General features: G+C 37.7%; 2 protein-coding genes, 1 long non-coding RNA gene and 1 other non-coding gene across 5 annotated transcripts in view; 3 read left to right on the top strand and 1 right to left on the bottom strand.

Annotated features, from left to right (window-relative positions):
* The first annotated feature begins 5368 nt into the window (after positions 1-5368).
* MTA3 (metastasis associated 1 family member 3) lies at positions 5369-144737 on the top strand. Its single transcript, XM_032215812.1, is given in 23 exon segments — positions 5369-5745; positions 20851-20918; positions 30967-31060; positions 36150-36276; positions 67994-68057; positions 70765-70882; positions 77253-77355; positions 82117-82216; positions 87219-87407; positions 88306-88380; positions 91709-91767; positions 93480-93604; positions 93930-94081; positions 95027-95249; positions 107625-107711; positions 111140-111289; positions 115960-115991; positions 124336-124408; positions 124411-124448; positions 124450-124490; positions 142419-142431; positions 144601-144646; positions 144649-144737. Coding segments are annotated over 23 exon segments (2094 nt in total). The 5' UTR covers positions 5369-5717.
* An 81940-nt stretch (positions 144738-226677) lies between these two features.
* Positions 226678-262403, bottom strand: HAAO (3-hydroxyanthranilate 3,4-dioxygenase). Of its 2 annotated transcripts, XM_032215659.1 has the most exons (11): positions 262222-262402; positions 260313-260391; positions 253323-253406; positions 249252-249358; positions 242037-242126; positions 241223-241266; positions 234890-235039; positions 231978-232042; positions 229902-229984; positions 227991-228080; positions 226678-226787 (listed from the first exon to the last, which is right to left on the bottom strand). In XM_032215659.1, the coding sequence occupies exons 1-10, from the start codon at positions 262302-262304 to the stop codon at positions 228002-228004; spliced, it is 864 nt and encodes a 287-aa protein (XP_032071550.1). In that variant the 5' UTR covers positions 262305-262402; the 3' UTR covers positions 226678-226787; positions 227991-228001. The 2 variants fall into 2 exon arrangements, with proteins under 2 accessions (XP_032071550.1, XP_032071551.1); XM_032215660.1 differs by lacking the exon at positions 226678-226787 and having other exon boundaries at positions 227944-228080; positions 231978-232044; positions 234892-235039; positions 262222-262403.
* A 135-nt stretch (positions 262404-262538) lies between these two features.
* LOC116507492 overlaps positions 262539-280591 on the top strand; it is a 27189-nt gene continuing 9136 nt past the window's right edge. The window contains exons 1-2 of the long non-coding RNA XR_004255216.1: positions 262539-263194; positions 271288-271375. This is a non-coding gene — a long non-coding RNA (uncharacterized LOC116507492). The remainder of the gene's footprint in view (positions 263195-271287; positions 271376-280591) is intronic.
* TRNAI-UAU lies at positions 265000-265093 on the top strand. Its single transcript has 2 exons — positions 265000-265037; positions 265058-265093. It is a non-coding gene; the product is annotated as a tRNA-Ile (tRNA).

Below are 280591 nucleotides of genomic sequence, written 5' to 3' on the forward strand. Positions count from 1 at the left end.
AATAATTTTGAATCCCCCCCTCCTTCTGTCCGATCCACATACCTTTTCCAGCTGTGGATTTCAACTCTCCTCTTGTCCGCCCGCCATGATGAAAATGTAAAAAATTAAATAAAAAAGCAGCTTACTTAGGCAAGGCATGATTTGCTGCTCCCAGATCAGGAGGTGGGAGAATCACGTGCCTCCTTTGCATAAGGAATTTTTCGCCTTTTAACCCTTGCGTAACTCTGAGCAAGGGTTAAAAAGCAAAAAATTCCTTATGCAAAGGAAGCCCATAGCAAAGGAGGCCCATAGTTCTCTTGCCTCCCATTACAGTTAGCACTAAGCAGACTCAAGAGTCACTGTGACTCTGGAGTCTGGCAGCAACTACCTTAGACTTTTTAATTATTTTAAATATTCTTTTCTTTTCCTCATTACACTGGTGAGGCTCCACCTCCCTTGCCTCCCCTGACTGCACGTCCCTGTAACACACATATACACAGAGAGAACGTTTTGCTTTCTATCATAATGTACAGTGTGTGCAATGTTTGTCTTCTTGCCTGAAAAGAACCCAAATCACATCTGATGTGAATAGTATTTATTGGAGGAGTTATCTAAGAAGAATAAAATAGATATATTTCAGAAAAACAGATTTTGATGAACTCTGAACTCAAATCACATGACTTGAAATTCTGAGGCAAAAAAGTGTCCAAAAATGATGGGAAATCCTATGAAATGGGATATTATAAGGTGTTCTATTTAACAAAAAGAAAAAAATAAGAAATATATTTCCCTGAAATGTTACAATTAACAGGAGTCACCATAATTTTGATGGAATTATTTCCTTCTCTTATTGCATTAACAGTTTAGAAGACAGTGGAAAACTGAAAACATGGCATATCTTGACCTCCACAAAACTGTCAGAAAGACAATCATATTAATAAACGTTAATAAAATCATAAAATATGGCTTAGATGAAATAACTATGAGATTGACTCATTATTAATGGATTTGTCGCTGACCTATGACTTATCAACTAAGATACTATGCAAGATCTTTTTTCCATGTTTTTTTTATTTTAATATAATAATCGATAGAAAGTAAGAAAGCAGAAGTCAGTGAATGTATATCAACAATGACATACTTTTCCCCTGCTTCCTGTGTTTGCCTTCAAAATAGATTACTCTATAACCTAAATCAGTGATGGCGAACCTTTTCGGCACCAAGTGCCCAAACGGGAATGCACATAAGTGCGTGTGCATGTATGTGCGCCAGAGTGCCGGAAACTTGAAAGACCAGCTGGCTACTGTGCGCATGCCTGTTTTTTCAGGCCCGGAAATGGCCCAGAAAACGCCAGAAAGTGGCCTGAAAGAACCTTGAAAATGGCCCAGAAAGCAGCCTGAAAATGGTCTAGAAAATAGCCTGAAAAACAGCCCCAAAACAGCTGCAAAATGGCCCAAAAATGGCCAGAAAAAACCACCCTGTTTTGGGGCATTCTTCGGGCTGTTTTCCAGGGACAGCAAAGACCAAATGGCTGGCATGTATGTGCACACAGGAAACCAAAGGGCAGCTGGCGACAGTGCGCATGCCCACAGAGTGGGTTGTGTGCCACCTTTGACAGGTGTGCCATAGGTTCACCATCACGGGCCTAAATAATCTTCAATTCAGGGGTCAGCTTTGTATAACCCTCCTGATAATGTTACCAAGACTGCTAAAAATGGCAAGTGTGTCTTTCCTAGTATTCAGTTGCTATTGAATTCTAGAGTTAACTAAGCTGGCAACTTCTCACAACTAGCAACACTTTCTGATGTTTTTAGTTTCTTTTCAATCTCCTTATATTTGTGCAGGCTTGATAGACGTCATGCTCTATGGCCCTTCTTATTTGATGATTCCTATTGCCATTCCCCTTTAGTGATCTTGAATCCTTCTGGAACATGCATATCTCCAGCAGCCCATCTTTGTTTACTAGTTATTTTTCTTCCTTTTCTTTCTAACTTCAACTTTCTTCTCAGCTTCCTAGTCGATTTCAACTCCTCACACCTACACAGTATCATTCCCTTTATGTTGTGTCTCCCCCCCCCCCACACACACACACTCAGGGGATCAGCTACAAGTAAAGATTGTGTATTGGGACGGTCATTTAACAGTTTGGCAAATGTTTACCTTTTCATTCTCCTTCACCTGAAAAATGCTTCTTATTGGCTCCACTTCAGCTGGAAGGGCATATATTTATGTATTTATTATCTGCCTTTATCATTTTTACAAATAACTCAATGTGCTGAACATATCTAACACACCTTCCTCCTCCTATTTTCCCACAACCCATAAAGTGGGTTGGGCTGAGAGACTGTGACTGGCTGGCTTCCATGGTTAAGACAGGCCCTGAATTCATGTTCTTTCACTTTCTAGCCTGGTGCCAAAACTGGGTTGTTTTTTCACTAAAACAATTTTTTCAACAAAATGCTTTACCATTTGTTTTCAGAGTAACTTCGCCCCAAGAATTAAATATTTCATGAATCTCCTTATCAAAAGACCATCTATTACCTCAAAGATTTTCACATTTTGCATTCCTAGAAATACAACCTTTTCTGCTCTATGTTATACCAAAATCCTCCCATGTCTACAAGGGAAATAGATCATAGCTTTCCAACATGACCCATAAAGTACAACATTTCATTATATTGTCATTTCATATATTGATAGCGGATAAAATATAACCCAAATGTTATTTTTGTAAATATTTTCTTCAAATGGTAATCTCAATTTAGTTAAAGAAAACACTGCCCCACTAACTCAAATTTTGTAAGTAAAATATCGATTTTAAGGAAATATTTATTTGGTAGTAACATAGGAATATCTCAGAGCATAAGTCAAGTGAGGGATATTAATTTTAATATTAATTTTATCCTGCAAACTTCAGGGGATTTTAACTCATTTGTACCCATCCATTCAATCTTTTCTAAAAGATTAAACATATTTATTTCCACATATGTGATATGTAAATTTCCAAATATTGAATATAATCATAAAAACTACAAAGCCCTTTTTAAAAACAAAACAAAACACAACTATTGATATTAGGACCTAATAGAAGTAAAAAATATTTATCCCAATTAATCTTATCAGTAGAATACTTTCCAAAACATTGCACTATCTTTACAAAATTATGCAGATTAGAGTACTGTTAATAAATTGCTAAAATATCATCAGTATATAAAAATAAGTTACATCCATTCCCTGCCAAATGCCAATATAATGCACTTAATATCGAAAAACTGTCCTACAATGATGGTCAGAGGTTAAAAAAAAGGTCAAATTAAACAGCAAAGATAAAAGCAGATATCCTTAATAAATGCCACATTGTAGCTCAAGAATCTGAAATAATTCAATTTGGCAGAAGTTTGCATATAATAAATCTTACCTGACTGAACAAAGTCTCATGGAAAGCCATATTTAATTATCACTTGTTTTAAAAATTTGATCAGAATCAAATCAAATAACTTTTGCGGCATTTGAAGATACTAATACAGAAGACTCCATTCTCTCCTTGTTTAAATCCAATACAGTATATCAATTAATAACATGTCTGATGATTTTTGATAAACTCAGAAAGGGAGACATGAATTGAATTATTATTATTTATTACCACTTGACTCTCAGCAACTCTTGGCGGTTTACAAATGATTTCAAACATGAAAAATAGAAAAATAGAAACCATAAAAATGAGTAAAGAGAAAGCTCTTCAGGCCCCTTTGAATCATCAGCATAGTGGGAGCCATTTTTAACTTGGAATGGCATCTCATTCCAGAGTACAGGTCCTGCTGCAAAGAATGCACTTTAGGATCCCAATCAATGGCATTGCTTAATTGAAGGAACTTGAAGTGTGCCAATTCTGACAGATTGAATCCGCTGGGCAGCTGTGAAATTTTCTGCAACTATGTAGCCAATATAGTGGTAGTTATCTCAGTATTGACTTTAATTAATAAAATAGAGCTGTTCAGAAGTATAAAATTTAGGATTTTTCCTAGTTTTAAAATCAACTTATTGATACTTCTTAAAAGAATCATTGCACACATCAAAAAATATAGGACTTCGCAAATGCTTTATAAATAGATATATGAACTGTATATCTATCTTGATCTTAATTCTTCCAGATTTTGGGGAAAATTGTTGGGCATCACATTAAGTCAGCTCTAACCCCAAGGATTTTAAAACATCAGAACAGGGCCATGAATTCAGTCTTTGGTCCTCTTCCTCTGTGAAATTTCAAATCTTCCATAAGGAGCAATGTTCGGTTGCAGGCGGTACGCCCCGGTACGGGCATACCAGAGCCTGCCCAGAGCACTGGGTACTGTTCAGGTACAGTGTCTGCCCGAGCTCCTTACCTGTTCTTTAAAGCCTTTGCGTTTCTGCACATGGCACGTATAGCACCTTTGTGACACTCCGCCAAGCAGCTGGACCGTTGCGGAGGCATCCCTGGCAGGTATGGGGCATGCAAGCGCTGCGTCCATTTGGACGACGCCAGGCTCATTCCAACCGTACCGGTTGGAATGGGATGCAGAACCCACCACTGATAAGGAGCCTTGCCCCATATTTGCAAGCAAGGGACGGGGATGCAGAGCATATATAAACTGTTTGTGTTAGTTTACAAAAAAGGTTCATCTATGACCTTTTGACCGCCATGTGCAACAGTAGTCCTGGAGCATGGGATAGGGAAAAACAATAAAAAGGTAAACTTTAGAGTAGGATGATAGCCAACATGGAATTATGGTCCATTTTGCAACCCAAAATAGGGATGCAGAGGCTCAGTGGCTAAGATACTGAGCTTGTCAATCAGAAAGATCGGCAGTTCGGTGGTTCAAATACCTAGTGCCGCATAACAGAGTGAGCTCCCGTTACTTGTCCCAGCCTCTGCCAACCTAGCAGTTCAAAAGTTTGTAAAAATGGAAGTAAAAAATAGGGACCACTTTGGTGGGAAGGTAACAGCGCTCCGTGCGCCTGCCAGCCACATGACCACAGAGATGTCTTCCAGCTGGCTCTTTTGCTTTGAAATGGAGGTGAGCATTTCCCCCCACCCCCCAGTCAGGAACAACTAACACGTACAAGTGCGAGGGGAACCTTTACCTTGCAACCCAAAGCTCTTCTAGACTTATAGTGCTCTCTTTCTCCCAAACTCCTATGGATTTTTGCCAACTATGCTTCTTAGTCCCATTTTTTTTATATCCTGACACCTCTGCAGATGTAGAAGGTACCTGTGAGCACACTTTCTAAGCAGGTCAAACCTTGAGTTCTTGCTTGAGAGCACAAAAACGACCCCAGTGTGTGACTCTTATACCCCCCCCCTCTCCACCACGATACCTAGATGAGTTTCCTCTCTCCCCCACTTTCCCGAAGACAGAGCCACGGGGGCAAGTTTGTTAACCCTTCCCTCTCCCGAGGATGACGACGATGACGCTCGCCCTCAGCCAACAGCCATCTCTCTCTGCCCTGCCCTGCCCAGCGAGGCAGGCCTGGCCGCTTTGTTTTAACCCTTCGCCTCCTGCGCTTTATTCGGATCCCCTCCCCCCTTCTCCCCCAAGCGGGTTGGTCAGAAAAGCTGCAGAGCCGCCCGGCACCCTGATTTGCCCGGGGGCGAGTGGCGTAAAAAGTAGCAACAGCAGCGAGAGCGACTGAACGCTCCTCCCCTTCCCCAGCCCGGCGGCGGCGGCGGCGACAGAACGAGGAGGGTGCAGAGCGCAGACATGGCGGCTAACATGTATCGAGTGGGAGGTATGTGGGGGTCCTCGGCGGACGCGCCACGCGCCCCTGCCACTGGTTTGCATTCGCCAGGAAGGCCCTTGGCTCTGAGCCGCGGTCGGTGAAGGGGGCGAAGGGACGGAAATATTGAATGGGGGGGGGGAACAGGAAGGAGGAGAGGGGCGTGCAGGTTGGAAGCCGAGCTTAGCCCAACACCCGCCTTCTTCCCCATCCCCCCCCGGGACAACGAGCCCCGTGGTTCCTTCCAACGAGGAAACCTGACGAGAGAGGCCGCCACCCACCGTGTTGAGGTGGTGATGGTGGAGGAGGAGGTGGTGATGATGAAGGAGGAAGGCTCGAAGTCCATAGGAACTCCTCCGCCCGGGAATTGTAGTCGCTGGGCTAACGTTTGTGGGGGGGGGGAGGGAAACCGAGCATCCGAAGTGAGTTTCGGGTTGGAAGCCTTTCCCCTCCCTCCCTTTCTCAAGTGTGGGGACTCTCAGGCGTCCTCAGCCGTGAAGAAACGCTTTCTGCCAACGGGCAGGCGGCCTTCCTCAGTGGGTCCTTTAAGAGGGGTAACCTTCTGTTGTTGAAGGGCGATAATGCAGCAGGGCCCAGTGTTTTCTTGCAAGCGTCCCCCTTGTCCGTTGATTCGCTTGTCAGTCCCATTCTTCCAAAGTGATGAAGCAGCTTAAGCGTTGGCCTAATAGTATTAGGTAGACTTGGGTTCAAAACGCCATTCAACTACAAAAAATGTGAAGGTTTATTTTGGACTGTTCCCTACCTTTCGTCCCAGGCTGCTGCATAAAATTGGAGGGAAAAGGAAGAACCAGTGTGTTGCCTTTGAACTCCTGGATATAAGGAAAGGCGGGATATAAATGTGATAAATATATAAAACAAGCATGCTAACAAATAGTTGCCATGTGATAAGATGGGTGGCCAATACATTTTATTTATAAATAAATAAATAGTATTAGAATTGAAATTCTAGCAAGAACATCCATCAGCAACAGATAGCTGAAGAAATGGCTTATAGAAGTTATCAATTCAGTGGAATTCTTTAAAAAAATTAACGAAAAACTATTCCATCATTCTCAGTCAGTGACACTAGTTTGTAATAGAAAGGTATTCCCTTTCATGCAGGGCATGATTAATCTATTAAATCTGCTACCTAGAAAGCTGAGATGGGCTCCATAGAAGATAAGTGTGACAAAATGCTTGTCTTGGTAGCTTCTGGCTAGTGTCTAGCATGCTGTAATTGGAAATAGGAGGAACTTCTAAACATCCATTACCTATGTTGGTATGTGAGTTGTAAAAAAAAAAGTTTAAAAGGCTAGTAAGCAATCATACTTGCTAGCTGCTATAGAAACAATTCAGATCTCATCCCGCTTTAGGCATAAAAGCCAGCTGGATGACTTCGGGCTTTTTGCTTTTTCTCAGCCCACATCAACCTCAGCAGGCAAATTGGTTGGTCAATTTTATTTTGTATTTTATTTAAATTATTTGCTGTTCATCTCACGGCAAGATTGCCTTTTTCAATGGATGAACCAATGGATCAACACTCAGTTGATCTGAGAAAAGCAGATCTTGTGGGAAAATCCTTTTTGGGAAAAACACTAGGAAGAAAAAAATTCATTTTCTTTCCCTTATCTGATCGATTACAACTTGAAGCCATCCAATCAAGAATCAGTAAAATCTTACCGTGAGGGCCTGACTCTATTCCAGATGCTGCTCTTCACCTTAAAGTAAAATACCTTTCTGCAGCAGCCTATTTAAGAATCAGCTGCTTTAAATAATGGATAAATCAAAGTTTCTGGAGTGAGTCATTAGTTCAGCTTATTTTTGCTAATAAATCCATTTACTCTTAGAAAGATTGTACAGATCTTTCTTCCTAAGGGCTCTCCATGCCATAACTCATACAATTTGGCCCCAATACAAGAAGTCAAACAAGGATTGGACTGGATTTTCAGAATAATACATTAAGAATTTCTCTATACTGTTTCAGGACCTTTTTCATAGCTATTTCTGATCCTGAAATACTTCTGCAGTAAATATATTCCATATAAGAGAACATACTAATGGGATTCAGTGCTAAGATGGGGATGGCTTAGGGAGTGTTTGTATTTTCCTAGAGGCAACTATTGAGTAATACATGCTTTACTTCCTTCCCTCCTTTATTCCTTTCTATACCTGGAACTTGTATCTTAACTTTTCACTGGCTGTTTTGGTTTGTCAAAAAATGAAAGCTGTTCATTTCTTACCGGTACCTTCTTCAGTGAAGATGTCAAGAATTGGAGTAAAGTTATACTTAAGTACTGTTGGCTTTAGGAGATGGTAAACCTGGTCTTTATTCTAGTTGGATGTGTATGATTATTTCTAATAGCTTTAGATTATTATCATCACTGCCTTTATTATGCACTCTTTTTGGTCTCTAAGTTGTACAAAACAATGAAAATATTCTCTCCATGGAAATGAAAACTTGAATATGAAATCATGTATGAAATATTATCTATCATGGGAAGGTCTTTTCTGGTCATAGCTGTTTTGCAATTGTGTGAGAGATGTTACATTTTATGACTATAATATAAACCCAAGTTCTTGTAAAAGTATCAGCTGGAGGATGAGTTGCATAGCTATATAAACAAATTGGACAATATAAATTAAAACATTGAAATAAAATGTCCCTCCCTAATATTTCTAATGCAAAAAAAGGAAAGGTAGACTTGGGTTTTCTCTGGTACAGTCTTGCTGTATGTGCTGGAGGTTTGCTTTCCTTACTAAAAAAAAACACTGTTGAGAGAACCTAGAAGGCAAAGAGAAATAGACCCATCTGTCCAGGCCATAGCTACATTCTCAAATAATGATGCTAAAAAGTAATAGTAGATTGGAACAAAGGCAATAATGGAGAATTGGAAAAAGTGAATGAAAGAACGGTCCTTTGAGGAAACAGAAGCAATGGAGGAGTACAGAAAAGCTATATTTTGAATCTGCGGAAACAACCTTGCAGATCTAACAGCCAGGGATTCCTGTTTCTTACTTAAGACAGATACCAAGGATCAGGACAAAAGTACCAGAATTTAGCAACACTGCCATATGGTGTGAGACCGTTCAGTCTGTGACTCTTCTTTGTGGGGGAATACTATGGGTACTTTTGATGTCCACCCCCTCTCCGTCCATTTAAATGTTCCAATAAAGGAATCTCCAGTACAATTTGTAGTGTTTCATCTCAAACACACATTTAGCACATTCTGATGTTCATGGCAATTAGACATATTTGTTCCCAAAATTAAAAATAAAAGAAGTAGAAGCACAAGCATCCATGATGCCAAATCTGGCCAGAGGTGTGTCACGCTTTGGTGATGAGCCTGTCATGGGATTACTGTTACTCCTTTTATGGTTATATGTAGACTAGCTCAAGACCAACAGGTTCTTCCTGCTTTTAGTAAAATTTCTTGGAATAACATGCTGATTGGCTTTCCTTATAACATCATGAAGCCAATGAACACTACTGTTGACAACTGCCTTTCCCCTGTTGTGGAATAGCATTTGAATGTACAGCTGAGATGAAAAGAAGAAAAGGGAAGTCATTAACTTCAAATATTCTCCAGATGTGTTTAATTTCTATCAGTTTCTGCCTATGTGACCAGTGACAAGAAAAAAATTGTAGGAATTGTAATCTAAAATTCTGGAAGGCATGAAATTACACTAAATAAATCTGATAAATTTCTGATGTCTATCTTACCTATAAATGAGAATGGCAGAATTTTTCATATTCCATTTGAAGTTAGAGATGTGTAACATAGAAAAAAAAAGAAAGTTTAACAAATTAATTTATATTCACCCCATACAGTTTTTTTTTTAAATCAGGGTTTTCTCACAACATATTCTTAACATTATACTCCCATCCATTCTTATTCAATATTAAACCTAAGAAGTTTAAGAAGAAAGTATTCCCTAATAAATGTGAAGGATTGTGGCTCTAAATTGTGGAATTTTAGCTTATCCGAAATGTGTTTCTATTGACGTAGGTTTCTTAAATCATACCTGAAGGAAGATGAAACAAATTAATGCAGCATTGTCCAAAGATAGCAATAGGAATATATAATAATTGAGTTCCTTTAGGGGAAAAAAGGAGTGATTACAACTCAGCTGGCAAACAGTGAGTTTTCATCTCCAAATTATATTACTTTTTCTCTTCTCCCCTAATTCTCCATTTCTGGCTTGATGGACTCTATAGGCCGGTGATGGCGACCCTTTTTCACCCCGGGGGCCAAAAGCACGCTTGTGTGCCCATTCCCATAATTTAATGCCCCTCCCCCGGTTGGGCTGTTTTTCTCCCTCTGGAGGCTTCAGGAGGCTTCCCTGAAGCCTCCAGAGGGTGAAAATAGCCGAAAATCAAAGCCGAAAGTCAGCTGGCCAGCGCATGCATGCGCTCTGGAGCTGACAGGGCAACGCCTCGCATGCCCTCAGAAATGGCTCCATGTGGCACATGTGCCATAGGTATAGGCTGCCCGGAGTCCCTTTTTTTTTTACAAAATGTAGTCATATAGATTTTGTGAATTAATAAATAAAAAATATTTGTCTATGGGAAAGTTTCATTGTTTTAATTCCTCTGGGAAATTTTACTAGCTATAATATGTGCAATAATTTGATTCTCCCAACCACAGTTTTACTTCACCCTACCCTCCAGGGTGATAACAATTTTGGGACTGAACAATTCACATGTGTGGAAATTATGTTGAGGGCAATTAATAAACCTCTGAAGTGTTTGCCATGTTGCTAAGAGGCCTACATATGCTTCAGTATTTGCCTAGTTTGTTAACCCTTCTGCTGCTCTGGTCCTTTTCAACATTCTAAGTTAATCAAACCAAGCATGATTAACCAGATACTATACTTTGCTCATCATCACTTTATCCACTGAGTATTAATTTATTAGTTTAGTATTTTACTCTGCCCTATGCCAAAAGTGTCAGTATTCTTTCTTTTTATATGTTGTATCTTCATAAAATTCATTTATATGTTCTAGTACAGTCTTTAAGCAGGCTGTATTACATCTAATACCCTCTTTTCCTGAAAATAAGACCTCCCCGGATAATAACCCAATTGGGCTATTGAGTGCATGTGCTATAATAAGCCCTATCCTGAAAATAAGCCTTTCCTGATTGCAACATAGCAGCACCAATGTGGTGACTACACTCGCCGCCTTCTGCACCTCAAAAATAATAAGACCTCGAAAATAAGGCCAAGCATTTATTTCAGGGGTCAAAAGAAAATAAGATCCTGTCTTATTTTCAGAGAAACACAGTAGCAGTAAAGTGTTGAATGTTTGTTTCCTAATGGAAATAATGCCCTGCTTTATGAAAATCAGAAGAAAGAATTTGGAAATAAATGTTTTAGTATTGATGGTCAAAACTAGTTCAGTTCAGGATTGTGCCCTACTTAATTTTTTGTATATTTGCATTAGCTTAGAATTTCAGTTTAGATTAAAAAGGCTTTGGTGAAAAGATGTGCAATTACAAGATATTTTATATAGCAATAACTGCCCTTATTTCAGAATGTCATAAAAAAACAGTAGAATAATATGTTTAATTTAACTTAGCCTTCCTTATCTCAGCTTTAGATGAATTAGGTGGCTTTTAATAATTCCTTCTCTCCTCTGAATTATAACTGAATTCAGTTTAGAATGGACTGAAGCAAAGTAATTTATACCTATTCAAATGAAATAAAATAGCATTTTGCTTTCTCCTGAAAGCTGTGAGAAGGATGTTAAGACTTTTCTCAGTCCTGGAAAATAAATGCTTTTGTTTTTTAATCTTAAGGAGCTTTTTACCTCCTGCACTTTTTATCTTTTGATGTACCAGAAGGCCTGCAATCATGCCTCAAGCTTCTTTAAGGCAGTGACGTGAGGTGAGGGTTACCGTTGGTGAGGCAAGACCGCAGCAGCAGCGAGAAGCAATGTCCCTGCCACTGTGTCCAACAGACGTCTCGCGTTTATGGTGGACATAAACGCGATACTCCTGTCGGACACAGTGGCGGGGGTGTTGCTTCTCGCCGCGCTGTGCTGCTTCGCCCCCCGCCTCCTCCGTCCCCGCTGACATTCCAAAAGGACATTCCAAAAGTATGCCGCTGAGGAGCAGCAGAGCCGGGATCATTGCTGCTCAGGTGGCCCCCACCTCCAGCAGCTTGGGTGTCCTGGCTCCGTCCAAGCTGCTTGCCGTCGTGCTCCATTGTCTTGCCCCCCCGCCTCCTCCGATGAACAATCCTGCTGCCCCGGCCTGCAGCCAGCCCAACACCAAACAGGGAGGAGGAGGAGAAGAGCGGTGAGTTCTTGTGCCGGCTGGCCGGCCAGGTGGGGAGCAGGTCGGGCGGGGGGTGGGTGGGCTGGCTGGCTGGCTGGGGAGGGGGACACCTGAGCGACCATGATCCCTCGCCAGCCAGCCAGCCCACCCACCCCCTGCCCGACATGCTCCCCGCCTGGCCGGCCAGCCGGCACAAGGAGTCACCGCTCTTCTCCTTCTCGTCGTCCTCATCCTCCCTGCTCAGTGCTGGGCTGGCTGCAGGCTGGGGCAGCAGGATTGTTCGTTGGAGGAGGCGGGGTGGGGGGCAAGGCGGTGGAGCCCGACGGCAAGCAGCTTGGACGGAGCCGGGACACTCAAGCTGCTGGGGGTGGGGGCCACCTGAGCGGCCATGATCCCCCTCCCCAGCCAGCCCACCCACCCCCAGCCCTACCCGCTCCCCACTTGGCCGGCCGGCCAGCACAAGGACTCACCGCTCTCCTCGTCCTCCCCGCTCTGTGCTGGGCTGGCTGCAGGCCGGGGCAGCGGGAATGTCAGCGCTTGGCGGCTCCCGCAATGCAAAGTGCCCGGCGGCTCCCGCAATGCAAAGACCCGGGTCTGCCCAGTAGAAAATGCCGGGCAGAGAAGAAATTGCTGCTGAAGAACCTCTCCAGAATCAACCTCGATGGAAACTGCTAGATTGCGCAGTCGCTCAAGTGCCCTTGCACAGGCATGATTCGCTGCTCCCAGATCAGGAGCCGGGAGAATCAGTGCCGCCTTTGCATACAAATTTTTTTGCTTTTTAACCCTTTCTTAACTTTTAAAAGGCAAAAAATTCCTTATGCAAAGGAGGCCCCGAGTTCTCTGGCCTCCTATAGTTAACACTGAGAGCAGACACCAAGCCACTGTGACTTGAAATCTGGTAGCAACTATCCTGGCTTTAATTATTTAAAAAAAATTCTTTAAAATTCTTTCCTTTCCCTCAGGAGACTGGTGAGGCCCCGCCTCCCCTGCCTCTAGTGACTGCACGTCCCTGCTTTAAGGTATGGCAGAATGGAAAGGAGGAAGTGGTATGGCTACTTAATGCTTGCTGTTAGATTATTGCTTTGGGCAATTGCACTTCATGTCAGTAGGAACAAGGAATTGGAATATTACATGGCCAGATTTTGAACAATGTATATTAGCTTGTAGCCCATAAGGTAAAGGTAAATGTAAAGGTTCCATCACACATATGTGCTAGTCGTTTCTGACTCTACGGGGTGGTGCTCATCTCTGTTCAAGGCTGAGGAGCTAGCGCTGTCCGAAGACATCTCCGTGGTCATATGGCCGGCATGACTAAATGCTGAAGGCGCATGGAATGCTGTTACCAAAGGTGGTTCCTATTTTTTACTTGCATTTTTACATTCTTTCGAACTGCTAGGTTGGCAGAAGCTGGGACAAGTAATGGGAGCTCACTCTAGCAGCACTATGGATTCAAACCGCCAAACTGCCCATATTGTAGCCCATAATGTAGCCCAAAAACAGGTTACACAAGTGTAGCCCCACACTTGCAAAAGTGTGTTGTCTGGTTCAGTATGCAGTTTGTGCTGTTTAATCAGGTTGTACAAATCATTTCAAGACATTTTGTGTGAAATGGAACTGTTATTTAGAATGTGTAGTGCAATTTTGAGCATTTTATCTGAAGTTTGGAATAGCACTGAAATGACTTGAAATTGCCAAAATACATAAAGTAGTAGATTCGTATTCAAAATCAGACATTTCTTCAAAGTTCATGTATACAACTTTTCTAAATAAAGTGTTTTGTATGCTCTTTGTCTTTCACATTGACTATATCATCAAAGGGTGGCATTTAGGAAATTAAGTTAAATTATACTTGTAATCCTTTGTGCCACTTACTAGTGAATAAAGACATTGTACTTAACAGAACTGGAGGTGGGCATACTTGAGCATACTTTGTGGGCATACTTGGAATATTGATACAGCATTGTGATATTTCACCCAATAATCACCTAGAATTATTTTGTTGATTGTGATACCATACAAACTGATAAATAGAATGAAATTAAATTAAAAAACCATATACACCAAAAGGGAAAATGGTAAGGTTGCTGCCCACTGTACTAAGTAGCTCCTCAGGTTATCCTACCCACACAATTGGCTGTGATTTTTATGATAGTTGGATAGTAGTTCTGAACAGAATTGAACTGCACTTAACCACTGTTTTGTTTATATTAATGCTCCTGTGGTCTGTAGGGAACACAGTAACGTGAATAATGCAGTGTATATCTGAGTATATACTCAATATACATGGTAACTTACCTAGCATTCTAGATTTCCACTATTTTAAGATTAAATAAAAATAAACAAATGAGAGTGTCAGCCTCTGCTTCATTACTTGCTTTCAGCTGCCATAGAAATGGGAAGGGGGCATGGTATTTGGGATGGGAATAATTGATACAGGAGTGATAGTTTAAAAGGGAGTTTTGTTCTCACCATCTTCTGCTCATACTGATGGCAGATGTTTGGAGTTGGTCAAGGCCAACCATCCTGCATACCAACCTGATGATGCTTCTTGGAGATGCACCTACATGACACCTAAGGAATTTGCAGATTGGGCAATCGGATGGTGGTTGTTGGAGGGAGGGGATTGGGCAAATGTTTGATATGTATGATTTCGCGTGTTTCTGCCTCATACCTTGCTTTACTTTGCTGCTATCTTTTCATAACCAGTAAAAGTACTCTTAATTCTAGAAATGGAGTTAAGTGGTTTCTTTCTTGGTTGCTGAAGGCGACGTGCTTGACATTAAGCAAAGTCTGACTTTCATGCTCATCCTGGAGCTAATACCTTCCGAGGGGAGTGTAATAAAAACAAAACCTTCAAAGAAATGTCCAACCCAGGCAGCGACCAGGAGGACAGCTTGGGGGCTGCTGGATCCTCATGCCCTTTGGAGATGGAACGATTGGCGGAACTGAATTTGGAGGAAAGATCTGTCCGTCCCAGGTGGTCGTTGGGAGTGGGACAGAAGTATGATCTTGAGGAAATTCTGGCTGGAATTACAACAACCCGACATCAGCGACCGGCAGCTGCCTGGCAGGAAGCTGAGAAGAGGATCTCATGATATCTCACGCTATGAAACTCTTCCAGGAGGCTTGGGAGAAACGTCATTTTCGCAAGAGCAGGTCTGGAAGAGAAGCCGATTTCCCTGATCAAGAAGAGAGACCTGTAGAGGACCTGTGTCACCCAGGTGTGGGGGGGTCCTGGGGGGCAGACAGTGGAGCTGATCAGGATGGGAGAGCCCCAGCAGCAGCAGCAGTAGCCGCAAGAACCCTTCCAAGGGGGGAGGGGCCCCCGCAGACGCCAGATAGCAAAAGTTTCTCCTCTTGGCTTGAAATTTGGAGGTGACCCAAAGGAGCTAGGATTTTTCCTGGTGCAGGTCTGGAATTTCATGCAACAGTTTGGAAAGGATCTCCCCAATGAGGAAGCCAAGGTAAGAGTTGTTACCATGGTGTTGGAGAACAAAGCGGCATCCTGGATGGTCGCTCTGTATGACAATGACTCTCTCCTGCTGAGGAACTATAATAGTGGCCGCCCTGAGAAAACGCTTTGATGACCCGCTCACCGAGCGAAAGATCAGAACCAAGATGAAAACCCTTACTCAGGGAAAAAATCCAGTGGCTGAGTATGTCCAAGAGTTTTGTGAACTGTCGGTGTATATGCGGGTTTTGTCGGAGGAGGCTTCGATGCACAGTTTTATGGATAGCATGAACCAAGATATATATCAGAACTATGTTAACAGCCCCTCCCCCTCCCCCCCCGCAACCTGCAACGCTGATACGAATTGGCAGCAGATGTAGAGATCGATCTAGTCAGGGATAAATACTGGGAAGACAGTGAGAAATGTAAAAATCCCCCTCCCACCTCCTCCAGAGGAGCTCCGAAGGGAGGAAAAAGTTGGCCTGCAAGCAAGCTCCAGTCTACTGCTTGTTTCCACTGTGGGAAGGAGGGGCACCGAGTAGCGAACTGCCGCTCAAAAATTGGCCCAAAGCCCCCTGCTGCTGGGAAGAGGAAGCCAGACAACCTGGGAAACGAAAGGACACCGCCATGAAAGGGATGGATCCTGTTGAAGATTTCCATCCCAACCAAGAAGAAGAAGAACCATCCTTTCTCTTGGGGGAAAGTGAAACCGACTCCGATGACAACCATCTGGTAAGTCCCTTATTGGGTCCCATAACCATTCCAGTAGAACTTAAAGTGCCCTCTACTGGAGCCCAAGCGAAAATGCTGGCCCTTTTAGACTTTGGATGCACGTGTTGCATAATACATCCTTATCTACATGGAAGCACGTGATGAACACGTGACTTTAGTGTAATCAGTTCTCAAAAAACTCCGGGCTGCTGAACTTTATGCCAAATTGTCTAAATGTGAATTTCATCAGTAGAAGATAGATTACCTGGGCTACCGCATCTCCCACAATGGCATCGAGATGGACCCGGTGAAAGTCCAGGCTGTCACTGAGTTGGCACCTCGGATATTTGATATGTATGATTTCGCACGTTTCTGTCTCAGACCTTGCTTTACTTCATAACCAGTAAAAGTACACTTAATTCTACAAATGGAGTTAAGTGGTTTCTTCTTGTTTGCTGAAGGAGGCGTGCTTGATAGAAAGTATGTGTAGTGGGTTCCAAAGATTTGCAGTCATGTTGAAGACCAAGATGTCTTGTAGTGCCATCCTAAAAAATAGCTGCATCATAAAGGGTACTTTAAAGCGCTCCTTAAAATGCAGAATTGGCTAGAGAGGAAAAATGATGAAAAGGATTCAGATATTAGTTTAGCTTCATAGTCAAATCCATGTTGGCCTGCCTGTCTGCCTCCCTCCCTCCCTCCTTTCCTCCCTCCCTCCCTCATAAACTACTGCATCATTAATTAACATACAGATATTTGGTAAGAACTGCAAATAACTATTAATATCTTAGAAAAGACAGTCCCATATTCCACATGAAAGGCATGCCTCTTCTAACTATTAAACACATTTATGATTCTGGGTGTCTTACAATATTAAAAACCACAACACAGGAATGTGAAATTCACACAAGCCCAAAACCTGAGAGAAAATTTCTACAAGATGTTCTATAGATGGCATTTAGATCCTAAAAAATTGGCCTCAATGTACTCGAACTTACAACCCAAATGTTGGAGATGTGGTTCTCTTGATGCTACATATTTTCATATATGGTGGACTTGCCAAAAGGTTAAGGCATTTTGGATAAAAATATGGTGGATTATACAAAATATTCTTTAAAAAAGGATAAAATTTACTCCTCAGTTATTTTTGTTCGGTATAATTACTGATTGTACAGTGGTAGAGGTTAATCTGATCTTGCATTTAATAACGGCAGCGAGACTGTTGGTTGCGCAATACTGGAAGAAGGAAGATTTGCCTACAATCCAAGAATGGACACTGAAAGTCACAAATTTAGCTGAGCTGGCGAAAATATCTGCATATTTTAAAGACCATTCAAATGAGAGATACAAACGAGACTGGAAAAAATGGATCAATTATATACAAAATAAATACAGAACCAAGAAATTCCAGATAGCTTATGCTTAAGATTAGGAATGATTTGAACTGTTTAAAGTTAACTTAGCAAGGAGGACCTAAGATCAATGCAAAGAGGTTATTAATTTCTTACTTTTATTTTTTATCAATATATCTTAGACTGTGGTTGTTAAATATCCATACCGTGTACGGGTTCTGGGAAGTTGGGGGGGTAGGTTTTGGGGGTTCGGGGGGGAGGGTGGGGGAGGGAATTATTCCAGGTTTGATTTTAAAGTAGTATGAGTGCACATATATTTTACAACATGATATTGTCAATGTAATTGACAATATCATGTTGTGATATGTGATTATATGTCATGGAAATGAAAATAAAATATTCTAACACAAAAACCACAACATAAAAACCATAGGGTGGAAGAGAGTGGGCTGGGGTTGGGTTCTGGCCTACGGCATCCATATCTGTCGATCTGGAAGCTGACTCTTTGCTTCCTTTTCCCAACTTACTTTCTGTCGTTCATGTTCAGACAGGTTTGTTGTATTGACAAAAATTCGCAATTTGAACATTCATTAGTACAGTAATTTTTGTACTGAACAAAAATAAATAATTGTACATTGAAAGAAAGACATTTGAAATGAGTCCTGATTTTCTTAAGCTTTTAAAGTTCCATTGCACATTAGTGATTAACTTACTCTCGATAGACATCTACATAGTGGCCTACAAATCTCTTTTCAAACGATCCTATTGGAAGCAATCCCACTGAATGCTTCCTACAAACTATTTTTAATTATTTCAGTCTCCCATAGTAAGTGATTTTTCAGATAAATTGGATTGCAATTTACAATTGATCTATAACCCTCCCACAGGCTGTGAAAGGGTTATAGAACAATACTTCTAAGAATCCCTGGATGCGGTTACCCTAACATAGATTATGAATTATCCATGCCTGAATGGAATGGAGTATAGCTCTCATAAAGGATCATAAGCATTTCTTAACATCTTCCTTATTGTTACTTTGCTTCTTTAAACTGTTTTTCCCAAAGACTAAAAAATGCCAGCTGTGGCAGAGCTGTTTTTAAGGAGCTGTAGAGAAGTGATGTGCTCTACACCTAACTTCAAAGTATCATTTTTATTTTGAATTTAAACACTATCCAGCCCTAAAATTTAATTTGAAGATTAAAAGGGGAGGGGGTACATAAAATTGGTCTTTAAATTCTTAACCTTCTCATATAGAAGATAGAAGGGAATTATTATCTTTTGCTCTAGAAAAAAAGGCAAATCAGCTGTGAAAATTGAAAACAAGCAGATTCTCCAGTTGAGGTTGCAGGAAGGTCTAGGACTGGGTTGTTACGTCCTTTTCTGCCCAGAGACTGAGTCATAATTGGAGCCATGCCTCCAGTCCTCTCTTGCTTGGCTCCAGTTCCAACTCAGTCTTTGCCATATAGAGACAGAATTTTGGGGGGTCTTTATTCTGATTGAAAATTCCAAAGTATTCCAAATTACTAGACTTTCCAAAACTCAATTGATTGAGAACTGCTAGGGAGTGTTGGGCATCGGGGCTATAACAGCGGTGTTGAGACAGCTCGCGATGGGCCAACATTTGAGTGAGGACTTGAGCCGTCTGTACAGCGGTGGCCATTTTAGTCCCACAGCAGCGCAACTAGAATAGAAGACCTCAGCAGGAGATCTTCGGCTGCACTTAGCACCCAGCCTCATCAGCATGCAGTTCCCATCAGGCTGAACCAGGGCGAAGTAGCACAGAGGAGCGGCATTGTGTGTAGGGTTGGCCATATTGTTCTCCTCAGGGGAGCGGCGTTACTAGAAGTGTTGGCCATTCTCTCCAGTCAAGTTTCGCGCCAAAAGCCTTGCAACAGAGAGAACCAACGGCCGCTTAGCAGGTTGCTTCAGATTTGGCAATTTATTTGAAGATTAAAAGGGGAGAGTGGTACATAAAATTGGCCTTTAAATTATTAACCTTTTCATATAAAAGATAGAAGGGAATTATTATCTTTTGCCGTAGAAAAAAAGGCAAATCAGTTGTGAAAATTGAAAACAAGCAGATTTTGATAAAATTTTGAGAGAATCTTCCCAAGGATAATCAGCAATGGAATTTACTGGATTGTGTGGTTCCCCTTTGCTACAGTTATTTTATGAAGCAGTTATTAAAGCAGGGACTGGAAAGGCATTTATCACCTGTCTTATAGTCACAAGATTGTTGCATGTATATTATGGAAGCCGGATGGATTGTCTCCAAGATACTTCACAACTCTGTGGTTCCTTATAGTATATTCTACTCAGAAAAAAAGCCTTATTATTAGATTGGATTAATTATCCACCATATTTTGGAATGAAAAGCTACAGTCTTGATCCAAAATGCAATGGTTTCTGAAGCTCTTGCGAAAATATACTTACTTATTAAAATAAAGGCCTGTATAATTCATATTGATGTAAAGAAAGGTTTCTTATGCAACAATAATTTGGATTTTAAAATAGAGAGTGTGTATACAATTAACCCTTAATTTAACATGTTTTGCTTTAACAAATTTCAGATGCAAGCAGTGGAAAAAGTATATGCTTTTGTCCATGCATAAAATCTTACTTGGAATTTTACACATGTGTAAAATATATGTGAGTAAAACATTGCACTCCTGTTTTATGCATGTATACATGCATAAAGTCTCAGATGCATTTGATAAACTATTTTGCTTTAGCAGATGCCTCTTACTCCATAAGTGGTTAAATAATGGTTTATCCTACACTGAAAGTTTATTGTATTAATGTTTGAAACACTACTGAAGAATCTATGTTTGGAAGGCTAATGTATTAGAGATACTAACATGAAAGTCAATTTTGTGCTATGTAACCATCTATTTTTTTCTGAACCTCTTAACTTTATAAGTTAGTTAGAAATTGCCATTTTCAGGCCATTTCAGGTTGAAAGCATACACTTACCTAATTTTATGTTGTTCATGTAATAAATTTCTTAGCACCTGATTAACTTCACTGTTACAAAAATAATTATTTGAGAATTAATGTACTATGGGAATAATATTTTTGAAATTAGATATTTTAATGGAATGACAGCCATTGCTGATAGAAGGATTAATGATGTTTTCCTTGTTTAGGCCTGGGAGGTGAGAAGATAATTTATTTATAAACTATACATTTTTTGAACTAAAATAAGACCACGTGTTCTTATTGCAGAAATAAGAACAGTGTGTGCTTGAACTTTAACATGGATCATCCTATTTTTTATTTTGTTGTAATACTTTTTGAGGAACTTTAAATTTATTTCTTTTTTTTACAGATTATGTTTATTTTGAAAATTCTTCAAGCAATCCATATCTTATCAGGCGAATAGAAGAACTTAACAAGGTAGGAATTTCAAAAATGAACTATAACTTACTCTTTGGGAGACAGTTTCTTCTAAGTTGCTCTCAAACTAAGAAACGGATTTCCTTAGAAAATGTATTGTGTTTGATCATCCTCTGCCTAAAAAAGAATTAAGGAATATCTTTTCAACTAGCACTTTTTAAAAGAAATGCTTTAGGATTTTTTTCCTATTTATAATTTTAACTGTATTTTATGAATTATTTTCTGCTTATGTATTTATTGTATAGTTTATAGTTGTAAATATATAAGTAACGGTATAAATCAAGGAATATTAAATAACAAGGGGATGTTATTAATTCTGCTGTACATAATCTTGTGACTGCTATGGTGCAAGCTAGAAAGTTGTTCCAGATGAAATCTAGTTGAATTAATGTGTGAGAACCAGTGAAATGCAGTAATTATGATAAGAGGTGTTGGGGCAAATTAAGGCAAGGAAAAATGGAAAGCAATCACCAAGAACACAAAGTAGTCCAAGGAGAATGATTGCTGCTGTAACCAAAACTGATCTGAGTTTTATTAATTGGTAATGTCTGGAAAAACCCCACCTACTGATATAGAATAACTCCTAAAGCTACAGGTAGTCCTTGAGTTATGACAGTAATTGGGACTAGAATCCCAGTAATTGGGAACATTTCGCTAAGCGAAATGGTCGTAAAGCACAATGTCATATGATTGAATTGCTTAGTGATGGCAATCCAGCACTCCTTGTTACTGTTATTAATTAAATCCCACTGGCTGTTAGGTGAGGACCAACCCCAATCCAAGACCAATTTCTAGCTTGGTCCTCCCCAATCTCAGTAGATTAAGGAACTGCCTATTCTGCCTCCTCTTACAACTCTCCCCATCAATCTGTCTCCCTGCCCCATCACTCTTCTTTTGCCTAACTTATTCTTCAATGGCAGTGGTACTGAGGTTGAAGTAGTGGTGCAGGGCCTTTAGAAGTCTGCCAGCCACCACTGCCCCTAGACCTCTACTTCAGTCCCAGTGCCACTACCACAAAGAATGCTGCCTCAAGTACTGCACTGTGACCAGCCAGCACCATAGTACAAAGCCCAAACACTGTTCTTGCAATGCTTTGGAAAGTTTTCTGATGCCTTCCAAAACAGCATGAACAGTGTGTACTATTTGGAAAACAGCACAAATGCTTCACCTGGTCTGGCCAGCAACTGCCTTGTATAGGGTCATGCTGTGGATGCCTTGTCAACAGAGGGAAGAAAACGGTGGTCCACTCAGTGTGGCAGGACTTGCAAAGAGCAGGGCGGCAAGGGGGGCTGAGGCTTTGCACTGTGGCGCTGGGGCCTATTTGCAATGCAAGGCTAGAGGATGAGTGAACAGGCTGGGTTTAATCCTGGCTGATATACATATATACACAAATGTGGACATTCCCTTCATGCAGCATATATTGACTTTAGGTCAGCTTTCAACCCAGTGTTTAAATCTAAGCTGCAGTATACATTTAAATACAGTCAGATGCAGTAACCAAGGACATGTCATTAAGGAAAATCAGTCAGGAGGAAAATTAGACATTGTATTATTTATTTTATAAATTCATAGTTTTTTCTCTTAAGTACCGTATTTTTTGGAGTATAAGACACACTTTTTCACTTCCTAAAAGAGGGTGAAAATTTGGGTGCGTCTTATATACCGAATGTAGCCCCGCCCACTCACCGGCCCTCACCCTTTGGCTTCTTCCTCCCAACAATTTGCCTCCTTGCAGCAAACAGTAACAGCCTGTTTCAGTTTCAGCACCGCCTGATTAGTATAAGCAGCTGATTGTCGGCCTCCCAACCATCAGCTGTTTCAGGCTGCATGCAGGCAGCAATATGCTATGGCAATCCCTGCAGCCTGAAACAGCTGATTGAGCCAGACTATCAGCTGCTTGTGCTAATCAAGCTGTACTAAAACTGAAAGTGAAACTGAAATAGGCTTTTTGCTGAAAACTGCTGAAACTGGCTGTTTACTGCAAGGAGGCAAGTCAATAACTATAAATGCTCATAGAATGTTCAAATTATTACACTTATTTTTTTAAATACTGCTTTATTATTGATCTAAACAACTTAACAAAATGAAGAAGCTTTTTAAAAATAAATGCTTGATTTGAAGAGGCCCAGTGATATTGTATCTTCTTTTAAATAGCAGAGAATAATGCATACTTCCAGGAAGCCTCATCAATTTTAACAGCATCAGTACAAGTATAGACTGAAATGTAACAGTTTCCTGTTGTAATATTAATTGTAATATTAAGATAAGGCAGCTGAGTTAGACCCTGACTTAATCATGTTTGGAGTAGATCTAAACATTAGATCGGGCGGAGTTAGTGTGACTACATTTAAGAAAACTTTCTGGCATTAATATACTGCCATAATGTACATTTCTCCAATTCTTTGCTAATTCTATGGGCCAGGCACACATGCACAGAAATATGCTGCAAACCGCGTATATCATCTGTACTGTTTGCTGTTTGATGCAAGGAGGCAAATTGCAGAGGCAGATTTTTTTTTCTTGTTTTCCTCCTCAAAAGCTAGGTGCATCTTATGCTTTGGAGCATCTTATGCTTTGGAGCATCTTATACTCTGAAAAATATGGTAACTCTTACTTTCCATTCTCCCAGATTAGCCCATAGACATACCAGTTTACTTTTGTACACTTATGATGCAGTAATTCTGTTATTGAGTTCCACTGGCTTTAAAGTTTATCACTTATCACACAATATAGTACTGGGGTGAAATTAAAAAAATATTCCAAGATCAAGATTGGCATTTTCTCCAAAAGCCTCAAATAGAGATGCTGGAAATTAGAGGGGCAGTCAATTAGCAATAGCAATAGCAGTTAGACTTATATACCGCTTCATAGGGCTTTCAGCCCTCTCTAAATGGTTTACAGAGTCAGCATATTGCCCCCACAGTCTGGGTCCTCATTTCACCCACCTCGGAAGGATGGAAGGCTGAGTCAACCTTGAGCCGGTAAGATTTGAACCGCTGAACTGCAGATAACAGTCAGCTGAAGTGGCCTGCAGTACTGCACCCTAACCCACTGCGCCACCTCGGCTCTTTTGAGCAGGTTAAGATTTTTAAATAAAACATTTTGGGATAGTTTCTCAAGCTTTAGGAAACAGAGTTGCCCACCTGGATTGTATGCACAGAGATCTGTCTCAGCTATTGAAACTTATTTTGTCAGAGGAACACAGTCTGTTAGTATTATTAAACTGTTTGGAGTCAGAGTCTGAGCACAACTGCTAGAAGGGACTCAGGAGTAACAGTAAGATTGCCTTAGAAAGAATCCAAACAAAAATTTGAGAAGTATCCTTCAGATTACCCAAAGGCAGCACTTTTAAAGGAGCACTTTCAGGAGTAAACCTGAATCAAGTCCCTGGATAAATATATTTACCTACTGGATAATATACCACAATCCTGGTGAATTGACTAATACTGGTAGACAACTTCAATTTTTTCTTGGGAAACAGTTATCCCAACGATGTGACCGTCATATCAAGCTAGATCAGTTAAAGCAAAAGAGCTTAGACAAAGAAGGCCAAACAGGAATTGCTGCTTTCTCTTACAACATATGTATAATTGTCAAATTTTACTTCCAGTGTTAACTTTATAGTTACATCAGATTACAATTCCCAATTCAGGGGAACTTTAGCTTGATTTAGTGTTTTTCCCACATCGGTTTTGGAAAACCTCTTGTGAAACTTGACACTGCCTCTGTAACTCTGGTTGTGTAGAAATATTTTGTTATTTTGTACATAAGGTTTTACAGTGACATTCACCATGAGTTGATTATGACTTTTAATCTAAGTTTCCAGAACACTTCAATAATTTTTATTTCCATTATTTTTTAAATAGCCAGGATATGTCTATCTTTCTAAAAATAGCAAACGTTTGCTACATCATGTGTAAGCTTCACCCACAAATGGTTGCCTGTAATCACTAATGTTAGGAGTTAATTTTCCTTTGTTTTACTGAATATATTTTTAATGATCAGTGAACAAAACAAAGTTTCTGTCTGTTGAAAATTATAGGGAATGGGCTTGAATAAAACTGTTTAATTAATGGTTTTCTCAAAAATAATTGCTTCTGTATTAATTTTCTGCCAATATTTCCTGCATGCTAAAATACCATTGATTCGAAGAAAGATGTGTTTGTCTTTTGTAATTTAAATCTGACAGGATGCAGACACAATTGAATTAATTTATAATTTATATAATTAATGTATATGAATACAATAATTTATAAGAACTGGAAAATGTAGACAAAAAGTATTTTTTCCCAATTTCTTCAAACATATTTATTTATTTATTTATTTATTTAGTTATTTATTTATTTATTTATTTATTTATTTATTTATTTGACTTAGATACCGCTTCATAGGGCTTTCAGCCCTTTCTAAGCGGTTTACAGATTTTTAGCAAATTGAATCAGCAAAAGTATTTTTTCCCAATTTCTTCAAACATATTTATTTATTTATTTATTTATTTATTATTTATTTATTTATTTATTTATTTATTTATTTGACTTATATACCGTTTCATAGGGCTTTCAGCCCTTTCTAAGCGGTTTACAGATTTTTAGCAAATTGAATCAGCAAATTGCCCCCACAGTCTGGGTCCTCATTTCACCACCTTGGAAGGATGGAAGGCTGAGTCAACCTTGAGCTGGTGAGATTTGAACCGCTGAACTGCAGATAACAGTCAGCTGAAGTAGCCTGCAGTACTGCACCCTAACTACTGCGCCACCTCGGCTCTTCAATATTTGACCAAGATAAATAATTAAATAGGCATTTCAACCAGAGATACTAACAAGTAGTGATTTAATTATAACTCATCTAACACATAAAGTATTTGATTAAGATAATGTAATTTTAAACAACTTTTGTAAATCAAATTCATAAGTCAGACAAACTGCACAGTTATATGTTGCTTGCAAATATAGAGACATATTGGTCTTACAATTACATTAGTTGTACTAATGGATAGATTTTGAGTTACTGTTAAAAGCAATGAAAGAATGGAATTTGAATTTTCTGTCTTGAACTTGAATTTAAAATGTTTGAAACTTTTTCTAGTCATAGGAGTATACAAAGCATTTTGTACTTTTCAATACAGTGCCAAATAAAACTGAACAAAACTCAGACATTTGAGATTGGATTGTTTGAACATTCCAAGTGCTGTAGTTGGAATTTTGTGTTGAGGCTTGCCATGGGGAAGTTCTTTAAAAATCTCAGAGAAAGAAAGAGGTCCAGTGGTTACCGGACTAATTTATCTGTCTCATGTACCATCATGCAAATGGCACAGATTGTGTAATTACCATCAGTTGTGTCTTGATGTATTTTGTGCCATTTATACAACAATGTCATAACTCACAATATCTCTTGACACTCCTTCAGAAGCCAGCGGTGGTAAAGCAGTCATTGAAAAAAAGAGAAAACATATTAAAAGTAAGGGGGTTGGAGAGGGACCTCTTGGAAGAGGCTTGATTTTTCCTGTGTCAGTAATAACCTGCCGTTTTGGTGAAAGAGATTGAAGCAAGGTCCAATTGTGGAGGATGGAAATCTGCCACCCAAAGAAGGTCACTTTGACCATGTCATCTCGTTCCCTTCATTTTATGTTTGGTGGCGGTGACAGAGGAGTGTAACTCATTGCTAGAGTAAAAACAGATGCAATTCATCAGGTGGTCAGTAATGGTGGGCCAAGGAAGGTGGACCCACTCCTGGATTGGGCAGGCAGTGCTAAGGATGCCCAGCAATTTTCTTCTTTAGCATTTAAAGATGTTCTTCATGGCAACAACATGACGAAATGGCAGTCACAACTGGAGACTAACTTTTTTTGGAGCAAATCAGTTTCCTTAAGATGAATCTCTGTCTTCTACATTTTCTGTGTTAGTGCTGGTGAGGACCTAAGAGAAAAAATTATTTCATTTTCTAGACCAGCAATGCCAAACCTTTTTTGGCTGCCGTTCCAAAAGTGGGGGGAGAACAGGGGTGTCGTGAGTTGGCATGCCACACCCATAATGCTATGTGCGTGACCTCCCAAGTGCGCGCAAATGTGTACGATCAGTGACCCTCACTTTTGCTGTGGTTTTTTTGCCTTCCCCAGGCTCCAGAGGCTTTCTAGGAGGCTGGGGAGGGCAAAAACAGCCCCTCCCGCGGCCCCCCGGAAGCCCTCTGAAGGCCTCAGGAGTTTCCCTGAAGCATCCGGAGGGCGAAAAATGGACCTATGGGGAACACAGAAATTTGGGAATGGCGACTTTTGGTTTGTCAGTAGGGCTGATTTTCAACATCCAGATGCCATAGGTTCGCCATCACGGCTCTAGACAATTGGCAGCCACCTGTCTTCCACTCAGATATGAACAGATATAAAGGGTGCTATTCATCAGCTACTTCAATATTTTCAGGCACTAAGTCACTTAAGCAAATCATAATGGTTCATGGTTCATTGACATGTCATGACATCTGAAATGGACATTAAATGTGTTTAACTGGATGTCTCTCTGGTTTCAGCAGTAACATCCATAATGCCCACAATTGAATAAAGACTCTTGTAACCCAGCTAATTTATACAAACTGGCCACTGTCTAATCGTAGCATCTAAACTGAAATGGGATTTAGCTGTTACCACTTCTCTGCAACCTTTCTCCCACTCTCAGCCCCATTCCTGTGACCCACTTTCTTTTACACTTGGCAATCAATAAAATTGATTTAGTACAGTATTTACACACATGTATTGCTAATGTACAATACAATACAATAGCAGAGTTGGAAGGGACCTTGGAGGTCTTCTAGTCCAGCCCCCTGCCTAGGTAGGAAACCCTATACCGTTTCAGACAAATGGCTATCCAACATCTCCTTAAAGACTTCCAGTGTTGGGGCATTCACAACTTCTGGAGGCAAGCTGTTCCACTGATTAATTGTTCTAACAGTCAGGAAATTTCTCCTCAGTTCTAAGTTGCTTCTCTCCTTGATTAGTTTCCACCCATTGCTTCTTGTTCTACCCCCAGGTGCTTTGGAGAATAGGCACGTGTTGAGTTTGTACTTGCAAAGACTTCAATAAATGTTGGTTTGTGCAGGTTAATAGTTCTGAGATGAGCCTTCTGTTGCTCTTCAGTTCTGATGCTAAGATTGCAGAGTGCATTTAAAACTGCAAAGTCCATAAGTTGGTTTGGGTTGTTTGCTGAACTTTGGATTGTGAATGCATTTTAGACATTTTTTTTGTGCCATGTTAATGTTTAGATTCCATGGTATATTTAAATTTTCAAGATTGCATTCTGGTGAATTGTTGATATATATCTCATCCTGTTAACTTCCACTGAGTCAGCTCTCGGGGTGGAGACAGCATGAGTGAGAGCTTCCATGATTTTTGCCCTATTGAGAACTTACATGCAGACTTTGGTCTCATACTGCATGATCATGTTCAATTAATTTATTGTAAGAGTTATAATTAATCAGCAGGCAGACAGCATTTGGCTAAAAATTATGTTTTCAAATTATTTGAAGACAAAACAACAGCAAACACAAGTGAAATGGGAACAGTACATTAAATTTGTGTCTACTGCTAATTGACTACTAGCTTAATTAGCTGGCTTCTGTAAGTTAATTGCTGGCTAAAGAATGTTGATGAGACAGTCTGCTTTCTTTGTCTAGTTTAGTGTGTTGGCTGAACCTCCCCCAAAACATATTTAAAATATTAAACATTGTTTTCTTTATAGAGAATCCGGAGGTGTTTTCTGATAGTAATTTTTAACTTAATATGATCAGGCAGGTTGCCTAATTCTTTGCTTGGTGATGATGATTGTAGCAATACTTCTGAAAGTTGGCTTCATGAACTGCTATTGACTCCAAATCTTGTTGACCTATGCTGCAAAGTGAATGAGCAAATGACTTGTTCTGAGTTTATTATTATTAATTTATTTAAAATACATATGGCCAGCAACAACTCTGCGTGACTCACAAAGCCAAACTGTCATAAAAATAAGAAAATCAGAACATGGTATCTCCAGTGCAGCCAACACCATCAGCTTCAAGTTCCAACCTTTTCCTATTGTAGCGGTTGGGAGAAGAGCCAAACATACAGACTTCCAAAAGATTAAAAGAGTCAAGGCCTGCTGGATCTCAAGGAGAAGGGTGGGGTCACTGAGCTTGGTTGTTTGCTTGCAAGACGTCTCTTGCAATGATGATGATGTTACTTAGTTTGCTAGCGAAATGTCCATAAGAAAACCACCAAGCTCAGAGAGAACCAAGGACCCCATAGTGGAACGCTTGAGCTACAAATATTCTCTTCTAAAGAGAAGGTTGTTCCACAGAGCAGAGGCTGCTACAAAAAACGTACACTTCTAAGATTCAATAGATGGCAGCATTTCAGGGCAGAGATCTGGAATGTACCTACTGTATCTGATCTGGTGAAAGAGGCAGATCCCTCAGGGAACCACCAAAAACCTGGTTCTATATCATGTCAGACTTTGAAAATGATAAGCATCACTAGATTGCTTTTCTAGTTCTTACTCTTGTGGAACATTTCAAGTCTTGTTGAGTTTTTTTCAAGTTTGAAACAGAACATTTTTTTTTTGTCTTTTGGGCACACCCTTGGTCAGGGTGAATGAAGTGTGATTAGAAGGATTAGCAGAGTTATGAAACAAGTAAATTACAATGTTACTAGGTATCCTTGGCTAAACCTGCTTTGCCTCACAAAATCTTGAAAATAAAATTGTGTGTGTCTGTGTGTTCACGTGAGCGCAGGGAACTGTAAATATTACTATATCGTATGTCACATATGAGTAAGAATCAAATACTAGAGTTTCTTTATTTCTTCATTTTTGTTGTATATTTAAATAGTAAATTGAGAACAAGGACTATGAGATTCTTTTATATTGAAGACCCAAATGTTTTAACTAACTAACTAACTAACTAACTAACTAACTAACTAACTAACTAACTAACTAACTAACTAACTAGAATAATAGGAGTGTGCATGCTTTGAAAATGGTTAAGGAGATATGATTTATACCTTAGGTGAGCATAGCATCTTCCTATTACTTATCAAAAAAAGCCTGGCAACTGCTTCATGAGGCCATGTTATAAAATGTTTGTGTGTGTGTGTGTGTGTGTGTGTGCCTGCCTTTGATTCAGTGTTGACTCCTACTGAATTCTTGGACATATCTGTGCAGAATGCAGACCAAGAACTCATGATTTCATCCTTCTAATTCAGGGTCTTTAACCACTACACAAACTGGCTCTTTAAAATGAGTAGACCTATTAATGTGTAAGCTGATGAAGATAGGAATGGATTGTTAAGTGAAGAAGTATGCAACTTAATCATGGAAAAGTAGATAGCATGAGAAAGAAGTTCCAAATAACCCCGCCTTAATTCTGTTTGGCATAAGGTGAAGAAGACAAGAACTCTGACATCTTTTAAAATTCTATTACTATGATGCCCTCCAATAATAAGTACTATTCCTGAAATTCTTGGGTTTTCTGGCCTGTCCCCCTTTGATGGATAATTTCAATCTTGTTCTCTAGCAGTTCTTCCAAAGAATCAGGTCCTGTTTTCATAAATAATTAAATACAGGAATAGAGATATTTTTTGAGGTTCTTAAAGGAATTATAGGCAACAGAGCAACAAATAAACAAACAATACCACTCAAAAATGTATCAGGTATAATGACAACTGGGCTTAATCCTTACATAAAGAAACAAGTTTTCAGTCTCAGAGCAAAACTAGAGTCTAAGGTCGAAGGCTTCCCTTCAGAAATTGTGAATGCTACATCACTATAGCTTTTAAAGAAGAGATTGGAGAAATATTTGTCTGGAATGATAAGATCTCCTGCTTTGGCATGGGGTTGAACTAGAAAATTTTCAAGGTCCCTTCCAACTCTGTTATTCTGTTTTCTGTAAATCAATTTTGGTTTAACATGATTACTGTTATTACTTGAGCCAACTTTTAAAAAGATGAATTTTGGCTTTGTGGAAAGTCTATAGTGAATGTTAAGGTTTACTTTTAATACGTACTTTATTAATTAATTCTGTCATTTTCCAGACGGCCAGTGGTAATGTGGAAGCAAAAGTTGTATGCTTTTACAGACGACGAGACATCTCCAATAGCCTCATTATGCTTGCAGACAAACATGCAAGTAAGTTGTTTTTTATTTTATTTAGAAACAAATAGCATGAATTATGCATTCTTAAAATAATATTTTGTGTCTGTCTATATGAACTCATTAGAGTCTGCCTGTGAAACTGAATATACATGCAATTTATTAATACTCTATTACCCTTGGTGGGATGTGCATTCAGAATTTCATGCCTGTCTGCATTTTCATACAAGTAATCAAATATATCTTTACAAGCAATTAGAGTTGAAACTAAGAACTAATAAATTTGCTGCTTGATTTCCCCCCCTTTTTTCAGCTACAGCATGATTGATCTAGATAATTTAGTGCAGTATTATTTTTCTGTATTTATTCATATTGTTAATAGTTCAGTAGAAGAGCAAAATAATTCAGCACATTTTTCATGGTTTATTTTGTTTCAAATCCTGAAAGATTAACATCATGGCTTTTAAATGTAGTTAACTTAAATTTTGCTTCCATGAATTTTTTTATCCTTCATTTGTGTTCCATACATTTCGTGATTTCTTCACTTAAAATATCTCCCCAAAGTTGGAGTGCAATAGAGGGATTTGCCAAGGAAAATATAATCAAGATTAGATAAGCCTCTGCAAAATTTTGAATAATTCACTTTTTTCCAGTATGCTTCTGCCATATTGCATCTGATATATATTAGGAGGTTGCAAAGATGCTGCTAGGAATAAAGCAGATGATTGCTAGAGGTGGAGAACACAATCAATTGTAGGCAGTTTATATTACATTATTTTTATTTTAAGTTGTGCAGCCACCAAGAATTGTTTTGAAGGTGGGCAGCCTAGAATCTCAATAATTAAATAAACAATTGATTAGATAGAGTTCCATGTGAACTGTGTGGTCATTTTTCTGAAATAATTTTTGCTTATGATTTATTTATTAGGTACACTTGCTTTTATGGCACTGCAGTCATTATGAATCTTAAGTTGCTCATAAGCAAGAGTGACAGTGCAATATTCATAATTCAATAATTAAAAATCAAAATCATTAAATATGTCCCAACGTAACAACAATTCATCATATCAGCAGCATAAAAGATACCACCATAAACCTTTATATCTCCAGTATTTTTATTATTGATGTCTCAGTCCCTGACTCTTTTTGAAATACTATATCTTTAACAGCTTTCAGAATTCCAGGAGTAAAATTGTGATTTTAATGTCTTCTGTGGGAGGGCATTCAACAGAAAGGAAGCTACTGCAGAAAATATTTGCCTGCAGATCTCTTCTTGCTGTGGGAGGATTGTCAGCAAGCACTTTCTGCAGTCTCCCATAAGCAAGTAGTATTATTCTATTTGGTGTAAGTGGTTATATAGATAAATAGACCCCAAACCACAGAGGGCTTTAAGGTTATAACTAACACCTTGAATTGCACCTAGAAACAAATTGCAATAGTGCAGCTCACAAAACACTGAGGTATAGAATTCTTTCTTCATTCTTTCTTCATTCTTTAGACACTTCTGTTTAAAGTGTTCTGGTGGCTTATAAAGCATGCTTGAATAAATGTAGTTTTCCACCATAAAGACTATTGACTTCAGCTCCTTACCTGATATTTTAAGCTTGATTTAAGAAATTAAGTAATGCAGCCAAGCATATCATTAGGGGATAAGCATTCTTGCTCTCTTGTTCTTGTTTAATATCAGTCCACTCAAGCAACTGCTGAAGCAGAATTTGTACAGGCTGGCCCACATATATAGAACTTGAATAATTTCTTCTCTAATAAAGGAGAACATTTGTAGCTCAGGGTTGAAATGAAGGGTCCTTGGTGCTGCCTGAGTTTGCTTGTTTTCTTGCAGACATTTCATTACCCTAACTGTGTAACATCTTCATCATAGTTGGGTTAATGAAACAAGAAAACAAGCAAGTTCACTGAGCACCAACAACCCCTCTAATTTCTTTCTCTTCTTCTTCTTCTTCCTCCTCCTCCTCCTCCTCCTCTTCCTCATACTGTCTTGGCAGTGCAAAAAGTAATTTTATGGAATTGAGTGCTTGTTTGCAGATACGATATTTGGTTTAGACAGGTCAGAAACAAAGTTTGGACATAGTTCTTAGTTCTATTTTTAAGTTTGGAGACAGTAGTTCTTTTTAAAATTTATTTATTGGTAATGCCTGGCTCACATTCCCATGTTTTTCAATTATTTCTCCCTTATTTTTAATGTTGATTGTAATGCTAGTACTAGGTAATGAGGGCTGAGTCAGTGTAAAATGTCATGCTGAAATACTTAATACAAAATGAGTTGGACAACTGACTTCCTAGTCTACAAATATCTGGGGCATATGCTTAAACTTTAGAGGTGGAGGTGAGTTAGTTAACATAATTTAACTCCATTTTCTTTGAGTTTATTTTTACAAACTCCTTGACAAGTTTCTAATTTTAGTTACCTAAATTGTGTATATCAGACATAGGCCTTTTATGGCCCACAGGCTGAATCTGGCCCTTCGGTTATCCTTATGAGGCTTGTGGCATCGTCAAGAGGACACAAAGCATCACCAGGGCATTGGCAGAAGATGAAGCATCAGCAGGGGCATTCTCACTCTGCATAACAGTCCATTTCTCATGTGGTCCCTTAGGAAAATTCATTTACTACCCGTTCTGTACATAGTCACTTTCCTAGTTTTAGCTACACTATAAAGTTGGCTTCTTCTGATTCTAATTGGTGAAAAATCTCAGTTATTTTGCTGTCAAGAATTTATAATAAAGTGGGAATACTAGGAAAATGAAATATTAAAACTTAATTTGTCTTTACTTCTATTTTTTAAACCAAATTCTGTATTTCATTATGCTCAATTTACTCTTTGTTTTTTGTAAATAGTTTGTAACAGACACGGATCTTAGATGTTTAATGTATTACAAGTATACATTGTATACTTTCAACCAGTTTCAACCTTTTGGCTAGAGAGAACAAAAATTTAGTCATTTTGGAATCCTAGTTTCAAGAACAAAAAGGTGAAGAAGAGAGAGTGCTTAAAAGTATGCAGTCAGTAAGATTTTCACCAGCCCTATCCTTGGTGGTTAATACTGTTGGGTTGAGATGGAAGGGAGGAGAATGCAGGCAGAGATGTAATAGCAATAGCAATAGCAGTTAGACTTATATACTGCTTCATAGGGCTTTCAGCCCTCTCTAAGCGGTTTACAGAGTCAGCATATTGCCCCCAACAACAATTCGGGTCCTCATTTTACCCACCTCGGAAGGATGGAAGGCTGAGGCAACCCTGAGCCGGTGAGATTTGAACAGCTGAACTGCAGAACTGCAGTCAGCTGAAGTAGCCTGCAGTGCTGCATTTAACCACTGCGCCACCTCGGCTCTGTAAGATCAAGACATTTCTGTTCCCCCTAAGATAGATGGTATTTGCTTGAAAGTGCTATGTAACACAGAAATTGCCCCAAGGCATTAGAGAGGGCCACAGTTCGTAAAACCCGAAGAACTTCTGACAAGGACTTTTCTCTCCAAACTTTGGTTGTACAAGTAGCCAGCCCCTTTCCTCTATAGGCCTCTTTCACATTCTTCCCTATTAATTATTTACTTTATATGTATGGTGCAGTGGGGGGTTCCAGATCCTGGCAGCGTCCACATGGATGCTGTGCATGCATCTTAGTGCTGTTCCAGCTGCTCAGCGGAGCATCGCGCAGGTGCTGTATGCGCTATGCGCGTGCGTGCAAAAGTGCCAAAGACTTAAAAGACCGGTAAGGAACTCGAGCGGCCAGGTGGGCCCTCCGGAGCATCGGAACGGTGTTCTGGGAAGGCTCCAGTATGCCCGTACCGGGGCGTACCGCCTGCAACCCACCACTGGTATGGTGAGAATGTACAAGCATGAATAGAAGCTATACCCAAGGATGAAGGAACATTTGAGCAGGCCCTAGGATTAGACTGGTATTAGGATTCTTAGCTTATGACTATGAGAACTTCTAGGGCAAATAGAGATTAATTTTAAAAAAAGCAAGCATTGGAGACATGCTCAATCTAGACAGTGCAGAAACTTGTATAAAAATTGTTTTTCACATGAATCATTTTTCCAATTTTGTTATTTGCAGCACTATAATTAAATAGGAAAAGGCTTCATATGGGGCTATTATAGCATTTACACCATTAGAAATTGGAGAATTTTGTTATAGAATTATATTAGAGTTTCCCCTTGTCCTTGCCCCATTAACTATGATTTTCAGTCCACATGGAAAAGGAAGATAACTAAAATCTCATCCTTGGGCTTCTCTTCAGATCCTTCTACTCGGCATGGGATAGAATCAGGCCAAAGCACTCATTGGTTTCGTTATATATTTCTGTTCTATATTTTCGAGCTCTTTATAATTATTCTTAAATACTGATATATTTTTTATACTTTAAATTGTCCATACCTCATCCTCCTTATGCTCGTCTATGACTCTAAGAAAGATTTGCTTGACTGATATAAAGGGTTCTTCCTGTCATTCCTGACCTTTGGTCATCTGATTTAAAATAAGTGCTGCAATTCCATATAATACTGAATTATTTGATGATATTAAAAATATAAATCAAAATGTGTAAAATCTACATTTAAAATCTACTATTTAAAATGTATACACAATGCAGATTCATAAAATATAAGATAAGAATGATGGTTCAGTCTCAAAAGTGGTATATTTCAAAGAACTAAATTTAATATAATGAAAGGGGATTTCTGCCGATACATTTAAGGGCTAAGAAGAAATGAGATGATTAGGAAAAAGACGTTTTCTTCATCTTTTTGTTTTCTTCTTAGCCCTTAAATGTCTTTTGCCAGTTATACCATTATGCTGGTAGAGAGAGAGATACCGTTGACTTCAACCCAATATGATTATAATTGAATTGTAAAAAAGCTCAAGGGTGAAGGGTAGCTGTATTATTTAGTATTGTTGTGTTATAGAAAAGAATTATTGTAAATAGATTTTTCCCGTTGAATATGGTTTTTTAAAATTGTGATCAGTTTGGTTACTGTTGGATTTTTTGCAGAAACAGAAAGATGTGATTCTATTAAAAATGAGGTGGAAAGTTTCACAGAGGACAGAAACCTTCCTGAAAAATGGTTCTAAAGATAACACTAGGCTTCTCTTTTCTTTTGTGTAGAAGAAGTTGAGGAAGAATGTGAAATTCCCAAAGAAATAGATCTAACTGATAAACAGAAGCACCAGTTGAAACACAGAGAATTATTCCTGTCTCGTCAGTATGAGTCCCTCCCTGCAACACACATTCGGTAAGAAGTACTGTTCCAGTTTTGATGTTTTCATGGGATTCAGTAATGGCAAAGTAGAATTTGAATTTGTGAAATTCAGAAAAAGGATGCAAATGTCCTTATGGCATCTCATAGAATTACTAATTTGCATTTTATTGTATGTAATTTTTGCAATGTTTTCTTTCATCATTAGCACATTCCTGTAATTTGCATTACAGGGCAAATCAGCAAAACACTTCTTTACTATATAGAATATGTACATGAGAATGTGCAGTTTAAAAAGTATCCAACTTGGTCAGGTATGAATCTCGGAGGGATGAACCAGCAAGATGAACACATAAATGGGAGAAGTTAATTCTCTGTCAGATGAGAAAGAAATATTCTGAAGGTTGTTCACTGGCTGGAGGTGAAAAGAACCTCTCTGCTTTCATTATGTGGCAGGCAATGGAAATGTATCCCCTAATCTGATGTATCTGCTTGACCCTTGTCCCCAACTCCCAATTTTTCTCTTTCTAGCCTACTTGAGTAGTGGCAAATTACTGAACCTAGTTAACATTTTAATTCTTCGATGAATTATAGAAATTAAACAATGAATAAACCTACCGTATTTTTCAGAATATAAGATGCACCTTTTTCCCTCAAAAAAGAGGCTGAAAATCTGGATGCGTCTTATACACTGAATACAGCATTTTTTGCCTCCTGAAACCCTGTCTCCTTCACCAAAATGACAGTGCATAGCCTTTAGGAGGTTTTCAGATTGCTTCCGGGGGCTGGGGAGGGCAGAAATGAGTGAAAAACTGGCCGTTTTTTGCTCAGTTTTGCCCCCCTCTCAGCCCCCAGGAGCACTCTATAAGCCGCCTAAAGGCTATGCATGCCCTTTTTTTTGGAAAAAAAAAATGGACCGTTTTTGGGAGGTCTGCAGACTGCAAAAACTTTTTTTAAAATTTGCCTCTTCAAAATCTTGGTGTGTCATATACTCCGGTGCATCGCATGCACCGAAAAATATGTACCCTCTTCCCTCTTAGTAGGTTTTTGATGGAAAGGAGATGAACAAATTCATATCTGTGAATATGCATTCAGGGGATGGAAGAATAAATAAGGAAAGCCTTTTAATTTCACTACTCAGTTCCCTTGTATATCTGTCAATCTCAATCCATGCAGAACATATGTAATATTTTACCAATATTATTTATCCATTTTGATTGATTTTTCCTTCACAGTGTGAAATGCTCAGTAATATAATATTAATGCATATTCTTTAATGAATGATTATTTTTGCAATTATTAGACTATTATAATATAACTCTTATGAGAAAAATAGAAGAACTGCCTTGATTTGTGTATAATCTAATTTTGTGGTGAAAATCTAATACACATAAGTTGGTTAATATTAAGGTTTCTAATGAAAGTTGTCTTTACGGCAACAATCATCATCTAAATGTGTGACATATCACTATATAATAAAAACTAGTGTATCTGTGGCTATCTTGCTGTACATTTTTTCTTTGTTTCTTTAACTATGGTTCTTTAAAATGCAAATAATAGTTACCAGAGATTGATGTGATCTGAAGGATGTTGCAGTTGTTGCTTATCTTGGGCATTTGCCTCCTTAGGTGTCATTTTGTTTTGACCGTTATTCATTTACTGTTGAAATGAAATTGTGATGCATGATTTGCAAAGAGTTACAATTGCCCTGCCTTGAAATATGATCATCTACATATTTTTAGACATTCCCACTTTTTTCTAGATGTTTCTCTGCTTTAGCAAAGTTTAAGTTTTAAGTTTATTTAGCATTTTAAATAATGTTTTTAATTAATTAATGTCAAAAAAGTGAAATTAAAATAAATAAGTAAAATCGGATGTGTTACAGTGAGATTTGTGATAAGTAAAAAAAATGGAATTAGGATTACCAGACAATTTTATTTATTACAAATGCTTTAATATCACTTGAGTCTCAAGAATCTAAATGCAAGCAAAGAATTAGAATGCAATAGAAGTTAATATATGTAGCTCAGGATTAAACTGTGGAGTCCTTGGTACCCTTTAATCTTGTTTGTTTGCTTGCTTGTAGAAATTTCATTACCCAACTATCCCATCATCAGTGAGTACAGGGTTTGCTACCTGTTTATGTACAATAGCTTGCTTGCTCTGTTTTGGTTGGGATGTGGTATTCTCCATGGGAGTTCCTTGTTTAGGAAAATGAAATAATCAGGCAAACAATCAAGCAGAAAGCAATGGATGGATGAATGGATGGAAGGAAGGAACGAAGAAGGCAAGCAGACAGGAAAGAAGGAAGGTTTCTCATGCTTCCTGCTGACCTCCTATAAGGAAACTCAGTGGAGAAACCAGCAGGAATTTGGAAGTTGTTTCCACTTCCATTGTTTCTCTGTTTCTCTTTTTAGGTAAGGAAATAACTCTGAAATGATGACACAACAGGACATGGGTTGTCTAGTGCCTAAAATAAAGTTAATAAAATATATATCTCAATCAAATCCTCTATGCAATAGACTAATGTGGGGAAGGACTGCCTATTAGTACTAAATTTTGATTAACTTTTATTAAATATTTGTTGCATTTGTTAGAGCCAGCAGCAGACTAGAAACGAGGAGATTACGAGTTCTAGTCCTGCCTTAGGGCTTGTAAGCTGGTTGGATGACTTTGGGCCAGTCATTCTCTCAGATCACCTCACTCACAGGGTTATTGTTGTGGGGAAAAGAAGGAGGAAGGTGTATTAGGTATGCCATCTTAAGTTATATATAAAAAATAACAAAGGCAGAATAAAAATAAATACATAACAGATGAGTCTTTATACATGCCTAAATTGTATATTGTATGTCAAATTGTATATAAAAAGTACATGTTGTTTATGAAAAGTTTGAACAATATTGTGTGAACTGATATGTCAAACAATGGACCATATTGTTTCCTGAAATTTAAGTTTTGTTAATTACATCAAAAATCTGCTGAAATAATTCTGTATACTGCTCTGTGTTTAATAAAGTGGTAAAGTAATTCATTTTTGGCTAGGTAATTCAGTGGTGCTTGAAACATGAGGGAGAATGAGCTTATGTTTAGGAGACAAAAAAATGAAGCAAAGGTTTTAAAAGATTTACAAATCTAGAATTATGGACTTTTTCTGAGTCAAAATTGAACCTTTATAAGCTAAACTGAAGCATGTTATTGGAGATTGAGTATTGGCAATAAAATGTTCATATGAAATTTCCTTCATATTCCTGTTGAACTTTATGTGTAATTCCCCATTGGGGACTCAGTACATATGCTAGGAACAGGTAAGCCATGCCACTAGATAGCACTGCCTTCATTATGAACCCTAAGAATTTATGAGGGATCAGTTTGTGTGGCAAAATACACATCTAAATCTGCAGTTAAATACAGTTGCTAAGAGAACAATGTTTTGTAAGATCTAGTATTTGAGGTTTTAAACTGCTTTTAATTTTTAGACTCCCACAGAATATTTATTAATCCAAAATAGGATATTTCCCTTGCTTCTTGACATCAAAATGTTTAATACAAAGTAAAATACAATTATTTTTAATATATTATATTGGAGCGCTACAATTCTATCTATCATATATTACAGATTATATTCTCTCTGAGTTGTGTATCCCACTTTTGAATGATCTATAACATACAGGTAGTTCTAATTTAGAATCACAATTGGGACCAGCAACTCACTTGTTAAGTGAAGTAGTTGCTAAGTGACTAGCTATTCTTGCTTTTGTATAAAGAACATAAAGTATACAAGTAAGATGCATCCTATTGAAGCAACTTAACACTTATATCTCAACTCAGATATTGATTAAACAGGTATCTATACTGGTCTCTGCTTTTCTGTTTTTACAGTAATTCCTGGGTCTCTTGTCTGATCTAGACTTCTAAGAGCTAGAAAAAGTTGGTCAATTCTACTTTAGACAAATGAAACTGTGATTTCATTCAGACACTAATTAGTCTTGAAAGAATATTGAAGACCTTTGCTCACGATTGTATAGATAATCACATTCTGATTGATTAGCAAAAGACAAAATTTGAGTAATTGTAATCCAAGGCAATTTCACTGAACAGATAAAGGGCTTTAAAGATCTGGGTGGTGTTTGATGTCTCAGATAAGAAGACGACTCAGTCTGAAAATGAATAAACAGCACACAAAAGTGTTGCAGCTAATTTAAGATCCTTTTGCTTGAAATAAAAGTTTTGTGTCTGCTGCTATTAAATTATTTATGACTAAAGTAATCACAGCTTGTTGTACAGAACTTATTTAGGACCATTCCTGCATTCTAAATTCCTGAGGGCAATATTTTCTCGAGTCCTTCTCTAATACCTCTTTGCAGTTAAAGAGTGTTGATTTTCCAACATTGGAAAACATTGTGTTCAAGAATTCTTACTCTCTTGATAAATCTTAACTTCTGTTTAGTGGATGTATTTTATGTTAAATTTCATATGAATAAGAATGGCACAGAATGCATGTAAGATTAAGGCAGGTTCAGCATTGTATTTTAGTTTTTATTTTAAACTGGTGATGAAGCAAATTCAAGAGAGGAGCAAAATACTTTTGATTTTTCAGTGTCAAATACAGCTAATTGCACTGCCTATGGTTCTCCATGCTCTCCTCATAGTTAATAAAAAGGAATGGGAATGTTATTTGTCTTTATAATACACCTAACCGAATGTCTTCTTGAAGCCAAGTTTTCAGTATTAAACAACTCTTCTCCTATATATAGGGTCAGTTAGGCTAGAAGATTAATGTATATATATATTTAATCCTTTCTGTGTCCTAATTCTGGAATTAAGGTCTTCCTGATGATTCATGGCAAAATTTCTCTGAGATGGTCTGGTAACAGGCCTACTAGACTTTCATTTTCTTCTAGTATCTCATTGCACCCTCTGCATACAATAGTTATTGTCTTTCTTTAGCACTCTTCATCCTATTCTGATCTTCAATACACTTCTTCAGATTGTCACCGTCAACTCTTCAGCAGTACAAATATTCCCCGATTTGACTTAGGTTTACCAGGTAGTGTTGTTTTTATTAAAATCCATTTTCAAAATACACAGCTCCCTATCTCCATCTATTTCCCATACCTCAACTCCAGTTCTTTTCCTAGAATTCTGATTGTTTCCCATTTATGCCAGTTCAGCTCAGTAGCCCTTCCTTTCTTTTATGAGATAAACTTTTATATGGTAATCTAAACTGTTGCACTACTTTTAACTTCTTATCATCACCAGAGCCCCCAAATATTTGTTTGTATTACAGCATGGAAGTCTAGACAGATGATAAGCTAGAAGGGAGACATGGTGCATCCGAAGGAGGATGTTGTATAAACCACTAGTCCTTGGCCTCTCCTCACATTTTTGTTCTTCATGCACTAATCCATCACTCCATCACTTCAGTGCTTTTTAAACAGCAAGTCTTGGATGCTGACTTGCAACATAAGCTAACCCTAGTCACCGACAGCTTTAAATTCCACATACTGGATCTAAATCTACAGCTAGCTAAATATCTTGGAACTACTCATCCTTCACAGAGCCTTTTTAAAAGTTTAACATCCTCCCATCTGCTCTGCTGGAAAGTAAATTTCTTAGAAACATATATATTACCTTAGGATCAATATTTTATGTCAATTTTAAAGTTTAAATGTAGCCTTGATGCTCATATGTCTACCAACCTTAATACTGAATGTTCTATTTTTGCTTGTTGACTCAATATCATTGAAGTTTGAGATCACAGGAAATTTTTATCATTTTAATCTGGGCTGTTACATATTTGTGAGGTGCTGAAATCTATTCTCATGCCAATAACAGTCAGTTAATTTTATTGGCCTAATAATATATTTCAACATAGATTTCAAATAAAATTATTGCAATGTCTAATAATTTCTTAAGTTAAAATTATATATCCTTTTAATGTATACATTTTTATATAGAATGACAGTTGGTCTTACCTGAACTGTTATTTTAAGAGGTGTTTGCAGGATGGGCCAAAGATGATATTATCACAGCCAAGTGGCCTCGAGACTGGGTTGAAGCTGAAGCCACGCCTTTGGGCTCTTCTCCTCTGACTCCAGTTTCAATGCAATATGCACTCCCAAGATCCTGAAAACAAGTCACAAAGGACACATCTCTACCCCCAGTACTGTCAGTCTAACTTAGGTTTCTTGGTCGATGTTGGAAGCGCCTTCTTCTTGTTTTTATCCTCCACCAGGATGGCGCCAAGGAAAGTCCCAAAGAAGTACCCCCCCCCCCCGTGTAGGCAGCTGTCGCTAGTTGCCACTTAGCCTTGTTGTCCACCTGCCAGCCACGGAGCCACAGGAGACAGCGCGACGCAACGGACGATGCCATAGCCCTGTAAGCAAACTTCATGGTGTTTAAGGTAGCATCAGCTGAGAACTGAGCAACCACCACTAACTTGTTGATGTCCTGGCATACGTCCTCCGGTGAAATGCGCGTCTGAATCTGCTCCATCCAAAGGATGGCTGTACGGTTGAAAAACGAGGCGGAGGCCGCCACCTTAATGGCCCAAGCTGACGACTGGAAAGTCTTCCTGAGGATCATCTCCGCCTTCTTGTCCTCTGCCTTCAGGTTGTCTGCCACATCCTTGGGTACCAGCGATGCTGAGGCAGCCAAGGCCATCACCGGCAGATCCACAGAGGGAATCTGCAATGCTTGGGAGAAATCTGGTTCGATGTTATAGAACCGTCTGTCATTGTTGCCTAGGGTGGGGAAATCCCCTGGTGTCTCCCACTGTCTCTTAATTACTTTCAGGAAAAGTTCGGGAGCAGGAATCTCCTTCTTAACTTCTTTGGGCTCGGATTAGACCATACCCTGGGGCTTCCTTGCTGGCTCAGTTGCCTTGGCCCCCTCCCCCCCCAGCTGAACAGTGGCACGCGCCTTGCGCAGGAGGAACCGGAACAAGTTAGGCGGGAACAATCCCGTGAAGGCTGGAGGTTCAGGCTCCAATTCCTCCTCGTCCTCAGAGAGATCTGTGTCATACTGCACCTTGTCCCTCATGACAGACCCCTCACTTGCCAAGGACGGAGACCCAAGGGGGCGGACTGGCTGGGAACAGCCATGTGGCTGGGCTGATGAAGAGCTGGGGACCGTGACCTTGCCCTGAGAGGCAGAACGAGGCCCCTGGCGCTGCATGCTTGCAGCCACACCAGATGCAATGGCTCTTTCAATGAGGTTCTGAAGACCCACAGGCAAATCCTCCATATCCAAGGAGTCCTAGCTGGATGCCCCAGGCACCTGACTATGGCTGGGGGTAGGTGCCAGGGTTGGCCTGGATGGATCTGTACCTCCCAGCTGAGTCTCTAGGGATAGAAACCCAGGCTGGTTATCTACCTGGTCAAAATTCTCCATGGAAAGGGGAGGGTAATGGGCTACCCCCACTGCACTCCCTCAAGGAATCTGGTGACCAGGGGGAGAATCTTGCCTGGAAGGGCCTCCTAGGGGTGACCTGGACCTGGAGGGGGAGGGACTGATCCTGCCCTGCAGAGCCCGCAACCTCTCTGCCCTGGAGAAAGTTCTCACCAAGGCCCTGTGCCTCCTAGCTTCGTCTCTTTGGCTGGCACGGGAAGGGCGAGTGTCAGCCGAAGCTTTAAGGTACTCCTGGTAGAGGCAGTGGGATGCTGCCTGGTGGAAGTCCCCTCCCTAGGAGACATGGGGGGGGGAAGAGGATCTACCCACCATCACACAACTACTTACGCTTCTCATGCTTCCTGCGATTCACTCCTTACCCCCACCTCTGCAGCTAGAATGGCAAGGTCCTTACTCCTTTCATCGCGTGCCCCAAATGGAACAAAAGCAAAAATAATAGCTTTTATATAAGTCTATATAACAAAAAAGCCAACAATTAGATCTATCTTCAGTACCAGGCAGAGCAGATTGATCCCTTAGGATAAAGAGAAAAGAAATGTATAGTTCTTATATTAAAAAGAAGAAAATGCAATATGATTGTATGTTAATTGAAAAGGAAGAAGGACCCCCCCCCCAATTAACTGCCATATTTCAGTGTGAAATGCATGTCCTTTCAGTTTTGTGATTTTTCTTTTGAACCATTAAATTAAATATTTTCATGTCCAGATAAACACAACAGACTACATTTTAAAGATTTTAAGCATATTGAGAGATTTAATTGTATGAATTAAAAATGGCAAGAAATAGAACTAGGCTGAGATATGCGTTCAGTCTTAATACAGAACAGTTGCAGTCAGTGTTAAATGACTTGAAATCTTCATTCTAAATTCTGGTTGGCATTAACCACAAATAATGGTTGCTCTGTAGTTGCATGTCGCACTTAATCTAAGAATAGACACTGGCCATGGATAAAAGGTGTGTAGACAGGTGTGATGAGATCTCATGTATGTTTACCATAATCAGTACAGTGGTTTTATAGCAAGTGTGTCTCACTCATCAGGATCTGATTGACCACTCATGCTAATGCAGGATATATGACTTGAGTAAGTCAGTATAATTGCATTGATACAAGTGCTTCAAAATTCTAACTGCATTTGGAAGGAATGTGATCCAAAAGGGAAAAAAAAGAGATGTAAATAGATGTGTTGCACAAAAAAGTGGTTAAGTTATTTGGAGATTTAGAAATGAATGAGAATGGTGATTCATGAGCATTAGACATTTGTTTCAAATACATGATTTAAATACGTCTATTCACAAGTGTATATCAACATGCACAAAATGGTACACAAAATTTAATAAAATAAAATAATTCAATATGGTGTATAGTGAATGGGTAGGCAGCTCCCCATCCCACATTCACTCTTGCAGTCTGCCTTCTTGCCTCATGCCAAAAAACGAATTGCTGGCTCAGACATTCAGATACATTTTTTTTCCCATCTGAAGAAGTAGAAGCACACAGATTTGAGCAAACAATAAATACACCAGGTTCTTCCAAAGCCCTCCCTTTTGGTTAGAGGAGAAAATGATTTGTTTTTAGAAATAAAGCCAAAGTTGCTAGGTGAGAGGCTGGAAACCAGGTGGAAGTTATTATTTCCCCTTGGCTTCTGATAGAAATAAGAATTTTCAAGAACAATATTTTACCACAAAATTAAATTGTTAAAAGGTTAACATTTATGCCTTGAATTGTCTATTCTGTACAGGAGTAAGAGAATACTAGCTAAGAATATTACTTTATTTTCTATATTAGTTAATGCTGTATTGTCTCTAGGGATTATTGTCCCTGTTTATCTACAAGATCAATCCTTGTAGGTTTTGATATTACTTTAAAACTGTGTGGTTTCCAGAATTTTATTACTTTCTGTAAAGTATCCACAAGAGATTCTTTAAATATGTCTGTAATTTTAGCAGATCTATATTTTTATCTTTTGCATTATTGAATGTATTGCATGAGACTACTTAAAATTGAAAAGGAATTTAAGCATAAAGAAAGAACCTTCTTTCTTTCTTTCTTTCTTTCTTTCTTTCTTTCTTTCTTTCTTTCTTTCTTTCAAATGAAGGATGCAGTGGGGGCTGATTTTCCTAGCAACATGTCTCAGGGCTCAGGATAAGGAGATGATGTTTTGGGGTTTATCATATCTTTTTCTTTTACTTGCCAGTAAGCTAGCTTAAGCACATGCTGGGGGTATACTACAAAGGAATTGTCCTAAAAGATAGATGCTGATAATAACAATTGACTACCAAGATGCCACACCAAGGCAGGAAATGAAGCCAAGGTGTGTACACCCAGAGGATTTTTGAGCTTGGTGGTTGCAATTATGACCCTTTCAGGCTAACACATTCAGCCCTGCTGTTACAAAATATATCAAACAGTTTATGGGAACCTGGGAAAAATGGATTTTTTTTGGTCTCTTGACTGCAACAATATAATATCTGCACTGGAGGATTTCACAGTTAGCAGCACATAATAACTCTGTTTATAATAGTTGCTTGACTCGATAATTGTTCAGTTACAGATTACAAACAAAAAGAAAAATTGACTTAACAGTCTTAAATGTTGTGTCTGATTCTACTACTCAAAAAAATATTTTTATCAATTTGACCTGCTTGCTGGGTTTTATTTGTTATGTTCTCCTAGTGGTACTGTGGCCGTCGTTGATAAAATAAGGTTAATATGGAATGAAATATCTTCCAGTTTATCCAGGCATGACTTCTTTTATTTATCATCTTAGAAAATTAATGGATGATTTTTGCATGATATTTTATTAAGCTGTTTATTAGCTTTGCACTAATGGGTTACTTTGATTCAAACTTGTATGTACTGATCGCTTTGATTTAACACTGTATATCCTGCCATTTTTCTTCTCAGATGTCCAGATACTGTTCTAACATATTACCTGTTAAATTTTTGGAACATACTATGAGAATAAATGAATTCCCCTTAACTTTTATTTCTAGGATTGAAATTCTTGCTTTATTGCTTTTGCTGGATAGTGAAAATGGCTGGATTGGAACATAATTGTTATTATATATTGAGTATATTTTATGTCTTATTAGCAATTATTTTTGTGGGTGTTATACAATAATGTTGTACATTTTCTAGATAAACTGAAAGAAATCTAATGTGCTGCCAATTGGCAATAATGATTTTATGAACATATGGCAAAAAATAGGTGTGGTTTATTGTCTGGATACTTGTATATTCTTAGGAATAATTATCAGAAAAACATTTTAATTAGTAAACGTCAAAATGGTGAACTGTGAAGTTCTGAGAGACTGGAGAAAGGAAACAGGGAAGAAATGCTATTTAGGTGAGAAGACATGATGCAATCCAGATGTGAAAACTGCGGGAAGGAAGGACTTCAAAGAGATTCCATCTGCATTAACTCACTATGAGTCTGAGTGGAATTCAGTCTTACAGTTTTCAAGATTATTTTCTTACTTCAGGCTAGCATTGTATATGCCTTTCTGAAATTTGTGTGCTTTTTGAATCCTTGGTTTGCCAGCTATATAGAGTATGACTGACAATAACACAGATGAAAAATGATACTCATGGGTGATTGAAAATGCCTTTGTGGTTTTGGGGGCAAATTAAATATGTAAATTAATTTCATTGCCAGTATGTATTTTAAGACGGATACCTATATAAATCCATTTCTATAAACCAGTATAGTTGGAATTGATTTTTATGGATCAATCAGACTATGAAGTTCTTTCTTTCTAAATTACAGCTTCCGTATGACAAAAAAACAGTATGACAAAAAATTGGGAGAGAGTGCAGAGCAACAAGAGTGATTAGGGGGCTGGAGGTTAAAACATAGGAAGAATGTTTACCAGAATTGGGTATGCCTAGCCTAATGAAAAGAAGAAATAGTGAGACATGATTGCAGTGTTCCAATATTTGAGGGGCTCCTACAAAGATGGGGGGGTCAAACTGTTTTCTAAAGCACCAATAGTCAAGACAAGAAATAATGGATAGAACTAACCAAGGAGAGAAGCAACCTAGAACTAAATTCCTAAAGGTGAGAGCAATCAACCAATGGAATAGCTTTCCTTCAGAGATTGGGGGTGTTCCTTCACCGGAGGCTTTCAAAAAGAGTCTGGTCAACCATTTGTCTGAAATAGTATAAGGTCTCCTGCCTGAGCAAGGGATTGGACTTGAAGACCTCCAAGGTCCTTCCAATTCTATTATTCTATGTTCTATGTTTGAAGATGAATTTAATTTTATAGAATTTGAAGCATATATATTTCTGTTTCTTTTGAAATGTGATAGCATTTGAACATTGTGTTATAATGAGCATAATTAACTGCCCAGAATTGCCTTATCCAGGAGTTTGGGGAGGCATATAAATTTAATAAATAATGAATAAATGATTACAGTGATATTATTTACATCCTTTGAAACCGTAGGAGTTACTGGGATCTAATTACAGTAGGAATTAAGATGTGTTGTCCTTAAGGCAGTAGGACATATTTAAATCTTATTGGAAAAGCAATTTAATTCTGACTTGTTTACATGAGAAATTAATTCTATGGAATATTTGTTATTTAAAGTTAGTGGATAAACTTTATTTTTATTTTTTGGAAATCTGAACCAAAAATGTGGTTAACATTTTAGATTTGTTTCTTGCTGTTTGTTTCTTTAAGATTTTTGGAAAATTACAAACAGAATAAGGTGTATCTAATTATTGAATAGCAATATATTTAATTAAACTATTCGTTGTATTTCCAGTCTGTGCTTCATTTATAATCACAGAAATTTCTACAGTTTTGAGTATATTATATAAACTTTTTAAAAAATAAAGCCAGTGATTTAGTTACATCAACAGATGAAGATTCTAGAGAGATAAAATATTGATAATTTAAAATTTGCAATAAATAATTGATATATTCAGTTCTAACAAATCTATGATATTGCATTTTTTTAAAAAGTCATATATATCTTTTTTATTTTAAAATGAAAATAATCCATTTTTTTGTGGCGGTTCATTAACATCTTGATAGATGCTTAAAAGGCATTTGTAATCTACCTTTTTATGTTTTTGAGTGGGAAGTAAAGTTGAATGTATGTTTATATATATGGTTTTCATGCTATTCCAATTGATTGAATTGCTGAACAGTCATTATTATTATTATACAATTGTATCACAGCGGCCAGTTGTTTCGCCGGATTTGGCATTGGTTACTAGTCGGGTCCCACCCAGGGACCTAGGACGTTGTAATGTATTTTCGTAATATGCGTGCAGATCCAAGCAGTGCGGCTTTTTGCATTTGACTGATGGTGATTTTGTCAATTTTTAACTGTTTTAAATGTAATTCCAGTGCTTTTGGAATAGCACCCAGTGTGCCAATTACCACTGGAATTACCACTGCTGGTTTGTGCCATAGTCGTTGAATTTCAATTTTTAAGTCCTGGTATAGGGTCCGCAACTTAGGAGTCCTCCTGGACCCACAGCTGACTTTTGACCACCAGCTGTCAGCTGTGACCAGGGGGGCATTTGCCCAGGTTCGCCTGGTCCGCCAGTTGCGGCCCTACCTAGATCGGGAGGCTCTCACAACAGTCACTCGAGCCCTTGTGATCTCTAGGCTGGAATACTGCAATGGGCTCTACATGGGGTTGCCCTTGAAGTGCATCCGGCGACTACAGTTAGTCCAGAATGCAGCCGCGCGAGTGATAGTGGGCGCACCGCGGTTCGCCCACGTTACACCCGTCCTCCGCGAGCTGCACTGGCTACCTGTTGGTCTCCGGGTGCGCTTCAGGGTACTGATGACCACCTTTAAAGCACTCCATGGTAGTGGATCTGGGTACTTGAGAGACCGCCTTCTGCCGATTACCTCCCTTCGACCAATTAGAACGCACAGACTGGGCCTCCTCCGAATCCCATCTGCCAGTCAATGCCGACTGGCGACCACACGGAGGAGAGCCTTTTCTGTTGCAGCTCCGACCCTGTGGAACGATCTCCCCGTTGAGATCCGTACCCTCACCACCATCCAGACCTTCCGCGCAGCCCTCAAGATCTGGCTCTCCCAGCAGGCCTGGGGATAGGTTCCCAATTCACCCGCCCGAGTGTTTGATTGCTGAACGAAAGTTGTGTTTTACTATTTTTCTTTGTTCACATTTTGTTTTGTTTTTTTGATACTGCACCCCCCTCCCTTGTGATTGTAAGCCGCCCTGAGTCCCCTCAGGGAAAAGGGCGGCCTATAAATTTTAATAAATACTCAAATACTCAAATACTCAAATATTTTGCGATTTTTTCATGTTCCTTATTATTATTATTATACAATTGTATCACAGCGGCCAGTTGTTTCGCCGGATTTGGCATTGTTTACTAGTTGGGCCCCACCCAGGGGCCTAGGACGTCGTAACGTATTTTCGTAATATGCGTGCAGATCCAAGCAGTGCGGCTTTTTGCATTTGACTGATGGTGATTTTGTCAATTTTTAACTGTTTTAAATGTAATTCCAGTGCTTTTGGAATAGCACCCAGTGTGCCAATTACCACTGGAATTACCATTGCTGGTTTGTGCCATACTCGTTGAATTTCAATTTTTAAGTACTGGTATTTTGCGATTTTTTCATGTTCCTTCTCAGCGACCCTGCTATCACCTGGTATTGCGATGTCTATGATTGTGACCTTATTTTTCTCAACCAATGTGATGTCTGGTGTATTATGCGTCAATATTTTGTCTGTTTGTATGCGAAAATCCCACAAGATCTTGACCATCTGATTTTTGGTGACTTTTTCAGGCTGATGTTCCCACCAGTTTGTTGCTGTTTTAATATTATAATTTTTGCACAAATTCCAATGGATCATTTGTGCTACTGAATTGTGCCGCAATTTATAATCAGTCTGCGCGATTTTTTTACAGCAGCTGAGTATATGATCAATAGTTTCATCAGCTTCTTTGCAAAGTCTGCATTTGGCATCATCAGAGGATTTTTCGATTTCGGCCTTAATGGCATTTGTGCGGATAGCTTGTTCTTGCGCAGCCAGGATTAGTGACTCTGTTTCTTTCTTTAATGTACCTGTTGTTAACCATAACCAAGTTTGTTCACTGTCCACTTTATCTTTTATTTTTTCCAGAAATTGGCCATGCAGTGCTTTGTTCTGCCAACTGTCCATTCTTGATTTTATCACATCTTTTCTGTATTCTTCTTTCGTCTGTTGGGCCTTCAGTAGATTTTTGTTCTTTACTTCGATTAATAGATGTTCTTGACTTTCTTTTAAATAATCAGCCAGTGCATGTTTTTCTTCTTCAACTGTTTGCTTCACTTGTAATAATCCTCTGCCACCTTATTTTCGGGGCAGATATAGTCTATCAGTATCGCCACGTGGATGTAAACTGTAGTGCATTGTCATTAGTTTCCTGGTTTTTTGGTCCAAAATGTCCAAATCAGCTTGTGTCCAGTTAACTATACCAGCTGTGTATCTTATAACTGGTATTGCCCAGGTATTTATGGCCTTGATTGTATTTCCACCATTCAATTTAGACTTCAAAATTTTCCTAACTCTGTTGGTGTACTCTCGCCTGACAATAGTTTTTACTTCTCCATGCTTGATGTTATCCAACTGCAGAATGCCTAAGTATTTGTAGGCTTCATTTTCGTTGCATTTAATTAGTTGGCCATTGGGCATTTCAATTCCCTCAGATGCAGTGATTTTGCCTCTTTTTATGGATACAGTGGCACATTTTTCCATGCCAAACTGCACTGAAATATCGGTGCTGAATACTCGGACTGTGTTTGTCAATGATTGGATTTCTATTTCTGACTTTCCATAGAGTTTCAAATTATCCATATATAGGAAATGCGAAATTTTTTCAGCTTCTTTGGCTGCTTGGTAGCCTAATTTCATTTTTTTTTTAAGATTACTGATAGTGGGATCATTACGATGATGAAGAGAAGAGGTGAACGTGAATCAGCCTGGAAAATTCTGCGCTTGATATTAACCATTCCGTAGATCTCATTCCCTACTGCCAACTCAGTTCTCCATTGTTTCATCGCCTTTTCAGTAAAGGATGTAATATTTTTGCTAATGCCAGTTGTTTCTAAGCATTTTACGATCCAACTATGTGGCAGTGAGTCAAATGCCTTTTTGTAATCAATCCAGACCATATTCAAGTTCGTTTTTCTGTTATTACAATTTTCTAATATCATTTTATCAATTAGAAGCAGATCTTTTGTGCCCCTGCTCCTTCTTTTGTTGCCTTTTTGCTCTACTGGCAAGATGTTGTTTGTTTCCAAATAATCCATCATGTTATCTGCAATAATGCCTGTGAGTAATTTGAAGGTTGTTGGCAAGCATGTTATTGGTATATAGTTTTCAGGTGTTGTTCCTTTAGTTGCATCTTTCTGAATCAAGTATGTTTTTCCAGTTGTCAACCATTCATCAATTTGGCCCTTTTGTAAAATTTCATTCAGTTGCCTGGCCAATATTGCATGTAAACTGGTCAGATATTTGAGCCAGAAACCATGTAATTGGTCCTTTCCAGGTGATGTCGAATTCTTTACCTTTTTTACTCGATTTTTGACCATCTCAGTTGTTATTTCTAATACTTGCATTTGTTTGTTGCCAATGCTTTCCTCAAAGTCATGTATCCACTTTGCTTCCTTATTGTAGTCCTTTGCATTTTCCCACAATTCTTTCCAGAATTCAACTGTGGCCTGCTTTTCTGGTTTTTCACTTTTGGTGTCACCATTCACATTAAGACTTTGATAAAAACGCCGTTGGTTTGATCGAAATTGCTGATTTTGTTTATATTGGATGATTCGTGCCTCATATCTTTCAATTTTTCTAGCTGTTGCGGTTATCCGCTGTTTTACAATCTCTACAGCTTCATTGATGTTTCTTATATCCAATCTATATCTTCTGATTAGCCGATCTATGGTTTTGTTGTTTTTAAGGCGTTGCTCATGCATGTTCTTTAAGTTACTAGCATCTGCCCTTAATTTTTTGACTTTTTGTTCTAAACGGATTTTCCACTTTGGCTTTGATGCTTTTTCTGTTTTGTGACTAGGTACTTTGATTTTAATTCCTAGTTCATTAGTGACTATTACAGCTGCGCTGTACATTAACTGGTTCATTTCCAAGATGGATCCCGATTCAATTGTTGAAAACACTGCATTAACCATTTTCATGATAGGGGCCAAAATTTTCTTAGGCAGTTTTTAGTGATGGTCAACGTTGCCTTTCCTCATTAAGCAGAAAATGCTCCATGATCTTATCCTTCAATTCTTTTTGTTTTTGAGTTAGTTCATCAGTTGGTTCAGTGATAACTGGTTCTAGTGGTGGTGGTGTTATTTCCTCCCCGAGAGCTTCTTCTGGGAGTTCTACTATAATGTCTTTAGTTGTGTCTTGAATAGTTATTTCTGCTTGTGATATTGTTTTTTTGGTTTTGCAATTTGCCTGAATTTCCTCTAGTTCAACTTCACTAAACACTTTATTCCGTATAATAAATCGCCTTTGATCTGCTAGTCGTTGTTCACTAACATTTGAATCTGGATATTGTTGTTTCCATAATTCATACATTCGCTTTAAATAGCCTCTTTTTTCTGGCTCTGAGTTGTAGTAACAGGCCATTATGGCACGGTTTTCATCTGCACTATATTTTTGTCGTTTTGTTGGCTGGTCCACTTGTAGCCCACTTGTTGACGGATGTCCAGGGACCCCAACATCCGCCGCGGCCCTTGTTAACCCGCGCGACGACCGATGCGGTATGGAATTCTTATTTGTTTTTTTCACCATATTGTATGTGTTGGCGGGGTTTTTTTATGGGACCAGATGCCAACCTGACCCCACCCTCCTCCTTTCTCATCCGGGCTTGGGACCGGCAACGGCGGAGTTGTTATTTTTATTATTATTATACAATTGTATCACAGCGGCCAGTTGTTTCGCCGGATTTGGCATTGGTTACTAGTCGGGCCCCACCCAGGGGCCTAGGACGTTGTAACGTATTTTCGTAATATGCGTGCAGATCCAAGCAGTGCGGCTTTTTGCATTTGACTGATGGTGATTTTGTCAATTTTTAACTGTTTTAAATGTAATTCCAGTGGAATTACATTTGGAATAGCACCCAGTGTGCCAATTACCACTGGAATTATCACTGCTGGTTTGTGCCATAGTCGTTGAATTTCGATTTTTAAGTCCTGGTATCTTGCGATTTTTTCATGTTCCTTCTCGGCGACCCTGCTATCACCTGGTATTGCGATGTCTATGATTGTGACTTTATTTTTCTCAACCAGTGTGATGTCTGGTGTATTATGCGCCAGTATTTTGTCGGTTTGTATGCGAAAATCCCACAAGATCTTGACCATCTGATTTTTGGTGACTTTTTCAGGCTGATGTTCCCACCAGTTTGTTGCTGTTTTAATATTAAAATTTTTGCACAAATTCCAATGGATCATTTGTGCTACTGAATTGTGCCGCAATTTATAATCAGTCTGCGTGATTTTTTTACAGCAGCTGAGTATGTGATCAACAGTTTCATCAGCTTCTTTGCAAAGTCTGCATTTGGCATCATCAGAGGATTTTTCGATTTTGGCCTTATTGGCATTTGTGCGGATAGCTTGTTCTTGCGCAGCCAGGATTAGTGACTCTGTTTCTTTCTTTAATGTACCTGTTGTTAACCATTACCAAGTTTGTTCACTGTCCACTTTATCTTTTATTTTTTCCAGAAATTGGCCATGCAGTGCTTTGTTCTGCCAACTGTCCATTCTTGATTTTATCACATCTTTTCTGTATTCTTGTTTCGTCTGTTGGGCCTTCAGTAGATTTTTGTTCTTTACTTCGATTAATAGATGTTCTTGACTTTCTTTTAAATAATCAGCCAGTGCATGTTTTTCTTCTTCAACTGTTTGCTTCACTTGTAATAATCCTCTGCCACCTTATTTTCGGGGCAGATATAGTCTATCAGTATCGCCACGTGGATGTAAACTGTAGTGCATTGTCATTAGTTTCCTGGTTTTTTGGTCCAAAATGTCCAAATCAGCTTGTGTCCAGTTAACTATACCAGCTGTGTATCTTATAACTGGTATTGCCCAGGTATTTATGGCCTTGATTGTATTTCCACCATTCAATTTAGACTTCAAAATTTTCCTAACTCTGTTGGTGTACTCTCGCCTGACAATAGTTTTTACTTCTCCATGCTTGATGTTATCCAACTGCAGAATGCCTAAGTCTTTGTAGGCTTCATTTTCTTTGCATTTAATTAATTGGCCATTGGGCATTTCAATTCCCTCAGATGCAGTGATTTTGCCCCTTTTTATGGATACAGTGGCGCATTTTTCCATGCCAAACTGCATTGAAATATCGGTGCTGAATACTCGGACTGTGTTTGTCAATGATTGGATTTCTATTTCTGACTTTCCATAGAGTTTCAAATCATCCATATATAGGAAATGCGAAATTTTTTCAGCTTCTTTGGCTGTTTGGTAGCCTAATTTCATTTTTTTTAAGATTACTGATAGTGGGATCATTGCGATGATGAAGAGAAGAGGTGAAAGTGAATCACCCTGGAAAATTCCTCACTTGATATTAACCATTCCGTAGCTCTCATTCCCTACTGCCAACTCAGTTCTCCATTGTTTCATTGCCTTTTCAGTAAAGGATGTAATATTTTTGCTAATGCCAGTTGTTTCTAAGCATTTTACGATCCAACTATGTGGCAGTGAGTCAAATGCCTTTTTGTAATCAATCCAGACCATATTCAAGTTCGTTTTTCTTTTCTTACAATTTTCTAATATCATTTTATCAATTAGAAGCTGATCTTTTGTGCCCCTGCTCCTTCTTTTGTTGCCTTTTTGCTCTACTGGCAAGATGTTGTTTGTTTCCAAATAATCCATCATGTTATCTGCAATAATGCCTGTGAGTAATTTGAAGGTTGTTGGCAAGCATGTTATTGGTCTGTAGTTTTCAGGTGTTGTTCCTTTAGTTGCATCTTTCTGAATCAAGTATGTTTTTCCAGTTGTCAACCATTCATCAATTTGGCCCTTTTGTAAAATTTCATTCAGTTGCCTGGCCAATATTGCATGTAAACTGGTCAGATATTTGAGCCAGAAACCATGTAATTCGTCCTTTCCAGGTGATGTCCAATTCTTTACCTTTTTAACTCGATTTTTGACCATCTCAGTTGTTATTTCTAATACTTGCATTTGTTTGTTGCCAATGCTTTTCTCAAAGTCATGTATCCACTTTGCTTCCTTGTTGTAGTCCTTTGCATTTTCCCACAATTCTTTCCAGAATTCAACTGTGGCCTGTTTTTCTGGTTTTTCACTTTTGGTGTCACCATTCACATTAAGACTTTGATAAAAACGCCGTTGGTCTGATCAAAATTGCTGATTTTGTTTATATTGGATGATTCGTGCCTCATATCTTTCAATTTTTCTAGCTGTTGCTGTTATCTGCTGTTTTACAATCTCTACAGCTTCATTGATGTTTCTTGTATCCAATCTATATCTTCTGATTAGCCGATCTATGATTATTATTATTATTATTATTATTATTATTATTATTATACAATTGTATCACAGCGGCCAGTTGTTTCGCCGGATTTGGCATTGGTTACTAGTCGGGCCCCACCCAGGGGCCTAGGACGTCGTAACGTATTTTCGTAATATGCGTGCAGATCCAAGCAGTGTGGCTTTTTGCATTTGACTGATGGTGATTTTGTCAATTTTTAACTGTTTTAAATGTAATTCCAGTGCTTTTGGAATAGCACCCAGTGTGCCAATTACCACTGGAATTACCACTGCTGGTTTGTGCCATAGTCGTTGAATTATTATTATACAATTGTATCACAGCGGCCAGTTGTTTCGCCAGATTTGGCATTGGTTACTAGTCGGGCCCCACCCAGGGGCCTAGGACATCGTAACGTATTTTCGCAATATGCGTGCAGATCCAAGCAGTGCGGCTTTTTGCATTTGACTGATGGTGATTTTGTCAATTTTTAACTGTTTTAAATGTAATTCCAGTGCTTTTGGAATAGCACCCAGTGTGCCAATTACCACTGGAATTACCACTGCTGGTTTGTGCCATAGTCGTTGAATTTCGATTTTTAAGTCCTGGTATCTTGCGATTTTTTCATGTTCCTTCTCGGCGACCCTGCTATCACCTGGTATTGCGATGTCTATGATTGTGACCCTATTTTTCTCAACCAGTGTGATGTCTGGTGTATTATGTGCCAGTATTTTGTCGGTTTTTATACGGAAATCCCACAAGATCTTGACCATCTGATTTTCTGTGACTCTTTCAGGCTGATGTTCCCACCAGTTTGTTGCTGTTTTAATATTATAATTTTTGCACAAATTCCAATGGATCATTTGTGCTACTGAATTGTGCCGCAATTTATAATCAGTCTGCGCGATTTTTTTACAGCAGCTGAGTATGTGATCAACAGTTTCGTCAGCTTCTTTGCAAAGTCTGCATTTGGCATCATCAGAGGATTTTTCGATTTTGGCCTTAATGGCATTTGTGCGGATAGCTTGTTCTTGCGCAGCCAGGATTAGTGACTCTGTTTCTTTCTTTAATGTACCTGTTTTTAACCATAACCAAGTTTGTTCCCTGTCCACTTTATCTTTTATTTTTTCCAGAAATTGACCATGCAGTGCTTTGTCCTGCCAACTCTCCATTCTTGATTTTATCACATCTTTTCTGTATTCTTGTTTTGTCTGTTGGGCCTTCAGTAGATTTTTGTTCTTTACTTCGATTAATAGATGTTCTTGACTTTCTTTTAAATAATCAGCCAGTGCATGTTTTTCTTCTTCAACTGTTTGCTTCACTTGTAATAATCCTCTGCCACCTGATTTTCGTGGCAGATATAGTCTATCAGTATCACCACGTGGATGTAAACTGTAGTGCATTGTCATTAGTTTCCTGGTTTTTCGGTCCAAAAGGTCCAAATCAGCTTGTGTCCAGTTAACTATGCCAGCTGTGTATCTTATAACTGGTATTGCCCAGGTATTTATGGCCTTGATTGTATTTCCACCATTCAATTTAGATTTCAAAATTTTCCTAACTCTGTTGGTGTACTCTCGTCTGACAATAGTTTTTACTTCTCCATGCTTGATGTTATCCAACTGCAGAATGCCTAAGTATTTGTAGGCTTCATTTTCTTTGCATTTAATTAGTTGGCCATTGGGCATTTCAATTCCCTCAGATGCAGTGATTTTGCCCCTTTTTATGGATACAGTGGCGCATTTTTCCATGCCAAACTGCATTGAAATATCGGTGCTGAATACTCGGACTGTGTTTGTCAATGATTGGATTTCTATTTCTGACTTTCCATAGAGTTTCAAATTATCCATATATAGGAAATGCGAATTTTTTTCAGCTTTTTTGGCTGTTTGGTAGCCTAATTTCATTTTTTTAAAGATTACTGATAGTGGGATCATTGCGATGATGAAGAGAAGAGGTGAAAGTGAATCACCCTGGAAAATTCCTCGCTTGATATTAACCATTCCTTAGCTCTCATTCCCTACTGCCAACTCAGTTTTCCATTGTTTCATTGCCTTTTCAGTAAAGGATGTAATATTTTTGCTAATGCCAGTTGTTTCTAAGCATTTTATGATCCAACTATGTGGCAGTGAGTCAAATGCCTTTTTGTAATCAATCCAGACCATATTCAAGTTCGTTTTTCTTTTCTTACAATTTTCTAATATCATTTTATCAATTAGAAGCTGATCTTTTGTGCCCCTGCTCCTTCTTTTGTTGCCTTTTTGCTCTACTGGCAAGATGTTGTTTGTTTCCAAATAATCCATCATGTTATCTGCAATAATGCCTGTGAGTAATTTGAAGGTTGTTGGCAAGCATGTTATTGGTCTATAGTTTTCAGGTGTTGTTCCTTTAGTTGCATCTTTCTGAATCAAGTATGTTTTTCCAGTTGTCAACCATTCATCAATTTGGCCCTTTTGTAAAATTTCATTCAGTTGCCTGGCCAATATTGCATGTAAACTGGTCAGATATTTGAGCCAGAAACCATGTAATTGGTCCTTTCCAGGTGATGTCCAATTCTTTACCTTTTTAACTCGATTTTTGACCATCTCAGTTGTTATTTCTAATACTTGCATTTGTTTGTTGCCAATGCTTTCCTCAAAGTCATGTATCCACTTTGCTTCCTTATTGTAGTCCTTTGCATTTTCCCACAATTCTTTCCAGAATTCAACTGTGGCCTGCTTTTCTGGTTTTTCACTTTTGGTGTCACCATTCACATTAAGACTTTGATAAAAACGCCGTTGGTTTGATCGAAATTGCTGATTTTGTTTATATTGGATGATTCGTGCCTCATATCTTTCAATTTTTCTAGCTGTTGCGGTTATCCGCTGTTTTACAATCTCTACAGCTTCATTGATGTTTCTTATATCCAATCTATATCTTCTGATTAGCCGATCTATGGTTTTGTTGTTTTTAAGGCGTTGCTCATGCATGTTCTTTAAGTTACTAGCATCTGCCCTTAATTTTTTGACTTTTTGTTCTAAACGGATTTTCCACTTTGGCTTTGATGCTTTTTCTGTTTTGTGACTAGGTACTTTGATTTTAATTCCTAGTTCATTAGTGACTATTACAGCTGCGCTGTACATTAACTGGTTCATTTCCAAGATGGATCCCGATTCAATTGTTGAAAACACTGCATTAACCATTTTCATGATAGGGGCCAAAATTTTCTTAGGCAGTTTTTAGTGATGGTCAACGTTGCCTTTCCTCATTAAGCAGAAAATGCTCCATGATCTTATCCTTCAATTCTTTTTGTTTTTGAGTTAGTTCATCAGTTGGTTCAGTGATAACTGGTTCTAGTGGTGGTGGTGTTATTTCCTCCCCGAGAGCTTCTTCTGGGAGTTCTACTATAATGTCTTTAGTTGTGTCTTGAATAGTTATTTCTGCTTGTGATATTGTTTTTTTGGTTTTGCAATTTGCCTGAATTTCCTCTAGTTCAACTTCACTAAACACTTTATTCCGTATAATAAATCGCCTTTGATCTGCTAGTCGTTGTTCACTAACATTTGAATCTGGATATTGTTGTTTCCATAATTCATACATTCGCTTTAAATAGCCTCTTTTTTCTGGCTCTGAGTTGTAGTAACAGGCCATTATGGCACGGTTTTCATCTGCACTATATTTTTGTCGTTTTGTTGGCTGGTCCACTTGTAGCCCACTTGTTGACGGATGTCCAGGGACCCCAACATCCGCCGCGGCCCTTGTTAACCCGCGCGACGACCGATGCGGTATGGAATTCTTATTTGTTTTTTTCACCATATTGTATGTGTTGGCGGGGTTTTTTTATGGGACCAGATGCCAACCTGACCCCACCCTCCTCCTTTCTCATCCGGGCTTGGGACCGGCAACGGCGGAGTTGTTATTTTTATTATTATTATACAATTGTATCACAGCGGCCAGTTGTTTCGCCGGATTTGGCATTGGTTACTAGTCGGGCCCCACCCAGGGGCCTAGGACGTTGTAACGTATTTTCGTAATATGCGTGCAGATCCAAGCAGTGCGGCTTTTTGCATTTGACTGATGGTGATTTTGTCAATTTTTAACTGTTTTAAATGTAATTCCAGTGGAATTACATTTGGAATAGCACCCAGTGTGCCAATTACCACTGGAATTATCACTGCTGGTTTGTGCCATAGTCGTTGAATTTCGATTTTTAAGTCCTGGTATCTTGCGATTTTTTCATGTTCCTTCTCGGCGACCCTGCTATCACCTGGTATTGCGATGTCTATGATTGTGACTTTATTTTTCTCAACCAGTGTGATGTCTGGTGTATTATGCGCCAGTATTTTGTCGGTTTGTATGCGAAAATCCCACAAGATCTTGACCATCTGATTTTTGGTGACTTTTTCAGGCTGATGTTCCCACCAGTTTGTTGCTGTTTTAATATTAAAATTTTTGCACAAATTCCAATGGATCATTTGTGCTACTGAATTGTGCCGCAATTTATAATCAGTCTGCGTGATTTTTTTACAGCAGCTGAGTATGTGATCAACAGTTTCATCAGCTTCTTTGCAAAGTCTGCATTTGGCATCATCAGAGGATTTTTCGATTTTGGCCTTATTGGCATTTGTGCGGATAGCTTGTTCTTGCGCAGCCAGGATTAGTGACTCTGTTTCTTTCTTTAATGTACCTGTTGTTAACCATTACCAAGTTTGTTCACTGTCCACTTTATCTTTTATTTTTTCCAGAAATTGGCCATGCAGTGCTTTGTTCTGCCAACTGTCCATTCTTGATTTTATCACATCTTTTCTGTATTCTTGTTTCGTCTGTTGGGCCTTCAGTAGATTTTTGTTCTTTACTTCGATTAATAGATGTTCTTGACTTTCTTTTAAATAATCAGCCAGTGCATGTTTTTCTTCTTCAACTGTTTGCTTCACTTGTAATAATCCTCTGCCACCTTATTTTCGGGGCAGATATAGTCTATCAGTATCGCCACGTGGATGTAAACTGTAGTGCATTGTCATTAGTTTCCTGGTTTTTTGGTCCAAAATGTCCAAATCAGCTTGTGTCCAGTTAACTATACCAGCTGTGTATCTTATAACTGGTATTGCCCAGGTATTTATGGCCTTGATTGTATTTCCACCATTCAATTTAGACTTCAAAATTTTCCTAACTCTGTTGGTGTACTCTCGCCTGACAATAGTTTTTACTTCTCCATGCTTGATGTTATCCAACTGCAGAATGCCTAAGTCTTTGTAGGCTTCATTTTCTTTGCATTTAATTAATTGGCCATTGGGCATTTCAATTCCCTCAGATGCAGTGATTTTGCCCCTTTTTATGGATACAGTGGCGCATTTTTCCATGCCAAACTGCATTGAAATATCGGTGCTGAATACTCGGACTGTGTTTGTCAATGATTGGATTTCTATTTCTGACTTTCCATAGAGTTTCAAATCATCCATATATAGGAAATGCGAAATTTTTTCAGCTTCTTTGGCTGTTTGGTAGCCTAATTTCATTTTTTTTAAGATTACTGATAGTGGGATCATTGCGATGATGAAGAGAAGAGGTGAAAGTGAATCACCCTGGAAAATTCCTCACTTGATATTAACCATTCCGTAGCTCTCATTCCCTACTGCCAACTCAGTTCTCCATTGTTTCATTGCCTTTTCAGTAAAGGATGTAATATTTTTGCTAATGCCAGTTGTTTCTAAGCATTTTACGATCCAACTATGTGGCAGTGAGTCAAATGCCTTTTTGTAATCAATCCAGACCATATTCAAGTTCGTTTTTCTTTTCTTACAATTTTCTAATATCATTTATCAATTAGAAGCTGATCTTTTGTGCCCCTGCTCCTTCTTTTGTTGCCTTTTTGCTCTACTGGCAAGATGTTGTTTGTTTCCAAATAATCCATCATGTTATCTGCAATAATGCCTGTGAGTAATTTGAAGGTTGTTGGCAAGCATGTTATTGGTCTGTAGTTTTCAGGTGTTGTTCCTTTAGTTGCATCTTTCTGAATCAAGTATGTTTTTCCAGTTGTCAACCATTCATCAATTTGGCCCTTTTGTAAAATTTCATTCAGTTGCCTGGCCAATATTGCATGTAAACTGGTCAGATATTTGAGCCAGAAACCATGTAATTCGTCCTTTCCAGGTGATGTCCAATTCTTTACCTTTTTAACTCGATTTTTGACCATCTCAGTTGTTATTTCTAATACTTGCATTTGTTTGTTGCCAATGCTTTTCTCAAAGTCATGTATCCACTTTGCTTCCTTGTTGTAGTCCTTTGCATTTTCCCACAATTCTTTCCAGAATTCAACTGTGGCCTGTTTTTCTGGTTTTTCACTTTTGGTGTCACCATTCACATTAAGACTTTGATAAAAACGCCGTTGGTCTGATCAAAATTGCTGATTTTGTTTATATTGGATGATTCGTGCCTCATATCTTTCAATTTTTCTAGCTGTTGCTGTTATCTGCTGTTTTACAATCTCTACAGCTTCATTGATGTTTCTTGTATCCAATCTATATCTTCTGATTAGCCGATCTATGATTATTATTATTATTATTATTATTATTATTATTATTATTATTATTATACAATTGTATCACAGCGGCCAGTTGTTTCGCCGGATTTGGCATTGGTTACTAGTCGGGCCCCACCCAGGGGCCTAGGACGTCGTAACGTATTTTCGTAATATGCGTGCAGATCCAAGCAGTGTGGCTTTTTGCATTTGACTGATGGTGATTTTGTCAATTTTTAACTGTTTTAAATGTAATTCCAGTGCTTTTGGAATAGCACCCAGTGTGCCAATTACCACTGGAATTACCACTGCTGGTTTGTGCCATAGTCGTTGAATTATTATTATACAATTGTATCACAGCGGCCAGTTGTTTCGCCAGATTTGGCATTGGTTACTAGTCGGGCCCCACCCAGGGGCCTAGGACATCGTAACGTATTTTCGCAATATGCGTGCAGATCCAAGCAGTGCGGCTTTTTGCATTTGACTGATGGTGATTTTGTCAATTTTTAACTGTTTTAAATGTAATTCCAGTGCTTTTGGAATAGCACCCAGTGTGCCAATTACCACTGGAATTACCACTGCTGGTTTGTGCCATAGTCGTTGAATTTCGATTTTTAAGTCCTGGTATCTTGCGATTTTTTCATGTTCCTTCTCGGCGACCCTGCTATCACCTGGTATTGCGATGTCTATGATTGTGACCCTATTTTTCTCAACCAGTGTGATGTCTGGTGTATTATGCGCCAGTATTTTGTCGGTTTTTATACGGAAATCCCACAAGATCTTGACCATCTGATTTTCTGTGACTCTTTCAGGCTGATGTTCCCACCAGTTTGTTGCTGTTTTAATATTATAATTTTTGCACAAATTCCAATGGATCATTTGTGCTACTGAATTGTGCCGCAATTTATAATCAGTCTGCGCGATTTTTTTACAGCAGCTGAGTATGTGATCAACAGTTTCGTCAGCTTCTTTGCAAAGTCTGCATTTGGCATCATCAGAGGATTTTTCGATTTTGGCCTTAATGGCATTTGTGCGGATAGCTTGTTCTTGCGCAGCCAGGATTAGTGACTCTGTTTCTTTCTTTAATGTACCTGTTTTTAACCATAACCAAGTTTGTTCCCTGTCCACTTTATCTTTTATTTTTTCCAGAAATTGACCATGCAGTGCTTTGTCCTGCCAACTCTCCATTCTTGATTTTATCACATCTTTTCTGTATTCTTGTTTTGTCTGTTGGGCCTTCAGTAGATTTTTGTTCTTTACTTCGATTAATAGATGTTCTTGACTTTCTTTTAAATAATCAGCCAGTGCATGTTTTTCTTCTTCAACTGTTTGCTTCACTTGTAATAATCCTCTGCCACCTGATTTTCGTGGCAGATATAGTCTATCAGTATCACCACGTGGATGTAAACTGTAGTGCATTGTCATTAGTTTCCTGGTTTTTCGGTCCAAAAGGTCCAAATCAGCTTGTGTCCAGTTAACTATGCCAGCTGTGTATCTTATAACTGGTATTGCCCAGGTATTTATGGCCTTGATTGTATTTCCACCATTCAATTTAGATTTCAAAATTTTCCTAACTCTGTTGGTGTACTCTCGTCTGACAATAGTTTTTACTTCTCCATGCTTGATGTTATCCAACTGCAGAATGCCTAAGTATTTGTAGGCTTCATTTTCTTTGCATTTAATTAGTTGGCCATTGGGCATTTCAATTCCCTCAGATGCAGTGATTTTGCCCCTTTTTATGGATACAGTGGCGCATTTTTCCATGCCAAACTGCATTGAAATATCGGTGCTGAATACTCGGACTGTGTTTGTCAATGATTGGATTTCTATTTCTGACTTTCCATAGAGTTTCAAATTATCCATATATAGGAAATGCGAATTTTTTTCAGCTTTTTTGGCTGTTTGGTAGCCTAATTTCATTTTTTTAAAGATTACTGATAGTGGGATCATTGCGATGATGAAGAGAAGAGGTGAAAGTGAATCACCCTGGAAAATTCCTCGCTTGATATTAACCATTCCGTAGCTCTCATTCCCTACTGCCAACTCAGTTTTCCATTGTTTCATTGCCTTTTCAGTAAAGGATGTAATATTTTTGCTAATGCCAGTTGTTTCTAAGCATTTTATGATCCAACTATGTGGCAGTGAGTCAAATGCCTTTTTGTAATCAATCCAGACCATATTCAAGTTCGTTTTTCTTTTCTTACAATTTTCTAATATCATTTTATCAATTAGAAGCTGATCTTTTGTGCCCCTGCTCCTTCTTTTGTTGCCTTTTTGCTCTACTGGCAAGATGTTGTTTGTTTCCAAATAATCCATCATGTTATCTGCAATAATGCCTGTGAGTAATTTGAAGGTTGTTGGCAAGCATGTTATTGGTCTATAGTTTTCAGGTGTTGTTCCTTTAGTTGCATCTTTCTGAATCAAGTATGTTTTTCCAGTTGTCAACCATTCATCAATTTGGCCCTTTTGTAAAATTTCATTCAGTTGCCTGGCCAATATTGCATGTAAACTGGTCAGATATTTGAGCCAGAAACCATGTAATTGGTCCTTTCCAGGTGATGTCCAATTCTTTACCTTTTTAACTCGATTTTTGACCATCTCAGTTGTTATTTCTAATACTTGCATTTGTTTGTTGCCAATGCTTTTCTCAAAGTCATGTATCCACTTTGCTTCCTTGTTGTAGTCCTTTGCATTTTCCCACAATTCTTTCCAGAATTCAACTGTGGCCTGTTTTTCTGGTTTTTCACTTTTGGTGTCACCATTTACATTAAGACTTTGATAAAAACGCCGTTGGTCTGATCGAAATTGCTGATTTTGTTTATATTGGATGATTCGTGCCTCATATCTTTCAATTTTTCTAGCTGTTACTGTTATCTGCTGTTTTACAATCTCTACAGCTTCATTGATGTTTCTTGTATCCAATCTATATCTCCTGATTAGCCGATCTATGATTTTGTTGTTTTTAAGCCGTTGCTCATGCATGTTCTTTAAGTTACTAGCATCTGCCCTTAATTTTTTGATTTTTTGTTCTAAACGGATTTTCCACTTTGGCTTTGATGCATTTTCTGTTGTATGACTAGGTACTTTAATTTTAATGCCTAGTTCATTAGTGACTATTACAGCTGTGCTGTACATTAACTGGTTTGTTTCCAAGATGGATCCTGGTTCAATTGTTGAAAACACTGCATTAACCATTTTCATGATAGGGGCCAAAATTTTCTTTGGCACAGTTTTTAGTGATGGTAAACGTTGCCTTTCCTCATTAAGCAGAAAATGCTCCATGATCTTATCCTTCAATTCTTTTTGTTTTTGAGTTAGTTCATCAGTTGGTTCAGTGATAACTGGTTCTAGTGGTGGTGATATTATTTCCTCCCCAAGAGCTTCTTCTGGGAGTTCTACTATAATGTCTTTAGTTGTGTCTTGAATATCAGTTATTTCCGCTTGTGATATTGTTTTTTGGGTTTTGCAATTTGCCTGAATTTCCTCATGTTCAACTTCACTAAACACTTTATTCCGTATAATAAATCGCCTTTGATCTGCTAGTCGTTGTTCACTAACATTTGAATCTGGATATTGTTGTTTCCATAATTCATACATTCGCTTTAAATAGCCTCTTTTTTCTGGCTCTGAGTTGTAGTAACAGGCCATTATGGCACGGTTTTCATCTGCACTATATTTTTGTCGTTTTGTTGGCTGGTCCACTTGTAGCCCACTTGTCGACGGATGTCCAGGGACCCCAACATCCGCCGCGGCCCTTGTTAACCCGCGCGACGACCGATGCGGTATGGAATTCTTATTTGTTTTTTTCACCATATTGTATGGGTTGGCGGGGGTTTTTTTACGGGACCAGATGCCAACCTGATCCCAACCTTCCTCCTTTCTCATCCGGGCTTGGGACCGGCAATGGCGGAGTTGTTGTTGTTATTATTATTATTATTATTATTATTATTATTATTATTATTGATATGTTAATGTTGTCAATATTTAAAACTATATTCCTAAAATTTGGAATCTATTTCCATATGAGCTTTGGATCTAGCACATCTCAATTGTTGTAAAAAAAGATTAGTACCTGTATGTCTTCTTGGATTGATGGTTGTAAAATGGATACTGATAATTGCTTGACAAAGTGTGGGCATTGTCGGCCTTCAAAGTGGTTCATTATCAATATAATAGACAGATAGAACAATATCTGTTAATATCCCTGTAAAAATGTTTGGCAGCATTTAATGAGAATCACTTAATAATTTCTGTGTTAAATCCAATTCTGTGTATATCTGTGTGTGTATATGTGCATATACCTTCAAGTCACACTGATGACTGCCTGAACAACTCCCTGCGCTTTTCCACCTTGGGCAAGATGTAATTTGGGATAATTTGGGCCTCCCTTCCTGAGATCTCTTTGTCTAGGTTTTGAGTAGTACATCAAGTTCAATCCCAAGATGGGCAAATTATGTTCAATTGTATAATGGAAGGGAGCACTACTTCATAGGTATGTCTGTATTTACAAGGTTATGGTATAATATTTTTTTGGAAACAATAAATGACAAACTGAAAAAGGGGCAAATCTGAGAGAGTTTCATAAGGATAAAAAAAAGATTGTTTATAATTTTGCTTACAAAGGAAAATTCAAGCTAAAACCAACAAATACTTTTTAAAAAAAATGCAAATTCTAATAAAAATACCTAAAATCAAATTCATTTAAACAATTTCCATATTTTTCACAAGAATGAAATTCTTTTCAAGAATTTCTGAAGTAAAGGACTGTCCTTTATAATAAAAGATTTATGTCATTGTAGGTTAGGAGAGAGATACAAGCTGTCTTCTCAGCTCAATAGTTACTCCCTCATCCCTCAAGCTATTCACTCTCATTACAGAGATGGTTATGGATTCACTCAGGTTGCTAGTCCTGGTATGAGAATTGTGAACTTGTCCCAGAACTGAATGTCTTATTTTCTTCCTTCTTTCTTTTCATTTGTTGACCTCTTATATTTAAGCTAGTTGTAAGGTAATACATTTAATATCATTAAAATTTAATGGTCACAATGGCTGAATATTATTTCCACAGAGAAAATCAAGTTAGCTTGAATTAAAAAATGCAAGGAGGAAAACTCTTTGCATTAAGACCTTGTTGGTTTCCTGTCAGCATCCACATAGCCACTGTGGAAATTAGAAACTAGAGTAAAATGGTCTTTGGACTAATTCTGCAGAGTTCTCCTGAAGTCTGTATGTTTGTAGAAATGATAAGATATGCAGTAACTGAACTTTTCAAACTCTGAACTTGGTTGACAGATTTGTTGCCCTTTACTTTGCAAGAAGATATTTCTAGACATAAACACTTTTTTTTTCTGCTTCCATAGGGGAAAATGCAGTGTTGCACTTCTGAATGAGACAGAGTCGGTATTGTCGTATCTCGCCAAGGAGGTATATAATTGCTTCACCTATCAATATCCTTTTATTCACATGTTATTGAGTATTTCATTTTTAACAGATTGCTGTAAAACCAAACTGTAATTTTGCTTAATATTGCTGTTATAAAGTGAAATGGCTTGGCATTTGTTTTATTTTTTTTTGTGTGGTAATTTGGTCTCCTGATTTATTGCTGCTTTATTTATACTGAAGCCATTCATTTGATTTCCCACCAGTAACTTGCAGTTCAGAATACAAAAGGTGATTCTTTTAAACTAATACTTTTGTTTTGTCTTGCCACTTGATAACACCAGGGCTATATTTAAATATGAGAGAGCTATTACTGGATGGACTTGTGATCATTGATACAAAGAACAGGAATTTTACTTTTTCAGCATTCTAAAAAAGATTTAAGATGAAAATGTATGCCTAATCCTTATGAGCATGACTAACTAGCAATCTCAGTATTATACCATAAAGATTGTTTACCAAATATATTTAGCAAAGCATTTAAATTCAGTCTAGTAGAGTTTAGGGATACTAAGCTTTTATGGTATACACCAGTCAGCGTCTACTCATAATATCTAGCTCTCTAAACTTTGTATCAAATTAGCTCTTTGACAAATTCTCATAGTAAAATTTGAAACAGATAATACTTTTATTATTACTATTTTAGAGGAGGTAGGAATATGATTCATTGGAACTTTTTGTTGTTGTCCATAAGTATGCATAAAATGATAAATACTAAATATCTTGTATATAATTCTCAAAAACAATTTAAGTGCCCTTCAGTATATGAGAGAGTATGTCTACCTTATACCACTCCCCAATTTCTACACTGTCTTAGTAAAAAAAAAAAACAGAACTAATGAATTGAGTCCTCTGCTTTTTTATTCATAGTCTAAAGCACTGTAATTCTATAGTCACTTTTGTGAGAGAGAGTCCCTCTGAATTCAGTGAATATCTTTCCAGATAAGATACATATCATGTATTATTGCAGTAGTAAAAGCACTGCTGAAATATTTTTGCCTAGACCTTGTTTTCTAAATCGCTTATTTATTTATTTTTCATTATTTAATAATTTAAAGAAAAGGGAAATTGATTCTAAGCTATGCTGGAACTTAATTCTTTTGGATTGGATCAAGATAGCTCATTGTGTTAAACCTCAGTTATTTTTAGAACAGCTGTAAACATCAAAAGATACACTTCATAAGGCTGTTAGTGCAAATGAAGCACTACATTTTGAAGCATTCAGTCAGCTTTGCCCTTTGCAAGCTCATTCAGGCACTTAAAACTCTTTATGCAAACACATTTTGCAAAGCACCTCTTTTAAATGCTTCACACAGCCTGAGTACTTAAAATAGGCTAATGAAAATTAATTGGACAGGTAAATTGTAATAATGTAAATACAAGCAGTTGCTGACTTAGAACCTAAAACACAATTGTAATATTTTGTAACACACACCCCCATGGTCACATGATTGTGTTTTTGGTTGCAGGGCCAACCAGACTGGCTCACATTTACACATTTTTGCCAAGTGCCCTGCAATCATTGTAATCTTCTCTACCTGCTTACCCAGAAAGTCAGTGGGAAAGCCAACAGGAAGGATTGCAAGCAGAGAGAATCAAGGGAAACTAAAATAGCTCAGTGGCCTGCAAGAATGGAGGTGAAATACAGAAGAAGCAGAAATTCCCTCAACAACCTGCAGGAATGGAACTGAAATCCTGCTGAAGGATTTTTCCTCCATGCATGAAAGGAAGGAGAAATCCTTCAGTGGGCTGCTGGAACATCTGGCAGCAAAAAGGCTTCCAGCCAGGAGGATTTCACCTCCACACAGAGCTGAAATCCTCCTGGCGGGCAGTTTTTTCACTATACCCATTTAACAACTCAGGAGATTGCTTAATGACTGCAACCGTGAGTGACAGGATTGTGATCATTGAGTGAAACAATCACATGTCTGTCTGTCTCTGAACAACCAAGATTCCAATTCCAATTTTGTTATAAGTCGATGACTACCTGTGCTGCTAAAAAGGTGTGTCCCTTAATAAGAATAATATATGCTTGGGATCTTTCTCCTTGCTTATCTTTTTAAAAGATGTATGAGGTTAATAAAACATAAAACACAACATGTGCATGTGCATTCTCTGTATCAGGGAAATCAACCTGGTATTTATAGACATAGTTGAAAACTCTAAATAGTAATAGCAATGGCACTTAGACTTATATACTGCTTTACAGTGCTTTACAGCCCTCTATAAGCATATTTACAGAGTCAGCATATTGCCCACAACAATCTGGATCCTCATTTTACCGACCTTGGAAGGATGGAAGGCTGAGTCTATCTTGAGCCTGGTGAGATTTGAACTGCCAAATTGCGGTCAGCTGGCAGTCAACAGAAGTAGCCTGCAATACTGCATTCTAACCACTGTACCACTGTGGCCATCAAATTGCCTACTCCTGGTTTACTATGATTTGCAACATTTGTTAGTTTCATCAAAGAGACTTCTATAACTCAAATTTAATATCCCAAGGATCATTTAAGTATTATCTTAAAAAAAACTTTTTTAGCGGAGGAGGTAGCAATCACCACGATTCTCCAGATTTAGTAGCCTCAACCACTGTGTCTTATCTTTCAGCCATTTAGACTGGGAACATTTAGAATGAAGGGTGTAGAATTTCCTTGATTGGTTTTATTTATTTTATTTACTTTTTTCCTCTTAGGATACTTTCTTTTATTCTTTGGTGTATGACCCATCACTGAAAACACTTCTGGCAGACAAAGGTGAAATCAGAGTTGGACCCAGGTATCAAGCTGATGTACCAGATATTCTCTCAGAAGGTAAGCATGCTATATTTAAAATTTTCCAGTGCCAGCTTTTATTGTAAATGATACAGTTTTGTATATTCCAGTTTGTAAGTAATCTGAATATGTACCATGCAGATCCCAAATATATTTTTTAAACAGTTTAAACATCCAGTTTCTAAACAGAATTTTTTGAAAATACCATAATATACCTTGTATGTTGGGTTGTTTGGTTTTCTGTGCCTTTGATTTATGGCACAGATTGGCCATTCCATGTCCTGTGAAATTAACTTTAGTGCTTGAACAAATAATGTGAAAGTTGTATGAAGAAATAGACTCAGTATATGTTTAAAAGATTTGCAAATCTTCTGGTTGCTGTACTTTTTCTATATAATAATGGACTTGTATAGATATCTATATATGTGTGTATCTCTGGTGAAATACTGATTTAGTATAATTGATTATGAAATATTGTGAAGATAATTGTCTATTGTTTCTCTGATGTAGCTAATTTTGAATTTTAGCCCCTAATTATAAGTGACACTTAGAATTGGTTTTGTTTTTTTTTTAAGTTAAAATCAGCATGACGAAAATCGTATTGTTACAATTATTATTACAAATACCACATACACAGGGAATATGTTTAGAACAGGTTCATATTTGTGCTTTTGAAAACTTTTTATTTTGAAGTTTATATTTTTAGTCTTACCATATTTTTTGGAATATAAGACGCACTGGAGAATAAGACGCACCAAGATTTTGAAGAGGCAAATTTTTAAAAAAAGTTTTTGCACTCTTGCATAGCCTTAAGGAGGCTTGTAGAGTGCTCCTGGGGGGTGGGGCGGCAAAAACAAGCACAAAACGGCCCATTTTTCACAAAAATGGGCCTGTTTTTTGTCAAAAAAAGGGCATGCATAGCCTTTAGGAGGCTTATAGAGTGCTCCTGTGGACTGGGGAGGGGGAAATTGAGGAAAAAACGGTCTGTTTTTTACTCATTTCTGCTCTCCCCAGCCCCCAGAAGCACTCTGAAAGCATCCTAAGGGCTATACATGGCCATTTTGGTGAAGGGAGAGGGGTTTCAGGAGGCAAAAAATGCTGCATTCAGTGTATAAGACCCAGATTTTCAGCCTCATTTTTGAGGGAAAAAGGTGTGTCTTATACTCTGAAAAATACGGTAATTGAAACTTACAAAAATGATTCAGTGATTCAAAAATTAGAGCATGTTATGAATATGGTATTTTATGTGCTTATTCATTTTAATAATAACAATAAAAACATCCAACCAATCTTGATTATGAGTTACTGAAAAGAGCAAAATATCTTATTATATATTATTTATCATACGTATTCATTGCTTAATCAATCACAGACTGCTGACAATTTGCAGTAATAACATGGTTAAACATAAAAATTTAAAACATAATATAATAAAAAAATGGAAATTATATAGAAATAAAATAATGGAAATGAAAGTGATATACTTCACATTAAATGCCCTCCAGAAAAATTCATTTAATTTTTTTTGCAATACCATTAAGGAAGGAACAAATCTGATTTCCGAGAAGAGGCCATTCCACAAGACTTGGCACTGCAAAAGGAAAGCAGCACTTTCTGACTCAGCTCTCATCACTTCATGAATGTAGAAAGCAATTAATAGTTTTTCCAGGAAGAACATACCAGACAGGTAGATTCCGCTTGGAAGAGAAAATCCTTCAAGTACCTAGGAATCAAACAATTGTGCATGTATCTACCGTCAAGTCATGGTATACTCCAGGCAACTATTGCACAAGTCCCTGCAGTTTTCTTGGCAAGATTTCAGACGTGGTTTACCATTGCTTCCTTCCCAGAGCTGTGAGAGAGTTACTAGTCACAGTTGCCCAGCAGGCTTTGTAGCAATGGCAGGACTCGAGCTCAAAGACTCCCAGTTTCTACCAATCTGCCTTGTACCAGATTGGTTCCATCAAACCACATAGGGCTTTATAAATCAAAGCTAGCACTTTGAATTATATCTATAAACCTATACTTAACCAATGTAGGGCATATAACAAAATATTCTATGTTCCTTTAGATACCACCTGCTAGTAAGCAGCCCAACACATTCTGTTTCCAAGTGCCAGTAGAAGAGAATAGATGTAGCAGAAATTTGAACTTTGAAGTCCTTGGTGCTCTCTGAGCTTGAATGCTTGCTTTTATATGTTTTATTACCCAGCCAGGTAACATCATCAGTGCATTGTTTTCAAGTTGTCCACAAATGGAGCCTCGTATAGAGCCCATTGCATTAGTCTAGGCAGGAAGTGATTATAGCTAGAGCCTTGTGCCCTAGAACTAGTGCACCAGCCAAAGCTGGGCAGTTGCCCTCCAGGTCATAGGCTTCATTTGCCATTCAAACAATAAGAGAAGTCTCAAGATTTGGCTATCTCTCAGGAGCCTCCCTCTCAAGAGACAACTCAGAGACAGACTAAAAACTATGATGAAACAAGAGTAACTCCATCTTGCTCTGGAGACACTCTGAGCACTGAGAAAAGACCTTTGTAGCATCCCCCAACCCAGGACCGTGAAGTATAATTGGATGATATCTGATCCTGAACCAAAGGGTGACCTTTCCCTGCAACTTCAAATAGATATTAAACAATAGGGGAAGAATTGAATTGTCTGATACACTACATATCCATTGGACATTGTCCAACCTCTCTTTCCTCATTGGCAGAGATTGGGACTGACTGATGAAGAAGGAACTGAACTATTGCAAAACAGTACTTCCAATATCTAGTGCTCACAGGCAGTCAATGATTCAATACTAATGATGGTTAGATCGTGCCCTAGTATCCTTTAGATGCGCACCACCACAAGGGGGCCTGAGCCATTCATGTCTTCTGCCTCTAGCAACTGATTGCCCAAATGGGTTTCGGAGGGAACTGGCAGATATTCAAGAGCCAAGGTGGCGCAGTGGTTAGGGTGCAGTACTGCAGCTGACTGATATCTGCAGTTCAGCGGTTCAAATCTCACCGGCTCAAGGTTGACTTAGCCTTCCATCCTTCCGAGGTGGGTGAAATGAGGACCCAGACTGTGGAGGCGATATGCTGACTCTGTAAACCGCTTAGAGAGGGCTGAAAGCCCTATGAAGCGGTATATAAGTCTAACTGCTATTGCTGAAGCTCTGGTTATGTCTTAGAACCAAAGGGCAGCTGAACCTTTGGATAGGATCACATCTGTGTGGCCTCTATTGACCTATGGCTCACATAGGAGCTGGGGGTTCTGAAAAGGGCAAAGAGATGTCTAAACAGCTGCTGAAGAAAAACGAGGGATGAATCTGACTAGATGTGTTACCTTGTGGTGATAAGAGCAGTGAAACACTATTATTTCTCTGTCCATATTGCATCTGCAGCATGTTGCCTGGCATGCCTGTTCAGAATCATCCATCCTTGCTGTGATAGGGCGCTCAGTTGATCATCTTGAGGGCCATGCATAGAATTTGTGGAACACTTGACAAAGTCATTTGAATCCATTTCCAGTTGTAATACATGTGTGATGCAGATCTATTAGAAATGTCTATGGAAAGATCTTATCTAGTTATTTAGGAACAATTTAATGTTTTTGGATTTGATCAAATATTCAAGGTCCTCAGCACAACCACCAGTCAATCATCAGCTGTTCCTCCTGGCTGGTGAAAGCCTCCAGAACAGTGATGACTAGGTACGGTAGGTTCAGGCAGTGATAAATTCTTCATCGCAGGAGTGAACATTCCTGGGACCTTTCAAGGAAGCTGCAGTCTGCCCCAGTCTCTTGATCCCATCTGCCTAGACAATTTTCATCCAATCTCTCACCTTCTCTTTTTAGGGAACATGGTAGTAAAAGTGGTTTTTGTGGCAGCTTCAGTGGGTCATCGATAAAATGAATTAACAGAGTAACAGAGTCCCAAGTTGAAAGGGACCTTGGAGGCTTCTATTCCAAACCCCTGTTCAATGATCTGACCATTACAAGGGGATTGATTGCCAGAACATTTTTATTCCTGATGTTGTTCATAAAACTAATTTCATCTACAGTTTGTGTGAATATGCTTCAGGGACGAACATGCCCTATGATTTTTCTAAAAAATTAAATATATTGCTAATAGGATCAGTTGTGATTAGAGTATTAGAGGAGATTCAAATTCAAATTGCCTGTAGCAATGAAGTATACCTGGCTAGTTATTTTTTCAGGCTAAATGGCTTCATAGGATAAAGTAGAAGGATGAGTATATCCAGTATGCTAAGCTTCATGGTAGAAAGATGATTTTTTAAAAATATTAAAGCAATAAAATATAATGATAAGTATAAATAAGTGAAAGTAATATTAGGTTTCTCGGGATACATTTAATTGTCTATTAGTAATCGTATTACATACTGGACAATGTAAATAAATTAATACTTTATATTTCAATTATATACAAAATCCCAAAAAATAATTGATCATTTAATTTATACATTAAAACTTGTTCTAAAATATTAACCACAGTTTTAATTATTGGAAAATGTTATTGCTGATTTCCTAAAATGAAAATATGGAAAATATTTTCCTAACTCTCTGGAAGACTGAGTTTTCCAACCTTATTCCACCTCAAAGCACATATCTTATAAGTAAGATTTCTAGGTCATGAAACTGGAAGTCCTTTGACATTACAGGTTTCTTGGGTTTGGAAGGAAAAATAGAGGCAGGTCCACCCCTGTTGATGCCAGGGAAGTGAGGTTCTGGCTGCACAAGTGTGCAGCACTTCCTGCTCCTTGTTGCAGTATATCTGCCGACCTTTCTGAACACCCAAATAAACCTTGGCACAGTGACTGAAAACCACAACTCTAAAAGTTAAGATAAAATTATCCTGCAATGCTAATCATGGCTTTATTTTATTTCCAATAGTAGACATTTTGTAACTGTTTAATTTACTGGTAATTTCTTCAAGCAAAAAAAGACATCTTGATTATCTTGTTATCTTGATATCTATCCATATTTGTAAAATCTCCAGAAAATGCTGATGTGCCCAGAAAATAATCGTAGGTGTTATAAAGGATTTATTTTGAGGTGAAAGTAGAAATTGAATTATTGACTTATTCAACAATGCACCCTGTATAAATAAAGATTTACAAACTTGAACTTTGCATATTGTGTCTTCATTTCGACAATTCGGAGATGCAGACCACTGATGTGATGTGGGGATTTTTCTGCAAGAAAATATAGTGGAAGTAAAGATCAGAGACAAGCTGTCTAGCCACAGAAACAAAGATATGGATTACTGAATTGCACAAATATTGTCTAATTGCTTTTTGTTGCAAGAACAAATGACACTGCATTCAGGAAAAGCTATAAATTACTTTTATGTTGAATCGGTGACTAAAAAGCAGAGATCTATAAGTAATTAAGTTGGTGGACTAAGTCTATATTTAAGTACTGTCCGGACTCTGTTGAAACAAAACAAAAAAAAATGAATGTAATTACGTGGTTATGGGTTGGATATCTAAAACTACTAAAACTCTTGTGTCTCTTTGTAATCTTCTGTTGAGCAAAATTGGAAGGTCTAGGCAACAGTGATTGAACCAGGGTAGCTCAAATGGCCTAACTTACAAAATGTTGGTATCCATGACTCCTGTAGGAATGAATATGTGGCTGCTTAAGCTCCATCACACCTTCCAACTACACTAAACAGAAACCTGCAGGTTGCATAGCACATCGATGGGATTGTCATATCTTCATCCTCTTTCCTGTCTCCTCCTGGTCCCTGCACTCAATTATCTGGTTGCAAGGCGTGACTGGTAAGCAGCAATTGGCTGCTTTAGAACAGAGACTGAAGTCTGAAATTTCTTAACAACAGTGGGCAGTGAGGGTGGGATGAAGGAGTGACTGATGTCTGCTGGCAAGATAGAGCTGGCTCAGGGATGCTGGGTGTTGACCGATCCCTGGACAGAAGGCACCCTTGGGGACATGGGAGCAGTTTTCTTGCAGTCCACAGCTTTGTTTCTCTTCCCCTCACCAAAGTGACAGATAGTTCTGAGGAGGAAGGGAGGGGGAGGATGGATTTCCAAGCTCCTCCCAGCTTTCTGCAAGCAATATCAATGGGGAAATTGACAGGCAGTTAAAAGTCACTCCTCTTACCACTTGTTTTTTGCCCACTCATGATCATTCTATTTCTCTATTTCTGAAATATCATTTAAAAAATGACCAAAGAGGTCCTAGGCTGACTAGTACTTGATAAAGTTTTAGAGAAATTTGAAGTGGATATAAGATTCCCAATTCAGATGTTTATTATCAAATGAAGGCATCTGTAAAAAAATATTATATTTTACAGGTTATGTGATAGCAACTATTTCTTCCTGAAATAATATTTTTATTGCTTATTTAATCAGTTAAGTTTAATCTGCTATGTTATTTCTTCCAGGAGAAACAGATGACAGAGAACAGGCAAAACTTGAAGTAAAAGTTTGGGATCCAGATAGCCATCTCACTGATCATCAGATTGACCAATTTTTAGTGGTAGCACGGTAAGATTTATATACCCAATTTGGACTTTGAATAATGTAATGGAGTGTGAAGTAGTGTTTGTTAATGTTTTAATAGTCATGCTTGCTGAAATAATTTTAATTTAATTTTATAGTCTGGTGAGATTCCAGTTTGACTATCAAATTCACCTTTTCCATCCTGTTGCCATACTTTTTGAAACTTTGAGTACAGTCTCAAGCATAAGCATTACTCTGCTGGGTTGGGTCTGTGACCCATATAGTTTAGAAGTCTTATGACTGTGATCAGCCAATTACACAAGGAAGCCTACTAGTCTGCCAACAGATGGCCTTCAGAGGCACTCACATGACCATCAAAACTAATAGCTGTTGATCCCCATGACTTACAAAAATTGACCTAATCTTTTCTTGGGACCAACCAAGCTAGTAGCCAGTACCACATCTTATGGTAGACAATTCCAAAGTTTAATTGTGCATTTTGTCTGTTGCATTTCTTCCAGAATTCAGTTTCATTGAATGAACTCTGGTTCTAGTATTTAGGAAAATATAAAATAGCTTTTCTTTGTCTACTTTATCTATATATACCATGCAAACTTTCTATGCCTAAATCATGACTACTCTTATCCACTCATTTCTAAACAAAACATTCTCAAATGTCACATCCATTCTTCATAGAGAAGCTGCTGTCCTCTATTAAATCTCTAACTCTACTATATCCTTTATGAGGTATGGAGATTAGGACTGTACACAGTATTCCCAGTTGACATTGCACCATTGATTTATATAATAAATAACTTGTATTATAATACATCTCTCTTTTATTTTTGTATATATTTAATTTATATATTGTCCAACTCCCAATAATTATTATATTATATTAATACCACTTATTATTTCCCTAACATGATTTTTTATTAGCAGAGCTGTAATCTGTTTATATCTTCATTGAACTGTTTATGTGACTTCAAGTCACTACTAGCTCTGACCTTGGATGTAGGAGCGAATACAGGTCTTAAATGACCTTTTCCGAGGCTATCATAGCTTTAGTCATTAAACAAACAGTCATAAGTTGAGGGCTGTCCCTAGTTCAACGATGTTTCTCTTGAATTTTCAATATCATTTTAATTTCTTATAAGTTTCATAAGTTAACCGTTTCCATAGGTTATTTGCAAATATTAGCCGTTGTTGTAACAGTTTATTTCGATTAGAGATATTTATCTTGCCTGGAGGTTCCTTTAATTCTTCTTTGTTTTCTTTTTATCCCATCCAAATAGGCTGTATTTTCTCTCCATTCTTCTTTTTAACTTCAATATTATGTTATATTAATGAACCTTTTACCCTTGTTTCCCTGAAAATGCAACCTGTCCTGAAACTAAAGCCTTGCCACATTTTTCGCGTGGGCAAAAATATAAGCCCACCCCCGAAAATAAATCCCCTGGACAACCCACCCACCTCAGGCCAGGCAGAGCACCGCTCATCGACCTAGAGGTATCCTGAAGATGCCAAGCCGCAGGAGCTGGCACTCACATTGCTTGCCGCCTTTGGGATACCACTAGGTTAGGGAGTGGCATTCTGCCTGGCCGGAGGGGGGAGTTGTCCAGCTCTCCCTGCAGTAGCCATCGCCATGCTCCGAGTATAACGTATTCTCCGGTTCCAAACTCGGCTGCCAAGTCTTCCAGCAGTGGCCGCTCTAGGAGTGAGCTCTATGGTTGTGGGCTGGCTGCTGGAAGACTCTGTAAGAGAGTCTTCCAGACAGAGAGCCTTCCAGCAGCCAGCCCACAACCATAGAGCACACTCCTAGAGCGGCCGCTGCTGGAAGACTCGGCAGGTGAGTTTGGAACTGGAGAAGACGTTATGCTCGGAGCGCGGTGGCGGCTGCTGCAGGGAGAGCTGGGCCTGGACATGATGAGGTATGACTGCTGGGGGCGGAACTGGCACTCGCGCAACACCCTTCTCCGGCCTGGCAGAGCTCCATGCACTGACCTAGGGGGTATCCCTAATGTGCCAAGCCGTGGGAGCTGGTGAGTGGGCAGAGCACCACGTGGCTTGGCGTCTTAGGGATACCCCCTAGGTCAGTGAATGGTGCTTTGCCCGGCTGGAGAGGGATTTGCCGGGCAGTTGCTCGTGAACTTGGTCACCTCATGGCTGCTTCGCCCCTGAGGCTGTGCCCGGCTCTTCGGGAGCCAATTCGCAAGGGAGCAGCCGCACAGCAACCCCCAAACAATAAGCCCTCCCCTATATAGGAGCCAAGGTGGCGCAGTGGTTAGGGTGCAGTACTGCAGGCCACTTCAGCTGACTGTTATCTGCAGTTCAGCGGTTCAAATCTCACCGGCTCAAGGTTGACTCAGCCTTCCATCCTTCCGAGGTGGGTGAAATGAGGACCCAGACTGTGGGGGCAATTTTCTGACTCAATTTGCTAAAAATCTGTAAACCGCTTAGAGAGGGCTGAAAGCCCTATGAAGCGGTATATAAGTCAAATAAATAAATAAATAAATAATCCCAAGGCCATATTTTGTAAGTAAAAAGAAAATAAGACCCTGTTGGGGAAACACGGTACTTCCATCCCAAACCATTGTTAAATTACTAAACTTTATTTAAGTTGTTTCCAAAATACTTTGTTAATTTCCAATTAATTATTAATATTTCATTTCTGTGTAAAAGAAGTACAAAATAATAGAGTTGGAAGAGACATTGGAGGCCTTTTAGTCCCATCCTCTGCTCAAGCAGGAAACTATACAATTTCAGACAAATGGTTGTTCAATCTCTTCTTACAAACTTCCAGTGTTGGAGCACCCACAATTTCTGGAGGCAAGCTGTTCCATTGATTAATTATTCTAACTGTCAGGAAATTTCTCCTTCGTTCTAGGTTGGTTCTCTCCTTGATTAGTTTCCACCCATTGTTTCTTGTACTGCCTCCAGGTGCTTTGGAGAATAGCTTGACTCACTTTTCTTTGTGTCAGCCCCTTATATTGGAACACTGCTATCTTGTCATCCCTTGTCCTTCTTTTCATTAAACTAGATATACCCAATTCCTGCAACTATTCTTCATATGTTTTAGCTTTCAATCCCCTAATCATCTTTGTAGACTTACTTTTATAACCCACACTTCAAGGCATTATAATCAGAAAAGTCTTTGGTAGAGTCTCCACTAAAGATTCAATTAGCCAAATTCTTTGAAACCCACAATTCATCTGTTCTTGAGAAGAATCTTCGTCTTTCTGAAAAGTAAGCATATTCTCATTTTTCTGTCTATGCATTCACTAACCCTAAATTGTCCATCAAATCAAAAGAACTGTTTGTCAATTTGTCTTGAGTGACAGTAATATATTGGTTTTTCCTTGTAGGACCCCTATCATTTTGGTTGTTATCCTCTAAACATACTTAGTCCATTTGTGGCATAGAATGGACAGTAAATGGGCAGCAAACAAACATAAAAATATTTTTAAAACAAAGTAAATACTGCTTAAGGAAAGGAAGGATAAAATGCAACAGATAATTATTTACTTTGCTAATAGTGGTTGCTACACTATATCTCTGTGAGGGTGACTGCCATTTATGTTTCATAAGTAGCTATATATTCTCAGGGTAAGAATGTTGTTAATGTAAATACATAACTGCCATTCATGAGCAAATGAGTGAAAAGAAAGGCCAGATTACTGTTATACAGAGAAAAACACTCATGATAATCACTACCAAAAATAAACTAAAAGAACATGTCAACCAAGGAGCATTAATCACTCAGTAGTGGTCTTTCAATAAAGTGAAAGTAGTGGTCCAATTTCATATAAAAGTCCTCTTAAAATAAGAAAGATTGAGGAAAATGAAGAGTTGATTGCCTCAACCACTTTTGTAAATTATTACAAGAAATATAGTTTACCTTACTTTGCAATATAAACCACCCAGTTGGAAAATACTATGGCATTTCTTTTAAAAGCGGATCTTAAAAAAATAAATTAAAAGAAAATATAATTTGAAATATTTTTTCTTGAAGTTGAAAGTTGACATATTGGAATAATTCTGAGGGTGGGTTAATTCACATATTTACTTATACTGCAATATATTCTAAGGTATTCTTTCTACACTCTTTAGCCATGTGGGAAGAAAACTGCTACCTATTTGTTAAATCTCACACGTAGTTCACAAAATCCTACCAAGTGGAATATATTTGACTGATTCTGGTATTTATAAATGTTCTATGAACTATAGAAAAGTAATGATTGCATAGTTGGGAAATAATTCAAAGAATGTTCTTTAAACGCTATATTTCTCTTTGTGCTATTGAAATATAGGTATGAAGTCTGTGGTTGTATTGGAAATTATAAGAATCCCAATACAATAATTGTATAATTGTATACTAAGGACTACAGACTTTGTGCTAAGTGGAAAAAGAAGAAAGAGTAAAAAAATAAAATATTTAAGGAATGCAAGAATTAATCTATTGTTAAAAAAATTAGGAGTTAATCTGCTTTAAAAATTAAATGAAATAAAAGCATTTTGTTAGTATTCTGTGTATCAAAATATAGATTATCATATTTTGTAGTAAAACTTTGCCTTTCATTGCCCAGTTTTATACATGCCATTTTAAAAGGAAGTCTCATTCTACTAAATAAACATTTGTGCTGGATCAAATTCTACAAATTCTTTGAAATTCTATAATGCAGTTGAATGTTCATGCTAATCAACAATGAAATATATTAGAGGGTGAAAGGGTGCATTTCTGTCACAGTGTTTTAAAATTATCTCAGTTTCATTGTTCTCATAATGTTGTTTCTCTTCTTCCTTCAGTGCTGTTGGTACTTTTGCACGAGCTCTAGACTGCAGTAGTTCTGTAAGACAACCTAGTTTACACATGAGTGCAGCTGCTGCTTCGCGGGATATCACTTTGGTGAGATAATCTTTGAAATATACTTCCTTTGAAAGAATAATTTGCTAAAGAGACAAATTAAATCCTGCCATGATTTGTTGATGATATGTTGTTGAGGATTTTGCGTATATACAATGGATGTAAAATATTCAACCCAACTCTTGCTATTTGCTTTATTAACTAATCTTAGCAGGTGGTGAGTTGTACTGGTTAATTGCTTAAAAATATTCTTTGATTTATTTAAAGAGAATTAGAACTAACAGAATGATGATGATTTTGCCAAGAATATTAAAAAAGAATTGTTATGTTTACTTTTTTTCCTCTAGTAAATAATTTCATATCTCTCTATGTTTATGGTATATAGTGAAAAGATATGCACAATTAGTATGGATATATCCAGTTGAACTGTACAAAGTATTCAGAAGAGACATTTGTAATGTATAGGAACATGAACAAATCACCATTGTTTGAATGGTTAAAGCCATTGCATCATTTGATCAGCTACTTCAGAAACCATGTGTGACTACTTGTACAGGCATTTATACACACAGCCATTGCAATAGGACGAAAGCAACGTGAATAGGCTGCAGATACATTATTCTCGGTGAAAACATGAAGTGGTTGTGCATATACAAACATACCAAAATAAGTAGGAGTAGCTTTCCAACCAGCTCCATGAGCCTTACAAAGAATATGTCTGCTTTGATGATTGAATAAGAGGTCTTATTCACATACCTCATTGTGTAGCAGTTCTTTCAAAATTATTGTGTTGTCCTAATACACAGTAATAGTAATTTGAGTTCTAATTTGCTTTTTAAACCAGAATTAAAGACTAATAAATGCATGTATCAACAGTATTGAGTGCCTAATCTGTGTTAATGACAGAATTCTAGACCAGTAAAAGTCATGCAGTTCCCCCCCCCCCTCCTCCGGCAAATCCCAATTTTTTCCCCAAGCCCAGATAACACACATTAATGTTTAGCTGTTTAATCTACTAGAAGTAATTATTGGATTCCTTAAAAATTCTATTTTTTTCTCTAATTTAGATAGTGGCCATCTGGAGATGGAGGTGTTTAATAATGTCTGCATAGCCATCTATTAAGGTTACTGGAATAATAGACCCCTAAACCTGGCAGAGAGTTGGTCTAGATGAGGGCTGTCCCACGCTCCAAGGGCTGGATGTCATGCGCTGCCGACACCCGGTTTGGCGAAAGGGGAAAAAAGTTGTGATACGTCCAGATGTTCAAAACAGTTCTTCAAAATCCCTTCCAGCCTTTATATTCTGACATTCTATTGTCTTAAGAGTGTAGAGTTATAACTATACAGTTGTTCGTGGTGAATTTGAAAAGAGGGATTGACAAATAAGGGTTTTGCAGATCCAGCGAGGAACCAAGAAAAACTGTCTTGAGAAATGATTGGTTCCTGGCAGACTGCTACAACTGTCTTCCAAATGCATAGTTTGGGCCACCTGAAGATTTCTGCATGAATAAATAATGAGAAAAATGCTTGATGTATATTTGGAATGTCACACTACGACTGAGGATATTCATTGTCAAATTCCTCTTACAAATGAGACACTAGAACAACAGTTAATTATTTTTCTATTTTTAATTACTCTCTTATTGTTTTTATCCTTGGCATCATTACAATTCCTCTGCTTTTTTTTGCTCTTTAACTTAGGAAAATACTAAAGATGTTATTTCTCAATTGTTATTGTTTTTTCTTTTCTTTTATTACTTGGGTACAAAGAGAAATATTTTAAAAAAGAAATAAGAACAAATAAAAGAAATAAAACAAAAATAAATAAATAATAGGAATAATAACAAAAAGAAAAAGTGAAGGAGATGCAGCTGCTTTGTGTAAAGCCAGCAGGGTAATTCTGGGTCAGTCCCGGGTTGTTGGGAAAATAGGAGGAGGAAATATACTGCTAACATACTTTTTTCACATTCAGAAGGGAAATGTATAAGCAAATAAAAAGGACCCCCACTCTCAGGATTCATTACAGAAACTGTCCTGTGTGAACTAGAACAACATGCATTTCAAAACTATACACTGAAATTTTGCTATTGTTACATGGACTACATGTTTGTCATCATCAAAAGAAATGCATTGAAAGACTTTCATACCCTACTGAACTCCATCTTCCCATATATACAATTCACAATGGAGGAAGAAATGGCTAGACAATTACCATATTTTCTGGAGTATAAGACGCACCAGAGTATAAGACACACCGTTTTGAAGAGGCAATTTTTTTTAAAAAGTAGGTAGGTAGATAGAGGGAGAGAGAGGGAGAGAAAGAGAGAGAAATTCAGTAGGTATGTAGGGAGAGAGGGTAGGTAGGTAGGTAAAGGAGGGGAGAGAGAGAGAGAGAGTAGGTAGGTGGGGGAGAGAAATGTAGATAGGTAGGTAGATAGAGGAATAGAGAGAGAAATAGAAAGATAGAGAAATACAGTATATAGGTAGGGAGACAGAGAAGGGTAAGTAGGTTGGTAGGTAGAGGGGGAGAGAGAGAAAGAGAGAGAGAAATACAGTAGGTAGGTAGGGGAAGAGAGAGTGAGTAAGTAGGTAGGTAGATGTTTCCAGGTGTATTTATCCATGTGCTAGAGAAGGAAATTGCTGATAATATGCAGCACCTAAGACTTTGTTTCTGCTGGCACAGCACTTGATCAATGTAATTCTCATCAACCAGTTAAAGAGCTTTCCAAAGGGGGGGGAGGTTTTTGCACTCTGCAAACCTCCCCAAAACGGCCTGTTTTTCATGAAAACGGGCCCATTTTTTTAAAAAAAAGGCATGAATAGCCTTGGGGGGGACTTTCAGAGTGCTCCTGGGGGATGAGGGGTCCAAAAACAAGCAAAAAACGGGCCCGTTTTTTGTCAAAAAAATTGCATGCATAGCCTTTTGGAGGCTTAGAGTGCTGCTAACCCTAATCCCAGCTCCCAGGAGCTCTCTGAAAGCCTCCAATTCAGCAGAATGGATACTCACAAGCATTTATTACAACACATACAAAGCCTTGCACAATACATATAAAGGAGAGGAAGGAAGGAAGATGGTACAAGATCAATTATTTGACACATCTTGCCATACATCAAAAAAATTTCAGAAGCAGTAGAACACAGTTTCTGAGATCTGCAAGTGGGCATCACATACCACCCAGAGGCTACCATACAAAAACAAATCATGCTTTGCAAAGATTGCTTGGAGGTGGGAGATACGTCTAATGTAATCTACCAGATCCCCTGTATAGATTGTTCCTGTGACAATTAGGACAGATGGGTAAGAAGTTAACAACCAGATTGGAAGAACACAGGGGAGCTGTCAGATGAGGAACCCAAATTAATTCATAGACTCAAATTGCAATGAATAAAGTGTACATTCAATTTTTGCAGCTACTAAGATTGTACAGAGTGCAGGTACAAAGATAGCCAGAGAAATAATTGGAGCCTGGGAACGAGTCCCTTGTCAGTCAACAAGAATCCTGATTTACCACCACTTATTGGGTACTTAGGAGCCAAGGACTTGGCAGCACAAAGAAACAACAGCTAATTGCTGGCCATCAACATATCAATCAACCAATAGGCAGGTACCATATAAATATGATGCATAAAATATAGCACAAAGCATATATTTCAGTAGAGAGAAGTTCCCTGAATATGTACCCCGGCATGAATACAGAAGCTTGGAAGATTAAACCTCTGGTCCCCTCCCCAGTGACCAACCCAGATTGGATATTGTGTTGAATATGTTAGGCAGCTTGACTTATTTGTAAAAAGAATAAAAGGCAGGATCTAAATAAATAAATATTTCAAACAACATAGTATGTACCCAGAAAATCTAGTTAACTTACGAAGATCTAGAATGAGTGTGATTCTTTTTTATCATTATATCCTTAAATTAACAACATAATTGTGCTTATTTTGTCCTACTTCATGTTATTGCTTTGTGGCACCTAAAGCCAGGATTATATTTTCCTGCAACTAATCAAACCAGAATCAGAAGGCAGAGAATTTCTTTTATTATCATGCCAGCTTCTTCATGTATTATGAATTACTAGCTTGTGCTTGTATATTACACAACCTTCGTTAGTTTTTCCTCTATAATGAATGGAAGAGAATGGATGTAAGAATTGAATTTAATACACATATTTTTATCATTTCTCCTCAACCCAAAACGAATCCATGCATCATGGAAAGGTAGAAATAATGAGGATGAGGAAGTAAAACACAATTATTTCCAAATTACTTCTAGAGGGTTGCCTTACTTGGCATACTAAGAACTGAAATAAGAATGAGAAACTTGTATATTTAGGAAGTATGGCAGCAAAAGACTGATCTGTTTTTTGGTGTGAAGTCTAATAGGTGACTGTGTCAGGGCAAAGCAAAACTTGTATAAAGAAATTGAGAGCTAAGATAATTAGGTCCAAAAAAATATTAGCCTTACCATCCCAATCAGATAATAAAACTAATTGGCTATCTAGTAATGTTGGAGAGTCTTCAGTCAATTCTCATCAGCGTTTCCCAAGGAAACAGTATTCCATAGAAATGGAATTGTAACGCAAGTTGTTGCCAGCAACTCCAGATGAAGCAAAATAGTCATCAAATCTGGACTCTCCATAACTGATTTTCTGAACTGAAATAAATTTCCACTTCAGTTCATGACTCTGCCTTGATAGGTTGATTTGCCAAGTCATAATACTATGTTGAAGATGTACATAGTCCTCACAAGACACATGACAAGTTCCTTGAACTGGACTTGACTATAAATCACAGCCCCTTAATTTTAGGCATAGTTTGATAAGAATTCCCTCTAATGCCTAGGGATTCCATTAGTTTAATTTCCACTGTTTCAGCAGTGCTCCCTATTCATGCTTCCTGACCTTGAATCAGTGATGTCCCACTTTCTGAAAATTACTGATTCAATGGATTAACATGATAGGTCAAATGATTCATTGTAACATTTTATCCAAAAATCTATTTAATATATTATTATTTAATACTTATATGTAATCCTTTTCATTCCTAGTTTCATGCAATGGATACATTACATAAACACAACTATGACCTGAGCAGTGCTATTAGTGTTTTGGTTCCCCTTGGAGGTCCTGTTCTTTGTAGAGATGAAATGGAGGAATGGTCGGCATCAGAGGCTAGTTTGTTTGAAGAAGCCCTAGAGAAATATGGCAAAGACTTCAATGACATACGACAAGATTTTGTAAGTAGACATATCTAAATAATTATTAAATTGCCCTTAAGTCTTTTATAGCTTTTTCCCTATTCCACAGTCAATTAAGATAAAGATTTGTTATTATGAGCCAATTTTTCTATATACTGTACAGTGTACACCAGTGGTCTCCAACCTTGGCAACTTTAAGATTTGTGGACTTCAAATCCCAGAGTTCCTCAGCCAGCAAAGCTTTGTTCAGTACAGGAAGAGATTGCTCCTGAAAAAGACCTAAATAGAAGAATTATTTTTCCCCCAGGGACAAAGTTTTTGAACCCTTTAACAGTGTTTCTTACAGTTTTAAATTCCAAGAATAGTGGTCAAGTGTATCATATATTCCAGTTCTTAGGAAAAAAGATTATATTTATATAGTTTACCAGGCAAGCTCTTAATATATATTCACTTGAAACTATCAGAAACTATCAGAAGATCTTCTCTTCTTTCCCAACTGCCTTCATTGACATCGAATCACATATCACACATAGCTTAAATGACCACCAGGAGGCATTATGTGACAGTTTTTGTCTCATTTGGAACTTGTCAAACATAGCTGGAACCTATGTGGATTCTTTGGGTTCAAACCTCTACTGGGAATCAGACGTATGAATCTTTGCACTTCAGATAATAGTATGTTAGTTTTAGAAACTGTCTAGCTATTGGTGTTCAGTGGAGATGCATCAAAAGATATATGGAATTCATTAGAATAGTATATGCTGTCTACCTTCCCTTATCCTTCAGAGGAGAGTGGTACAGATGTTACATAATGTTATGCCCTTATGCCTAGGTTTTATGTGACTTTCATCTCTACAAAAAATAGTTTTTCTCTGATAGCCCAACTGTTTCATCATTTCCTTTTTAAAAATGTAATTTTGTATTTAATGTTTTTCAGCTTCCTTGGAAATCTCTGACTAGCATCATTGAATATTATTATATGTGGAAAACCACAGATAGATATATTCAGCAGGTAATTTTTTTGCATTTATAACATCCAAATGTACAATCTGATATAAACCAATATCTAAATGAACAATTTTAAGAGGGGGCTTTCAGGCATTACAAAATCCCTATATAAAAGGTTCAACTAAATGGCTATGTGTATGTTGTCAGCATTCCAAATATCATGCAGAATTAAATCAGAGTCCAAGGCAGAGCTATCCTTAAAGTTCCAATTTAATAAGACAGACATCTTGGCAATAAACTGTGGAATCCCAATTCTGAAAACTTCCTGGGATCCCACCCAGTTGAAAGTTTGTGATCTTATCCCCACAGCCATAAATCCATCACATGGTCCAATCTTCTTCGGCCATGCTGGCATCTCCACCCAGCTGGTTCTGGTCAGGTGCAGAGGTGACCTTGGGCTTCTAGAATGGAATGACAACAACACATTCCACAATTCTACTCCTATCTATTCCTCCTCCCAATTACTACACTAATGAAACGGCATAGGAAAATAATAGAATGTGTGGCAGGCCAAAGATCCTAAAAAGGAATATAATTGCAGGCCTGACACATGTAACATAAAGCCTCCGTCGTCACTCCAGCTGTTTTGCTCTAAATCATGCATCGGTAGTTGTGTAACACATTTCTGTCCTTTCAATAAGCACTGTATACCTGGATGTGTTCAAAGCATGGGGGCTGGGAAGTTAAATGATCTGTGAGACATTGCCATTGAGCTTTTACTGGGTTTGTTTTTGGCTATTTAGTTTTTTACACTTTTGTTGATATTCTGTTTTGTATTGTTTTGTAGTGTGTTGTTAGCCAGCAGGGGTCGCATCTGTGAAAAGGGTTGCAATGTAATTTGAGCAAGCAGATAAACCTGGAGGAAACTGGGTTGAGGAAGGCAATGTTAGATTACCATGCATAATAATTTCAAAATACTAATTCCTGTAATTTCATTTCCCCCCTAAGGGTTTAATTAGACCTGAAGGCATTCAGGATTTAGAGTAATTGAAACTTGTTGCCCTGAATCTAGAATAGCTGTTATGCAAAACTGAATTTTTATGGCAGGACAAAACATCAGGAATTTGACCTATTATTTTATTGTCATCATGCTAAGATATCTTTCAGGCTATTCTAGAGGTTTTACTAATTACTAATTCTCTTTCCTGGATCTCTGGATTCAGGCCTTTTCATTGAATTATTATAGTTACACTTCCTGAAATTTGATCTTTTGCCATTAATGGCAGCTATGCAGCGTTTACACTACCCTAGCCAAAGTTGTCTCATAAATGAAGATAACAAATCATAGTTTGGATCCAACTTATTTGAATGGTTTATCATCTACTGGTAGTAGTTTCACATGAATTATATGTGATTTATAGTTTCAGGATCCAGGCATAATTGAGAAAGATAACTTGTCTTTCATTTTCGTCCTCTTGCAAGCAGAATAATAAAAAGAGGTATACACACGCACAAAGTCTTCTACAGCTTGATTTCAGTCACCTGACTCCTGGGAGACAGTGAAACTAAGACATCGGTGTTTGTTGCCTTTTTCCATAAAACTTTACAGTGTCATTGCAGCTCACTCTTTAGCAATTTCTTATAGAATGAGCCATTCCAATTGCATTATACTTATACCTTGTTCTTTGGCTGTTTGTGATCCAATAGATGCAGAACAGAGTTTTTTCCAACTCATTGTTAAATTAACTAATTCAACTATTCTCTTTCAACTAACATGTTAAAGAGCAGAAGGGTCCATATTATTGCTACATACACAGTGGAAAACATTGTGAAAAAGCTTATCAGAAGTGGTAAATAAGGATTTGTGCGTAACTAAATTTTATACCGTATGGATATAATCACACCTCCCAACTAGCTTTCCTTAGCTTCATTTAGTACAAAACATTATAAATTCTTCTTTAAATTTAAATAGATTTCTTCCCAATAAATTCATGTGTGATATCATTACTTAGATCCTATAAAATAGTATTTTAACTTGTATGATGAACTTTGAGCAAAAATGTTTCTTAGCTTCTGGGGTTGTGAGTCAATGTTAATATGATCAGTTTTAAAGGTTTGTCTGCTCTAGGTGTTTTCAGATAGGAAATCTAACAGTGATTATGATAAGTTATTTTTAATGTATTTTTATTGACTGAATCTGTCCCCCAAACCTGAAATTATTATGGACTTTGTTATTTAATAAAAACTGCAATATGTGTGTGCATTATATCATATTTGTGCATCTGTATGTATTGTAGTAATGATTGCAATTATTTGGAACATTTTAGCAATTACTTTAGCAACCTCATTGTTTTTTGTGTTATTGTAAAAACTCACCTTAAAGAATGCTATAATGTTCTTTCTTTGGTTAACTCCCAGGGTTTTTGTTGATACCCTTAAGCATAAGCAGGAGATCTAGTTTTGACAGTACTGACTTTTCAAATGTTTAGAAATCTGAGGATCTTACAGGAATTGTCCTTGGCCCATCTCAATTCTATGTAATGTTTCCTAGTTATAAATATACAGAAACAAATCCACATTTCATTTGAATGCAAGTTCAACTTAAATTTGTGCATGAAAATTTTAGCTTAAACTATTTTGTCAATTCAGATAAATCAAATCTTTAAATAAAGATGTTGTTAATATTTTTAAATAAATTCTGTTAAAAAAATTAAAAGATAAAATCTAACACAAACTAATAGAGAATAAAGAAAACAAAAAGGGAAAAAAGAAAAATCAAAAGTGCAGAAAGAAAAGATAAAAACAATATTTTGCAGCAAATATAAGCATGATTACAAAGTTATCTCTTACTCTATGATTACAAAATAAACCTGTTTTTTCATTTTCATCTAATTTTTTTGTAATCAAATTAGCAAGTCATAGTGCTAAGTTTTTGTGTTTCATGCAAAAAGTCTATAAGCATTTTCCTTTCTCTAATCAAGGAAGTGCATTTAGCTATATGCAAGAAATGTTATTAAATTGATATACTGTTTTCTTCTTATGGGATGCCTACAGTGACTGAATGATTCTTAAAACAGCTTTGTTAAAAGTTTTCATTAAGGTTGCTATTTTTAAGTTGTAATTAAATTAAATTATTCAAACCCAACTATGAGTACTCAAGTGAATAAAAAATCTGGTAGAGTCTAATTGTATCTGGAAGGGATATCTAGAAGTGAAGTGTCGCTATAGCAAAACCCTTTCCTTGAGTGCCTTTGCAGCCAAATCTCCATGGACAGAAGCCTCTGAAGCCTCTGATATATGTCTTAAAGACTAAGAAGTTTAAAGTAATATTTTGCACAACATTGTAATGTTAACATTGTGTTAGGCACTAAATTATTCATCTTTTCCATTAGAAACGTCTAAAAGCTGCTGAAGCAGAGAGTAAACTAAAACAAGTTTACATACCAACTTAGTAAGTATAACAAACACTAATACTTTTATTTTAAAATTAATTTCAGTGTATGGACAACAAATCTCAGTTTTTTTTATTATATATATATATATATATATATATATATATATATATATATATATATATATATATATATATATATATATATAGATTGAATTTTTATTGATATACACATAAGCAGTAATCAGATTTCAGGCTGGGTTACAGCACTGAGGTGTCATTGATCATGCTTCTGGGTAGCTTCTGGCAGACCCAGAACAAGGAAGTGCATCCATTCTACTCCTTGAAGATATTGGTATCCTTCTGGTGGCAACCTAGGAGATTGAGAGTGGGGGCATAAGTTCTTCTCCATCCTCTTGAGACCAGTTCCAGTCAGTATTGGTGGGGAGTGAGGAGTCTATCCCTAGTCCTCTGCTTTGCAGGGCTCCATAGGACTCCTGCTCCTATTTAATGTCAGAAAGCTGCTTATTGAGGCCATTCATTAGTATGGGGTTAAAATCATCTGCATGTTATTATGTCATTTATACACCTCTACTCTGGACTGTCCAAGGCTGTTGAGACTCTTTTCCAGTGTCTGGAGGATTTGAGGGTTTGGCTAGGGAAAAACAGACTTTGTCTCCACCCTAACAAGATCAAGGGACTCTGAATTTAAGACTCCCACCCTCAATCTAGATGTTTTCCACTATTATCATAGATTGAGTTAATTCTCCCAGATAGAGTGGATATTTACATTGAAGATCAGATGCCAGTTGGGATCCAAAAAGCTTTTGAAAAAATCCTTTTTGTGTACCAGTTATGCCCATTCCTAGATCTGGCGGTATTCCTCAGTCATTCAACCACTTCCTGGTTGAAATATTGCAGTGTAATGTAGATCAGGCTGCACTTGAAAAGGATTTTGGTCCCAAATGTCATACAGAAAATTATAGTATACCACAATGTGTATATGTAACATCATTTCTGCGTGAGATACACTGGGTCCCACTAGGCTTTTGAATGTAATTCGGGATTCTAGATGTTATCTTTAAAACCCTGCATGCTTATTTCTGGGACTTTCTGTTTCTTGTAGTCATCCCACTACTGGCAATGCTTCTTTCTGTGAAGCTGCATCACATAGTGGGAGTTACTTGAAGGTTTAGGGTGAAGTTCAGAATAATTGCTAGATGCCACTCTGAGGCATGGCTAGCTGGGGTATTCTGAAAGGTAAAGTCCACAGGCCTTAAAAGTTACACTTTTAAACGCTCCTGCTTTATAGCATCATATGGAGAATTTTTTTATAGCAATCACAAAACTTTCTTCTATAGTAAATGGAACTCGGTTGTAACCAGTGTGGTAATAAATTACAGCTTTTTGAGAAAAATCTAAGCATTTTAAACATGTTTTGGCATTTTCATAGAAAATATATAGTAGCATTTACCTGTACTCTTGACAATTATATCAGCAGTAGAAATGTGTGGATCAATGATTTGATTCCATTTGATGTGGCATATCAAGTTGATTTAACACTTTGATTCAAACGTATTTGATTCAAACGTATTTGATTCAGATCATATTGATCATCTGAACCAAAGTCATTTTGGTTCATGGCTCAGTTGAATTGCTAACCAACCTTTGAATCAAACTTTCACATAGCTCTTGTAGTTAGCTAAGAATTTATTTAAAAATGTTTCTGCCATATAGCTCATGCAATTAATGCATGTGTGATCATTTTAAAGCAACAAACCGAATCCCAGTCAGATATCCAGCAATAATGGAAAACCAGGCGCCATGAATGGGGCAGTTGGAGCACCACACCAGACTCAGAACTCACTAATAGGCCGTGCTTGTGAAAGTTGCTACAGTAAGTAAAAGTGTGCATGCGTCTGTGTGCGTGTGCATGCATGTCCTCAGAGAAGTGTATGGAACCCTTTCTTCTGGAAGTAGCTTCCTCATAAAAAGGAGAATGTGAAATGAATGGAGAAATCGAGTCACAAAAAGTTCTATGTGTATATCATTCATCAAGAGCTTTAAGTATGTATATATCATTGTAAAGAGAGCGTGCAATTAGTCTATGCTATTTTTGAAAAAGTATACTGTCATCCTGTGCCTCTATATTTATGTGTAAATATATTAGTAAATATTTGTCCTACATAGATTGACTAGATTTTATTTTCTTCTTCTTTTAGTTACACAGTCGCATCAATGGTATTCCTGGGGTCCACCCAACATGCAGTGTAGATTATGTGCACCATGTTGGATTTATTGGAAAAAGTATGGTGGTCTTAAAATGCCAACTCTAACAAATGAAGATAGATTTTCACCCAATCAAACCACAGAGGTAATGCTTCATTGTTGTTAGTACTTAGCATCTTTGCTATTTTATCTTAATTCATGTGCTTCATTTTATTTGTATATATTAAAATATATTTAAATCATTGTATGACTTACTCAGTCAGCTAACTTTTACAAGTTTTGTGTATGCTACTAAGTTACAGTATCTCCCAATTTAGTGCTTACCAAGTGTGTTGGAATTATATCTACATCATAGTAGTTAAGTATGAATTTAGGGACATAACTTCCTTGAATAATTTCTTGCACTTCCCACTTACTTGGCCAACCATGCTGCACCCACATTCCATTCCCAATTCTGTCTTGCCTGTTTTCCTCCTGATACAACTCCAGATCATCAGTCTCAATTTTGACTCCTCTTCCTCCAGCTTGGCTGTCCTGATAGGTTTTCATCATGTATCTTGCCTAGTAGGAAAATGAAGTTGTCTTATTCTTCAGCCACAGCAATATGTACATCCAAGAGGCCATGGCTAAAGAAGAGGTAGGTGATAGAAGAGCAGGGAGCAAGAACATTGGAACCTCCTGTTGGATATTGCAAAGTGTCCACTCAGCCTGAGCCTGTCTCTTGTAAAGCTCCTTTCTATGGAATGAACTTTTAGGTTTGTTCTTGATAATTTCAGAGTCCAACACAGATACAGATCAATGCATAGATGGGATTCCAGACAGAAATTTGTTTACATTCAATGTCATTGTTATTGTTGTTACTGTTATTTTCCTTTTGTTATTTATTAAATGTATATGTCACCAATCTCTGAACAATTTCTGGGTGGTTATAGACCAAAAATATTTTTTAAAAAAGAAAAGAAATACAATGATAGACCAAAAATGAAAATTTATTCATATTTTGATTTGATTTGATTTGTATAATTGGCCATCTAAAACCACTGACTTTGGGTGCCAGTGTGGTTATTATTGTTATTCTTATTTATTTCAGGATTCGTGTGTCCGAACACATATGTCACGACAAGCAACTCAGGGCATACCAGTCCGGAACACTGGTAGTCCAAAATCTGCAGTGAAGACACGTCAATCTTTCTTTCTTCATACTACATATTTGACTAAACTTGCCCGCCAGGTTTGCAGAAATACCTTACAACTGAAGCGAGCTGCAAGAAGACCTTTTGCCCTTATTAACTGTGCTGCCATTAGGGCAGAATGTAAGATGTTTCTAAATTCTTAGTTTAATATGTCATTATTCCAACCACTTTCTGTTGTCTTTTTTTGTCCATTATTATTATTATTAATATTATTTTGGCAATAAACATATTTCTGTCTGTATTCCCTTTGTGTTAATTTTATTTTCATTTGTCTTGTCACCAAAGAAAGTTTTCTAAAACTAATGTAAAATTATAGAAAAAATAAATTTATTACTTACTGAATAATAAAATAGGTTTCTTAAGCAAATAATGGGCAGACTATCCTAGATTTGTGCACCTGCTTCAGATACTTTTGCCATGTATTTCCTTTAATTTCTCAATATTTAATTTATCTGGTGGAAAACAGGCTCACAAACTATTTCTTGATATAGTATGAAGATTGATTAAATTGATTGTAGATCCAAACATGGCCCATTGAAATTATATTTTAAAAATCCCATTAGTTTAAGAATGAATATTAATATTCATGGACAATATTCAGATAATGGCACTGCACTTTATCTTTGTTAATGACCTTCTCTACTGGAACAGCATGAAAGCAGGTGCAGAAGACTTTTTGAAAGACATATACTAGGACAAATTTCAGGATAATTTTATGAGTTGTCCTAATGGCCATTTCATCACAAGAAATGAACTATTTTTGAGGTAGCTGTAGGTTCTTGTCATTTGTTTAATGGCAGTAGCAAAAACCTAGGACCCCTGTCACATAAGACATCCCTAAGGTGAATCCTTTCCTTTTTGTACATTTTGTGCTTCTCAGTTCACTTCCGCATCATTGGTCAGCTAATTGTTGTCATATGATTCTCACATTTCTGAGTGATGGACAAGGGAGTCAAAATGGCGTGCATTTTTTCAGTATCATTTTACTGGAAAGTGACTGAATATACAGAGTTGCTGTTTTATATGATTTTTAACATTTTATTTTATTCATAAATTTTATGTGATCACTCATCTCATAAACAAGTGACTCTGTGTGGTGTACAACAATGCTAAAAACAATGTATACCAAACTAGGGAGGGAGGATATTCCATAAAATGGGCCACCCCAGCAGAAAAGGGGCACTGCCTAGGACCTGCCAACTGTAGCTCCTTAGCCAGTGAGAGCCACAGCATACCCGTTCTGCTGGATCTGCTAAGATGGGTAGATGAGGGAGCCACAATACTTTATATAACCCAATCCCATACCATCTAGGGCTTTAAAGGTCAAAAAAAGTATCTTGAATTGGACCAAGAAACAGACTGGTAACCAGTGCAGCTTGTGGAGCAGAGGTGTAACATGTGTTCTAGAAGAACTGGTACCTATGCTGCTGCATTTTGCATTAGCTGAAGCTTCTGGAAGTCTTCAAGGGCAGTCCCGTGCATTAAAATGGTCTGGCTGGGAGGTAACTCTAGAGTTATTTTTAAAATGTGAATGTTTTTATATGTTAAAATTTGCCTCTGTTTTGCAAATTGAGAGTTGAAGCAAAGAGGATTTTAATAGTTGAACACTTTTCAGAAAAAAATTTAAAGACTCTTTTCCATATTATTTTAAGCCTTTCTTCATGCGTTTATTTCTTTTCACAAAACATAGCTCTCACACTTTTTTTTTCATTTATTTAAATTTTTCATTGATAGCTTTGCTTTTAAAGTGGGTAACACTTTTATGTAATGTAATCATTTTCTATTGTGAAAGATAGAATTAATTCTAGGCATACAATAAATAACACACCATGTGGTACATTAGTGAATATGAGACTGAGGAGGGAGAGATGCCTTGACCCAAAGTCTGTTCCTTGTCTCTAAGCAGGATATACAGGGTTTTCTGACACACCTACTACCCGTTTATGGTTCTTCAAAACCAGGTTAATTTATATCCAGTGGGATGCTAACAGTAATGCCCAAATGAACTAGTAATAAACTGCTATGCAATATATAGAGTAGTTTGTAAACATTAATTTATATAATGCATTTTAAGTTATTTGTACTATTAATATTCTTACAAGAGCTGGTTTAGGACTATTTTAGTTGGATCCATTTCTCTATAGAGATTTGGACCTAATTATTTGGGCAATGTGACAAGCATCCATCACAAATGAACATACATTTGGACATCTTAAAATTGTTAAGCTCTTAAATATTTTATACACCATGATATCATGAGACATAGATTATAAATAATATGCAATATTATTTAACCTGTTACAATTTATTTCATAATTCATGTTCTATTTCTTTATTTTTTCTTAATTGTGGATACTTACACACAAAATCAGTGTTACTAATTCGTGACAGCTAATTATACCATTATACCATTTGATTATACCATCAAATAGCATCAATAAGATATTGAGTATGATCAATTTTTGAGAACCTAAAAGTATGTAAGTTTAGTTTGCATGTCATTTAGTTACACAATTTTCCTTCGGTTCCATGATTTTACTGGGCTTTTTGCAGAATAGTGCAGTCTTTTTTTTTTTTTTTTTTACTATTACATCTGCAAAGGGAAATAAAGGTATACTGTTAAGGCAATCATAATGTCAGGTACTCAAGGGAAATAATGAGTAAACAGTCACAAGTTTGTTCCTCCAAAAAATATTCGGTCTTGAAATGCGATCTTTGAAAGCTGCTATTTACATACTTTAGATGTTGCTCTACAGTACTATCAAATTGAATCTTGAAGGTTTTGCTATTGACAAAAGATTTTAAATAATTAATCTTGATCCAGCATCTGGAAGACTATAATAAAAGAATTAGTGGAATACAGTATATTTGGCTTCAATTACAAATTGCACCAATTGGTTTTGCAATGGTGAGGACTAGATATTCTTTTTAGATATCTTTTTAGATATGAAGATCTCTAAACATGATGAAACAGGCTAGCTCCAGGTCAGCAAAGGAAACACCTTTGAGTAACATTTCTTTAGATATTCAAGCTGCGTACTGGATATATATTGGAAGATGAGCATGGCTTTAAAATTGGAGGAACAAACAATAACCTGCATTATGCTGGTGATGCTACCTAGATAGATGGGAATAATATGATCTGAAAGCTCTAGTAGTAGAAGTCAAGAAGCACAGTTAAAATTAAATATAAACATTAAGCCAATAACTAAATGTGAGGCCAGTTTGTTGTGATGGTTAAGGCATCATGCTAGAAACCGCAAGACTGAGTTCTAGTCCCAGTTTAGGCACAAAGCTAGCTGGGTGACCTTCAGCCAATCCCTTTCTCTCAGCCCTCAGAAGCTGACAATGGCAAGACACTTGAAATCTTGCCAAGAAAATTGCAGGGACTTCTCTAGGCAGTTGGCAGGAGTCAAGGCTGACTGGAAGGCACCAACACACAGTGATAGTATAGCAAGCAGTCTTAGAACTGACAAGATACTGAAGTGGTGGATAGTTTGTTTCTTTTAGGATCAACTATAAAAGAGTCAGATGTCAAGAAATATGTTGCAGATTAACTGTAGGGTACCAGATCTTGCACAGTCAAATACTGTGATCTGGTAAATTCTTTTCACAGAAAAGAATCAGGCAGTGAAACACTTAAATGAAAATGATAATTGCCCTTTAAAAAAGCAGGATAAAAAGAGAGTTGACATTTTTGAACTTTGATGTTAGAGAAGACTCCTAAGAATTACATGGATAATTGAGAAAAAATGATTGTAGAAGAAATCAATCCAGAATTCTCACTTGAAGAACAAATGTTCAGGCTCAATTACTGTATTTTGCATACATTATGCAAAAAGCCTAGCTTCTCTAATTCTGGAAAATGTGGAAGGAAAAAAAATAGAACACATGACCATTAGCAAGTGGATAGCAATAGGTATACTCTTGAAGAACCCGAAAGACCAGATTTGGGATAAATCACCCCAAAGAAGATCTAGCTCCATGTTTGCTAAGCATGTCACTCATTTAGTGGCACATAATCAAGACTACAGTGCTAAAAAGAATTTGGCTGCTCAGGAATTTGCACAAACAGCAGTGCCTTGGGAATTTCTAGTTACTCCCAAATGTTAACATTGAGCTATGATCTGTGATTCTCACTGAATCAACCATGGTGCAGAAATCTCCCTGTGTAATACAGTGGTGTTGAAAATGCCATTCTTTGCTATTCATATACCTTTACTTACATCTTTTTTCCCATTCTTTTAATTTGTGTTGCCAAGGAACCTCCATGAGCTTGTAAAATGTCAAAATGTAAAATGAAGATAAGGAACAGTAATAACATGCACAGCACCTTCAGATTAATAGCAGGCAAGCGGAAATGAAGAAGGTCAAACTAGTGGAATAAGTTAGTAGTTTGCCAATTTTCAGCATAAAATTGATCTACAATGAAGTTTATTACATTTGAGAGTAAAGAAACACATTGCATACTAATGTGTTTTTTAAAGCTTTTTTTAGAGCGTTCTCATAGTTTTAAGTATATGTTTGAAGATAAGCTTTTGCAAATGATTAAAAATGCCTGCAGAAATCCTGGATCCTTCAGAAAAAAAACCTACTAACTTTGCAACTAAAATATATTCAAAAAATATCTCAAAAATATTAAACATAAGGATTACTGTTTGCATCTTAGGCTGTTTGTACATGTAACTATTTGCACAAGCTTTTATGAAATAATATAACAACATTCTAACTATAATACTTTTTGCAGCAATGACATCATAGTACAAATGACATTGCATAATCCCTGTTTCTCCAATTTTTTATTTTTCTTCTCTGCAACACTGGAGAGAAATCAGGTTGCTTAAAACAGCATTTTTCAAACTTGTAAACTTTAAGATGCATGGACTTCAACTCCCAGAATTTAAGAAGTCCACACATCTCAAAATTGCCAAATTGGAAACAACATTAGAGATGTTGATATCATGGCTGATACCAATGGCACCATGAATAACTGGGGAATGTCACAAGGGGATTATTGCTTTTAAAATATTGTAAATGTGTTTAGTCTCCAGAGAAATTGATGACAAAAATATGTTTGAATACAGTGCAGTGTTTAAATAATATATGAGGGGAATGGGAGAAATTCTTTGCTGCTATTCTTGTATTTAACTGCAGGGCTTTTAGCTGTAATTTCTCAAATGCACTTGTGCGCGCATGCACACACACACACACACACACACACAGAGACGAATGGATGGACAAATAATGCTTAAAAATAACAAATAACAAAGAGGAAATTGGTATAGACTTGAATTAGACCACAAGTAGGGCAAATTAACTATTGTTATACTAGAAAAAGTTAATTTGATATTCAGAGATAACAGTTTAGAGCTTTCAACATTAGTTATTAGTTAGACTTCTATGTCCAGGAACTTAATATTTATGCTGGCCATTTGTGGCTCAACAATAACTCAAAATGTTTTGTCACTCCCACATTTCAAATGTTTTCATAACTTAATGGAAGTTCCATCAGAATACATATAAAACAGTGGGAATTGCACAAAAAATGGGCTTTGCTTAGTTTGGTTAAAGGAAAAATGTGCAAAAATTTTGTCTGCCATGTGATCATTTCACATAAATACATTAAAAATACTATCTAATTTTCCTAGATTTGTCATCTTGCCATCTATAAAGCAAATGAACATGGCTGTGAAGATTAGATTTTTGCAAAGCATTTGTAAGCTTGAATTGCTTTTGAACTGTCCAGTCTTTCAAAATAATGGGTGCATGAAATTTGGAGAAAGCACTCTAGAGGTAGGAGGGGGCATCAGTATAAATATTAAAAATAGGGCAATAAGAATAACTCCTGTATAAATGTGCCTTCAATAGATAACACATTTGGAGACAGATGAATGTAGTTATCCCACATGTAGTACTGGACTTTTCATAAGTCCCTACAACATTTCTTTTTGGGTAGAAGAAGGGTGATTATATGGGGAGAGTTTGGGATGTTGCTTTATAAAGCAGAAAAGTGCATGACCTTCTGAATCTCTAATAAACTTATAAACCTACTTGGGAATTTTGACTGTGACTATGTGCCATTAAGTCATCTTTGACTCCTAGCGACCTCACAGATTTTCTTCATGATAATCTGTCCCTAACCTGATCTTTTAGATCTCCCAATGTTGCCCTCATCACTACTGCAACCAAATCCATCCACCTTGCTGCCAGTCATCCTCTTTTTTTCCCCTTTTTCCCTTTCCCATCATCAGAGCCTTTTCCTGAAACTTGGAAATCTACTAACACCAGCAAAAAACCAATGGAATTGAATACAATTTTCAAGAAAAGCAAATGTTCAGAGTGACTCTAGTCAGATTTCAGAGAACTAGAAACAGGCTTTCTACATTCTGATTGTCCTTGTTCTTCTTTTAAAGAAAGGTGCAGGTATTTTCCTAGACAGAAATAATTGAGGTGCCCTGACTAAGAGGAAAAAAGCAGTCAAATTTAATAGAGTGGTGGAGATACTTTGGGCAGAGGGAAATTTTTATTGTACAAGGACTCTTGTAAAAAATCGCCGTACAGCTAGGGGTCAGGGTTTTTAGGATAATCAACAAGGTAATTATTTAAGTTCTTCTGCCCCAATTTGGGATTAAATGAATTTGGCATGCAAGAAAATTCAGTGCTTTAATATCGAGTAGAAACAGAAATGGAAAGTTGGAAAATCAATAGGAAAGCTACAGCAAAGAAAGAACATAATACTGTTTGAAACTGCATGAGTAAAAAATCAATTTTGATTCTTATTAGTTTGATGAAGAATTACAAGAAAGAATCTCAAACTGAATTTATCCTGGGTGGAAAAGAGGTTGTACAGTATTTTAAGATGCTGAACACCATTTTAAGGCACTGGACTGAGAAAAAAATGGGGGAAAGTATCTCAAATGTATTAACTCTAGATGCATGCTGAAATAATGTTATGATTGTAAACAAAGCCACTAAAAGTCAAATTTTGGAAATGAATAAAGAAGAATTCCAAAGATGGATGAACCTGTGTGTTAGCAGATTATTCTCAACTCTGTTAAACTCACAGAACATATTTCATTTTCTCCCTTGTAGAGAAATCCATTACTACAGCATCCCTACCTAGTCTCTGTCTAAGAACTTCCAACAAAAGCAAGACAGTTTGCTTTGTTGTTGAACAGCTTTTACTGTTGGGAAAATGTTGCTATCTTCTGCCCTCCCCCATCCCATGAATGTAGGGTTACGATTAGATGGTGCTCAATACAGTCTTACTAGATAATTGTCTAATCACTTAGATTTTATCAATATTTTTAATTATTTTATCTAGAAATGAAGTCTTAACAAGATCCTATAGTAAATTCCTTTTCTAATTTATTTATTAATCTGGAATAATTATTGGGGATAAGGGTCAGGAAAAGAGAAACAGAAAAAGAGGAAAGGAGAATATAAAATAACATTCTGAACCTTTTGGATTCATACATTTCAAATCTGTCCATTGCCTGATTTTCCAAATATGTTCTTATGCTGATGTTATAAAGTGGGGAAAAACTGTACCAAAGTTCATGTAAACTATATAGATGTATTATGTATTTGTTTCAATATTTAAATGGAAAAAATAAGTAATATAAGCTTATGAATGAATTCAGTTATTGATTTTATGCCCTACAGTTTTTTTTTTATTTCTCATAACAAATTGTGCCCTGGCATACAAAAGTTTCAAACCTGGAAAATACTGTATGCAGTTCATATAAATTATTTTTCTCCATTGTATCTCTGGTTTCTAGAGAATTTGGAGTGCTATTATTTTTCATATGCTGAATTAATGAAGTAGGAAATTTATAATCTTGCTTATCTGCTTGTGAATTTCTACTGAAGCAAAATTGGCTTACACTATGTTCTTTTTATCTGAATTTAAAAACAAATAGCAGATTGAGTAGGAGATAGGCTGATAGAATTACATTGAAAATGCTTGGGGCAAACTATTCAGTTTTGAGTTCCCATGTTTTAGTGGATCAAAAGCATAATAAATGGGCCATTCCTAAAAATTAAAGAAATCAGTCTTAACAATATGCATATTACTTGCATAAGAACTCATCCATTATTTAATTCCATAGTTAAGTGAATTAAATGAATTCTCAGATCCAGTAAGCCTGACTTATCAGAAACCAGCTTCTTATTCTCCAATACTTTAAAACTTTCTCTCCTTGCATAACAATTAAAAATAAAAATAAGGTTATATAGTTACATGCATTATTTGGGTTTGGTAAGTGGAAAGATGTTAAATTCCATTTGGTATGGCATCATGGTGCATCAAAAAACTTTTAAACGTTATTTACATTCATTCAGACTTAAAAATTCTCTTCCACCAAATTTTTAACTTTGAAAAATGTTAGAATATCTTGGTATTTTTAGTGCTATGTGCTACACTTTTAAGTGCCTTCAATATTTGCTTTGAACAGTCTTCAGACTTTGCTGGGATCTTAATATTCCTGAATACAGAAGTCACTTTCCTGATACATGTCTAAGCAACAGTACCCATATTTCTCCCTGATACCTTTTTAATGGACATTTTTCAATATCGTTTTCATGTATTGACATTATTTTATCATTGCTTATGTTGAAATTTGCTTCTAGATGCTTTGGCATAGAAGATCAATTAATAATAATTTTGAATGTATTCATGTATTCATTCCCAAACCAGGTACCCTCTAATTCATTCCCAAACCTGGTACTTTTCTCCTCAGAAAGAACAAGCTCATCTAAATGAAAAACAAGGCTAACTGAAGTGAAAAATAACAGAGCATCTAAAATCCCACAAAATAAGAGAATAAGGTTGCCTGCATTGAAGCTTGTTCTTAAAAAAAATGGATACAACTTTTAAAACATGCCAATACTGTAATAGTGAATATAAGCACCAGCTCACTGCAAGAAATTAACCAACTGAAATACAGCACTGCTGCAGTCATAAGACCTTGGATGCAAAATCAGCAAACAAGAAACATGACTAAATAACCCATCCCCAAAATGGAAAATCACGTTGGAAAATAAGATCAGCAATGTAAGCTCAGGTGCAAACCAGATAGAACAGATGAAAGAAGAATAAGAAGATCAAAGAATACCTGACAAATATCATCTAGAAAGGGAACTATTGAAAACAGGAAAGCAGCAAATAACCGGTATAGCCAAGAAGATCAGCAGATATGAACTTCAAATTGCACACTTCAGGCAGAATCACCAGTCTCAGCTGAATCAGAAACATTTGTCCCAATCCATCAATGGAGGAGAAGCTGTGATGACCAGCTAACACCTATAACAAATAAATTGTGCAGTTCTGGGAAGAAGTTTGGGAATACCCAAAGAAATGCAACAAGAATGCAGCTTAGATAAAAAGTTGGATAGGAATAAAAAGAAACTGAAATGAAAGAACTTGTAATAACAGCAAAAATGGTGGAGAAAAGGGCAAGAAAGATCAATAATTGGTCGGCACCAGGTGAAGATAAATAGCATGAAGCATCTGATTGGTCAACACCCACTCATAGCCAAGCAAATTAACATCATATTTCAAGAAAGTGAAACTGAAGAATGGTTAACATCTGGCAAAACTTATCTGCTAATGAAAGAGCTAACAAAGGGCATCACCAGGCACGAGGGGGAAATTACTTACCAACAACTTTAAAATTGCTAACTGATGTTGTGTTTGAGGTAGTCTGACAGCATCTGGTTGAAAAGAAGGGCTTTCCATCACAGCAGAAAAGAAACTGACCAAACAGCAGAGAAAGAAGAGATTGTAACTCTCTGCCACATGATTGGCTAGTTAAGTGCCAAGAAATAACAGTAGAAACATCAAATGCTTCATGCAAAAATCAATGGCACAATAGAAGACACAGTTGCTGATCAATGATCACAGTGGAATCATTGCTCAACACTGTCTATATATGCAGCTTAGTAGTGCAATGGAGTTTGGACTTGACAAATATGCCACTCCCACCATCATTAGAAAAAATAGTGAAAACTGAAGGAATGTGCTATGGAATGTGTTATGCGCTATGTGCTGTGGAAATAATTTGATATCTGGATGAAGTTCATTCACTCCATATACATGGACATTCTCTAAACTGATAATATAAAGCACACTGAAGTCAAGAAGAACTGAATAAATCATGAGAGTGAATAAGCTCTTCAAGTCCATACTCAGTAGCGGAAGTACCCTCAAAGTGATTAATACTTGCACAATTCCAGTCATTAGATACTGTGTATAGCTAGAATAGTGGACTGGGCTCAAGCATAACTAAAAGCCTTGAATAGGAAGAACAAAAAAATAATAACAATCATTCCCACCTAATGATGTTGACAGACTCCACTTAACAAGAAGCATGGGTGTGGAATGTTGGAAGCACACCAAGCAATTGATGAACAAAAAATTGGCATTGGAAGAATATCTGAAGGGCACAAAGAAGATGCACTGAAGCTAATACAATATGAAGATTTACTGAATACTGAACAGAACAAACTGGCCTATAATACCAAATGAAGAACAGAAAAGAGACATGACAAGTCAAAATATTATATGACCAGTACACAGTGGTATACTGCGCATGCACAGTAGCATCCGGGTGGGTGGGTGGAGCCTTCCACCGCTGCCACTACACACACACACACACACACACACACACACACACACACACACAGGTAAGCAGACTACAACAATGACAATGGCTAAGAACAGGAAAGTTGAAGAAAGAGGCAGAGGGGCTAATTCTGACTACACAAGATCAATTTTCCTGCCTAGGCAGGGGGTTGGACTAGAAGACCTCCAAGGTCCCTTCCAACTCTGCTATTGTATTGTATTAAAAATACAAACAAAACCAGAATTGAAAAGACAGAAATAGACAGCAAATGTCACCTCTGCAAAGAAGATGAAGAAACAGTGGACCATCTAGTTAGCTCCTTCAATAAGATCACACAGATGATTACAAACCATGTCATGGCAACGTAGCAACAATGGTGCATTGGAAGATTTGCAAGAATCTGCCTGTCTTAGATCCTTGGGAAGAAATCAATAGGTGGATTAAAATGCCAAATTTAAAATGCCAGTTTAAACATCTGGTTGAGTGTACAACTAATCATAATTAAAAAATAGGAAGTGGTGACAACATCTGATAGATTTCTTAAGCTCAAAGAGGTGGGGGGAAGTACAAGAGATCTAATATCAGATCAGATGGTAAAAGTGACATTATTACAAATTATTCCTGTTTTTGTTCCATAATTGAGCCTTATTAGTGATATTGTGATGACATTCATATGCCACTCTATTTCAGTTCATGTGACAGCTAATTATGGAACATTTCAGATAATTGGCCAGAGTTTTCCTCCTTCTCCTTCTCTTCCACCTGAATCTTTTATCAATATGGTATGTGTTGCTGATGATACATTTTGTCCTGGATCTAAAATGTTGCACCCATGTATTGTATGGAACCAGATAACAATTCATCCATCCTCTGTGTAATTTCTTTAATACAGTCATAACCAATATTTATAGTTCTGTAGCTAACCATTTTCATAGAGTCTCCACGTGCAAAAAAAAAAAAGTCATTTTCTCACTAGATCTTTTATATAAGTAATGGGATGCAAAAGGTTTTATTTAAAGACTATAAGATAGTCATACGTCACTATGTAGTTGGCTAAGGAAAGAAAATTACTTACGTAGATCATGATTATGAGTGTTTCTGGAAGAAGTGGAACCCAGAGAATAGTTAGCATACCAATCAAGACAAAGGTAACCATCGATGGGTTACAGGAACTTGAACAGTACTGAGTCCTGCTCAATGAATTTCACTTTTACTAGAGTTGTAAAAGAATGTTGCCTCTGCAAAACTAACTGAAGCCTTAACACAGGTTGCCAAAATCTATAGCAGTGTATCTCAACCTTGGCAGCTTGAAGATGTGTGGACTTCAAATCCCATATTTCTGGCAGTTGAAATCCACACATCTTCAAGCTACCAAGGTTGAGAAACACCAATCAATAGTATAGTCACATGCAGGCTAACAAGATACAAATGGCACAGATGGAGGGCAGACAGGAAGTGTTAGGTTAAGAAAATCCTTAAGATGGGATATATTGTGATTTCCTGAGGCCACCCTATCTAGACTGTCTGTTATATCATGGTAAGGCTGGAAGGTATAGTTCTCTTGAACTTCTGCAAAAGATCTTTCTGTTACAATGATCTTTAGATCTTTTTGCTACACATGGAGGGACAACAGACCACTGCCGTCATTCTACATTATATATGAGTGTCCTTTCAAGAACATCAAGCCCTGGGCAGTTTGCCAAATGAAAAATTATATACTACTACTACTACCACCACCACCACCACTGCTAATCATCATCATCTTATTAAGATCAATTTCTTATCAGAGGGCAGTTGGCGGCCACAGCTGCTTTTGAGTTTGTATTTTGTCCTCTTCATTTCAGACTAATGTTTTCTCTTCAATCCCTAGATGCTGATAGACACTGTGAATTTATTGGGAACCCTTTGAAGATTAAAAGCACTAGGAAATCATTATCATGTATCATTGGATACCTAGGTGAGTGTTTCTAGCCAAAATGAATTTAAGGGGGAATACCATTGTACAGTATGTAAGGTTAACTGAATTTTGTAAATGCATAATATTTAAGAAAAGGGAAAATGCAAACATTAAGCATTGATCAAAGTTGTTAGGTAAGCTCCCTGTTGGGAGAGCGAGAGAAGTGTTGAGAGAGTTGTGTTGGAGAACACACAAACCAGCATACAGAGACACTGCAGTTTAAATAGGCTTTTACTTTTGTGGAAATAGAGGTATCAGAGTCCATCAAACAGTCCAAGTCATACACGGATAAGACAGTCAGTCATCAAAGTCTTTCAGTTAAGGGATAATCCAAATAACATAGTCCAGTATCATATAAACAGTCTGGTACTCAAAGTTTGCTAGCAGTTGCAAAACTTACAATAGCTCACAGCACTTTCTAACAGCCAGCTTCCAAAACACTCGGATCAGATCACCCCAGCATCTAACAAACAGAGAGCTGATAGTCATTCTGGCTCCTCTTATGGTCGATTGAGGAAAACAGCAACCAATCACATTTTACAGTATGATTTAAAGAAACAGGTATAGCATTGTTACCTGATTTATATATTGCCAACCCAACCGTTAGATTATATTCCTAACAAAAGTACTCTTGAAGCTGTTCTATGCAGCACCACAGCACTTCACTGATAACTTACAGCTTTGTTACATTTCCTTTACCCATCAAAAATAGCTTTTCTACATACATAAAAGCTACATTTTAAAAAGTGAAGCATCCAGTTGAGGTGAATTAGCTATGCATCAATGATTCCAATCAAAGCAGTGAAATGGAATATATCTTGGCCCAAAGCATGAAATTAAATGGAAAGTGCCTAATTTGCAAAATCCTAATAAACCCAGATGTACTTGGTAGAATGGGAAACCACCATATGTACTTGGTAGAATGGGAAACCACATAGGTCTTCACTGTAAGCTTTGATAAGTATCTACCCTTTCATGTGTAGAACCTCATGTACATTTACTCAGCTGGAAAAGTAACCAAGGAACAAACGTTTTGTTGGTTTTTGGGCGCTTTTCTCTTGCTTTCCCTTTTTGTGGTCTGTCAGGGGAGTGATTTAAGAGCTGACCAGCTGCTACAATGATGCACTGATATAATGATGGGAATGAGTCAGCAAGGTTTTTGGCTGTTTTCCCTTTAAGAGCCTATATATTAAGAAGAGGCCTTGTTAGAAAGAGCTGCAATGGCAAAGCAATGACATGATAATCTTGCAGAAGTTACTAAAAGGAAGTAATTTTTAGTTTTTGATTAAACAAGCATTTTGTTTTTTTCTAATAGCTAACAGAAAAAATGGCATTTTTTTGTTATAGCATGATAATATTGATGACTCTACATGGTGCACAAGAAATTTATAATATATTTATTCACATTTATTCTGCAGATTATGAGTTATATCATATTTTTAAAAAATCTAATACATTATCAATTTCTGGATATATTTAGAAGTTTTGAGATATACTACATGTATTAAACTTCCTTAGCATATAAGTCTAAGATCAGAAGCACAAATTAGTCTTTCAATCATTTTCTGAAGTAAAGTGTGTCTTTTTCTTATTCTTTCCTTTAATTAAACCAGAAAGTTTAAAGTTGCTAAAAGTTAAAACAGGATATAATATTATTAATAGATTACAAGGAAGGTTAATATAGAATAGAATTTACTTATTCAGATAGAATTTACCACTTATTTAACTACCATTTCTATACTGAGGCTTATCAAAGTAATTGCTTGCCAGTTATCTAAACCATGCAAACTGAAGGAAATCAAAATTATCCATCTTTTACAGTTGAAATGGCTTCTGCATAATTCCCTTCTATAATTTTCCCTAGCTAATCATTTAATGGATTTCTCATGTTTGAAATACAGTCATACAAAGATAATCAGAGATAACTCTATCTTCTTCCCCAGACCGTAAAACGATCTTCTGTTAAATATTTTTTACTGACATATATATTCCTGAGCTAAATTGATATGGTAACCTTTGAGATTTCTCTGACCTGGCTTTATTTCTTTTTGTAATTCTCCGTTTCTGGAAATTTGCTATTTTAAGAAGTGGGTTTAAGACAGCTGACTTTTAAAATTCCAGGTTCACAGAAGAGATATAATAATAAGTTTTTAATAATTTCCTAAGCAGTCTCATTTCTATAGAGATCTCATTCAGTAGCATTGCTAAAGAGAAGGCTGGCCAGCTTGGCTTCACTGACATCATGGAAATGTGGGACCACATTTCCCACATTTTCTCCTAGCCAATCAGAGTTCCATAATTACCTACTTGCCAAGTGTTGAAAAGCTTTATAGGTGGGGTATCAAACTCATGTCATCACGGCAGTGTCATGAGACGAATCAAGATTCCCCTCCCCACTTTGCTAAACTGGGCATGAGCATGTGTTCTGACCTAGGGTTTCCCAAAAAGTACGAGGCAGAGTCCTGGTCCCGACAAAACCCCTTTTATTAAACGAACATGAATTCCTCTCATTCACATTCAGCAAGGCCGGGCAAACAGTCTTTCAAAGGAATATTTATGACTACAGGCCTTATCTATCTTGGAAAGCTGCTATGTAAATATTTTCCAAATGAGGTGCTGTGCAAGGAAAAACTGGGCAAAGAGTCTCTGAGATTCATGGACAGATCTTCACACTGACATTTTAATCATGTGACTGTGGGGCACTGGAATGGCCATAATGTCAAAGAGTGGCTGTGACTATCATTTGTTCAGTGCTGCTATGACTGTGAATGGTTCATGAATGAATGCTAAGCAAGTACTGGTGGTACATGTTTGTTGAATGCCATACATTGTGCACTCTTTACATGTGTCATTACATGTATTTTGCATGGAAGAGAATTTTATCCATTTAAAAATGAATTCTGTCAAAGTTTAGTTAATTAGTTAGATCATCCATCTATCCATCCATTATCTACAGATCATCAGATTCATCAAAAACAGCTTTGCAGCTCTGCTTATTGCAAATTTACCTTTCTTAACACAAAGCACATCAGAGAGGAACAGCACAGCGTTAATTATATGAACAGAATTCCTGCTAACAACTGGAAACCTTGCAAACATATATCTAAATATGGAAGCAGTTTCCAAAATTTTTGCAACCTTGAAAGCAATGTTTTATTAGCATATTGCTAATGAGCAAATGTTGAAAGAACAAGTTATCTAAAATATGCTACTCTAATTGCTAAACAAGTATTATGTCTCCTTTCACAGTGGTGGATAAACTCAAGTAAATAATTTCCACAGATCCTCTGATTATGATAATTGGCATCCAGGTTAATCCAACATTTATCAATTTCCTATCAGAAACCAGGAAATTTGAACTATGTAAGTCCTCAATGTGATGATATGATTGTGATTTTAAATAACTGTCTCCTTTAACAAAATTACAGAGATTCATCCTGCAATGAAGCCTAATATAATCAAGTCAACACCAAGCCTTCAGAGCTCAATGTCAAAACGACTACTTGCTCCTCCTGGTCATTCATCATTAAGTATTTTGGGAAAGAGAAATTATAGTCATCATCACAATGGCCTGGATGGTAAGTATGGAGGCCTTTAACCTTCTTCCTGCCTGTTCTTTTTTTAATTATTATTAAAAATAAAATTTTGGAGGATGCCAGTGCCAATATTTATTAGCTTTTCACTGACCTTTAAACTAAGGAGCTGATATAAATAAAAAATGGTACAGGTAATAAATCGGGTTTGAATAAAAATAGGAACTATTTTTAATCTTCCTGTAAGAGAATGTATCTATAACATATCTCAATAGTATTTGAATGAGAAATCTGTTAAGTATCCCACTGAGACATTTTTAACCAATTTCTGCAGTATATATCTATGATATAAGCAATTTTAAAATTTCACATATCTCTAACTTAGTTTTAAGTAATGGATTTTTTTTCTTCTGTTCAATTTTATTTATATTATTAATTTAGAAAATTCATTTCTGATTCCTGGAAGCTACCATAAGTCCCTGCAATTTTCTTGACAAAAATGGCTTGACATTGCCAAAAATGGCTTGACATTGCCTCTTTCCTGGGGTCGAGAGAGACTAACTAGCCCAAGGTCTTTACCAAATTGGATTACCATTTTTTAAAAATAATAAATTGATTTGAATTCTGTAACTGTTCCAATTTAAACTTGATCTATTTAAATATAATTTTAACATCAATCCATAACTTCTAGTAAGAGAGTAAACCCCTCTAGAAAAACTAGCATAATTTTCATTAGCAACTTTATTGCGCTTATGGATTTCTGTTGTTGGAATATGTACAAAATAATACAGATAGTCCTTGACTTATAACCACAATTGAGTCCACAATTTCTGTTATTAAGTGAGACATTTGTTAAGTGAGTTTTGCCCCATTTTATTACCTTTCTTGCCACTGTTGTAAGTGAATCACTGCAGTTAACACGGTTGTTAAGTAAATCTGACTTCCCCAATGACTTGGTTTGTTGGAAGGTCACAAAAGGTGATCATGTTAACTTCGAACCCAACAACAGTCATAAATATGTTCCCAAGCATCTAAATTTTGATCATATAACCAGGGGGATGGTGCAAATGTTGTAACTGTAAAAAAGGGTTATTAGTCAAATTTTTCAGTGCTGTTGTAATTTTGAACAGTCACTGAAAGAACTGTTGTAAATTGAGAACTACCTGTAATTGCAGTTCTGAAATGTTATGATTGTAGAAGATAGGAACCAACTACATTAAAAGTCTTTCTTTAGAAAGATTATCCAACTTTTTCAGTCCTTGATATGTTAGACTTTTCCTCTAAACAAAATGCTTCACTTATTTGATTGATTTGATGGAAAAATCAAGAATAAATTCCTAGATTAAATTTACACCACATCAATTTTCATCTCATCAGTTAGCTTTTGGAAAGCAGTGATACCAATCTGAACACCTGAAGGCCATCATACTGATTTATTCTACTATATGTAAAGAATACTGATGCTCAAAATAGTATGTGTTTGCTATGGCTGAGACCAGATTGCCAATGCCGAGTGTCAAACATGTCAGAATGATAGAATTCATTACATCCTGGTTGTGGCCTTGAGATTTATGACTGTTGGAGACAAGATTATGGGTTTTCCCTCTTTTAATTAATTTGGGTAGATTTCTCTCTCACCTTTTTTTCCATCATGAAACTCACATGTGTTACATTCACATGAACGTTTCAAGCAGTCTCTCCTATGTGCCATAAACCTACTAACTTTAAGCAAGAAAGTTTTATCATAATTCCCCCTGCAGATGGGCACAAGGTTTAAATTCATCTAGAATTTAAGTGGATTTTGAACCTAGCTATTATGGATAAACCAAATTTATAATTTAATGTGATCTGTGAGCTTAAACAATTGTATTTCCCTAAGTCATGATTAAATCATGGCTTAATATGGCAAGGAAACCCTAGTTTAGTATCATGTAATACATACCATTTAGGTAACATGCTGCTTTATAATCTGATTTATAACAGCTGTCCTGCAAATGAGGACCCAGCTATCAACATATATCATCTTTTCTCACCCTGCTTTTCTTTCAAGGATCCTTGGTTTGAAGAACTAATATATGTATATTTTTAAGGTAGAAAGTGTGGAATGAAGAAATTTAAAAGAACTCCCACAAACCCATTCAGTTTGTTTTCTCTTTCCTGATTCTTATTCTTCCCAATTAGCATAAGGAGAACACCTGATATTTATCCCTGCAATCTATGTTTATTTCATAGTTCATCTGCTTAAAATTTTAAAAAAGTCAAATGTACAACCCTGAGCCACCACGTTTTTTTATGATGAATAATTACCATGATAGTTGCTGGAAGGAGCTAATCTTTAGAATTAGTTTATTGGAGAATGGTGGAATTTTTCATATTCCCACGTTTTATTTACGTGCAGCCTCAATTTGATATGAAAATGCATATGATCTTAACTCTGTGCACTAACAATTTCTTACCTGAAATTGAAAATAAAAATGATAAATTAAATAAAAATAATATAATATATATTCCTCTCAAACATTATCTATCATATAGAGGCAAACAGGCACCCTAAATGTATTAATGTTTTTCTTTCAGTTAAGTAAGTTTCGTCTTTGATCACCATTACACATTTCTAAGTACACAGGGTGATTATCACCTCCTGACTTTAAGAAAAAAATTAACCTGGGGTTAAAATAGTAACAAAACAAATAGATAACAACCACATTACATCCCCCTGTAGACAGAACTGCAAGGGAGAGAATGGGGAGGAACGTACTAGTTCCATCATTATGTGGCATGACCTATCAATCTCTTTGTATCTGAAAGTGAGCATCTCAATGGGGAAGCGTTCTACTTATTTATTATTAGGTCCCACTCTGTGATTCAGAATCCTGGGGAGGCAATATTCTAAATTGCATCAAGAACCTACATGAGTCAAATACTCCCTGCTGCCCTAATTCCTAATTCATTCTTCATCTCAGCAGTGAAGGAGCAGAACACACACTCCTTCCCCTGCTGTTCTTCATGTGCTTCTAATTTTGTGAGCGTTTTTAATGCCCCAGTTGCGATCCAGTAGTACTATATAATTTTAGCATACTATATTCTTCATTTGGGATACATACTATTTTTCTTCAGCTGTTTTACTGAAATCTTGGAAACCAATGTATTCTTGCAGAATGTTTTGTACCATTTCTTCTTTTTTTAAAAAATGTACAACAAGGCACTTTAATTTCTAGTCATGTTTCCCCAAGTGATTGTTATACTTTTAGCAAAATTGATTAGTCATTTAGCCATGCTAAATATTCACTTGACACAAAATTGTCAAAGTAGCCATGTGTTTATATATAGGAAAAAAAAGAAAGGACACAGACAAAACTTCAGGAAAAATATGATTATTAACTGTCAATATATATTTATTCAAGACAAATTGATAAATTATTGCTTCATAAGATCAGGTGGACTATTCTACTCAGCTAGAGCATAGCTAAATATTCGGATTGCAACTATTTTTAGGACAAGTGGGCCCTTTAAAGTAACAGGGTAGATCAGTTTTCTCAACCTTGGCAACTTTAAGATGTGTGGACTTCAACTTCAGTATCTATCTTGGTTCTTTTCAGTTGTTCAGTTTGGCCAGGAACAAGGATGATTTCAGGATCTGACTTTTCTAATAATTAGCCTTTTTCAGCATGGATACTCGGATGCTCCTTTCACTTCTACACTTACCTTGTGTTTCTATTCTCCTTCATTTAATGTCAAGCTATTTTTTTCCCTTAAAAAGTAATGAGAAACAGAGAGGAATCCATCCAATTGAAAAATGAATATACAACTTTTAAAATACACTTATCCTAAAAGGCGCTTTAGATGGAATAATCCCACCATATTTATGGCTCAGATAATTATCAGTGGATGTAATGTACTCTAGCAAAAACAATCCTTATGCGGGAACATAAGGCTACGCCTACTTCTTGATATATAAAGTGAGATATGAAGCAGACATAAAGCAGATAGACATGAGTACAAGAAGTCTGTGGAATGTGTTCATTTTAGTTGAAGTAAGGGCTGAATGGAGTAGTAATGAATAAGCACATTTCTGATGCCCTTAATGGAAGAGTGCAGAATAATGAAATTGGTATTAATTAAAAGGCAAAGCAGCAAAAACGGAACATAAGCAATGATGTATTGTGATAATAGAGCAGGAGAAGAATATACTTTTAGGGTTGAAAGGCTTTTTGAAAGTTATAAAGCAAATGCCCTTGCTCAGTCCAGAGATCTTGTAAGTATATCTTGTGTATAATCTTTGAATTATTATTTGCATGGTACTTTGTAGGACTCAGTGTGGCGGGAGAGAGGCAGCAAGCAAGCCTCATCCAGCTTCTACTTAAATTTCTTAATTGTTCATAATGTATTTCTCTGTTCTACTATCAAGTAGCAATATTTCAACATCTACCTATTAGTTTCATATTCATATTCAGCCCATTGTAGTAAGAAAAACTCATTTGTTCTATGTTCAGTATAACCGCTTCTCAGATCTTATCAACGATACCTGCTATCCTAGGTTTTATACCTGAGAGCTACTTTTATGTAGAAGGAAGACACTTTGGCCTCTTATGAAAGTGCTGCAATTCTACAGTTTTCATCCCTTGATTGGCTTTCAAGTAGATTGTAAGAAAAATAATACTTTCCAAAGCAAATGCTAATTTGGGGCTAATTGGTTCTGTGTATGTATATTTTAGGACTCTCCAGTTATGCACATGGAACTAAAATGGTAAGTATTCATTTTTTTTTCATTCTAACCTGTTTGAAATGCAAAATATCCAGTGAAACCTCATGCAGAGTTATTTAGAAAACTCTGAATTCAGCTAGGATTATGCTCAGGTGACAGTGCCTAGGAGTGCAACCATAACATTTGTACCTATTCTTTAAAAATATTCATTTATTAGTATTGTAGAACCACCCATCTTGCATACAGTACATCATTCTGGGATGTTGGGTGGCTTGCAACGATTAAAAACAACATCAAGAACTATAAAAGGTAAATAAACAGAAAAAATATAAATCCCTACCAAAATCACTACTGAAACTAAACTAACAGGACACACACCTCATTCAGTCCAACCACTGAAGAGCTTTATCACTACCACTGGACCCTGAAATTCAATGGCATAGTCATGCCATCCTAAAGGCCAGAGAGGTAGGGCCAATGTTTAGTTTTTGGGAGGGTGATGTTCCAAAGAAGTGACAGAAAAGTCAAGGCAGAAAAGATTCTTTTCCTGTGTCCCTGATGGCATTCCTTTATGGACAAGACCCATAGCCTGCTTCTCCTGCCAGGTAGCATGGGTAGAATGTAATTGTGAATAATTATTTTTTTAAGTTGGAAGGAAAGAAGGAAGAAAGAAAGGAAAGGAGGGGTGGATGGGTGGGTGGGAGAGAGGAAGAGGAGGGAGGAGGGAGGAAGGAGGCAGGGAGGAAGGAGAGAAACAGGGAGGGAGGGAGGAAGATCAAATCCTTTGTCTATAAATTGTTGGAACAGATTAAGAGAGAAACCTACAGAATAGAATATTTTAGTGTTTCTCTTTGAATATATTCTACGTACTTCCTCATCTCATAATTTTATTCATGGAAAGAATTATGCATAGGAGAAATTATGCTACAAGTCTGGAAAACCCAAACAAAATGAACTAAAAACAAAGCTACTGAAATTCCATTAGGGAAAAATTGGCATGGCATCACCAATAGCTTCTTAATGAAAAAGCTGAGAAAAGCAAGAATGTACAATGTATGGAAAGCTGGAAGGATGGATTTTTATCACAGTTAAGTCCCAGAGATGACATATGCATATTAGAGGCCATCAATCAAAAACAAACTAGAGGCAATTCATAAGGGACTTTGTAACAAAATGAAAACTGCAAGGCAATATCTAGATATCTGTCAACAGGAATTTGGACTATGTTAAGTGGTGGTTTCATACACTTGTCAGAGATATTTAGAAAGCCAAATATATGTTCAGCATTGCTTTCAGTGTTTTTCCTTTTAATCATTCTCCCTTATACTGGTACTCTCCAAAGGTTTTGGGACTACAGCTACCAGAAATTCTAGACAACATACTGAAATTTCTATTTTGACTAATGTGAAAGGAATCAAGCATAGGAAGGTTACTCTGCCTGAATATTATTAAAATTGACTTGAATCAAGCTAATCATTTTCTATAGCATCCTAGATTTATTCTAATCCCTCTTTTTTACTGTATCACCATCAATTACAGTATAGTATGTGTATTAACAATATCTTCCTTTTGTGTACAATGTTCATCAAAAAGAAAGATTAATCTTTGTTTGAAGAAACTGAATTTCTGAACAAGAAAAAGCAACTCATTCTTCCATACAAAAGTGAAATAAATTACATATAAAATAAAATGCAATAGCTTTTCACTTTGCATGTTAGCTGATCACTTTCAATTTCAGTCCTGCTCATTTTCTCTGGATGACTGAACAGGAACTGCAAGAACCATCCAACTAGCTTTTCTCTTATAGGATATAGAGTTTAGGAATGAAACAGAGTTCCCTCCAACGTAGAAATAAAGAGGCAGACTTAATAAAGAAAAACAAAACCTAGTGGTTTGAAAATAGCAAAATTCCTAGTATAATTTATGTTCTGTTCATACACACAACACACACCCAAACATGGGTGGATCTATGTGGATCTATTCTTCTAAGCACCTTAGCTAGTACAAATGCTAATAATAAGAATGTGACTCAATTACTCAATCTATACTGGTTGCCTATGTTTTCCACTAGATCAAAGTGCTGGTCCTTACATTTTAAAGTTCTAAATGGCCAACTATTTTAAAGATTGCCTTTGTTGAGATAGGTCTCCTGATCTCTGTTCAACATCTGAAATATTCCTTTCTGTTATCTAGAAGTTAGGTTGTCCAATAACCTTCTCAAAAGTGTATCAACTTTATGATCCCCTGATAGGAACTTGTTTATACAGTATATACTGTTTTTATGCACAAAGAAAAGCTTCTAACATCCAGCATCAGAGCTTACATCCGGGCAATTAGGACGACAAAAAGAACATACATTGCCTCTCTGATTGCTTCCGCTGAGTCTCACCCAGCCGCCTTGTTCAGGATAACCCGTTCCCTTCTAAATAGGAGGGATACGAGCGATCCTTTGCAAGGCAGAGCTGAGGACTACGTCCAATTCCTCGCGGATAAAGTTGCTCGGCTTCGGGCGGACCTGGACTCCAATTCCGCAGAACCAGCTGAGGCACCAGGGGATAATCTGGTAGGACATCACTGGATTGATTTTCAAGCTGTTACCCCTGAGGACGTGGACAAGGCCATTGGAGCTGTAAGTGCCTCCACATGTGTACTGGACCCGTGCCCCTCCTGGCTGGTTGCTAACAGCAGGGAGGTGACACAGGGCTGGATCCAGGCGGTTGTTGCCGCTTCCCTTTGGGAGGGGATCTTTCCCCCCGCACTAAAGGCGGCGGTGGTGAGACCCCTCCTGAAGAAGCCATCTTTGGATCCAGCCATTCTAAACAACTATCGTCCAGTCTCTAACCTCCCCTTTGTGGGGAAGGTTGTTGAGAAGGTGGTAGCCTTTCAGCTCCAGCAGTCCTTGGAGGAAACCGATTATCTAGATCCCTTCCAGTTGGGATTTAGGCCTGGCTACAGCACGGAAACCGCTTTGGTCGCATTGATCGATGATCTCTGGAGAGCCAGGGATGGAGGTCCTGCCTCCGTCCTAGTGCTCCTTGACCTCTCTGCGGCTTTCGATACCATCGACCATGGTATCCTTCTGCGACGACTGCGGGAGGTGGGGGTGGGAGGCACCGTTCTACAGTGGTTCTCCTCTTACCTCTCGGACAGGTCGCAGTCGGTGTTGGTCGGAGGGCAGAGATCGACCTCTAGGCCCCTAACGTGTGGGGTACCGCAGGGTTCGGTCCTGTCCCCCTCCTATTTAATATCTACATGAAACCGCTGGGTGAGATCATTCGACGGCACGGGATAAAATACCACCAGTATGCGGATGATACGCAGCTGTATCTGTCCGCCCCGTGCCAACTCAATGAAGCGATTGACGTGATGTGCCAGGGCCTCGAGGCTGTTAGGGACTGGATGGGGGTTAACAAGCTTGTACTCAATCCAGATAAGACCGAGTGGCTGCTGTGCTTCCCTCCTACTAATTGGCCAAGTGTTCCATCTCTCAGGCTGGGGGGTCAAACAGTATGCCCCTCAGACAGGGTCCGCAACTTGGGAGTCCTCCTGGACCCACAGCTGACTTTTGAACACCACTTGTCGGCTGTGACCAGGGGGGCATTTGCCCAGGTTCGCCTGGTGCACTAGTTGCGTCCCTACCTGAACCGGGAGGCTCTCACAACAGTCACTAGCGCCCTTGTGACCTCCAGACTGGACTACTGCAACGTGCTCTACATGGGGCAGCCCTTGAAGAGTATTCGGCGACTTCAGCTTGTCCAGAATGCAGCCGCGCGAGCGATTGTGCGTGCACCTCGGTTCACCCACGTAACACCTATCCTCCGCGAACTGCACTGGCTGCCTATTGGTCTCCGGATACGCTTCAAGGCGCTAGTCGTCACTTATAAAGCCCTTCATGGTATTGGACCTGGGTACTTGAGAGACCGCCTACTGCCAATTACCTCCACTAGACCAATTAGATCCCACAGACTAGGCCTCCTCCGAATTCCATCTGCCGGCCAGTGTCGACTGGCGACTACTCGGAGGAGAGCCTTCTCTGTGGCTGCTCTGATCCTCTGGAACGAACTCCCCGTGGAGATTCGTACCCTCACCACCCTCCAGGCCTTCCGCACAGCCCTTAAAACCTGGCTGTTCCGACAGGCCTGGGGCTAAAAATTCGCTGCCCCTATCTCGAATGGTATGATTGTTGTGCTTTTTAACCATGTATTGTTTGTCTTGTTGTTAAACTGTCTGTATCCCCCCTTCCCTTGAGTTGTGAGCCGCCCTGAGTCCCCTTAGGGAAAAGGGCGGCATACAAATGAAATAAAACTCTAAACTCTAAACTCTTTGGCGCTTCAAGAATTTCATGGAAAATTTTATACAGTACTTCTGTTTTTTCCCCTCCTCTTCAACCTCTTTTCACTCTAGATAGACATATCATATTTCCAGAAAATAAGCATGAAACAGAAAAGGTCAGCCCCTTTGAGATTTTTCCAGTATCAAAGATTTGAGAGGCAAGGGAAAGACAATTTGCTTCTCATGTAGGATGGCTGGCAGGCTGACTGGTTGGATCCATCTGTTTCCTGTCTGCCTCCTCATTACAAGCCTGTACTGGACAGAGTTCTGTTCATCTGCCAAATTGCATTTTGAATTTCTGAATATATATTTAATGCATTTTCTCAACAATATGCATTTTTAAAAATATTTCTTCTTCAAATACATATTTTAAAACTTGTCTATACCTTTTTTGTGGATTTGGCAATGGAGAAATTCAGCAATATGTTCAAGTTGAAGGATAAATTCTAGGCTGTGTATTAAACTAACTTTAGGAAATATGGCCACTTTGTTTTAAACTCCAGGCTAATGAAATCTCTGCCAGTGGCGTCTCTTCCTTCAGGGTTTCACCTCCATGGTGAGACATGATGGCCCAAAGGAATATATATGTACATAGGAATATCTGGGAAGATCAGGGGCACCAGATCCTTCTAAAGAAGTCAGGTCATATAAAAGACAAAATGGCTTTGAAATGGACTATGTGTTCCTATACCCTACAGTATATCAGAAAAAGTCTACCAGCCATTAAATCACAGCCCTTTATCTCAGATTTTACGCATACAATGCAAGCAATATTTTAAAAAGCCCAGTTAATTTGAAAGCTGTCAGGTAGTAAAACTCAGTATGGAATTGTTTGTGCTAATCTGAACCATTATTATTTTTTCCTTTTGGCCAAATATTTCTGAAGCGTGTGTTTTCTAAAGTTGGACTTGCATAACTCCTGCCAGGATATAATTTTCATCATTGGGAGAAAATAAAACCCTTAAAAGCATGATGTATGGATATGTTCCTTTCAGTCCTCTGTAAATAAGAGAGCAAAACTGCCTGGGGAAAGCATTCTGCAGGTTGTAGCTGCAAAATTGCTTTTTATGGAAAGCCCCAAAAATGAGGTGGATGGATTTTAAGAGTCCTTCCTCTCTCTATGCCTTCAGCATAAAAGGAGAGCAGTTTGGCATCAATAATACACAAAGGCTGCCAAAATAGCTGTAGAACATCATATTTAAGTAAAAAAGCCTTAAAGCCTTAGCTCAGGATTTAATTGATTATATGTGAGTCAATTGACAGATATGCTTTCCAGTGGCTTTGGAGAGAACAGTCAATACTCAGGTATCTGATGACGTTCTCTTTATATTAAGAAACCGATTCCTGTATTTCCTCTCACCCTTTCTGTCTTTCATTTCTTACTCTTCCTAATAATGTCAATTTTGCAGAATTAAGAGTACTTTTACTGGTCATGAGTAGATGGCAGCCAAGCAAAGCAAGATCTAAGGCAAAAGCGCATGTAATCATAGATATTAATATGTGACCCAACCTCCTCCCCCCTGGTAACCCCATACCATGGTCCAATCCACACATCCCTCAGGTGTCATGTGGGAGACATCTTCAAAAAGCATCATCAGGTTGGTATGCCGGACAGTTGGCCTTGGCGGCAAAACCTCTGTCTGCAGCATACGCAGTAGATGGTGAAAACAACTCCCTTTTTACAATCGTTCCTGTACTGGATACTTCCCCACCCCAATACCATGCCCCCCCTCCCCCTTTCAATGACAGCCGAAAGCAAGCAGCAAATCAGAGGCTGACAGACCTTATGTTCGGTCTTTCTCGTTTATTTGAATACATCTTTAAAATAAATTCCACTTCATAGTCAAAAAATGTATTTACTAGATCTAATTCAAGGCGCCCCCCTACAGCCAGTATTGCCATGCCCCAATCTCCTGCCTGCAACTATTGTGGGAATGGTCAAAGATAACTATGATTTATGCAATTGACCAACGCAGTGTAGAAATCATCTCTTAATCAGTTCCCCATTCTTGCCTTGTGTTTGCTAGTGAAGATGGTAATGGTAGTGATAGGAAACAGCTGATTTATTACTATTACATTATTGGGCCTTTGTAGCTGAGGGGAAGGCAGAAAGAGTAAAAAAAATGGAAATTCTGCAATTTGAGCTGGAGAAAAAAAATCATTTGATTGTTAAGTGTGGATGTGAGCAGGGAGGCTAAAGATGCAGGGTCATTGGGATGAGTGGAAGTGTCCTTTAAATTAAACCTGACAAATGTCTACATGCAGAATAGTGACTGGAACTTTGAGATTTGCCACACAGAATGAGAAACAATTTAACATCCAGATTGTTTCAAGCGCAATAAATTCATCTGTTGTTAAATTTCTTACCATAATGCTGTGACAAAACCTGGACCGTTTGTTAATGTCTAATTATTAATAGATGGAATTCAAAGCTACTAGAAGAAAAAACAAGGTTAATAAAATAGAAGCAGCAGAAAACAAGCTTGTTTTTCATTGCAGGAGTTTTTACTGAAATTGAGATAAAGCATTTGTCACTTTTTAATCTTCAGAGCCCAGAAGTGAAATGAAGTATCTGAGGACAAAATACAGTGCAGATCACCAATTCTTTATCCATTGCAATTTGTGAATGTTACAGTATTAAAAGTTCATCATATATATCTCCTGAATTACAGGATGCATCTTCTGCTTAAGTGTTACTTAGTGTGTAGTTCAGACAATTATATGCTACTTTCCCCCCAGTCTAATAGACAGTTTTAAATTTTGGCAAAAGTAGAAAAACTGTGTTTGCCTAGAATTTCTTGAATTTCAACTATTCAGCTTTGCTCAACCTGGTCAAAATTATAGTCAGAAACATTTGGATTTTCACAGGTTCCCCCAACCCTGTTGTTTTAAGTATAAAAACCTACTGTATGAGTCACAGTTAAGGCAAGAAATACACTCCCAAAATTGGGTTTGGTTTATCTGTGAATGGGCTTATCCATAAACATTCTGTAAATAGTAATATTTCTTAAAAGTACCCACAAAAGCTCACAGATAAACCCATCTGCAATATGCTTAATCTTGAATTTTTAACTAAAATACCATGAAAAATGCACCGCCTACAGATAAGCCGATTGTAAAATTAGAACATGAACATTTGAGAGTCAGCTTATCCATTAGTGGTACATTTTTAAATAGTATTTTGTTTAAAAAAGTCAAGGGTTGGTCTATCCACAGATGGGTTTAACCTTTATATACTGAACTTTGTTTCTATTCTGCATAGGACCTGATCAGTTGGAAACCAATAAGCAGAAAAGGTGTTTAGTGATTAACATCTTGTTGCACCACCAGTATATCAAATTAAGATTAAATATTTTAAATTAAGATAATTACAAGTTTAGGAAGGATACTATGATCTTGGGCTGCTTTTGAATATATGCCATTAAGGTTTCCCAAAAGTGAGCCAATGGTTTAGACCAGGTATGTCAAACTTGATTTGATGGAAGGCTGCAATAGAGTTGTGTTTGACCTCGGGAGCTGGTGTGGGTGTGGTCACTTGGATTGGGAGCACCTGTGGTGGCCCGAGCACTCTGCCAGTGAAAACGGGCTCCTGAGCTCCATTTTTGGCCGTGATGGCCTCCTGCAGCCTTCTGCCAGTGGGCCGGGTGTGTGCCCTGGGCCCTGTTTTCAGCCGCAATGATCTCCTGCAGCCCTCTGCCAGTGAAAATGGAGCTCCATTTTTGCCTTGCAGAGAGATACAGGAGGCAGTTGTGGCCAAAAACAGGACCTGGGAGGACTGTGCGAAGCCCTCTCAACCTCCTTTTTTTCTGGCAGAGGCACCATGGGCCAGTCCTTTGTTGTTTCCAGGGCAGCCGCACAGGTCATATCTAAGCACCCTGTGGGCCGGGTCTGGCCCCTGGGCCTTGAGTTTGACAACCCTGGTTTAGACCCACAAGCTACCCAATACTGACCTCCAGCCAGCCACATTAGAATGGAGACTGAATAAAGAAGGAGGCAATTCTCTATACTGGATGGTATATATTGCTGATATCTCTCCCTTTTATATTGATTTCAGCAAGCGGCACATGATTTCTATACAACTAATGGCAAAACTCTACAAGTCGCCACAAATGACCTTATGCCAAGTGTATGCCATTGCTCAAGAGACAGAGACAGAATTGGCTCAATGTCTCCTGACGATGGTTTCTTTATTGCTACAGAAGAGACCAGGTAAGAAAAAAAGGGAGCAAGAGCCTACATTGGGGGTGGTGAATCCAAATGTTGCTGAACTCCAATTCCCAGCAGGCCTCACTTTTGAACATGCAGGTTGGAGCTGCTGAGATTTAGCAACATTAGCAGCGAGGCGTATTCTCTGTCGTAATCTCGACAGAGAATACTATTCTCAAATCAGAGAATAGAATCTCGTATTCTCAAATTCTCTGTCCTCTTGAACCAAAATAGCCCCTGTTATTTAGTATAATTTGGGAGAAAACTAAAAATGCATTCCTGTGCATGTGATGACTTTGCATATATAAACTCCAGAAAGTGTGGCAGTTTTGGGACCAATTCTATGGACTGTTACAATCAAATGTATAGGTTCACACCCAATGGAAAGCCTGAAAGCAGTAATCAAGTAGACAATTCTGTTTAAAAGTATCTTCACATATCAAAGGCTTACTTTGTAAAAGATTTTATTCTTTGGAGAGGATCATGCAAAGAGAAGGTTTAGAAACTACATGAACTCTTAAATTCATGCCATATTAGTTGATGGTGCAATTAGTTCCTATGGAGAAAAGTAATCAGCTACCCTCAGGGTCAGTGCTCACCGCTTGTCTTCTGAGACATATCAGGGGCCATTGATAGTATAATGACAAAAACAGTGACTTTGCTGGGGGTCTCTATAGTATTATACTAATAAGAATAAAATCCCTAATTTTCTTTAATAACTATTTATTCAGTCATTCCAGAAAGGAAGCCACGGCTCTTTGGAAGCAAATGCCGTTCTGTGTACTTTGAGCCTCTTGTGTTTGAGTCACAATTGTATGATTGTATGGGATTTTTCTTCTTTTTAATTTGTTTGCCAGATTTGGTTCATCTCTGTATAAAGAACCAAAGGCAGCCAGTTCCTTGTTTGGCCTTTTAAAAAAAAGTCATTCCATTCATATTTATAAGCTTCCAGCTTTACCAGAGAAGATGCGTTCAGTGTGCTGATTGAAGTGAGAAAGTGTCATTTGTAATTCATCACTTGAACCCAGTCTTCAAAATCTAAGAGAAACAGGTGGATTTAGCTTAGGCTTATATGCATCTAAGAACGTAGAAAAAAAATGTGCAGCTCAGTTTCATTTATCCCAAGAATCTGAAAACAGTTAAAAATTGGAATGTTATCCTGAGTGTCTACTTAATCATTTGTTTAGAAAAACTGACAGCTTCACATTTCTGATTCCTGCAAACAAAAGCATCTGTACAGATGGGGGGGAGAGGTTTTTAAAAATCAAAGTATAGCTGTAATCACATCCCACCCTCTTTTTGTAACTGGGTAGATAGGTCAGTCTAAGATGTCTGAGGATCAGTTTTGTGATCTAGTTTGAGTTTGAGTTTGAAGAAGTTGGCAAAGAAAATTTTTGGTGTGGGTTAATTCAGCCACCTATTTGTTGGACTAGGTGCTTCCTGATTACTTAAGGTTGCCAGTGAGGTGACTTGCAGTTGGGTTCAAGTGGTGGTGGTGGTGATGGTTTCTGAAGGAGAAGGTGGTATCTTTGGCTCTGAAGGACATGGTGGTGTACCCGCCTCATGAAAAAGCCAAGACAATTATTGTACTGTTTCTAATATCTTTTGGGGGAGTTTTGTTGAGAAGTTGATCTAACTGCAGGTGCAGAGAACTCTAGAAGAAGTGGGTTATCTAGATCTGTTTTAGTAGAGTTCAGCCTGGGATTCAATAAGGACAGAGGCTTAGTTGCACTTGAAGATGATTGGGCCAGACCTGAGATGGAAGTGCCACATCCATTCTTATGCACCTTGGTCTTTCAATGGTTATTGGTAGTGTTGATCATGGTATTCTTCTGGATTTAGTTTGTGGGTTTAGGGATGGGTTAATCCTCATCTAATGGTGATTCTGCTCTATTTGGGATTGGTTCCAGTTGGTGTTGGCTGGAGTGGGGAAAATATTACTCCATAGGTTTCTCCTTTATTGGATGTCACAGTGTCTGACATTCCCTTCTTGTTCAATATCTTTAGGAAAATATTGGATTATCTGCAACTTTTCAGTTCAATATCATCATTATCTTAATGATATCTCATTATATCTTCTGACCCGAGGTCAACCAAGTGAGGCTGTTGAGATCTGATTCAGTGCTTGTGCAGATCTGGGCAGGGAGGAACCAACTCTATCTGAAGCCTAATAAAACTGAATGCAGGCAAACATTATGGCCATTTGAATTTGGGAATATTCAATCTTTAATTTTGGATTGCACTTTCTTATTCAAGAGTGGTGCAAAATCTGGGGATCTCCCTGAACTGTCAGCTGCTATTCAATGAGCAGTAGCAGCCTTGGCCAGGAAGGTCTTTGCATAATTCTAGCTGGTGTACCAGTCACACCATTTCCTGACTTAGGAGGTCATAGTCACAGTTTGACAACTGAGATACCCTATTCATGGGGTTGCCTGTGAAGTCAATTTGGAAGCACCAACTGGTTCAGAATGTAGCAGTCTGGTCAATTACAGGCATACTTCATGAACTGTGCTGTTATTAATTTGCTTTGAGATGCAAATCAAGGTGCTGGTTATGACCTATAAAACCCTACATGGCATAAGACTGATTATCTAAGCGAATCTCTTCAATGGTGTCTGCCTGACCAGTTGAGTTGACAGGGTTTGGCATGCTCAGGTTCCTTCTATCAAATAGTGTTCTCTATTGGACCCAGGAAGTGTCTTCTCAGTTGTAAACCTGCGCCCTGGAACGAAGTCCCCCTGATGAACTGTGGCTCTCACATGATACCATTCCAGAAAGTCCAGATACCTGGTGTTCTGCCAGGCCTTGGATTAAGGTGGTTGGGCCCTGCCATACATGTTTTGGGGTATAGGTATTGTTAGTAGACTCACCATCTCTTCTTATTCTTATTCCTCCTTATTCCTTTTTTTTTGGGGGGGGGTAGGTAATATATATATTCCATTTTCCTATTTTGTTATACTATTGTTCATGCCAGAATCATTTTGCAGCTGGATAGCACTTAAATTAAATAAATTAAAGTAAACCAATTACAGAATCACAACCACCATCTCAGTTGTTTTGATTTCCAATATGGACTTCCCCAGATGCAGGGCGCTGTTCTTATAAGGCTGATGTTTTTATGAAGTAAATATATTGAATGTGTGTGTCAGTGGTGGGTTTCAAATTTTTTAGAACCTTTTCTGTAGGTGTGGCCTGCTTTGTGGGAGTGGCTTGCCGGCCATGTGACCGGGTGGGAGTGGCCAACTTGTAAAATGTGGTGAAACTCACTTAATAATGTTCTTGCTTAGCAACCAAAATGTTGGCTCAGGAACTCTGGCATTGAAGTGTGCAAATCTTAAAGCTGTCAAGTTACAAGACCCTTGCACCCCTAACCCTTTAGAAAAAAAACCCCAGGGGTGTTCAAACTTGACAGCTTTAAGACTTGTGGACTTCAACTCCCAGAATTCCTCCTCTCGCTCTTCATTTTGATGATGTGCGGATGGGTGGGGGGAGGGAGCTGGAACCGGTTCTAAACAGCACTGTAGATTTGTGGAACCTCTTCTATAGAAGAGGTTAGAACTGGCAGGAACCCACCCCTGGGGCACACACAAAACCCTGATCTCTTGAGATCCAGGGCAATTAGAGTACATGTGCATTTTATTCACTTGTTGCATGTCTAATCCAAGAAACACCAATTATTAGTAATAAATATACACTATATGTTTTATCAGCAATTATCATATCTATTTGTTAAAGCCTAAAACCATAAGAGACAATAATGGGGATTCAGTGAGGGACTTAGGGACATGAAGGAATTGATCTTAAATGGGATGTGGCAGAGATGGTTTGCTGCCGGTTCAGCCTACTTGATGGAATTCAAGCCTGGGAATTCAGAACCAGCAGTGACCCAGGCCCGACACTTCCCCCCCCCAAAACTGGTTCCTTCACTGCCGCTGCTGTTGCCACCTTGTTGGATTTTAGTGACTGTGCATGCAATTTCCATTGAACAGTGCATGCAGGCTCAGTGTGCATCTGGCGCATGTACGGGTTGCGAACTGGTAGTAAAACCAGCAGCAACCCACCCCTGGAGTGTGGCCTCTTTTTTGTTTTGAAGGCTTGCAACTTCCCTCATGGAGGCCTTACAGGGGGAGCAAATGGTTTGATTTAATGGAGTAGCCCAAGTAGACTACAGTTAGGATTAATTGACAACTAAATAGGCAGTTACTAAACAAGGACTACTCAGGCCTGACTTGGAGGCCTGAGTAGTGCCTAGGGACTACTCTGTAGGATCATACATAAAAATATGCTAGGGAGAAAGGAAGTTTTTTAACTGTCCTATTTCATTCATAGGGTTTAATGACAAATCAAACTTGAGCACACTTCAGTAAAATAAGGGGCTAAAAATTGATGTTCAAGTAGTCCTTGTTTAGTGACCACTTAGCAACTGTTTGCAGTTGCAACAGTGATTAAAAGTAGCTTTGCAACCAATCCAAGATTTACAACCTTTGGAGATAGATAAAACAAAGTAAAATTGTAAGTAGAATCACTTTTTACTTAGCAACTACTTTACTTAACAACTGAGTTGTCAATCCCAATTGTGTTAACTCATGAGGACTATCAATAACTTAAAGCTATAAAGCAGTTGTTTTCCCAATATATAATGGATTCAGCTGCTTATGCCATCACTAGGTATGAATGAAACAAATCCTTTCCTGATTCTTAGGCGAACCATTGCCAGCCATCGGAAATCAGAGGTAGCCAAATTGGCCTCTTATTTTCAAGCCCAAGTTTATTATGTCACAGCCATATAACATACAAATCTATTACTCTGACATGTTTTTTTCTGGAATCATAGTCCAGAGATGTCAAACTCACATTGTCGCAGTGGTGTCATTTGACGTATCAGGACTTTTCTTCCCTTCGCTAAACAGGGTGTGGGCCTAACCAGTGCGTGGCACATCCGGCCCATGACCCTGGAGTTTGACATAGTCCATTCTAGGGTGGACTTCTTCCTCCTCCTCCCCCTCCTCCTCTCCCTCCTCCTCCTCTTCCTCTTCCTCCTCCTCCTCCTTCCCTTCCCCTCTCCACCTTCTTCTCTTCTTCCTGCCTTAAACAGGAAGCATCCCTAGCTGTTGTCTTTACTACCACATTTGTGTTCCTTCTCTTTTATTTGCACAGTTTAAATGAAAGCCTCAGATAGAAAGTGTCCTCTGAGTTCTTAGTCATGCCCTAAGTGGATGGATAGGAAATGGGCAAGGTTATGCTTATTCAACTTGCTGGTATAGAATAGCATATTAAGCTTAGAAGGTATGACAAGCTGCATTTAGTAATTCAAAAGTAGTTTGCCAACAAGGCATGTGGAATAAGATTTTGAAACTTCGGGCCCATATGCATGTGAACACACATAGACACATATACGGAAACAGAGGGACAACATTTGGAACCCATGAATTAGTTGCAAATGTCCTTGGATTCTGATTTACAGGTGTTATAATAGGTGTAGGTAATATAACTTTTTATTTTATTTTTTTCGTGTTGATTCTTAATGTACTGGTATAACATTCTTAGTTCTTCAGAGTGAAGGAGGCTTTCACAGCAGCAATAATCATTAACAATAAACATAATGAGGAGAGAAAATGTTTGTTATTCACCTGATTGCTGTTCCAACTTAACCATACATAACAAAAACACAGCTAATGAGCCATTGTTTGCTATGATACCTGAAGCTTTGTTTTTATTTTTTGTTTTTCCTGTTTCTATCAGGCTATAGGGCAACTAGTTGAGAAAAAAATCCTATAAAACTAAAGATTGAATGATAACTTCAAACCAGAATAAAGCCAGATAATTACATAAGCCCTGTTGGATCACATCAAAAGTTCATCTAAAAATTAAGACGTTTAGAGACAAAAATATCTATTTTAAACATTTTGCATCCAAACCTGAAGTATAAAGTTCCTATCTATTATTCTCCATTAATTGGTTTCCAATCAGTTTCACTTGTTTATCATAAATTATTCAGAAATCTATGTTTAAAAGCTGTAATATTAGAAAGTGCTACATAAAGCTATAATTCTAAACATTTCCTTGACGATATTAAAGCTTCATTTTTGTATTTTTAAGTTTTTAAAGACTCACTTTTTATATTGCAGATGCTGTTCTCTTAATTAACAGATCATTCTCCCTGGCTAGATACTGTGAGAATTTAAAAAAAAAAAAAAGAGCAGGCTAGGATTATGCAAGGCAGGGAGCTTTTCAGGAAGAAAAAAATGCTCACTATGAACTTCCTCCATTCCTCTAGATACAGAGATTGTTTGTTCAGACAATTCAATTGTTATATCTAGCCTGGTACTGAAGTTTATTGGCACTTTTGTGTGTATTTATCTCTTTGATTATTGCCATGTCTTTAATACCACAACATAGTCTTATATAAAACAGAGAGAGAGAGACCTACCAAGAGTCAACATTTAATGACCACAGTCTTGACTGATAATTTTTTCCTGCAAATGACTATAGACCTTTTTATGTATTTAGAACTTTATATTATATCAATAATACATTGTTACTTATTGATATTAAGCAGTAAGCAACCTATTGACATTTATTTGCAACTATAGTGCAGGGAAAGCAATCTATACTTGAAAATCAGATATTGGGTGTTTGAACACTAAATAGTACTTTGCAGTGTGATTGTTTCATATGTTGGCTTTCAGAAATTCAGTACTATATAACAATTTAATAAATAAATCAAGTCACATTCATGACTTAATTATTATAAACATATGTTAGAATATGTGGCTGGCAGTTGGGGTATGGCTAGAAACATCATACTCACCCAAAGAAGTGGTTTTTAAGAATTGTTTTGAGTCTGTAGCGCATTATTTTGCAGCCATGTATTAATTTCTATCCATTTGTAAGGACTTCAAGGTACCATGAACACATTTATTTATTTAATATGTCTTAATTTGGCAGGGGCTGCAACAAAAAGCTTTGTTTTAGTCTTTCTGTCCTCATATGAAAGAATTTTAATGTAGACTTAGAAGCTGTGGGACAACCTGAAGTGGACTTTCCTTGTGGAAAGAAAGATTCACTAATAAGAGTCTCCTAGGTTGTTCGCTAATGCCCACTGTCACAATGGCAGTCATAATGAAATGATAATCAAAATACCTCACTTATGGGAAAGAAAGTTTTTAAGAGGAGATTGGACAACCATTTGTCTGAAATAGTACAGGATTTCCTTCCTGAGCAGGGGGTTGGACTAGATGATCTCCAAGGTCCCTTCCAATTCTGTATTGTGTTCTGTTCTATTTACATTTCTGTGGAAAAGAAAGGCTCTTATTTTTCATCTTTGACTCATAACTTCCATAGTAGGCTTAAGTAAGAATCTCTTTGTGATATAACACAAAGACTGGATTATACATATTACTTTTAACTAAATCTGGTTCAATTAAATGGGTTAGAAAATGATTGAAAAATAAGGGAAAAAACCTCCAAATTTCCCTACTTTTATAATAATTTTTTTAAGAGTGTGGAAATTAAAAAATGGTTTTAAAAGCACACACATACACATACACACACATAGACAAAAGCAATGAAAAACATTAGTGGGAAATTAAAACTGAATTCGAGTGAGAGTTGAAGTAAAAATTAAGAGTGGCTTTGTCTGCTGTACAACAATCCTGTTTGTTGTGGATATCTTTGTGTTATATTGAGGTTATGTTACTAACAAACATAGCATGTAAAAGACAGATTTTCTACTGTAATATTTATTCATGTACATCTGCCTCATTGACTGTGGCCTGTTGAATACCAAAAGCCATGTATAATTCACACGTTATGTATTACTTCACAAAGCAATAGTGCAATATCAAACATGATTAAAAGCAAAAATAAAGCCTCCCCCAAATTCTGTACAAAAAGAGAACAAAATTGCAGGTGTGATATGAAAGTAAGTTTGGTGGAAATCCAGTTTCTTTCAAGTATTACCTTCTCAGAACAAATGTAGAGAGATAGAATGAAAATTGCAATATTAATTCAAAAATAAAATAGATTATAAAGAAATTCCCATAAGAGCTTGGCTGTAACAGAGGTGGGTTGCTCCTGGTTTGGCCTGGATCGGACAAACTGGCAATGGCAGTGGTGGGAGGCTCTGCCCACTGCCCAAACGCTTCTGCGCATGCACAGAAGCGTTGCGCATCCACAAAAGCAAACTAGTAGTTAAAAAAATGCAAACCCACCACTGGGCTATAAGCAATAGGTACATTTTATTTATTTTTTTTAAATGTCTCTGCTTTATGATATTACTTTTTGGAAACTATACAATAAATATGAAGGGCATATTTATGAAGTCATATTTAGAATTCCTAAGGAAGATTTTGATTGAAATGTATTGGAGATTATATAAAATATTTATTTTATAAAGAACTGCATATTTTTCCCCATCTCATTTTGCTAAACATTCAAATACTCACAGTAGGTTTATTACAATAGCAACATTCAAGAAGTTATCTTTTGACCATAAAAAGCACTGAAAGAAAAGTAATAATATTTCTTGAAATATATTCAGGGACAGAAAGATTCTTATGTTAAAGAATTTACATTATATTATTTTGGGAAAAAAATATGCACCATAACTCTGTAAGTAGTGATAATTCATATTAAAATTATGAATCCAATTACAGGCCTAAGAAAGGATCTGCTCTCACAGAGACTAGAAGATATTGAACTTGCTGTGTATGCCCACATATCAGAATAAGCAACCTGTTGATCTCCAGTTGATTGGACTCCAAGTTCAATAGTCCATGTCCATTTCTCACTGAAAATCCCCTAAAGAATGCCAAAATACTACTCCTGTAAATTATGGCAGAAGTTTCAATCATGTTAGCCTGCTTATAATTTTATACATCTCTTTAAGCATCCCAAACTTATATCCATGTATGCCTAAAGAAACGTATTTCTCCTTCTCTCTCCATTACATTCAAACTAGGATTGGCTAGCATTCTCCTCACACAGGTTTCTAAGTCTTGAACAACTAACTGTTACTTGCATTCATCACTTTGCATGACTTTAGTGAAAGGATGTCCAGCATCCCACCATTAATTCTGATTAACGTTTAAAGGCATTCAAAATTTATGTGTGTTTTTTGAGGAGCAGAAGTATGGATTGATAATGTATGAAAGCTGAGCAAATGCAGAAACAAATGTAGCTCATTCAACCTGTTAAGTGAACATTGTTAAGAACAAGCTGAACATTTTATTCACTGTTGTTTTTAATGATGTAAAATCATTAAATTACAAAATGGGGCACAAATATATGAAATAATATATTTTCCAACTTTCTGACATTTCTCTCTCCGACGAAGGTTTTTTTTTTAAAAAAAAAATCAGTTGAATGTACTCTCTCTGGTTTGGTAGATCTTTTGAGCTGCTGTGTTCAGCATGTTCCTTCTGATCTGAGCCCATTATATATCAATTCAGGAACACTGCTGAGATTCTGAACTTTATCAAGTGGACAGAGCTCAATCCATGAATTCTTCTACAGTCTTCATGTGTTCTTAAGAAAATGCTTGAAGACAGCTACAGTCACATGTATTATTAGATGCATCGTTCTTAATATTTTTTCAGTTTTAATCAATGTTATGCACACAATTAGCACAGTACTGTATAAATCCAATGGTTATTTCAGTAGACTTTCCTTCAATGGGCCAATAAAAATTTGCCTAGAACAACTTTTGAATGACTCAATGCTTGTTTCATTTCAGTGCGGAAGCAGTTAGAAATCTTCTCACGGTAAGTGTCAACTCTATTGTGAACATATTCACTATAGCGCCAGCATGATCTTCCGTTAGATATAAGTCTGCTGATCATACCTTTTGATGTTAGTAAGAATGGACATAATGATATCACATTAGAGAAACACTTAATATAAAATAGCTTTTGTTCTTAAAAATAGCTTTTGTCTCCAAATTATTGCCTTCTCAGTATATAATTCTACTTTATACTCTTAACTATTCTACCTTTATCTACAACATTTGATCTCACTCCTTGCAAAGGATTCTTTAAGGAATCCTTTGAAGTATTACTTAATCTTGCTGTAATTATTCTTGAACTACCCACTTGGGGGGGGGATATTGCTATCATTTCAGTAGGAAATGAGATTCATCTCCATTTGATATTATGAAGTTTGCAGTAGTTTCCTCATCCATAGATCAGAATTTTATAATCTACAGCCCTAAACTAACTATTCTGGAAATAAATCCTACTAATTTCAGTGAAGCTTGTATTTCTGAAAAGAAATCTATATAGAATTGCATATCAAGACCCTAACTCTCAGTTTCATTAGTCTTCAGCAGTACAGACAGTGAAAGAAAATATTGTATCGCATTAACATTACTTCAAATTCATTGGTATTTGTTAAATAATGCCTTTGAAAACACACTGTGTGTGGTTCTGTGAGTGCATATCCAGATGCCCATATTTGTGTGAGTGTCTCTCAAGAACTAGAAATATCCAGAATTATTTAATAACCAGAGCTGCAAAGATTATACTCACTTATGCATACAAAAAGTTCCAATATTTTTCTTCCTCAAAAAGGAGCATTCAAGTTGGAAATGTCATTCAATATGGAGAGAAAAATTCAGAATTAAGGTGAAAAGATAACCTTTTCTTTCATTTTTTCCAAGAGTGCCCATCTGCATAGCCCTGCTTCACTGAGAAACTTTAGAGTATGTACTGTAAGTGTGCAACTTACTGTTACTGTACTTTCAATCTATCTACCATAAACTTTCCCCTAATTAAGTGAACATACAGTACTTCTAGTGACATTGATTAAAATTGTAGCACTTCCTTTCTTAAATGCTTGCCATTTTCTATATATGGCTCATTCATTTAGTTATTTCACCATGAAAAATACTTGAGGATCTTTTTTATCCTGGTAGTAGACTGTGTCTTTAGTCTGAAAGATTCAAATATTTAGTCTGGTAAGAAAACAATCAGATAATTTCATTTATTTTTATCCTCAATGCTTGTACTGCTTCAAACATCAGTCTTTTAAAAGGGATATGTGGGGGGGAAAACACATTCTTTTTAAGGTTTTAAAACCATGTCTGTAATTTTGTGGCAGCATTGGGTTTTATGAACCTAGTTGTTTTGCAATCAGGCAATATTTGCAGTGCCAAAAATGATGGCAAAACACACATGTACACAAAGCTGTAATAAAATACCAAGAAACTAGATAATAAACTGTGTCAGAGTGAACCTAACAAATTATGCATTAAATCTCAAGTGAAATTTGGCACATACAATAATGGAGGAAGGAGACCATTTATATATTAACTGAATAAGTCCTCCAAGGTGTCTCACATTTTGCAGTTGCAATTTATGAAAAAAAGAAATTAACAAGAGAGTAATGAAGAATGCCTCTTTTGAGTCATGTTCAATTCTAGATGATTTCAGGGAAGTGTTCATGCAGTTTTCTTGGCAACAATTCAGAAGGGATTTGCCACTGCCGTCTTCCTGGATATTTTCAGACTTCCTGATGTAGCCTGGAGCCCAAAGATTCCTTTGTATTTTTCAGGTCAAATTTTAAACAGTTCCAAGTTTGCCTAGTTCTGAACCCAAGCAAGGATTTCGCCTATTCTCTTTATAATCTTATTCTGCAAATATTTTAAGAATGTTATCTTTTTTCTGTGCAGAAGATAGCTCTGATAGTTAAAAATAAGTCTGAAATAATAAAGCAAAGAGGGAAATATGCTTTTCTCAATGCCCTCCATGCAGATATCCCTAAATCCTTAAATGATTCTTCAAGCTTTTTTCCTTAATCACTCTATGCTATTATTCATATTATTTACTATTTCCCTAACCCATGAAAGTAAACAAGAAAGGGGCAGAAGAAATTATGGATTCACTTACATAGTTATTATATTTCTGGATTTTCTATGCAGTGCCTGCCCTAAGATTCCTGGGAAAAGCTACTTTATTCATGATATATTTTTGTATAGTAAGTAATAAATACTTAAGAGTTTTTGGATCATTGTATAGAAAACATAGTGTTCTTCCATGTCATAAAGATTCACAATATAAAGCATTGTGGGGTTGAAAAAAAATATTAAAAAAGTTTACAAGCTTATTAGGTTTATCATTCACTGAACCCCTCATCCTCTTCCTTGTTATTCACCTTTGTCCTGCAATTTCTACACTGAGACCAATAAATAACAAGAAATAAGCTCAACACTTCACTGGCTTATGTCCTTTGGCCCTTGATTCAGTGTCAACACTGGAATAAATTGACTAATATATTAAACTAGTATTTTATGAATAAAAAGTCAGGTAAATGCTTTACATTTGATTCTTGATTCTAAATAGATTGCAGTACCTCTTCTATTTTTGTTTATTTATTTTTGATGCTATCAATTCGTTGTTGACTACTGGCAACTGCCTGGACTAGTCTCTGTAGTTTTTAGGGCAAGTTTTTTTAGAAGTTGTTTGCCATTGCCTGCTTCCTAGGGCTGAGAAAATGTGACCAGTGTAAGATCGTCCAGTTGACTTTGTGTCTAATTTGGGACAAGAACTCACTGTTTCCTAGGTTCTAGCTTAGTGCCTTAACTACTACACCAAACTGGCCATATCTCTTTTACAGCTCTCTGGAGTTCAGAATTGAATTTGAATGCAGATTGTCCTGTAGAGCCTACTAGTATAAAAATTAATTGTGCAGGGGCCGTCCACAGGTTGTATATGTGGGTTTGTGTATCAAATAGTTATGATGGTGATCATGGCCACATATAGAGAGTAAAGAGGATTACCTTGACAGAGAAAGGGAAGATCCATAATAAAAACAACCAAAATGAAACATAACTTGAATCTAAAGGATGGAGGGTGATTACAAAAACATCTCAAATAGAAACCCCTCCTCCCAAATTCATATCAATATAAGACAAAGCAAGGAGAGGAAGCATCATCAGGCTTTCAAGATTATGTTACTATAACCAATTTAAATAAAAAATTATTTTTAGTCATCTCTGAAACCTATTTCTTGGTGTAGTCTTCTTAAGGCTGACATCATGTAATCAAAGTGCCACCTCTTTTGTACAGGTCTCAAATAATATGGGCATCATTTTGACCACACAGTCATGGCCACCATCATGATTTGTTTTTAACCTCCTTCCTGAAGCTCCCCCTGATTTTATAAGAATTTAAAAGTCACATTTCATCATTCCAGAATACAAAATGTATCCATTGTTCCTTGTTGTGAAGACTTTAAATAATACTCTTCTTTCTTCCTTATGCATTATTACAGCATAACTAATGGACATGGCAGTTGTGGGAGACAGCGATACATGTTTATGTATTAAGAAGCCTATGGAGGAAGTAGTGACATATAGAAAATAAGTAGTTTTTAGTTTAAAGCTTTATACAGAGTACTTTAATTCACAGGAGAGATCTCTGTTTAGCTGCAGCTTCAGCTAGAGTGGAATTGAGGAGTTTATTTCATTACAACAGTCTAGCAACCAGGGAACCAATGGTGAAAGGATAGAGTCCTATAGAGGAATAGGACATTTTTAAATTTCAGAAGTTGTAGAGACTATAAGAAGTTCAGAGGCTCAAATGATACATGATCAAAAATGAAGGATAAGATAAAGACTTAAGGAACAAAATTAGCTATTTTGTGCAAAGCTGGGTCAAACTTTTGGAGTAGACTTTTCTTTCAGCATTTGAAAAAGATTAAAATACAATACAAACACATTTATGCTAAAAAACAACAACAACCCACACATTCATCCCTGTCCCCTGCTTTAAAAAATGGTCACATTTAATTAATTAATTTACATACTGCTAGAACTATTTCCAAAGAAAGAACAGTCAGTTTTTAAATTGTTATATTTTAAGATAGACAGCAATTTTCCAATATTCTACTAGATTTGTTGAAGATCGTCAAAGAGAGAAAAGTATTCCCTGATAATAATGAAGTGGGTGTTCACCTATTTATATCAGCTTATTGTGATACTTAAAATGATGCTTGGCCATGGAGCTAGTCTCCTGTGTGTTTGCTTGCTCTTGAATATCATAAATTGCAAACTATTCAGGTTGTCAACTCTAATAATATCACAATGGAACAAATAATGCCCGCAAGGAATTTGCTTTTGTATTCCAATTCCTTCCATGTTAAAATGATGTTTACACCACTCTGCAAGAATGAAACAGTATCAAGAATTTATGGGACAGCATGAAATGTGTGCTTAGCAACATCTCTTAGATTGTCCCAGATTTCAAGCTGCTTTACAGATTTACAGGTAGAATAACGGTCCCTGGAGTTCAGAACATCATTCAGTGTTAAACAGAAGATTCTAGCAGCAAACTAATGAACTGTTTACATCTTAAAATTTCACAGGATCTAAAGCTGGGCAAGGCCATCAATCAATCTGGGTTTGCCATCTCCAAATAGGTTTGACAAAAATTCCCTGGTGAGCCACTGTCAAACATAATATATAATACTGAGCTAAATGGACCAGAAGATGGTTCAGATTCCTACATCATGTTTTCTAGTCTAGGGTGCATAAGGAGCATTGTGTCTGTTTTGAGGCCTCAGTCCAGAGCTGCAGAAACAGGTTGATCAAATTGAGTCACTTTGGGGGTAGTCCAATCCATTTTGATGCTTGGATTTACATCTTATTTTGCTTATTTGGAGAAATGTCTCACCATTACTATTATCCTGATTATTGACTTCTCTCTCCTTCCATCTTAGTGCCTGATTATATGCATGGATCTGTAGTTAATAGTATCCAGAGGTGGGTTGCCAATCTTTTTGCTACTGGTTCAGGTGCGCTCCTGTGCACGTTCCCATTCACATGCAATGTTTTGTGCATTTACAGTAGCGTCTGGGCAGAGCCTCCTGCCGCCGCTACTACCAGTTCGGGTCGATCCAGGCCAAACCGGCCGCAACCCACCTCTGATAGTATCTGAAAAAGAAAGGATAAGCATGATAACTGTGATAGGAAAAGAACAGCCAAAATGGACATTGCAATTCACACCAGGCTAACTCTCTAGCATTTCAAGCCAAAAAGGAAAAATATGGCAGCTGGCAAAATCGTGTTTTGCTATCTTTTGTTAAGAATTTGTATTGAAATGTATGAATCTCTTTGTAAATGGGATAAACTGTAAAACCTATTTCATTCTTCAGTACAAGGTGTTTCAGATTTTAAATGTGACAAGGTGTGAGAAAAGCAAAGCTGATAATTATTCTCACTTGTTTTTGGCTCATTTATTTGTGGGTCTTATGTGTTGTTCTAATCCAAAAGGATTCTGAGGGATTACACTGATCTCTTGCAGTAAGAAAGTTAATAATACCAATAAACTAGCATAACAATGTAGTTACAATTGCTCTTACAAATCCTTGGAGATCTGAGGAACAATCAAGCACCAAGAAAAAAGCCCATGATCAGGGCACATTACTCATAGCAGCATTACTCCTATTGTTCCTTTAAAAATCCAGATTTAAATATATTTCCTAAAATTTAGCAAGATGGACACTAATCTGATTTCAGAAAGTAGATTTTTCCAAAGGGCGTGGGAGGAACTTTTAACAACAATCCTATAGTTCCTTAAAGAATAAGAATAATTCCCATTAAGACCCAAAATGGATCATACTGATTAGTAAACATCCATAGGAGTGTACTATTGATTTCTAATAACTAGCAATATGATATTATGTCATATAAATTGATTACACTTTCTATATATTTTTCTTGCAAAATGAATATATATGTTGTTGTAAAAATTGTTTGTTGCTCTAGTTTCTGCATAGCAATATGCAGAAATAGCAATAGATATTATTAGTTTTACAGCCCTTTCTAAGTGGGTTACAGAGTCAGTATATTGTCCCCAATAATTTGGGTTCTCATCTTACCAACCTAAGAAGGATGGAAGGCTAAGAATTCCATGGCACTTATAATATAATGAGGACCCAAATTGTTGGGAATAATATGCTGACTCTGTAAACCACTTAAGAGGGCTGTAAAGCACTGTGAAGCTGTATTTAAGTCCTCTGCTCTACACACTTCAGGAATTCTCAAAACAACAAGATGGGGCAACATGTAATCCCCCCCCCCTATTCAAAAATGGCTTCTCATAAGAGCACCAAATAATATGTTTTATTCTTAACAGTATTGAATTAATGGCCACTGTAAATTTAAAAAAAAGGATAAAGAAACAGGAAATTGAACTTCCAAGACTGGGGACCTGTGCTGTCCCCAATTATTGCCTTTTTGATAAAAATATATTTCAAAGAGAAAATGAGCTAGGCTCTTTATCTTTCTTCTTCCTTGTCATCCAAAACTATAACAATACTTTGTCAAGCTGTCTAATCACAAAGTGCATGTTCAATATAAATAGGGAATCCTACCATCCTATAGATAATCATCTTCTGTTAATGAAAATCAAATTTAAAGAGCTCAAAAATATGTGTGTGCAGGCCAGGGATGTCTACACTGTTTGGTCAAGAAAGTCACAATAGTACCCCAACAGTGTGATTTAAATTGTGCGACATGTACAAAAATGGGCAAAATTTTAATTGTACCACCATGATGCTTGGAAGTATACTCACCCACACATTTCATAGGCTTGATAGATCACACTTACATTGAACTAAATCACCATTTAGAGTAGATTAAAAGCACATTAGTGTCTAGGAACACAGCATTTTCTGGATAATTTCTATAATACTTTTATGGTGGCTTAGTTCCTATCTGGCTTCCAAGCTGCCTTATTAAATATCAAACTGAATAAGGATACAACAACTGTTGTATCAAGAAAATAGGCTAGCTGCAGGAGGGGAAAGAAAATTCTCTTTTAGTTCTTTTAACATCATACATACATACATACATACATACATACATACATACATAGACTGAACATTGCAGGAGTGGAGAAGAATGGATGGCATAGCTTGGCACATTTTTGTTAATGTAAAAAACATCGTATATATGCATTAGCATTCAATTTTTATCTGGCTCATTTATGTTCAAATATTACTGAAAATACTTTCTCTGTAGATTTATGAATGCTTGTGACAGAATTACTGGTGACAGTATCAAGCTTGTAAGTATAGACAGAATAGTATGTGGATTAGATGGAACAATAGACAATTTAAGTACTAGATCCAATCTGATCAATTTAAGATCAATTTACAAACTATTCAGAGCAGGGTATCTGCAGGATGTGATTAAAAATAATAATGATGGAGATCATGTCAGTACAATTAAAATCTGTTTTTGTGTATCGATGGATAAAAAATGTATAGAATTTAGATGATACCATTATATGTGTCATCTTGATTTCTTTGACCATTTCCTGCAAACACACCTGTCTCACAGAATACCCATCAGTGTTTCTTCCTCAAAAACTAGCAAGATTACTAGAGAGATGCTGCAGGGTTGGAACGTCAGATTAATATTCCTCCATTTTTTTAAAAATAATAATAATTTAAATGAGCAGATAGTCAATGCTGATCAAATAGACAGATGGTATAAACTAGGTGAAGTACCTAATACTCTAGACCAATGTGGCCAACCTTAGCATCTTTCAAATATGTGTATTTCAACTCCAGAATTCCCCAGCCAGCTCCTAGAAAAGAAGCAAAAAGAAATAATAGAGCATAGAACATGGAGAAAATGCAAGATCTACTGGCTCTCCCACAAGACCATATTCCAATGTATGTAAGGAGAGCTGAGTACTGCCTGAATTGGAGGTGTGGGTTCAGGCACTATGCAGGCAGCTGTTTCTGCATAAAATAAACGTGTGGTCTCTCCTGCAGCCAAATCTTGCCAGAGTTTAGGATGAGGAATATTCTCACTGCGGCACCTGACAGGGAATAGGAACCTGGCAAAAACCTGCTCCCGATCACTTTATCAATGAGATTGTGAATGAGGGATGAATATCTATTTGTACAGTGAGGCTCGATCAGGAAAACACGGAAAGTTGGAAAAGCTAAATTTAGTGAATGCTGAGAAGGATAGAGGCTGCATCATGTGGAGTTGAACTTAAAAATGATGAGGCAGGTATCTTCATGTTGTAGTTAGTAAGATATATTGAGGGTAGAAGTGTAAGCAGCCCACTAAAAGCTTTATTTATCAAAGTTTTATTTAGCACCTTCAATAAATGAAACCATAAATCAGGATATATATATAGAAAGTATTAATGTCCCACTTCACTTAAATAGGAAGACGGACTATAACATGCACAATCTTATGCAGGCTGAACAGAGAATACTCCCATGGTATTTCTTCTTCACAATGATGGCACTGTTTGAACAACATACTTAACTCAAATCGTATCTCTTCACTGGTGAGGTTGGCAGAGTATAATTGCATTAATTGGATAAAGAGCTGCCATCTGGGAGATGCATAATCCCTGCTCATATCCTATCTGGGCACCAGGAGGATACCAGCAAGTCTCAGTTGTATCTCTAGCTTCTTCTTTGATGGCTAGATGAACAGCAGTCTGGTGGACTGACCTTACAGTAACTGGAAAGTATGTTCTCTGCTGCCAGCCCTTGCCACTGAATTCTGTAGTGAAATAATATTGTTGGTTTTTTATTTTAGCATCTCTGTATTTCCATGTAGTTCTGTTTTGCCATAGGATTGTCTGAGCTAGACTTGTACACTGCCTCACAGTTGGACTTTATTTTTCATATGACAAAGATGCTTTTTGCTAATTTAAATTATTTATGTTTCCAATTATTGTTGTTTTTCTTTTTTCTTTCTTTTTTTTAATTGTTAGCCACCCAGAGTCATGTATGTGAGATTGGTGGTCACATCCATTTATTAAATAAAATAATAGTTAACTTGGAAAGAGTAGTTTAGAATAAGACGGTCCCAGTTAAAGTTAATACTCATCCTCTCCATGGTCTGGGTTTTGGTTTACTTAACATACATACTAGTCCAGAATTTGACACAATACTTATTGTACCAATCCAACCAGGCGTGCATATAATGGCAGAATTTGTATTTTCTGAACAAGAATACATTTTGATTTTGCCTGAAGAGTGAAAATAGCCAGTGTGTTTGTTTAACAAACTATGGCTAAAACAATCAATGGTATAGATGGATGATGAATTCATTCGTAGGGAAATCTTCTAAATTTTATGTCAAATTTTAAACTGAGTTCAAACTGTAATTTATGTGGTGGACTACTTGAAATTGGGCATAAGTAATGGATATTTTCTCAAATTTTGAGATATTAATATGATGCAATTTAACAATTAGATATCCAATTTTAGGTTTTTTTAATGTATTCTTATATCCAATATAGGTGTGGGTTAGGCATTGATTTGAGACTGTATCATATTTACTGTTTTGCAAATACTGAGATATTTAAAATATGTCACATGATTTATAGAATGATTTCAACTTTTTTCTTCCAAAAGGATTCCCCCAAAAAGTTATTTTTCCTTACGTTGTTTGAGATTTTGATTTTAGTTAATTAGTTAACTTAATTAATTCAGTTAATTCTGACAACGGATGAAATTATGTCCATGGGAACTTTCAATCATTTGGGGACCTTCCATGCCAATTGAAAGTATGATGATGGTATGGAAGCATTATACTTTATTGCAACTCAAATATCATAACATTATTATAGCTAGTTTTCTTATAAATCTTATAATCCAAGAAAAGCCCTGCTGGACCTAACATAATCCCTGTCTAATTCAGTCTTTTGTTTCCATCGTTGGCCAACTAGACATAGAAGTTTATCTGAATAAAAGTAGCATCTTCCTGCTTGTTGTCTTCAGTAATAAATTCAGTAGCACGACACGTGCAATACTTATAACACATACTAATCCTAACTACTACCCATAGTAGCTTATGCTTATCAGTGCTTATCCTGATACCATGAATTGAACCAAACTTCGGTAAATGAACATGTCTTTCTGGGAATAAACCCTCTGAATCCAATTGGGCTTTGTGCTGCATAGAAACATACAGGACTTCACTATCAGTCAATTTCCTTTATAATATGTTTCCTCTGACCCTTACATCAATTATTAACATTCCTCTACGGACATAAGGATGATGTGATTGTTCTTAAATAAATGACTTATCTCTCCATTGTCTATTTTCTTTTTCCCTACAGAAAAACGTCGTAAGCAGTTTACGCGATCACAGTTGAAAAGAGCTTGTAGAATGCCGTGCACTTAATTCTGAGGAAGGCAAAGTCCCTTATGACTCACAAAGAGACTCAAGAGAATTTGAGCAGTCATTCACAGATGAAGACACAACAGTGAAACTTCTTTTGTGGTTATTTTTAAAAGCTCCGCCATCCAACCCCCTTCCCCCATAATGAAACATTTTTTGGAAGCTGGGCAGAAGTCTGTTGTTTTCCGTGTTCCTACATCACCAGGGACAATTGAGGGGCTTATTTTACTAAGGAAGAAAACTCAGATTGGAGTCTTGCCCTAAATGCAAAAAACAATTTTGCGATAAAGCAAACAAGGATATTGAATGATTTACCTAAATGTCTCTTCAGTGCGCTAATAATTGTAGCCTCTTTTCATTGATGAAGAAGCAGAAAATGCCTTTTTTCAGGCAGATTCAGAAAATCTACTGGTTACTGATGAACTTTCTTCTGCCATAGTGTTAATACATTTCATGTATTCAGAGAAATGCTGCCTTTTAAAGGTCTGAATATATTGCACTAGCCCATCCTAACTTTGGAGCTATGTCTGTTGAAGCACAATTGCCAAATTGCATTGCCTAATCTTTATTTTAAGGTGCTGTCCTTGAGACATAGCAGTTTCATCAATGCAGAGAATCTAATCTATTTCTGAAGAGGAGTGGGGGAAGGAGCAAATTTCTGAAGAGGAGTGGGGAAGGAGCAAAGCTTTCCAAAATCAGCATATATGGTCTGAATTATACATCCAAACATCATCAGTAAAGATCTCTAAAAGTTACTTTTCTGTTATAACCTGAACAGGAGCAATGCTTCACCGTGTTTTTATGGATAGCAACTGCTAGGGCTGAGAGTTATTTCTTTAATGGAAACTTTAACTCCCTGTCTATCATTATTTATAGAAACAGATGCATAATTTAGTGGTCCTCTCCAGTAGCTCAGATAAACAAGGTTCCCCCTTGATAGTTGGTGGGAAGTGGCTTTGAAAAATAAATTGTAATTGCCTAGGTTGGAGAAAGATTTACATCTCTAGACGTAAAGCAAAGCAGAGCCTGCCCCCGCTCCCCTCCATCTAAGATTTTTTTCCACATGTAGCCTCCAGAACTCCTTTCTGTAATTCCCCAGATCCATCTTTCATTTAGACTGCAGCTAAACACCAAGAACAATGTTATCTACCTTGAGTGGAGCCCTCTAAAGCAGTTGTGACAGCTTACAGTTCACCATGGCAGATAGGTTTAAAAAAAATAATAATACTTGCACTGCTTTGGTTTCCATAACTGTCCTTCAACTCATTTTTTCTGATAGGAGATATACTGGACTATACGCAATATGAGGCAATTTTAGATTCTGGTCGTGGATACAGCATGGGATGACTTCTTCAGACTGTGCACAATAAAAACATATATTTTGGTCCCAAATGTTCACGTGGAGGTCCCCAAACATTTCTCTTTGTTGGAGGGCAAACTTGCATATGTGGATGGATGATTGAGTTGCCTTAAGCATCTCATAATCCAGCTCTGCATTGAGATTTAGTGGTAATCCAGCTTTGATAAACAAACTTTGCAAAAAAAAATCCTTTTCATGAAGAACAAAAAATTGCAATTCAGAAATATCAGGAAGGTCATAGGTTGCTCGCCATGCTTCTGTTTTGTTTTGTTGGTTAACAATATTAGCGAGTAACTTGACTGGGACTTGCTTCCTATTCCTGGCTCATAAGTATTCATCTAGAAATCTCCCCCTTCCTCACCTTTTCCAAAAGCTAATTAGCAAAGGGCAGAAATTTGACATTTTTAATAAGTTATGCCATAAGGAAAACCCCCGAATGGGAAAAGCTCAATTTAATTATTGATGTAAGGCTTACACCTTAGCAGTATGTTCTGCTCTCTTTTCCAGATGACATGTGCTAAATGGGATTTTATATCCCTATTCCCTTATCAAAATAAAACAAATGCATTGAAGCAAATCATGATGCTCAGTGTGACAAACTTTATAACGGTGGTGATGGTTTGGCATTTATATTACTCCTTCGGCAAATTGAAAAAATATTTCAATTGTTCTGTGAATGATCCCTAAACAGTTTACGTAATACATACCTATTTATCTAGCCATATATGCCAAAAAGGGAGTTAATGTTAGAGTAGCCTGTGTCATAAATTTCACTGAATTCAGTGGTAAATGCACAGAACCAGCAAAGATTTCAATCTAGAAATTCCAAGTTCAGAACTTGATTGTCCATAAATTAATTCAGTAAATATAATCAAATAAGATCCCATCACGCCCTATAGCAGCAATGGCAAATCTTTTTGCCATCGCGTGCCAAAAGCGTGGGGGAGCCAGGGGGAGGGTCATGTGCTGGCATGCCACACCCATAATGCCATGTGTGCGACCCCATGCATGTGTGATGTGTGACCCCCCCTTCCCATTTTTGACACGCAATGGACATTTTTGCCCTCCCCCAGGCTCCAGAGGCTTACTAGGAGCCTTGGGAGGGCAAAAACAGCCTCCCCCCCAGAGGCCTTCGGAGGCTTTCCTGAAGCCCTATGGGGAACCTGGAAGTTTGGGACTTCCAGTTGCCCTTAGGGCTGTTTTTTGCCCTCCGGAGGCTTCAGGGAAAAGAGGAAAACAAGAGAGAGAAAGAGAGAAGGGAGATGGGGGGATGTATTTATGTATGTATTTGGAAACAAATCAAATCAAATCAAAAGTAAATGCAAGCAAGAAATACAGAATTTGGCTCAAATCGCTAAAGTCAATCCTGCTGCTTAGAAAGCAAGTTCTTTGGAACAAGAATCATATGGTTTTCAGCACCAGCCATTTTCACTTGGCATGGGGTTGCTGTGGCCACTTGTGACTGTCTCATCCTCAGCTCGGATGTTTACTCCTTACTCTGCCTTATCCCAGGAGAACTCATGCTGGGTGGGTGGGTGGAGATCCACTGCTTGCCATTGTTAATATTCTCCCGCCGTCAGGGAGATGAGATCAAGTTAAGCTGTCTGAAATCCCCTCTGCACCTTCCATTCAAATAAGTACACCTGGCAGCTTTCGCCCTATTTACACCCGCACCCTGAGTTTTCCACTCCCAAGAGACACAGGGGCGGGCAGGCATCCCATTGCATGGGATACCTTGTTTTGCATGCCCAGCTGGTCAACTCCCCTGGTGCTGCCAGCTTCTTTAGTGTGCAGTAGCTGATCGCTGTGTGTGTGTTTGTCTCTCTGTGTGTGTCCTGCCAAAGAAACTGCTGCTGCAACCTATATTACTACTACTACTGAGGCTGCTGGACTGCCCGTGAAAGGATGAAGGACAACTGCAGGCAGTCTGGCAGCAATGTTCCCTCTAATTTTTTTCAGTGTGTGCGGAAAAATATAGTGTTTGAGTGGCATATTTTCATGCCTGACTTCACCCGCTGGAGGACAGAGTTCAGTGCAGAGAGAGGAGGGAGGAAGGGGAAATATTTTAAGTCATATTGTAAGACATTAAAAAACACTATCCGGCAGTTGGAAACTTCTGCACAAAGTTTTCTTATTACGTGCACGGCCACGCAGCCACACAGCTTAGGGGGAACATTGTCCAGCAGCCGCAGTAGTAGTAGTAATACAGGTAGCAGCAGCAGCAGTCTCTTTAGCAGGACACACTACACACACACACGACCATCAGCCACCGCACACTAAAGAAGGCTCTGCCTGGCTGCCTCTTTCCTATGGCTCCCTTCCCACCAGTGATTCTGCTCAGCAATTGCCCCCTCTCCACCTGCCTGCCCCTGGTCTCTTGAGAGCGGAAACTCGGGAGCGGGTGTAAATAGGGTGAAAGCTGCCAGGGTATTATTTGAATAGAAGGGAGCAGAGGGATTTCGGAAAGCTGGGGCATCAGGATGCTCTCCCTGCATTGAGGAGCTTAACTTGATCTCACCTCCCTGATGGCGGGAGAACATTAACAATGGCAAGCAGTGGATCTCCCCCCCCCCTCCCCAGCATGAAGTTCTTCTGGGATAAGGCAGAGTAAGGTGTAAACATCCGAGCTGAGAATGAGACAGTCACAATGGCCACAGCAACCTCATGCCAAGTCAAAATGGCTGTGCTGAGAACCGTATGATTCTTGTTCCAAAGAACTTGCTTTCCAGGCAGCAGGATTGGCTCTAGCGATCTGAGCCAAATTCCGTGCTCCTAAAGGAGCTTTTGCGTGCACTCTCTTCTGCCACCTACAAATTCCACCGGTCACCTCTTCTTCCTCCCGGCCCTTCCAGTCCAGCCTGCAAAGCCCCCCTCCACCTTCCACTCCATGCTGGAAGCTTGACAGCCCCCTAAACGCTGCAGAGTTCCACTTCATGGCATATTGCAAAGCTCAACCTTTCTCTCTCCCCCCCCAATGCCACCGCTCACCACACTCTGCACGGCAATCAAGGAAAAATTCAGTTTTCCTCTTCCTGGTTAGGGGGGGGGGTGAACCTTCCATTCAGGTGGTTCGCTGTGGAAAGCTTCTGCGTGAGCAGGAGCCAAGCAGTTATATCTGACTGACCTCACAGATGTAAACTAAACCTCCAGCTGCCCTGCTCACATCTTCAGCCTCATTTCCCAAATCTCCTCATTGGTGAAATGTTTTCTCCCTCTCTTCCATTAAGCCCTACAGAGGCTCAATCCAATAATGCTGTTACCGATAACTCGGTTCTATGGAGTGTAACTATCTCCCTGAAGCCTCTGGAGGGAGAAAAAATGTCCTCAATGTGCAAACCGGAAGTCAGTTCCCAAACTTCCGGTTTGTGCTTCGCCCTCCGTAGCTTCAGGGAAGCCTCCGCAGAGTGAAAATGAAGGCTAAAATCAGCTGGCCAGCACACGCATGCACACTGGAGCTATAAGGGCAATGCCTCGGGTGCCCTAAGAAATGGCTCCGTGTGCCACCTCTGGCACGTGTGCCATAGGTTCACCATCACGGCCCTATAATATGTGGATCAAAATTCTCTCTTAGTTTGCCACCTTGGTGAAGGATTACTGAAATGTCCAAGTTCTTTTAGTACTGTAAGAGAATAACATCACCACCATCATATTTGGAATAAAGCTGATTAGGCTTCATAAAGCCTCCTGTATCTGGGCTATAATATTTATGTAGTGGACTACCTGCATGGGAGTCTGGAACATGGTTCAATGTCACATGGAACATTCTGTCATTATTTAAATGTATTATTTAAATTATGCAAATTACACACTTCATGTAACCTGTGTGGTGGTGGCATCATGATGTATATGATGACTTTTGTCTCCATTCCAATGTCCATGTTTACCTGGGAATATCCTAAGGAACCACCTTGACTTCTGTTGAAAAATGGGAAGATCTAAATGACGCCAAGAGAAATATCATTGCATCTAGGTCCACTTAGTAGTGTAGACGTGTAGAAATGAGTTTTCAATCTGAAAATTTCAAATATAAACAATCTGGGGGCATTACAAATATCAGCAAAGGCTTGTCCTACAATTTCCCCTTCCATTGCAACTGAAAGCAATGGTAGAAATGAGCAGATAGAGTTGCAATCTCCATTAAACATTAGACACCTCTGCACACATTTCCTTATAAAATCTGCCAGATAGTTCATCTTGTTTTTTCCACTATGGCTGTTACGAAGGTTATTTTGCAGGTAATCTCTTACGTTCAGAGATAATGTATTAATGTCATCAAGCATATGTAATTACTGATTGTGTGATATATTAATTTGAATCAGTGGCCCTCTGGAGACAGCAGGCCCATTGTGAAAGAAGTCAAAAGCACCTGAAATATAGGTATATTGTTGGTTCCTTTCTTTTCTTTTCAATCCATTATAATGGTAATCCATGCCCTTTAAAAAAAATCAGCTGTTACAAGAAAAATAATCCTTCAGTTATAACAAGGTTGAAAAATGTATAACTCTGCAATATTGCAGACAAGGACCAATATTAATCATCAACAGGAACAAAATGACTTTAAATGAATTGCTTGTCTTGGAGTGCACCACTTTTTCTGAATAAGCAGATCCCATTATGCTCTCAAATGTAAGCACTGAATGCCAACAAAACATTTATTTGCAGTCTCTATTCATAATACCTTTTTTTTTGCAACAATACATCTTCCTATAAATTGCAGTTTTGGCTGCAATTAATTTCACAACACATTCCTAGATCACTTGTGGTAATATATTATTTTAAAATTTGAATAAAACAAAGGTTTTGCCATTATGCCAATGTCTATTATTCTTTCAATAGATCCCCACCCGCTGGGTTAAAATGATTCCATATTTCTTCCCATAATACTATTCATATAATATATATTCCATAAACATGTTCCAATCTATAAAGTGTTCTGTATCATTGCTATTTAGATTTTTTCTGGCTTAACAAATCAATTGTGCAGCAAATACTTTAAAAAGATAAAGATGTTTATTTCTCAACCATTAAAATGATTATTTGGAGGAATTCACTGTTTTTATGAGTGAAAAAGTGAATGTATTTTTTATTGGGATTATAAAGTGCTGGGTGTGTTAAACATTTTAAGGAAGACTTCTATGTAATGTCTACTGAACATGTTAGATATACATTTCAAAAACCTGCTACAACGATTATTGCAACAAAAGGCTGACCTGCTGAAACAAACTGTATCTTCATCAATTGTATTTCAGTTGATTTACTTGAATGGAATATGGTGGAATTTACTTCTGAGTAAACATGCATAACATTGCAGTATTAGAGCAAACTTTGCTGCCTTTCTATCTTCCAGATATGTAAAACAAAAGAAGAATTTAGAGCACAGTTTTTGAAGGTATCAGCTTGGGGACAGCTATTTCGAGTCAACCATTAAGAGCTATCTAGACTAGGAGATGAAACAAAAGAAAACAGGGACATGTCAACAGAGATTTATCCTGCTTAAGTGTTTGTATTTCTAACCTGATTATTAAAACTCAAGAGCAAAGACATAGTTTTTAAACCCCAATTTTCAATTTGTAGCCTGACAGCTTTAAAAAAAATTGATTCTGAAATTAAATGTTTCATTTTCAGAAAGAAAAGTAAAACTTGTGTGAAGAAAAACTTGAGATCATGTCCTCTGATTTAATCTCAAACCGTTCCAGAAGAGAATGCCTTGCTTTCTTCATCAATAATGAAAGTCAAAGCTAGGACTCTGGAGAATTTGGTGATGTATATTTAGTATCTGCTAGAAACAGATATTGCTGGGCATTTATGTATATGTCTCTCTCTGTACAATAAAACTTCATTGTTACTCAAATGGGTCACTTGCTATTTGCTAAGTTTTGGAAATGTAAAATAAGTCTGAACTTTCCCATAAAGTCGTGCATAAATTTTGTCCAATAGTTGCTACAAGAGCTTGATGAGATGGAAATATATTAAATAAATTATCATATAGATGGAAATCTATGGCCTAATATTAATGTCTTTTCCTTAATCACTGAGGATCTAATGGGAACTATTATAAGAACTGTGCAATGTTGAATCTGTCAGCAATAGCCCAGTCAAAAGCACTGTATGTATTTTTGTTTCTGAATGAGACAGCAGAGATCAGGACAATTGATCTTTTACAATCAATCATTGGTTTCCAAAACATTTCTACTTTCCACTAATGAGGATTTGGGATAGAACATTCTTTTCTAGTTCATTATGGCTATGGGGACTTTTAGTAACCATCTGAATCAGTCAGAATAGCATAGCCAAGTATAATTCAATCAATCAAAAGGAAGGTTGGATCAAAACTACAAGAAAATAAGCTTCGTTTGCCTTTCCACATTTCTACTGTTCTTTCTTTTGAATATTATATACATTATACAGTACACATATTGTACATTACTTAATTAATCTATCATGTCTAACAGTTTTATCAGACTGACAATGTGAATATTGCCACATCTATACAAGCTTGGTTTCTTATGTCCATCTGTGCAACCTCATGACCATAAGCTTGATTATGAGGCCTATATTGTTACAGTATGCCTCCTTTTCTTGCAAAGCTTATATGTATATCCTAACGATTCTTTCAGAATATAATTTAAAGAAGCATTTTCCTTAGATAGTATTGTCTACATCTAGAACAGATAAACTTTGGGGGAAAAATACATACTTATTTATCTCTCAAATTTGTATGGCACTTAACTTTCAAGGACTGTGGGCAACAAATAAAACAAGATAATACAATTAATAACATTTTTTTAAAAAAAGATGGCAAGAAGAACAAACCAGACAGGAATGAAGCAAAGGACGAAAGGCCTGAATGAAGAACTGTCTTCATGCCATGATCTGTGATATTTTGAAAAAAACAACAACAACCTCTTAGATGCAAGCACAATTCTCCAAATGACTTTATCCATGTTCAAATCTCAGTACTATTCACAGGTTTCACAGATCACAGCTTTAAAACTGATCTACTTTATATCCTAATTATTGTTTAAAGAATCAACTCCATTCTCCCCCTTCAGCTATCTTTCTATCTTATATTGTCTATCTATTTAATTTATAAATTGCTTTCATCTTGAAGACTGCGAGGCCCCAGAAGCAATAGCAACAAATTCAATGTGTGCCTCACAGAATGAATGGTATTATAAACTACCTAACAAATATTATTTGTTACAAGCAAGAGTTTTAGATTATTTTTCTCAGATCAGGGTAAAAAGAGCTAGGTTGTTCAATGTACAGCTTAGGGCAAGTCATTTCTGTTTTGCTTCACAGTGCAATTTAGTTTCTTGGTGGAATAGTGGAAAACAAAGCAAACAAATGAAAACAAATAAATCTTATATGGGGAGAATCCTGTTGTTGTCAATTTTTCTTTTCTTTTTTGAATACTATAGTTCAAGCATTGGATGGCTGTGTGGGAGGGGTGAGTGAGCAGCCTTGTAGGCACTGAGCTTGAGTCATATAGGGATTTATAAGTACAGTCTTCAACTTACATCGGTTCGTTTAGTGACAGTTCAAAGCAATGGTGGGATTCAAAAATTTTACAACCGGTTCTGTGGGTGTGGCATGGCTTGGTGGGCGTGGCTTGGTTGGTGTGGCAGGGGAAGGATACTGTAAAATCTTCATTCTCTCCCCACTCCAGGCGAAGGTTACTGCAAAATCCCCATTCCCTCCCAATCAGCTGGGACTAGGGAGACAGAACCTGCTGAATACCACCTCTGTTTCAAAGTTACAACATTGAAAAAATTAACTAATGCCCGTTTTTCATACTTATGACCAGCATCCCCATAGTCAAGTGTAGGCACCCGGCTCATATTCCTATCCATGACTGTTGCAGTGTCCCAAGGTCATGTGATCCTTTTTTGCAACCTTCTTACAAAGTCAAAGTCAATGGAGAAGTCAGATACACATAACAACGGTGTTACTACTTTAACAACTGCAGTGATTCACTTAACATCTGGGGCAAGAAAGGTTATAAAATCAGGCAAAATTTCACTTAACGAATGTTTCACTTGGCAACAGAAATTTGAGGCTCAATTGTGGTCATAAGTCAAGGTCTAACTTTAACAACCAGCACTTTGAATTTTCACTCAGAAATCAGTACAGACTCTCAGAAAATAACAATTCTGCACCACAAGCATAGGGGAAATATTAATTTGGGATCCACCACATAATGGTAGAATGTGATTAAATGAATTACTTATAATTCATTTAATTATAGTATATAATTAAACTATAATTATATAGTAATATAATTACTATAGAATCTGCTTTGTCACCTGATTTGAAGGTTCTGTGCAGTATTAAAACCCAGAAATACTTGCTTTCAGATTTTGCAGCAACATGGATTTGAGGCTTACTGGGTGAGCAGAACTATTACAGTCTTAGTCTAGAGCCTGCGATGTAATATTTCTTATGACTTCCATGGTATCACAAACTAAGAAGCTATACATTCATTCATGTGTGTACAATTCAATGGTGGGTTTCAATTTTTTTAGAACCTCTCTGTAGGTGTGGCCTGCTTTGTGGGAGTGGCTTGCTGGCCATGTGATGGGGTGGGTATGGTCAACTTGTAAAATGTGGTGAAACTCACTTAACAATGCTCTTGCTTAGCAACCAAAATGTTGGCTCAGAAACTCTGGCATTTGAAGCACGCAAGTCTTAAAGCTGTCAAGTTACAAGACCATTGCACCCCTAACGCTTTTGGGGAAAAAAACCCAGGGGTGTTCAAACTTGGTAGCTTTAAGACTTGTGGACTTCAACTCCCAGAATTCCTGCTCTCGCTCTTCATCTTGATGATGTGCAGATGGACGGGGGAGGGAGCTGGAACCGGTTCTAAATGGCACTGTAGATTTGTGGAACCACTTCTATAGAAGAGGTTAGAACTGGCAGGAACCCATCCTTGGTACAATTGCACACAGGCACACACACAAAGCAGAAGTAGGAGCTAGCACATCTGAAACATACCATAGCAGAGTGTTTTGCAGCAGAAGCCCAAATATTCTTTCAATATTCAGTTCCCATAATGTATAACTTTATGTATGATTATGCATAACTGACATGTAGAATTCAGAGTTTATATTGACTTGGAAATATCACCTAAATACCTAATATATGAAAGTATTTGGTAATTGAGGCAGTCATCCCATTGAATAAACTTGTATGGTGACAAATCAACTCAACAAATCAAATAAGATCTTACCAGCAAACAGAATAATTAGGGATATGCATTTATTTAGAATTAAAGTAAAAGTGGGGGAGGGCATGGAAATGGAGCAAGCTCTCTTCATTTTAATCATTAAATAATGGAGACAATGACAGTATGCCATCAATTAATTTAAGCAAAATTTAACTCAAATGCATAATTTTCCAGGACTGTACTATCCAGGAATAGTGCAACTTTTCAAGAAGCTGCCGACAAGTATGGTGAACTTGCTTACAACCCCTCCAACGTATGTTTTCTTCTTCCAACCCAAGCAGCTGTAAACCGTTAGCTGTAATATAATAACTGCTTGAATTGAACAGCGGGCTGGTAGCAATTATTTTTAAGCCTGATGATAACAAACAGATGGCATGCAATGAAAATTTAATAACATTTGGCCTTTAACAGCGAATACAATTTGTTTATTTATTGATTCACTAAACCCTATGACTATGTTCCTAGGGTCAGCCTGAAATAAAATGATCCAAACACCATTTAGAAACAGTAAATAAAATATCTCATAGAACAAAGGATACCGGGAGACTGTAAAATACGTATGACAAAAATATTTCAAGCAAACTTTCAATATTGAAAAGATATGAAAAGTAAACAAAGCTAATGTCAGTTCATTATCTAGTGGAAGGACATTTGAGTGAAGAGGGAATTCAACAAAAATAATTTGTCTTTATTTTCATGCCTCTCGAATGTCCACTCCCAATAGTGCTGTAGTTTCATTAATTATATTTTTGAATAGTCCTGAAATGCAGACATAGAATACTTTGAAACAAATCAAATAAGACAGTATCCATGACCAAAAAAAAATTGTGACCAAGCTATTACATCAGCAATTTTAAGATATGTAGACTCCAATTCCCAGAATTCCCCAGCCAGCATGGAGAAATCTGGGAGTTGAAATGTACACATTTTAAAGTTACTGAAGTTGAGAAGCACTGGAAAGTATACTTTGCTCCCAAAGGTTCAGTTAATGCCTACTAAGAACTGCAAGGCTTGAAATTCACTTGGTGGTGCAGATTATGACTTACATTCAAAGCTTCAATCTACCACTTGAAAGCAAAATTTCACATTTAAATTGCCACTGCTGAAAACTGAGTATTTTGTCAAATATCTTTGATCTGAATATCATTCAGATCCGGTTTGAAAGTTTCTAGCCTGAATCTCAGTTGTCTCTAATGTTTCTCATCCATTTCAGAGGACGTTAGATATCAAAGATGCTGAATTCAATGGGATAAATGCAATTCTTTTCCTATGCTGAGATTCATGTTCTTTCCTTTTACTCTATCCTCCCAAAGAAGGATAAAAAGAATATTATCAACCCATCTAAATGTGCAGTACCTTTTGAAGGATCAGTTTCCTGTACAGAGAGAAGATTCAGAGGTGGGTTGCTCCTTGTTCGGCCCGGTTCGGTCCACTTTGGCTGAACTGGTAGTGGAATTCAGGCCAGGGTCACAGAACCAGCATTGGCCCAGGCCTGCCATGCCCCCGAACTGGTTTCCTAGCCGCTGCTGGGTTGCTGCCATTTTGGTTTTTAGTGACTATGCATGCACAGTTCAATGTAAATTGTTCTGCGCATGCTTGCGGGTTGCGAACCGGTAGTAAAACTGGCAGTAACCCACCCCTGAGAAGATTGTATCAAAAAGAAAGTGCACATCTTTACTAATAGCTTGTTTCTTCAGTATCATCCATCATATGATTCACAGAAATTTAATACAAGAGAACACAGTTCCTAGCAAAATAGTTATCCCACACTATGTTTGTTGCTTCAATTTTCATTACTTGCCAGATTAACAAATTATAGTCTAGTTTGTCAAAGCTTTAATGTATAGGAAGCCACCAGGAAAATCTATTTGTTTATTTGCCTTACAAATAGAAATGTATTAAGTTGGATTTCTGGAAACTAATAAAGAACTCATTATTTAACATAAATCAAAGTATATTTTGATGAATGTGCCATCTAATGTACACTGTGTGTATGATATCATTTTAATATTAAAACTTAAAGATACAATACTTCTCATTGGAAGACAACTTCAGGTAGGAAGAAGATAAATTATACTCCCTTGCATTTTTCAGCTGTGTTCTGTTTTTAATTGAACATTATAACTAACACATATATTTAAAAATTAAGATAAATGAAACACACACTTTGTGGTTTAAATATCAACCCCTCTCTTTTGCTTTAACTTCTTGCCTGAACTAAAACAGTAGCTGTTGTTATCCTACATTTGGTACTAAATTTACAATATAATATGTTCTAATATAAATTTCATCTGTGCTTTGCAATCAGTATGGTTACTTTTGCTTTTTATGACTCTCTCCTCCTTTCTCTGTCATTGTACTTCAGAATTTGGACTGGTGCAAGAGATAAGATGTTCTAAAAAGGAAGGGGGATAATGGAGATAAATGTCTGCAGCACCATTTCTTTAGAGACAGAAAGACAGCAGGTATCTTTGCATCACAGATTTAATATATTTACCTTTTTCTCTTCTGAATTTTAGCCTGAAAGAGCCTATTCTTGTCATAAAAAGCACAGTAATTCAGAACATTCTCTGAAGCCCATAGCAAAACTTGTTAATCGCTATTTGTATAAATAACATTATCATTAAAGTGTTCACTATTCTACTTGTACACTTGACATAGCATGAAAGTCACTTCAACAATAATAAGCCATCTCATAATAAAAGAAAAAAAATGTGCAAGATCAGTCATAATGGGATTTATGTACTCTTATAATTAGTAAAAATAAATCAGAAGTGTATTAAATGTTTGCTACCAGCTGCTTTCCCCAATAATTGAACCATGGTTGCAGGTTGTCATGGCTGCTAGATTCAGGACTGGGAAATATAAATTTAAACAATGTATGCAGGAATAGATAAGCTCTGGGAAAAATAAATATTAGATATAGGAAGGTCACAGCTAGCTTGATTTGAAGAGACAGATTATGAGATGAGGCAAGAGTTCCTCTTATTAATGGGGAAATAGGGTTCTCAGGAGCAAAGTCCCAGTTTGATTCTGCTTTCTAATAAAATATAGAACTAGAAATATATTGACTTAGGGCTGATTCACATTTCCTGTTTGCCTCTATTCAGGGACAAGCCATCTACAATTTTGGGAAGGAAGGAGAAGATGGTATACTCCTCAGCCAGCCCCAAGGCTGCTGGGAAAGTGATCTCTTTTCTGGTTCCCTGTAAAAATTAGTGTTTTGCCTCTCTGTTAGTGAAGTAGAGCAGTCTATTTCATTTGCAGTGTTTCACTTCATCTATCTTTACCACTGGCTGGGATCCCAGATTCATGCTCTCTGCCTTGGATGCATTTTAAACCAGGCTACTAGTGGTCTAGGGACATGGTGGCTCAATGGCTAAGACGCTGAGCTTGTTGATCAGAAACGTTGGCAGTTTGGTAGTTTGAATCTCTAGCACCACATAACGGAATGAGCTCCTGTTACTTGTCCCAGCTTCTGCCAACCTAGCAGTTTGAAAGCATATAAAAATGCAAGTATAAAAATACAGAAGGAACCACCTTTGGTGGGAAAGTAACAGTGTTCTGTACACCTTCGGTGTTTAGTCATGCCAACCACAGAGATGTTTTCGAACAGCACTGGCTCTTCAACTTTGAAATGGAGATCAGCACTGCCCCCTAGAGGCAGGAATGACTAGCACATATGTGCGAAGGGAACCTTTATTTTACTAGTGGTCTACCATGAAAAGTTGATTTTTTAAGAAACAGGTAGAGCAGTAGAATAGTGAAATACTCTTTCTCTTTAATGGAGTGAAATTGGAGTTTTTGTAGCTCAATTGAGAGGAAAAACTGTAAAATTGTTACCCACTTCCTCCCCTGCTTGAACCAGTGCTCAATGGACTTACCTAAAGAAGCAAAAGTATTTTTTTACATGTTTTCCTGGCATGGGTGGGAGAGGAAAAATAGCAAAATAATCCACCAATCAGGCTGTACGTATCAGCATTCCAAATATTATGCAGAATTAAATCAGAGTCCAAGACAGAGCTATCCTTAAAGTTCCAATTTAATAAGACAGACATGTTGGCACATCTGTGGAAACCCAAATCTGCAAGCTTCCTGGGTTTCCACCCAGTTGAAAGTTCATTATCTTGCCCCCACACCCATAAGTCATCACATGGTCCAATCTTCCTCTGCCACACTGGCATTTCCACCCATCTAGTTCCAGTCAGGTGCAGAGGTGCAGAGGTGCAGAGACAAAGAATGACCTTGATTTCTAGAAAGGATTTTTTATTTTGAAAACAAACAGATTCTACTCCTTACTGTTCCCCCTTCCCAATTCCCCACTAATGAACAGCATAGTAAAGAAAGAGAGAGAGTGTATGGCAGTCCAAAGATCTTAAAAGAAATATAACTGCAGGCCTGACAGGCGGCCTCTCCTCAAAAGAAAAACACCTGTTGGTGGGAAGAAGGAATGATGGGGTGAACAACTTCTTCCTTCTTACTGTTGTACTGTGATTTCTTCAACAAAGTATCTGCCAACAGGTTCTTTCCTGTGGGGATGTGTTTAATTTTGAATTTGAACCTTTGGAAGTATTGTGCCCAGCGAACTTGTTTGGGGGATAACCTTCAATGGGCTTTGAGAGCTTCAAGGTTTTTATGATCAGTCCAGACCTCAAATGGAAAGCCTTTCTCGTACACAGGGAAGGGGAGGGAGGGCGGCGTCGGCTGTTTCACCTCGCGCAGAGAACTTCCACTTGGAGCAACAGCCCGGAGCTTCTGCCACTGGTGGCGGCACCTGTGCTGCAGTGGGAAGCGATCACGCCTCGCAGACTCACAAAGGCGGTCTCAGGCTCTGGAAGAGGCGGAGGGAAAGAAGGCGGCAGTGGGGGACCTTCAGTTCAGTGGGCGTCTCCTCGCGGGATGGAACCCTCTCTCTCTTGCTCACTCTCTCTCGCCGCTGCCCCATCCTGTGACTGCCACCATGGACGGGGAGGAGGAGGAGGTGAAGGAAGAAGAAGAGGAGGAAGCGGTGGCCGAGCCGAATCCTTTTGAGAGGGGATTGGCAACGGCGGTGGCCGTGCCGACGCTTCCCAGGTCACGCCCGTCCCCTCTCAAAAGGATTTGGCTCGGCCACCGCTTCCTCCTCTTCTTCTTCCTTGTCTGCGGTTCCGATTGCAGTTGCAAGGAGTGGGAAGGAGAGGAAGGAAGGAGGGAGGGGGGGAGGAAAAGAAGAAGGGAGGGGGGAGAAGATGGAAGGAAAAAAGATGGAAGGAAGGAGAAAGAATGGAAGGAGAAGGAGGAAGATGGAAGAAGAAAGGAAGAAAAAGAAGAAGGGAGGGAGAAAAGAGGGAAGGAGGTAGGAAGAAAAGGGGTAGAGAGGGAAGAGAGGGAAAGAGCAGAAAGACAAAGAATATGAAGTTGATAGGCAAGAGGAAGGAGGAAGGAAGGAAGAAAGAAAAAGGGAGGGAGAGAGGAAAGAAGAAAAGATGGAACTAGAAAGGAAAGAAGGGAGGGAGGGAGGAAAGGGGAAGACAGGGAAAGAGCAGAAAGACAGAGAAGGTGAAGGTAGATAGGCAGAAGGAAGGAAGAAGGAAGAAATAGGAAGGAGGGAAGGTGAAAGGATGGAAGGAGGAAGGAACAGAAGCGAAGAGGAAGAGAGAATGGAAAGAGCAGAAAGACAGAGAAGGTAGATAGGCAAAAGAAATGAAGCTGAAAGAATGGAAGGAGGAAGGAAGAGAAAAGGAGGAAGGGAGTGAGTGAGGAAAGAAGAGAGGATGGAAGGAGAAAAGAAGGAAGAGAGGGAAAGAGCAGAAGACGGATAAGGTGAAGCTAGATAAGCAAGAGGAATGAAGGAAGAAGTGAGGTGTCTCGAGGAGGGGGAAAACATTTAGTGACCAAAGTTACAATGGCATTGAAAAAGGTGACTGATGACCATTTTTCACACTTAGCGACCGTTGCAACCATTTTTCACACTTAGCGACCATTGCAGCATCCTCATGGTCACGTGATCAAAATTTTGTTTGGCAACAGATTCGTATTTATGCTGGTTTCAGTGTCCTGGGATGACCTTTTGACAAAATATAAAATTTTTAATCAAGTCCCCCCCCCCCCGTCAATGGTGTCCCTCTTTACCAATCTGAAAATCTGGTCACTTTAGCCAAAGACGACCCAATGGTTAGTGCACCCATCCACCCCTTTACAATAAAATGCAACTTCCAAGTGCCAAAAACTGGAGTGGAAGGGGAAGTTGGGGCAATTGTGGACACCAGCTGCACCCAATGCTTATTCAGCATGTCGATTGTGGAGCAACTAGGTATATGTACAAGACCTCTAAATCATCCCATTCAGTTCGAGCAAGTGGATGGAACACTGATTGGAGGGGGCCCAGCCACTAAAATTACAAAGTTGGTAAAGTTGATGATAGGCTGCCACTATGAATTCCTCAGATTCATTGTAGCTCCAAGAATGCAGGAACCAATTATATTGGGACTTGCATGGCTGGACAAGTGAGAGAGAATGTGGCAGGCCAAAGATCTTAAAAGAAATATAACTGCAGGCCTGACAGTATGTTAGCTACACTATGGACAGAATACCAGACCACTGACCAAGATGGAGGAAGGGATTGAAATTCAGAGTTTCCTTAAATTGGCTTCATTTTCAACTTGCTGATCTATTGGAGAAAAGCAGACCTGGAAAAGCCCTCAGTTCCTCAAAATACAATAGCCATCAGATGCAAAATGACACAAAATACTAGTGTGAAGGTGTTCTAACCCTACACTTATCATACCCTCCAATTTATATGGCCTTTCATAGTCCTCCTTCCAGAGAATCCACAAAAGATGCTATGATTTTTACAGATTAATCCAGTTCTTGACTAATGATAATGGCTATACAGGTTTATTTAGCTCTTTCCCACTCAGTGCAACATGGAAATAAATTCTGAATCATTCATAATTCAACCTATGTTGTTTTAAAGATAGCTTCTGAAAAACAGGTGCTCCTATTGAGTCAAGCTGTTCCACATAAACTAATTAGATTCACATAATGCAGATTTGTGGATTTCTTCTTCTCTTGCAGGTAATAAAAGAATCTCAGAAAAACTTTGTGGGTGAAGAATGGGAAGGAGATGCTTCTTGAACTTTCTGAAATGATTGATGGAGTTCATTTCTTTCTTTTACGTTTTAAAAAATCATATTCTTCATGCTTCCTTTATTTGCTTTCCAGTAACAATCATAAGGCATATTTTAAAAGGGAGGGAGAGAGAGAGAGATGAGAGAAAGAGATGAGAGAGAGATAAGAGGGGGGGGGTGTCCCGGTGTTTTGTTTTCTGTGGGAAATGGGTCCAAATGGCTCTTTGAGTTTAAGGTTGCAGAAACAGGCGGCCAAGCTAAGTGCCTGAAAGATGTCATGTATTCTCAATTCAAAAAAAGATGAGTATATTTTGGAAGTTTCATCTCATAGTCTGAGCAAAATGCTTGAACCATTTGGGATTTTATTTGGACAGTGCATAGGCAATAAAATTGCATTTCTGATTTGTGCAGAACTCTGTGCCAACTGTGCATTACACAGCCATGTGATTATTTATTGCAAGACACTGGAGGAGAAAAGGGAGAGTCCATACTGCACTTAGTGAAAGGATTTTAGATAAAAGAAAAAAAAAATTCACTTTTATTCATATATGCACACCCACTAAAATGGAAATTGTGCTTCTCCTTACTCTACTTCCCTTTTTAAATCATTCTCCCTGACCCTCACAAATAGAGTGAATTTTGAAAAAGCAAGTGCTTTGGAACAAGTATTGGCTCACACCTCCTTTCATTTGCCCTGGACTACAGCTTGAATCCCCATTTCAGCTTTAGGACTGAAATCAATATTCTGAATTAAAATACCTATCACAGAAGTTGAATCTGGGCATAAAAAAGAAAGAAAAAAAGTGGGAACCTGGGAAGATTTTGTGAAGAAGGATGCAGTCCAAAAAAAGTTCTCTATTTACTATGAATAAAAAACTACGTATCATTTTATTTTATTATTAAATTTGCTGTTGTTTTTGTTAGTTGTGAAGTCATGTCTGACCCATCACAACCCCATGAACAACATTCCTCCAGGCCTTCCTGTCCACTGCCATCCTCTGGAGTCCATTTAAGCTCACACCTACTGCTTCGGTAATTCCATCCAGCCACCTCATTCTCTGTCTTCCCCTTGTTCTTTTGCCCTCAATCCTTTCCAGCATTAGGCTCTTCTCTAGTGAGTCCTTCCTTCTCATTAGGTGTCCAAAGTATTTGAGTTTCATTTTCAGGATCTGGCCTTCTAAAGAGCAGTCAGGGTTAATCTCCTCTAGGGCTGACCGGTTTGATCGTCTTGCAGTTCAAGGGACTCGCAGGAGGCTTCTCCAGCACCATAGTTCAAAGGCCTCAATTTTTTTGGCGCTCCGCCTTTCTTGTGGTCCAACTTTCACAGCCATACATTGCAACTGGGAAAACCATAGTCTTGACAATACACACTTTTGTTGGCAGGTTGATGTCTCTGCTTTTTAGTATGCTGTCTAGATTTGCCATAGCTTTCCTCCCCAGGAGCAAGCGTCTTTTAATTTCTTGGCTGCAGTCTTGTTTCAAAGTGACTCTGGATTTTGAGATAGCCACTCATCAACTACATGTATGTACACTTTATTTATTAAATAAAGTATGCCACTCACTTTTTAAGACTACAACATAGCTAAATACAATAAAAATATCTAGAATGTAATAAAACATTGAAAACATTCTAGTCAGTCATAAGACCAATTATAATGCCCAGTAATAGTAAGTAGATCTTAAGTAGTAATTACCATAATCATTTCCCAAAGGCCATTAAGAAAAGTTTGGTTTTTAAAAGTTCCAGGAGGGGAAGGCTATCAGCAATGACACAAGTCTAATTTCTAGAAGGAGACTGTTTCAAGACACAGGCACCCTTGATAGAAAAGCAGAGATTTCCAGCTTTTACACCAAGGCAAGTTATCACAAGCAGTTATGTCAAAGAAGTAGAAATAGCTGAATAGGCAGTCTTACAAATAGTTCGGTACCAAGCCATACAGTATGTGGCTTTCTAAGCCAAATCTCACACTTCACATTATACTCAAAACTTATTGACAACCAATGCAAGACCCATAGAGTAGGTATAATATCTTTATAATCACCAATGTCAGGTAGCAAGTGGACTCCTTGAATCAACTGCATTTTTTGAGTGATCAAAACATCTTCCATGAAGAATGCCCATTGTAGAAATTCTTCTGATGATAACGGTTTGATTTAGTGCACCCAGATCTTCCCCCATAAAAATGTAGAGTTGGATAGAATACCAAAGATCATCTAGTCCAACCTCTCCTGAACGAGAGGTGACTGTCTAGCCCAGTGGTTCCCAAACTTGGCAACTTTAAGCCTTTAAGGCTCTGCTGGCTGGAGAATTCTGGGAGTTGAAGTCCACAAGTCTTAAAGTTGCCAAGTTTGGGAACCACTGGGCTAGACAGTCACCTCTCGTTCAGGAGAGGTTGGACTAGATGATCTTTGGTATTCTATCCAACTCTACATTTTTATGGGGGAAGATCTGGGTGCACTAAATCAAATGCATGTTAAAAATGTCCATAGATTGGTGACCTACAATTTCCATGGATGAGCTTATCACTAGAGAGTTTTCCCTTCTGATTAAATAAAATCTAATTAGCAGCAACTCATATTTGTGATTTATACCATCAGAAAGTTTTTGTTTACTAAATGAAATCTAATTAGCTGCAACTCATATTTTCTATTTCTAGTCCTAGTTTATGTGGCCATAGAAAATAGTTCCTAGCCTCTTTCTTTGTAACTTCCTTTAGTTTAGATGTATGCAACTATCATGTCTATGCAAGACTTTTCCCCCCAGACTGAATATTCATTTAGCTTACACAGAGCAGGCCCTCAATCTCTGTGACATCTTAGCTGCCTATCTCTGAACTAATATCCTTCTGAAAATATGAGCTCTAGAATACTCAGAATTCCAAGTGATGTCTCGCCAATGCTAAATAAAAAGAATAATGACTTCATCTGTCACTGATATTATGAGTGTTCTGATGCAGCCCAGAATTATGTTAGTTTTGCTTAGCAGCTCTCTTGCACTTCCGTTTGCTACACCAGATAAAATTTGATAAAGGTTTTCTTTGTCATAGTCTTACTTTGCCCATCTTAGAAGAGAATCCCAAAGTCACAGACTAATTCCCTCAGCAGCAGGGCCAGCCATTTGAAAGACCACTGTAGCTAGTATTGTGGGTGAGACACACAGACAAATACTTTGCATCAGCATTTCTTTCAAAAATAAAGGAAAGATTATCCCAGCAGATTAACTATACTTTATAAACTTTATGTTGCAATTCAACTTGGAGTTTATGTGACTTATCAGTATTTTTCTACATTCTTTTGGATGTCTTTGTCTTGAAATTGTGTGAAATTGTCCTGATCTGACCACACAAAACAAGAACAATTAAATTTGTCACTTGTTCTGCTGGGAAAACCAGCTTTGCTGAATTCTAAACTTGCCTGGCATTAATTAGCAGTTTCTCCTATCAAAGCCTTGACACCTTCTCACAAACAACTCTTAAGCCTCCAGAGACTCAATTCTGTCACTTGCTTTGCAGTGGTTGCAAATCTTGTTTTGTTTTCTTATTAGCACAACAACGTTGGGATGCTTTTGTTATCACTGTGTTTAAGTCAGGCACGTAACCTCTATCTGACTAGCATGGCACATGGGATACTTCACCCATTACTTTACCCATTATTTCTAACATTTCTCTCCACCTTCTGTTTCTTTTTTGTACTTATTCTTGTGGGAAATTGGATTTTAGGGTTGCCTCTCAATGTTTCAACTAAAAGACAGACCAGCCAATCTGCAAGTTGGATCAGTATGTGTCTCTCTTCCACTGCCACCAAATAAAAAAGAAAAAAAGAACAAGGAACAGAAGAAAAAGACAAATTCAACAAGCAAAAGGCTAATTTGTAAAAAGAAGTTCAAGAATATGAGTCAGGCAATTTGCTTTGAGCTTATGTGGGGAAAAGAGAAGTAGCTATTTTGTTTCCTGCAGCTGTACTTTCTGGCCTGCAAAACTGGGAAATTATGAATAGTCTAACAACCTCAGCTTGTATTTATGTGTGGCTAGGAAGGTATACATCAGATCTGGGTTTAGATGTCATTACAAAATGAATTAAATAAACTTACTTGGAAATCAGTGCTACCACTGGGCACCTATTACTGCACTTCTGTCCTGAGTTGAAGGAGCTGGATCTCTGTGATCTCTCTCAAGCAGGAATGCTCCCAGCTTCTTTGCCATTGAAACAAGCTAGTTTCCAGGTTTTCAACTAGAGTAGTTGGGTTGTAAGGGAAATGCCCTTTACCTCTTAGGGCATCCAGTAAGCACATTGATCAACTTTTAATTCTGAACAGGCAAAAACTACTTCATTACTTGAATTAGATTAAAATCATATAGAGAAGCAGTTTAAAACAGAGGAATAACTTTAAGCAATGGTAAGCTACTTAATACAAGGGAATGAATCTTCTTGTGTCCTATAGAGAGTAATTGAGTTGTTTCCTTTGGATAAAATAAGATAACCTTTATTGTCATTTTTTACTGTGAGCACACTGGCCTACATTAAAAATGAAATTTCATTCCCTGCTCTCAAAGGAAGGTATATATCCATCCATATACATACATAACACACCAGAGGTGGGTTCCTACCAGTTCGCACCAGTTTGGTAGAACCGGTTCATCAAATCTACCCAACTGGTTAGAAGAGGTTCCACCAGTGGACCCGGAAAGCAGGCCACACCTACAGAAGAGGTTCCAAAAATTTTTGAAACCCACCACTGACACACACACACACACACACACACACACACACAGACAGACAGACAGACAGACAGACTTACACAGAGAGAGAAAGAGAAAGAAAGGAAGAAAGAAAGAAATTAAAAAAGAAAAAAAGAAAGAAAAAGTGAGAGAGAGATGAAGGAAAAAAAAGAAAAAGGGACAGAGAGACAAAAGTAAGGAGAGGGGGGGGGGGGAAGAAAACACATGGCTGGCAAGCCACTCCCACCAGGTCACATAGCCGGCAAGCCACTCCACAAAGGAGGCTACACCCACAGAGTAGGTTCGAAATTTTTTTGAAACCCACCACTGTAACACACACACACACACACACACACACACACACACACACACACAAACACTTTTTGTCCAGCAAAAAGTGATTGCCCATCAATAGGTTTTTCATGCACCAATCAGTTACGTCTGCTTATTTTGGATGACTTACACTTTTCCCTGACTAGATTAGTTAAGGCTAGAGTTGTTGACAGTTATCTCTTTCACTGTATATTCCCATAAAATAATCACAAAGTGGATATCACACCATTTAATTATGTCCATGGTGGACCAAATCTTTTGTACATCCGATTTCAATGCTATTTTTTCTTCTTCTTCCTAGTAGTTTCCTGCAAGTGGAGGATCTACTAGGTGGGAAAAAAATCAGCTGTAATGGCAGACAAAAAAACCGAAGAGGAGCCCTATTCCCTTCTTTCCAGCTCCTCCAACCTTGATCCTCTCCCAACTGATTTCATTGTTCAATTTCTTTACTGATGAAACTTGCCAGCTTCCCTCCCTCTCACTCAGCCAAGCTGCCAATGGATGTTCCAGATCCCTTTGCATCTTTCAAGCTGCCTTGTTAGTTGCCAGGAATGGAATCCTATCTGGGCAAAGTGTTGCCGAATAAAATATCCCCTGATTATTCATAAGTAGTCCTTCCATATATCTTGACTTAAACACTGTCTCCTATTCCCTTTATCTCATTATTTTGCCTCCTTTCTAAGCTAAGCTTTTCCTTTCTCCCCTTTTCTTATTTTTTTCCTTGAGTCTAACATTTTCCTCTCATTTATCTCTGTAAATCTTTGTGTCTTTGTGCATCCATAACAATTCTTCTTTCATTTTTTGTGTCTCTGTTTTATTTTAACTGACCCTCCTCCCCTTGAAGAGATTTCCTAATTCTGATTTCTTTACTGATTTAAAGCTATCTGCCAAGCAGCTACATATCTCCTCTATCTTCTCACTTTCAGGATGCCTTTTTCCTCTATTTATGTTTTTTTTTTCATTTATAGGGGGGGGGGGGGAAATCTATGCAATCAGATCATAGTATCCAGGTCAACTTCCTTACTTCTTAACTCTACTACAAACCAATAGGATTGCATCTAATTTTTACTAGTAAAACTCCACTCAGTTTTGTAGCACTGCCCTTTCCCTTTAGCATCCAGGATGCCATAACACTCACCCAAGCCACTTTTTTGTTCCAGGTTGCTCTGAGCAATGGTTTGGTTTCTACTCATAGTGGCCTGTCTGTCTCTTTCTTTTAATCAGGAGAGCTAGAAATGAAGTCTGCAGCAGGGACACTGCACTCTATTACTGGCCATGTGATTGGCTCAGAAGAGGACAGTTCTGTATATTTTAAATAAATACACAGAGACATCTAGTTTAGATGATCTAGATATCCATCCATCCATCCATCCATCCATCCATATTATTAGGTTTCTTTATAACTGAATGGATGTGGTGGCTCAGTGGCTAAGACACTGAGCTTGTCAATCAGAAAGGTCATCAGTTCGGCCGTTTGAATGTCTAGCACTGTGTAATGGAGTGAGCTCCTGTTACTTGTCCCAGCTTCTGCCAACTTAGCAGTTTGAAAGCATGTAAAAATGCAAGTAGAAAAATATGAACCACTTTTGGTGGGAAGTTAACAGCATTCCATGTGCCTTCGGCATTTAGTCATTCCAGCCACATGACCACGGAGACTTCTTCAGACAGTGCTGGCTCTTCGGCTTTGAAACGGAGATGAGCACTGCACCCTAGAGTTGGAACAACTAGCACATGTGTGAGAGGAACCTTTACCTTTACCTTGGTTTTCTGCAAATTTTTATAAGTGAATAAAGGCCAGAGCCAAAATTGTAGCCCAGAGAAGCATGAACAACTGTTAACTTCCTGCACATGAAGTAAAAGCTATTGTAAAAAGATTAGATGTTTGGCTTTCAAAATGCTGAAATCTTTATCATAATTTTCAAAATGACAGAAAAAGGACAAGTATTTCTTTTTGGACAGAGAGGAGAAATATACAATGCCTATGTGACATATGGTGTTGATTTGAAAAGAAAATTATGTTTTTGCTAAATAATTTAACTTACCTTTAAAATGTCAAAACCACTTCCAATTTGCTGAGAATATAATGTTTTTTTCTGTCTTTTGTCCTTTCTGCCAGGATTTTTTAAACTCATGGATTCTTTTAGTTAAAGAAAGGAAAGCATTATCTTGCACTCCTTGTGTTCTCAGCAGGAAGTGATTTAGAAAAGCTTTCTTCAAAAAAATAAGTGAACATATACAGTTTGTGTTTCTCAGTGTATTATGGACTTACCTATTTGGATGATACAGATTTCAAATTAATGAAATACTAGGCTCATAAATCATTAAAATAGATATAGCTATCAGCAGATCTAGGGAATCTACTGAAATATGTTTCATTTTCATGTCCTTTCCCTTATGGCTAAATTAGGAATTCAAGCTATTGCAACAAACAACAAAGCAAAACCATCCAAAATTATTTGTAATTAAAATAATTTTAGACAAGTGCTGCATATTAAGAATATGCCACATCATGCTGACTCTGAAACATCTTCCTACAAAAAAGGAGCATCTTTTCACCTGAAACAAGGTAATTTTTATTCCTTAGTGGCACATACGATTTTTCTCTCATGGTTTTTCTTCCTTCTCCTAGTTCCCCACGAAAACAGGATAAAATCTGATTACGAATACATCTAAAAGAACTCAGAAAAGCACCCACAATTTATATATTTGAAATGTTATAAAGTAACAGATCAGTAATTATCTGCAGACTGAAGAGTGAACACTTTTTTATCATTGTCAAAATGATCAATGCATTGTTCTACTCCACTCTTGAATCAACATGTTAAATTTCCTGAAAACAGTAGCTAACAAAGATGATGATTGTTAGCTTAGTGACAGTTTCTAATATATCCTCCTGGCTCTTGGAACATTAATTGTTACACTCAAATCCCGGGGTACTTACATTCATTTCTGTTAGCTACCCATATTTGCACACAAATATGAAGCAAACAGAATCTTTCAACCTGAATATTTAATTAACTCATTTATTGGTTACCTGTGGTATATAATTAAGGTTGTGAGATAACTGTATTAAACATGTTAGGTTACTTGAAAAAATAAACACAACAGTAAAGGGATAAAACACAACTTGGTGAGTCCCCCCCCCTCTCCATATGTTAATAAAAAGATAGATGATGCAGTAATTCAAAATCACAAACAATTTATATTATTTCCAAATATGTACAGTATACCAGCTACATGTAATTTATGTCTCCACTGGAATTTATTTTAGACATGTACATTTTATTCTGAACATAGGTACAGATTTAATGGCATGTCTCATTTTAAGGAACTCTGCATTTCAACACAGAATATTATGCTAAATTGGATGTGACTTCTATTGTGACATTTACCTTCTCATAGTAGTTAGGTGTTGTTATGGCAGGGAAGGGCACAAGTTGAAGCAGGACAAAAGGCACAACATTGAAACTTAATATTATCATTAGGCATGATATTTTTTGTAGTTTAACGAAGCAACTTGCTGGACCAGAATGCTGGTTTCATTATTATCCCTCCCCATTCCAAGGGGATGTTTCTGTAGACCAATAAGATGAGTCACTACTGTGTTTCCCTGAAAATAAGACAGGGCCTTATTTTCTTTTCACTTCCAAAATAAGTATTTGGCCTTATTTTTGGGAAGGTGTTATTATTTTTAAGGTGCAGGAGGCCCATTAACTTAGGCCCATGGCCTGTGGCTCAGCTGATCCAGAAAGGGCCAGAATTCTGTCTCTGTGTCTGGCACATTCTTGCCAGCCCTAGCATCTCTGAGCCTCCTGCCACTAAGAGAAGGGGCGCGGTAGCTAGGTTTGCATGAGCGACCTCTGTGAGGCCGTTCCACATGGATGTCAGGTGAGGCCCTGGGGCATATTCCCCCCTTTCCCCTCCCCCCCAGGAAATGGCAGGAAAGGACTGCACATGCATTTAAATATTTTAGGGGAGGGCTTATTTTCAGGGAAATGGGTGCTTACTGTGGAATATTTGGATTCCATTCATATTATTAGCATTTATCTACCTGTTAAATTCTACCAAAAGTAACATCTAACCCAGTGTTTCTCAACCTTGGCAATTTGAAGATGTCCGGACTTCAACTCCCAGAGCATTTGCTGGCTGGGGAATTCTGGGAGTTGAAGTCCAGACATCTTCAAGTTGCCAAGGTTGAGAAACACTGATCTAACCTAATGTTTACTTGGGCAATGCAATAATGCAATAATGCATTATGAGTATGTTTCTTATGACAGCATCAGTCAGAGCTGGAGATGAATGCATTGGTGAAGTCAGATGAATAGAATCCCATCTGAATCTATGAGCCATTCTTGGCAATTGCATCACTATAATGTCCTTGTTGCTGGGCTGGAATTACATCCATGTGTATTCAGAAGAACTTTAAAAAGTACGTACAAAAATGCACATATACTGTACATGAGTGGCATCAACTTCGTACAATTATTGATCTCTTTCCTTTTCTAAGAAAGGCCATTCTAACTACTTCGTAGTTAAGAATTAAATTAGATGACATTGAAAGAACAATATCAGTTTTTGAAACAATATTCCTGAAAATATTATACACAAGATAAATCATTGCAACTCGAGACAGGTAAAATAAAATATGAAATAATTAGTTGGAAAAATATAATCCCAATACTGAGAAATCTCTGAAAGTGGAAAAATCTAGGTTGCATAGCCAGTCTGAAAAAGACCCAAGGATTTTTGGGAGTGAGTGGGGAGGAAAGGGTAACCATTTCACAAATCACAACCTGATGTGTCTTAAAGAATCACAAGAAGATAAGAAGTTCATGTAAATAGTAAAGACTCACTTCTTGTAGAGTATCTAACATATTATTAAATGTTACTTCCATTTCAAAATTATGTTTGTAGTTGAACCAGTGGTGGGTTCCTGCCAGTTCTAACCTCTTCTGTGGAAGAGGTTCCACAAATCTACAGTGCTGTTTAGAACCAGTTCCAGCTCCCTCCCCCCGGAGGGAGGAATTCTGGGAGTTGAAGTCCACAAGTCTTAAAGCTGTCAAGTTTGAACACCCCTGGGGTTTTTTTCTAAAGGATTAGAGGTGCAAGGGTCTTGTAAATTGATAGCTTTAATACTTGCACACTTCAATGCCAGAGTTCCTGAGCCAACCCTTTTGTTGCTAAGCAAGAGCATTGTTAAGTGAGTTTCACCACATTTTACAAGTTGGCCACGCCCACCCAGTCACATGGCTGGCAAGCCACTCCCACCCGGTCACATGGCCAGCAAGCCACTCCCACCCAGTCACATAGCCAGCAAGCCACTGTCATAAAGCAGGCCACACCTACAGAAGAGGTTCTAAAATTTTTCAACCACTGAGTTGAACAATACTATACACTATCCAGAAATATCTAGAGTTTGTCTATCTCTCCCTGGAGAGAAAACTGAACATTAGGATAAGACTGATTATTGAAACTTTGGTTTTAAAAGATGTTTATTTTGCCTAAAATCTGTCACAATATAAACAAATCAGTGGGGCATCAGATAATTGAAACCTGAAAATGCATGACATATGTCTCATGAAAACAAGTCCATATGTTAATATACAATAGGCATATTATATGCCTATAATATGCCTGGGAACATGAAAGACAGTGTGATATTAGGGTTAAATATTAAAGCCAAATTAAAGATCCTGGTGATTATATATGCCTATAAAAACACTTGAGATGTACCACTAAAATATCTTACCATGAGAGAAGTAATTTGTTCTCTTAATGCCAGTTAATGAATATGAGCACATGTATAATGAGTATGTCTTTATTATTATCATTTTTCAGAATTTTCATTTCAGGGTAAATTTGCTAGATAACTGAACTTACTTTTATTTATCTCTAGCTTCCTGTTGTGTGAAAATAGAGGTAATTTTCTTCTAAACCACTTGCTTTGTGTCAACCTTCTCTTAGCTATATTTTGTGGCTTCATAATTTAAAAGAAATCCTATTGAGAAGAAGGTGTTTATTATCTATATATCTGTCTGTCTATCTATCTATTATCTATCATCAGCATTAAATATGGTGTAGTCCAGGGGAGGGTTCTGGGAGTCACTACTGCCGATTTGATCATGTGTGCTTTGTGTGCATGCACAGTGCAACAAAAATGCTTCTGGGCATGTGCAGAAGCAAAAATCAAGATGGCTGTGCCTACGGCACCGTCAGGAGAATTGGTTTGGGGGTATGGCAGGCCTGGGTCACTGCTGGTTCCAGTGATCCAGGCCACCAAACCATTACTAGTCCAGTCAAACTGACAGGAACCCACCACTGGTGTCGTCCTAGAACAAGAGGGCCCAAAGCCACTCAGTCTTGCTAGGGTTCACTTGAAGCCTGCTGTTGCCCATCCAGACCCTCATGCCTCCAGACATTAGAATAGAATTTTCACAGTATCACTTAATTCTCAGGAGCAGAAAAGTGCCAATGTCCCAGAGTGATGGATAAGCTCACCTAGTGGTCTTATGTATATGTTGAATAGGAGAAGGCACAGAACCAACCCTTGTGGTACTCCACATAGGAGGGTTGAATGTGAGATCTCCCTTCCCCAATCATCACTAGCTGTAATTGATCCTGGAGAAAGGAGATGAACCAACACCCCTCACCCCAATCATCTGATTTGATCCAGAAGATACCAAGACCAAGGGTATCGAAAACCACTGAAAGGTGAACCAAGGCATCATCCCACCCATGCTGGAGAGCATTTAAAAGTTCAATCAGGAACTCGGTTCCATATACAGGTCTGAAACCTGACTTTTATTTATTAATCAATGCTGTACCTTACACATCAGTCTCTAAATGATGAACACTTAAGACTGGGGAGATGCACTTTGATGGTAGTCAAGGAATTATCAAGCACTTGCCAAATGCTAAATAGCACAAAAGTGAGCTCTTGGTAAGTCATAGCTCTATCAATCAAGTGTTGTGTTTTGTTTCAGATCCATTTTCTGTCACAATGGTGCTAAAAATCAGAGAAACAAATAACAGTGGGATGATGAAGCCCAAGAAAACGCATGAAAGTTAAAACTAACAAAATATACTATATCCTTTATATATATCTCATAATTATTTACAGAGTATGTCCTTCCATTCTGACAGTTGCCCAGCTATTCCAGTAATTCATATCCCTAGGCTTACTAGTCCATTGCACATTTAAGTCTGCAAAGATTGGATGGGGAAAATAGCTGGGCCAAAGAGCGAAAGTGCCATCTGTACGCACAGCTGCTTATGCATAACCCAAAGTGGGTGTCAAAAAACCCACACGTTGTGGATGGTAGATTATGGAGCCATATGGGAGAAAGAAGAACAACCTGATTGACAGGCATTGCAGATTCTATAATATAAATGTCATGTAGACAGTTGTGCACAAATTTCAAAGCCTACCACCTGCCACAGGGAAAACTACCAAAATCTCTTTTGAAAATGAATATTCAGAAACAAGCCTCTTCGGTGAATTTACCAAGATTAATCTCTTCAGTTCCCTTCTTAATAGACATGGGAGCAACACCATGTCTGAAAAATTCCTAGCTGTTCAAAGGATCATGTGCACCTTTTGATCTACTTTGTATACTACAACTCTGAAAACTTTTCTCATAGACCAAAGGTGCTTAAAGCTATCCTTTAAGATAGCTCTGAAGTGTTTTGGATCAGATGTGCACAGAAGCAATTAAAAAAGCACTTGTGTCCTGTTAGAGTATCTCACTTAACACCACTAGAAGTAGAAAAACATTAAATACAGGTAGTCCTCGACTTACAACAGTTCATTTAATGACCATTCAAAGTTACAACGGCACTGAAAAAAGTGACCCATGACCATTTTTCACACTTATGACCATTGAAGAGCCAAAGTGGAGCAGTGGTTAGAGTGCAGTACTGCAGGCTATTTCTGCTGATTGTGGGCTGCCGGCAGTTCAAATCTCATAGGCTCAAGGTTGACTCAGCCTTCCATCTTTCCAAGGTTGGTAAAATGAGGACCCAGATTGTTGAGGGCAAAATGCTGACTCTGTAAACCGCTTTGAGAGTGCTATAAAAGCTCTACGAAGAGGTATATAAGCCTAAGTGCTATTGCTATTGCAGCATCCCTGCAATATGGTCACATGATCAAAAAGAATCAAACAAGAGAGGACCAAAATTACATTTGATTCTTTGTTTCCATTCCTATCAAATTACATTAAGTGCCTTCAACATGGTTTACTTCACAGATATTTAAAGGTAAAACTAATCATCAAAGCCCTCTGTTAACTATCTGCTATTGTATCTGCCATGCAGAAAATCCACACATGACTTCCAGTCTCTTATAAACTTGTCTAATCCTGTGTCTGTAATCAATGCAGTTAATTTCACCATCTCTGCTAGTTCAACCAGGTTTTAGAAAGCAATCCATTTCTGTTAACATGCCTGTTGTTTCTGATTGAGCTTTGAATCACTAGACACAGCCTTGTTTTAAACTAATGGAAATCCTGGTAAGATACCATCCTGGTCAGTTGGGACTGATGGAATGCCAATGTTGCCTCGTGTAGCACTTCTATACAAAACATTTTCTGGAGCTGTGGGGACAGGGAAAAGGCAGCAATTGTCCACTGTGCTTCTGACACAGGCACAACATTCTGAAGGCAAAGTCCAATTTTGTGAGTTTTTTTTTAAAAAGCCATTTCATAGCTCTGTGAATGAGAATATTGATAAAACAAATCAAAGGTGGCAGGACATTTCCAAGCACTTTCTGTGTGAGTGGCTAGCAGTAATGCTGCAAAGAAAGAAAGAAAGAAAGAAAGAAAGAAAGAAAGAAAGAAAGAAAGAAAGAAAGAAAGAAAGAAGGGAAGGGAAGGGAAGGGAAGGGAAGGGAAAGGAAGGAAGGAAGGAAGGAAGGAAGGAAGGAAGGAAGGAAGGAAGGAAGGAAGGAAAGAAAGAAAGAATATAGGGAGTCCAAAAAATGGTGAAATGCATTGTGGAAAAGTATGGCATGCATAAAATTGATCTTCTCAAGAAAGGACAAAACCTCTAATTCTTCCTGTTGCTACACTTTGACTTAAAAAAAATAAATGATAATATAAAGAACATCCAGCTTAATAAGTACATTTGAGACCGTGGCCAATTCCCTTTCTAATTTAAGATAATTTTTTATTAAACTGTAATTACTATGTACCCTTTCTTTCCCCTTCTTTCTGCATTGAGAACAATAAATGGAAACAACTTCAGTATTGTTATCTGTCTCTGAATAATAGGTTTCTCTGCAGAATGAAAGATTTGCTTTCATAGCTACATGGAATAAATTGAAGAGAAGAAACCTGTTTGTAGACAATGATGGCACAGAATATTTATCCAAAGAATTTCTGCCCCTGCTTGGAGTAAGGACTGGGTGGGGAGAACAGAAACTAAGATGAAACTTGTAGGAAGCTGCATTACACATATAAGAGTATTTTAGCAAGTGAATCAGGCAACATTATTTTGGTATGTTAGATAAAGTGAGAAAATAAGGAAACTAAAGATAACTGGAGTGTTTCCTTTCATTCTCAAAATGATATGTTGTAAGAACAGAAAGTTTGAAGTAAGTTTTCTGTTCTGTTTAAGAACTTTGTAGAATCGGCAGGGCTTAGCAGTGAGAAGACGGAGTTTCAGGCTATTCCTGAAATTCCCCTATTCCGAAGGATTTTTGGATGGGTCGTTGGACCCTAGCTGTCCCGGAGAAGACAGTGAAAGGTGAGGGGAGATCCAGTGACCTCAGAGACGTTCGCAAAGTCTCTGGGGGGGCTTGGAATTAACCCCTCCTGCCAATTCCTTTCTGGATTAGCTGTATGCTAACCGAAACTGCAGGTTGCCCCTAAGAATGGTATAAGTGGATTCAACTGGTAAGCTGATTTTATTATTCAAAGAGAGACGGTCCGCACTAAAATTTTAGCTAATTGAAACCAAAGAATAGAAGAATCTAGCGGCGAATTGGTTTTTTTTAATGGATTTATGGCTGGTGGTTATCCTATTTCTTAAATGTTTTGAATGCTGCTTACGTGGATAAAGGAAAGTTTACTTTACTTCAACACTCCCTCACGGCTCTCCTTAAGTGGGCTGTAAACCAATTTACTATAATTTGGCTTCTTATAACCTGACACTTTTATTGCTTGGCTGTGTTGGTCTAAGATCAGATAAGACTGCATAGCTCCCAGCGTGTCCCTACTTGCAAATTTCATCTGCGTCACATCATGGCGTCTATACTTGCTTCAAGTGATTCATTTCAAAAGATTTTTTCCGCTTTTCAGAAGTTGTTTGATACTTATGAAAAATCTGAAAAAAAATCTGAAAAAAAACTGGACTATTTGTTGTTTTTAACATTAAAATATGAAGGAAAGAGTCAGAACGTTGAATGTTTGAGTGCTCCTGAAATCCAAATGAAGAATGTCAGAAAGGAAGTCTCTCAACTTGCTGACACGCCGGGCGTCTGTTCTACTTCCGAGGCAGAAAGAGAAAGAGATGCAACGTTTGAAAGAAGGGGAGCCATACAGAAAACTTATCTCAAAAGACAGATTGCAGGAGGAATGAGAAGCATTAAAGAATCTATACTTTATGAAACATTATTTGCAGAATTTTCGACACCATCCTTGAAAGTCAAAGACAAATTGAGTGGAACAAGCCAAGGACAACGTTATTACATCAGAGGCACCCTAAGCAAAAAGGTGCGAAGATATTTCTGCTTGGACTTGCTTATAAAAACATTTGGGGAATTTGTTTTAGGAATGGTAAGAGGACTAAGGAAGTTTTGCTATTGGAGAGACATAGGCTGATAGACTGAAGAATACAATGGAAAATTAGCTAAATCTAATTACTCTTATTTGTAATAGATATAGCTGAATAATAATTGATATTGATAGTAATGTATATAATGTGGAGTTGATATGATAAATAATAATTGGATATGAGAAAGGAAGGTTGGAAATATTTTTGGATTATATATAAAGGGTATTAATCACAATAATTATCACTATTAAAAAACTAAATAAAATATATACAGTTAAATGTTAATTAATATGGGGAAAATGTTATGATATATGATATAACTAAATATTATGGATGTTCAGCTAAAATAGGATATGAGGATTTGATGTTAATAGAGGATTTTACAAACAAGTAAATGAAATGTCAGCATGTGTTATGGATTAATTCTTTGGCATAGTTAAGGATGAAGGATGTTTAAATAACTATAGTTAACTAAAAGTGGAGGTATAATGATGTTAATATGGTAAACATTTGAGTTAAGATATTTGAATTAATATGAATTAATGGAAGAGATGCACCAAAACATGTTGTAACCAGCTGATATACTTTTTTTATATATAATATATACCTGTGTTCCTTTTTTTTTTCTTCCCTGCCTTGTCTTTTGTCCTTTTTGTCTTTTTTTTTTTACTTTTTCTTCTCCCACTGGTGTGGGCATGTATTGTTTAAGATTATTACTTTTATTAATATTTTTAAATAATAATTACAGTCAAATGAAAATGGATATATGACGATGGTGATATGTATGAATATCTGAGTTAAAATGCTTGAGTTAACATGAGTTATGTTTGTTGACTGTGGAGGAGATGTACCAAAGTTTATTTGTGATCGACTGATACACTTTCTATAGATGTAAAGAAAGATGTTGTACTTGTTTCAAATTAAAATTAAAAATTTTTTTTAATAAAAAAAAGAACTTTGTAGAATCAAGATGGTAGAACTGGAACCATATAATATCAAGGATTACAGAGACTACCACAGAAGATTTCCTAAAAATACAAATTCAGGCCATTTTTCGCCAAGTACCATAGTAAACCACAAATGATTTATTTGTGAGAGAGAGGGAAAAAAGAAGAAAAGTTGTATTAAGTTACACTGAAAGGAATGAGAAGCCATTCCTTGGCTTCACAGCAATGTTTATGGTATGCTATGGAAATACATTATGGTATATCAAGTTGCATACACAATATGGTAGCCTTCCTCAGCTTATATGTTTATGGTTAGAATGTTATAAAAATATTTATAATTCAGGCTTCCACATAAAGTATGCCATTCCTACAGATTCAGAACCAATAGCCTGGACAGCGATAATCATTATCTATAAAGGTTTGTAACTCTTCTGGTGACATATCCAATTGGCATATTCCTGGTGGAAAACCAGTTCTAAATTGCCATGGTTTTTCACCTAATTAAAAGTAAAACTTTATCACTTCCCTCCAGAGTCTCCTGTCCAGTGGAGGGTTTCAGTTTTTTTTTACTACCTATTCTGTGGACATGGCCTATTTGGGGTGTGTGGCTTAGCAGTCATGTGACTGGGTGGGTGTGGCCAACTTGATTTCACTCACCAGGAGATGTCATAGATTGGGTAAAATGTGGTGAAGCTCACTTAACAATGCTCTTGCTTTGCAACCAAAATGTTGAGCTCAATTGTAGTCATAAGTTAAGGACTACCTCTGCCTTCTTCTGCATGGCAGCCTTGTCCTAGTAAACTCCTTCTCCTTTCTGGCAATTTTCCTCTCTGTTAGAAGCACCAGACAATGCAAGGTTTCCTGCTGCAGCAGGGGATTGGACTAGATTCGGGGCGTGGCCAAGCCACCATTACTACCGGTCTGTCTGGTACACCAGATTTTCACTACCTCTTCTGGTGTACTGGACAGGACCAGGAGGAACCCACCTCTGCTCCAGTCACATGGTCCAATCAGTATACAGTCCAGTTGCCAGGTGACCTCAGTCTTCACCTTTGAAACACCTGCACCAACATCCTTGATTCCCAGGAAAAAGAATTTTATTTAGACTACAACACTCCTGCTATCTCTACACCCTCCTCCCTGGCCCCTTTTGCTTCAGGTTGTGTCAGTCCTAAAGCAGTGAGAAGAGAAAACTCCCTAGAAAATTACAAAAAAAAAATGGCCACAGTTCAGCCAACTTCAGCTTGACAAAAAGTGTCTAACAAAAAAGTAAAAAATGAAAAAGATAATATAGTATACCATTATTACAAATGATTACAATTCTATTTATACTTATCTAATGTAAATATTATTCATGTACATATTTTAATACATTTATTTATACAGATATCTTTTTAACCTATTGCATTCTGTATAAATTAGTCCCATATTTCATTATACCTGTCCATACAAAGCCTATGTCTATTCGCAATCCATTCATAACTAGAAAATGTAATTAAAGCTTCTATCCATTTAGTGAAAGGGGCCATTAATTTACCTTTCCAGAGCTGCAATATGAGTCTTTGGGCTATACTAAAGGCATAAAGAATCCATTGATATTTTCCTGTTATAAAATTCAATATACTAGGTATGTAATTTAAGAGAATAATAGCTGAGATTTTTAGCTTTTGTCCCACAATCATTTTTATATAATCCATTACTTTCCCCCAAAACTTAGTAGATATAGGACATTGTAAAAACAAGTGTTTTAAAGAAGCACTATCCTATAACATCTCGAACAAAATGTCTGTGACAGTCCTTTTCTATACAAATTTAATAGAGCCCAATATATTCTAAATATTATTTTTTTGTTATATAAGTCATAATTTGAGGTCCTTTGACATTCTTACTATAGAATGATACTTTCCCATTGTCCAGACAATGTAAGAATCTTTAATTCTTTAATTCCATTAACATCTGCATTGCAAATTGATTTATTGATAACAAACCAGGGGTGAAATCCACTTACCTTTGCTAGTAGTTTGGCAGCAATGTGAGTGCACGCATGGACCTGTGATGATGTCCAGGCGGGTGGGCGGAGCCTTCTACCAAGCATGTCTCTAAAGATAAGCGAACAGCAAGGGGGGGAACCCGCTGTGCCATGCAATTTAGATTAGCTAGAAAGCAGGAAATCACGTGTCACAGCTGATCATAGGAAAAACCAGTTCACACGAATCAGTAGCATTTTTTTTTACTACAGGTTCAGGCAAACTGGTAACATTTTTACTACTGGTTTGGGCAAACCAATCCAAACCAGTAGCATTTCACCCCTGTAACAAAGATCCATAAAAATAAATGGCAGGTTTTTAAAAAAGGGTTTAACAAGTTGTTCTGCTCTGATGCCTCAGAAGCTGATCTGAATATTGCTGATCTAAGCAGATTTTAATGAAAAATATTGCCTTTGGTGATATCTGATATTTATCTCTTAATAAAGTATGTTAAAGATCAATCTTCAGTTGGTTCAATGTCAATATTGCCATTTTCATCCTTTTTCTCCATATCATTATCTTTTTCACAACTTTCAAAATTAGGTTTCCGCATAAAATCATTTGGGCATGGGGAAAAAGATTCAATCCTTCTTTTATTATATATATTACATTCCAAAACTTTTGAATTGATACAATTGTTTCCAGACATACCACAATTTTATTAAATTTGGAGCCCAATGTTGTTCATTCACCCAAAGGTGCTATATATGTATATTCCAAAATTGCCCAAATCAGAAAATTAACATTAACACTAAACAATAAATAAACTTGATGAGACAGGTCCAGATTCAGAAAACTGATTCCTCCCTTATTAATTGGTCATTTCCATTTCTTGGAATCAAAGAACTTCATAGTTCCTCAATTCCAAGAATGGATCAATAACAAATTTATTTTCTGAAACTGTTTTCTAGATATATAAATTGGAATTTATCTCAGAATAAAAATTAATCTGGGAATAATATTCATTTTGAGAGGATTTATCAAAATTTATTTATCAAATTTATCTGCCACTTGTATCACAGTTCAGGCAACTAAGAGCATTTCCCTTTCTGCATAGGATAAGGTTTAATTACTTCCATTTATCAGTATGTCTCTCGAGCAGGAGAGCTGATGTCGCGACAGCATGACGTGCGATCTTGGTGCTCCAAGATCGCAGTCGAATTTCTGCTGCTGGACAGTCCATTTGGACCTAAACCATTCTGCAGAGACAGTGATTGAGAAGGGCACCTCCTACTGATCTCAGGGACACCGCAAAGTCCCTGAAAGATCCAGGAATAGCCTTTTTTCCCGGCAACAGAAACACAGCTAATGAAGCTGCTGAAGTTGGGACAGCTCTGGAACGGGAAGAAAGTGGAAAGAGAAAGCTGCTGAAGTTGGGACAGCTCTGGAATGGGAAGAAAGTGGAAAGAGAAAGTGTGTCGAATTGGTGTGGAAATTTTATTATTAGAGAAAGAGACTACCCCCAAAAAATTAAGTTAATTTAAGATTGAAGACAGAAGACTATAGGTGGCGAGATTGATTTGCATTGAACTTAGTATGTTATCCAGTTTCTATTTTTTGTTTTTTTACAGATGGAACTTTTGCAGGGGCTCTCTATTTTTTAAACTGAATGGATTAATACTTTCTTCTTCTTTTTTCACTTTTGCTTATACCTATGAATTAAAATTCTCCTGTTTTATAATGCTTGATTTGATTGATTAGATTGTTTTTTATCTCCATTTAAGGTTTTTTCTTTCTTTCCTAAGCTTGAAATATAAAGAAGAAAATAAAAAGGATTATAAAGAGGGTTGTAACAAGAGGAGGAAAAGCAGTTACACTGCCACTTAGAGGCTGGAGGCTGGTTACATTGTTTTTTCTTCTTTCTCTTTGATCACTTGAGATTCAAGGTTCTTTCAGTTTGTTTACTGACAGTGATAGTAGGAAGAGCACAAGTTGTTTATACAGGTGCCTTCTATCACTAGTTATTGGAGGGAAGACAACATTTTGACTTGAAAGATAATAAATGAACGTGTTTGAAGTTTATTAAAATAGCCTTGAACCCTATAGTGGCAGTTTCTGCAAAATTGAAAGAATGGCTCAGCAAGAAAAAGAAACTGTAACATTACAAATGATTATGTTTGAAATTCAAAATCTATTAGTTGTGACAGAGAGAATTGAAAAGAGATTGGAGAATATGGAATACAAAACAGCAAAATCTGATGGAGAAACTGAGGATGTTTACCAAATAAAGAAAGGACAGAGTTCAAAAGATGGAAGAAAAAAATGAGCAAAGAGATAAGAAAACTGTGGATACTGACAACAAAGTGAGTGTGGTTGGTAATGGCAAGAGCGGAATATGGAAAGGGGAGATAGATGGATTGGAACTCTACCCCAGACTTCAAAGCACAGAAGAAGAAAAGAAAGAAAAATTGACAGAGATAAGAAGAGAAATCTTGACAGAAGCACTAGCGATAACCAAAGATAAGCTGATTGAAAGAACAGATGTTGGGTTTCAAGCTTTTATGACATACGAAAGGAACAACATGTTGCAAAGAGAAGTTTATACAAGATTTGTTAAGAAAGTAACTAAAACATTAATGCTATAAATGGCAAGAGATATAAGACTGTACTATTACTGGAAAGATACAGGTGGATGCAATGAAAATATATAATAAAAATTAAGCTAAATTTAGTTTATTAGTAGTATGTATAAAATGAAGCGACAATAACTATAGTTAAATAATGATTAATAATGATACATATAGCTATATTAGTTTAATAATATGAAATTTTATATAAACAACACATGGAGATTATGAGAGAAGGTTTAAAAGCTTTATCTAGATTATGTTATAAAGATGTATTGTGATTGGATGATTTTAGGATGATTTAATGGAATGTTATCATATAATCCTATTCTAGATTTTGAATATTATATATAAAAAGACGTAAAAATAATTATAGTCATATTAAGGTTGACATATAATAATTGTGATATACTGTACATGAATATAGGTGATTTTAAAATATGCAATTTGATATGAAAAGAAGGTGATGATTATGGAAGAGATGCATGGAAATACTGTAACCAACTGACACACTTTCTACAATTTGTAATGGAAGATGGGTTTTTTTATTTTTATGTTTGTCCTTGTTCAAAAACAAATAAAAATTGTTTTAAAAAAGAAAAAAAAGTCTCTCAGTATTTGATTTATATTACATGTTACAAATATGGTATGGTGTAGTACAGATGCTTAAAATAAGCTAACAAGGAGATTTTGAAAGATTGTGAGTTCTCATCTGTTCTCTTTTATGCGCTTTATGTATATGTGATGCATCTACTCAAAATACCATTTAAATCTTTTTACATCAATGCCAACAAGTTTGGCTTTGAAAATAAATGGGATAAAAGTGTATTTTGTGTTCTTGGTTCATTTCCCAGGTTATAATTTATATGCCAGGAATAATACCCAAAGAGGAAGAAAAGCACACAGATGGCGTGTGATGTTTTTGCTCACTGGGAATGCTTATTGTTGCACGTAGTTCAATGTACAGGAGAACAAAAATTCTTGGGTTAAAGAAACTATTCAACTGCAAGGAAGCACAAAATAGTATAAATAGTAGGTTTAATCAGCCGCTTGGAGTACACAGCAGTGGTGGGATTCAGCCAGTTCGCACCACTTCGGGAAAACCAGTTGTTAACTTTCTGAGCAGTTTGGTGAACTGGTCGTTGGAAGAAATCATTAGGGCAGAGAACCAGTTGTTAAATTATTTGAATCCCACCACTGATACACAGTTATCTGAGGAAAGTTTTTAAGTCCAGACTGAAATGGTATAGGGTTTCCTGCCTGAGCAGGGGATTGGAATAGAAGACCTTCACGGTCTCTTCCAATTCTGTCATTCTGTTATACAAGCAAGTGCCTGATTGTTTGTACTGAAAAACAAATAAAGGAAGGAAAAGTAAGCCGAAGTTCAAGAAAATCAGGATTGGATGGCGTGGACAATATTCTCAAGAAGCAAAAGGTAAGAAGTTTAAACAACAAAAGTTAATACACCAAGCAATTTTTGCGGTGATATTATACTAGACTACAACAAGCTCTTGTGAGAATTCATTTTTCCCTTCCCCTCATTCTCAAACATAGAAGCTACAAAGTTTATTATCCCTCTCTCTCTCCTCTCTCTCCGTCAGGAGATGAACAATCTCTTTCTGACCTATCCTGAAAATTTGTGATTATTTCAACTGTGTTAGAGACATAGTGAGGAGGAGACATAGTGAGATTGATTCACAGGCTCAGGATCAGGACTAGACGTGACACACTGAAGGTAGAGTTGAAAAAGTAACAGCAGATTTATACAAATTGGCTACAGAGTTGCTACAGAACTGTAATTGACAATTAGACAGATGGAGAAAATTATTATATGGGAATTGTCATAATAATGTTAATTAATTAATTAATTAATTAGCCAGATTGCAACATGTGAATCTACATATTCATTGCCACCACCCATAATAATAATACACATTGGATGTGAAATTAGTTTGGCTTATTATTTTTATGCTACTGTTTTACTTGTATCATTCAGACACTCCCTTTTCCAATTAGTTATTTTTTTCCCCCTGATCTAAATCTGTATGTTGCTGGGATTAACTATTTCTGATTTCCTAACCATCTTTTGTGGCCCATAAGTCATTACTTACTGCATATATATCATATATAAATGGACATTGCAAAAGGTCATATTGTGCTTCCATCCATGGTCATGTGACTGTTTGTTGGGTATTTGGCAACCGTCAGTTTCTGACTGGTTTTGTCATTCCACTGACATGCGATTGTGATTTGTGACTGTTTTTGTTGATTTCTTGATAAATTTTTTTCGCCAGTTTCCAGCAAAAAATACCCTTTTTAAAAAGATTCTGAAAATATACCCTAGTTTGTGCACACAAAATAACAGTTGAAGATTTGCAGAAACTAGCAGAGACATGGAAATGTTGAAGTGCAACCATCCATGTAGTAACTTGATTAGCTTCCCAGGGTACATCCTGGTTGGTTCCAGGAAGACAACCATCCTTCTAAGCCAGCATTCAACTTTAAGATGTGTGGACTTCAACTCCCAGAATTTCCCAGCCATCATGGATGGTCTGGGAATTCTAGGAGTTCAAGTACATGAATCTTGACAAGGCTGAGAAATACTGTTCTCAGATAAAGGACAGTGTGCAAAGTGGAATGCTGAACTAAGCTGACTCCAGATCATGAGAATACACAGGAGGCTATTTGGAAGCTAATTGCAAGGCATAAAAAAATGAACTATGAGGTGCAACATCATGAAAAGGTGATTTTCAAGTTTGTGACTTAAGGAATGATACTAAGTGGTAGTTCATTCCCATTACAATGGGGAAAAGTTCAATAATTTTTAACTTATGGAATCCTTGGAAGGTGCCATTTAGGGCATTGAGCTAATTGCCCAGCTCTGTACAGAAAACCAAATTAGAACATCCTTGACAAATGGTTATCCAGTGACTGTTTGAACAGACTGTATCTTTCATCACATTCTGTTTCATGTATTAATTTGGTAATTTAAAAAAATGCTATGATGCCATTTCTTATCTTGCTGAAATCTTAGTTAAACCTTTGTCTTGTGCATAAGTTGTCAGTATTTATAAACAGCCTGTCTCCTTCCTTTAAAGAAGACAGCATGTTCTATTGGGAGGTTGTGGCATAAACAAGACAAAAGTGGAAAAGTTGTCAAAAAAATTGCTGGAAAATAAGACATCTGTAACTCTAGAACTCTGCCTTACTTTACTTATTTTAGTATGTACTTTAGATGTTGGAAAAGGGTATTATACAGTATGTAGCTTTTTGATAGTCTTTGAAAGTAATTTAAAGTGTCTCTAAAGGGTGAAAAAATATTTAAAGTTAAAGCAGAAGAGAAGAAAAGAAAGAAATAATGAATAGAGGAAGGAAGGAAGGAAGGAAGGAAGGAAGGAAGGAAGGAAGGAAGGAAGGAAGGGACAATTCCAAAACTTATTGCTTGATCAAAATGAAAACTAATTGTTTCATTTTCTTATTAAAAATATAATAATGTTCATATAACTTTCTTAGGAACAATATGAAGTGACTTGCACTTGCTATTATGGTCAGTACAGCTTATCCCATGACAAACCACTTTTTTTCTCTTGCTCCCTTGCAGAACAGAGAGATTGGAGAGGAAGGGATTTCAAGAGAGTAAACTACTTAAATAGTGCATCCACGGCTTCCAATCCCAGGAATTGCTTTTGATGTGTACAAGACATTAAGAGGCACTGGACCCTTCCAAAGGGCAGGGGAGTGGTAAGAAACAAACAAGTCAAGCATGTGAAATCAAATATTTTTCTCTCTTTCCAACCAGAAAATATAGACGAACTTTTTCCACTTAGCAACTGCTTCACTTAGTGGCAGGCTTGCCAATCACAATTAGGGTTGTTAAACAAGGGCTACCTATAACTGTGATGACAGATTATATTGCAGGAATGGAGGATAAACTGGAACTTTTGGAAGAAGCCAATTCTAATCTGACATCTAAAATTGAAATGTTGCAACAGGAAGTTGAAAAGGCAGAGAGACAACTTGTTATGACAAACTATAAAAAGACTGCATTTGCGATAAGAGTTAGGGGATTGCGTGAAAACGAACAGGAGAATTTGAAGCAGACCTTTTTTGAGGCTTTCAGTCGTTTGGTGGGAAGTCCGGGACTCAACTTTGATTGGCAGATCCAAAAAATTTACCGCCATAATTCGTGGACAGCAAAACAGAGACAGCTTCCGAGAGATATAATTATATATTTTGCTACAAAAGAATCCAGAAACGCGATATTACAAGAGTTCTACAATAACAGGCTGCGAATTGATGGACAGGACTTGATAGTTTTAAAGAAATGCCACCCCAAATGTTAAGAGCCAGGAGAGACTATGCCTTTTAACTAAAGAACTTAGAAATAATCAGATACAGTACAGATGGGAGGTGCCATTTGGTATTACAGTTACACTTGACGATCAAAAACATCGCCTCAATTCAGCTTGTGAAGCTCGAGACTTTTACTATAAGATCTTAAAGGCGGGACTTCCTGAATTACACGGACTTGGACAAAGACAAGGAGAAGTAGAAGAGAAACAACCAATCACACAACTACAAGAGCCAAGGTGGCGCAGTGGTTAAATGCAGCACTGCAGGCTACTTCAGCTGACTGTAGTTCTACAGTTCGGCTGTTCAAATCTCACCGGCTCAGGGTTGACTCAGCCTTCCATCCTTCCGAGGTGGGTAAAATGAGGACCCGGATTGTTGTTGGGGGCAATATGCTGACTCTGTAAACCGCTTAGAGAGGGCTGAAAGCCCTATGAAGCGGTATATAAGTCTAACTGCTATTGCTATTGCTATTGCTACAAGGCGGGAGGTATCGTTTTTCCCCTCCGGAAGGGCAGAAGAGCAGAGAACAAGGATTTAGTTATGCTTCCAAAACATTTGCTTAATCTTAACTTGAATAATACTTTGCGACTCTGTCTTGTAAAAAGGGTATAGTGGTATACCGATGAAGAGACATCAAGGCTGAAAGAAATGATGCTGATCCCCTCGGAAATTATACTGTATGGGACTTAAAAAAGACTTGATGGACAACTCTGAATTTTTATATAAATTGTTTATGTTTTATTCTCTAGGGTGAGGAAGGCGGAGATTGTGATGCTTCTGGATTGTGGTTTAGGTTGAATCGAGTTGGGAAGGGTGGCGCAGATGGGAGGGTAGTGAAGGTTTAATTAGAGCTTATTTTGAGCCAGAAAGTAAGCTGATTTTTATAGAAATTTTTATTCGAATATAATGTTTGGAAGGATATACTCAGGGAGCTTGAAGGAAGGCGAAGCAAATATGAGAGGAGTACGGATGATAATAAAATATATATATGGACATGGGTAGAGGCAGGATGAGAGGAGTTGGAACGGAAACCGAGAGAAATATTTGAGGTGTTTAAGTTGCTTTATAGAGAAAGAGGTAAAAGGGATAAATTAAAGGTTTGGAAATGGACACATATTTAGATAAAGAGATAAGGTCCCTAGCTAGAGTAGAATTTTATTTGATTAACTCACTTGGTTTCAACATAGTTTGAAATCCTGCAAGCAATAAATTAATTGAGATTAGGAATGATGCACATTGCTTAAGTGTTAATAATGATGGGAAGCTGAGCTTAAGGTAGAGAGTTTATTGATTTTTCTTTTTTTGGGTTTTTTTTTTAAATTCTTTTCTTTTTTCCTTAATTTTTTATTTTTTATTTTTTAACTTCTAATCTATTTGGTTTCAATACACTCCAGACTGTGTTTGATAAAGAGTTATGTCAGGAATGGGATCTGGGAAGTCGGAAGGGGGTCAGGGAGGGGGGTTCATGGGGGGGAGGGTGGAAATATAGATTCAATTTTCAAAACAATGAATGCACTTGTATACTGTTGCTCTTTTTTTCTCTTTTCCTTTTATTTTCCTATTTTTTTCTTTTCTTATAATTTTAGTGTAAATTACAAAACGAATAGACTAATGAATAGTAGAAATACACCGAAGTGAGGAGTAGAGGGAAAGAAGAGGGAGGAATTAAGAGGGATTGAGAAGGGAATGTAAGGAGGGTGAGATGGTGGGAAGGGGAGAAAGGAATGTCTGAGGGGGAGGGGAAGTAGAAGAGGGGAATGTTGGAGGGGAGAAATGAAAGTTGGAGGGGGAGAAGGAAGGGTGTATGAAGGATAGAAGTGTTATGAGTTGTGTTTATTGCTTTTTTAACTGCACAGTATTTAAGTGATTGTATAAAGGAAAATGAAAATGAAATAAAACAGTTCTCAATAATAAAACAAGGGCTACCTATAGTATTATTCTACTTGCAGCAACAACTTTATATGCTTCAGTATCAAGTCAGAATTTTCCCTTTTTGTTTTATTATAAATATTGATCTATTGTATTATTTGAATACAGTGATGTTCATATGACATGATTAGAGTATATTAACATCCATTATTTAGGTAGATTAAAATATTGAAAATAAAAGAAGAAATTCTATCAATACTGGTTACACATTAGGATGTGAATACCACAACCATAACATTATTTGACTTATTTTTATCCGAGGTTAAATATAGCATCCAAAGAGGACTGCAGCAACTAACACCAATGTATTTGTTTTATAATAACAACAGATGTATCAGATAACTCTGATTCATTTTTTTCTCAATGTAATTCTACAAAACATGAGCGATTACTGAGAAAATATTTTTTGGGGAGGGGAATAATCTGCTAAAATAATCCACATACTCATATTATTTAATTACTAGCTTTCTGTGTTCGCCTGAGTGCAAATAGTAAAACCTGGCAAGTAAAATCTTACCTGAAATTTAGATTTGCATATGAGAGATTGCCAAATTCAGCTAAAAGGTGCCTAAAGATTCATCAGCTGACTGCCTGCTCTTTGTCCTGAAGCCAATGCTTTGCAATGTTGATTCTGTAGAGCCAGAGGGCTAGACATACATGATATTTGCTTAATATGACCTGCTAAGTTCCTCCTGAGATGTAGGTCTGCCATGCCCTGAAGACATATTTCAGTAAGAAACTTCAGCCTCTTCTTTATTTGACTGTACTTTTCTATGCTGAAATAGGGGAAATGGAAAAAGAAAGGAAAGTAATCAAGAATACTGATTGTTTAATTATTATCATTTGGATTTGGGTTTCAATTCCTGGCAACCTCATAGATAGATTTTCTCCATGACAATCTGTCCCTAACCCATTTTTTTTCAGGTATTCCAACATTTTACCTATTGCCATTACAAGATGATGAGATGAGATGGGATGGTAAAAAACCTTTCTACTTTCCCGAAAAGGGAGAATAAGGATGGCTAAATGTGGTATTAGGAGTGACAGACAAGTGAATGAAATAATATTTGAAAATATGGTGTGAGGTATAAATAGTTCCTCAGAAGATACAAACTTGTTTACTTTTTTCCCTTTTTCTTTTAATTTGTTCCATCCAAAGAAGGGGAACTTCAAGAAAAAATACTGGACTGCAGGCCACAGGCAAGATATGGCACCACAATGAGTTTCTCTAACCTAGAAATGAATATATAACATTTTTGTTATGGCCACAGTGATTTCTGCAATGAGAGATTGTAGAAAGAGCATATGTGTTCCTCTATCTATGCTTGATTGCCCTTGTCTATACCCCGTGCAGAGCTACAAGCAAAAGAGAAGTTCTCTGGTACCCTTACAGGGGATGAAGATCTTACTGAAGAAAAAGAAGACGAAAGGTCAGAAAAAGAATCAAGTCTTTCCCTTTTAAAATAAAGCTTTAATACTCTTGCTAGTCTTACTATTGTCTCTCTAGGATGCAAAATAGCTTATTTAAGTTTTTATTTATCTAAAAATTCATATCCTGGCCTTTTAGTGCCCAGATACCACCCACAATGACTAATAGTACTTAAAACTAAGGGAAAATTAAACTCATTTAAAAGAAAGAAAAACAAAAACAAGACAAGAAACAACATGAAAAGTTGAAGGATACAGTAGGAAAGGATAAAATGAATACTCCCTGTGATGGAAAAATGCCTTTTTGTAAGGGAAGATCTCAACTGGTTGGCAGAGAAATGCCACAGAAGATGCCAACCTATTCTCTTGAAACTAGGTGCATCCAGATGAAGCTGCTGAGATGGCTTTTTGTATTATCTCCACCAACTGTGCTTTAGTTAAAACTGGAATGAACAGAACTACTTCCCGTTACCTTTTACAGTGCAGGCAGGACGATATTAGACAAATATTCCCTAATCAATCCTGCATCTAGATATTTTAAATAGGCACTTTGAATTGTGTACAAGAATCATCTGGCAACCAGCACAATCCCTACAGAACTAATACAAAGTCCTACTGTCATCTGTCCGACTAATGAATCCAAAAGAAAGAAACACTCTCAGGAGTTTTGAATTCCCCAAAGTAAAACTTTATTGGATACATCATTTTGATACTGAAGAATCAAAACCAGTTCTGGTTTTCCTGAGCAACTAATTGCTTAGTTAAACAATACTTTCCCTTTCTCCCCACCCCTGAATGATCACATTGTCCAATTATGAGATGTCCTTTTGTTATGGGAATAGTCCATCTCTTTCTCAAGCACCTGCAGAGATTACCTTGATGGTTGCCAGGTACCTACGTTCCATGCACACATTCTCAGCATCCTATTTCCCTCTTCCCTTCTCCCAGTTCATTGGCAAATTGAAAAGCATTAGTTTTGAAAGAAACAAAGCGGTTCAATCTTGACACCTACCTTCAAATGCCCACCAACATTCCTGCATTTGGGACCAACAGCAGTTTCTAAGAATCTTCCAAGAGAAGTCTAAGTACAACTTGTAACAATACATTATCTAGATATAAAGAAGGCACATATTACTGTGGCCCAAGTTTGATCTTGTCAGCAATAGAAGCAATTGGCTTCTTCTACCAACATATGGTTGGAAAGACTAGATCCAGAAGCATATTCAAGATGTAAACTGGATTACCCCATTCCATAATCCCATTCCAAACTCCACCTGCTTCCTGATATGCACTTCAAGTAAGCTTTAAAGAGCTTCATCTACCCAACTCTGACTTATTGCATCAAAGCTTTTTAAGGTCAAAAGTATTCAGCTCACTTTCAGTGGGCAGATTTTAGGCTGGTCCAATCTTTCATAAGGGCCAACATAAGCACTGAACTCATGGATGTGAAAAGAATCAGGCCTGCCCTCCTTCCCTGCTGATGGGGTCAATTTCTACTGGATGAGAAAGGAAAAAAATGGCATGACAACAAGTTCCAAAATTAGGCAGAAAATTCAAAATAATACTAAAATGCATACCTATATACTTTGAAAAAGCTGCATATTTTGAAAAACAGGCTGAACCAAATTATACCATTTATACTCCCTCATTTGGAATTCAATCATAATTGAACTGGGGCAAAACCAATGTAATGTTTTAACTGAAAACCTTTTTTTTTTTTTTGCTACTCTAGACCTTCTTATCTCAAAAGACCTTCCTGAAAGACCAGAAATGAATTGTTACAAGTACATGCATAATTTACCAGGATGAAGGATTCAGCATTCTTGAAGGTCTTATCAGCACATTTTTATACTGCTTTCCCCCTCCTCCCCCCACTGAATTTCAAAGGGATAATTTGTAGTTTTTCCACCTCAGACAGGAGACAGTAGTTTAATCACAAATAAAAAAGGACATGTTTTATAGCTCATGCATTTTACTTTTGAGCATAAATCTTCTGTAAGGCTGGCTTACATTATAAAATGGTGAATGTATGATGCAGATCTGCTGATGGCATTAGAGTTGTGATGTTCACACGAGAAGGTATTAATCTAATTTCATTACTGTACTAAGATTTATCAATCTCATTGTTATTATTTCAAATCCATATATCCACCCTTTTCATAGTAACAAATAATATAGTTATAGCCATGGTGTATTTTATCTCTGGGAATGGAGGAACTTGAAACCAAATATTTTAGAATGATGAAGTAATGATTTCCTTCTGAAACACAGACTCTTCTTGGTATCTAGAAAAAGTTTACACATTCCTTCAGACTCTCAGTCACATAATCATGTTCTAAAAAATGAGCCACTTTAATTGAAAAAAATAATTATGCAGTCAGTCAATGAGAAAGCCTGTTGGTATATGTTGTATTTGGAAATATCTTATTCTGGCACCTATTCTATTACAGTCTATATCAGTTTAAAACATGGCTACTTCACTGCATTGGTCAATGATATCAAAAGTCACTGAAAGATCTAGGAGTATTAAGATGGGCACAGAAGGTCCACCACCACCAAATCCTGACTTTGTCATGGGTCATTGATCAGTAGACTGAACTTCATCTTCACCCTGACTGAAATGGGTCTATATCATTTGCTTTTCTCCAAGTTCTTTTGAAGTTCACCACCCTATCCCTGGCAGTGCCATTTTGTGCATCTTCAGCTTGTGTTATCTCAAATTTCTATACTACTGGTCATACAGATAACTGCAGTCCAAACTGCCATAAGTCACGGATTGCTCATTTATTTCTACTTGGTATAAACAAGGAAGATTTTGTCTATTTGGTAAACCGTATAGTTATAAAATATATATTATTTATTTTTCCTATGGTAGGCAAGCTGACCTTGTTCCTGCTATTTATTTAGATTTGTAATCCATCCTTAAGAATGAAATGCACACTGTCTAGCTCAAGGCAGTGTACATTTCATTCTCTCCACCTGTCATGCCCTCACAATGTCCTTAACTAAGGGCTTTAAATCAGTTTAAGTAGGATTACTGGGGAAAAATAAAAGAGAAATGCTTTTATAGTATAAGCAAAACGAGGCATTTCTAATTTCCATGAAAAACATGTATTAAAAGAACAAGAGGTTTCATCATGAGCTGGAATTGCAAAATTGAGACGTCGATTATTGCTTGGAGAGGCTGGAGTTTTTACAGGAAAAGCTCTGTGTGTGAATGTGTTTTCCAGTCTATTTCTACTGGTAGATGTGCAGCTCCGAAGGAAAGCCATTTTTAATTAAATTTTACTGAGTATGTAGATCTGTGCATCCGTGATGATGTCTGGGTGGGTGGCGGAGCCTCCTGCCGTTGTCGCTACTGTTTCGTCTGAACTGGGACGAACCAGCAGAATACCACCTCTGGTGTCACAACTCTTTCATTTTCTAATACAACAGCAAGACCAAAAAAGAAGTGTTCCTAAGCATCCTGATTGCAACAAGATTACCCATTAAAGAGAAATATTGAATCTAGCTAGAAAATACACATCAGTGCAAACTGTAAGTGGTAGTTCCATCATTCACAAGACTAACAAGAAATGCAAATTTCTTACAAGCCAAATCTCAAACTGCCAATCAGCAGCCAATCAGCAGTTTGAGTCAGAAAAAGCCTTACTGGGGATGCTCTATCCTGGAGGGACCCAAAGTGTTGTAGATACCAAGTGAAAGACTTTTTACTTTCCCGACCCCTTAAAAAGCCATTTCTATATTTTATTGCTACATCATGCTTGCAATATGTTTGCTGTATTTTTTTTGCTATTGTTATTGCTGTTTCTGGTCTGGTGCATCTTTTCCATTGTATGATGATTTTATATTGTTTTACTTTCCAATAGTTTTCTTCCACTGACTGAATTCTGCCGCAGAAATCCTGCTTTTCAGTATATTGTTCATGGGTATAAAAATGCAACTAACTAACAAAATAAAGAAACAATCTATTCTCTACCAAATAATTAATGAAAAAAGTGTAAGGCTGACACTTATACATGTGTGTGTGCACACACACAAAACATCACCGTTTAGTTAAAAAAAATGAACGTAAACTATGGATGACAATATTGGAAAGAGAGATGGTCATCTGGAGCTGCTGTTTCTTCTTCTTTTTGAATCCTTATTTAAAAGCAAACATGTTTAAAAAGATCAAAGAGAAAAAGGGCAGTGGGGCAGAAGTGAGAAAAGTAGAAAGGCAAGAAACTCTTGCTCAGAAAGAAGTCTGGCTGCAATGCGATTAAAAAGAAGGACATGACAACAAAGCAAAGAGCAGAATATTTTTTTTCTCTGCAATGTCATTACATTAGTCATGGTTATTTGGCCATTATTCTTGTTACGTGTGAGATAAAATTCTCTGAAGTACTGATATTTTGACCCATAGAAACTGACATAAAAAGAGATTTTCTCTAAAGAAATTTGGGGGAGGAATGCTAAAGAAACTCAGAAGGGATCACACAATGATGACTGAACAGACACACAGAGGACCATGGAAGAAAAAAGAATAAAAACCTTCTAACATAGGGGTGTCAAACTTGTGGCCCATGGGCTGGATGCATCACACATTGACATGACCACCCCTGGCTTAGTGAAGGGGGAAAAAGTAGCCATACGTCATGTGAAAATTGTACACCCCTGTTCTAACATAATATACCAACAGCTGCAAGTCAGGCAGTGGTCAAGATAGACCTACAATTCAATTCTAGGACAATATAGACCATAAATAATAACTCATCTGCAGATAATTTATTTTATTATTTTGTAAGCTGCCTTAAGTCACCTTAATAGTAAAATGGGTGGCATATATATAAACAATGTCATTATTGGTTAACAACAACAAAAAAGAAGTATCTTCACTGAGGGTAGCAAAATATTAAAGTTTAAAAAAAAGTTAGAAGGCAGCAACTAGAGAGATCATGTCATCTATCTTCCTGCTTGATGCAAGATCAGGATTTATTAAAGCATTCTACAGATCAGTGGTCGTATTCAGCAGGTTCTGACCAGTTCTGGAGAACTGGTAGCAGAAATTTTGAGTAGTTCGGAGAACCAGTAAATACCACCTCTGGACTGGCCCCGCCCCCATCTATTCTCTGCCTCCTGAGTCCCAGCTGATCGGGAGGGAATGGGGATTTGCAGTAACCTTCCACTGCCACACTCACCAAGCCACCACCCACCATGACATGTCCACCAAGCCACACCCACAGAACCGCTAGTAAAAAAATTTGAATCCCACCACTGCTACAGATGGATGTCTAGCGTCATGAAATGCTGTATCCTCTGATCACCAGAACAACAGTAGTGAAAAAGTATGAACCACCTGATGAGACTCTGTAGCCATTGATTAACAGTTCTGATTAACAGTTCTTCCTAATTAGGCAATTACCCATACAACCTATCTAAACCTACTTCCCTGTAGTTTCAACCCTTTGGATCTGGTCCTGCCTCTGGAATGGCAGAACAGAAGTTCATCTCCTCTTTTATGACAACACTTTTTAGATATCTGAAAATTGCTATCACAGTCTTCTTTCTGCACACCCAGTTCCTTTAAATGGAGTTGATTCCTCATCAGCTGATCATCTTGGTAGCTATCTTCTGAAACACAGTCCAATCAGTTACTATCCATTTCAGGTGGTAGTGCTCAAAACTGCTAGATGACGCTAATAAGTGCAATCTGATCAAGACAAAATACAACAGGATAATTACTTCCCATTTTGTTCTTAAGTGTTGAATTTATATAAATTCTAATAAATTTTAAATAAATTGTAATTTTCTAGGGCTTCATAACATGTGTCATTCTGCCAGGTTTCCTAAGGCTTATGATATCATTTTTTCTTCTCCCTGAGTTAGAATTTCAAGATCTCCTAGTTGTTTCTTACACTGTATGTACTGATATAGAAACATATGAGATTGTAATTGGTGTCCTATATTGACTTTACTTCATTCATTTCCTGTTAATCTTTTAGTCCTGCTTTATCGTGCATCTTTTCCCATTGTCTTTAGTAGCATTTTGCTCCTAGGCTTTTGTATCTTTCTCCTTTGTTCTGATTTTAACTGCTAAACATGTCCTTCCTAGTGTACGTAAGATGCTATCCATGTTTCCCTAAGAATCTTTGATGTTGAAAGTCCATGATCAAATTATACAAACCTTCTCAGTGGCATCTTCTCTGTAGCTAGTTGTTTATTCCTGGAACCCTGTTAACAGAATAACAGAGTTGGAAGTTAACAGTAACAATAACAGGGTTGGAAGGTTTTAGATTTTAGATTTAGATTTTAAGTTTATTTGTATGCTGCCCTTTCCCTGGGGGACTCAGGGCGGCTCACAATTCAAGGGGAGGGGAAGTACAAAACAAGTTATACATATAAGACAATACATCGTTAAAACACAACAGTCGTACTATTCGGGTGGGGTTGAAGTCTTTAGCTCCAGGCCTGTCGGGACAGCCAGGTTTTAAGGGCTACGCGGAAGGTCTGAAGGGTGGTGAGGGTACGAATCTCCACGGGGAGTTCGTTCCATAGGGTCGGAGCAGCCACCGAGAAGGCTCTCCTCCGGGTAGTTGCCAGTCGACATTGACCGGCTGATGGAATTCGGAGGAGGCCTAATCTATGGGATCTATTGGCCTAGTGGAGGGTAATTGGCAGTAGGCGGTCTCTCAAGTACCAGATCCAATACCATGAAGGACTTTGTAGGTGACAACTAGCACCTTGAAGCGCACCCGGAGATCAACAGGCAGCCAGTGCAGCTCGTGGAGGATAGTGTTACGTGGGTGAAACGAGGTGCACCCACGCTCACTCGCGCGGCTGCATTCTGGACTAGCTGAAGTCGCCGAATACTCTTCAGGGCAGCCCCATGTAGAGCACATTGCAGTACTCCAGCCTAGAGGTCATAAGGGCACGAGTGACTGTTGTGAGAGCCTCCCGGTTCAGGTAGGGACGCAACTGGTGCACCAGGCGAACCTGGGCAAATGCCCCCCTGGTCACAGCCGACAAATGGTGGTCAAAAGTCAGCTGTGGGTCCAGGAGGACTCCCAAGTTGCGGACCCTATCTGAGGGGCGTAATATTTGACCCCCCAGCCTGAGAGATGGAACACTTGGCCAATTAGTGGGAGGGAAGCACAACAGCCACTCGGTCTTATCTGGATTGAGTACAAGCTTGTTAACCCCCATCCAGTCTTTAACAGCCTCAAGGCCCTGGCTCATCACGTCCATCGCTTCATTGAGTTGGCACGGGGGCGGACAGATCAACTGGTGTATCGTCCGCATACTGGTGGTATTTTATCCCGTGCCGTCGAATGATCTCGCCCAGCGGTTTCATGTAGATATTAAAAAGTAGGGGGGACAGGACCGAACCCTGCAGCACCCCATATGTTAGGGGCCTAGGGGTCGATCTCTGCCCTCCAACTAACACCGACTGTGACCTGTCCGAGAGGTAAGAGGAGAACCACCGTAAAACAGTGCCTCCCACCCCCACCTCCCCACAGTCGTCGCAGAAGGATACCATGGTCAATGGTATCGAAAGCCGCAGAGAGGTCAGGAGTACCAGGATGGAGGCGTGGCCTCCATCCCTGGCTCTCCAGAGATCATCGGTCAATGCGACCAAAGCGGTTTCTGTGCTGTAGCCGGGCCTGAAGCCAGACTGGAATGGATCAAGATAACTGGCTTCCTCCAAGGACCGCTGGAGCTGAAAGGCCACCACCTTCTCAACAACCTTCCCCACAAAGGGGAGGTTGGAGACTGGACGATAGTTGTTAAGAACGGCTGGATCCAGAGATGGTTTCTTCAGGAGGGGTCTCACCACCGCCGCCTTTAAAGCGGGGGGAAAGACCCCCTCCCAGAGGGAAGCGGCAACAACCGCCTGGATCCAGCCCCGTGTCACCTCCCTGCTGTTAACAACCAGCCAGGAGGGGCACGGGTCCAGCACGCATGTGGAGGCACCTACAGCTCTCATAGCCTTGTCCACGTCCTCAGGGATAACAGCTTGAAAAATCCTCCAGCGATGACCTACCAGATTATCCCTTAGTGCCTCGGCTGGTTCTGCAGGATTGGAGTCCAGGTCCGCCCGAAAACCGAGCAACTTTATCTGCGAGGAAACTGGACGTAGTCCTCAGCCCTGCCCTGCAAAGGATCACCCATATCCCTCCTATTTAGGAGGGAACGGGTTATTCTGAACAGGGCGGCTGGGCGCGACTCAGCGGACGCAATCAGAGTGGAAGGGACTCTTGGAGATCTTCTAATCCAATCCCCTGCTCATGCAGGAGACCCTGAATCATTCCAAACAAGTGACTGTCCGTCTCTTCTTAAAAACCTCCAGTGATGGAGCACCAACTTATGAAGGTAAGCCAGTCCCCTGGTTAATTGTTCTCACTGTTCTTGTTCTTGTTCTTGTTATTTATTCTTTGTTCCTTGTTCTTATGGTAGATCTCTTGTCACCTAGGGTTAAAATCTGATATTGATTCCTCATTTCCATTTTCTATCCTTGTCCTGCTCACAAGCTTCTCAACTTTCTTTATTCTTTAACTTCTTTCTCAATAGATAAGATAATCTTTATTGTCACTTTTTTCTATGAACACACTGGCACACATTAAAAATGAAATTCTGATGCCTACTCTCTTCAGACAAGAAGGCAACATTATACCTAGCCACAAAGTTTCCTTTGCTGTCCAATTACTTGGACAATTGCTGTGGATTTCTGACAAGCTCCCTCTGTCAATCACTGTTTGCTCTGTCTGCTTTTTCTGTTACTTTCCCTGTTTGGTCATTCAGCCAGGTGAGTGCTCAGCTAAGTTAGTAGCAAAGACTGCTGCAATTACACACAAAGAGCCATCAGCCACAATGGGTTGTAGATAGGCTATCAACAACAGTCAGAAAACAGAGCAGTATAGGTAGTCCTCAACTTACGACCACAACTGAGCCCAAAATTTCCATGGCTAGGTAAGACATTGGTTAAGTGAGTTTTGCCCCATTCAAGAGCTTTCTTGCCACAGTTGTGAGTGAATCGCTGCAGTTGTTAAATTAGAAACATGCTTGTTAAGTGAATCTGGCTTCCCCCATTGACTTTGCTTGTCAAAAGGTTGCACAATGTGATCATATGACCCCGGGACACTGCAATTATCATAAATACATGCCGATTGCCAACCATCTGAATTTTGATCACTTGACCATGGAGATGCTGCAATGGTTATAGGTGTGAAAAATTGTTGTAGGTCATATTTTCATTGATGTTGTAACTTCAAATGGACACTAAATGAATGGTTGTAAGTCATGAACTACCTGTAGCAGTAGTAGCAGCAGCAACAAGTATTGGTTAGCCATCTCCATTTAATTAGTCCACTCTTTCTTCCTCTTTTTTTCTTCTTCCTTTTCCCTCTCCTCAATAAAACTCCCATGTACAACTCCCATATTGCTCTCCTTGTGTGCTTGCCTAAACCTGGAATGATTTTGGTTCATCAATCTGAGTTCATCACATTGTAAGTACAACACAGAAAAGATAGGTTGCTGAAGTAAAATCTCTCTCTTTTGCATACATAGAATTTTTACATGGCAAGCATTCAGAAATGGAGTTTGAAATGGTTTAGGTCCATTTTATTATTTAGAGTACCCATTGCCATTCTGCTTGACATGATGCACAAATCATATAAATCATCACAAAACATGGCTTCTGTTTTCTGTTCTATTAGTTATCTATTACTTTCTTTCCACCATCTTGTCGGAAATGTGGGTTGAAGTGTACTGTGTATTACAGAACATGATGGACATTTCTTTCCCATTAGAAACTGGAACTCATAGTTCTCTCACAAACAAAGGGTTGTGATGGTAGAAGCAGGATAGGATCGCACATTATAACATCAGCACAGGAATCAAAGCATGAAACTGAAATACACAACGTCAGTCCTTAATCTCATAACCACACAGCTGCATTTGCCCACCACCCTTGCTTTGCCTACCTAATTCTCAATGTGGGCAAATGATGGTTGGAAAGACATATATAAAATACAGATTTATGCAGAGAAGTGGTTAGTATCAGCAACATCAATGCATCAGAGAACAATGAGTGTTTGATTATTCAAGCATGACTTCCGTTCAAGTCCACCTGTTATCCCCACCTACTATCCATCTTATTTCCGGAAGCTCAAAGTATTCCAATAGGTAACCAAGTAGATGAAATCTTAGGATGTGATCATACAAGAATAATTGAAATATTAACCTCAAGTGATGCATATCTATATATATAATGCAAATGTTTAGGATCAACTGGGAAACCATAACAATTTATCATGATCCATATGGCTTTAATGGCTGATTCCAGAAGACAATTCAACTCTGGAGTCACTCTTTCCTCACTGTTCTTTTAAACTGATTATATGAGTGAGATTCCATGATCCTCAAAGAGGGTTATGGCAAGAAGTAGATTAATTGAGGATCGTTGGTCCTGAAAACTCTCTGTCTTTTTAACATTACCCCAAATACTATCATGGCCTAAGCATTTTCTCTCCCTTTCTACGAGGAACAGTGTTTCTTTTTAAGCAATAAAAAGAATACTATATGTTCTTGTACTTGGATATAGAAAGTGTTCTAAATCATAGTCTTCTTTTTAAAAGATAAACATATGGTTTGCTCTGTTCACTACACATCATTATATAAGTGCTAAAAATAATATTGTCCAGATCTCTAGGAACACAAATGCTACTATATACTCCCAAAAAAGGCTCTGACTTGTTTTTATGTCACTGTCCAATGTATTAATGAAATCTAATTTGAATTTACCCAAATTACAGAATATGTATTTGTTTTATATACTGAAGCCTCCAGATTAAATTTAAAGGATGTCCAAATGTAGCTTTCTTTCATTTGAAATATGGGATTATAGTCGGTACAACAGAGAAATATTATTCCTGCAGCTAACTTCCTGCATCCCCTTCTAATCAGTTTCTCCTACCATTCCATATTTTAGTTATAATTGTTGTGGTTCTGTGGGTTTGAATATCAAATATGTTCTCAGAGCACAACTGCCTCTATGACCTTCTCACCCACAGGATAATGATTAAAATATAACAGAAATATGGAATGCCCCAAGGACAGGATGTCCCGGTTGGTGCAAACATGTGCACGTCATAAAAGGGATAAAAACAAGCTGCTTGTCCACTTGTTAGTCATCTAAAAAGTAAATAACAACCTGAATTTCTTCCTTAGCATTCACATAGCATTCTGGGTAAAGTATTGAGATCTTCCAGTTTCAAGATGCCTTCCATGTATCAGATCTTACTCTTTGCAACCTGTGTCTTCCTCTACTTCATACCTGGAGGTAAGCTTTTTTTCCTCCCCCAAAAAAGTTAGGACAAAGAAATCCAAACAAAAATGTCAGTGTTGAACAATCCTAGCAATAGGATCAGCAGAACTAATTACGCATTAAGATGACGGACTTCACTTCTTGATATTGTTCTGCTTCAGACTGAATGCATTTGAGCTAATTCAAATTGCAATTGGTTTAGTGGTAAATAGCAATGCAATCCAATGCAAGGGACAGAGAGCCATCTGTGCAGGTGTATGCATGCTCTGGACAGATACAGAAGAGCAAATTCTTATCTGAGAGCCAAATGGCTTCAAGTTTGGTCCCAGTTAAACAGAGCACAGGTTCAGATAGCAAACATGGTCTGAATACAGTCCAAGAGTCATACATCAAACCAAGTTAGTCAGCCCCTCTGGGATCAAAGAGCCAAGATCATGGAGCACTGCAGGAAGCAAGGACGCAGAAATGCAAATGCAGAAGCCGGACTGGCTGCTGGCCACTGCTTTGAAATTGGCCAGATGCAGGTGTGGCTGAGTTATAAGCTTTGGCACTTTGGTATCTTGAACAGACCATATAAGTCTCTGAAGCTGATGATTCATCTTGAGGCTAGGAGCTCTGCCAGGATCTACCCTTCATCACTTGATTTCCTCTTGCAGCTGCTTCAGTTAAAACCTCTGAAACCTCTGAACTCTGCTTACTCCTGAGGTTGGCAACTTAATAGATCAGACCTCTCAGACTTACCTTTGAGTCCGATGAGTCCATGTTCATTCCTGATATCTTCAAGCGCAGGGTGGACATTTGCCTGGATGCTTTTAACCTCTCTGGGTTTAAAGCATCCAGGATTTCTGCCTTGACATCGGTTGGTGTTCAATGATCTAAGTGGAGGCTATTCAGTTGTATGATTTAGAATGTTTTTTGACAGTAGCTTGAGCTATTCAAAGATAATCTTCCTTCAAAAAAAACAAAAAACAAAGGAGTTCAGATTAGTTAAATATTTAAGCATGGAAAAAACACACACATGAGAAACATGTGTTGCACTTCCAACCACTACATCAGCCAAGTGTACAGTGACACATCTTTGCCACTGCAGCCTATGAAGTATATTCATTTCACCAATATTCCTTGTTAAAGTCTATATACATTTGTTGTACTTTATATACCATATTGCATATATGAATACTTTTATTGTAATTTCTTTGATTGTTGTGAGCTGCCAGAATAGTTGAGGTGGGTAGAATACAAATTTTATGGTCCGTTGCATATCAGTCAGATGTTTAGTATGGATTTGATATATTTCCAACCTATGAGCCTTTCCCAGGACCTGGGATAATTATTAATAATACTCCAGGCATGTTTTATAAGTTCAATCTATATTATGTCAGAAGACTGAACTGTTAAGTGTTAATTTCTTATAAACCTCTTAATGTAACTAGTAATAGAAAAAGTGCCTACAAAATTTGTCCAGATATATCTTTCCCAGTTTAGATAACTTTGTCCAGGGCAAATATTTAATCCAATACAATACATAGCAGAGTTGGAAGGGACCTTGGAGGTCTTCTAGTCCAACCCCCTGCCTAGGCAGGAAACTCTATACCGATTCAGACAAATGGCTATCCAACATCTTCTAAAGACCTTCCAGTGTTGGGGCATTTACAACTTCTGGAGGCAAGTTGTTCCACTGATTAATTGTTCTAACTGTCAGGAAATTTCTCCTCAGTTCTCATTTGAAGAGTTCAGTCTTGAATTATTTTCAGTTCATATACAGTTAATGTGAAAATGGTGGTTTCTTTAGCTTCTAACTGTAACAAATCATAACCTTATTTTCCGTTAAACAGAAATTATCTAGTATTAATTAGAATCATATTAAGAAATAAATTAGCAGGGTACCCTTGCCATAAATATCTTCCACCTGCTTAACTAAGTCATCTATGCTCTTTGAATAATACCTAGAATTAAAAATTGGTTCTATTACAATCCTTTGAAAACAAGTTTCAAATACCTTTATTTAAACAGGACTTGGAGCTCAAGCGACCACTCCAGCCAACCCACAGAATTCATGTAAGTTCTTTCTATTTAATGCTAAGTGATCTATATGACTACAAGCAGCTACAATTTGGTCCTACAGTAATGTATAGCTTCTGCTGGTTTTGAGGGCCACCCACCATTTATCTAATGTGTGAAGGGTTGCTTTCCAAAAATGGGAGATCTCCTTTGGGAGAGGCTTTCAGATGATCTAAAGTGTTTCTCAACCTTATCAAGTTGAAGATGTCTGAACTTCAACTCCCAGAATTCCCCAGCCAGCAAATGCTGGCTGGGGAATTCTGGGAGTTGAAGTCCAGATATCTTCAACTTGACAAGGTTGAGAAACACTAAACAGAAAGCAGATGATTGTTGATGCTTCTTAAAATCATATTACAGCTAGCCTTTCACTTACAACAGTTCATTTACTGACCATTTGAAGTTTACAGCAGCACTGAAAAAAGTGACATAACTATTTTTCCACATTATGACCATTGCAGCATCCCCATGGTCATGTGATCAAAATTCAGACACTTTGGCAACTAACTCATATTTATGACAGCTTAGTGTCCCGGAGTCATGTGATCATCTTTTGTGATCTTCTGACAAACAAAGTCGATGGGGAAGCCAGATTAACTCAACAACCATTTTACTAACTTAACAACTGCAGGGATTCGCTTAACAACTGTGACTGTGTTATAAAATGGGGCAAAATTCACTTAACAAATGTCTCTCTTATCAACAGATATTATGGATCCATTTGTGATCGCAAATCCAGGACTTTCTGTAATGTTCCCAGGCTATAAAGGGCTTTTTGGGAAGTCCTTTGCAGCTCACACAAGAGAATTTGGTGGATCTCAATTTTTGCCTACTGAGCTGGATGAGGGGCTAATCTGGCATAATTTCCTCTGATTTAGGCAGGGGGACATTCGAGATATTGATTTGAATAGCAGAACCAGCTTATGATGGGGGATTAGGGAAGGGATCAGCATTTTCCTTTTGGAGTTCCATTTTGTTACTTTTCTGCTAGATTTGTAATCTCATGCCAGAATAAAGCTGCAGACGATACTTCTTCTTCACTGATTTGTACGCTTTATCCTGCATGTTTTAGGTTTTGTCTTTGCTCTGAAGAGATGATGATTTAGAACAGTGGTTCTCATATTCAACATTTCTAAGATGTGTGGACTTCAACCCCCAGAATTTCCAATCAGCAAGCTGACTGAGGAATTTTGAGAGTTGAAGTTGACATATCTTCAAGCTGCCAAGGGTGAGATGTATTAATCTATCTTTACATTCTGATCTACATACCGCAATGAGTGTATCTTTGTTCTTATCATTACTGAGATCAGGGACAACAGTAATTATCCTAGAACAGACCTTGTCAGTGGCATCTCCCAGCAATATGCTGACTGGGAATTCTGGGAGTTGAAATCCACACATCTTAAAGTTGCTGATACTGAAAATCCCTGATATAGAAGAACATTAGCTCGATTTCCAAGGTCAAAGTATTTCCTAGTAATATTGGTAAGTCACTTTGAAGTCAAAGATATACTGTGACTCTAATGAATAAAAGTAATAATAACAATTACCATTCAGCTTATGGACCTTTTCAAAGGGTCCATAAGCTGAATGGAAGTTCAATGGAAAGATCCATCCATTCCAGCTAAGTGTGTTGTGCAAAGGCCATAGAAAAGTGGAACCCAATAATTAATGCTTTCTTCAATATTAATTTCCAAACAGCCAATATTCAATGCCGAATGTGCACGATGATGCGCCCAGGAGACCTCTGCTTCCCTTACATTTCCTGCCCAATTAGTGCAAAACAAACCTGCCATGCCATCACCATCTATTTCAGTAAGAAATCTAAGTTTATTTCTTTAGCTTTATTTATAAGATGGAATAACACATTCGTATGATTCAGACTTGTTCATTATTGATTAGCATGGCTACCTTCCCCAATGCATTTAGTTTACCCCTCCAGCATTGTCTATATAGACTTTTCTGTTTTCCCATTTTGATACGGTATAATTGTAGCCTTATCTAACAGATGCTTCCTTCATTGCACTTTCTGATCTATTGACTTTTCAATTCACATGTGTGGATGTGTATATGCATATGGACATGGCTTATGTATTCCTTTCACACTATAGTTTGGAAGGAGCAACATTATTCAAAGTAAAGAAACAAAACCCAAAAGCCTTAGGAACCCGACAAAATCAATGATATAAGCAAACAAAGAAAACAAAATAAAATCAACAAGGCAATACACTTAAAATGAGTTTGCTACAACAGACGGTGTCGGCTAGCGAACCCCCAGGGGGAGACCCTTCTCTGTGGGAGCGCCTTCCCTCTGGAATGAGCTGCCCCCGGAGCTTCGTATAATCCTCAACCTCCGGTCCTTCCGACGCACCCTAAAAAGTTGGATTTTTAAGCAAGTCAGCCTGGCCTGAACAAAACAAAATAAATTATTGGTCATTGTTAATTTTAATTTGAATTTTTAAAAAAATGTTATTGTCAATTCTTATTGGGTTTGTTTGGGTTATTCCATTTAATTTTTTTAACTTTTGTATTATGCGTTTCTTTTAATGTTGTATGCCACCCTGAGTCCTTGGGAGAAGGGCGGCATATAAATCTAATAAACCTAAACCTAAACATCAATCAGTAAAATTGAACTTTTTCTATCCTTGCAAACCACTCTTGCCTCCAACATTTCCTTCACCATGTCACACATTGCCTTTTGTTCATTATCTTTTTCAGGAGTTCATAAACTCCATCTTATCAAGATTTTCTCAGTCTTCCTCTTCCTCTCAATCCACATTTGTTTTCTGATTCTATTCTCATTTATTCTCTCTGAATGATCAACCACTTCAATGCATTGTTTTTTACTGATCATTTTTGTATTCAATCTACATTAATTTCTTATTTGTTCCATTTTAACCCTATTTCTTTGTATTTAATGACACACACTCATCTATTACCTGATTCCCATTGCACATATGTTGTTCCTGAAATATCCAACACTCGCTTTCATATAACAAAGTAGACAGAGGCATACAGTGGTTAGTAAACCATTTCACTAAGGAGCACTTTTTTTACTTGCTCATCATTTATACATACCTTGCAATCACTTACTTCATTTTCCTGTCAAACACCATTACCTTGATATTTGATGAATCAATTTTCATGCCCGTATCACTTTGCATCATGCAATTTACCCAATTATTTGATTCAAACTGTTTGGATTCTCAAACCAAAATATGGCATCACTATATACAAAGTACACACATTTCATATATCCAAGTAAAATACAGCTTAAACCTCAACAATCATTATTATGCTTCTATTTATAAATACTTTAAACAATCATGATCACAGTGTTAACTACCAAGATATACAGTATTGTATTGACTTCTAAGAGTTGGCTGATTGTAACAGGATACAAATGTAATCAACTAACCATCCAACCAACCAATCACCTGGACCTCCCATATCAATGCTTCAATTTCTGCTAATGTTGTCCTTGAGGGAGATGGGTTGTCCAGAAACTGGATAGATGATGATAGGTAGATAGGTAGACAGATATATATATAGAGAGAGATTGATTCATTCTTATGCATGGCTTACTTCATTATGCACTACCCTTGTTAAATTCAGCAACCTCACCTCTATTCCATATTTGTACAAATAATTAAAGTCTTCACTTTATTATACTTTATAGTATATTTTATATCAATCAATAGATGGTACAATACATTTTCCTTCTCACTTTCTTGCTTTTCTTTAAGAATTCTGCGTGCTTGTGTAAAGTTGTACTATACTTCCCAAATATTGCTGATTGTCACCTCTCATAACCTTTGATCAGAATTCTATCAAAACCGTCTGACATTTAACATACTAATGATCCTGTATTGTTATTAACCACTTTTGCAGTTTTCCTCATGTACAGAGGAACAGTAACAACTTCTTTTAATTGTTAGGCACCGATCCAGTCTTCTTATATATATTAAACCAGTCATACAACCAGTCCATAAGCAACATTTCAATATTATTATACTGTAGATTGATAACTCAATTTTCATTATTTTTGGACCCTAACATTTATATCATGTACTTCAATCACACTGCAGCAGCATGTCACTGTTATTCTTACACAAATTTGTAACATTTTTCAATACGTTCCCTCATTTCAGTTTCAACCCAACAATTTTATCATTTTTTAATTTTAATACCATTCATCTACCATAGTGGGGTTTTTTTGCCTTCTTTACCTATTTCCAGATTTTTTTTATTTCCATCAAAATCTCTCTGCATTTTATTTATTTAAATCTATTTTATGTCTTTCATTACAACAATATATTTCTTTTCACATACATTATACAGCATTCTTCTCTTACCCTTATTTTTTGTATCAATCAACCATTGAACACTTTTGCCTTTTCAATGACAATTTTTCACTTCATAATTCCATGAAGCATCCTTTTTCATATTGCCCATTCAATTTCTTAGCAATAATTTAAGGCTACATTATATAATCCTTGTAATTCCTTCCAACTTCACAATTTTATATATATGTACCTGTATTTTTTCAGAGTATAAGACGCACCAAGGTTTTGAAGAGGCAAATAAAAAAAAGTTTTTTGCACTTTTAAATCTCCAAAAATGGCCTGTTTTTCACAAAAATGGGCCCATTTGTTTTTTTTTTTTAAAAAGGGGCATGAATAGCCCTTAGGAGGCTTGTAGAGTGTTCCTAGAGGGTGGGGTGGGGAAAAATTATCAAAAAATGCTCCTTTTTTTGCAAAAATGGGCCTGGTTTTTGTCAAAAAAAAGAGGACAAAGATAGCCTTTAGGAGGTTTATAGAGTGCTCCTGGGGGCTGGGGAAGGCAAACTGAGCAAAAAGTGGCCCATTTTTGCTCATTTCTGCCCTCTCCAACCCCAGGAGCTCTCTGAAAGCTCCTAAAAGCTATGCACGGCCATTTTGGTGAAGGGGAGGGGTTTTGGGATGCAAAAAATGCTGTATTCCATGTATAAGACTCACCCAGATTTTCAGCCTCTTTTTTGAGGGAAAAAGATGCGTCTTATACTCCAAAAATATGGTAACTACTTTACCGCTGTCTTCTTCCAGGTTTATTTGTACTTCCAATTTTCAATTGACAATCCAAGGATTTCTTGTTGATATGTCATTCAACACATAAAGTCACATTATGGGTGAGATGAGTGGCATATAAATTTAATAAATAAAATAAATCCAGCCCTGCTTAGCATTTTGAACTCAATGAAGAGCAATCGGATGGTGTCACTTGTCAGGAAATCCTTATTAATTAAAATTACTCTTTAAATGTTTCCACATAGAAGAAATTTGCTTTCTCTTTTGCTCTCTTTGCCTTATTACTAGAATTATCTTTCTTCCCTCCCCCACCTTCATTTTAGATGGAGAGCTTCAACAAAAAATCCTGTCCTGCAAGCTCAAGTCAGTGGCAAAATGTGGCCACTTTTGATGAACTCCCAGAGAAAGGCATTCGGTATGATATCAGTGCTGTGACAATAAAGACTTCTGCAATGAACGTTATAGACAGCTGAAATGTCTGAAGATCCTCCCTCCAGCAACAGATGTGCATGCACTTCCTCTCAGTTTTTTTTTCCTGTTTTTCTTTCTTCTTCTCCCATTTTCCTATTGCAAGTTATAGTTCAGGTTGTGGTTAGACACGTTCACAAGCAGGACAGGTCTATGGAGAGTCCAATCATCCAGGTCATGGTTATCCCAAAGATGCTGTTCAAAAAAGAACAAGACGTTCTTGATTTTGATTTCTTGGAAACATTACGCTTCTCCTCCAAGAAGCATAGGAAGGGGGAGAAAAAACAAAGAAAGCCCATTTGCCTTTTGAACAGTACCTTTGAGACGCAAACAAGAACAGTTACTCACAATCTTGAGAGTGCCTATCTTTCTTAAATAATAACATGATAAAAAGTGCAATGTACTTGTAGTTTTGATTGTAGAAGAAACTCATTCACGTGGCCCAAGCTAATTAGTACCCAAGGATGCATAGGGGAACTTCCATTAACATGTATCTCTCCGGGTATAAGAGTTCCATTTTAGCATAAATGTTCACCATCAAAGCAGGATCTTTAAAGCTTGGGAGCACAATAGAAAGAGAAAGACATCCAGTAGAGTTTCCAGAAGGGAGCATTTTGAAGAGGCTGTATTTCAGCAGTTCTGAAAAGAAGACAATTTAAGTTTTATTGGGACTTGCACATTGAAACATAAAGACTTTAAAGGGTCCTTGGGGATAGCTAAACCCAGCAGGAGTTTTTAGGCATGGATTATGGTTTGTGCTGAAACCTTCTCTTTCTAAAATTAGAGCTTGGTATCCTAAGAGCCAAGGATGATGGATACATGAGAGAGAAACTGTTGTTGGAAGCTTTTTCTCCAGAGAAATCTGTCCGAGTGCTACATGTTTTCATCACCATCTGAATAATCCTTTAATCTATCAGATTTTAGACTGTTGCAAATAAGACCTGATTATTGTAATGATTGTTTTCCTCGATTGGGAATATATCGAGCTGCTTATGGTAGTTTTCTTCTTTTGTTCTTCTTTTGTAAGCCACCCTGGGCGCTTTGCAAAATCAAAAGGAGGATTAGAAATCAATAAAAATAAAAACAGTTCAGTAAATAAAATTTATAGTGCAATATGGTTTATCATATAAGATTATTCCAAATCTTTCCATTTCCTAACTCAACTTTCTACACATTTTTAAATAACTAAGCCTAGTATAATTAGATGCATTCCTTAAAGATGAAGATAATTACAGTAGTACTAAATGCAAGTTTGAACCATAGCTTTATGCACACATCTTCTCCTGTTTTCTAGAGCCAAGAATATTTAAAATGACATCCTGCCAAAAATATAATATTTTGTTATGAGCACCATTAAGTGTCATGTGAAGGGAGATAGAAAATTCTTTAAAAGTCAAGTTGGGTTAACTATCCTCCAACTTTTTTTAAATTTACCCCCTAATTAAATGGCAACGGGAAGGAAAAAATATCTGCTTTACATAAAGTGATTGAGCCTTTTATCTTTCCTGTTTTATTTTTAACACCCCCAAACCCAAAATGTAACTAATTCAAGCAGTACTCTGACATGTCTTGTCATGCTGTCTGATTCTAGGTATAGAATTTCCTGAGAACAAGGTAACTAGGTGGTACAAAGTCATTTACATGAATGGCTGCTTTTCGCAGACTAATGGGATTAGTTCAAAACCACTGATTTAAAATATCAGTTCAATTTATTTGAATTGTAATTGCACTGTTTCTATCAGCATCTGAGTGATTAGGAAGGAACCCATGACTTTAAAGGAGGATTTCCATATTTAGAATTTCTCTAGGTTTTCTTATTCTGCTTTCTTCAAGAGGAATTAATTTTGGGAAGCATCCATAAAGTACCTGATTGGAAATCTTCTACTTTAAAGCAAAAATACATTACAGAAGATTGCAAACATGCATACTTTATAAGAGGAAAGACAGAGGAAGAGGAACTATTACTATGGGAAACCTAGTGAGTAATTTCCTGACCGTGAGAACAATTAACCAATGGAAGACCTCCAAGGTCCCTTCTAACTCTGTTATTTCTGTATAAAGAATACTATCAGGGCTGTTGGTCTGTAGAAGCACCAACAACAGAAATCATATTATGGAGGTTGAATTTCTACAACAATAATAACATAATAAATGTGAAGTTTAAATATATAACCAAAGTACATAATCAGTAACCAAAATATGCTTTGTTTTACACAATCTGTCTGCTTACCATTATATGATAAAGATCTGGGGCTTCGTTTGAAGCATATGTCTCACAAACATTTCAGACAATTCCTTGTAAAAGTCACTTTGTCTTATAGCCATAGCAATCTGATAAAAAATACAAGTCACATTTTTAAATATAGAAGAAGTTTCTCTTCCTCCAAGCCTTGCTGGATTAATTATGTTGCTTCCTGAACAAGGTCTAGGGCAACTTACTCAACCTGGACCTTTTAAATGTGTTTAAAACTCATAGCTGGAAATCTTTACACATCTGAGAACTGCAGTCACACACCACACTCTTAATTGGAAACATTGACTTTTTTCAATGTTCCTGATATACAACTTGCTTTTGAGATTACAAGAGTATATATTTTAGCAAATAGACTCCTGGCTGTAATCTCAGTTTTTTAAGTTGGAAGATAAATGCTAGGTGCAGAAGTGGGTTTCAGGCGGTCCAGTCGGGTACGCGCATACCGGTGCCAGAAATACCGGCACCTCCTTTGATCGTTGGGGCAGGCAGAGAAAGATAGTGCCTCCTTACTTTCTCCACCTGCCCAAATGAATGAATGAGGCGCCGGCCCCAAACCGCTCACCCACATTCAAATCAGCCCACCTCCCAGCTGGCAAAACAGACATTTTCACAGCAGTGGCTGAAGCCCAATCCCAGGCAGTCAGTTCCGGCTCTCTCTTCCCCAAGCATGTCCCATTGTGCTTCAGCTGTCGCTATGAAAATGTCTGTTTTGCCAGCTGGGAGGCTGGTAAAAAGCTTCCATTTCCCCAACACCACTGAATGGTCTGTACCTCCCCTTACATATTGACGCCGCAGGAGGGAAGGAAAGAAGCTGGGCTTGGGAGGAACCTTCCCTCCCCCTCCAGAGAGCCCATGCCGGGAGAGAGGAGGCAGCTGGTTTGAATGCGGGCAGGCAGGCGGATTGAGGCCGGCGCCTCCTTTACTCATTCGTGCAGGCAGAGAAAGGAGGCACATGATAAACACTTGACAGCTTTAAGACTTGCATGCTTCAAATGCCAGAGTTTCTGAGCCAACATTTTGAATACTAAGCAAGAGCGTTGTTAAGTGAGTTTCACCACATTTTATAAGCGGCCCTGCCCACCTGGTCACATGATCGCCAAGCACCTCTCACTCAGTCACATGACTGCTAAGCCACTCCCACCCAGTCACGTGACTACCAAGCCACTCCCACAAAACAGGCCACACCTACATAATATGTTCTAAAAATTTAGAAACCACCACTGGTAAGTGCCTGCTGACTTCCAATGAAATAACTTCTTCTCATCTTTATGGTTGATTGATTGATCAATTGATTGATTGTATTAAAATGTTCTTAGTGTTCACTGGGCCAAATTATTGTGTATAGAACTTGGTGGTACTTGCTGGCAGATAATATTATGCTTAAAAAATCCCATTCAGTTCAGAAGATATAACGGCAGTTGCATAGCCCTCAAAAGAAACTTAATCCCTTAGGAGTTCCTTGGAAAAGGAAGACTTTTTCCCCCTCATTTATCCCCTCACCCTTTTGTTGTAACCTGGTAGTTCTTCTCTGGATCAGATTTTAATTGTCTTTTTCAATGCTCAGCTCAGGCTATTATAATTTATTTATTAGAATTCTGTAGTAGAATATTGCCATATGCATATAATATCGCACTTAGTGTGCAGCCCCAGATTTTCACTACCAGAAATTTATGGATAACTTTTCTTACTATCCTAAACTAATCTCACCATCCAGTGTATTTGTTTGCCATACTTACTAGTCATAACCTATTTTGGAATCAGCTGCATCACCGCTTACTTCTTGATACTTCTGAAAAGCCCTCTAATGATGCTTTGAAGATTTCTTCTGTCGATGCTACTGTTGAATTAATATATTAACTTCTTTCAAGATGGGTTTCTGGTGCAAATAACTAGTTGACATATGGGATATTCATTCCCCATACAGTATGTTCAGTATTCAACTACTTGTCTTTACATCTCTGAATCCTAAAGCAGAAATCAACTTTTGCAGAGTTGTAGGTTCTAAAGTCTGCTTTGGAGGTCATACAACTGCAAGTCAATGTCTTAATGTGAAACATGTTTATTTTGGATTATCTTTACCAGACCATATACCATCTCTTCAGTGTGCTTGCAGCAAAATACATTTGATTGCATGGTAAACTTTAAGTTACCAAGAAGTATGTTGTTTTGTGATACTACAGTCATGTTGGAAGTGCCAAGTGCTTCTGAGTTGAAAGGATTGAACGGTGACATTACTGTTACCCAGGGAATGCCCAGTTTGGGGGGGGGGTGTCCTTTCATGTCCCCACTAAGTTGTCCACTGAAATGGTATCCATTTATCTACTTCAATCTATTCTCTGCCTCCCAAATCCCACTTGATTAGGAGGAAATAAAGATTTGCATTAACCTTTCCCTGGAGTAGGTGGGAATAGAGATTTTACAATATCCTTTCCCTTTCACGCCCACCAAGCCATGCCCTGCCCACCAAGCCATGACCACCAAGCCATGACCACAGAACCAGTAGTAAAAAATTTTGAATCCCATCACTGGCCTAGGCCTATGGAATTTATATATACATACACACACAGAGAGAATATTCATCAGATAATGATAATAATTTTCCTTATAAACCTTCATAATAGACAGTTTCAATGAGGCTTCTCCATGTTCAGTTGCTATGTTGTCTATGTGAGAGATCAAGGGGGAATGACATCAAATAATAGAGTGCCTAACAAGAAACAGGAGGGGGAAAAACAGCGCACTATGTATATGATACATAGTGAGAAGATTAAAGAAATGTATGGATTATTATTTTAGCATTGTTTAAACATTACATGCAGTTGACCATATACATAAAACATTGACTGCAGGTGCTTTTCTTGGCTTAGAAATCCATAATTCAGATTTGTGAAATCCTTTGAAAACTCTGGATTTGAATGCCTTCAAGAATTTGTCTTTCTTTTTTTTTTTTTAACTCTACAATTTTTTATTATTTATTTTCTTAACACATATTGTATTTCCCCCTCCCCCTCCCCCCCAAATCCCCACCTCCCTTCCCTCCCCCCGACTTCCCAAAGACCATCCGTGGTATAATTTTTGAACAATCACAGTCTGAAATATCTCTACATTGAACTCAGCTTCTTACTGTTACCCAAATTTAAAACAATTTAAATTATTACTGATACTAAGCATAAGCTATCTGGAGTTTTTTAGTCCCATATTTACTTTTATGTAATCAATCCACTTTTTCCAGTCTCTTTTGTAATCTCTCGTTTGAATGTTCTTTGAGATATGCTGAGATTTTGGCCATTTCGGCTAAGTTCATAACTTTCAAAGTCCATTCTTGAATTATAGGTAAATCTTTCTTCTTCCAATACTGCGCCACCAAGAGTCTTGCTGCCGTTATTAAATACAGGATCAAATTAGTCTCTGCTACTGTAAATCAATGCATATACCCAGTAAAAACAACTGGGGGGTAAATTTTATCCTTCTTTTGAAGATGTTTTGCAGGATCCACCTATTTTTATCCAAAATGCCTTAACATTACGACATGTCCACCATATGAAAATATGTAGCATCACAAGAACCACATCTCCAACATTTAGGTTGAACATTTGGATACATAGAGGCAAGCTTTTTAGGATCTAGGTGCCATCTATAAAACATCTTATAAAAATTTTCTCTCAAGTTTTGTGCTTGTGTAAATTTCACATTTCTTACCCAGATTCTTTCCCATGTTTCAAGCATTATTGGTTCCTCGACATTCTGAGCCCATTTTATCATACAATCCTTAATCAGTTCCGTTTCAGAATCCATCTGTACTAATACATTATATATCCTCTTTATATGCATTGAGCTTTGATCTCTTATTTGTTTAAACAAATTATCCTCAACTTTTACAAAGCCAATTTTTGATCTGTTTTCCACCTAGCTTGTAGTTGACCATACTGAAACCACGTTTGAACTACCTTCTCTTCTTTAAGTACCTCTAAAGATTTTAGTTTCCATCACCCTCTTTCTGAGATAAGAAGTTGTCTATAGGTGGTTCTATCGAGTTTTTGTTCTACATTCATATTTTCAATTGCATGTCTAGGAATTGCCCACATGGGCACTTTATCATTTAGTTTATGTTGATATTTTTTCCAAACCCGCAATAAAGCATTTCTTAAGATGTGATTTTTAAATTTCTTATCCGTTTTTTTGTTAAATAACAGGTAAGCATGCCAACCATATAACAAATCATATCCCTCGATATTCAAATTCTGTCATTAGTTAGATGAATCCAATCACTAATTGCAGATAATGCCACTGCGTCATAGTATAATTTTAAGTTAGGTAATTTCAATCCTCCTCTTTCACGTGCATCTTGCATTATTTTCATCTTTACCCTCGGCTTCTTTCCTGCCCACACAGATTTGTTGATACCCTTCTGCCATTCTAGAAGATTCGCATCTCTTTTAAGTATTGGTAACATTTGAAAAAGAAATAAAAATTTTGGTAAAATGTTCATTTTTACTGCCGCTATTCTACCCAGCAAGGACAAATGCAGTTTTTTCCCACCTTTTCAACTCCAACTGTGTACTATGCCAAAGTGGTTCATAATTATACTTGTATAATTTCCCATTTGAGATTAAAATATAACTCAAGATATTTAACTTTTTTAACTACCTCACATCTTAGCGTCGCCCCCAGTTCTTTCCTTCTGTTTGATAGTCATATTTATAGCTATTATTTTGGTTTTTCCTAGATTTATTTAAATCCCGAGACTTGACCATATTGATTGATCGTATTCAATAATACCCTACTAGTTTCCTGCGGTTGCTCCAATATTATAACCAGATCATCCGCAAATGCACGAACTCTATATTCTTGCTGTCTAATTTTGATCCCTTTTAGACCGCCCAGGCCCCGTATCTTATTCAACAGTATTTCCAAAGTTATAATAAACAATAATGGGGACAGAGGACAGCCCTGTCTTGTACCTTTTTCAATTTGAAAGGAGTCTGTCAGACTTCCATTGACAATGATCTGGGCTGTTTGCCTGCTGATATATTGCACCAATTGACCGTAAAAGCCAATCTCCTATCTGCATTTTTTGCAATGTCTTCAGCAGGAATTGCCAATTAACTCGATCAAAGGCTTTCCCACCAGACGGTCAAAAGCTTCAGAAACATTTGCTTTAGGTTCTCCTGCTTTTCTTCACGCAGCCCCCTCACTCTTAATGCAAGCTCCATCTGCTTATACTGTATCATAATAATTTGTTTTTCAGCATTATCAATTTTTGTTCCACCACTTCAGTTTTGGATATCAGGTTAGTTTTAGCTTCATTGAGAGTTTCTAAATTATCTTCCATTCCAGAAATATATTCTGTTATCACATTTACAATTCCATCATATTATCATTCATTTAGTGACCCTGGTATCGAATTTGTCATATAGAACTTCCATCTCATTCCTTATTTCATCTTTGAAATCTTTAATCATTTCTAGATTCTGTTCTCTGAATTCTTTAAACAGTTTCTAAGTCTGTTCTCTGGATTTTTGGAACATTTCCAGAAAAAAATTCTTTTGTTAGTACATCTCCACTAGGGGGCATAGATGGTGGGGGCTGCAACTTTGTGCCAGGTATGGGAGACGTTTTCGGAGGTAATTTAACAGAGGTTGATTTGGATGCCATTATATTTTGGTTTTAATTATTTATTCTAAATTACTAATCCACTGTGCTATGTGAGAAAAAGAAATTCCTCCCCCCCTTTTTGTTCCTTCTTTTTTTACAAGGGGTTTTACGGAGATTTCAAAAGAGAAAGTCCGTTTGGAATGTTGGAATGTCTCTGAATCAACAAAGAGTCTTGAAAGCTTTAAGGGAGTAGCTCTAATTAAATTATAAGAGATTATTTCTTTAGTTCTGTAGCAGGAAGCCGGAGATAACAAATGCAGAAGCTGTAAACGCCATTTGAAGACAATTAAACAAAAGAGGTTTTTATAACATTGAAGCTGGTATTTCAGATAGAGAAGGTTTTAAAGTTCACAAGTTGGTCTTTGCTCGTATTGATTTTTAATAGTCTCTTTTCTAAAGATTGTCCTGAGGGGGAGGGATCCTGTCTTGTGCTGTGGATAACAGCTGCGAAGTTCAGGTCGGAGTTGAATGACTCAGCTATGGGTTGATCCTCCCCTCCGTCCACAGCTCACAAAGAAACAAACTGTGAACTTCAAAGAAGATTCTTACCAGCTGAGATTCCTCACTGCTTTTTTCTTGTCTGAAAAAAGAGTTATCTTCTTGATATTGAGTAGATAACGGTCCTGAATTCTGGGGGCAGCTCTGTTAAAGCTGCCGACCGGCGACAGGCCACTCCCCCGGAAGATTTAAAAAAAAAAAAAGAATTTGTTTCTCTGCCAATTCACTGTTCACTCCAACCATGATTATGATCCTAGGTATGAGTGGGCAGTTTACACAGTCATGAACCACTTTATGAGACCCAGGTGTTCCCAAGAGTGATTGTATGTGTTGTATTATTAAAGAAATAAAAGTAAACCATTTCTGGCCACTGACGCACGTTACTCTCTTAAGGAAGCGAAGCGTCAGTTGTGTATAAAATTCTTCTGAATGCAAGATGTCCCCCATGAGTCAGATCCTGATCCTTGGCCTCTTAGTCTTCTCCTGTCTCACAGATTCTGGTGAGTTTTAACCAATTCAGATGAAAATTTAGCTTGGTGATAACTGTCAGGATAGTTTCCCAGCTAAGTCCTATATATACTAAGGAAATGAAAGAGGCAATGTGAGCGCTATTCTCATCTATCTCTGAGGTCTTTCTGTCATCTGTAGGTGCTTCAGTAACATAATTTTACTTGTGAATCCTACACAGATAGGACAAGTGTCTGTCTTGACCCTTTAGGTTGGCACATTTCACCTCAGTTCAGAATCTTATTTCAGAATGTATTTAAGTAATGCCTAGAATACTTTTACTATAAGTATTTGAGACAGAATCGAATGACATTTGCAGATTCATATACCATATAAGGGAAATTGTAAACCTAATGTGGTTTTTTTTTTGTTAGTTTGCTTTTGGTGAAAGAAGCTTCAAAATTTGAAGTTGTCTAACACTATTTGAGGTGTTTCTAATCTTTTTAGCCAGCATGGATTTAATCTGTTGATGTAGCAGATCATTTGATAGGCATGAAACATGTGAATTTCAAACATGAATTGGAAACATGCAGACCTTTTTGTGTTAAAAATTGTTGACTTTGAATGCAGCCACTTTTCTTCCTCCTTTCTATTTTATGGCAAATTGCTATTTTGTTGTGTAAGTAATGTGTTTCTGTGGTGTCTATGACAGAAAAAGGGCATAAACAGCGTAGTGTTAGAAAGATAACGTAAAACTATACTTGTTTGTAAAGGGACGTGATGGCTCAGTGACTAAGACACTGAGTTTGTCGATCAGAAAGGTTGGCAGTTCGGCGGTTTGAATCCCTAGCGCTGCGTAATGGAGTGAACTCTGTTTATTGTCCCAGCATCTGCCAACCTAGCAGTTCGAAAGCACATAAAAATGCAAAATAGAAAAATAGGAACCACCTTTGATGGGAAGGCAACAGGGTTCCATACTCCTTCGGTTTTTAGTCATGCCAGCCACATGACCACAGAGTAATCTTCAAACAGTGCTGGCTCTTTGGCTTTGAAACGGAGATCAGCACTTCTTCATAGATTTGGGAACGAATAGCACATATATGTGAAGGGAACCTTTACCTTTACCTTATACTTGTTTGAAAGCCCCAGAATTTCAGTGGCCCAGAGTTATTAGAGGTATAAACATTTTTCATGTATTATTTATAGGGAAAGATTGATATTATAAAAGGCTACTTACAATGCAGAACCAGTCTTTCTCCGTCCATGTGCTCCCCTTTTTCCCAGGTCACCTGCACTAAAACTTTCTGTATGGCCCTCTACTTGTTTGAAACAGAAAGCGGTAACAGCGTGTCCTCCTAGCAAATCAGAAAGTATGTGAGATTTGTCCTTCATTTCATTTCACAGCCCACTGACTAATTTTATACATACACCCACATCCTTCTCCTTTGTCCCATTGCCAACTAATCTAAATCAAAATAAATACACTTTTTGTATAAAAGCTGAGCTATGCATGCTATGTTTACAGCACATACTTCATCAATGCAGTTGCCATCCTGATGAGTTTTCTCTCCCTATTTTCGGTTATTTTTAACTGTTTATTCTGTGACTCCAGCAGACCTGTGCAAAATTCAAAGTTTTGTGCAATTATCTCTTCATGCCTGCCCCTCCTTGCTGCTTCTAAAGTTGAACAGAAATGGTCCCATTGTTTCATTTTGTTTATTAAATTTATTTTACCTTGTTTTAAGAACTCCTTGGGCAATTCCAAATAGCTTCGGCTAAAGGAATGTCTGCACAATGAATCAAGGGGACTTAATTGGATTAGATTGGATCAGAACTCAATGAGTGAAAGTTCATGTACCTCTAGAACCATTGCTATATGGTTGCTTAGTGCTCGATATCCAGAACGATGGCTTCATTTTGTTAACAGGCAAATCGGTTGTCTTAATAGCTTCAACGTCTTATAAATGATGCATTTTGCACATTAAACTTATACAACTCCTGGTATAAATGATTCCTTTGTTTCTGGACACACAATGTCCTACAAGCTATAAAACCTGAAAACAATTATATCTAATGTGATATAATTAAAATACTGAAAATTTCTTTCAAAGCAGATGCCCTTCTATGTGCCCAATGCATACCTAACAAGAAGAAAATCTGTCATATGAAGACCTGCAGAACTAACCATAAAGGAATCTGTACTGCCACCATCATTTATAAAGGTACAAAACAATGCTAAATTCAAGGATAACATTTAGATTTGTTAAAATTGCTCTTTTTTTGTGTCATTCTTACAATGGTGATTGATTACTAGATGTTTGCTCTGTTCTCCAATTTAGTTTTAATGATATTAAGGAAAATATAGCTGAAAAAGACTGTTGTTAATTAACTGGAGATGTAGGCACTGACAAACTTCCAGACTTCTATTCAGATTGAAGCAATGTTCACCATGACAGAAGCTTAGCGATAGCAATAGCAGTTAGACTTATATACCACTTCATAGGGCTTTCAGCCCTCTCTAAGCAGTTTACAGAGTCAGCATATTGCCCCCAACAACAATCCGGGTCCTCATTTTACCCACCTTGGAAGGATGGAAGGCTAAGTCAACCCTGAGCCGGTGAGATTTGAACAGCCGAACTGCAGAACTACAATCAGCTGAAGTAGCCTGCAGTGCTGCATTTAACCACTGCGCCACCTCGGCTCAAGAAATTGTCAGAGAACTGCAGTTTCACAATCTTCTGTCTTGTTCATACTTTTGTGTCATTCTAAAGTACAATGCCAAATATATCTGTCTTTCTCTGCCCTGGTTGATCACTATTTTTGTTCAAGGTAGATCACCTATTGCCCTACTGGGCACCTAAAGCAGCCTCTGAAATTTGGAGGCCTTCGAAGATATTGGGACAATAACTTTCAGAATGCGCAACTATAAATCCTAGGAGTTGTAATCTCACTGATGGAGGATATCAGATTCAGGAAGGATGGCCTAAAGGGAGGGGACATAATGATATAAGCTGCCATTTGTTCTTCATTTCTCAGTCTCATTGTACAATCATACATTATCAAATGTTTGAAGTGCCAATTTGTCATAAGTTCCATAGACGGTGTACACTGCTAACTAGATAGGCTGAGGTTTTAAATACAATACTTAAGAAACATCATGTTTCCTATGGTGCAGAGAAGATGCTGATTGAGGCAGTTTATCCTCCTTTCTATTGTCCTGAAGCTGCTTTTTCAGGAGGCAACTGGATTTTCTGTTTTTTCTTTGAAGACATTCACTTCTCATCCAAGAAGCTTCTTCAGTTCAGGAGAAGTGAAACGTCTTCAAGAAAATCCAGAAAGTCCAGTTGCCTCTTGAAAAAAGCACATTTGGGGCAACCATGACCTGATGACTGGTAATCTCCATAGAATCCCTTCTATTGCCATTCTGGCAAGAAACACAATCATCTGCCTCAACAGGACAATCAGAGATATCAAAAGGAAACTATAAAACAAGGCTACTTTAGACTGAAAGAAATTCCTCCATTATCCCATTTGTTAAACTGAAGCATAAAGTTGCAGAAACAATACAGAGTAAATGTAAAATGATCTGCCTGTTTAGAAAGGGATCCAATATCATGTCAACCATTGTTTTCTCTTTTTTCACTCTAACTTTTTTCATTCCATCCCAAGTGAGATTTGCATCAAGTCTACTGTACCATTTGGATGGGATAAAAGAGTTCAAGAAATTGAATCTTGATTTCAGCCTGGATAGGGTTGGCATTTGATATATAGTAGTTGTTGGATATCTTTCACAATGGCTTCCTCCATCCCCCTCCCACCAATCTACATATCAAAGACCTGAATTTCTTGTCTCCTTACCTGTACCTGCTTACAGTTCTAATTTGATATAAAGAAGCTTGACAGACAGACTGCTCAGCTAAATACGAAAAACTGGTGTTTTGTGGACTTCATTTTAAAATATTTTTATTTTCCTCCTCTGCATTGTTTGTTTTAGGACATGAAGCTGTTGACAGAATTTTAGCCTGCAGGTTAAAGACAGAAGCAAAGTGTGGTCTCAACCTATATAATGCTATAGAAGATAAAGGCTATGAAGTTAAGTGCTGTGATCATCGTCGTTTATGTAATATGGAATTTGCAATAATCCAACGAAAGTAGCCACAAAATCTCCCAGGAATAAATTGATTTCCTCTCTATATTCTTTTGCTCAACTTTGATAGTTGATTTGGGCGCAGCAGAGGGAAGAAGCTTTGATTCTATGGATGCAGCCATCTACTTGCCTTTTTTGAATTCCACTCTCCCATCCCTTCCACAAATGCCTTTGCATTGAAAGTATAAAATCTTAGCTCTAGTAGCAGATACCAAGCAGTTGGTATCTAGAACTGAATTCTGACATTGTACTTTTTAAAAAATTAAATTATTTTTAAATTACACCTTACATCTTTCAAAACAGTTTTTCCAGTTCAGGAATCACTATTCTTTTAAAGGGGAACATTTGCTAGTCTATGTCACATGAGGAAAAAATGGGGAAAAATGCTTTGTGAAGAACAACTTCAAGACAGTCTTAAAATAGGCAAATATTCCGGTGGTTGTGAAGCTTATGTAATATTTTCAAAGCTGTGTAAGAAACAGGCCAGTTACAAGATAGAAGACAAATTTTCAGTCAGATCCATGAATATGTGTGGATATGTGGATATACATATATAGACAAAACTGTATTCCAATATATCAAATTTCATTTCTACAGCAAGGAAAATTATTATGGTACAAACATTTAGAAATTGCATTCACATTATACTGACTCAATTAAAAATTCAACAAGAAGTTACCCATGAAAGTGTCCATTCTTTTGTAGAATATCTAGGCCTTTAAAAACATTTGAGGAATATTTTTCACAATATTCAATTAACAGCAAGCCCATATTAGAGAAAATTCTTACACTAAGCACTACAAGTTTTCTCAAAATTCTTCACAGTTCTAGAACAGGGATCTGAAATGTGAACATGACTTTCACTGAAACTGGAAAGTAAGGGGGAAGAAATGTGGATTGCAATACATTCTTATATTTCCTGCATAGATAAATCACCTTGTGAAACCAAAAGCTGTAAACAAAGAGCACAGTGTTGCTGTTCTTACAGTAAAATAATCTGTGTCAATATCATCAATGTAGAAATATCCCCCCAATGTAGATGGAAAATGAACACAGACATTTATGACGACTGGTCAAATTCAAAAGTTTTTCAAAGCAGATTGATTCATTACAAAAAACAAAGTTCAAGAGTCTTTCCATTAAAAATTTCATATTCTCACCAATTAGGGTGCCCAGACAGGAAAAAGAGATTTTAAGGTCCAAACTTTCTAAATGTCTTGAATCTTGATAACAGTTGCTTCTCACCCTTCATTCTGATGCTTCCCCTAAATCTTTAACCCAACGTTGTGCTTTGGAATCTCTTTCTTGAAGGTTCTTGAATGAATCTTCTGCTATGGTTAAGATTATTCAGATCTGGTCACCTTCAATTTTAAAGAATCTACATTAACAAAGTATTATATAAAGCAATAGTTTTGTCCCCTTCTTCTTCAGGTTCTTGTTCCATCTAAGACACTGCTGTCATCTAATTTTCCTGACCCTCAAAAATATAATAATTCTATGTATTAAATATCTTATTTATCTGTCCCCTTGCCAAAGGGCAAAACCAAAGGAGAGCATTTCCACAGTAGTACCGTATAGTATCATTGATCATAGTTATGGCAATATATCACTAAAGCAAACAGGTTTTTTTTTATTATAATATTACCCAACATGATGATTGGCTGATGTTATACATGCCAATATAGAATCCCACAGAGACCCTTTATTATTGAACCAAGCTGTGCATTGTCAAAAAATTTTGATGGTTCTCCTAGTTCTCCTGGTTATGTTGAAATGAGTATTCCTTTGTACTTGCTAGATTTTTTTAGTTGTAAAAGGAGTTTACTGTCATAAAGCCTAGTCATGATAGGCTGATGACTGTGTCATTTCTAGCAAATAGTTACATCTGCTCATGTATATTTTCTGCCAAGACAGACAAATAGTGACAGCCCTCATGTCACATTGATCAACTGTATGCAATCTGCCCTCACTCTCTCAGCTTTAGCATTTTCACCAACTCCATTGTTTTTATTCACAACTTATTCCCAGGTATTAATTTAGACTTAAAAAAAATAGAATGCAGTCTTGTTATTTCTTGTAGAACTCATGAAAGTCTGTGAATTCTTTGTTGGCTCATCCTTTGTTGGCTCATCCAAATCCAGTCTCTTCTTCCTTTTCCTCCTCAGCTCTGTAAATACAGTTAACTCTCAAGCAATGCATAGCAAGTGGGGTGTTGAAACTTGCCACTGGCTGAGACTGACAATTGAATCAAAGTCCATGCTACCATCGGTAGATCTTCTCACTTTGTAACACTGAGCTGTTGCTCCTGTGTCCCCTTTTAGCTCTAACTTGTGAGCAGCATTAGTCTCTCTCTAACGCCTTTAACTTGCAACTATAGTCTCTTTTTCCCTTTCTCTCAAGTAATTTTTCTGCCTTTTTCTCTGGTTCCTATCCTTTTATCCCATTAAGCTGTTCTTTACTATAGGCAAACTATGCACTCCTTTTCCCTTCCTTTTTGTACCCATGACTTCCAAGTTAACTATCTGCTGTTTTTCTGCTTTTCTCCCCAGTCAGTCATTTATGTCTCCAAGAAGGGTTTCAAACTGGTGGCTTGTGTGCTGGATGTGTCAAGTGCAGGCCATGCCAACCCCAGGTCCGCGAATGGGAAAAATGTAGCAAAATGTGATGGCAATGTGATGCAGTGAGTTTGATACCCGTGCCTTATACCCTTAACTCCACAACAGGGGTAAGGCTAAAAGAATCAAAATGGCAGTTAGAATTATATTAGTTATAATTAAAACCCCAAACCTTTTAAATATGCATCACAAATATGGGACACCCAAACAAAGATTGCAATTGCCATCTTGACTTTTTTTAAACATAGATACATACTCCATGGCTTTTTGTTCCCTTTCCCACACCCAGGTTTTTTTCTCAATTTTTCAGGAAAATAATTATCCTCCTTTTCAGAGATACTCAAGTCTGAATTCCTTGCAGGCTTAATGCTATTTACTAAAAAGTCTTGTAGCTTTTCCCATGAATTCTTTACATTTATTTATGTCTATTCTGTTCCCCCCACTTCTGATTCTTTCCAATTACATGTCCCTGAGCAATTAGTTTTTAACATTCAGCCTCTTTGTCTAGCTTTATCACTTTCTACCAAATCCATTTATTTCCCAATTCTACTGCAACTCTCTCAGTTACAATATAATACTGAGAATGCAGGCTATTAGGGATAGATGGGGATAGAGACATCTTGGAATGATGGCTTGGCTTCATTTTCCTCTGGGCTCAATTTAAACAATTGGTATGAAATATAGTACACAGCAAGGGAAAGATGCTATTTTGGCTCCTGAATTGTGTTATTTCTTACACGCTCTTCATAAAGCTGGCTGTGGTTCCAACAAAACTGATGATAGGCCTTGGTAGATGAGGGCTCTTCCAAGTATATGCCCATGTATATCTCTCTTTGACCTTGGCCAGAGGAAGAAGATGCTGTTGGTTATGGAGTTTTAACTCTATTTGTCCTTCCTTCCTTCCTTCCTTCCTTCCTTCCTTCCTTCCTTCCTTCCTTCCTTCCTTCCTTCCTTCTGTTGTATGATGTCATTTTTGCAGAGGCAACTGTTGCCTGTAGCAAGCACAGACTTATTTGGAGACTCATTGAGCTAACTGTACTCCATTTCAGTCTTTTTTCATTCAACTGAACTTATTTTATGGATGCAAAATTTCTTGCACTGTCAAGAAAGATCTCAGCATTCAGTCCACTGATAAAAGCTTATTTACTGTGTATCAGAATCTTATGAAAGAACAAACTTTCTCTGTCTAATGTTGGAGATAACATGCAATCATCAAGATAAACTAATCTTTTATGAATCCATCCAATCCCCATTTATAGCTTCCCAAATAAGTCGCTATGAGTGTGTCTTAGAACAGCACCTTTCATTATTCACTCAGTTTTTCAAGGAATGGTCTGAATTTCCCATTTCTTCCTAAGGTTTAAATAAGGAAAACACTACCAATAGTGTTAATATTCTCTTTATGCCCCTGTAATGGCAAAGAATTTCATTGTGGACTCAGTACATTTTTAACAATCTAGAATGCTGAACTGCAAAGTAAATTTTCTGGATGCAAGAAGCTGCAAAAGCCAGGATTGTAATAGAACGTATACTTATATACTGCTTCATAGTGCTTTACAACCCTCTTTAAGTGATTTACAGAGTCAGCATTTTACCTCATTTTACTGACCTCAGAAGGATGGAAGGCTGAGTCAACTTTGACAGGATTCTAAGAAAGACTTTGCTGGAGCAGAACAAACTCTACATCTAGTAACCAACCAGAGTTCAGCGAAGAGACCAGAAGTGAGATATAACATACTAGTGCTCCTTCCTGTTTATACTAAGATGCTGATATTGGTAATGAACATCTGGTCCTGTGCATAATAAACATCCTTCATAACTACAAATTATTCATAGTGATGTCCTGACATATTTATGAATATACCTTTTAGGTTAGGCAGCATTTCTACACACACACACAAACACACACACACACACACACACACACACACAAACACCTCAAATTGCACTCAGTTCCAGGAAATACATTTACATTATATTTTCAGAGTTCTAAAACAAGCAGAACATAGACACTGTTTGTATTTAAAGAGAATTGTATTAATAATTCTTGAGAGCAGGATACAGATACCAAACTCAGAGATAGGGTCTTTTCCTCTCTGGATTCTGAACAACAGAAAGAGCAATGGATCCTTCATCTCTCTTCCAGTGAAACCTTAAAAAAACACCAAACAAAAGTAAAGAATGATGCATAGTTGTCAGAAATGTTATTATGAGCCATAGCAAAGTACCTTTCCCAACTACCTCCCTCCTAGCTCTTAGCTGGGAATTCTGAGAATCACAATCTAGACACATCTGGATATACAAAGTTGGGAAGGTTGTCTAACAAGTGTAAAATCTGAATCTCCTAAAATACTAGTGCACCTAACCCATTAAAAATCATGTGTTATTTTTTTCAATACAATTCCAAGAATTATTATCAGTTAAAAAGAAACTTAGTATTATTTTGAGGATGCTACAAATTTTATAGTGTAGCTTCAACTGCTCCTCCTTCTCCAAATTTAATTACAAGTAATTGAAGCAATAAATCCAAATAATTTGGGTGTTCTGGGAAAGTATCATTACTTTAATTACATAGAAAGTTGCCAAAAGATATGGAAACATCGTATTGAAATAATTAGAGCAAATTGCCATACCAAAGATGAATGGATCCCACCAGGAAGCTTGGCTGAATTAAATATTTAGTTAGATTTAACTCGGTTTAACTTAACTGTGATTTCAGTGTTAATATTCTATCCCTGTAATTGCCTCTACCAACATCAAAGCATATTCAGTGGGCTATATGTATGCATTTTGGGCTGGTTTCAAGAGTCTAAAACATGGAATAGAATCAGGAGGAGGAATGTCAAGAATCAGATTCTGTACTATCAAGCCCTATCTTAATGCTGAGCCAGCTATCAGTCTCACCATCGCTGCCATGTACCAGGTGCCTCCTCCGTTGAGGTCTTGGGGATGCCAATATCAGAAGATAAACCTTCATTAGTTAAAGGGTCTCAGATTTGCTGACTTATACCAAGACATAGCTAGATCTTTCAGGACTGCTCAAGAGTAATCTTAGATAAAGAATGTGGTTCATGAGAACAGTACAATATGTAAGCAATTCAGGGAGACATAAGTGATAAGAGGCATCATTTGGGACTTGTGTGTCCTGAATATAGTACATAATGCTCATAGTCTGCCTACATTTTTTCAATGGTACTGTTGCATGCTTCCCAGTCAAGTGATTAAAAGCAAAAAATCTCTTGGATGAATCAAGTTTAGATTAATAGCACAGAACAGGTATTTCAGGAGATTAAAAAGCCAGCACAAATTATTTTTCTGGAAATTATTCACCAAAAGAATAATACATATTGAATTTGATTCATGGCATATTTGCAAAAAGTAGCTTGTTAAAATCAGTGCTTCATTGATCTAGAGGAAACAAAACATTCAGAAATCATTTTAACATTATAGCTGTTTCTGAAAGACAAATACTTATTCAGCTTCAGGGGGAAGATATAACCAATTTATTCCAATAGATTTTGCTAAACTAATTTCTGGCAACTTTTGTCTCTGGTCATGCTACATGGTTAGGCTGTGAATTGTAGATCATCTATGTCCAGAAAGCCACAAATTTAAACCCACAAATTCTGCAAACCTGCAAAGAAGTTATATAAACCAGATCAAGACAAGCATTAGAGATTTGGCATTTACAGGTGGGAGGGAGCCAAAGACCTCTAAGTCCTTTTTGCTTCCTTGGGGAACAAGGTCTCAGCTAGGAAATTCTGGCCAAAACTGCTGCTACATTGGATAGAGTGATAATCTACAGAACCTTATATATTAGGATCCTGTAAGTCTGCACCTGAAGACTCTGTTCATTTTAATCTTACATTGATAGAAAATGGAAAGGACAATGATGCAGGGATACCTGGGAGTATAAAAATGCTTTAGCCAAATGTGGGCAACAATAGAAGATAGATAACAATATTTTACTTACTTAGTTTGCACTGGGGCAAGAAGGCTATCTCCGGCCCTTAAAGTCAGGATTTTTCTATCAATAGTAACAAAAGATGAACCTTCCTAAAATGGTGGGGGGAAAGAGGCAGACTTTTAATTCTTTCTGGTTTTAAAATGGAAACAGAGATAGAATTTAAAATGTAAGTTTAAAAATTCAGCAGTATATCTGTATAAACAAATCTTGCCTGTCTCGTATTCATCTTTGCTCTACTTCATCAATGACAAATAAGCTAACTGTAGATACACAATTAAGCTGGTTGCTTTGGCAACATAGACACATTCTCACTTCTTTCCCAATGTCTACTGCTTACAGTAACGTGGATAAAAGTTGGGGGAAAATTCTAGTAAATTTGTTAGTATATTTCTGTCGCTCATCTACAACATTAAATACTTCCCCTTTCCCCTTTAGGATGCTCTCATAATTTTTAAATTTGAAAAAAAAATCACTGACACTGAGGAAGAATGAGCAGAAACAATCCAACCAGGAGACTCACTAATAAACTAAGTTTGCAGATTGGTTGGTCTGCTTGAAAATGGAAGGGATTACCCCCTCCCTTCCCCCCATTTCCTTTTCTACATTTCTAATCTGATATTTGAAAAACTTTTCAGACTAAAAAAAAATAGTTCTCTAAACTACACAGGGATGATGTAGACATTACTAAGAGGGAACCATTAGTGTGGGAAAAGGCCATCTTTATCTCAACAGAGAGACGTCGTGTCAAGCTAATTCACTTCTGCAAAAACTAAAAGAAGTCTGAACTGAACACAGATGTACCTGAAGGGAAGGAGGCTTATCATCATCAGTAGATGCTCAGGTCCCTGCCAGGCATTCGGAGAGACACAGTTTGTGTCTGGCTACCTTTTCTTTTTCCTACTTTTTTTGCAGGGTAATTGCATTCCTTCAAAAGGAGAGAACTGATTGCACACTCAATGCAATCAACTTTCAGGCTTCCTATTTTCCCATCATCTTGGTTTCTCAGAGTCTTTCAGTCATTTGTAAGTTGCTGGTTCAGATTCCAGAAACTTAGGGGGAACTCAAGTACTTTAGATTAGAAGACTGCTACTCTCTTGTGTCAAACACAACTATTCATGGATGGATTTAGTTTTTGCAGTAACTTTTCTAGAAAACTTCTCCATTTGCATTATTTTGCCAAGTTTTTTTTAGCTACTGCCTCTGTTTATTCATTTATTGTTATTATTACTTTCACTATTATAGATATTTTTTTTTGCCTTAGGCAAACAAGAATGACTTTTCTGGATTTAAGGGCCTCATTCAAAATTAGGGCATTGAGGTATGCCTACGTACTTACCCACAGATAGACAAACCAAACAAGTACACCCATACTTTATTCCACATCAGGATGCACAAGGCTACTGGGAGAAGGAAATGAGAGGAACAGATTTTGCTCTGTGAGCGGGAAAACTTAAAGAACAGCCAAGGGCTGCAAATGCAACTCAGGGGCTTCTGCCTTTTTGTGAATAAAAGAGATCAGCAGGACATGCCCTTCACTATCACCGTTCCTTCAGAACGGTTTAGACCCAAAAAGGATCGTCCAGCAACAGAGATATTGACAGCAATCCTGGAGCCCCAAGATTGCATGTCGTGTTGTATCAACATCAAGCCCCGCCTCCAACGTCAGTCCTATTTTTTGATGACTCAACAATGGTGGATGCAGAACCTCTCCCCCCCTTTTTTAAAAAAATTGAGGAAACATCCTTAATTTCTAGTTACTTTTGAGGAATGTTTTTAAATGATTTTTTTTAATAAGAGGAAAGTTAACTTTGCAGCAGTAAACGGATTACTGCCAAGATCTCAGATCCTAATGGTAAAATGATAGCCGTAATAAAGGAAAAATAAATATAGAGTTTTATCTAAGACATGAACCACTGTGGTAGAAGGGTCACTTATAAAGACTGATTTTTTTAGTGATCCTCCATTACTTTGTAGTCTAAAGGAAAGATAAATAAGAACAATGCACGTGTTGGTTCTGGAAGTTTCTTTGGTTTTTTAAAAATTCAATCCTGTACATAGCAAGTAAGAATAAAGCATGTATACCAACTGCCATATCCATATATCTGCATTCTTTCCTCCCTCTTCAGTTATTCCTGGTCCAAATATTATACCTAAGAGACAACCAAGAAAACGTGTTGTTTTTATTTCAAGATTAGGGTTAAGTATATCTACTTTATTTTAACGAAATACAATACATCTTAATGGAATATATATTATATTGTGAGGAAGGCACCTCACACTTGTTCATTATATAGCTGAAATATATCATATTTCTTAGAAATAAAAAAAATCTCTTTATCATATAGTAGAAAGTAAAAAAGAAATATGCCATAGACCCTTGTGACACACTTTCCTAGTTCAGTTAATACAGTTTATTCTCAATATTCTTGAGTTATGAACTCAACCTATTATATACAAATTTCTACCTTTCAAAGATTCAAAGGATTAGCTTTTGCAGCATTTGTTTTTTGCAATAATGATTTTCACACTATTTCACTTTCCAGTAACTACGCTTACTGTGAAGAGTATTATCACTCCTGTTGTGCATGGAGGTTGTAAATAGCACCTTGTTAATTGCACAAAACCTGGTTTCGTGCAAAAAATTCCAATGATCGTCACAGTTATTAGGTAAGAAAGTTTGTTCAGAATAGAAAGTCCTGATTTAGGAAGTTCTAAGTTTGGGAACTCCCAAATATGGCTTCAGATTTGTTTAAAGGTGAATTGACACCGCTCCCCCTTCAAGAGGTTGATGTAATCATTGGCTATTTTCCATTGCTTCATTTCCTTAATTTCTCTTGCTGCAACAAGGAGATTTTCAGCACAGGTAGCCCTGGCACGATGGAAAGTTTCCAAGAACATCATTGGAAAACTAACAAAGAACATACCGTAACTTGCCTCTGGTGGATCTGAAGTGACATCTACTACTGTTTTTAGTACAAATAGAAAATAAGATGAAAATGTACCAAATACAGCACTAAAAGGTGTGTTAGGGGTTGGAGATCTAAATAATGCAACAATTCCATTGTAATTATATCTTTCCTTAAGAGAGATTATGTTTCAATTCTTTCAAACTAAAATAATTTTACATTTTTTCAAACCAAAACTGTGGCCAGATAACAGATCTTTGGATTTTATTTTGACTTTACTCCAATGGCTGTAAACTTCTTCTAGTTTTTAAGAGGAGTTTTTAAAAAATCTTGAAATAAAGTTTTATTTTAGTGATCTTTCAACCCCTAGCTAAGTTTTATAAGCAACTACAATAATACAAAAATATTTGTGGTATAGTATCATCCAGACTAGAAAGCGAGATTCGTGTAAAGGTTAAGGCCATGAGTTCTAATCCCACGTTGGCACTAAGCTGGTTGGATAACCTTGGGCCAGTTACTTTCTCTCAGGCCTAAGAAATAAGCAATGGCAAACCACTTCTGAAAGCCTTGCCAAGAAAATTAAAGAGACTTGTCAGACAGTCCCTGAAAATTAGACATGATTTAATAGAAAGAACAAAATATCATTTATATACATTTCCACCTTGGAAATGCAACTGCCTTGAATCTGAATGAGGGAGAATAGATGAAGGCTAATCCCTATAAGGCTTTCTATTGAAATAGTCTTGTTTCTGGCAAATACTACTCTGAAGGAGCAAGTTTACAGTCTGGGCATCCTTCCTAATACATAGCTCCTGCTGGCACAGATATAAGTTGTGATTAGATAATCTTTGCCCAGCTTGGGTTAGTACAGTACATAGGTTTTTTTTTTTACTAGATACAAGAGGATCTCAACACATTCCTTCATTACAACCTATTTAGACTACTACAATGTGGTTTTCCTTGTGCTTACCTTTAAAGAACACTAAAAGCAATACTGAGCTCAAATGCAGTGGCCAGTGTGCTAACTGGCACTAATCCTGGAAAAATTACAATATATCGTAGGGTTGCTAATGTGCTAGTTATTGATTAGTTTCCAAGGAAAATTTAAAGTGCTGGTTTTGATCTGTAAAATATTTTATGGCTTATGGTTTGACACCTGGATATCTAGAGGACTACCTGCTCCAACCTAACCAGACTAGACCAAACTATTATGTCATCTAGAAAAAAAACCTACTCCTGGTTCTCGACTTGTAGGTAGAAAAGAAGCCAGGAGGTTGTAGCACCTGGGGTCTCTCTGTAGGGTTCAGGCTGGAAACATCCTTCCTTGCACACAAGCTGAAGATTGAGTTGCTCCAGATTTCAAATTCTAACCTGTGTAGTTGAAATATTTCTTTATTTTTCTTGTTTTTTGTTAGAGTTTATTGTGATATGAAATAAAATAGAAACAAAGATCAGAAAAGAAAGGGGGAAAGTCAAGAAGGGGAGAGAAATACAAGGTAAAAAAAACAACAGTGATTTCTGACTGTTTTCAGTGCAGTAGAATAGTCTATTTTCCTTGAGAGTGTTTTTGTTATTAGGATTAGGAAATTAGCAAACCAGCAGTAGATAGATTTGCCCGTTTCTGCCTTTATATAGATGTAATTGTATGAGACAATGACTTTGAAAAACAAGCAAAGAGATGCTGTCTGGGGAACAACAGATAAGAGGAAGTGTAGCCCACAAAGGCATAGTGGATGGAGCAAAGGGTTCAGGAGGGACATTCCCTAAAATATCAGGCTGTAAAGGTGATGGTGATTTGCAAGAGTCTGTTAAATATAGCTTCAAAATCAAGTCAAATTATCTTAGAGAGCCATGTGTCTTGTCTGATCTACCTGGTAATAGGCCAATGGAAGAGGGCCAGAAGGTGAGCCTAGAGGTTAGATTGCACATAAGGGTTAGTATTTATAATTTAATTAGGTATAAGGAGACATAATTTCAAGTGAGAGAAAGGGGGAAGGAAATAATAAATCTCCCAACAGGATATAATTTCTTCAGTTATAAGAAAGTCTTATTTGATCCTTATAGTTCAAAATTAAAAATTGATTTTTTTAACCTCTGTTTCAAAGTTGTCTCCAAAAAGACTCAAGGATTGTTTCAGAGCTATATTTTCTTGGTGATCATTCAGCCAAGCTTGCAAAGAAAAAGGATCCATGACTGTGACATCATTTAGTGGGAAAGGAGTTGCTCTTACAATTTCATCTATAAACAAATAAAAAACAAAGAGAGAAGGAACAAAGATATTGAAAAGACAGTGTTCTATATTGTACTTTTTTATTTTATACATCTTGCCATTTCATTAACCAAACTAGGCAGCATAATCAGTGCTAGACTGATTATAAATAAGCCAGCTCAGAGAGCACAAAGGACCACTCTTTGAAAGTAGTTTGGTAGTATCTAGTATGAGAGGTGGTGGGTTTCCCTTCATTGTATATGTTTACGTATCTGTAACTGTGTGTGTGTGTGTGTGTGTGTGTGTGTGTGTATGTATTCAGATGAACATGTATGTATGAATACATACATACATACATTCATACATACATACATACATACATACATACATACATACATACATACAGATCAACAACTATCAGTCACAAATGCTTCATTCTGAATATCTGATAAAGCAGGGGGTTGAATATACAACAGAAGAGAATTGTTTAGTGTTTTTCCAGAATGTAAGGAATATGTATACATTACAGAGAAGCAGATTTCAACTTCAACTTGACAGCAGAAAGAATTTCCTAACAATAAGAGCTGTTCAGCAATGAAACAAATTGTGTTTGGTGGGCTCTCTAGTATTTAAACAGAAGCTGAGTAACCCTATTTTGGGGAGCCTATAATACTGGGTTCCAGCATGGGGCAGGGAGATGGTCTAGACAACCTCCACATTTTCTTCCAACTTTAACATTTCATGCTTTTTCTAAATGTGTGACTTTTATAATATAGCACAGTTGTGGGAAACAGAATGGGTTGAAAAATTAAATATTTCACCTTCTATTATATTTCATTTGGATTTCACCATTCTTAACCCTCTTATTTTACCCATAACTATTATTTTTTGAGTTTTATTATATTCCTTCATTGATTTTTGTTTTTTTCCTCCATTCACCTATACCATTTATCCCATATCTGGTAGAATTCTGATTCTTCTTTTCCCTGGATTTCTTTAGTTAGTTTGTCCATTTCAGCACAGTCCATAACCTTTCTTATTATTTCATCTTCACTTGGAATTAATTTGTTTTTCCATTTCTGGGCAAAGGCAATCCTTGCTGCCGTAATTATATGTAGTATTAAATACTGGATTTCTTTTTTGTATTTCACAGACATTATTTCTAATAAAAAAGCTTCAGGTTTCCATTCTATTTTAACCCCTGTTATGGCCTCCAGACAATTTTTGAGACTTTTCCCAAAATTTTAGCCTCCTCACAGGTCCACCATAAATGGTAATATGTTCGGTGTATTGATTCGCATTTCCATCATTTTGGGGAGGTATTAGTTAAGATTTTAGCTAACCTTGTTGGTGCCAGGTGCCATCTGTAAAACATTTTGTACTGGTTTTCCTTGTATGCAACTGATAGTGTCATTTTTAAGTTTATTCCCCCAAATTTTTCCCATTTGTCTAATTCAATATAATAGCCAAAGTTTTGCGCCCATTTTATCATTTGTTCTTTCACAATTTCTTCTTCCATTTTGTACTTCAGGAGGAATTTATATATTCTCCCTATCATCTTTCTATCTGAGCTTTGAATAATTTTATCCAATTCGTGTGGTTCTGTTTCAATGTCATACAATTTAGTATCTTTATCGGGGAAATAATATAAGGTGAGCAGTATCGATTGATAATTGCTATTATAAAGAACAGGAAGTTCCTGTTCATATTGTATTGTGTAAATGTGGTATACGTCTAAATTTTGTGTGTGTGTATTTTCCATGTTTGTTAATAAAAATCTTTTTTTTAAAAAAAGAAAGAAAAATTAAATATTATTTTCCAAAACCTGTTGCTCTAAATACTGCTGTACAAGAGCCGAGGTGGAGCAGTGGTTAAATGCAGCACTGCAGGCTACTTCAGCTAACTGCAGTTCTGCAGTTCGGCTGTTCAAATCTCACCGGCTCAGGGTTGACTCAGCCTTCCATCCTTCCGAAGTGGGTAAAATGAGGACCCGGATTGTTGTTGGGGGCAATATGCTGATTCTGTAAACCGCTTAGAGAGGGCTGAAAGCCCTATGAAGCGGTATATAAGTCTAACTGCTATTGTTACACAAACTGGTTTTGTTTTATGGCTGAAGTGCATTTAAAAAACAATAGTTGATTCAGTGTGGTTTGTTATGTATGCTCAATGTTAAACATAGTGAATCTTATTTCTATTGTTTATAAGCTACTTGGGGAGGACTGTTATCAATTGTGTGTTGGAGCCGATTCATACCACCTTGTGAGAGCCAATCTTACATTTTCAAGAAATTTGTGAACCAATTTAGAACAGAGCTGACCCCCAACCAATGTAAATGAGTATTAGCTTTTAACTGTTTCCCTGACATTAAGACAGTAGAAAAACCTGTTCACTCTCTTGGGCCTTGTATTTTTATAATAGATATCCCATCCATTCACCCATTAGTCCCTTTGTTGGGGAACTCCCCTTTCAAACCTTTTAAATTATCATACTGCATAACACAGTCCATTCTCATGCTACTCAGCAATATATTGGAGACCCATTTCTCTCTATGGAACAGAATTGGTTATCACCCTTGTAAATGCAATGTACCGTACTATATCTTCTGTTTGTATTCAAACTCTCTGAAAGATCAGTAGGTATTTTACGTTCTCTTCTGAAATTTTCATATCTACGTCTTGTGAAATTAACTGCAACATTGTGTTCAGAACAATGATAAAATCCAAGTTCTCACCCACTTTTTACTCCTCAAAAGCTATGGGGGTGCTTTCATAATATGCCCTTGGGATGCTTTTTCAATAATGGCCCAAACATGGTGCAGAAAAATATTGAGTATCTCAGTGGTATCCCAAATGTTCATTAACAACATCCGCTTCTAATTTCAGCAGTATAATTGGCTAGATGGAACGGGGGCGGGTGGGGAATTATGATATTGCTTTGTTTTGAGCTCATCGTGAAGTTTCTGCTATTATGGTGTAATAACAACACTGTCTAATTGCTGCAACTTTTTTTCCTATGATAACTTCTTATACAATATTTTAAATGAAAGAGATTATTGACTGAAAACTGATGGAAGTAAAGCAAAAACCAGTTTTTATATGTAAGTTAGGACAAAGAACTTTGATTCACATCACAATGCATACCTCATAAAGATCAATAATCTGTTGCGGGGTACACCCTCTAATTTTTATTATTTTACTATTTTGAAGGTTTTTTAATTCCAGTGGTGGGCTGGGCTGGGGACTCTGGGCAAAAGCCTTTAGAGGAATATTATGTCCTACAAAATTCATTTTATGTACTTATATTTGTATTCTACAATGTATTATTTGTATTTTGTAATAAAATGATTAATTTGGAGAAAAAAAATCACTTACAACACATTCACAATCTAAAATAATTTACAGTGAAAATACAGAAGGAGAAGTCCTAATCTGGGATGCTAAATATTTTCATACAAGAGATTAGGGATCTGGAGGAGAAACTGTATGATGAATGGTTATGAGAACTAGGTATATCTAGTCTAGCAAAGAGAGGACTAAGAGTGACATGATAGCAGCCTTCCAATACTTGAGAGGCTGTCATAGAGAAGCAGGCTCAATCTATTATCCAAACAGTGATGTGCGGTCAGCTTTAGAGCTGGTGAGGCACTTTTTAGACTTGTGGACTTCAACTCCCAGAATTCCACAGCCAGGCATGCTCAGTTCTGATTTAAAGCGACAGCATTTTTTCCCCTTGCAAAATAAGTTTTCCCATTCTTTTTCTTCTCCGTCCCCCTTCTTCCTCCCTCTCTCCCTCCCCCCTCTCTCAAACAGACACATGCACACAGAGAACTTGGATCCCTCTCTCATTCACTCACTCTCAAACACAAAAACAGAAGTTGGATTGGATATATTTTCCAAAGGCTTGAAAGCAGCTCCTCTGCCATACCCCGCCTTCCCCTGCTGCCTTCCGATCAAACTTTTTGAATTCCTCCCCCCTCCCCCCACACACACCTTTTCCAGCTGTTTCAGAGACGATTTCAACTCTACTTCTCCTGCCCTGCCCTGCCCTCATGAAAGGCCAGAGCTCTGTCAGACTGAGCTAGTTGCTCCCAGAGAACTCTAAAAAGCCTCTAAAAATGCCCTCTACAGGAGACGAGAGAATACGTGCCTCATTTGCATAAGGAATTTTTTGCTTGTTAACCCTTGCTTAACTCTTAAAAGGCAAAAAATTCCTTATGCAAAAGAGGCCCCTGGTTCTCTGGCCTCCTCTTATGGTTAACATAAAGCACTGTTCCAAGTCACTGTGAATCTGGCAGCAACTACCTTGGCTTTAATTATTTTTAAAAAATTCTTTAAAATTCTTTCCTTTTCCTCATGACTGGTGAGGCCACACCTCCCTTGCTTCTAGTGACTGCACGTCCCTGTATCCAAAGCATCTAAAGCCGGACAAAAAAAATAGTGTATATAATATTAGTAAAGAGAGATCCACCCTAGAATTAAGGAGAAACTTCTTGACAGTGAGAATAATTAATCCATGGAACAGCTTGCCTCTAGAAGTTGTCGATACTTCACTGGAGGCTTTCAGGAAGAGAGTGGACAACCACTTGTCCAAAAGTGTATAGGGTCTCTTGATCAAGCAGGGGATTAACTAGACTTCAAAGTTCACTTCCAACTCTGTTATTCTATGTTTTCTGTGATTTCTATTTTTAATGCCAAACTGCACTCATATTTTCACTATATAAATTGTCAAAAAGGCAGCAGTATACTTGCTCAAGATGCTATGGAAAATTGCATATCTTTAGAAGCCAAGCATGCTGTTTGCCAGTGAAATACAACTGTTTCCCAAAATTAAGGATATATTTTCCGGTTCCCAAAATGAACCCAGATCTTCTTAAACTGCCAAGGCTGCTATGATCAGAGGACACACTGAGAACACGCTGTCAGTGTTCTCACAATAGCAGCCGGGTAAAAGAGAAGCATGTTCGTACACACAATGGTTGCTAAAACACAATACACATTGTACCTTTGTCCTTTTGTTGAGGTTGTAAGGAATCAAAAGTAGTAACACTTTCAAGTAAAGCAATAGATAGAAATTGTTTATCATTTTTATAGTCAGGTAGGGCAGAAGGTGTCCGGGGACTTTTCAAGCACAAAGAGAAGTGTCTGGAGATACATTAGCACTCCACTGATACCTATCCAGTTCATAATATAATCACCTGTCCAAGTATTCATATGGATATGAAGGAGGTATGTTAGGACAATAGAACAATGTTGTGACTCTAAGTCTTTATTTCAATTGATACATTCTTGGTAAGCTCGGGAGACCTTGCACTGTTTCCCTTCAGGCCAAATATTTCTCTCTAAGGAGGTCCTTGGACAAAGCACAATGCTGAAAACCTCCTCAGAATGTGAGAAGTGTGAGAGAAGACTGCTGTCACCAAATATGTACAAATGTATCTGGAAGGAACCAGGCACAAGTGGCCATGGAGAAACAGTGGAAGGGTGTGCAGGTTAGGGCTAATCTATAGTAGTAGCCTTACTACTTTAATTGGAGTATGGCTCTTCATTAATGATTTTAGAATTAAATCTTTGGCAGCCTATTTCAAATCATTCAGAAATCAACCAGAAATTCCCAACTTAACCTCTGCTCACCCATGAGCCAAGCTACTCCATGCCCAATGAACGAAACCAGCCTTATAGCAGTCCCCCAAAATGGCTATCCAAAAAGGACCTTACAGATCTTTAAAAACCTAAAGGGGAGAGAACCCACCCTTCTTTTAAGCCGACTTTAAATAGATTGGTTGAAAAGGGAAGGTATATAGAGAGAGTAAAAATAAATCCCATTCTGTCTTGTGATGGATAGAGAAATCAAAGTAGAATTTTGCAGGAATGGTATAATCACTGTTTTTGCAAATGTGCGGAACATGGAGGATTCCCCTGCTGTTTGGGACTCAGGCATAATGATGACTGTGGCTTGGGATGACAGGAGATCTCAATCTGCCTGCTGAGTTTAGCTTGGAAAATAATTAATTATTCTCCCTTTCTGTGACACATATTTTATTATTGAATAAAGAAAAAAAGGCAACTTTTTCCATGCAATGTTAATTCCATTTGGAGGAATATTAAAAGCAAGCAAATGATATGAATGCAAGAAAAATAAAATTGGTTAAGCTTTTAAAATTATTATTGTTTGCTGGATTAAAAAAAATATTTTAGTTTCAAAGTTTACATCACCTGGATTGGGTTTCCCAGTTTGATACTGCATTGAACTGAAAAATCTGAAATAAAAAAGGTTAACAATTCTAAAATCCATCATCTCTCACTTCAGACTGTACAGAGTGAAACTACTGAATTAATAGTGGAATCCCTTTTATTGATGAAATTATTACAGGATGTAGTTTATATTCAAGCTTTACGGATGTTTGTCATACTCATTTCAAAAATGTTCCATGTTAAGTTTACTGTATTTTGACAAAATTTAGGATTCTTCCAAGATTATGGATACCACCTTCTAGAATATTTATGATGCCATGTAGACCATCTAAGGCACATATCTCAAAGCATTGATAGTGATATTATATGATGATATAGTTCAGGTATTTTATTAGTGTGGCTTTAGAATTAAAATGAGGCGTACAGAAAAAGGGAGTAGCTTTGAACAAACAATTAAGGACAAAATAAATAATTCACACAAATTACCTGTGGTCACAGACCACAATTAAACAAGATCATTGAGAAATAAAACTTCTTCCATCTCCTAATAATTCTGAAACAGCAAACTACTTTGCCAATACTAAGTAATGCTGTAAATCAAGCCCAACTATTAATCTGCAAAATGAAAGTTTCAGCTATGTGACAGATGATCTCAAAACGTTTATACAAGAAGGAGCCTGATTAGAACATAGACACCCGAAATTTCAGAGACCCTTCAGGAAAAGCAATCTGGGAGGGAGAAAATAATGGCCAGCCCTTTCTGTTGTGATCAAGAATCCCACATAGATTTTCCTGGAAAGTCCCAGGAATCAAGCTCAACCTAAAGAAGACTTACTCTTGAATTATTGGAATAAGTTGTATACCAAGATCCTCACAGTAAAACCATCTTTCAAAAAGGACATCTGTTGATTCTCCAACATAATATCTGGGAAAAGGGGGAAAAAGAATATAAATATGTATTTATATCTTTAATATAGAAAAGAGAGGATAATTTATTGTTAAAAATAATGTATTTTGTCATGAACATGAAAAAAATGAGTGCATAATGCTTTGAATTTAATTCAGACAAGCCTGCAAGTTTGGAAAAACTGGCTATATGATATCAAACAAGATTAACAGAAAAGAAAAGAAATGTGTAACAGATTAACAGAACAACAGAGTTGGAATGGACTTGAAAGTTTTCTAGTCCAACCCACTATTCATATCAGTTTACACAAATGGCTATCCAGCCTCTTCTTGAAAATCTCCAGTGTTGGAGCATCTGTAACTTCTGAAGGCAAGACATTCCACAAGTTTATTCTTCTTACTGTCAGGAACCTTATCCTTAGTTCTAGGTTGCTTCTCTCCTTAGTTATCCATTGCTTCTTGTCTAAGGTGACCAGATTTTCAGATTGGTAAAGAGGGACACCTTTGACCGGGGGGGGGGGGACTTGATTAAAAATTTTATACGGAGCAACAAAATTTTTCATACAACGCAAAAATAGTATTGTAATATTTTTTTATTTCAACATAACTAAAATTTACAAATATAAATTGTAACTATTGGCAAACATCAAAATTTTGATCACGTGACCATGAGAATGCTGCAACGGTCGCTAAGTGTGAAAATGGTCGCTAAGTGTGAAAAATGGTCATCAGTCACTTTTTTCAATGCCATTGTAACTTTGGTCACTAAGCCCATTATACCACCTTTCTTGCCACAGTTCTTAAGTGAATAACTGCAGCTGATAAGTTAGTAACATAAGTGAATCTGGTTTCCCCATTTGACTTTGTCAAAAGATCACAAAAAGCAATTACATGACCCCAGGACACTGAAACCATCATAAATACGAATCTGTTGCCAAACATCAAAATTTTGATCACGTGACCATGAGAATGCTGCAACGGTCGCTAAGTGTGAAAATGGTCGCTAAGTGTGAAAAATGGTCATCAGTCACTTTTTTCAATGCCATTGTAACTTTGGTCACTAAGCCCATTATACCACCTTTCTTGCCACAGTTCTTAAGTGAATAACTGCAGCTGATAAGTTAGTAACATAAGTGAATCTGGTTTCCCCATTTGACTTTGTCAAAAGATCACAAAAAGCAATTACATGACCCCAGGACACTGAAACCATCATAAATACGAATCTGTTGCCAAACATCAAAATTTTGACCGCGTGACCATGAGGATGCTGCAACAGTCACTAAGTGTGAAAATGGTCGCTAAGTGTGAAAAATGGTCATCAGTCACTTTTTTCAATGCCGTTATAACTTTGCTCACTAACCAGCCATGTTCCTGACTTAACAACCACCATGATTCACTTAATGTGGCAATAAAAGGTCACAAAATGAGGCAAAAATCATTTAACAAACATCTCCCTTAGCAACAGAAATTGGGGGATCAATCCTGGTCGTAAGTCGAGGATTACCGGTAGCCAATTGCAAAAGGCAACTTTACTTGGAACAGGTGAGATTGTGCCCAGATCCCTTTCATGCCAACATCCCATCCTGTCCATGGGGAGAACTCCACAGGCGGACAAAAGCCCCCAATACCCTCTCAACCTCCGCTGACTCTGCCATCCGCCATAACCACACATGCCCCTCAAAGGCAAAACTCAGGGGGCTGAATTCAACAGGGGGAGAAGTAAAGGGGGCATCAGGCAGGCAGTAACATTTTCATAGACCATGATCAGAGGAGCAGCTGATCCTATGGAGAGACTCCTCCTGCATTCAGTCCCAGGCCTACAAGTGGAAGTACCCATTCCTTCCTTCCTTCCTTCCTTCCTTCCTTCCTTCCTTCCTTCCTTCCTTCCTTCCTTCCTTCCTTCCTTCCCTCCCTCCCTCCCTCCCTCTTTCTTCCTTCTAGCCTTCCTTCTTTTCCATTTTTTCTCCTTCCTTCCTTCTTCTTGCCTATCTGCCTTCTGTCTTTCTGCTCTTTAGATCTCTCTGCCTCCTTCCTTCCTCTTTCCATCCTTTCACCAAAAATCAGGATGTTTTATTAGCATCAGCATCATTCTGCTGAAAATGCCAGATTCTGTGGTACTTCTGGATGAGATTTAGAAAATTACAGAGACATGAGGAACCATTATATAATTTCACTTGGCAAAACTCTGATTAAAATAATAGCAACAAAATGTAAGGTTTTTTAATTTTAAAACTCTAGCAAAACATAGATTTATTTCCAGTTTAGTTAATTAATGTCATTATAAAAAGGAATGCAATTGATTAAATAAAAATGACGTTTTCTTTTATTAAGAATACTTATTCTACATTAAACTAGAAAATATTTCATAGGCCCTTCAACAAGTTTGTTACAAATTTTCAGGAATGCATGCATTCTTGAAACTGACCCGGCTTGGCTCCCGCTTTCAACGATAGAACGGAGAAGCGAAGAGGCAGGAGAGACGAAGCGGGAGCCAAGCCGGGTCATTCCTTCCAAGAGGCAAGTTTCCTATTGAATGACTCGCTGCCCTAGACCCTCTGCAGTCCCTCTCGTCTGGCCAGAATGCCAGCGAGAGTGTTGGGCTGAAGGAAGGAGGGATACACACACTCGCGTTCTCCCCCTCCCTCCCTCCCTCCCTCTCTCTCTCTCTCAAATGGCAAATCCAAGCAGCCGCTGCTGGGAGCCCGTCCCATGCCTTCTCCCAACCCCCGCCCCGTTCTCTTAGCTACTTTCTGCCTGTGTGATTGCTGTCTCCAGGCTCTCCTCTCCTATTATCGTGGAAGGCGTCTCATTGGGGGGGGGGAAGCAGGCCTTTTTCATTTCAAGGAGCTGCCGCTCCTCCCCCCCACCTCTTAGAAGTCCATCCAGCTGCCCGCCAAGCTCTCTGCGGAGACTCACCCAGAGTTTTCACCGCGATTTCCCTGGTGAGGGGAGGCGGCAGGTTGATGCAGACCAAATCCACAGTATAATAAATACAAGTATAATAAATACCTTCCTCCTCCTTCTCCTCGCTGCGATCTGGATGCCCGACGCTCCTTCCTTTCCTCTGTGTTTGGCCCTTTCGCGTGGTGCCTCAAGATTACGAGCAATGCAGGGTTGCTACATTAAGGGCACCCGGTCCCAACTGGGAACTACTGCTGCTCCCAGCTGTGGGCCCCTGCCCTGCCGTGTCCAGCGTGTCTTCAACAGCATGACCCAGCATCCCAAGCGGAGTCCCCCCCCGCCTAGCTGCGTTGCCCACATGCGCAGGGATTCAAGGTATCCGGCCGGATTCCTTGAATCCCTGCGGGTGTGGGCAACGCAGCTAGGCGGGCTCTGCTTGGGATTACCAGGCTATGCAGGGCATAGAATGGTCATCTCAAGTGAAGCCCCCCCCCTCCTGCCTAGCTGCGTTGCTTCCCTTCACATCTCTGGAACGGCTTGGCTCCTTTCTTTTTTTTTTTTAGGGCGCCCCTCCATTGGGAGGAGGAGGAGAGGCTCCAACTCTGCCCAGAGAAGGAGCCCGAGCGCTCCGGGAAAATGCGGCAAGCCAGCACTTCAAAGTCATGTTTCGCTGAATGGCGGGCGAGTTCTAAACTGCCGGCATGACTTTGAAAGGGCTGGATTGCCTTCCACGCGGGCCGACGTGGAAGGCAAGCGGCAAGCCAGCCTTTCAAATTCATGCCGGCACTTTAGCGTGCCCCTCGGCCGCCATTCAGCAAAAGATGTTTCGCTGAATGGCGGGTGAGTTCTAAACTGCCGGCATGACTTTGAAAGGGCTGGCCCGACGTGGAAGGCAAGCAGCAAGCCAGCCCTTCAAAGTCATGCCGGCACTTTAACGTGCCCCTCGGCCTCCATTCAGCAAAAGATGTTTCGCTGAATGGCGGGCGAGTTCTAAACTGCCAGCATGACTTTGAAAGGGCTGGATTGCCTTCCGCGCGGGCCGATGTGGAAGGCAAGCGGCAAGCCAGCACTTCAAAGTCGTGCTGGTCATCTCAAGTGAAGATGGCAGGCAGGGCTGGAGCGAGCAAGCAAGCGTGCACCGTCCCGGTGGGTGCATGAGCGGAGCCTATCCGCCCGCTCACTCGCTACACTACCCCGCCCATGCGAGTGGCAACGGATGGGCGGGAGACTCATGCGGCGTGCTAACCGGACTCCAGCCAATCAGTGAGCTGGCTGGGATGGAAAACTTTAAGCACGCTGTGTTTTCCATCCCAGCCAGCTCACTGATTGGCTGGAGTCCAGGCCAATCAGTGAGCGGCAGGCTGGGGTGGCTTAGATTTTTAGTGTAGATAGAATAGATGGGGGAACGGAACGAGCAAGCTAGCGGCAGCTGATGATGGGCGGGGGAGCCAGCGAGTGCCAAAATAAAGCGGGTTTTTTTGAGAACCGGGTGGGACGCGGGAAAAATAATGAAAAGTCGTGCCTGTCCCGCCAGATGCGGGACATCTGGTCACCCTATTCTTGTCTTGCCTTCGGGTCTTTTGTAGAATGATTCCCCCTTCCTCTTCTTTGTGGCAGCTCCTCAAATATTGGAACATTGGAATAGTGCTATCATATCACCCCTAGTCCTTCTTTTCAACCCTAACCCTAGTCATTCCTAATTCCTGCAACTGTTCCTCATATGTTTTAGTCTTCACCCCCTCCCCCTAAATTACATTAAATTTAACTAATTAGATAACTATAATTATATGGCAGTAAATCCATGATCTCAAGAATAAATGTTTTTCCTCATGATAGGAAGTATGATAATTTCCCCCAAGGAAATAGCAGATGGGAGAGGATTATGAATTCTTCACCCTCCAGTTGCATTAACATAAAAAGGATTTGATTGAAAGATGTTTTGTGCCACCACATATATCTTCCTTTAACTCAGCATTGATAAAAACTACATACAGAGAGAAATATGCCATTTTCTCCATTATTGGATTTCTGAATATTTTAAGCCCTATAATACCCTTCAATGTCAATGCTTGTAGTTTGAGAAAGAGAATATACTCCAAACATCCAAATATACTCCATTCAATTGCATAGAACACTGGATCCAGATACACTAATACATTATAGTTTTTGGAGCTCTGACTATATACACACCTTCTTTCTTTATTTAAATTTATTTATCATATTTAGAAACCATCTATCTCACTGGACTCTGGGATGAATAAATAAAATGTTAAAAACATTTTAAAATGTTAAAAACATAACAACTGAATATAAATTTAAGATGAAAATTTAAAGCAGGGTAAGAAAATTATGTTAATTAAAAGGGAGGGGCTTTCAGCATGCTAACCAACCCCACAGCTGTGTGTTCTTCTGTGAACCACAAGCAAGATGGCAGAGCCAGGTCTTTAGATATTTTTGAAATGTCATGACATTTGAGGGCCTTCTCTGACCTTCTCTGTCTGACCTGGGTGTGTGTGTGTCAGGCTGAGATGATGGGGGGTTGGAATCAGATAGTACCATAGGTAGCCTGGCCCTATGCCATGTAAGTTTTTAAAAATCATAACCATAAATTTGAATTGGATCCAGAAGCAAACAGGCAACTAATGCGGCACATACAACAAAGGGGTTACATAAACCATTCTTTGGGTGGCCAAGATTGCTCATGCAACTGCAAACTTCCAGATATTTTTCAAAGGTAGCCCCATATAGCACATATTGCTATAGTCGAGATCCAAACAGAAGATAAGCAGGGCATAAGTGACCAAGCAGAGTTTGTATGCTTAATTCTTCTGTTGAATTAAATATACAATAAAGTTTGGTTCTAGTGACCCTATATAGTGACTCAGTGACATGCGGTGAGGTTTATGCCTGGTGAGGCACTGACACAGAGTGGGTTTCAAATTTTTTTAGACTTGTGGACTTCAACTCCCAGAATTCCACAGCCAGGCATGCTTAGTTCTGATTTAAAGTGACAGCATTTGTTTTTATCCTTTGCGAAAAAGTTTCCTTCATTCTTTTTCTTCTCCCTACCACTCCTTCCTCCTTCTCTCCCTCCCTCCCTCCCTCCCTCCTCTCTCAAACAGACACACACACAGAGAAGTTGGATTGGACTATCTCTCCTACCCCCTTTCCTCTCTCACTCACTCTCTCTCAAACAAACACAAACATAGAAGTTGGATTGGATATATTTTCCAATGGCTTGAAAGCAGATCTTCTGCCATACTCCCCCCCATTGCAAATGCAGTCTGCTGTCTGGGTGGGAAATGCCTGAAACACAATAAAGCCCACCCACCCATTCACCTCCTGCTTGCAGGCTGGGGTGAGAGAAGAGGCAGAGAAGCCGATCTGAGCCTTTGATTGCAGGTGGAGCCACGTTGCCTTTTCAAACTTGTAATCAGTGAAGCTGGGCTTATATACTTTTATCCAGGTGTGTGTGTGTGTGTGTGTGTGTGTATGTGTTTGAAAAGGCAACATGGCTCCACTTGGGGAGGGATCTACACTTGAGGATGAAGTTTGAATTCCTCCCCCTCCCTCTGAACCACACATACCTTTTCCAGCTGTTTCAGAGAGGATTTCAAGTCTGCTCTTGCCTGTCATCATGAAAAGAAAAAAATGTAAAAGGAAAAAGGCAAGAGCTGAGGTCAGGCTGAGCTAGTTGCTGCCAGAGTCACCGTGAATGACTCTGCTTAACTGTTTAAAAAAGCCTCTAAAAAAAGTGCCCTCTACAGGAGGAGGCAGGAGAACGATGTGCCTACGTCAGGAATTTTTCGGCTTTTAACCCTTGCTTAACTCTGCTCGACTGATCATAAAACGCCTAAAGTCAGACTAGATGAGGCACATCGTTCTCCTGTCTCCTCCTGTAGAGGGTGCTTGTTAGAGGCTTTTTTAAACAGTTAAGCAGAGTCATCCATGGTGACTCTGGCAGCAACTAGCTCAGCCTGACCTCAGCTCTTGCCTTTTTCCTTTTACATTTTTTTCTTTTCATGATGACAGTGGTGAGGCTCTGCCTCCCCTGCCTCCCCTGACTGCACATCCCTGTAGTGACTCTATATAGACGTGAGAACATCTCCCACAGCATAACACTGCCCATATGCTCATATAATTTATTAATAGAGGTAAAGATTTTAGATTATTTTTCAACTCTAGAACCTGTCAGAGTGGCTTATAATAATAAAATCAGATTTATAGTAAAATGATATCTCACCTCAGTCCATCAGTTTCTGTGTCTAATCTTCTCCTTTCAATGACCAGTCCCACAGAGTTTGCATACCTTTGTGGAGAATGTGGAATCCTGGCTGGTAAAAGAAACATCTAAGAACAAAATTAAAGTTGAAACATGTAGCAACAGCAGGAGATTTGGTTACATCTTCTCTGTCATCTCAGTTGATCTTTGTTCTCCCATTTGATTTTTCCTTGAATGCCTTGAGTGATTGAAAAGGAGTTTAGCAATAGGAGGAAATGTAATGGGAAGAAAGAACAACCTTAAGGAACAGCAGGAAGAGCCCCTACCAAGATAACAGTCAGATAAAAGAAATCCAAGTCTAGAGCAGGTAAGACCCTCCTCCCTAATTCTTGTGAAGATAAAGGGAGGAGGAAGGGAAATACATTCAAACCAGTTGTAGCATTATAATAAAAACAGGATTAGCATTCATTACTTTTGTTTTCTAGTATGGTCTAGCTTGAAAGGCTCAAGAGGATGAGACAGAGGAATCATGCTTTCTGAGAGACTCATATGCTCAGCTGTGCAGAATGAAAAGTTCACCTCTTGAATAATTGCTGGCTCAAAGAAGTGTGTTCTGATGCTGTTGATTGCCCACGGTGTAGGACTAAATGGCTGCTTCCTGCTGAGCAAGCAGGCCTTGTGCAGAGAATGCAGGAGGAATATAAGGTAGTTATGAAGAAGAAAACTGAGCAAGTAAGCTAAGTTTTTTAGATTTTTAGCAAGAGTTGAATGTCTATCAAATTTTCCTTCTAAGAGGAAAATGGACATAAGGGTAATCTGAGGGTCTAAGAAAGGAAGAAGAAAAAATAAATGCTTTTCTAATTACAGTGTCTTACAGAATAGAAGTGAAGATAAACATGACATGGCTCTCTAATTGTGACTTTCAGTGCTTTCGACATGTTTGTGTTCCTTCATGAAAATAACCTGACATATATTACAAAAGCTACAAACTTGTAGCAATGCTTGAAGAAAAAAAATGAGAATTAGAAGAGAGAATGGTCATAGTGCAGTTCATAAGAAAATAAAAGATTTATTAGGACAAGCAAAGAGACACTGCAGCAAAAGCTAACAGTAGAAGTAATTCTACATAAGAAAAATAATCAAAGTAACAAAGAGTTGTCAAAGAGTAACAATTAAGAACAAAAAACATAAAATATATTCTGCCAAGTGGGAACTCAGGAAATTATATTGTAGAGAATATTGGCTCTGAGCTTCTGGGGAAGTAGAGAAACTATTTTCTCCTAAGGGAAGAAGAAAACAATAACACACTCCGTTTCCTAGATATCCTCATCAGTGGAGACAGTGATGGCAAATTAGAAACACAAGTCTATCAAAAAACTACCCACACCAATAAGTGCTCCATTATCAAAGTAACAACCCAACCTCCCACAAGAGAAGCTGTGTAAGAACACTATTTAGACAACCATAAACACTCTGCAGAACCTTGAACAAATGGAAACAAAGCATCTATACAATGTGTTCCAACAAAATGGATATCCACACAACTTTATAAAAAAAAATGCCTGACCATTCAGCCTACCATAACTCAACTGACACAAGCTATGAAAAGAATAACACTGCCATATATCCAAAACACCTCAGAAACCAACAATAGACTATTAGAATCATGTGGCATTACCATAGCACACATACCAACTAAATCCCTCCAAAACATCCTAAGTAAACTAAAAGGCCCAGCAGTCCCAGAAGGGAAAAAAACAGGAGTCAGATATAACATACAATGTAAGGAATGTAACAGTCACTATGTAGAACAAGCAGGTAGAAGTTTAGCAGAGGGTATCCATGAACACCAACTAGAACAATCAGAAGGCATGATGAAAGTTCCTTAATTTCACAACACAGATAGACACAGACAAATGATATTGCCAAAGAATTAAAAATTAACACCATAACTGTCCCACACTTATTTTCATTCATCCTGTTGTACATGGAAGAAGAAGGGAAAGAAGATAATACTGCAGGGGAACAACAGGCCTTGAAAATGATAATTGTGGGTTTCTGGGATCATATTGATTTATGTAGTTGACAGGCTATGGCATGAAATTAGTTGTAATTCATAGGTACTAATAAAATGCCACTGCTTGGGAAGGACTTCAAATTAACACTGAGGAGACTCAATATTTTAGTCCTTCAGCGGACTGCATCTCTGAAGTAACAACCTCAGATAAGACTTGTACCTTTAGAAAAGTGGAACTGCTCCTGTAAAGCAGTCTAATAAACTAGCCAACATCTAGCATTAATTCAAATGAAAATGCTTGTTAAACTATTGCAAAAATTCCAATAAGAAAATAAAATGGAAAAAAAATTAAGCTAACAAATAAACTCAAAATGTTGAGTGAAGATATGTAAATAAAAAAGGAAAATGTAGGGGACCGAAAGAGTTAGTTCACCATGAAAGTACACATAAAAGGTAGCCAGCTTTGTAGAGAGGGCATATGGAAAACAAAGCATCAGAATAAACTAAGAATAGGAGGAGAAAGATTTCATGGATACATTCAGAAAAAATGCATTTGAGGGTATTATGGGAATTAACTGATGGGCTGGATGAAACTTATAATTATCTTTGCAATTGATGAAGTGAAGTCTAGATATTTGGATGACAGAAAACATAATCAAAGAAGGGTGGGATGGAAATCTGGGTACCTAGAGTCATATTAGACTGACATCAATAATTAGGAAGCTGTAGAGCAAATCATAATGAGATCAATCTATAAGCACCTTAATGGACAGAAGACAGCATGTCAAAATTATTTACATAGGAAAAAGAAATTAAATCCACAGGTACAGAATGACGGATACTTGATGAAAGAGTTCACATACCGCGTATGGCAATAAATCTCAACTCTTCCATCAAGCCACAAGCAGTTGGATGAGATCAAAGAAGAAAAGCTATACATACAGTATTTCTTTAAAGATAGCCTGGAGTACATACAGAAACAGAAACCTGGGAACAGTAAAATAGAGAAACTTGGTAACTGTACAAGGGATTCCCCACTCTCTTTTATAGAGAGCTCATTGGGACAGATTTGAATAATTTGAAATGCTAAATTGCTTTTTATGGGCTATGTTGCCAATGGGCTTGCCTACTATTTCTTGATTATTTAGGTTTGTTCTCCATTTCATTTTTATTTCAGCGTCTCCCAAATCTGTCAGATCTCTAGACATTCAACCCGAGTTCTGAACTTTATTATAGGAGACGTTTCACAGACATAATATGGCTAGATAAATTTCACACATATAAACAGAAATAATTTGACTATTGAAGAACATGCATTAGAAATAAATGTTTTCACCAAGGCTTTCAATTTTAATTCTTTTCTTCCCTCATTGTTGAGGTGAAAGACTTTGCCCAACCTTCAGAGTCAGAATTATAGAATCATAGAGCTACAGGAGAAGATGGAGGTCTTTTAGTAGAACCCCTATCCAAGGCAGGAGACCTTATGAACATCCTGAACAAATACTTGTCCAATCTTTTCTTGAACACATTTTTTCTTGAAAATATTTCCTTGTATAATATATAATGATTCTGAATGGTCTACGTACTAATTATAGCTCTAGAACAGCTCTTCTGTAATCTTTGTAACAGCACATGTGATAAAGTTCGTAGAATAGCTAATTAAAATTATATCATGATGTAGTATCACAACAACAACAACAGAGACCAACATTTCTTTCTTTCTCTCTCCCTCCCTCCCTGTCTGTCTGTCTATGTCTGTCTATGACTGTCTGTCTGTCTGTCTATCTATCTATCTCTATCTCTATCTCTATCTCTATCTCTATCTCTATCTCTATTATATCTATATCTATATCTATATCTATATCTATATCTATATCTATATCTATATCTATATCCATATCCATATCCATATCCATATCCATATCTATATATTAGATGTGCTACCAAAGTGGTAAATGAAAAATGAAATTATTACATAAATTTTTATATGAAAATAATATATACCAAACCAGAGAAATATACTAGAATTACAGCCTGAGATCTGCTTGCTAGTTTGTACACAAACCTATCTTTACCTCTCCTTCTTTAATGTGGATATCCTTGTGTTTTCCATTTTCTATTATCTTCAGGCACATGTCTCCCTGCAGCTGGTAAAACAACTATATAGGAAGGCGGAAAAACTTAAATTAAAAACATGTCAGTGTTGTAGCCTAAGTTCATGAACAGTCATTTCTGGCGTTCTTATGGCTACAGCAACTTTTATAGCTCCTGGAAATATTATTTAAAATATGAACCTGTCTCACCTTCTTGTGCATATTGCATTCTGTATAATATCACAAACCCACATTGAGCTTTTCTCATGTTGTTTGTTGTGACATAGTGGCATAGGAATCATTTTTAACAGTGGATGCTTTATCAAGTTTCTTTAGCAAAATGTGCAGCCTTGCAGTTTATATAGTGCAAGTGAGGCTCTGTTCTTTCTGGAAGCAATTGCAAGATGGGTCTTCTCTCAGAAGACCCATGTAGAGTTCAATTCTACTTTTTTTCAATAAGAGGATGATCCAATGGGGAATTGGGAGCTGTGGGATCAGATAAGTAAAGTAGAACATAATGTACATTATTCTATAAATATATGGAAACAATTTTTCTTCTTCTTTTAGCTTTTGTCTTCATGCAAAATGCAACTCATAAGATTTGTACTATATACGTATATATGAAGTCATTTTTAATAGTCCAATATAACATTTGCATGCATGTTTGCTTTCTCCACTAAATAAATTATTGAGATTGTATTTATTTATAACCAGCTGTAGTGTAGCCAGGAACACAACTTCACTGATGCATAGAAAGGAAGGCAGGGCCAAATTGTTCCACTCAAATAACTCCTTTTAAGAATATGTTTTGTAGTTCTTCTACATCTTCAGGTGGAGATGCCACGATGAATGAAAAGCTGATTATAATATAATAAATTAGAATATATATGTGCTAATGCTTTTTAAAGTTTTAATCTATTTTATGCATAGTTGAATCACTGTTTCAAAAGTAATCAGTTTAATTTGGTAACAGAAGATGGTCAGACTGAAATTTCTGTTTACTCTTTAGGATGAGGTTTTTGGACTGAGTTTTAAATTTGCAATGTAAATATATTTGTCCTTCCGTCCCTGCTCCCAAAAATAGAAGATTTAAAATGTTTCCAATCTGAAAACTGACCTGGTGTAGCTTTCATTTTATGTCAAAGTGTCAAACTTTGGGTAAATTTGTGGCGTAAATTCATTTCATTTAAGAAAGCAAGCCTTGAACAATGTTTGCTAGTGAATGTTTTATCTTAATTTTATTACGGATAATAATACTGTACACATTATAAATCCATATATTTTGCTTTCAAGATTATTACCTTTCAAGTCATAGAACTCCGCAGTGTAATTTATTACTGTATTTTAGTCATGTTAATATTTCTGTTGCAACAAGACTACAGGAATTAATAATTGTAGTTCAAATCCAATTATACTGTACGTTCAGGACAATGCAAACCTTTAAATCATTGTCAATGCACCCATCATTTTCTGAATGTTCAAAACTAAAATGGGTAAAATTAATTAAAGTAAAAATTAATTAAATCAAAATGGCAAATTAGGTAACAAATTTAGAGGAAAATGTAATATTAACAGTGCTAACCATAGGACAAATTGTACATAAAGGAAGAATAAATTATATGATTACAAGGAAAGATGAACTTTTTTTCTTATGGTGACCCAATTGTACAACAATCTAAAATGGGTATGTCTGGTGGCAGTGTTTTTAAATTTTATTGTCTAGTATAAACCTGTTTGCATGAATATTTTAAAATGATTCCCCTTAAATTTGTTGATGTGTGCTATTTGCTATTTGGTGCTTTCTATTACTGTATAATGGTTTTCTATTGTTTTATGCTATATTGTATTGTACTTTAATTGTAGTTATCATTGAATATTGGCCTTTTATCATAAGACAGAGGACTTAACTTCTTTATGAATAATATATTTATGATTTTTCCTAGGGTGAATGGAAAAATGAATAGATGTAACATTAATGGAAATATGAATACAGCTATTATTGAATGCCAGCTGCTGCTCATTGTTGTTCCAGGTTTCCTGGATAAACTTGAAAAAGGTAAGTTTGATCAAACTATAGTTGTGTCAATGTAGTATTCCAGACTATCATTTTAACCCAAAACCACTGAAGAAAACTGAAATCTGGATTATCGGTCCTAAAACAAAATAGGAGGAACCATGTGGGGATGGTCATCTCTTCTTCTTTAGGTTGGATGATGGCTCTTGGATGTTGAGTGCATTTAGGGATGTAGGGGTGTATCAGTTGGTGAAATGAATATACCTATACTTTTGGATCAGTGGTGGGTTACGACCAGTATGCCCCGGTATGGGCATGCCAGTGCCTGCCGGGAGTACCAGGTACTGTTCCGGTACGTGCTCCAGAGGGCCTGCCTGCCCACCAGCACTCCTTACTGCTATTTGAGGTTTTTGGGGCTTCCGCGCACACGCACAGAGCATACACGGCCTGCGCGACGCCAGCTAGAGCGTTGTGGAGCATCGCGGGCAGTAAGTACGCATGTGCATACTTACATGTGTGTGCATACACACACGTGACGTTCCGCCAAGCAGCTGAAGTGTCGCAGAGGCGTTGTGGAGTATCGTGGGCAGTAAATATGCATGCACGTACTTACATGTGTGTGAGCGCACTGCGCGCGTTCATGTGGTGGACACCCAGCCCCGTTGGACCGTACCAGTTGAAATGGAATCCAGAACCCACCACCACTTTGGATGTAGATGATGCTGTGATGTTGACCAAAAAAAACCTAAACTGTATCAAATGTTACATAGATTGTATCATCTGAAGATAGCTTGATAGGTCTGATAGAGAAAACAGAGTGAACTAGCAAGTTATAAATTAATGGTGAAAGATCACACATGAAGATGAATTGCATAAATCAGTAGGTCATTAAAATGGGGGATTGGATGGAAAAGTTTGAAAATGTCGGTAGGCTTTTAAAAAGGTAGTGTGTGATCTGTTTGGAAGGGGGGAGAATACTAGGGTGTTGGCCTAGAAACTAGGAGACCCTGAGTTCTAGTTCTGCTTTAGACTGAAAGCCAGCTGGATGTCTTTGGTACAGTCACTCTCTCTCTCTCAGTCTATAGAGTTGTTGTTGTGTGGAAAATAGGAGGAGGAAGGAATATTAGATAAGTTTGTATCTTGAGTTATTTATAAAGAATAATAAAAGTGGGATAAAAATCTAAGAAATAAAAAATAATTAATGAATGAATAAATAAAATGGCTGTGTACAAGATCAGGATCCTGGTCATTTTGTTATGCAGAAGTGCTGTAAGAGTTGGCTTCTCATATCTTCTTTAGAAAAAATTAAACATACTTTGAATTTAACTATTCTATTCTTTTTCTGCTTATGAAGATTTCATGAGGATTGACCTATTTGTGATGAAATTTAATTAGCCTACATGTTTATGTCCTTTATACCTCTTAAATCCCTATATAATGTTCTGTCTTTGTTGTAAATGTTTAATTTAACATTCAATTTTAGTCTTAGATTTCATTATTGCACTGATTTATGTTTTTAAGAATTCAAGGAATATAAAGAAATATACTGACATCTATGGGATATACAGAAAATTGCAGGCAAATCATGTTTTAGAAACAATAAGTGCTGGTTCCTGTTTATTTGTTTATGGCTTAAAAATAACTAACCATCTGGCTAGTCAGGATAACATATTGAGTTACTAAATCTGATTTGGCAAGCGTTTTGCTGAGCTTCAGCTATTCAAATAAGTAACTTCAATTATTAAGAATGTGCAATAGTGAATAACAAATGCTATCACAGACGTTTGGCAGCTCAATCACTGTAATAATCTGTCTGACACAAATAAAAATAACATTATTTTAGTTTAATCTTTAATGATGGGAGGTTTCTAGATAAATATATGCTTACTGTACAAGCACATGATGACTGCATCAGTCACCTGCTGGATCTGTCTACAGTTGATCTTCGGTACAGATAGTTCTTGACTGATGAGCAGAACTGGGACTGAAATTTTGGTTGCTAAGACATGCAGTTGCTAAGTGAGTATTTATGTGCCTGGACCCAACTTTAAGACTATTTTTATTATGGTGATTAAGTGAATCCTCCTTCAATTGATTTTGCTTAATGGAAGTCAACTGGGAAGGTAGTGAATCATGTTAAAATTCTGCAACTGTAGTAAATCTGAGCTGGTTGCCAAATGCCCAAATTGCAAACATGTGACTATGGAAGTGGTACACTGGTGCAATACTCATAACTTCAAGGGTGGGTCATAAGTCACTTTTCTGAGGTGATCGTAACTTTGAACCAAAGTTAAATGAACAATTATAAGTCAAGGACTATTGGCATTTCCCAATTTGGACACCTGCAGATATTTTGGTTTATATACAGTATTTCATAATTCCCATTTCACTAATTGGTGAAATGGTTTATAACGTAACTAAGTCAAATTGGGAAAAGATGATCTAATCTAACTCTACTTATTCTATAATAGCCATTCAGATTTTCATGATAAGCATATGACCAAGATATACAAGCAATAGTTTTCATTTTTGCTTGTCTCTGAATTCTATATTCTAAAACAAGAAAATATGAATATTACTGGTGGCCTTACCTATTATCCATTGTTTTATTATTTTTTTAAAATATGAAGATACTCATTGATGCCAATGGGCTAAGAAACAGCAGCCAGAAAAGTCTTTGAATACAATGTAAGTTTCCTTTGATTCTGTTCCTAAGGACAATTTGATTTAAGGAATTACTTTTGCTTGCAAATCAGGTGAGGCAGTTTGCAAGTGAATACTGTTATCTGTTGCTGCCCAGCAACTGAAGAAGGATGACAATAGTAGTGTAGGAACAAATGCAAACAGGACAGTTCTCCTGGCCAAAATCAGCAATTTGCTTCTGCAATGAGTTGCCTTTTATGTCCACCTATGCATTACCTCCAAGCATCTAACTTCCTGATGTTTTGTTGTTTAAAATGTTGAAGCAGTACCAGAAAGGTAATAATTCCTAAAGCATTATTTGCTTATTTGTGAGAATAGTTCAAGTGTACTTTTTGACTTTAATCTGAAACAACATATTGAAGATGCTAAAGAATTCCAGCTGTGTCAACCATTTCCAGAGTCATCAAATAATAGAATCTAGAATCCCAAAGTTTCTTCCAGAAACACACTCACATTTTAAGTTGCCATTGAAATCTATAATATTACTGGTAGAATAATTAAATTGACATTATTATTGAATAATTATTAATTAAATAATTAAAGCCAGACATCGGATTTTCTTGCTTTTGATATAAATAGAATTGCTAGGGCAGATCTATAGAATATTGTGGCTAATTTTATGTCATCTAGCTCATATATCAGCATTTTGTAAATAAAATGTTACTTTTAAAATGATGTTCCTTGACAAATCTTCATGTTCAATCAGAATATCTTTTTAAAATTGGCAGGAATTTGAATCAATCATTACAGTACTACTGATATCAGTATAAAAAGAAAAGACTTGCCATCTATTGGTACATCATCTTCATTTAGCACTAAACATGGATCTCATATTCACACTTCAAACGTAATGGAGATTGTATTATAGCATGCTAAATGGATGATATGACTGAATTTTATATACACACAGAATTCCAGTATAGATGTTTAGAATTAGTCATAAGAGTAAGATGGTCTGATTACCTTGTTCAAATTGAGCTAGCAATTATGATTTGACAAGGGAGGAATAGCACATAGAATTTTTTATCACAATATCAAAGAAACCTGGAGGGACCAAGGATCAATCTTGACTACTCTACACCACGATTCAAGATGGGAAAGGGGTGCAAAGCCAGTGTCATCTGTAGCTTTGTCTCTCTTTCCCTTTGTGGGTTCTGTCTCTGAAGCCAAACATGTTCTGAAGATCTAAGCCTTTTAAGACATCTTAGCATCTGAGAGTTCCTGATGAATACAATGCAAATTATGGCTGACATTATGTTATTTTATATACTTAATTATGAGATATTGTGGGTATTTAAATTATATGCATTTTAACTAAATTTAAAACTAATTTTAACCCTTTTTTATATTTCATACGCTTTCTGGCCAAGCACTTTATGACAGATCAAATAAACATTTTAAGTATATATTTAGAAAGTGCATGTACACATGAGATGATACCATGTTTCCCCAAAAATAAGACAGGGTCTTATTTTCTTTTGATCCCTGAAATAAGCTCTTAGCTTTATTTTTAGGGTGGCGTAATTATTTTTGTGGTGCAGGTGGTGGTAAGCATGGTCACCTCATGGCTGCTGCTATGTTGCAATATTTTCAGAGATGGCTTATTTTGAGGGGAGGGTTTATTTTAGCGCATGCACTCAAAAACGCAATTGGGCTTATTATCCAGGGAGGTCTTATTTTCAGGGAAACAGGGTAGTAAGTTCTTTGCACCTTTACATTATTTTATTTTTAAAAATTGTTGAGCTATAAACTGCTTGACTGATCTGCTGCTAGAGATCATAAATCATGTGAAACTGTTGGCAGCATGTGGGATTATGGGGAAATAGGATTACACAAGAGCAATGAAAAGAGTAAGATGCAAAAGAGCAAAACTGCAAATGATTTTTTCTTTACAAAGTGAGCCATTTGAAGAATGGCTCTGCTGAACTGAACATTTTGAAAATGGTGCCCAAGTAAATTGAAGATTCATTAAAGAATACTATATTTTCCAGTTGTCTACGGCTTTTTTTTTGTATCTCAAATCTTTCAGAACAATCCAGATAAAATCTCCATTGTGAAGTTGAGAGTAAATTATTTGCTATTGTTTCTTTAATGTGAAATATTTGAAATTATTTTAGCCACATTCAAGCTATGTACTTAAAAATGTAGAACTTTTTAATTTTTTCTAATGAAAAGCTTTTTCTAATTTTATAGGGAAGAATATTAAGCTTTAAAAATATGCACAACCAAGAGATAAATCCAAACCATTCCATTACCTCTTCTCCTTCTTCAATATGGTAATCTTTCCGTTGGTTTGGCCCACCAACAAACATTATATTGAGCTGTCGGTGATGCCTGCAGAACAATATTTTTTAAGCATAAACTTTTTAAATACTTCATTCAATTTATTGCTGTCCCTTTCTCATGGCAAAAAAAAAAGTGGCACATAACAGTAAACGTATTTTGCTTTAATGTTAATAACCATAGATAGCAGCAATCATAAAATACTGAACAATTAAGGGATAAAATAATTAAAGTATTTAAAAACTGTGCAGAAAAGTGAAGAATGAGGTGGTTGCAGGTTGTTTTACTAATGGTGCATTGCTTCATTCAAATCAGAAGTAACTTACACCCTAGTTTATTTTCATGGACAACTTGAAGAAAACAATACTTGCAATATGTAATTCTTTTAAATTCCTTGGGGAGAAAGACATCTTCAGATCTACCTCCCATGTTTTGTTTCTTTTGTATTAGTCTATTGAGCATTAATGGGATATTACCCTTATTTAGAAAACGAAACCAAGTAAATGAAGATAATGAAGTAATCATATAATCTATAAGTAAAATTCAACCTAGATTGAATTCTATTGGAGGCTTATTCAGATAGAATGAAAAATATATGTTTCTTCTAGTTAATGCATTTTTATGCCACTAACTTTTTGGCATAATTGTATGGACTTGGCAAACTTATGTGTCTGTTTTTGATTAACTTCAGTTAACTATGTTGTCCAAACCAAACAGCAATTACTGTCAGCTCAAGGGTAAGGAACTATAGTACACAAATGCTATTGTGGCAAGTTTTATAAGTTAAACATTCCATTTAATTCAACAAAAAATATTGTTTTGTTTGTTGGCACCTATACTGTATATCTTTTTAGGAAATGATACCTGCTTATGATCAGAATACAATATTGCAACATAAAATGTATGTGTATGTGTGTGCGCGTGTGCATGTGTTTGCTTTAGTGATTCCCTTCAAAAGTTGTTTTGCATATTCATTTGTTCTAGAAAAACATTGATTAGATCTTTAGACAATATATACTAATTTGTACTTTTAATTTCCTATTTTTCCTCTCATTAAATAAATTGATCTAACTGCTAACTTCATATAACAATAAATGTAACACAATGAGTACATGGATTATATTTTTATACAGGATGTTCCCTTTTTTATTGTTTAAAATAAATAGAATTTGTAAGCTGTGTAAGAGTAGGAAAAAAAGAAGACAACATATGAATTTTAGGCAGCAGAAGTTTGTAACTCAAGGCTTTTGCTTCCAATATTTCCCATTTATTTTTGTATGTTTCAAATACCACCTTATCATCTTCTCCATACCCCACTCTAGATTATAACTTTTGTAACAAATAGTTGGAAAACAGTTACAGAAAACTTAAATTTGGAACTAAAATATTGCTATAAACATGCACTTAGACAGACTTAGGAATTGGCAAATGGGAAGTGATGAAGACACGAACATACTGCACATACAATACATGAAACCTAAGTATGTGCAATGTCAGGATACAAGTATGTTAGGGCAGTTTTGCTCCAGAACCTCAATAATAATTTTTGCAACAATCATAGCTAAATATGTAAGTCTAGATGCATGTGTTATAAATTAAGACAATTTATACAATCTACAGACTATTTTGATATGAGAAATGCCAACAGCTTCTGGATTAAAACAGTACTTCTATAGAATAACTGCTATGGATTTTTGTTTAAATTAGAATCCAGAGTTGTAATTTATTTATTGATAAATATAATGCAACCTTTAGGCTGGCTTAGCAAGAGACCATAACCAAACATCAATTGTTTTGTCAGAAACTTTATCCTTGCCTTGTACAATCTTTGAAAAATAAATAGTAGTAGTAATAAAAATAACAATAGTACCCACCACTTACATAAGCTTATTGCATACTGGAGGCAGAAAAGCACCTTTGTTTTCTTCTACCCAGTTCTTTACATTCACAAGTGTGTCCTCCATGACCCGATAGCAATATGCTCCAAAGAAATTGGTATACAAACTTACTAAGTCTGGCAACTGTTTTATAGGCTATTGCAAATGAGTGTCTCTGTATAACTGGAATGCAGTGCACTCTCCTCAGCTGATGAGTTTGAGATACAAAAGTTTATTTAGCTGATTTAGCTGATTATTAAGCCGAAAGGCATTTTCCACAGTTTAGCCAATGATCAACTCACACATTAAAAAGTACCGTATGTCTAAGGTATCTTCCTCACAGAAATTTGTTCAATTTTAATAAAGAGAACGCATTGGCAGAATGAATTATTTTTGTTCCTCTATTTACCCTCACAATGTTTTCTTAAATCAGTTTTTATCTCTATCAAACATTGCTTTCTAGAACTTGTGTGTATAACATATATTTTCTGATAAAAAAGCATATCAATTTAGATTTAGATTTTATACAAGTAAAGAAAATTTGTTTTACAAAATCTTACAACTGGCTTTAAAGTACATGATTATGGAAACATTTACAGCAATTGCCACCAACTTCGATAGTTAAAAGGAAATTAAATAAGTAACAAAGGATAAAATTATTGGGAGATACTAATAATGATTATCATTAATGGTTTCATTTCTCAGATCTTCTGTCATCCTGGAATGTACCCAAAAGCTTTCATTATAACTGAGTAACCCTCTTGCTTTGAGGTTTCAAGGTTACTTTGGTTGACACTGCAAACAGCCACATTTGATTGTAAATACAGAAGAAATAACTTGTAGAGCATAGACAAGTGGATTCCCATAATTACCACATTGCATTTACTATTCTTTTCCTGTCACTCCTGCTTACTTCCTCCCTTATTCCTTCTCCTTACAATTAAATGAATGAATCCGAATAGCAGAAAGATCCAAAAGTGAGTTCCATTTTGTTACTGTTTTGACTGATGCTATTGTTAAATAGATGGCTCTGAGTTGCAGAACATGCCACAATTACACATTTCTGTTGTAAGCTTACTCAAATATCATAGGTAAAGCAAGTATATAGAAGAGATCAAGTATCACTCACAGAAAAATTATACATTGTTCTTCTATAAAGAGGTAGGCAGGGGACCAAGATGGCATTTCACTGTGAAAAGATGACAGGCACATTATGCCTATGAAAGTTATTCCTCCCAGTTTTATCTTTGGCCTATATCTTTTGGGAAAATTTGGAGAGCTATAAAAAAGCAAAGTGTTAATGCTGTAGCAATAAATACGCACACAACAAAATAAAAAATATTTTCAAACCAGCTTTGACTCCAAATGGCTAAATCAATTTCAATTTTTTGGCAGTATTATGGAAGTGCATTTCCTTTTCCTTCTAGGATTTTTAAAAAACTTTTAGTCAATCTGACACTCCCAGGTGGTACCACATTCATCTAATAAAAAACCAAAACGATTCTAAAATAGAATTTAGAACTGATTTGATTTCTTTTCCATTTCCCCACCGATTATTGACATCTGATTTTAGTTATTTGCTCCATTAATCCTATAGAAGCAATGTCTGGTCAGCTGGACTTTGTTTCTAGATCAAACTTTGTAGTGTTTTTGTTTATGCAGTATATTTTGAGTGTAAACCTTCTATTCACAGAGCAGTTTGCTATTTGATTTGATAGTAAATGGCATCATTGCAGAGTGATGAGGCTGACCGCACTAAAGATTATCAGCAGAAGTGATAAGATTATCAGCTTCAATAACCCACTCAAAGCCAAGGGTTGAGGTTCTTGGTAAATTTTTTTGGCAGCTGTTTGGGCTTGAATGTCTGTGTGTTTTTGTAAAAGCTTAATTATGGATCTGAAAAATGAATTACCTGTTATCAGTTTGAATTATGAGCACTCACTTATCTGCCAAAGATGCCTCTATTATGTTTTATATTGTTAAAAGAAATAAGGGGGCACACCTGGGGTGGGCCATAGATGAGCTTTTTAATTTCTTGGGTATCTTAAGGGACAAAAGTTTTCATTGTTATTTTCCAAATGAAAGAAATTTCTAATATGAGAGAAAGTTCAAACTCATTTCCTTTGCTCCTACTTCTTTGAACGCCTGCGATTATATACTCAAACCCGGGACGATCCTAACGCACCCACCCCAAAGGTGTTGAATCGAGGGCCGTCGATGCCGGTCACGGGCAAAAGGCAGCGCGCCGCTAGGGATTCCGTGCCGGCTAGATGGAGAGAAGCCCAACTCCCCTCGTTCCTCAACGGAGTTTTCTTTCCCTAGCCTTTCTCGGCCACGACATCCACCCGTTTCCCCCAAAAGACGCGAGTCCCCTCGAGTCTCTACTGAGGCTTTTCTTCAGCGCCTGTCCCACCGGCTGGCGCGCCTTTGCTCCTTAGGGTCTGTTTCGCGTCCTGCGCTTCTCCCCTGCCCGGAGATGGGGGTCAATTACAGGCCCCATTCCGCGCTGCAATGGAGTCTCGCAGCGTCACGGCCGCGCCAGGGCCTAGTAACGGCCGTCGCCGCTAAAACGCGACGGCTGAGGAAGGGGAAAGAGAAAGCCGGTCCTCCGGCAACAAATAGAACTCATTGTTTCTGCCTTTTTAGTGCGGGACTTCTTTTGGCCTGGAAATTCAGAGCAAAGAGAGAAACGGGCGAAAAAGAAAAAGTAAGATCGCGCACTGAAATGGCGTCCGCCGCGGTTGAGCCCTTGATAAAGCGTTCGGGAAGAGTTGATGTCAGGGCTCCAGTGGCGCAATCGGTTAGCGCGCGGTACTTATACAGCAGTACACAGCAGAGCAATGCCGAGGTTGTGAGTTCGAGCCTCACCTGGAGCACAAGTCTTTTGGGACCGTTCGCTTTTGGGATATTTCCGCGCATTTATCAACAGCTCGGTTGCTACGTGCTGCCACCGATTCATTCTGTGTAGAGAGCTACCGGGCGAACACAAGTCATGAGAATTGCAGTAATTCGCAGAGGCGCTAACTTTAAAACTGCTTATCAAACTGAAAGTTGTTAGTGAATCTTTTCATTAGTATAAATACAATAGTTGCAGTTAAGAATCAGGTTTTTTTTCCCAGTATTTCATATTCATTATTCTGGAGCAGAAATATTCATGTGATTTGATTTCATAGTATACCTGTTTTTTTTAAAGATATTACATAGAATCTCACAGCTAGATTCCAATTTTAGGTTGAACATGCCAATGGGAAAATTAAACCCATATTGAATGATTTTACCCCAATGAAATCCTAGAATTAAAATTACATTGTGTGTTCATTTTACAATTGTTACAGGCATAGTTAAAATAATAATATAGGGTAGTAATGATCAAGCTCTGTACTTCAGAACGCCAGTGTTTCCCAAGGTATCTATGGTCAACATCTGAGAAATAATACTTCATTTTTACTCTTGATAGATTTTGGATCCATTCAATTTTACTTTATCTATGAAGAAGAAATGTTCATAAATGTCTCCTCAGACAATAGGAAAAATTATTTAAAAATTAATTATTAAAAAAAATGGATGATTAGCCATAGTGTATCTAAGTTTTGAAGGCCTTGCCACCATTTCTTTCAGCCTATCATTATGAAAGGGCATTTTCAGCAACAAGTATTAATGTAGGTGGATTTTTTCGGAGCAACCAATTCACGCCAAATATTGATACAAGTACAGGTAATCCTTGATTAATGACTGGCTGCTTAGCAACCATTCAAAGGTACAGTGGACCTCTCCAGAGCTAGTACTAGTCATGTAATTGCATTTTGGGCACTTGGCAACTAGCTCACTATTAGGGCTGTTTGCAGTGTCCCACAGTCTTGTGACTGTGATTTTTAGTGTTTTCTACTGGTTTTTGACCAAAAATGCCCACTGGGGAAAGCAGGTTTGCTTACCAATCATCTCGTCTGCTAATAACCACTGCATTTGCTTAATGACCACAGCATTCACTTAACGACTCAACAACCATTGCAAAAAAGGTTGCAAACTCATAGTCACCCACTTAATGACAACCACACCCCGAAGAACATAATTCCAGGCTCAATTATGGTTGTAAATCAAGGACTACCTGTATATGCTTCTCATTAAGGTATGTAAATATGTATCGTGTGTGGCAAAATAATTGCATAAATACAATCAGAAATCAAGTTTGCCTAGATCAGGCCTGAATAAAATTAACATGTGGCCTACCAAGGAGTCTTGTGAAACTGTTGGTGCTTTTGGAAAATTCAATAAATCTATTACCACCAAACAGTGCTTCTTCCTTAAAAAACAAATGTTCTCGCCAACATCACCAACTGTCATTACTCCTATACTGTTAGTCTTCAGCGCACAACCACGATTGGACTAGAATATCAATTGCTTGAGCAAAGTGGCCATTAAGCAACCACATGACTGTTTCATTTAACAATTGCAATCCCAGTTCTCCAAGTTGTGGTGTGATTAAGCAGCTGTGCAGGTCATTAAGCGGATGGGGCGAAAGATATGTCTGCCTTAGGAGGACAGACAACTCCCGTCTGCGTGCAGTAGGGATTCCTATGCTGGACTGGAAAAATGGATTTCCATGTTGTTCTTTTCAGTCTGTCCTCTTTGTGTGCAGAAGGGAAACTCCTGCACTGAGCTGGAGAAACAAAGCAGGGATTATGAAGAACTTTGTTTTGCTTCTCCAGCCCAGTGCATAGGATCCTCTCCTTTCCATTTCCTCAGTCCAATAATGGATTCTGACCCACCCCTGCCCAGAGCATGGAGAAATATTTTGGCAGGTGATAACAGTTTCATACTACCTTTCCTAATGACTTTCTCAAGAAGTAAATAGATATTGCAAATAGTCATCACATGATCACAGGGATTGGCAGTTTTGCCAGTAAGTGTGGCTAAATTGTCAAGCTCCCAGATTACGATCATGGGATGCAACATTTTGCAACCAGTTGTAAGTAGAAGACTACCTGTACCATATAGCTTATTAGTGCACCACCACTCTTTTGTGGCCTGTGATCATTTTAAATTTATCAACATGGCTCTTTCCCTTTTACAAGGTGTGCAGGCCTGGCCTAGATGCCCTCACTTCTTAACTTCTTTAAAGCTAATAGGAGTCATAAAGAAATACAAGGTGCACAATGCTTATTTAAAGGATCCAAAGATAGAAAAAGTCTCATCCAATAAAAACAAATAATCCGTAGCAGCGTTTTGTTTTACACAAAGCTAAATAAATGTATTTTTTTTAAAAATCTTTTAAGTGAGTCCAGGTATTCCTTGATTTATGACCACAATCAAGGCCAAACTTTCTGCTGCTAAGTGAGAGAGATGAGTTTTGTCCCTTTTTACAACCTTTCTTGCCACAGTTGTTAAATGAATTATTGTAGTTGTTAAGTTAGTAACACAGTTGTTAAGTGAATCTGGCTTCCCCATTGACTTTGCTTGTCGGATTGCAAAAGCGGAATCACATGACCCCTGACAATGCAGCTGCCATAAATATGACTCAGTTGCCAAGCATATTAATTTTGATCTTGTGACCATGGGTATGTTGCAAGTTCAAAACTGTGAAAAACAGTAATAAGTCATTATTTTCAGTGCCATTGTAACTTCAAATGGTCACTAAATGAATTGTTGTAACTTGAGGACTATTTGTAGTAAATGAGATAGCAAAATGGACAGTGTACACAGATTCAGTACGTACATTTATTTTTAAAAGGCAATTCAGTTTCTATCCCCCCCCCCACGAATGTGAAAGTCTGTGCATTAAGTGGCACTATTTTTAAGATAAAAAGTTAAATGACCAAACCTAAGGACAAAAGCGAGCGTTTGAAAAACAAATAAATATAAAGGGCGGATTTCTGAAATAAAAGGCTACCTACAGTAATAAAGGACGTGAGGTCATTGTAAACATTTCTGACTTTTCTCAGGCAGAAAGTTCGTGGCAAAATCAAATGCAACAATCGCAGATACTAGGGAAACGATAACATTTCCATTATCAGAACTGCCTCCCACACGGGTAGAAAAGCCACCACCTTCTTCCCATATATGCAAGTCCTGTCAAAAACCCGCTGGTTTAAAATGAAGAATTGGCCAAACGATTCCTTTCTCCCGCGCTCGCTCTTCCTTCCAAACCCCGGGAACGCGACGTGCAGCTCATAAGCGCGCGATGAAATGAGTGGGGAAACCCGGGGAAACGCCCCCGTGCCTGCTCACTCTTTCGCCCTACCTCCCAATTCATCCCTTCTTTGTAAGCCGCCTTCCTAACGCGTTTTCTGCTACCGATCTCCCGTCCCGCCCTTCCCTTTCATCGCTCGGGCTGCGCCTCCGCCCTGCTCGCATCCTCAAGCCGGGTGAACGCAGCGCCTCGGCGGGAAGTGCTTCCGATTCGTCTCCGCCCAGCTTCGTTGCGGGGTGGCGGTGGAAGGCAGGCAGGGGAGTTTGCAGACATTTTTTTTGGACAGGCCTCTGCACGTTGCAGGCTTGCAGCCTTCCCGAGGCGCGGTGAAGGAAAGTAGCCTTGAGTTAGGCACCCGCAGGGGAAAGGCTCACTGCTCTGCTCTCACCCCACCCGGTGGTCGGTGGTCTCGGAGGGTTTCATGGCTTAAGGCAGTCTCTCTATCCCCCCCCCCCCCTTTCTTCATGTGCGCTGGTATTGTACAGTTTGGGAAATAGAATAGAATTCTTTATGGCCAAGTGTGATTGGACACACAAGGAATTTGTCTTTGGTGCATATTCTCTCAGTGTTCATAAAAAGACAAGATACATTAGTCAAGAATCATAAAAGTACAACACTTAATGATAATCACAGGGTACTCTTGGAAGAAATGTCCAGCTCCAAGTGAGGAAAAAGACACAGGAGACATGGAGGCTGCTTGGAAAGCTGGTTTTAATGGTGGACAGGACCACATGGCTTGAGTCATGAACAGAAAAGGTGATCACATGCTTCAATGTTGGTGGAGAAGAGAAGGGAGGAAGAGAAGCTGAATCCCTGGTTTTATGCCCTCTGGCCTTTGATCTTGAGCTTGTATTCTGATTGGTTGTCAGACTCCCATGGGACCATGCAGGGGCAACTCTCTAGGCTGTGTTTTGGTTGAGTTCTCAGATGCCATGTGGCGAGTTGGGTAAAGGGCCAATATTATCATGCCTTAACCCCATCACTGGAGCTGAAGGGGAGAACTCTTTATTATGTAAAGTGGACTAACTCAGGCTTTAACGGCTCATTGACAAAGGGGGATGGGCAGGAAGCTGCAGGCAGCTATTCTGTCTTTTAAAACATGTTTCTTCCTTTTCACATCCAGAGAAATATTCTGCCTTTTCAATATTTCCTAGGATATTTCATTTTTCTGGGAGAGGGCTGGGTGATAACTTCCTACAGTACAAATAAGCAATCAGGAAACAATATCAATATAAATCGTAAGGATACAAGCAACAGTCATGCAGTCATTAGTGGGAGGAGCTGGGTGATAGGAATGGCGAGAGGACTAATAGTAATAGTAATGCAGCCTTAGTTTGACAGTGTTGAGGAAATTATTTGTTAAAGAACCAGTTGAATATTTGCAGACTTGGCTATGTTTGCACCTACGCTACCAATATTAGGCAGGTTAGGTTGGCCTACTCTTCAGAATGTCTTAGATTCAGAAATATGTATCAACGTGTAAGACAAAACAGGGATGGGCAGATGCTGCTGTTCTCTGCCTTCACTTGCCCATTACATTGGGGGGGGGGGGAGATGAAATAATGCTCACACCATCTCTGGATTGAATCCAGATTTTCTATCATACGTGGTCCTCGATTTACAACAGCTCGTTTAGTGACTGTTTCAAGTTACAACAACACTGAAAAGTGACGTGACAATTTTTCACACTTACGACCTTTGTAGCATTCCTTTGGTCACTTGATCAGAAATCAGGTACTTGCCAACTACTTCATATTTAGGACTGTTGCAATGTCCTGGGATCATGTCATCTGCTTTTGCAATCTTCTGATAAACAAAAGTCAACAGAGAAGCCAGATTCACTTAACAACCATGTTAGTAACTTAACAACTTCAGTGATCCACTTAACAACTGTGGCAAGAAAAGTTGTAAAATGGGGCCTAATTCACTTTAAAACGTCTCACTTAGCAACATAAATTTTGGGCTTGTAGTCGAGAACTACTTGTATTTGGTAGAACAATGTTTTTCAACCTCAACATATTTAAGAAGTGTGGACTTCTACTCTGCCTGGAAAATTCTGGGAGTTGAAGTCCACACATCTTAAAAGTTGTTGAGGTTGAGAAACTTCCCTAGAAAAACCATATCAAGAAATTGTGAGTTAATTTAAAGTTATTTATGTACACACTCCCTGGTTTTTGGTGCGTGTTCACAAATCCCTATGTTTCCCAAATAGAAATCTGAGAAACAATTCTTGAATAGGTTAATAATTACATTTTAATATTTGAAATATATGTTTTACTTGTGCTATTTTGTTCCATTGTTATTGAATAGCGTTCATGATGTTATTCAAACATGGGAGCAGAAGTACAGGTAGTCCTCAACTTATTTTTGGAGTCGAGAATTTATGTTGCTAAGTGAGAAATTTATTGAGTGAGTTTTGCCCCATTTTATGACTTTTCTTGCCACATTTGTTAAGTGAATCACTGCAATTGTTAAATTAGTAACATGGTTGCTAAGTGAATTTGGCTTCCCCATTGACTTTGCTGATCAGAAGGTCACAAAAGGCGATCACATGACCACTGCAACCGTCATAAATATGGACCAATTGTCAAGCATCTAAATGTAAATCAAATGACCATGGGGATGCTGCAAAGGTTGTAAGTGAAAAATGGTCATAAGTCACTTTTTTGTAACTTTGAGCAGTCACTAAATGAACTGTTGTAAGTCGAGGACTACCTGTATAAGTTTGCTAATTTTTCAATATTTTAAGACATCTACAGCACAATCTCCAATTTTCTTTAAAAAGAATAGATGAAATAAAATGGCAAAAACAACTGCAGAAGAAGAGTGGAATCCTTCTGTGTTTTGTTCCCTCCTAAATAAAGTATTTTCATCTTTTCCCAGGGGAAAGGGGTATCAGTTTTGATACCTGAGCAGAAATGAACTGTAGGGAATCAACAGAGTGGTGTTTAATATTTACCTCCCAATTAAGGTAAGTTCTCCTTTGTTCTATGGAATGCACAGAGTAAAAACACACAAGGGCGAATCCACTCCCTTCTTTATTAATCACTGATACAAAAAGTGATTTATCCATTTTTGTCACACTATTATGCATATGTATATTAATCATTCATCAAAACAAGTATGGCTTCTGAAGAGTAAAATCCTGCTTTTGCCATAATTGTTGGGACTGTGTTTCAACATGGCAAATTATTTGAATTTATATTGTCTGCTTTCTACAATCTGGACAATAGATGGCGGTGTGATCACATGGATGGATAGGAAATTCACCCTCCCCCTCCCTTCCCAAAACAAGGAGAAAACTGTTCCAAAGTTTCTAAAAATAATACAGGCTGCTTGCCAAGCATTTACAATGTTTGTTCCTCAGAGCAAAAAAACAATAGGCCTGCGTTCCAGTGGTTAGAGAGAGAAAAAACACAGCAATAATTGGATGGACCACAGGGATTGTATATGCCTGCATGCTTGTGTGTGAAAGAGAGGAGGGAGGGGTGGAAGTCCTCCAGAACCAATGTTTTAAAAACGACCTGTTAAACTTGAACAAGATTGGAAGCTTTATAATTTTGAATGGCATTTGTTTTATTTCTGCATGTATTTAGCAAATGAATCCAGCTTGAAAATGAAGTGAGATGACAATCCTTTTGTCTGCAATTAAATGTTTAAAAAGTAAGATAACAAAACCTTTCTGACCATTATAATGTAAAAGACAGGGTTCTATTGCCCATATTTTCTGCCACGACCTTGTAAAGGAGATTTAAGTGAAACAATGTTATTTTACATAGAGGGAAGCACACAGTGGGGTACTTCAAGGTTATATCTTGAGGCCCGTGCTCTTCAACATCTTCATAAATGTACTAGATGAGGGGATAGAAAGGGAACTCATAAAATTTGCAGATGATACCAACCTGGGGGCAGAGCTAAGACAGACCTAAGATTCAGCAGGACCTTGACAGATTTGAACATTGACCTCTATGCAACAAGATGCTGTTTGGTAATGAGAAAAGTATTTAGGCAGGATAAACCAAATGCATAGGTGCAGAATAGGTGGTACTGATTCAACAGTAGTACCTGAGAGGGATCTAGGTGTACTAGTGGACCACCACTTTAATCTGAGTCAGCAATATGCTGCAGCTGCCAAAAAAGCCAATGCAAATTCTGATATCCACAGGGAGAAGATCAAGAAGTGACAGTGCCACTTTAAACTGTAACATGTTTCCCCAAAAATAAGACCTATCCCAAAAATAAGCCTAATAGAAAAATATGGACCTAATTGAAACCCATAGAAAATAAGCCCAGGGGGATGGGCGTGGCCAGCACAAGAGGTAGCAAGTGTGCGGGGGGCCGATGGTAGCAGCTGCAGCTCACCAGCCCCTTGGCACAGTGCAGATAAGTCCAAGTGCAGAGGCAGAGGCAGAGGGGTGGGGGGAGAGAGGTGATCTGGACATACTGCACGGCTGCCTGGCTCACAGAAGGCTCATGGGAGGATTGCGTGTTGGCACCGGCAGCAATTTACTGGGAGGGAAGCAGGCAATCCTGATGCTCTTCTCAGGCATGTATCCTAGTGCGGCCGCAGGCAAGCTGAGAGGTGAAATGGAGTGGGCAGCGCATTGGGATCGCCTGCCTCATCCTGTGCTCTGCCTGTGAGTGCCATGATGCAAGCCTCCCATGAGCCTCCTATGAGTACGTCCGGATCACCTCCCCGTCCACCCCCCCCCCCCCCAGTCCCTCTGCCTTTGTCTGGTTCCATGCACACTTTTCACCCAGTGGGAGACTAACATGGTAGTGAAGCCATATTTGGAACACTGCATGCAGTTCTGGTCATCATGATATAAAAAAAGATGCTGACACCATAGGTACAGAGGAGAGCTACAAAGATGATAAGGGGACTGGAGGCTAAATCATATGATAAACAGTTGAAGGAGCCTATTAAAGAGAAGGATTATCAGGGATATGATAATTGTCTTCTATTATTTGAGGGGCTGTCACAGAGAAGAGAGGCTTGACTTGTTCTTCAAAGAACCCGAAGGCAGGACAAGAAGTAATAGGTGGAAGCTTGTTAAAGAGAAGTTCAACCTAAACTAAGGAGAAATTTCCTGACAGTGAGAACAATTAATCAATTGAATATCTGGCCTCCCAGGGCTGTGAATTGTCTCATCACTGGGGGTTTTCAAAAATAGACTGGACAATCATTTGACCAAGATGGTTATCAGTCCTCCTGCATTGAGCAGGAGGGTTAGACTAGAAGACCTCTGAGGTCCCTTCCATCCCTATGATTCTATGTTTTTGTAATGATCAAGAGACAAAGAACAACATAACTTTTAAAAATATTTCAAGTCAGGTTTGGCTCATAATCATTGTTGATTCTTATTATTTGCTTACATTGCACTTTTTTGTCTTGCTAGAATTAATACAAAAGGATCTTCACATAGATGAAATGCATTGGATTGCAAATTGCTGATAGAGAGGCAGAAAAAGCTGCTTCCAATTATGTGCTGAACATATGTGCAACTATATGCATTCACCTTGTTGAATGTACCTACTTTTCTATTGTTGCTTTTGCACCCTGGATATGGATGTGTTTTACAAATTATATCTTATTCATCTCCACCACAAACCCTTGTTCTCTTCAGCATAATAGTGTCCTTTGTTTGTGTAAAACAAATTACACTGTATACAGTATTCAATGGAACTTCCTTCCAAGGTTATAGAAAAAGGTAGGATGGGCTATCTTTTAAGCCCTTTTTCACAATCTTTCTGGAATCAAAATCCCCTAGTGTCTTTCACAAGCATATCCCATCACTCCAAATGCTATGGAGATCAATTCATTTCTCCCCTTCCTTAAAAAAAAGAAAATATAGAACTATACCTGTAAAATAATAGTTTTCCAAATGCCTGTTTTCATGCATGGTTTAAAGCGGTCTATATTCAATTATATTTTAATATAAGAGCAGCACTGGGTAAAAATACCAGTTATCTTGCAAAATATTCTATTGTAGTTAATTTTCAAACGTGAACAATATCAAATGTTATTATTTTTATTCCTACTATTCTTTCAAAAGCATTAGGGCAGTGCACAAGAGAAGTTTCCCAAACAGCAGTAAACCATACCCAACTTAAAAGCAATAAAATATAAAAGGATAAACTAAAGAAAGTATGCAGAGAAATTAATACACGATTGAAGCTTTATGTGTAAAGGTGTTTTTCCCAAAGTCATCAAATTGAGCTGGGGTTAGACAAGAAGGACTTAGAGGGTCATCTTAGATTGTATTACTTTAACTGATTTCCGTGGAAGATAAAAAGCAAGTTAGCTGCAGGAAAATCAGCAGCAAGATTAACATGAGAAGATGACGAACAATAAGCTCTTGGGTGAAGTGGTTTGGATTAATTTTTTTCCTTTGAAGAAAGCTACACCCTTTGTTTTCCATGCAGAGCCAAACCCTCATGGGTTTTAGTGTAAGCTAGTGCTTGGTGGAGAAATTCTTTTGAGTAAGGCCCAGATTATAGGTCACAGTTTGGAGGTAATACAGCAACTTGTTGAATCTAAATTGGTGGGATGGGAAACATTCCACAAACCCTAATCTGTTTTGAGAGTAATGCATATATTAATAGTGTTTCCAGTCTATCTTCTCAGAAGAAATCCTAACAACTTTAGAAGAACCTTGAGTTTGTTGAACCTGTGATACAGGACCCCAAACATCCCAATGAAGAGAATGTATGCTAAGTGACCACTGATTTAGTGTTCGGAGGAATCCTCACAAAAACATATCCAATAAGAGACTCTCTGTTCACCAAGCTACTCAAAAACCACTACCTCTTTTCAAGGACATTTTAAAGAGAGAAAGTCTGCCCTGCATATATTTTCAGTACTACATTACAATTGTTTGTAATTTGTTTCATTAGGGTCTAGAAATGAGAAATAGAACTTTTTCCTTATGTGTTTTGGCTCTCATGAAAATACCTTCACTATGTTTTATGGGAGGAAGTTGTCTATCAATGAAACTACCTCCTCCCAAATCAAATACCAATGAACACTTTCCCTATACACCTTGCTTTAATCTGGATCACTACTTTCTGAAGCTGTGAAAAAAAGGGAAATCCTACCCCAGTGACATAGATCCATATATTTGATTTCACATGCAGTCTGGTCTCACGTGCAACGAAGCATGATTACATGAATAACTAGATAATATCCATGAAGATATGAAAAAAATGTCTGTCCTGACTCCGTAAGGGTTACTCACAAAATAAATGTAGATAGGGTTTCAATGTTATACAGTGGGTTTAGCAAAAAGTAAATTACATCTGCAACAACTCCCACATGGTTTTTTTGGGGAAAAAGCACAGTATATTTCCAATCTCAATATACTTAAGCATTTTAGGTAAACTGATTTTTTTTAAAAAATGTGTCATAAAAAATGCTTCCCTCTTGTAATAACTAATGAAATGCCATCAGGTGTTTGTGTTTTTAACTATGGATTATTTTAGGCAAAAGGACACTAAAACAACTTCAGTCAAATGAGAACTATGCTATGTTGATAGTAAGACTCATTAAGAATCTTTGACATTTGTTATGAATATAAGTAATGACTGTGGAAGAGATGCACGAAAGCTAATTGTAACCAATTGACACACTTTCTACAAGATGTAATGTAAAGGTGATGATTTTTTTTGTGTTGTTTGTTTAATTAAAAAAAAAAAATCTTGCAAAAAACATTTCCCTCAGCTTTATAACATCAAATCCTAATCTGGATTCTTTCTTGCTTGGAACATTTTCTTCAAGAAACCAATTCAGAGCCAAAGATGGTCTGGAATTCACACATACTATACTAATTTAAAGCTTAATTATAGTATAGGTCAGCTAATTCTGTATTCCATCTACAGCACTTTCTTAAAACTGGCTGCAAACTGTGGAGACTAATTACATTTGAAAAAAAAAAAGTTTCTGTGTTGAAAGATAGGTTGAAGTTGTGGGTTGATATATAATTCCATTTTCTCTCCCCCCCCCCCCCGAAACACATGAGAGTTAGCATGGCCAAAGGAGAGGCCTGTTTATTCTTTGACCACCATGTGCATAAGAAGAGAAGAAACCTGTTGGCTGAGTGCATATCTTAGCAGAGATGATCTGACTTTATTTCATTCTTCACAGCCACCCATTTATTTAAAAATAAACTGAGAAGGGTATCTGTTTGTCTTATCCACAATTCATCCATCCATCTTTGTAAGCAATCCAAAATGGGAACACAAGCTCTATTGTACTCTGGAGCTGGGGTCACCAACCTTTTGGACCACAAGGACCACTAAATTCATAATGTTAAATCCTGCAGACCACTAATATAATTTTTTTAAAATAGATAAATAGTATTTAGTGCAAGATAAAAAAATGCAAATAATTTTTCTGTGGATCACCAAAATTTTGTTGCGGCCCACCAATGGTTCACGGACCACCAGTTGGTGACCACTACTCTGGAGAATAATGTGCAAATACTTCTGATTCATTGTGTTCAGTATTCACTGGTAGCTCTTGCTGGGAATGGGAAAATGCCAAACATGATAATATATCATTTTTCCTTTGCAAGATGGGAGATATACAATAATGACAAGGATTACCAATTGCCATACTTGTCTAACTGTAGTGAGACTGGTTTTTTCCACCTCTTCGGAGGTGTTGGGTTAGAACTCATAACTTCCTGCTGTATGACAAAGATGCATGGGAAATAACAGAGTTGCAATCCACAATCGCAATTCTCATAAGGACCCAATTAGGGAAACAGGAGGTTAATTGTTTAAAAAGGGGGGTTGGAAATCTAAAAAGAGGCAGTAGATGGCAATATTGCACTCTGCACTATCTCCTGTGACTAAATCAGGCCCCTTTGTTTAACTCCTCCATTACTGTTTAAAATAGCAGCAATCCGCTAAACCAAAATAATCGAAACTTTATTGAAAAATGTTTTGCAAAGCAGATTTTTACAGATTATGCTAATTGTATCTTTTGGAGCTTGGGCAAAACTCCCCAGTTGTCATGTTGGAAATTCATCATTTGAGTCTTAAAAAGCAAAACTGGAATTGGTCATACAGTTTAATTGAAAACAAAGTTTCCACATGAAGAGTCTGAAAAATTGCTTGGAGCACAGGAAACTATAGCAGATAGCAGATTTAGATAGAAGAGTACTCTCATCTGTAAAGTGTTAATGTCCCTCCTGGTGCCGCTCCCCTTTTCCAGCTTTCTCATAGATGTGAATATTGAAAATTAAGATCATATGTAAAAGAGTGCAAGTCACTTCCTCTGCTGAATATTGTGGGAGCAAGCAGATTCATCACTAACTAACTTTGTCTACAACAGCGTTTCTTAACCTTAGCAACTTTACAATGTGTGGACTTCAACTCCCAGAGTGCCCTGGTTAGCACTGTCCTAGAATGTTTAGACCCCTTATGGAAAACCTTTTGGGCTCAGAGTGTCAAAAAAATAGAAAATGTCTTTATGTCTCTGTCTTTCTGTCTCTCTGTCTCTCTCTCTCTGTGTCTCTCTGTCTCTCTCCCAGGCAGTGTCGGCTGGCGACCCCCAGGGAGAGAGCCTTCTCTGTGGGAGCGCCTTCCCTTTGGAATGAGCTGCGCCCAGAGCTTCGCATAATTCCCGGCCTCCGGTCCTTCTGGCGGGCCCTAAAAAGTTGGCTTTTCCAGCAAGCCGGCCTGGCCTGAATAAAATAAATTATTAATTTAAATTGTTAATTTTAATTTAATTTCTAAATCTCATTGTAAATGTCTATTGGTTTTTTTGGATATTCTATTTAATCTTTCTTTTAACTTTTGTAATATGTGTTTTTATGTTGTACGCCACCTTGAGTCCTTCGGGAGAAGGGCGGCATATAAGTCCAATAAATCTAAACCTCTCTCTTTCCCTCCTTCCCTCCCTCCCTCCCTCTCTCTCACTATCTATTTCTCTCCCCCAACACAGAGACAAACTAAAGAGAAAGAATTTTCTCCCCCCCCCCACACACTATTTGTTCTGAACAACAACACTCAACAACAGAACCTGCGCTGAGCCTTAACTTCAGCCCTAGCACCTCTGCTGCCTCTTTAAAAGGTGCCCTGTGCTGTCCCTGGGGATCTGCCACTTGCCACATATCTTCGGGCAATGTTCTTTTTCTGTTGACAGATTCCTGTGTCTACCTAAGGCTGCTCTTCATTCATGATCGTTCATGATCTTTCATTCTTGAAGTGGATTCACATAATGTTCTTCTATGGCCTCTGCAGCCTCCAAAAACAGTGCAAAACTACGCCTTGTTCTTGCACATTTTTTGGACTCCGCAGAGACCATGCAACTTCCATGGAAGCTAAAAGCCACTAGAGAGCACAACCTATTCTTGCATCGCCTCTGTAGCCTCTGAAATCTGTAGCCTCTGAGTTTTGCTTGAGGCGAAATGCTAGATAGTGCTGCATATAGAATTTGGCTGAGCTATGCGACTACTACTGAGGCTTTTGAGGGGATCCAGATCAGGTTCTATGATTAATCTGCCCTTCAACAGAAGAGAATGGGTGGGGGACTAGCACTCCCACCTGAAGTAGTCTCCTCCCATCTAAAGGGCTGACCCTAGATCCTTCCTGGAGGAAGATTTCCCTTAGGACCATATTATATATTATATAGCTGCAGATATAACCATCAACATCTCATTTTCTACACCAGGAATGGGCAATTAATTTTCCCAGGAGGCCACACGGGACAGTTGTGGAGAGCCAAAGAAATAGGCTGAATTTAATCTGTTACCAATGCACACGTGTTGAGGGAGTGGCTCTGTCTCTCAATAGCCAACTAAAGGAACACACTTGGTTTCTTCTCCTGCCCCCTGCAGAACACTTATTTACATTTTATTTTCTAACTTCCAATTGACCTCATGTGGGTTAGACAGGGAGAGCCAAAGGGCCACATGTGGCCCGGGAGCTATAAAATGCCCTGGTTTGCTCTATACACTTAAAAAAAACCCTGCATGTTACCTACATATACATGTAGGTAACCAATCAATTGGTTGGCCAATCAATTGTAAAATTATCAGGTGGCTTTATAGCATTGGACAAAACTTGCTTTGCTTTTTATTTATTTGGATTTATGCCCCCCCACACACATCTTTTGATTGCCCAACCCATGCTTTTAGGATGAGGCAGGTTTTGTATCTAAATAAACAGCTAAACAAAGCAAGCTACAGATGCAGATGTTGAAGTTATAAGGAAGGAAAAGAAAGCATGGTGATTAAGGGCAGGGCACAGCTGCTCTAAGCTCTGTGCTGGCAGAGAGCCAAGGCATTATTGTGGTAAATCTAATGGAGAGACCTACTGCTAAATTTGGAGAGCTGGTGTGGTTCTTTAAAAAGTTCCTCTCAGTCTCAGCAAGCAGCACAGGAAAGAGACCAAACAGATGGAAATTAGTATCTACTGGAAGGATAAAATTATGGCATAAGAACTTGCAAAGAAGAAACATCATTTTAACTTTGCTATTAGTGCCTTGCCATTAGCTTATCCCAAATGAACACGACACCCTCAGGGGCATTGGGGATTTGGAGGAGAGGGGTTTTTCTAAAAAATCACGATAACTGCTGCTATCATCTTCCTCCTCCCTCTACTCCAACTACCAAATCCTTTCATTTACTTAGAACATTTACATGACAATTCCCACAAGGAGCCTTAAGCTGTTTCACCAAAAAAAATCAAAATGAAAAAAATGCTAAGTTCAAACAAACAGATGTAATTAAAATATTACCTAAAATACCCATGCAAAATTTAATAACCCAACAGAGAATTAAGTTCACAATCAAGAAATGTAAAATATCACAGCTGTGTAAAAAGCAATTCCTTATTTAGAGGCCTAGAAAAATAACCATATCTTTTCTGAAACTGGAAAGATGGTAAAAGACATTGCCAGGCATGTCTGGGAGGACACCCTGAAGTTGCAAGGTGCCACTGACAAAGTCTATTCTTAGGTAGTCAGTCCATAAAGTATTGTCCCTAACGGTGGTGGTGGTAAGAGGAAAGATACACTCCATGCAGAATGTGCATCGGGATGTACTGATGGATTAATAACAGTATATCTTAACCATGGCAACTTCAAGATGTGTGGACTTCAACTCTTACAATTCTTCAGCCAGCATGCCGGCTGGGGAATTCTGGGAACTGAAATCCACACATCTTCAAGTTACAAGAT

This window comes from Thamnophis elegans, chromosome 4 (assembly GCF_009769535.1).
Source record: "Thamnophis elegans isolate rThaEle1 chromosome 4, rThaEle1.pri, whole genome shotgun sequence".
In the NCBI taxonomy this organism is placed as follows: Eukaryota; Metazoa; Chordata; class Lepidosauria; order Squamata; family Colubridae; genus Thamnophis; species Thamnophis elegans.

Bases quoted from the DNA above. Each gene is read 5' to 3' on its own strand.
- HAAO (XM_032215659.1), bottom strand. From the start codon at position 262,304: ATGGAGGACACACTTGTGAATGTAAAGAACTGGGTAGAAGAAAACAAA. The intron at 242,127-249,251 runs GTGAGATATCAT...CCCTTTTCCCAG, and splicing joins ACAGAAACTGATGGACTGAG to ATATTATGTTGGAGAATCAA. The intron at 235,040-241,222 runs GTGATGTAAACT...ATTTGTTTATAG, and splicing joins AACTGGGAAACCCAATCCAG to ATGAAATTGTAAGAGCAACT.